This window comes from Wyeomyia smithii, chromosome 1 (assembly GCF_029784165.1).
Source record: "Wyeomyia smithii strain HCP4-BCI-WySm-NY-G18 chromosome 1, ASM2978416v1, whole genome shotgun sequence".
Classification (NCBI taxonomy): domain Eukaryota; kingdom Metazoa; phylum Arthropoda; class Insecta; order Diptera; family Culicidae; genus Wyeomyia; species Wyeomyia smithii.
In genome coordinates, this window is record NC_073694.1 from 200,335,843 (window position 1) to 200,579,635 (window position 243,793).

At 40.1% G+C, this 243,793-nt stretch overlaps 13 protein-coding genes across 51 annotated transcripts in view; 4 read left to right on the forward strand and 9 right to left on the reverse strand.

Moving 5' to 3' along the window:
• The window catches only part of LOC129718965 (peripheral plasma membrane protein CASK), a 692,936-nt gene extending 637,196 nt beyond the window's left edge, over positions 1-55,740 (reverse strand). For 13 of the 18 annotated variants that reach the window (XM_055670236.1, XM_055670248.1, XM_055670249.1 and 10 more), the window contains exon 1: positions 53,327-55,737. In XM_055670236.1, the coding sequence (XP_055526211.1) occupies positions 53,327-53,385 (59 nt within the window). In that variant the 5' untranslated portion in view covers positions 53,386-55,737. Of the gene's footprint in view, positions 1-53,326 lie in introns of all 18 variants that reach the window. The other 5 variants (XM_055670250.1, XM_055670233.1, XM_055670231.1 and 2 more) reach the window with 3 other exon arrangements.
• A 14,146-nt stretch (positions 55,741-69,886) lies between these two features.
• Positions 69,887-71,804, reverse strand: LOC129728695 (uncharacterized). 2 transcript variants are annotated; one of them, XM_055687156.1, is made up of 5 exons: positions 71,604-71,804; positions 71,158-71,509; positions 70,659-71,097; positions 70,508-70,606; positions 69,887-70,443 (listed from the first exon to the last, which is right to left on the reverse strand). In XM_055687156.1, exons 1-5 carry the CDS (start codon positions 71,610-71,612, stop codon positions 70,404-70,406), a joined length of 939 nt encoding a protein of 312 aa, XP_055543131.1. In that variant the 5' UTR covers positions 71,613-71,804; the 3' UTR covers positions 69,887-70,403. The 2 variants fall into 2 exon arrangements, with proteins under 2 accessions (XP_055543131.1, XP_055543124.1); XM_055687149.1 differs by having other exon boundaries at positions 70,659-71,509.
• A 6,235-nt stretch (positions 71,805-78,039) lies between these two features.
• LOC129717442 (adipocyte plasma membrane-associated protein Hemomucin-like) lies at positions 78,040-80,928 on the forward strand. Its single transcript, XM_055667335.1, has 3 exons — positions 78,040-78,408; positions 79,520-79,728; positions 79,783-80,928. The coding sequence occupies exons 1-3, from the start codon at positions 78,305-78,307 to the stop codon at positions 80,790-80,792; spliced, it is 1,323 nt and encodes a 440-aa protein (XP_055523310.1). The 5' UTR covers positions 78,040-78,304; the 3' UTR covers positions 80,793-80,928.
• On the reverse strand, positions 80,914-84,184 carry LOC129717441 (exocyst complex component 2). Its single transcript, XM_055667334.1, has 6 exons — positions 83,949-84,184; positions 83,059-83,888; positions 82,182-83,000; positions 81,320-82,119; positions 81,207-81,263; positions 80,914-81,138 (listed from the first exon to the last, which is right to left on the reverse strand). The coding sequence occupies exons 1-6, from the start codon at positions 84,055-84,057 to the stop codon at positions 81,063-81,065; spliced, it is 2,691 nt and encodes an 896-aa protein (XP_055523309.1). The 5' UTR covers positions 84,058-84,184; the 3' UTR covers positions 80,914-81,062.
• A 4,626-nt stretch (positions 84,185-88,810) lies between these two features.
• Positions 88,811-89,791, forward strand: LOC129724358 (RWD domain-containing protein 1). Its single transcript, XM_055679196.1, has 2 exons — positions 88,811-89,192; positions 89,259-89,791. The coding sequence occupies exons 1-2, from the start codon at positions 88,905-88,907 to the stop codon at positions 89,709-89,711; spliced, it is 741 nt and encodes a 246-aa protein (XP_055535171.1). The 5' UTR covers positions 88,811-88,904; the 3' UTR covers positions 89,712-89,791.
• A 70-nt stretch (positions 89,792-89,861) lies between these two features.
• LOC129724337 (cysteine and histidine-rich domain-containing protein morgana) lies at positions 89,862-91,330 on the reverse strand. The gene is made up of 3 exons (XM_055679105.1): positions 91,080-91,330; positions 90,258-91,021; positions 89,862-90,202 (listed from the first exon to the last, which is right to left on the reverse strand). Exons 1-3 carry the CDS (start codon positions 91,147-91,149, stop codon positions 89,957-89,959), a joined length of 1,080 nt encoding a protein of 359 aa, XP_055535080.1. The 5' UTR covers positions 91,150-91,330; the 3' UTR covers positions 89,862-89,956.
• Positions 91,331-97,900: 6,570 nt separating this feature from the next.
• Positions 97,901-99,978, forward strand: LOC129732518 (nucleoplasmin-like protein). The gene is made up of 2 exons (XM_055693504.1): positions 97,901-98,118; positions 98,771-99,978. The coding sequence occupies exons 1-2, from the start codon at positions 98,097-98,099 to the stop codon at positions 99,271-99,273; spliced, it is 525 nt and encodes a 174-aa protein (XP_055549479.1). The 5' UTR covers positions 97,901-98,096; the 3' UTR covers positions 99,274-99,978.
• A 5,693-nt stretch (positions 99,979-105,671) lies between these two features.
• LOC129732454 (4-hydroxybutyrate coenzyme A transferase) lies at positions 105,672-110,684 on the reverse strand. The gene is made up of 4 exons (XM_055693386.1): positions 110,107-110,684; positions 106,727-107,524; positions 106,402-106,668; positions 105,672-106,342 (listed from the first exon to the last, which is right to left on the reverse strand). Exons 1-4 carry the CDS (start codon positions 110,276-110,278, stop codon positions 106,155-106,157), a joined length of 1,425 nt encoding a protein of 474 aa, XP_055549361.1. The 5' UTR covers positions 110,279-110,684; the 3' UTR covers positions 105,672-106,154.
• Positions 110,685-114,747: 4,063 nt separating this feature from the next.
• Positions 114,748-214,384, reverse strand: LOC129720012 (alpha-1,6-mannosyl-glycoprotein 2-beta-N-acetylglucosaminyltransferase). 7 transcript variants are annotated; one of them, XM_055671489.1, is made up of 13 exons: positions 214,243-214,384; positions 203,838-204,388; positions 157,161-157,704; positions 155,580-155,708; positions 155,392-155,508; positions 144,078-144,238; positions 129,745-129,897; positions 129,597-129,685; positions 128,739-128,884; positions 128,504-128,664; positions 127,040-127,192; positions 116,549-116,763; positions 114,748-116,490 (listed from the first exon to the last, which is right to left on the reverse strand). In XM_055671489.1, the coding sequence occupies exons 3-13, from the start codon at positions 157,165-157,167 to the stop codon at positions 116,268-116,270; spliced, it is 1,554 nt and encodes a 517-aa protein (XP_055527464.1). In that variant the 5' UTR covers positions 157,168-157,704; positions 203,838-204,388; positions 214,243-214,384; the 3' UTR covers positions 114,748-116,267. The 7 variants fall into 7 exon arrangements, with proteins under 7 accessions (XP_055527464.1, XP_055527579.1, XP_055527527.1 ...); XM_055671604.1 differs by lacking the exon at positions 214,243-214,384 and adding an exon at positions 214,155-214,169; XM_055671552.1 differs by lacking the exon at positions 214,243-214,384 and adding an exon at positions 214,045-214,168.
• On the forward strand, positions 141,596-144,799 carry LOC129720354 (uncharacterized). Its single transcript, XM_055671848.1, has 3 exons — positions 141,596-142,304; positions 143,162-143,279; positions 143,386-144,799. Exons 1-3 carry the CDS (start codon positions 142,237-142,239, stop codon positions 143,980-143,982), a joined length of 783 nt encoding a protein of 260 aa, XP_055527823.1. The 5' UTR covers positions 141,596-142,236; the 3' UTR covers positions 143,983-144,799.
• A 7,636-nt stretch (positions 214,385-222,020) lies between the features above and the next one.
• On the reverse strand, positions 222,021-222,978 carry LOC129730412 (probable prefoldin subunit 5). The gene is made up of 3 exons (XM_055689732.1): positions 222,664-222,978; positions 222,385-222,594; positions 222,021-222,328 (listed from the first exon to the last, which is right to left on the reverse strand). Exons 1-3 carry the CDS (start codon positions 222,763-222,765, stop codon positions 222,143-222,145), a joined length of 498 nt encoding a protein of 165 aa, XP_055545707.1. The 5' UTR covers positions 222,766-222,978; the 3' UTR covers positions 222,021-222,142.
• A 622-nt stretch (positions 222,979-223,600) lies between these two features.
• Positions 223,601-224,803, reverse strand: LOC129728378 (ATP synthase mitochondrial F1 complex assembly factor 1). The gene is made up of 3 exons (XM_055686818.1): positions 224,662-224,803; positions 223,992-224,606; positions 223,601-223,936 (listed from the first exon to the last, which is right to left on the reverse strand). Exons 2-3 carry the CDS (start codon positions 224,604-224,606, stop codon positions 223,670-223,672), a joined length of 882 nt encoding a protein of 293 aa, XP_055542793.1. The 5' UTR covers positions 224,662-224,803; the 3' UTR covers positions 223,601-223,669.
• A 3,157-nt stretch (positions 224,804-227,960) lies between these two features.
• On the reverse strand, positions 227,961-234,528 carry LOC129733959 (lipid storage droplets surface-binding protein 1). 15 transcript variants are annotated; one of them, XM_055695607.1, is made up of 7 exons: positions 234,325-234,520; positions 230,025-230,149; positions 229,759-229,956; positions 229,478-229,685; positions 228,833-229,278; positions 228,643-228,753; positions 227,961-228,402 (listed from the first exon to the last, which is right to left on the reverse strand). In XM_055695607.1, the coding sequence occupies exons 1-7, from the start codon at positions 234,326-234,328 to the stop codon at positions 228,190-228,192; spliced, it is 1,305 nt and encodes a 434-aa protein (XP_055551582.1). In that variant the 5' UTR covers positions 234,329-234,520; the 3' UTR covers positions 227,961-228,189. The 15 variants fall into 15 exon arrangements, 12 of the variants coding, with proteins under 12 accessions (XP_055551582.1, XP_055551580.1, XP_055551579.1 ...); XM_055695605.1 differs by having other exon boundaries at positions 230,025-230,167; XM_055695604.1 differs by having other exon boundaries at positions 234,072-234,520.
• Between the last annotated feature and the right edge of the window lie 9,265 nt (positions 234,529-243,793).

Below are 243,793 nucleotides of genomic sequence, written 5' to 3' on the forward strand. Positions count from 1 at the left end.
GCACTTTTCAGCAATTCTGAACTCAATTTGGGGCTTTCTTTCCCTGTTCCCCTCGCAGCTTTAATCGGTAAAAATGGAATCGTTTGATATTGTTTTGGATTTAGGAACTTTAACATAAAATATCAAATTTTCACGAAGGTAATTTTTTCCATTTTGGAGATATTTTTTTTTATTTTAAATATTCCCCCTGACCACCATGCGTCCACATTGAAAAAAAAGCTATTGCAACGCAATATCATGATGCAAACCGTATTTTGCCGTTTTGGAAGGGTAAAGACCCAGGAGATCAAATCATTTGATATTTTTGCATTAAGGGACCTTTTTATTAGGACAGATACTGAAGATTAAAACAATTCTATTCCCAAAACAAAAAGATATAAATCCGTGCAAAATTTGCTATTTTAGGGTAAATTCCCTGGAGAATCCAAAAAATATCAAACGATTAGGTCTCTTGGGTCTCGAACCCACCAGAATGGCAGAATGCGATAGGACTTTTGTGCATGGAGTTGCTGAATTTAATTGAACCTTAATTAAAATGAGCCTTTAAAAGAAAATATAAAGTATATCTTGTAAGATTACACAACAGGGGCGAAAAAATTTTAAGCCATTTTTGGTTTTTTGCCACTTTTAACACTATTGACATTTTTGCCATTTTGAATACTTTTGGTATTGTTTACTCTTTTGGAACGCAGCTATTATAATTTTAACTTTCATTTAAAAAATATCATATAGCCAAAGTTCATGAGCTTTCGTGAAACCCTGACAGGAATATGTTGAAAACAGTTTACGCTGTTCTCGAACTAGAAGTTCGTACTGTTGTGCTTTCTCTCCCGTTATCAAACATTCGGCAAAACCTTAGTTGAACAGTCAGCAATGAAATCTCCATTCCCATAATTACGGTCCGTGTGTGTACATTCGCGTAGAAATGACAATTCAATTGGCCCGCCCCACCAGCTAAACAAGCAAAAGCTAAGCTCGAAGTGCGGGGAGGGTTGCGAAAATTGTAGCTCAAAATATCATCCGATAGTTTCGGTTACCCTACTACGAATACGAACAACATCAAAATGTCCTAATTTGTAAGGTTTGATAATTCAAAGGGAAAAACCGCACAAACATGGAATGACAGTCGCACACCATCATCCCTCCCTTTGTACCCATTCCAAACTTTCGTTTGATGTGATGCGAACTGTAATGTTACACCAGCTACAATATAGCATAGAATAGAAACGAAAATAGCGCTTTTCCCGGCAGTGAACGGGCGGCTGGTGGCCCCCAATATCAGCCACCGCGGAGGCGAAAATGTGCACGATTTGTATTGCAAAACTTTTGCAGAATTGCTTTTTCCACGTCGAAAATGATACAGTTTGCTGGTTGAGTTGTTTGCTGAACTCGCATGCGCTTGTTTACGCTATCTAGCACTTTAGTTTGTTTTGCCTGGAAAACTCAGACCGCTTCGCTCGGTTCGCGACTCAACAACGGGAAAAACGCCAGTTTGAAGTGCTCAACTGAAATCCTGCAGTTTTCCAATCAACGAACGATGATAAGCACCTCGATAACGGCTAGAAAACTGTTGCCACGAACAAAAACCTATTGGAAGATTTTTCTCTTCTCATTTCTCATTATTCTTGATTGTTTCTGCAATATTTCTTCATAGCTATGAGATTATGGTTTCCTTTCTTAGAACCTGAAACACAAATTTCTACATAAAATATAATCACTGTTATGGTTACTGGCCGCTTAAATGGTCTGCTCAACTTTTATTTTGACCAGCCAGTAGAACAAAATGTGTGATATATGAACACAAACTTCGATATAAAAGCTAATAGGCTGCATTGACAACTGAACCGGGCAACAGAAAACGAACCTAACTCATGATAATAATATTCAGGTCAGTGATGATCCACTCCTGAATTCGCTAGGGGTGAAAATGAGCTGCAGCACGGAAATGACAGCGTAATGTTGGCACAAGTGATGTGCACATTTAATTAATTCAACTTTGTGCGGATATGCATATAAAGTCATAAAGCGATAACAGAGGCGGAATTCACTGGGATGAAATAAACTCGTCCGAAAGCGAACAGTAATGAGCAGGTCATTTTAAGCCGTTCATTAGCTGTTTGTGTGCATACTGCTCATAATCTGTACCATTTTCACATCGATTATATTAGCAACATGTCAACAGCGATGTATGAACGTAATCTATTACTGGAAGCATGTAGTTTCACAAAACGGTTACATTTTAGAATCGAGGCATTTGATTATGATTTGCAAATTAATATCAGTCGGTTCTAACACATTTTCGATGCGAAGGGGAGAAGAAAATTTTATATTCATGAGAGTCAGCAATTTATTAGAATTATTTCATATAGATAGCGAGTGTGGTTTTGACAAATTTGCTCAAGATAGCGATGTCGTTTTCGATCAAAAGTAAAACAAGATCAGCTTTAAATATGCGCATCGGTTTTGCGTAGGAACCCAAAAAACGGTGCCACTGAAATTCCATTGTATTTTATCTACCGTAACTTCGCCCACCCGAACGGGGCCAAAGGACAACCATTGTTTGACGTGCGTCCCTCTTTTCCCCAGGGCGCTAGCCTAAAAAGGCAGCTGCGTTCATCATCACACCATTTCGCAATAGAATTTCATTAAAAGCGAGTAAGATGTTCGTGAATTTTTCGTCAGCAACCGTGGTCCTGGCAGTCCCCTACGGGAGCAGGCAAGCGATACACTTTGACTTTTAGCGAGCGGCACTAATAGCACCCGGTAAGAAATTGAATTCCGTCAATTAATGACTTTGACCTAAATAACTTAGCTGGCAATCGAAGTGCCACTTACCAATCGGAAGTCGATGCCAAACGATGGATAACGGAACAACTGTTGCCGTCCGGTGAAGATCTGTAAGCCAACAGTTCAGCAAACTTACAACTTTACGACAAGTCCATTTTAGCTTGAATCCAATGTATTGAAAAGGCCGTGAAGTTACAGAACTCCATTATTCTCAAAACAAGGTCGATAATAAAAACAATTTTCTATTATATCTCTTTTCAAGCTGAACAACAACACCGATCCAAATGAAAATAACCCCCATCAACGAATAAATATGTAGTAAAATGAACTCCTCTGCGAACTCGGTCAGTAACAGGAAAAACACATTACCAACAAATAGTAGGAGAAACAACAACAAACGGAACCGTAAACGTTTACAGTATCGCATTACTTTGTTTCCGGAAATGGGAGTTATTTCACCTATTTTAGTTGTGCCAGGCCATGAGTGTGGTTGTTACAATACTATAGCCTCACAACAGGCATGATGTTAGCGAATAAATGCTACCAAACAAAATTGCCAATTCATTTTGTGAACAGCGGTTTCCACGTTTTTGGTTTTTCAATTTACCCGATGTTCGGTGCATAAGCTGGCAATTTTCCGTACCACATTAGTGCCGTTTTTGCGTTCATTACTAGCCGCTAGTTTAATTTAGATAGTATGCAATCACCACACATGTTCGAATTGGGTAATTGATAATTAGTGTTCGATATCAGACCAGATAGGGAAGATCGACCAGAACCTTCAAGTCTTTTTTTTTTTTTTTTTGCCGGACCGGAAAGGCGCAACTGAGTCATCGGGTATTGCTTTCGGGGTCCTGGAAAATTCAGTAGAACAATTAATTAATTAAGTGATTTAAATCACCAGCAACTCAGACTGCAGCGTCTTCTATTTCCATTTATTTGAAAGTGTGTGAAAATCAAATATTTTTAAAAACTGTTTGCTTGCAACAAGAGAGTTTTAAGTGCTAAAATGGTCGGCGTGCGACCAGACCGAACCAAGCGCCAAAAACATTATTTCGAGTAATCGGCGATTAAAGTTTAACCACCCCGTATGTTTCCTGCAGGCTGCTTCAGAGAAATTTTGATATAATACCGTTATAAACTGTTCAAATGATTCCGTTTTTTCCTGAAAGATAGATTATCAATTTAAACACCCACTGGTGGCAAAAACTCAATTTTTTAAAAAATGGCGCTTGGTTCAGTCTGGTCGCACGCCGACCAAATATGAATTGGCAATGAAGCGGGTTTTCAAACAATAAAGTTGTACTTCCAAATCATCAAAACAACAGAGTACTCAAAGTTAATCTTAATCTTTGTAGCTACTAAATAGATCTTAATTGCTCGAAAAATCGTGATCGTTTTTAGATTTGACAGCGAAAAATAGATTTGATGCACCCAATGTCTTCAGCAAATTTGTTTCATTAAAACGAGGCCTTAATTTTGACTTTATCGAGTTAATGATTGGCGTAGGTTGCCTCCACCGTCGCATAGTTTCTCGTAATAACGACCAGCCTATGAGCTACCCGCTCGTCAGATAACATTCTCAAGAGCAATGTTGAACAACGTGCAGAATAGTCAACCCTCTGCGCGCTTCGAAGGGTTTCGAGAGTGTCCTCGATACGGACACGTTTCCAAAGATAGCACAATCTACCCAAGGTACCTTCGATAAGTTGTGTCAGTTTACACGGAAAACTGTAGTGGTTCATTATTTGCCACAGCTGGTGTCGATCGACTGAATCACACGCTGCCTTGAAGTCCACGAAAACATGTGGGAGCACGTTGTACTCCCAACATTTCTGAAAGGTCTGCCGGAGAGTGAAAATTTAATCAGCGGTAGCGCGTGCTTGTGTGAAGCCCGCCTGGCACGCTTACGCGTATCGTTAGCCCGAAACAGTCGCTCGATCAGGAGAGCTCGTCGGTATTTGGCTGCATTCTATTTTGTGGCGATACTTAGATAGTTTTTCCAAGCTCTTTTCTTCGAGAGCTGAAGCACATAATTCTTCCGTGGAAGGCAGTGCCTCATCGAGTAGGAGCACATAGTTCTCGGCAGCCTGCGGGTTGGTCAACTGTCGGATGTTTGGCCGAGGAGGCCGGTTCTGACGTGTGTGAAATACCGTGGAAAGTTTCTAGTGCACATGTACTGCTACTGGGTGGTGGCCTGAGTCAGTAACCGCACCCCGGAGGGAGCGTACGTTTGTAATGTTTAAGAATAATCGGCCGTCAATGAGAACGTGGTCAATTTGATTTGTTGTTCGATGGTGAGGTGATCTTCAGGTGACTTTGTGGATATCTTTGTGCGAAAAGAAGGTGCTTCTCATTACTAGGCATCGGGAAGCTGCTAAGTTGATGCTACCAACCAGGGCGTGCATATCCTCGATGACAATCTTTATGTCCCGTGACGAGCAGCCGTCGTATGTTGCCTCAAACTGCGCGTAGAACGATTCCTTCTCGTCGTCAGGTCTGGTCAGGTGCGGGCAGTGCACGTGTATGATGCTGTAGTTGAAGAAACGACCGTTGATCGCCTTCCAATTGATCACGCGATCCTGCATTCTGCCCATAACATAAAAACCCGTTCCCAGCTCGTTGGTTATTACATCGCTCTTATAAAACTGAGCCTCCACGGACTATCCACACTTTCTTACCCTTGTGATAGATCTCCTGCAGAGCCACGATGCCGAACTTGCAGAGTTCTAGCTGCTCAAGTAGCACCCTGTCTCCGCCCACAAAATTTAGAGACTTGCCGTTACAGGTACCGAGTTTCCAATCGTGGTTCGTTTTTCGTTGCCTAGGTCCATGCCGAATGTTACGAGTTATATTTTCTTGATTGTTCGTAGCGTAATTGTTTAGGTAAATTGCCTTACTAGGGCCACGCTACCAAGTCTCATGATGGGGCTGCCATCTTGGGTATAGTGTTCGAGACAGCACGTTTCTTTATTCAGCCGCCCGCTCCGGTTCAGACGCTGTAATGAATCGCCCCTAACCTGGGAAACAGACGCTCAGAAAGGCCGGGCTTTCCTCCGACGAGGTCAACCCACCTCCCCCTTTCCTGTCAGCATACGACCGAGTTCCCACCACGGGTTGGTTACCATGATCTTCCCTTGGTTACTCGGCTGGCACCACGGGGAGGTAGGAATAGGAGTTGCTGAGCAGGATGCTATGGACCACAATGGGGTCTATTTTATGCCAACTGGTACGGGTCATACTGCAGGTACGCTCTGCCCAGCCGTAGCTTTGATAAGTCGTGTCAGTTTATCCGGAAAACCGTAGTGGTGCATCATTTGCCATAGCCTTGAAGTCCACGAAGGTATGATGTGTGGGCACGAAGGATCCGCCGAAGAGTGAAGATTTGATCCGTAGTAGCGCGTGCTTGTGTGAATCCCGCTAAGAACTGTCCTACGAAACCTTTCGCCAAAGAAAAAAAAACGACTGCCTTGTAGCCGATCGCCTATTTATATATGGGGCGGTTCTTTTTTCCTGTATGGACTCATCACTGCGACCAGAAACAATGATCTCTTTATCGTCCGGGTATTTGCTGTATTCCGCAATTCTTTTATTAACAATATCACTATCGAGAGTAAAAGACATGATTACACTGGTCTACACAGGTGTGTTCCTAAAAAAAAAATTAAAAGGAATGGTTGAATAGCTTTAATCTTTAATTTTTTTTAGGTTTGAGCTTGAGGAATGCTTTTTTTATTTTGTCGACCGAATTATAATTCGTGTTTGTGTGTTTGCCCCTCCTTTTACGTTCACTATTCCCAGCCTCACTGCCTCCGGACAATATTATCGCCAATCACAAATCCCTGGAGAGGTTTTAATTGAATAGCTCTCTGACCAGTTTTATTGTAATAGGGATTTATTTTTTGTCAAGAAGTATTGGTCGAGGTTTTGTAGAATTGAACTTGAATAAAAAGTTAATGGCCGGAGAATAAATCCATACTTAAATTCGTTGACCTCGAATGGCCCTGATTCTACTAAGAGTCGAACCTACGACCACCCGTTTGTCAAAGCGGACTCTGTAACCTTGCGACTACGAACCTCTATCCATACCTGCGGCTCGATAAATAACTTTAGTGACCCAATTTCTCCAGGATATCAAGAACTGGGACAATGTTATTGTTTATAGGCACTCTAAAGTCGGCCACCTCGCGTTCACTTACGATCAAGTCTCCTTCCTCGGGGCTACACATATCTGAACTCAATGTGTATGCCTTACAGAATGGGTTTACCGTCTCGTAAAACTTCATTTACCCGAAGCAATTGTTCCAGCTCTTCACGATCTCTGCCCTCCGGCTGGCATTTCTTCCTCCTCAGAATCGTAATCAACTCATTTCGTTCTCCCGGCCGCGTTCTATCTTGTGTTAATGCTTTGATAATTTTTCCAATCTAGTTTTTTCCTTTCTATCACTTGTAGGGTTTTCCCTGTGAAACCAGTCATTTTCGTTGCGGCCTTTCCAATGACCGAGCTGAAGCACATTATTCCTCCGTGGAAGGTAGTCGTCAAGTAAGCGCGCGTAATTCTTGGCAGATTGCGGGTTGAACGTATATTTTGATATTCGAAAACACCTTCTCACCTTTGCGACAGACCTCCTGCAGAGCCACAATTCCGAACGGGTTTTGAATGCCAACAAAATTTAGCGACTTGCAGTTCTAGGAACCGAGTTTCCAGTGGTGGTCCGTGCCGAATATTACGAGTTAGTAATTAGTAATTAGTAATTAGTAATTAGTAATCTACCATAAAAAAAACTATTTTTCATTCCTCCATCCTGGACTTTTTTTTAAAAAGTTCCGTATTAACGTCAAGTTGCTTTAAAAAAAAATAAAAAAAAATTCAACTCTTTTTTTTAAATTGAAATTTAATGTTTATTCTAAATTTTTTTTGGTCAACAAAATTTTTTTTTTGTACAGTGTATATTTTTTTATGGTGCATTTCAGTTCCCTACAACTCATTCTCAGACAGTTTTTCTATACAACCAACGGTTTCTGGACTACAATGCTTCGAATAAAACCTATGCCAAAAGGCATACGCCCTTTTAGAATGTAATTCATGGGTGTAAAAAATCACTCCATCTGTGAAAAATGCTCAGTTTGCTAAGCCAAATACGTGTGCAAAGTTTCATTCAAATCAAAAATGATCGATATTCGACCATAGGTCATTTGGCGCGATCTTACTCCTTACAAAAAATGTTCCTTTGTTCATTTAAATGGTCTGATTGGAATAAATCTTGTTGGCGAGACGTACAATTGATTTTTTTTTTCGTTCATACACTCTCTTCATATTCTTTTGAAGTTTAGTATTGTATGTAGAGTTCCTAACCTGCAGCATTGTGCGATAATTTCACTGAAACTTTCGTTACATACCCGCCAAGGAACCCTACTATAGTCATTCAGAATATCTTCCAGCTTTTGAACTAGGCTTGTAAGCCGGAATGCGTAATTTAAATACATTCCAGCTTTGTTTTCCGCAACGTTTCATTTCAAATGTTCTATTCCGCTTCTGTTTCATCAATGCTGCTTGATATTTCACTCCAAGGTTCGAGTTGCGTTGACACGAAGCGTGCCTGCGTCCGGGTTAGCAACGGAATATCCTTTCCAAGACAAAGATTATCATTTTCCACCGAAATGCCTTTGATGAGAGCTAGCTTTGGTTCCGATTTGTCCTGTAAGTACGTGATAGGTCGACAGGTACCTATGCGCGAGTGCGGCAGCTACGTGCATGAGCCCGGAGGCTCTGTGCGGGATTTTCATTCATGACTTCACGGATACATAGCGTCGCTACTGCAACGCGTTGTTCCATGCGAGAAATTCGCTTAACACAGAAACAGAAAAAAATCGATTGGCTGCTAAAATGCAAAGGCAAGTCGTCAATCTTGTACCTTCCATAGAGAGCAGTCATACTCCAACAGATTCTATCTTCACGTTAGGAAAAACCAGCGTAGCGATATCTTCCACATGAAAATGTAAATTCCTTTTTCCTTCCCGTTCACCAGCTAGCCTCCGAACGATCGTTTCTGATTGCGATATGCTTTCTTTGGGACTAGAATCTGCAACATTTGCAGCACCGTTCGGTCGTTTTCTAACCAGGTGCGACCGGCAAGATAGAGAATGCGTTCGGTAGCCCGAAGCCATGATAAAAGCTGCTATGTCACGTTACGTTTGTCACTTTGCTAGATGGGTTGCAGCATGGGACGCGGACCGCGACTTTGAGGACTGGTAAAGAACAACCGTCGTTCGTCTGGTCGTCTGGAAAGTCTTGTCCTAAGTGTGCACCGATGCGATGTGAGGGAAGAAAAAACTTGCACGAACGAATTGATGTTAGTTTTTGTTGTGCTTGTCGTTCGTTGGTGAGTCTACGTGCAGCCCGAAAGAGCTCGACTGAAGTACTGAGGGGAAACATTTTCTGTTGTTGTTATCTGGATGCTACCGGTTTTGTTACTACCAATGAGAGCCTGGTATGACTCTCGTATGCGCACAACATCCATAGCTGAAAAGCAAGTAAAAGGATCCGCCCGGCAGGCTGATGAATCCACTGTGTAGAATGTTGCAAAAAGCGGTAATTATGTTGTGATACTTCGAGCAAAATTAATATGACCATATTCCAGCGGGATTAAACTTATTACTTATCCTAACTTATTACCGGGGAAGGATAATGCTATTTACTGGATCAAAAAGAACTCGAATACAAATTAAGCGTCACCTTAACGCACCAATTATTAGATTGTTTTGGACGGAAAAAAGGGGTGTAATAAGAAGCGAAGCAACAATTTCTAATTATCTCCTCCATTATCCCGTCATCTGGCATTCATTGTTAGTGTTCGCAGCAGGTTCTTTAAAATCATACCTTCTCGCTTTAGCCATCCGTAACACTTCTCGCACTGTAGCATCCTTGAGTTGAATCCACATTCCACCGATTCGTCGAAAAGATGCTTCGATGATTAATTGGATTTACCAAAGTGATTTTTCAAAAGCATTTTGTAACCGCTTCCTGCGCAGTGGAAAAGTCCAAACGATTCAATCTATCTGCCAAAATTCCGCGAACCCGCAGAAAACCTGTTTGCGAATGCAGGTTAACGGAACGCTCACAGAGGTGTATGTCCGGAAAAATTTCCCATTCATCTTGAGAGTTCCGTTCCACGAGCGCCAAGGTGTACGAAGTTCGGATGTTCATTTATCTTCATTACTGGAGGGCATAGCACGTTTGGAATAATAACAGATGGGAAAACACTGAAAAAAACGGTAGCACCTCGGTAATCCTTCTAGACTAGCGACGAGGCCTCCATTGTGATCTTCGAGAGACGCGAGTTGTTGCTGGATGCTGTTATCTATTAAAAATGTATTATGCCTGCGAAAACTAATTTATGTTTTTCTTTCTCCTGTCTTCCATTACAGGTAAATCTTGTACGACGTAATCTAATCTCGAAAGGGATTACATGTATGTTGAATCATTAGCAGCAGGTGATGCTGTTTTCGATTACCGGAACGTAATTGGTGTAACTGACGTGCTTAATCGCACTCTGCAGCATTGATTGAAGCTTTTGGGGGCCCAGGTTAAGGCCCTGACCTGATCATAATGGCAGGAGGTTCAACAACGCGATAGTGGATTGGAATGGTTCCGAAATGATTGAAGGTGATATTTTTGACATATCTAACCTTTACGTTCAACTTATTATTTATAGTGTCCGTTCCGGTTCTGGTCCGAAGTCCGGTCCGAACTTCGGTCCGGAGTATTGGAACAACAATTGGTCAGTTTGTTTCGAGGACGGTATTTTAGAGAAAAAATCAATCATAAAGTCTTATGCGCATGTTAGAAGCTGTTTAATTATATCGGAACAATATAAAATGAGCTTTGCTGTAAAAGTTTACAAATATTACTAATTGTTTCTATTTTGACTTTCACGTTTCCTTCGAATGAAAAACTGAGGATTGAAAAATGACACACAAGGCTGGTTCTACAGTGTTCCGAAAATTAGATTTTAATTTCAGCTAATAAATTCGAATATTAGCTGAAATAAATATTTATTGAGAAATGTGTAAATCACTGTAAATCACTTCAAAGAACGGCACCCTGCCGCGTCGGAAACGGACGTCGTGCGGCACTTGGTGGACATTGGATACGCCCGTTCCGACATCTACAACATTTTGGCACTATTGGACAACAATCAGAGCATCGAAGGAAAGCCCGGTTCCGGACTGCCGGCGCGCTTGAGCGACAAGAAGCAGCTGAATAACGTGCTCAAGTCGATTTTTCGGGCGAATCGCGACATGACGGTGGTGATGGACAAAGAGGCTTATCTCACCCTGGATGGCTACGACTGGCAGGGCGCTTTGTATTTTACTTCCCTCAAGTGAGTTCATTTCACTCACCAAGTTCTCTAAGAAGGTGCTGCTGTGGCCTACAATCAGCGATAAGGGAGATTTAGAGTACGACGTGCCTACCGGAAATTTCGTCGTTCATAAAGAAATACCATAAGGACGAACGTCAGATGTGGCCTGAACACCGCATCGGCGTTCTGGCCGCATCTGGCGTCAGTCCACTACTCGAAGCGTTCGTTAGAGGCGGTGAAGCGGCTGAAAATCGATGTGGTACTCAAGTTGGTGAACCCGCTTAACGTCCCCCAGCTGCGTCCCATCGGGGATTTCTGGGCAAGCCTGAAACGTAAGGCCAACTTCAACAATTTTGACGCGATAACTGGGAAATCTTTCATTTTTTTCATTTTTATCACACTCAATAATCTGTCTTAGTTTGCTATGGTTGCTTTTCTTGATATTGAAGGAGCATTCGACAATGCATCCTAAAGCTCAGTGCGTTCCACAAAGGAAGCAAAGGGCCTGGATAACTATATTGTAGAATGGATAATGGCGTCGCTTAAGTACTGAGAAATTTCTGCTGACCTTGGAGGTGCGCAACTAACTATTGGATCGATTGTCCTCGAGAAGAAATACTTTTACCTTTAATATGGTCCATGGTTGTAGACGAACTTTCTAAAAGATGATTAACTATGCCATAATCGGTTACAAACTACGCTGAATGGGACTTTAAAATGGTTAGAATAGAAGGCTAGAATGGAAACCCATCATAACCTATTTTAGTAACAAATACTAAATGGAGAAAGGTAAATTTGATACAGTCTACACTAAATTGAGTTCTGAACTTTAATTTTTTGGTGAGCCGTGTTCGCATCCAGGTTCCATTGTATTTTACACCGATGGGTCGAAAATGAGTGAAAATACTGGAGCAGGGGTGTTTGACCTTGGATATGGCAAAGTTATACCATTGTGACTCAGTCCAACGGTCTTTCAAGCAGAAATTTGATTTGTAAAATCTGAATATTTTTCGATAGTCAAGCAGCTCTGAATCCGCTGAAACCTTTTAGATGTACATCGAAGCTGATATGGGAATGCTTTCTGTTATTAAGACGATTGTGCAATAGGAATTAGGCAACTTTATTCAGGGTGCCTGACCATTGTGGTATTGATGGAAACGAAAATACTACAAGGTGTACAGCCCTAGGGGTTGTATGAAATGGTGACGTACTACTAAATGTATATATCATATGCTGCGCTAAACTATACATAGGCAACACTACCGTTTATTTTTGATGGTCGTTATTGTAAAACTAACGATGCATGAATACATGAAAATTTTAACCGAGTAGTAGTTGTGAAATTTCTCATAACTCTTATCTTCAAGCATCTATAGTTCTGAAAAGAACCGATTCCATAATCTTCAGTTAGTAATTCGTGCTACAGAACGCTAATAATCGCACCATCGGTGGTCCGCTGTGCCCTCCAGTAGCTGTGCCAGCTAAATTTTCTGCAGCGTACGATGGTAACTGTTGCTGCCGTATGCAAAATAAAGGTAACATGTTCCGCAGTGCCTGGAAGTTGACTCGTATGCAGCTCCCGTTTCTCAATGTCGCAAACCTTTAACAGCTGCACTGCACTCGCTATTGTGTACCAAACTAAACTGAAGCTGAATTTTCTACACGCAGTCTTTTGTATCGAGTTCAGAGTAGATTTTTGCCATTAAGGCGTGGCCATGCAGCTTGGAGAAAGACAAACAAACCAAAACACCTTCGATACTACTAAGTGATGTTCATAATCTTTTTATGCTTCCCGATTGCAAAAATCACTCTGGTTCTTAGATTAACTAATTTTCGTTTCTAATATTTGACTGATAACAGTGTTCAAGTGGGCACAAACAAACAATTAAACCGAAAATCACTCAATTTAGCAGTGAAAATTCTTGAAATGAGGGTTATATCTTGTTGTGATAAACTGTTCCTAGGCAACACTACCGTTTATCTTTGGTGCGCCCTGGTCGTTATTGTAAAAATGATTATTGAGAAATAGATGAACATTTCACACTAGTAGTAGCTGTGAAAATTCTCATAACTCTTATCTTCAAGTATTTATAGTTCTGAAAAAAACCGATTCAATAATCTTCAGCTCGAAATGTGTACTACAGAATGCTGATGATCGCACCACCACCGGTAGCATTGAATATTTTTGTGGCCGCGCATAAAATTTGCTCTCCGCTGTTCCCCTCAAAATATCATGCAGTGTACGATGGTGCCTCCGCTCTCCGCTGTGACCTCCAGTAGCTGTGCCAGCAAAATTTCCTGCAGCGAACGATGGTAACTGTTGCTGCCGTATGCAAAATAAAGGTAACATGCTCCGCAGTGCCTGGAAGTTGACTCGTATGCAGCTCTCGTTTCTCAATGTCGCGTACTTTTAACAGCTGCACTGCCCTCGCTATTGTGTAACAAACTAAACTGAAGCTGAATTTTCCAAACGCAGTCTAGTAGATTTTTGCCATTAGGGCGTGGACACGCAGCTTAGAGAAAGACAAACAAACCAAAACACTTTGTTGAGTCAAAATATGTAGGCAGTGGAATTTATTTCGTCCATGTTATTGTTATCTGTGCTCGGGAAGCAAGCCAATAAGGAGAGAAATGTATGGGAAAGCTTGGCCTTGGAACTTTTCACCTTTTTCCACCATTAAGCATTAAAGCAACAATGTTGAACATTATATCAAACAATTGTTACACATTTTATCTATCCACCGACATATAAATGACTAAGATGCATTAAGTCGTTTGCTTGCTATAATCGTTTGAAATCTGACGCAACATTTGCCAGTTTCATTTTCAATTTCACAAAGTTCTAGTATAGAAAACAAAGACGTAGTCCTACGTCGAAAACTAACAGTCTAGCAAGAGACGGTTCACAGGATAATATTTTATTGGTCCGGAACCATTTTGAGGAGCCCCGGAGTGTGCTCTGAGGACTGAAATGAAAACTAGGAAAATGTCCAAGGTAGATGAAATGCTACGGATACGTTTAGACAGGCCAAAAGATTTATATGCCCGGATCTTACTGAATCTTGTGAAAAATGATCTTCGGGTAGTTACAGGTCGGTGTTGACTGGTCATTGCCCGAGTAGGTATCATCCATATAAAATGGAAGAAACTCATTTAACAGAATACCGTTTTCACCAGTTAGAAACTGAAACTGCTGAACATTTACTCTGCATGTCGTGCATGCGATGTCGTTATTTTGAAAAGGGAGATTAGATTATTAGACTTTGCAATCGAACAGGAAAAAAATCAAAGTATTCTAAAGTGTATATTTTGTTTGGAAGAACAAAATTATTATCTTCAACTTTATCGAAAATGCTGTTCTGATTAAACAAACGGTTTAGCTCTTGAAATGAAAAATATGAAACTATAATAAAACTATCAATGTTCAGCTAACATTGTGTATTGTAAAAAAATATAGTTATGCATGCAAAGCTTCGACTTTTCTTCCAAGAATTTCTGCTGCTTGAGAAGCGCGATCGCACGCAAGATATCTTGTACGCGATTCAAGATTGCATGAAAGATAACTTGTATGCGATTTCAAACCGTTGTGAAGCGTTTGTTCATTAGACAAATGTCATTCTTAACTTAGTATCACAATTTGTTTTAAGCTTAAGCTCTACGGTACACGAAATGGACTTGTGCACAACATTCGCTCATGTAACTTGTTTCTTTCTCTTGGAAAACAAGAAAAAATGACGGTGCATTAAATTCGGCGTGATTTTTTTCTGCTGATTTTGTGCCTCCAGCTTTAGTGACGTTTATTTTTTGGACATTTCAAGAATACATTCGATTGTTTGTTTACGCATCTTGTTAACACGTATTTTAACGGATTTATTTGTACTGGTATGTATTGATCAAGATCCATTCACTATAGATTCCATTCACTCGCATAGTTAGTAGAAATTTAAACATATTTTACCACAATCAGTGGAGATTAAGATAGATCCATGTTCTTGCACCATAACAGAAATTATTTTGGCTCAGTTTTTGAAAATACGGTAAATATGGTAGTTTTTGGACCACTGGATGAACGTTTGATAGTGTGGACCGATGGAAAAGGATCACTCAAATTTGGCATTATGGTTTTATTATTATTTATTGTTTCGTCTTCGATTCAATCGTACAGACTACCCTACCATGGGCGTAGCCAGAATTTTGAATAGGGGGGGGAGGGGGCAAGTTCTAACACTAAATTAAACTAAACTGTGGAGATCGAAGTAAAGCACGAACGCGGACGGGCGCAATTTTTCTACTGCGTCACAATTTTCTCGCTAAATATTTTTAATTTATTGTTTTTGGTTGAAACAGTGTTATATAAAGTTAGCTTTCACCCTTCCGTATTTGAAGAAACAGCCGATATTAGTCAACACGCAGGTCGCAGTATTAGTCAAAGTGCATGAAGATCAAGCGGATTAAAATGCCTCTTAAAACTTAGGGAGTAATCGAAACCGCCATAAGGAGAAGTTGTCGCTACAGGAGCCAACGAATGTCCTATGAATTTTTCTCTTCAATTTATCCAAGCTGAGTGATACTCGACAGATGAGTATGATCGATTAAGAACACAAACTAAGGATTGACCGAATAGGATCTGGATCGAATTGTAGATGGTGAGAGCGTTCTTTTTCTAGCTTAGTATTTCTCTATAATTATGTCTAATATTAATGCAGTACGGCAGGTGTATTTCTGCAGATCTGTATCGCGTTGTTTGTAGAACTTATTAAAAGTACAAATCAAACTAACTCGATAAAAATTCATCGGTTTACTAGTACATATATTCAAACAACGGATTCAGATTCAGATTCAGCATGCGTTCTCGTTCCCCATTGCCTACCATTGCAAATCCTGAATTTGTCTCACCCCATCTTACTAGAACAAATAACGGTTTTGTTCGCGCAATAGGCTTCTGAATTTTAGAATTTGTATTTCGCGTAATATGCATCAGTTAACATAAAGTTACCAGAGCTGTACCTTATTAAAACGATTCCTATCCTGTGATACTCGTAGAGATGCAGTGGTACCCGCGGTCAGTGGTAAAAGTATGTATTGTGAACCAGTGAAAATTGCACGATGAGTATGTAATGCTAGTCTCAAGCACCATAAATCTGGTTCATTTTGCAGTTTTCTAAGTTCGACCAATCACGGAATGCAACTAGGGGCAGTCTACCTAAGCTAAGCTAAGCTAAGCTAACAAGAAACATCATCTTAAATCTTATTTACTAATCAATATTCCTTCAAGAGAGCGAGTAATGGCGCTATAACCATAAGCTTAAAATGCTAGGACTAGAGTTAGTACTCAGGTAAAAAATTTAATTTTAATTTCCAACCGTAACAGTTGAAGCGAGTAAAGGCGCTATATCCTTGGTTTTAAAACCCGAACATAAGGAGGAAATACCTATGTTCCATCCCAGGAGATTGGTCAATGAAGGAGTGTAATTTCTTAGCTTTGTCACTCCCAACGAATTATATTACTTCTTACATACGGATTGTCCCCGTTCTTATATTACATTGTATTATATTGCGCTACACAGTAGGCCTGGCCGTTGACAAGAAAAATGTATGGAAACCATTTTTTAAAAAATGGTGGATATCATTTTCCAGGATCCTTTCAAGTACTGGCTGTGTTAGTGTAGACTAGACTAGACTAACACTAAATTAAACTAAACTGTAATTTAATTAACACTAAATCTACCGTAGAAAGATAACAATAACAACGTCGTTAACTAAATAGCATCTTCCTTTTATCCTCCGCAAATCGCTCCAGCGCTAATTCAGCAAATTTTCCACGATTGTTGTTAACCATCTGCCGATGAACACTCAGCAAGCAGAGAGCACTCAACCTCAGCCAGGTTTTCACCCGACGTAATGTGCTGAACGAGAGCTCAATCGTGCTTGTTTTACATGGTGAAGCAAGTTCAATTTTAATTGCTTTCTCAGTCGCTGGTAAGAACGAACGGGCTTCAGCAAGCATGTCTATAAGATCCCGGTCTTCCAAGTTCTTACCGTCTGCTCTCATGCTGTTGCAATGTTGATACCAGACTTCCACCTCTCCAACAAAATTGTTAACGTCATAAAAAAATACGAAAGCTCCGGTTTTGCACTTTAACTCTTCTAACGACATGCGTATTACGTTAGCAGGATGCAGCGAGGACAACGCGTAGGCAAGTGCACTATTTTCCATGAACCGTGTTTCCTGTGAGGTTATTAGAGAATTAAGGTAAGGAATTGTCAATGCTCGATTCCAATACTAAGCTAGTTGATGCAGGTGGCTTTGCCCGGTACTTTTGCCGCTGCAATGTTTCAATGGGCTGAAAATGTCGTTTTGTGCTAAGCTATGCGTTAAAAATCTACGATCTTGCGTGCGGTTGTCCGACTTTTCCTAGAAAACCATTCCCCAGAAAATAAAGTGTCGAAGGATTTTCCCCAGAATGAACCATTCTCCAGAATACCAAATCCCAGAATATACTAGTTACCAGACTTCTAAACCCCTGAAAGTACTAGTTACCAGAAAACCTCTGGGAAACGGTACACCAATACCCAGAAAACTATTCTCCAGCATCACCGAAACCAGAATTCTGAATTGACTGTTCATCGATGACTGCAGCCCAAACCGGGAAGCGTATGAACCCGGGCGCGGCGGGCGAGCGAGCGCACCGCACGCCCGCGCGAGGCGGACGAACAGGCGGCCCACACCACCACACGACCGGACGCCCCGGAGTGCGTTGACCCCGACCGCAGACCCGCGACCCGGCAGCCCCGTAGCCCGAGTCATCCCAGTCTTCAGCGCCAATCCTTATCCCGAAGTTACGGATCTAATTTGCCGACTTCCCTTACCTACACTGATCTATCGACTAGAGACTCTAAACCTTGGAGACCTGCTGCGGATTCGGTACAAGCTGTTAAGAGTTTGCGTGCCCCAGTCTTCGATTTTCAAGGTCCAAGAAGAGAATATCGACACAGCAATTTAATACCATGTTCTACTAGCCTGTCCAACCATATCTCTCTATGAAAGACTTCCATGGTTAGTATGACTGTTAAACAGAAAAGAAAACTCTTCCGATATCTCTTGTTGGCTTCTCGAAGGAAAGGATTCATGGTGCCATGATTACAAAGGCGCTACCGTTTCCGGTGTGCACGCCAATGCAAACGTATACTCAACAGGCTCCTGAATTGTAACCGGGTTCCCTTTCGCGCGTTTAATATATACTAGTGGATGTTGCATCAACCCAGGTAAACGAACGAACCTCTACAGAGGTAATTTCTGCAGGGGGGCCCCCCATGTAAACTAGATTAACCGAATTTGGATAAGAAGGGGTATTTTAGATTTTTGGTCAAGGAGCCTCAGAAATCAATTCGCTACTGTATTTTTGTAGGTCGACTTGTGATGTTCATTCAGCCGAAAACGATTACTGAAAGTTCTCTGATTTTATGACTATGGCCTGGTGTCAAGCGCGTACTTATTTATTCCATGAAAGAACAAATGTATTAGTTGACAATAAGTTGATTCATACATTTCAGATATACAAAAACTCAGTTTTTAATAGATTTTCCATGTTAAAAAAATAAAAACGCATATTTCTTCGTTTTTGGATAACAGTTTTCTGGAAAACGGTATTTTCTGGGAAATAGTTTTCTGGGCATTGGTTCATTCCGGATAATAACTTTCTGGGGATTAGTACTTCCTGGGTAACAGTTTTCTGGTGATTGGTACATTCTGGGATTTTGTTTTCTAGGTAAAAAGCTTCGGCGTTTTATTTTCTGGGGAATAGTTTTCGAGGAATTGTTATACAATCCTTGCGTGCGGAATTTCGGCAGTTAACCGTAACGTTCGCCATGGCGGATGAAAACATGCGTGTAAGCATGTATTCAAATTCTTTTTTCATTTTATTTATCAATTCCTCCTCAAGTTTCGCGACAAAATTGTTGGAGTAGATCTTACGCTTCAGGCTTGCCAGAAATCTTGGGGACGTTGGGCGGGTTCACCAACTTGGGAACCACATCGACATTTAGCCGTTCCATTTCCTCAAATGATTGCCTCGAATAGTGAGCCGACTCCAGATCCGGCCAAAACACCGTGTCTTCGGCTTTATGGTATTTTTTGGTGAACGACGCTACTTCCGGCAGGTACTTCGTACTATAAATTCCCCCGTTCTCGGCCAGTCCGGAGCAAAAGAAGAGCAGGTTTAACATCCCCTTCACACTGATTGTCAGCCACAGCAGCACCGTCTTGAGGAACTTGGTGTGTAAAAGAAATTTCACCTTAGCGTTATTCTGCAAAAAAAATAAGTCTGCACCAATGCCAAAAAAAAATCTGCACCAATGCCAGTGATTAGGGGGGGGCAACGGCCCCCCTGCCCCCCCCCCCCCTGGCTACGCTTATGTACCCTACCTAGTCTTAATTCTATTTTTAAAAACATTTTTTAGAAATGCTGAAGCCGTAGTGATCGCCAACGTCGTTAAAGGCCCTTAGGCAAGCGTTAAGTGGATAGTTCTATGTGTGGGAGCAGCAAAAAGAGGAGATCTTCTCAGTTGTCGGGGCGGAACGTAGAGAGGGATTTCTAAGAGTAATTGCGGGCAGTCGATGATCCCGTCGAGAATGTCGAAGATAAACATTATTTGTAACCTTTGTCGTCTTGTTCCTAGTGTTTCCAAGTTGATAAGTGCACAGCGTGCTGGATATTCTGGAAGATGAAGCGGGTCTCGCCATGGTAAATTGCGTAGTGCGAATTTTATGAACAGCCTCTGTATTCGTTCAATTTTGATAACGAGCGATGTATGAAACGGAACCCAAATAGGAGCAGCGTATTCTAGAAGACTACGAACAAGGGTGCAGTACAGTGTCTTCAGAACATAGATATCCGTGAAATGCCAAGTGTATCGCCGGATTAATCCAAGAACATCATATGCCTTTGATGAAATTAGTGTTACGTGGTTGTTGAATCTCAGTTTGGAAGCTAGTGTCACTACTAGATCCGTGATAGAGGAGACACGTTCTAACGGGATTGATTTTAGGGTGTACTGGTGATTGACTGTGGTACAGCGACGAGTGAATGTAATTATTTTGCATTTCTTGCCATTGATGCTCATTTCATTTTTTTCACACCATTGAAGGAGAATGTCTATATCGCGTTGGAGAGCCAAACAATCGAGAATGGAAGAGATATTCCTGTACATCTTCAGGTCATCTGCAAACAGCTGCTTGAAAGATGATATACGAGATCACAAGTCGTTCACGAACAATACGAACATCAGTGGCCCCAGGACGCTGCCTTGTGGAACACCTGACGTGATTGGAAAGGATTCGGAACAAATTGATTGTATCTTCACGAAAGCGTATCGATTGGTTAAGTAAGAACGGATCCAATCGACCAGCCAATCAGGAAGACCTAACACTCTTAGTTTGTCGCAGGCACATGACATGACATGTGTCCCCCTTCCGTTATTTTATCTCCTGTTGGATATGGTGAATTCGATATAAAATACGATTGAGGAATATAATCCAGATGTCACACAATCGTGGCCCGTCGGCTCAAGTGAAACTCGACATGCCCAGTTCGGGTTTATGAGGAGGCACTGTCGCAATCAATACATCAATGATCGAACCATAACCGAATATTTCAATATTCTGGAGACTCTGCAGAACAGGAAGCTTCTCCGAGTAAACAACAAAAGCCATCCATGAAGATTTTTCCATGGATTTTTACCCTAGGTTCCTATTACCTACCAACCCAAGATATAATGATAATAATTTTGAATTTTATGGTGTCATACAATTGTCTGCATATTAAACAACAGTAATCTTACAGCAGAAATTAAAATATTTTTTTGAATTTTTCATAAGAAAAAAAGTGTTTTTTTATAATTTGTTTATTTAATTCGACTAAGACTGAACTTTAAGTAAGTTTCTTTACAAAAATATACAAAATATGTTATATAAAATATAAGGCTGATACAAATTTCGAATTCTTTTTATGTCCAAGGTTATCAACGTTAGCAGAGGGAGTGGCAAAAAATAAATAACAACGAAACGAAAAAAAAGAAATATCTTTGATCAAAGTTTGTGTGCAAGTTATGACGTTTGTAACTTTCACTCAAATAAATGTTTTTTTTTTTCTTCACAAATATTCAAATAAATGTTGAAAAATAACACTTTATTATTATTATTATTTATTTCGCTTGCCTTTCGACGACACTCTCGCTGTCACCTGACTTGTTTGTTGCTAAATTAAGCATTTATGCTGTCGGAAAACCAATAAAATGAACAACACGGTTTGAGCTTTTTTTTTCTTCCCCTTCCAATATTCAAGATTTTTGAAGGGGGGTGACATAAAATGAAAATAAAATTTGTAACGGCCCAATTGAAAAATTATTACATCCTATTAATTTTTGTTTTTTTTCCCTTTTGGCGCTGAAATAAATTCATTTTTTTTTTTGGTTCAAAACAATCGCCGATGAAATATTCCCTAATTTCCCGATCCTTCAATCCTGCTTCCAACTCGCAACGTTTCTGCGAAAAAAAAAACAAAAGAACCTACACGAAAATTCGATAGTAACACTGGTCAACACAGGTGTGACCCTTAAGCTCAAACTAGAAAAAAAAAAGAATGATTATTGATTTTTAGCCATTCCTGTGAATAGCCACTAGTATTTTTTCAGAGACTTAAATGAGTTTTCTCGTAAACATAACGTTGAAGCGATAAACCCGGCGCAATTACTGAAGCAATTACTATGCAAACTCTCACGTAAGTTGACGCGTTTTGGTAATGGCTAGGGGCACCAAAATTCACAGATATAGTTGAAAAGCTATAATCTTTCTGGGTCAGCTATTTCCAGCTTCAGGGCAGCACTTTTTTTCGCTTTTGCCGACCAGTGTAATCAAAATTTTGACACCACATAAAATGACATGACATGGCGAACCGGTTAAAATTTAAAGTCAATAGGGATATCAATTCGGCCAGTTAGTCCTCAGTAACTTCTGAGCCAGTCGGTTATAAAATAATCCCCTAGGATCACGACACAACCAAGTTCGATTGAAAATAGATATGCTTGTTATATTAATCAGGAGGAAAGATACTACCGCTTATGGTAAGACACAAAATTATTGTGTTTCAATAGGTTTCTAATAATTTTTAGCGGAAAAATCACTTCTCGAGCAACTGCACAAGAAAAAAAAACTTCATGCTTCATTTAAACACTATCTGACCCGGCAAACTTCGTCTCGCCCATCTTGGGTTGCAAGAATCCGGAGGTCGCCATCTTGGATTTTAAAATGGAGCCTGGAGTCAACTACCGATTTTTTGGGATTATTCTGGTTCCGGAAATACAAATTTTGGGTGGTATTCAACCATTTTGGACTGTTTTCTAGAAACCGGCGTCTGTGGTCGATTTTGGCTTCTTTTATTTCAACGAAGTATACCCGAAATTTACATGAAAGCATTCCTTTTATGCTTCTATCCTGGTTATAAAGTTTTTACTCAAAAGGACTTCACTTCGGCCTCGATTCTGTATATCAGAATTGTTTGTTTAAGAAAAAGAAAAAATTTTGTTGTTTATATCATATTGATTGTTATTAGTTTAAGACACTTAACATCATTAGGACATCTGTTTCCTGTTTATGTTGACTGAATAAATTGAATGTAAATTAATATGAAAAAAACTTATCTTGAAAAATCTTAACTAATACCAGCTGAATAATTTCGAAAAAAAAAAACAAATAGTAATTTGGAAATTTAATCGATACTTTTAAAATTATCATTAAACGCGAAGCGTAAAAATCAAATTTCCCGGGTACTTTCCACGTGAAAACTTGTAAATACCTTTTGTGTATATTTTATACTGTATTTGAGTGATGTACAGATTCCATAACACACTTCCTCCGCCCCTACAATCATCCTTTCGATTGATGTCCTGCATTGGGACTTTGACCATCTGGCCGCTTCAACCTAACCCATACCGAAAAGTCTAAATTTTCATTCAGTGTCCTTCTAATTTAATCCCAGTGTAATCCCGATTTAGGGTTGTTAAACTCAAGTAGGGTAGCGGACTTCTTCGAAAGTGGTTTTCTTCAACAGGTCTCGCATTGAACTGCCGAAGAATACTGTCGTCAAAGTAGTCCGTTTGGTGATTCCGTTTGGTTTCAATTTTATTTCGGTTTATATACAATGACATGTAATTTAATATCTGATTTTGACGTTAATACGTCGAAGCAGATATTTAAAATTTTTATTGCAGTATAAACAGTATAAACAAGTGTAATATAATATTCCAGAGTAAGTAAAACGAACTTTATGCAAACCAGTATAGCAAACAAAGGAATCCATTGAATCCAAAAAACGAATGAAACTCCATTGGCAACTATGCTGAAAGAGATTTTCATTTATTTCGCCATTTGTATGGTATTTTAGTCCGTCGGTTCACGGGTCATTACCATCACTCGCAACACCTAGGGCCTATGAAAATTGCCTCTCATCCTGCAGAAGAAGCCGCACAACAACCTGCCCGGCTGAAAACCTGCACAGCACTTCTACTTATCCGTGAATGGTAACAAATTTTCAAGCGATCCACATCAACACCGAATAGGCCGGAAATTGAAATTCACTGCGGCAGAGCATCATTTGCAATAGCGCGGCGCGAACACAAAAGCCCTTCAGAAACCAGTCAGGAATTCAAGACAAACGTGTCAAAATCAGCGATAATTTTACATTTTTCCGCCTTTCATCGCATCAATTGTCGCCAGACCCAGAAAAGGTTCGCGCGGCCGTATTCGATTAGGTGTGCGATTGAAACGGCGATCAAACGTGACAGCTTGAACCGCATCAATCTAACCATAATTGTGTGTATTATGTGCGTTATCATTAAACCGTAGCCGAAACCGTGTCCAGTCGATGCAGTACCAAGCGATAATCCGGTTTCACGCACTCAATTTTACGGCTTCATAACACCGCAATCGATAATAACACTTCGTGTGCAAATCAACACTACCCTCTCCGAGTGTGGTAGTGATTATGTTAAAGCACCCTCCAGTCACAATGTTTCTGCTTTCGAATCAATTCCCACGCATCAACACTTGACGATAAAAGGTCAGTACGAACGTAGTGTGATAATTTGAAATCTATTGTTTGAATAAAGCATAAACTTGTGAGAAAAGCTACAGTTAGCTTCAGACGACTCTACGAGAATCACATTCAAATTATCTCCGACCGAGTTTTCGCCATCCCGTGTCACCGATCCCCAGAGATTTCTCCGGCATTCTTTCGTGTACCGACCCGAACTGGCAGATGAACGCTCCATTGTTCTGATACGGAAGGACCAGGACAAAGATCATGACTCGAATAAAATTGAACTTATTATATATACATTAGCTCACTGCTGTTATGCGTCCGGTATTTGTTTGTGCGTGCAGGGTGCGAAAGGAATGCAAATTATGGGAAAAACTACATTTTTCAACGTTTTTTCTGCGTTCTTTGGTAGCTCTCGTGGGCTCAGCGGAATAGAACAGCACTCGGGTCTCTGCCTAATGGCAGTTTGAGTGGTCCCATTTGTTCTGGAGAGCGCCTGCGGATGCCTGTTGCTGAATGATTAGTGGCTGACATCTACGAAAAATGTGTGAACAGTCTCGCCTCGGTTGGCCAGAATCGACTTTCCGGAATGAAATACAGGCTGTCAGAGTACAGAGTTTGACGTGATCAAAGAAATTCACCGTAAAGAAATTAATTCGAAGCAATTAACTATAGAAAAAACTGAAAATGTATTTGGAGTTTATCGATTTTGTCAACTTTCAATAAATTTATAATAAGGCAATTAAGATAAAAGCAGTTTTCAATTTTTTCAATTTTTTTCTAAATTGTAGTAACTAAGAAGAAACTATTTTTTTTCTTTAAGCTAAAACATCACAAGACATAACAAAACATGACAAGACATAACAAGACATGATAAGACATGACATGACATGATAAGACATGACAAGATATGACATGACATGACAAGACATGACAAGACATGACAAGACATGACAAGACATGACAAGACATGACAAGACATGACAAGACATGACAAGACATGAAAAGACATGACAAGACAAGACATGACAAGACATGACAAGACATGACAAGACATGACAAGACATGGCAAGACATGACAAGACATGACAAGACATGACAAGACATGACAAGACATGACAAGACATGACAAGACATGACAAGACATGACAAGACATGACAAGACAAGACATGACAAGACATGACAAGACATGACAAGACATGACAAGACATGACAAGACATGACAAGACATGACAAGACATGACAAGACATGACAAGACAGGACAAAATATGACAAGACGAGACATGACATAACAACACATGACATGAAATGATAAGACATGACAAGACATGGCAAGACATGACAAGACATGACGAGACATGCCAAGACATGACAAGATAGGACAAAATATGACAAGACGAGACATGACATAACAACACATGACATGGAATGACGAGACATGACAAGACACACTCTTTTTTGTTCATCTGGATGTCTGCTCACTACATCTAATCTTATGTGCGAAAAGTTTTTACGAGTGTAAATAATTGTAACTGAATAAGTAAATCCCGGTCTATAGTAATATTCATTTCCTGATTCAAGTGGAAAATCACTGGATTTAGAAAAAAAATATTTCTAAAGAAGATTGAGGCAACAGCACATTCTAAAAAATTTCAAAATATGACATGTGTTTGGGACTTGTTAGATCTTTAAAATGTTGTTAATAAAAGTTATGTGTTGTAAACAAAAACTGGAGTTTTTTATTGTTCCATCCCTAGTAACAATGTTGATTTTATCAAAGTTTTATAGCGCCTAATACAACCAAAACAGCGCTATAAATCTTCGATAAAACCAGTTTTGTTACTTGGGATTGTACGTATGAATTTAGTTTAGATCGATTTTTCGCCATATCACGGAAACTAGACTAAAGTGAATGAAACTAAGAAATTTGTAGGTCAAAAAAGCATACTCCGAGCTTTACAGCTCATATTTTTCAGTTATGATTGAACGAAACTCGACCAGTCTAGATGCCTATAATAAGATGCCGTAGTAGTAAAAACCACGAGGGTTAAGAAAATTCAAACTGTTACAGCATTTCACCGTTAAGCACCCTCGAATCCTTCATCTACGGTCGTCTTTTCGAATGAACGAGTTCAAATGCTAACTTGTTCTGCAAGGTGCACTTAAACGCAACTTCACGCGGGTGTGTGTGAAGAAAATTTTCTGTGTCGCTAGCGATGCAGTCACCGGAAAAAGAACCACTTTCCCACATCTTTCATAATAGATAGCGGGTATTTACTAGTTCACACGTAAAGCACTTAATCGTTTGCTTTTTTTACATCCGCTAAGTGTACATTCGTTGAACCAGATTCATTTGATTCCCCAGTGATAACACTGATATTCTATGAATTGTGATTTCCTGTTGAAGCGTAGCTCAGAATAATTCACCGAAATAACCGCACGAAATACTTAACGTGTTACGATGGAAATGCTTTCTCGCAAATTCACGATTCACATCACGAGGCAAGTACCGACACAACGTAATTAATACGAACCGTGCTTTCTGCCTATATGAGAATAATTTTTCACCCTGAATTAATTCCTGCTTACCAGAGAAAAAAAGTTACGCACTTGCTGAGAGGGGGTTCGTAATATTTGTTCATGCATGCATTGGGAGAAAACTCCCTGTAGTGATTTTTTGATTTACAGAAGTTACATAAGGTAAATTTATGTACTATCATTCCCAACAGTCGTTTGTTTCAATTTTTGAACGAAGACTTAGGTGTTGCTGAAAATCATTTGACGGAAATAAACGACACCCCGTAGACAAGCCGGAGAAAAGATGTCTTACTGTTTCCTCCAGCAACAGTGCCATCAAAAATCTTAACCTCTCCAATTAACCCCACCTTTCCTGTTACTTTGCCTTCATTCGGTTACTGCATGACTGATTCTTCTTCTGACTGACTGAGTTGACTGTTCGCTTTATCGAGTCGCGAAGCTGGCAGCCCAGCCGCGTCGGATACTGTATCGTGTAAAAAGATCTGATAATTCATCCAGCTACGACCAGCCGTACGTAGATAGCTGTTGCGCATACAAAATTAGAATAATTCATCCTTTTTAAAAGTTTGTTTTGATTACCACACTAAGCAATTCAACTTTCTCCTCAATAATCTAGATAACGTACTGTTTTTCAATTTACAAAAAAAACCTACCACCCACGATCCCTGAATCACTCTAAGCTCTGCAAAAAAGTTGCCCTGGAAGCACGGCACGTGAAACAATTCAACCCACGGCATATGCGGCATTTCTCATGATTATGACGAGAAGACGCTGATGATGGCGTTGGTGACGATGATGGAAGTCATCGCTTTATCGTCGTGTGAACCGCATTACCGGCCACCGACCGCCGCCGTGTCGTGTACCCGGTCTTTTTCATCGTCTTTCTGTGGTTCAAATGGCCTCCTCGGACGGTCTTCTTAGGGCAAACCATATTTCGTTTCTCTAATGTCTATTGCTATTGCGCTCGCGGGAAACTGTGTAGATTATTGGTATGTGTGTGTGTGTGGATGTGGGTGGCAAAGAGATGTAGAGCAGCCGAGATAACGTAATGAAATTAATTAATCTTCAACCAGCTTGTGCTATTAGGTGCCGCTATTGCCTTCGAGCGAGGTGTCATCGGTGAAATTTAAGCACCAGTGCTGAAAACGAGTCTCGTATCAATTGGTATTTTAATTGAGTTGGCTTCAATGCAGCGTCTGTAGGTTGTGCGGTTATCGTTATTTTTCCATTTAGCCATGTTTTCATTTTATTTATTTAAAGCAGAGATCCCCAACCTTTTCGGCTTCGCAACCTCTTTTGCTAATGAAAAATAAGCTACGCGAACCCCTTTACGGAGCACAAAGAGGCCCCTTTAAAGAATTTCAGCTGGAAGTATTACAAGGCTGTATTAGTCAGTCTCATATCGTCCTGAACGTCTTATTTGTTTCATGTCTTGGTCTTAATTCGCAGAAGGGTTGAAATTCCACTCTCACAGAAAGAAAATTAAATCACCCTTCAAATTTACCAAGGTCTTACCGGCCGCGGATACCCGGCTGGGAGCTATTGATTTTGAGAATCAATTTTATAATTGATTAGCGGCGAAAAAGAAAAAAAAAATTTTTGAAAAACATTAAAAGTTATAAAGGGTGATTTTTTAAGAATTTGGTTTTTCTTTAAAAAACCTAAATTAATCCACCTATCGGTCGGACCCAGCCTTTCTCATTCAAACTTATTATTTGTAAAAATAGATTTACATGAACGCTTCAATCCAATAAATGTGTATTCACTTTTTGGGTTCTAAAATAAAGATGTTGTAATATAAGTATAAAATATGAAATTTGACATAATGTAAATGCTCAATAAATAGCGAAATAAAAGTAATGAGCGATACCGGGAACATTCAAATGGTACGATAGCACATTTAAATTATATTGTGGCCACATATATTGATCAAAGCAGGTATAGTTTTAGATAGCCTTTGAATTTCTTTTCTTTCCATAACTTTTGAACCACATATCAAATTGCTATGAAGTTTATTTGTAAGTTTGAGAGATGACTCGTTCGTATGACACTAGTAATGTTCAAATAAGTCTTGTAATCTTTGAGATAATAGAATTTCGTTGTTTTATTAACAATTTAATACATAACGGTTGCTTAGTTCGATTATAATCAAATGAAATGGGAACGCCAAACTTTGAAGCCACGTGTAAAATCATAATTCATCAGTTAACCCTTAACTAGCCTGTTCATCTGATAATACAATTGATCAAATCGGTTGTGTACCTTCTGAGATAATGAAGTTTCGTGATTTTCACAATTCGGTACATTACAGACGAAGTTACAGTTCGATTACAGTAAAATTCAATAGGGTGTTATGAGTCAGCTAGACCTTTCATTTGACACTTATTTCGTGAAAATCGGTTCAGCCATCTCTGAGAAAAGTGAGTGAGTTTATGTATTCTTCGGAAAATGTTTCTTTTCATAGCTAGATTTCACATTTTTAAACATAACAGGCAAAGTAATATTCCGATTGCAAAAAAATCAATAGGGTCTTATGGGGTAACTAGACCTTTCATATGACACTGACTTTGTGGAAATTGGTCCAGCCGTCTCTGAGAAACATTAGTGAAATTAAACAGTCTTCAGAAGACGTTTCTTTTCATAACTTTTGAACCACATGTTCAATCTATATAAAATTCAAAAGTTAAGGGTTTTTAAAATAGCCCGTTCATTTGATACCAATTTTATTGAAATCGGTTATGTGGTTTCTGAGATATTGATGTTGCGTGATTTTTATATTTTTAAACAAAACCTCTAAAATAAAAATCCAATTACAAACATAACAGGCAAAATAATAGTCCGATTGCAAAACAAATCAATAGGGTCTCATGGGGCAACTAGACCTTCCATTTGACACTGATTTTATGAAAACCGGTTTAGCCATCTCTGAGAAACATGAGTGAGATTAAACACTTTCCAGAACACGTTTCTTTAAATAACTTCTGAACTACACGTTCAGTCTTCATGAAACTCAAAAGTTAAGGGGTTTTTAAGTAGCTCGTTCATTTAAAACAAATTTTGTAAAATCGGTTGAGTAGTTTCCGAGATAATGATGTTTCGTGATTTTCACATTTTTGAACATAACCTCTAAACTAAAAATCAGATTGCAGTGAAATTCAATAGGGTCTTATGGGGTAACTAGACCTTTCATATGACACTGACTTTGTGGAAATTGGTCCAGCCGTCTCTGAGAAACATTAGTGAAATTAAACAGTCTTCAGAAGACGTTTCTTTTCATAACTTTTGAACCACATGTTCAATCTATATAAAATTCAAAAGTTAAGGGTTTTTAAAATAGCCCGTTCATTTGATACCAATTTTTTGAAATCGGTTGTGTGGTTTCTGAGATATTGATGTTGCGTGAATTTTATATTTTTAAACAAAACCTCTAAAATAAAAATCCAATTACAATGAAATTTAATAGGGTCTTACGGGGCAACTAGAACTTTCATTTGCATATAACTTCATCAAAATCGGTCCAGCCATCTCTGAGAATAGTGAGTGAAAATAAAAATCTGCACATACACACACACACACATACAGAAAATGCTCAGCTCGTCGAACTGAGTCGAGTGATATATGCCATTCGGCCCTTTGAAGTACTTTCATATCTTCGGTTTTGCAAGTGATTGCTATACCTTTCTAGTAGAGAGGCAAAAAGTTAAAAAAATTATTAATTAGGAGTAAAATATTCGTGCTGAAGAAATAGCGAAATAAAAGAAATGACTTTGAATTTCGTACACTTCAATCACGAGCAGTACCGGGAACGTACGAATAGCACAATACCAAATTTAAATTTTGTTGAGGCCATATGTTTTGATCAAAGCAGTTACAGTTTTAAAAAGTCTTTGAATTTCGTTTCTTTTCATAACTTTTGAACCACATATCAAATTGCTATGAAATTTCTTACTTGTGAGTTTGAGAGACAACCTGTTCAAATGACACTAGATATGTTCAAATGAGTCGTGTGATCTTTGAGATAATAGACTTCCGTTGTTTTTATAATTTAATACATATTGGTTGGAATAAAAATACGATTATAGTCAAATAAAATGGGAACCTATTGGAAAGCCAAACTTGTCATTTGACACTCAGATTGTTGAATTTAGTCCAGCAATTTTCGGGAAAACGAGTGAATTTGAAAAGTCACCGGAACATGTTTCTTTTCACAATTTTTGAACCACGTGTTTAATCACTATAAAATTCATCAATTAACCTTTAACTACCCCGTTCATTTGATACCAATATTGTTCAAATCGGTTGTGTACTTTCTAAGATAATGAAGTTTCGTGATTTTCACATTCTGATACTTTACAGACGAAGTTACAGTCCGATTACATTGAAATTCAGTAGGGGGCTATGAGGCAGCTAGACCTTTCATTTGACATTAATTTCGTGGAAATCGGTTCAGCCAACTCTGAGAAAAGTGAGTGAGTTTGAGTAGTTCGTTCCTTTTCAGAGCTGGATTTCACATTTTTAAACATAACAGGCAAAATAATAGTCCGATTGCAAAACAAATCAATAGAGTCTTATGGGGCAACTAGACCTTCCATTTGACACTGATTTTATGAAAACCGGTTTAGCCATCTCTGAGAAACATGAGTGAGATTAAACACTTTCCAGAACACGTTTCTTTAAATAACTTCTGAACTACACGTTCAGTCTTCATGAAACTCAAAAGTTAAGGGTTTTTTAAGTAGCTCGTTCATTTAAAACCAATTTTGTAAAATCGGTTGAGTAGTTTCCGAGATAATGATGTTTCGTGATTTAGAACATAACCTCTAAACTAAAAATCAGATTGCAGTGAAATTCAATAGGGTCTTATGGGGCAACTAGACCTCTCATTTGCAATTAATTTCATGAAGATCGGTCCAGCCATCTCTGAGAAAATCGAGTGAGATTGGGAGAGCGTTACACACACACATACACACACACATACGCACACACACACACACATACAGAAAATGCTCATCTCGTCAAACTAAGTCGATTGATATACGAGATTCGACACTTTGGAGCACTATTATACCTTTGGTTTTTCCAGTGATTGCTATACTTTTCTAGGAGAAAGGCAAAACCTGAATTAATCCACCTAGTGGTGCAGAAACCTTTATTATACTAACTACGTATTACTTTATACTTATTAGACCAATAAACCACAAATCGTATACCAACGTAAGTCTAATTTCAATAAAGAATAAAAAGAATTTAAAGGATAGTTTTCAGAGGGTGAACCAAACACGATCATTGAATTAAAGCTTGACGTGGGTTTCGCAAATATTATGGATGTTGTCACTGGAGTGTTATTTTTTCGATCACAAACCAATTTTTAAATGCTAGCTAGTAGCAACTCAATTTTTTTCTTGAAATAATCGAACGTGAGGAAACAGTAATAGATAACAACTAGAACTAGAACTTCAATTATGTATGTAAGTATAATGTAGTTCTTTTTTTTTAAATCCTCATAATCCAGGTTTGAATATCACTTTCGCACAACACTAAAACAAGGAAAAAGAGAACCAAAAATAAAATAATTTGGTAAAACAAATAGGACCATACATTTTATAGCTCTACAAGACAGAGAATGATAGGAAGTCAAAAAGAAAACAATAAAATAGAACACAAAAAACGGCAATAAGAGAGAATGAACAGTAAAAAAATTTTATGGAAATTAAGAAAACACGACAGAGAAAGCAAAAAGAATCGCTTGCCACAGAAATGAGCAAGGGAAACGAAAAATAAAAAAAAATAGAACAAGTCAGATCACAAAAATAATCGAGACAATAAGAGAAAGTGAGCCTAACCAAGAAATAAATCAAGGCGAATTAAAAAAGAAATGACAATAATAACTTAAAAATAGAAAAGAAACCAAGAAAACTGAGAAAGGTATAAGAAACGAGATATGAAGATGGCCGTTTTGTTCTCATTTCTCCATGATCAGACAACCATCAATGTTTAGCCAACATTTTGTAGATTTTATGGATTTTTTTTTTGTAATTAAGCTTTTAGGTTTATTTAATATTTTTCACGGTTTATACCTTAATCGGAAAGACAAAATTATTATCTGCATCTTTGCCGAAGACGTCATACTGATCAAACAGCAGCAATACACTTTTTCAATAATTTTACATAAAGTTTCAGAAAAATAAATAAAATAAAATATGGCAGCATACAGTTTTTTTTGTGAAAAACAGCAAAAATAGAATGAAGAAAATTACTATTCAAAGGCGTAAGAAAAAAAATATGAAGGTGAAAGATGAACTGGATGCAAAATACAAAAATAAAGAGAAAAAAATAAGCAAGAATAGGTGGAAAAAGAAGCGAAATCAAAGATTGAAAAGTAAAAACAGAAACAACATTGAAAAAATACCAGAGAGAATTGTTCAAGAAAAGGAAGTAAAAATATAAAGAGATAAATGCAGAGGAGGGAGCATGATAAAAGAAAACAGCACAACAAGGTAAATTAAAAAACTAGGGCCCAAAAGTTAGATAGCAGAACATTACAGAAAATAGTGAAAAGTCAAACAGCAAAATATAATAAAAAACAAAATAGAATCGTATCCACTTGCAAGAAGAATGAGAATAGAAAACAATAAATTAAATCAAATTAAAAGAAATAAAATAAAAAAAAAACAATTCAAAACCAAATTATTCAACAAACTACACAATTAGAAAAAATGTACATTAACAAAATTAAATAACTTCAGATGAATGACAAAATAAAAAAACCCAAGAGGTTTAATGAAAGAAAAAATACACGAGATATATGATCATATCAGAAAAATGACTACATTAAGAAACAGAAGCAGAATAACACTCACTCACTAGAAAGAAGAAAGAACTTTTTTATTTAATTTGTTTTTGATGCGTTTAAGAGGATGAAAAAAAATTACTCGAACGAAGAAGTTTGGTTCACAAAGGAAGAGAAAGGAAGAGGGGCCACAAAAATAATAAGAAAAAACAGAACAAAGTCAACATTGAAAAAAGGAAAACCAAAGAGAAAAAGGAGTCATGACCAAAAAAATATATTTTGGAAAACGTATAACATAGAATAGAAAATTTAAAACCGAAAATTTAAAACAGATTAAAGTTTGAACTTTTGGAAGAAGATGTTCAACACATTTTTTTTTAATTCAAATTAAATTCAAAAACTGGTCGGAGAAAAGGGGAAAAATACCTCAACGCACAAACTGGAAGAAAAGAAACATTATAGCTTTTAAACCATCCCTGTGAATTTTGCTACCCCCAGCAAACTCGCAGGTGCACTAAAAGGCCACAGGGAAATTGCTCTGCACGTTCGTCACTTCTACGTTTGCTTAGGGAAAACTAAAAACAAGTTTTAAATGAGATCGAATGCGAAATAGTAGAAAGTAAAAAATAAGGCAAAAACGTATTAAAAAAAAAATTAGGTAATAAAACAGGAAAAACATGGAAATAATACCGCAGAAAAACTAGATGGAAAGAGAAAAGTAGAAATTAGTAATGATTCATGAACAGATTAAAACACAAAAGGAAAAATATATAGGAGTAATCAACTTACAAAAAAATCTAAATCCATTTTTACGCGCACTTTTTGTTTCGTCATTTCAATTAAGGAATCACATCACGAAAAATGTTTTACAACTCAAGTTTTTTTCTACGCGGCTTTCGAAAATGATAAGATTTTCCATCAAGATTTTGGATTTTACGTGTTTTTTCTTAGGGCGCCGCGTATCTCTCTCGTAAAAGGCGATTTTGGTGTACTCAAAAGAGGATTCAGATTAATAGAGCAATGAAGGGAATACACAGAGCGATGAAAAAGGGAAAATAAACAAGGAAAAAGAAAAAGGAAAGGAAATAACTTGGTTAAACTAACAGGATAAAAAAATGTATGACAATACATGACAGAAAATGATAGAAAGACCAAATCAAAAAAACGAAATGGAAGTAAGAAACTGCAATAGAAAAGAATAAACAGTAAAGAAATATCATAAAAATTAAGAAAAAAAAACAGCGAAAGAAAAAAACAACCAACAAATATCACAACCAAAAATAACCAAAGAAAAAAAAAAACAGTTTAAACTGAGAAAGGTTAAAAAACGGGGAAAGAGCATTTTGTATGAGAAAAGGACACATAATTTAGTAAATGGAATAGACACATTGAAAAAATAATTAAAGAAAATATGAGCAGCATACACATTCACTTTGCAAAATAAGGAAATAAGAAAAAGGAAGGAAATGACAATTTAAAGAAGCAAAATAGGGAAATATGAAATGATTAAATATAAAAGTAAATAACATAAAACATAATGAACAAGCAAAAATTATGAAGTAACAAGAAAATGGAATGACGATAAAAATGAATAGGAAAAATAAAATGAGCAGAAATAATTTTGAAAAATAACCAAAAAGGTAAAACAGGAAAAGAAATGAAAAATTCACAAGCAAAAACAGAAAAAAAACTTGAAAAAATGGCGCATAAAAATTGAACGGAGAAACGAAAACAGAACAGAAGAAAAAATCCTAACAGGAAGAGTAAAATAATTGTTGAATGCTGATAGGTTGGTTAATTTTCAATGGATTTCCTTCGTTCTTGCAGCAACCAATTGGAAAATCATCTATGCATCCGCCCCAATGCAGAAAATTGAAATTTGATTATTCGAAAATACTATACTAGTACTATTAAAATATTTCTAACTTTGTTGAAACGCCGAATTCGACCTTTGATTTGTCGCTTAGTACTTGCTTACCCCAGCACGGTCGACAGAATCATATACCTAGTAAACCGGGAAAGTACTATCTGGTCTATATAAAAGCATGCTCTGCCTAAATTAGTCATATTAGTTCTGGATAGCGACTAGGACAGCCCTCACTTAGTAACAGTAGAAGCGGCAGCGTGTACCAGCAGCGCTAGTGGTAGCTACGTCAGGGGGAGATGCAGTGGCACTACTTCTTACTCTAGTAAAAAGTTGACTATCGGGGTTTGCATAGAGATGCAATCAACAAATTGTCCTTTAAAGCACAAATGGAAGACTCGAATTAAAAGTTAATACTATCGGGTACCAGCAGCGGTAGCTACGGCGGGTACCAGTAGCGGAATCGAAAGGGTTGTGTGCAAAGCTACAACCGCAAGTTGACATAAAACCATGGCTGTTGTTGCATTACATGCATTGTTGCATTTGACAAAGATCAATAACATAACTCTGGAAATAATATGGTACTTAACACTGAAAAGTTTCAAATTGACATCTGAGGTCGGAATGATATTTATAGCCCGTAAACTGACCTCAGTTGCCACTTTGAATCTTTTTAGGGTCGCAACTTTATTTTCAGAGAGTTATTTTATTAGTGTTGGATAAACATGTTGATAATGTTTTGATATGAGATAGTCTATCGTAATCTTATCGTAATCTATCATTCAAAACTTGCTTCGAATTTATAACTTGCGATCACTGTCAAATGCAACAATGCAAGTATTGTAACGACCACCTGTCCCAAGTAACCAAAAGTTCGGTTAAAAGTAGATTTCATAGTCTAATCAGCCAAACTAACGATCATGAATAGAATTCTATTCAACTCAATTTTTAAGTAATTAACCGTACTTTCAAGTTCGTATTTGATGAATAAACTCCGAGTAGCATGCAAAGCAGCTTCTAAACTGCACTAGATAGTTCACATTAAGTTCGGTTGGGTCGCTGTACAGAACTCTGTTCAGCTTGAAAATAAAACTTCAAAAAACTCAAAATAAAAAACAACTTGAGTATTTTTTTATTTTTCGTTTTTTTTTTCTAACCTATCAATTAGCATGTACTGGAGGAATTCTAGATCAGAAGGATAATTTGCCTGGCTTTATTTTTTATTATATTTCATGATTTTTTGCAACTTACCACCACACCAGATTCGAACTCGAGTCTTCCCGCTTTGGAGCCCAGATTCATACAACTGCTCCGTTCCCGTTATATGAGGTCAGTGTCGATTTTACTCGATGTGCTGATTTTTCTCTATTACCTACATGCTCATAGCTAGAAACATACCGGTTTTCTCTTTCAGCTTGGAGGTTCAGATAAAGTACACGCGTAATTTCATGTGAACTCTGAGGTTCAGAAAAGGCTGCCGCGGAACTTTTTCCGAACTTTCAAGTTCAGAAAAAGTACACGCGGAACGAAATGTGAACTTACATAAAGAACTCTCACTGCGTTCTCGCTCTCGTGCCTGGAAAATGGATTCGGACCTCTAAAACCGGCCACATCATGCTGTAGCCGAGCGAAAAGAGAACTTAAAATTCAGATGAATGCTCAGGGATGCGAATATCACGTCCAAACAAGTGTATATCTTCTTCTAACGGGAATTCACAGCTTACTTTCGGTTCACTTTCCTTTTTGAGCTGCCCATTCTTGGATACCAGAGTGCATGATTGATTTACTGTGAGGTAACAAATAACAATGTTTATATTACGAAAGCCTTTATGCACGCTGATATTACCTATTGGAGTAATAGCTTTGTTTTCCTTTTCCAATTTCGATAGAAGTTTTATCCGATGATAATAAAATAAAATAAACAAATCACTTTTCATTATAGGTTTTGAAAAACTCGTTTTTGTTATTGATCCTGAAGCACGAATTTAAACTTTTCATTTGAAAACTTCACTCTCGAACTTTCGTCCTGATTAAAAGTCCGGATAAAATGCTAACCGAACTTCAATTCTAGTTGTTTTGAAGTTCGCGTGTAAACTTTATGTGAACTTGAAGGTTCCAAAGAAGAGGAGCATGCAGCTTCTCATGAACTTTCGTGCTGATTAAAAGTACGGATAAAATGCTAACCGCACTTCAATTTCAAGCGGTTTTGAAGTCCACGTGTGAACTTTATGTGAACTTTTAGGTTCCAAAGAAGAGGAGCAAGCAGCTTCTTATGAACTTTCAAGTTGCTTTCTAGTACTGACGGAACTTTATTTAGAATGAAGTTCGGTTTGTGAGCAATGTGTCCTGTTGTTCAGCTAGAAAGTTCCGCGGAACTAAATCTGAACCTTATGTGAACTTCTAAGTTCGTTTGTTAAGTGAAATTCGAACTTCTGGTTGCTTGGGGTTTGTATTTCTACTTGAATTTGCGGTCGTGGCTTTGCACACAACCCTTGTGATTTTTTTGTATGAATTGATTGGTAACCTTGCCGATAAGCGTTGATCGATGTTCAAGAGAAACGTTGATTTTGGATAGTCATTTACCGATGATGTGGGAAGATTCTAGTTCTCTTGCTATTCTCCGCTCCGCACACACTGCAAGCAAACAAACAAGACGTTACGATCATACACACATGCTACCAGCCCACTCACAGTTATTAGCAGTAGCCAAATGGCTAAGATCAAAAGCGACGCGATAGATCTGGACAAAGTTACTAACATGTTCGGACATATTTAGCAATGCTATGTAGTGCTGCAGTTCGCCGATTGATCCGCTGTGGAACGCCAAACAGATAAAACAGGGAAAAAATGAAAAATAAGGGCATAAACAGAAAAAAAAACATTTTAAAAATACCGGAGAAAAATTATATGGAAAAAGTCTATATAATAAATGAATGCAACATAATAGATGAATGCAGAGAACTAAACAAATATAGAATAAAAGCAGAGAAAAAAAAAAACAAAAATAAGAAAATGAAAAAAAGAGAAAAAATACTTTTAAAAAACAAATAGAATGAATGAAAAACGTTTACATTTGCCAGAAACATGAGAAAGGTAAACAAGAAAGAGGCTGAAATTTGAATTGAATCCACAAGTTTGTTTTCTTATTTTTTCATGCAAACTTAAAAAAGTTGGCTAAAGTTGTTTGTTTATGTAGAAATGAGAAAAAAATGTTACAATTTAAAAAAAACACTATGTTCTCTTCATTTTACTCAAAATAGTTTGTTACGTTTATGTGACGTTTTCAGCAAACTTGCAGATAGTTTTTTATCGTTCAAAAAAATAGACATCGCATGGAAAAAAAATACTGTTGAAACAAAAATTAATAAACTCGAACTAAAAAGATTATACTTTTCTTCCAAAAAAGCGTTAGACGAATAAAAACAATCATACAAACGAAGGTCGCTTTTTGTACTTCAGCAAGGCTGTGACTTGAATGTAGGCTTCTTGCGTCAGCCGTCAGTATAACTCCGTTCGCCACAAACGAAAAGTTAATCGAAACTTAAATCATATTACGTAACGGTTGCTCAATTTTTCGCCGGCCAAGCAAACTGAGGCAAATCCGTACCGGTTGTGCGGTTGTGGTCAGGAAACGGTCTTTGATCCAACACCCAGAGTAGTAGGAAGAGAAAAGAAGTCGTTTGAAAAACGACTTCAGCAACTTGAAATCATAAAGCAGCATACTCAAGAAGCAAAAAGCTTAGCCGATTTCTCGCCGTTTGATGAGAAGAATTGCTATACAGTTGAGTCGGGTGGAAGGATTACATGATTTATGATTACGACGGGTTTTATTCGAAAAAGGATTCAACGTTAGTCCCGTTCTGTCGGTAGCAGCGCGCTTTGAAAGCGGGGAAAAAAACAACCAAGCGCCTCCGTCAACCAACAAATCGTCCCCCACTGTCGAAGCGTAGGCGCATCATCATTTTCAATCAATGCACTGCCGAGAAAGCCCTTGTGGCGGTTTAGCTGCAGACAGAACTGTTCAACATTCACAGCACCAAACTAGTCGAGACGGAAAGAAAAACATCCTCAAGCGGCTGCTGTGAGTGCTGATGATTGGAAATTGGAAAGTATGCTTCATGACGTGATCTGACGCGCCGGCATGCAAAAGGCTGCTTTCCTAGTGCCAAAGCTCACAAGAGCCGTGCTCTGACTAAGCTGAAGCGTGACGGTACACCGGGTGCGGGCGGCGGACGGAAGGAGCGGGCGACGGTACCGTGTACGTGACTGACAAAATAAGGTTTTTTTTTAAATGTTGTATGTCATCATAACAACCGAAGCGCTAGACGAGGAAAATTTATGTCTATCCTTTGGGTTCGTTGGTTTGCTGTGGCTGGTTGGATGCTGCCAATTTCGGGCATGGTTTAATGTTTGAAATTTATTGTTAAAGATTAGCACGAAAGCCCAATGTTTGTTTTTAAAGTGATTGTTTGAAACTGTTCAGAAGATGTGGGAAAGAATTTTTTCTCTCCTACACTCGGATTGCTACACAAGCTTTTGTGGTGTAAGACCCAACACAAGAATTCTTACTGTAACATAATTTGGATTCCGATTAGGGTAGTGTTTGCGGCGGGAGTGATAGGATAAAATACAACCGGGTTGTTATTCAAAGAACGCAAATCGCTGCTTCACTTACCGTATCACACCGGGTGTCAATAACAATGAACGTCTCGGCTCATGTTTGTAACCTGATTGAGAAACAGGAATGTGGGTACTGTAAAACAGAACCACGGTGCTGTGACGATGCCGATGAGAGCTACATAAGACGCCAATGGCGACGAAAAGAGACGACAGCGAAGAATTCGACAGCAATCTGCCGGTGTTGCCGCGGTGACATCAAATTGTCCTGGTTTTGCTCTTCCCGGGTAGTTTGGAAACTGCCAAGAGAAAAATGGCGTTCGATATCCCTAGGACATCTTGATTGTAGGTTCAATAATATAAAAAAATGCAGTTCGATGTCGGGGGCTGAATTGATTTTTTTACCAAATTGATGAATGCCTTGGTATTTGGCAATGAGAGATAAGCTACTATGCCATTCCTTATATGAAACAATATCGATTTTAGCCACATACCGGAGCTAAATCCGCTTTGGTTATGCCGTTCAAGCTAAGCCTACGTATGAAAGCTGTGCAATAGAAAACGTTTTCACCCCTTTCCGATGCAGTTATATGTTGTACTGTCGTCAAGGACGACACTGGACAGGCTGAAAAATTTGACCCGCTTTGCACCATGCAATGCTGGTGCGATGCGATAACAACCGGCAAATGGTCGAATTTTGTTCGGTTTTTCGAGCAGGATTTAGTGTTGGAGACAGCTTTTCGGACATGACGGCTGCCAGCCGTTTCTTTTTCTTTCCTACAGTTTGCTGACAGCTGGCCAAAAATCTTCTACTGGTGGTTTTGGTAATGTTTTTGTTTTACCCAGGTGCACTATTACGTTGGTGCGGTCCCGGACAAAGGAAAGGTTTACCCATCAATTATGACAATTTTAGAGGTTGGTTAGCTCTCGACTCGTTTGGCACACGTTGTTTACGACCGCTGTGTATTTTGCGAAACAGCTACAGCTTTTTCGCTGTTTATCCTGTAATTGATGATTATTGTTTTAGGATTTTTGCCTCATAAATAATAGTTACGTTAGGATTTAATGGTTTTCCCTTCATGTATGAAGGGAAGGAGAATTAAAATTGTTATTAGATAGCAAATAAAATAAATCTTTCACCTCTGCTTTTTCTGCTCAGGAAACTAACCCCCGAAGTGTAATCCCAAGAAACGGTTCAGTGTTATGAATAATAGAAACCGTACCCATCCGAATGACTTTTATAAACATTTATAACTTGTCTTGTTTCGGTGAAGCTACACAAAAACCGCACATTTTTTGCAAAGTCAACACCCACAAAAAACCAGAAAAATGCTACAAAGGCTAATGCAACTACACTGAAAACATTCATTATTCGGATCATGTGCGAGTAAAAATACCAAAGATGTAGGAAATGTCAATTCCCATATTGAACACATGCCCACACATATGGCAGGTTTACGCATCAAGGAGAAAAAATCTGGGCCAAGGAATCTTCCCCCCATTAAAAATTCATCGTCTAATCAAATATTCAGCACAATTGGAACGGACCCGAAACGGGAGGTTGCCATGGTTGCTCGGCTCAACCTTTTTTTTTTTATTCTCGCTTATTTTCCGTCGGTCTAGTTCCGCCACTGTTGTGGCCAATCACCGACGCCCAGGGAGGCGACTCCACACCCAGGACCCTAACTCACGACCCGTTTATTAACGGACCGGCGCCAACGGCTTTACTTCCTCATGCGATGGAAGGCGTGATCCCAGAGATTTTTCGCCTCAGAAAATCTCCCGGTGTCGGCTAGGATTGAATCTAGACCAGTTGGGTTGGTTGTGAGTGGATCACGCCACCATCGACACCTATGTCGGCGGTGGGATTCGAACCCAGGCGTCGAGCGTGGTTGGTGGAGACGTTACCAACCACACTAGGCCCCCGCTCACTCGGCTCAACATGTTTATCCGGTTCTGCTTTGGCCCCGAAGCAATCTTCTATCGTTTCGTATTACCAACCTGGCACTAGAGGGGGTGCGTGGGGTCACGGTTTGTTATCTGCCGTGAAAATCAGTCACATAAGTTCAATTTTAGCTCAACAAAGCTCTGTTACCATCAATGACTTGAGACTTTTTCGGTGTTCAATGTCTAAAAAAGGCCAGTTGAGTGATGTTACCAACAACGCAAGCAAGCAGTATCCATTATTACTTCCATCGTTGCCGAAAAGCCTGTCGCTCCGTCAACTTCTATCAGTAACAAGCGACTTTGAAGTCGTTTGATGACAATAAGGATACTTGCAATGTATATTTATGAGTAACATTATCCCATTTGAGTTTAAATTTCGCTCGTGTTTGTTGTGCAGGTAAAATTCGGGGCTTCTTTAACGGAAATTTTTCTTTCATCGAAATTCTATGTCTGACTGAAGCATAATAAGAAAAATAGAACCGAAATTCACGGCTTTCGCCGGCGATGCCTATCCAATTCCAAACCAATTGATCATGCATCCTACGCTATTCATCAAATTAATTGGAAATGAGAAAAATACGGAAGCAGCTCCCTGGAGGAAAACGGGCATAAAATAAATTCAAAGTAAACGGAGAAGCAGGGGAGCAAAATAAACTAAAAACTCCGGGCCCGAGCTTGTTTTATTATTAATAGATCATTAAGTAATCATCCTTCAGCTTTAGTGTGGCCTTGCGCTTGTCGTCGGTCGGTCGCTGGTGGTGATCATTTATTCACGAAACTGGAGACCTTCCGAAGGGTTGTTTTATTTATTTTCGGTAAAGTAGCATCCTCGGTCCATCCAACGGCACTTATTGTCAGGCAGATGCGCATTTTTTAAAAACCTGCAACCGGACTGTAATTTATGAGCCGCATAATTTCCGCCGTTAGAGCCGTGATACATTGCTTGGCCGGTAACGCAGTTCCTGTTATTTAGCAGTGTAAGCGCTTTAAAATGTGCCATCGGGGGACTTAATGGTATATTTTTTTTGGCAACGCGTTTCGCGTTATGTCGTGATTTTGAGTGGAGAAATATTTACCCAACTGCTCAATTGATTTTATTTGTTTGTTTGTCTGCTTTTTCGCGATAATGTTCACATTTTCATGCGCAACTGGTACATTTAATATGCAAATTTCATAAATCGATGAGGGAATGCTACTTTCATAAATTAATTTTTCCTTGTTTTTTTTTTTTTTTTTTGTGGCCGGATTCCGTACGGTGACACCCATTTTCATTGCTTTCTACTTGACAAGTTCGATTGCAGGTATGCTCGACCTGTCAGTTCGATCGAAGTGAAATCTTACTCCGTTGTGTTATGATTTTATCACTCGACTCGTGATGGCTTCTCTATCACTTCGCTTGTTGTTCTCTTCACAAGGGCTTACTAAACCCATCTTCATCCCAATATATCGAGTGGGATTCGTAGGATGTTCTCAGAAACAGATTCATACTAGGCACAGCCCGTGATGATTTACGTCCTGGCAAAATAACTCCCAACACTCTAATTAATTGATGGCACTAGATTATTGCTGCCGCATTGGTGTCTCAATTAGTAAATGTCATTGCGAGTGCCAGTTTTACTGCTATTGCTGCTGGCATAGGAATTTATTCGTGCTAATTAGAAGTCCACAGTAAAGTGCTAATGCACTTGTTTGTGATGGTTGGCAAGGATCTCCGAAGCTCAGTAGATGTGCCTCAGAGCTCCTATTTCCTATGATTTTCCTTTCGAAAGGAATTTCCAGCTGCAATTTTATAGATTCAGTTGGTTTCAGTAGAAGATATTTCATATACACTCACACCTACAATAGATGTGCCGATAACTATAGTAAATTTAAAACAAAGTGCTTTAATTCGAAAATGGTTGATAGAATTAAGAATTTCGCATTGAACGTCTTTCTTTTCAAAAGCTGTAACATAATCTTTTCAAAAGTTTGTTTTGTTGTCGTTTTTACTTTCATGATGTTTACCTACCGCATGATGTCCTTCTTTTCTCCTTGTTATATTTTCTGCCTTCTTTTTAAATCGTTTTATAATCTCTATTCCCGTTTTTCGTTTTATTTTTTTTTTTTAAGTAAAGGCCTGTTTTTTTATTGCTTACGTTGTTTTTTTTTTCTCTCATTAGTTGCGTAGTTCCTTTTTCTTTTTCGATTTCAGAGAAAAGGAACGTGAACCAATTTTTCTTCCCTATTTCCCATTTCCGTTTGAGTTTTTCTCTCGCTAGCTCAATTCAATCCTAATTTGTTGTTTATAATTTTCATCTCCTCTTTCATTTGAACAATTACTTGCAATATTGAAGCCTCAGAACATATTGGAAACTAATGTGTTCGTCCGGGTATTTCCATTTCTAATAATCCATTTCTAATAATCCTTTAAAGACATATTTTCATTCACGAATCCTGGTCACATAGACAGGACAGTCTTGAGCATTTTTTCAGGATTCCTTATCGAGGACACCCACAATTACAATATGAGGAATCCTAGGGAATCTATGCAAAACTTATGTGTTCGTCCGAATAAATATGAATTTGTTTTAACCGGGACGTCAGTCATGTCGAATAGTCTGCCCTTGTTAGTAATGAATGTTGAAATTTATAATTCGTTTTGCGTGTTCAGGGAAGTTTCGTTCGCATTCAAAAACGTTGAAGCGACTTCGGCTTGATGCTAGATGGACGCGAAGTGTTCAGTTCGTTTGGGTGATATATATGTTTAATTTTTGACCTTCCTCTATCATTTATGAGGCTCAGTTCACAGGAAGTTAAAAAACAATAATAATGAATCTAGTTCTGCTGAAATGGAATCTTTCTGAATATGAAATTTCGTTTGTTAACCATCAATTGCAGGAGTATTTAGGTTTTTTATACTTTCTTACTAACTAAGTTAAAATCTACATTTTCTCAATCAGATCCACCGTCTTCACAGGAACACACATTCGGATTAGCTTTTGCCAAACATTACATAATGTTGCCAACAGCAGTTGTCGGATGTTGGGCACTACTTTTCACAGAAAAATCAGCGCGTAAAGATGTCAAGCAGAACCGCAACTGTGTCAAAGCCTAATCTTTATTCTCCTATATTATAGAATATATATCAATCATTTTATTTTATTTTTATAGAATATATTGCAATTACAGAGACGTGAAAGGTTTGATAAAAACGTATTATGAATCTGTACCATGAAACTTTTACAAAGAAGCTTTAAAATCACAGCGTGCAGAACCACAATAATTAACATGTTTCATAAAACGTATGTAATATTTCCAGCACAAATCGGATAGTTTTCAGATGCGTGTACGCGAATCCGAAAGAATTTTCAAAATGAACTCTGCAAAATCGTGCATTTGGATTCTTGAGAAACCAATGGCTCGAACAGATTCTGTCCGTATCGCAGAAACGATTCCTCTCACGATTCCGTCACCGTGTTATAGGTATGCTGGAAATTCTGACTCAGGATTCTCCGTGTATCAGTCAGGATAGTCTTTTATGCTGAAAAAAATTCCGTTTTAAGTGCTGAAGAGCCATTTAAAAAAGAATCGCGCTCCAGTTAGAACTTTTTCTTTCATTTTTGTAGGTTTGCTTTGATCGAAAAATGAATTCCAGGTCTTCGCCACCCTTTGAAATCTCGCAAAAGCCACAAGTACCCGGAAGCATCTCTGACGAAGCGAATAGTACCGCTCCCACCATTCAAATGCACTAACCCTCTCATTGGGACCGATTCCAGTGAGTTCCGAATTACGGCAACTCGCCGCAACTTTCTATGACTCAAGTCGGATTTCGTTTTAGTATCACGATTCTAGGTTGGCACCTGCGCCTAGCTCCCTTAGTAAGGTTGTGTGACGGCTTGAAACAGCGAGATAACAACCAATGCAGGCCTTCCAGTACGTTCCGCGTCCATTGCCTGGTGAGAATCAGGCAGGAGAAGGATCATATGGTGGAAATTGGTTTCAGGGCCAGATTCCCTTTCCAGACTTACGCCGGTCGGGGGCGACATAGTTGCTCATAAGGCGCTATGGGCAACCTACCCTGGCCATGACCTTACTGCTTTGACATAGACCACCAATTAACAAAAATGAGCACAAATGAGAAACAAGAGACGGGTGTAGAGGGACTACCGAATACCTTCGCGCGAGGTGGCAACCAGCGGTCTCCATAGAAAAAGGCGGAGACGGATGCAGCAAAACCCGGTGGCGGAAAGGAGCAATATGTCCAGGAATCTGGAGTAGGGCCTTCTCCTGCTTCGGGCTACCATCGACGAAGCTCAAAGTGAGCACGCCGAACTTGTGGCTCGGGTTGAAACCTCCAAAAAGGGGGTGAGGACTAGGAGAGCAACTGAATCTAAGCAGATTCAGACCGATGCCCCAATGCTCTCATTCGCCGCGATTAGCTCTACGGGGTAGGTCGGTAAGCGAACGAGGCAGTCCCCGGTGGAAGTGGCCCCCGACAACGTGAAGAAGCGGTTGGTGGTGCTAGTCTCCTGAGCTAGCACACCAACAGGCTCGAAGGCCGGGACATCGACAGAAGCGGCGACTGCCGGAAACCCATGGGTTACCGTAGTAGAAAAACGCCCTCATACTCAAGACTGACGGGTTTGAGTAGGTACTCTTAAGTCTTGAAGAAAATGAGGAGCTAAACTCAGCTCAAGGATTTAGGGGCGAATGTGGGAACCATCCATCGATCTCACACTGGCGAGATAATTCTTGAGCTCCAAAAGGATGCGAAGAACAAGGGCGCTTCTTACAAGGCGGTAGCCGAGCAGCTGCTTGGCAAAGATGTGCAGGTTCGGGCACTCACCTCGGAAATGACTCTCCAGCGACTCTCCGAATGGTGCGATGTTACACAAGCCCTCAAAGAGCAGTGCGGGGTGGAAATGGCCACTGAGTCAATCCGCCTCCGGAAGGGTCCAGCGGGGACCCAGGTGGCTACCTTCCGCCTAGCATCGGCAGATGCGAACCTGGCACTAAAGGAAGGCAAGCTAAAGGTCGGCTGGGCGGGCTGGCTCTGGGTACACTCCAACAACCAGACGTTTGCTCCCGGTGCTTTGCGGGAGGACATAAGTCCTGGACCTGCGAGGAGCCCGACAGGAGCCAGTTATGCAGGCGTTGCGGTGGTGCAAGCCATAAAGCGAAGGATTGCGGGGAGTATCCCAAGTGTATGGTATGTTCCGGAAAACGACCAAAATACCAATCGGTCACTGAGTCGCTGTCAGACATCGCCATCGTATCGGACCCCTACCGCATCCCTCCTGGAAACGGTAACTGGGTTCGGATAAGTCCAGTATGGCGGCCGTATAAACGACGAGCAGATACCCGGCTCTGGAGGCTGTTTCAACCTCAAACGAAGGGTACGCGTTCATCCAGATGGTCGACCAGTTATCCATGGACCTAACGGGCCTAACGCCGTTTGTGGTGGCGGGTGACTTCAACGCTTGGACTGTTGAGTGAGGAAGTCGCTCTACGAACCATAGGGGTCAGATCCTGTTGGAGGCTTTGGCAAAGCTCAACTTAGATCTGGCCAATGTTGGGACAAAATGTACGTGTAGCAGAAATGGTGATCATCGATGTGACGTTCTCCAGCCCAGGACTGATCACGAATTGGAGGGTAGACGATACAGGAGGGTACAACAATAGCGACCACCAGTCGGTTTGCTGTAGTGTAGAAAACAACGCGATGCGTCAAGTGACGGGTAGAACCAACACTCACACCAACACATTCGAAGAAGAGAGTGCGATGGAAGCAGTTGGCTCCGCCCAGTTGGCTCGCTGACTAACTAGTTGAAATACTATCGCAGGCGTGCGACGCCACCTTGCCTAGGACTCACCGACCTGGGAATGGGCAGCCACCGTTTTACTGGTGAACTGATGCGATAGCGGACCTCCGGACCTCCGCAGTGCGTGCCTCCGCGCAAGACGGAGGATGCAGCGTGCGCTAACAGATGAACAGAGAATTGAGCGCCGTGCAGCATTAGGTTTTGCAAGATCGGCACTAAAGAGTGCGATTAAGGCAAACAAAAGGGTGCCAATACGAACCCGTGGGGGAACGCCTATAGGATCGTAATGGCCAAGACCAAAACACGCTGGCACCTGCAGAGCGATCACCAGCAATGCTGGAGCGTATCGTCGGGGGACTTTTTCCACGCCACGAGCTCAATCCTTGGCCTCCAGCAGTCGAGTCTCATATCCGACGTTCCAGTATCTCAGACACAGACCAGGGATGGTCGGCCAACCTGCCGAACACTTAATCCGTGAGCGACGACAGCCGTGTCGGGATCAAGGGAGAGGTTAAGGTTACGAATGAGGAGCTCCCTAAAGGTGAGCAAGGCACCGGGACCGAATGAAATCCCTAACCTGGCAATCAGTCTGGCGATGAAAACGGCCCCGGGCTGTTTCAGGCAGTCATGCAGAGGTGCCTGGATAACTGCCGCTTCCCGTAGAGGTGGTCTTACTGCCAAAAGCTGGAAAGCCGCCAGGGAACCCATCGGCTTACCTTACCAAACAGTCACAAGCCGTGGTGTGGCCTTTGCTGTACGTAAAAGTTGTCTCCATTCCACTCGGTCCATGGCTGCAGATCGCCAGCTCTGTAGTCTGTGTAGGGTCCGCAGGTCGTCTTCCACCTGATCGATCCACCTTGCCCGCTGTGCACCTCTCCGTCTCGTCCCTGACGGATTGGTTTCAAGAACCATCTTTACCGGGCTGTCGTCTGACATCCTTACAACATGCCCAACCCACCGCAACCTGCCTATCTTAGCGGTGTGGACGATAGATGGCTCCCCAAGCAGCTTCTGCAGTTCGTGGTTCATTCGCCTTCTCCACACTCCATTTTCCACCTGCATTTTCCATCTGCAGAAGATGGTACGTTCGAAGACCGCAAGGACGCGTTGGTCCTCCACAATCATAGTCCATGTCTCATGCCCGTAGAGGACTACCGGTCTGATCAGCGTCATGTAGATGGTTAACTTGGTGCGGCGACGAATTCTACTCGATCGGAGCCAAACGTCCGGAGACCAAAGTATGCACGATTTCCTACCATAATGCACCGTTGAATTTCTCTGCTGGTATCGTTGTCGGCAGTGACCAGTGAGCCCAGATGGACGAACTCAACTCGAGGTGGGAGGTTAGCACTGTCTTCTCGTGAACCCCTTCCCTCCATGTACTTCGTCTTCGATGCATTGATGACCAGTCCAATCCGTTTGGCTTCCGCCCTTAGTCCGATGTACGTATCCGCCATCTTCACAAAGGTCCGAGCCACAATGTCGATATCGTCGGCGAAACCAAACAGTTGAACTGACTTTTGGAATATCGTGCCACTCGTGTTAATCTCCGCTCTTCCAATGACACCTTCCAGGGCAATGTTAAACAGTAGGCACGAGAGACCATCACCTTGCCTTAGACCTCTTCGGGTTTCGAAGGGGCTCGAAAGTGCCCCCGAAACTCGAACTACACACATCACTCGATCCATCGTCGCTTTGACAAACCGCGTCAGTTTGTCCGGAAATCCGTAGTCGTGCATAATTTGCCATAGCTTGTCCCGATCGATTGTGTCGTACGCCGATTTAAATCGATGAACAAATGATGTGTGGGCACGTTATATTCGCGGCATTTCTGCATAACCTGCCGAACCGCGAATATCTGATCCGTGGTGGCGTGGGCAAATGGTGATAGTCGACGGCAAAGTATTTGGAAGAGTACCTTGTAGGCGGCGTTCAACAGAGTGATTGGCCGGTAATTGCAGCACTCCAGTTTGTCGCCCTTTTTGTAGATGGGACACACAATACCCTCCATCCACTCCTCCGGTACTCTTTCTTCCTCTCAAACCATGATAATGACCCAGTGCACGGCTTTAGCCAGTGCTTCTCCACCGTATTTCAATAGCTCGCTGGGAAGTTGGTCCACTCCAGCAATCTCTTCAATAGACTGGTACGAGGGTGTAAACGGTCTGGCAAGTAACCAGCAGCAAGCGTAAACTTTTTGCCAGTGTGGTTTCGTCCATACTTAGGTATGGGGGCCCACTGTGGTTCAAAGCGCTAGGTACTATCAGTTATCGTGGTAAACTGAAAGTACCTACAGGCTCATGTGCCTGAGGGTTGCAAGTGCGTTTCGTACAGTGTCATACGACGCAATCTGCGTCCTGTCCGGGATGATGTCTATCTGCATAGCCATTAGGGAGGTCGTAGAATGCTTCTACTAACGGGAAAAAAAGGGCATACGAGGTACAAGAAGATCATTATCGATGATCAGATGGCAGCAGGAATGGTCCAATTCCACGAAAGGTAGATGGACGCACCGACTTATTCCGGAGGTATCCAGATGGGTAGGAAGGCGCCATGGAGAAGTCAGGTCATGGTTGCTTCAGGCAGTAACTACACAGGTTCAGGCATGCGAGGTCCCCCATGTGCCCCGAATGTGTGGATGCGGAAGAGACTGCTGAGCATGTCTTCTTCGTATGTCCTCGTTTTGCGCGTGCGCGGAGCGACATGATGGCAGTGAGCGGGTCAGACACTACTCCGGACAACCTAGTTCAGAGGATGTGCGAAGACCCTAACATCTGGAGGGCGGTTTGTGCAGCCGCTTCTCAAATAGTCCTAGAGTTGCAAAGCAGGCGACAGGTTGACCACCGATACGCCAGTTTTAGCTGGCTGTTAGTAAGCGTATTAGCTATAATATCACCCACCTTGGTGAATCCAGATCAGTACTTTCCCACTAAATACTAGCTCCTTCCCCTAATACTTGTAGATGTAGATAACGCACAGGAGTCCTAATCATTTAAAAAAGAGATAAGCGAGGATCAGAAATTGCACACTGGGGATGATTTACCACTCTCTGATGATTATTTTAAACTGCAAATTCGAGCCCAGCGATCAATTTTCTGAAACACGTCCATTAACAACATTTCAGTTAAAATCAATCTTTTGCGGTACAAATTGAAAAAAAATCGATACGATATTGTCCTTATATGAATGCAGGTTCATCTCATTTTGTTACGTAGTACCTATACGCTTTGTTTTTCGATTGAAATATTTTTTTAAAAATTCTTAACTCTTTCCTACTCTGTTGAGCCCCCTTCGATAAACATTGACTCACAATCAAGGAAATCATACAATAATGGTGGCTTTTATTTTCAGTAAACTGGAAAAACTGTCTCAAATGCATTACACTGTTACATAGTCATATGCTCTTCGATATAGTTCTAGCGTTTTTACACCCATATCATTCTGGTGTTCCACATCCAAACACCAAGGTAACGGCGAGGGTGCATCCTAGTAGAAATGACAAACGCGCGTATTTCCACGATCCGCCACCGACCGTCTAAATCCGTGCTCCGAACACCCACACGCACGCATACTATACCAAAACATGTGCTCCTTCCTGTGTTTACTGGCTGAGTGCCGTTTCTTACTTACGGGGTACTTTTGTTGTTACTCGTCGGTCACACGAACACTGTTGCATGAGCTCGCGGCACGTTCAAAGTAATAGAACATGCGCAGAAGACCACAGAAGGACGCTTTTCTGCCGATAACCTAGCTAGCTATAGCTGCAGTTGGGTTATGCAGAAAATTACAATGCAGCGGCTGCACTGGTAGGACGGAAAGGACGCAGCACAACATTATAGGCACGGAGTTACCGGCCTGGAACATGACAAATTGACGCTGGGTCCTGGAACTGAATTGGATAATTTCTGGATGCAGCTGACACTATATTGTTTCAGAGGTTTACACCGAGCGCATTTGAAAGGCTACGGGGAATACGAAAGAAAAATGGCGCTGCAACCGGAAACAGAAATGGTACCGATAAAAGATAGTAAACGGCTAAACGAGCTACTTCGGTCTCGCCTTTTGGAAGCTTTTTCCAGCATCCAAGCTGGAATGGCTGTAGTTTCCGCTGTTCGAACGGAAGCTGCCAGATCTTACGAGATACGGAACTACTTTTTACGGTATTGTTGTTATGTTGATCACGAGCCGAAAATTATTGCGTTTTCATCTTACTTCGGTTCAGGAAAGGTACGAGAAAAAAAATGGATAAATTGAATTATACATTTCTGAGTTTCACGTTCCCCAAAAAAAACTCACTGAGAAAGGTAAAAAATGCCGCTTACGGGAGGAATACTCACTCGTAACTGCTGCGGTCAACGTCCTCGTTTGTATTCACCAGATAAAGCCGTTAGATTTGGAAGCAGGCTCAATTTATGCTCTATATAGTCTTAATTCTGTTCTTCGTGCCTAGAAGAGCAAGAAATACTCTATTTTTGAGCGCTTGCTTTTCAGAGTCCAAAGCTCAACGCTTTAAAGCTCAATTTTAGAGTTTCTAGTATAGAACTTCCGAGGCTACAGCGAAATAGTATCCTCCGGGGGTGGTACTAAATAGCATCGCAGGACATGAAAAATGACACCTTCGGGAAATGATTAAAGTAAAGCTCTGAGTTTGAAGCTGAGGGTACGAGGAAAAAATTCTGTGTTAATTTCAAAAATATATGCTGACCTAAGTTTAGTGTTTAGAATTTTCAAGAATCACAAATTTTTGCTTACTAGCTTCAAGGTTCCAAACCCGAGATCCGAGTTTAATGGTGTTATTTTGTATTTGAGTTCCAAGTTTGGAAAGCATAATTTAGAATGTTAAGTTCTGTATTCCGTGTCCTGAGCTCGAAGTTTAGGTTTTTAAATCATCCTCTATCAATTATAATTTAACGCCCAGACTTCGGCGATCAAAACTCCGAAGATCAGAGCTTAAAGAACAGCTTTCAATATCAAAAATCGAAATTAATAGGGCTGAATGCCAAGTCCAGGGCTGAATGCCAAGCTTCTATTTCTATATTCTATCTGTTTCATTCTACAGAGTTTAGAATTGAGTCCAACCAACAACAAAATCTCCAAAAGGCTCATTGAATCCTACTCGAATCATTTCCGAAAGTTGCTCCCCATCGAAAGGTAACAAAATATTAAAGGTCATTGCTATAATGACCATCCAATCCACCAGCAAAAAGACTCGAATACTCATCATATTTTCTTTCCATCATAATTACTCAGAGCAATCCTTCCCTCGGAGACATCTTCTAATAATGTAATGCGAGACGCTGCCAAAAGAAATCGAAAACTTTTTACCTAATTGGAGGCTAACAATATCAACAAGAACTTCGAAAGCTGACGAATTCTTTGAAATAAAAGTTAGGTTGTTTTAAATAATTTCATCTAGAGAGGGAAGAGGTTTGACGTCAACAAAGTTAGAGGACCCTGCGGTTATCTATGTGTTCTGTCATGTTTCTTTATTATACTAAAATTAAAACAAGCAAATCAACCCACCTTCCAATCACCTCGCACAGCTCGTAGACGTCATCGAATAGAATTTCGTCGTCAGCCATGGTAAAAGTATCTTTGGCTCACAAGCCTTATCAATTCAATGTGTTTAGTTTTTTTTTTCTATATGGGTTATGTCACTGCGTTTTCTCCTTCTTTTTTGCGGTTTTACTTGTATTTTTAATTAGGTTCTCGTCACTCTTTTTATCTTCCTCTTTCCCACTCAACACCCTTCCTCCAGCACTATTGTATCTGCTCCAAATTCCTTATCACTTCTACGGTGCACTGCGCGTTCACTCGAATTTAGATAATGTTCATTGTTATTCGTATGCACGCCTATAAATAGTCATCAATCCCACGCTGATTCACACTAAACGGTGACCACCCGGCCGATTTTCGTAACGTTTTCCGGTTCTTCTCACACTAAGCAAATCAATCTTCACGTTGCGTCACCTTTGGTTTAATTCACGAATTCGGCGGCATTCGCGCAATCCAAGCAAAATCCATCAGAAATCAGAAACACGTTCAGTGCCAGTAAAGCATATTTTATTACCGATTTTTGCTGATTCCCAGCTTCACACACGTTTCAGTTCGGCAAAGCGAAAGTAAACAAATTTTTCCAGCGTAAATAAATCACCACCGGCCAGCGCGGAGCGAAAAAAAACGGGAACAAATAGTGAAAAAACAAAAAACAATTTCAACACACGCGAGATAATTCAAGTCACGCACGCGGCCGCCGCCAGTCCTATCCTACCGCGTACTTACACAGATGGCGCTACCGGTTCCGGTTTGGCTATCCCGCAGGTGATCTTCGCCCGAACTGCGCTGGAGGCTAGGATGGGAGGTATCCTCTTTGTCCAGCAGGTGCTGCAGCAGAGTGGGTTTACCACACCGACACACCTGGAAAACAGGCGCTGGAGCCGGTGTGTCTGCTCGATATGGATTCTCCTGTAACACTGACCGAGAAATTTAGGACCCGATGAAACAACTCGGCCTAGTCTACGGATGCCACAGCTTCCTGATCCTGCTGTGGTCGGGATGCCGACGTTTGACGTCCACCGAATGAGTGCAGTTAAGCTGGTAGCGGTACTCACAGGACTAACACCAGCAAACAACGGACGAAACGCCGGAATAATTCACCTTTACAGCTTGTACTGTGTTGTTTCGCAGCACGTGCGCGTGTATGCGCTCTCGAATTGTTTACTTGCGAATGAGAACCCTCACCTCGGCGGCACTCACGGCGCAGGGGAGCTTCCTTGAGTGTCCTGCTGCTGCGAGGGGGTGGTTTTTCCGACCGTCTTACCACCACGGTGACGCTTTTCTTTCCCCTCACAAACACACGTGCACGAAAGAACACTCTACGGTGGAGTACAATCTTGCTTCTGTCAAATTTTGTACTAACTACTGTCAATGTCCAACAAATTAATTACAGCTAACCCAGTAGCGGAAACAGTGAAAAAATTGTACTAGCAGCTACCAGCAGGAGTTTACTTTCGAATCAAATCACACTTCACTGTAGAATCTCTTGTTCAGCATCCATGCACCGTCCTGGGTAGACTGGAGGGTGGGGCGTTTTTTTCCTTCACAACTTTTCAATTTCGACCCTGGAAAAATCACCAGCCGAGCTACAATCCAAGGCTACCGTGATAAGAGCTTTCTTTGCATTACACTATCGAAGGTTCGCAAGCACTATTCAAACACAATAATCAGTTATGCAAAACAACTTTTCAATATCCAACCATGGCTGAAACGCCCAGGCAAACTTTTCCGGAGAGCGGTGGACAAAGCGGGAAGCAAAAATTACTGTGTGACCTTTTCCAGTCAGTCAGCACAAGGTAGCCGCAAAATAATCAGAACGAAATTTTACACTTTCACACGCCAAAGTAAAAGCACACGCATCCCAAACGCACCGAAGGAAACCGCACTGATTCGCAGGAAGAAGCTGGCTATCTGCTACCAAATCTCCTCTAGCAAAGATTCCTCTTGTAGCCTCTCACCGCGCGTAGTCCAGTCAGAATCCATCAACGAGCCACCAGACGACGACCGAGCAGCACTCGTTCACTCATTTCCCATCTAATCCTGCTCAACCGCGAAGGGAGTGGCACTCACATTTTTCCCAAACCCGCACGTTCTTCTACGCCAGAAACATCATCAGTATCATCAACATACCACTAGTAACCTCTGCCGAACGTAAATATACAACACCAAAAAAGAAACAAGAAAAATAAAAGCTGAAACTTGCGGTTTCACTCGAATACAAACAACCACTTGGCGTTTACTTTTGTTATCTTTTTCGCACAGGATCAGAATAAATCTTCCGCACTACGCCCAGCCTGCACGGAAAAGCCACCCGGAATCTAGTAAGAATCCTCCACTATCGAACTGGATCACGAAACCTTCCAACGGGAATAACAACACTGACTAACCGACGACGGCATCTATAAAAAAGTGACTTTACGAAATCCCAGATGTAAATAGCGCACGATGAAAGGCCACAGGAAGGAACGGGACAGTTGCGACAACAGTGCGTCTGCTCGTGGCAGCCAAAGTGAGATGCACAACGACGAAAGTGTCAGTTGTGATAGCACATGACACATGAGGCACAACGGGTGAGCCGTGAGCTGAGCTTCACGCTAGTGAGATGTTGTCCAATTGGAAGCCGGGGAGGCGTTCCAAGGGTAGCAAATGGCAGGTCGTTCGGAAGTAAATGAAGGCGATGGAGTTCTGATTGATGTATCTAGGGCTTGCTAGTGTTTATGATCATGGTATAATGTTATCTTCTTCTGCAGATAACGGTAGCTCTGGATTCAAACATCTCTTTACACGTGACACTATTATTCATAATCAATTTTTGGAAAAAGTTGCAAAAAAAAATTTTAGTCCCAAAAAAAATCATTTAAATTCAGACTTTCGTTTTGTTGAATGTTGAATGTCGTCAATATATTTTTTTTATTACTATACTTTTAAAAAGAAATTTTTTTCAAATGTATTTTTGTTTGTTATATCGATGGTAATACGGTAATACATTCCTTTCAAAGGTTAATTCACAGAATTTATTGTTGACTTAATTTGTTTATTGATTTTTCATATTAATAATCAATAATCAATAATTAATAATTAATAATTAATAATCAAGGTCGTTGAAAGTCCTGTGACAAAGTCATAAGGCTATTCAAATACTGAATTTTTGGTTTGTAAAGTAATACATCGATTGATTATAAATTAAGAATAGAAGATATCGCAATTCCACGGTAGTTTTTCACAACTGACGTTTTGTCACTCATATCAATTGGGATGATTGAGATTCCACGCTCGAAGACCCCAAGACCCCGATCGCCCCCCTGCACGTATACGATTCATGTCCGTAGAGCACCACCGAGAGGATTAGCGACCTGTAGAGCCTAAGCTGGCTACGTGACCCGTAATAAGCCCTCTTCGCTGACGCGATCCAATTCTCACAGTATTTCTTCTGAGAGCCGTAGAAACCTCCTCCGCAGCTCTCGATGATATCGAAATCGCCCGCAAAACCTAGAAGCATGACTTCGTGATGATGGTGCAACTCCTCTGTACATCTGCTCACGTACAGCTACTTCCAAGGCTATGTTGAACAGTCGGTTCGAGGGCCCGTCCTCTGGCTTCAGGCCATCGAACGTCACCAACAGTCAAAAATTTCACCCACTGGGTCGACGCTTGTTGTGAAACCGTCAAGAGTCGCACGTGTATTAGCTTAATCAGTTCTGTTGGGCACAATCTGACACAATTTGTCGCGTTTCACTGAGTCGTAGCACGCCTTGAAGTATCTGCAAGTTCTCGAAACTTGTCTAGAATCTGTTTCAAGGTCCGTTGTAAATCGTCCCGCACGAAAACCGCTTCCTGTAATGGCAAGTTTCGGAAGAGAACTTTATATGCGGAATTGAGGAAGATTGTGCCACGATAACTAGTTGCTACAGTCGAGTATGTGTCCCTTCTTATAGATAGTCAATCCAACCAGTCCGTAGGAAGTTTTTCCTTAGACCATACGCGGACCATCTTTCTCAGCAGTTTTATGGTTTCCAGTTCTCTGCTGACTTTTTCCACCTCGCCCAACTTTAGCGAATTCACAGCTTATCCATCTTCCCCAATTCAGCATCACTCCGAAGTGTTGTCTTCACTTATCAGTAACATGAAAGAAACTGGCACCGTGCGGTTTCTGATTTCGTTAATCGCTCTATAGAAGTTTTTTTTGTAAGATTTGGACCACTGCGACCTTTGTTTTGATCTTTTGTGGTCTATAGAAGTTCCTCGTGTCGTGCCTGGCAAAGCAACTCTCCGCCTCTGCAAGGACGCGATCGTAGTGTTCTGGATATTCGGACGAATCTTCGGCCCCCGAAAAGACCGCACATCGATGACGTCTGAGAAGCGCCGGCCATCGAGGAACATGTGGTCAAGGGGAGCTACGTAGCCGCAAGGTTACATAATCCGCTTTGTCGTGGGTTTGAATCTTAGTAGAATCAGGCCATTCGATGTCAAAAGGACTTTAAGCATGGGTTTATTCTCAGGCTTCCCACCAGTTACCCTTCCTTTACGCTGAAACCTACAATACATCTGCGTGACTTCCTCTTAACAAAAAATAAGTCCCTCTGGCCAAAATGACGCATGACGAATTTTCTCCAGGGAATTATAATTGGTGATATTTGACAGGAGGAACGAGGTTCGGTATAGGAGTCAGTAAGTGTGTAAAAGGAAGGGTAGCACATTACACACAAGCACTTATAAAAAAAATAATAATGATGAGCATGCCACTTCTCAATAGCGGTATTGCTAATAATTTAAGTGCGGGATACAGCAGACACCCGGGCAAATCTCACAATAGATCAACAATTCTGGTCGCAGTGAGGAAGCCATACAGGGAAAAAAATAGTAGAAGGGTGGTATTCAAGACACGACCGCATAGTTGACGTAGAACTACAAGAATTTTATATATATATATATATATATATATATATATATATATATATATATATATATATATATATATATATATATATATATATATATATATATATATATATATATATATATATATATATATATATATATATATATATATATATATATATATATATATATATACATATATATATATTTTTTTTTTGAAGCTATGTTTGATTTGAGCTCGTTTGTAACCAATTTAAGCTCAACATCTTCCAAAAGGAGAGTATTTTGGTTCGGGTGGTAATATCAAGTATCTAGGTCGTCAGCCGAAATTCATCAAGCGACACCTCAAACGACATGGAACTAAAACTAGTTCATTGGTGGCCATTTCTACTTTAAGGTCGTCTTTGACCACTTGAAAAGTCAAAAAAATCATGAAAAAAGAACCGTTAATTATTGGCATGGGTCGATTTTGGCAACAGGAAAAATTCTGGCGTGTTGCCAAAATCGAACGGGGTCTGTATTTTGACTATTTCTTTGCAGCACTCTATCCTAGAAGAAAAATATTCTCTTTAACATTCACAATAGTCCAGAAACCAAATTTAGGGAGCAATTTGGGTTTAGAGCTCTATAGCAATGTTTAAGAAAAAAACTTTTTTTTAGAAAGTTACTTAAAATTATTGGAGCTTTAAAATTGTAGAACAAGGTTTTCTATCTACAAACATGAGAAAGTTAGATACTGATAGCATCGAGAATTTTGATTATTCTACTTTTTCAATAAGCGCATTATCATATGTAACAACTTTATAGAAGAAAGTTTTCTCTAAAATATTGATATAGAGCTCTAGACCCAAATTTCCCCCTAAATTTGGTTTCTAGAACATTGATGAATACCTTTCATTCTAATACAGCGAATTTTCTTTAATACGCGAAAAGGTAACCTTCTACGAAATATTTAATTGAGTACTTCCTTCTATATCTATTTGTCTCGTTGAAGTTGGCTCACTCACCGATCACCAAGCGGCAAAGATGTCACATAAGTTTTTTTCCTGCAGTTACAAGCTCGTGGAAAAAATATCGATAACGAATTACAGTTTCAGTAGAAAATGTACATTCACTGAAAATTTGAAATTGACATAGAATTTTATGAGCATGTTAACATTCAATTCAGCTCAATTTAAACATTTTATCAGTATACAGAATCAATCAGAAAAGATTTTATCAGTTTCAAGATACCAAAGAAAATCGAAGATACCATATTTGAAACTCATTATGTCTGTTATCTTAAATAAACTGAGCTAGAGTGATGCACAACATTAGCCTCAGCAATTAATGTTTGCATAGCGTTGTTCAATTACAAGTAAGGTTATGGAAAGTAATATTTTCTTGCAAATGCTAATTTAAAAAAAAATTCAATTGAAAAATACAAATACTAATGTCGGAACTCTAATATGAAGATGAAATGAATTTGGTTTTCCTCTAAACCGCCACCGCGGGATGCAACTAGTATTGTCATATTGGACTATATTCATTTAGCTAGTAAAATATAATCATCAGAACACCTCGTTTAACTACCTATTCAAAGATCTGTACGGAGCATTTTGGTTTTCTATTGTCTTTTAAATACTCTATATTCAGTTATTTCAATAAATCTGAAAAAAGCAGAGCGTAGAGTTAAAAAATAAACAACGCATTATGTTGTTCCCGGCGGTGCAGCGTATTTTACGGCACCCGAAAAATCATATTGACTTCTGATGTTTGCTGCTATACGAAACAATAAGAAGAAGAAGACAATTCAAACGGCAATTCGATTGTGTTCCACGCCCTACTGTGCGTCAACAGCGGCAATGTCTGCACAAAAATGAATGTCGAGTTCTTCTGCACTGATAGACGACGAGAAACCCACGCTCTGTTCATACATTGCTCGGCGCAGTACTGTTGCCTGTGCCATCATATTCTCCTTCAAGACATCAGTTTTATTAACATTAACATATTTATTAAAAACAGAACGTAAAACTGTCTGATAGTGGAGGTGGTTACGAACTTTCCGAAAAAGCTTCACCTTCAAGACATCAAAATAGTCTAGGCTCATGGAAGCTAACATTAGTTGACCTATTGGGACGGGGAGATTCTGTCAATTTTTTTTTGGCCACTGCTATACAGGATATCCCAGCAGGCAGTTGGTGTCTATTCATGAAGTCTGTGCCAGGCGTGCTCGCATATGATTGGTGCATTGTTGGTGAAAATTCGACCTTGAAACTTTTATTCAATTTTCACTGTTTAACAATGAAGTGATAATGAAAATTGAAGAATCGCAAAATTGTCCATCATTTTATCAATCCAACGATATATTGATTATTGTGATCCATCATGTGGTTACATCAGTATAACCGTTTGAAATCTTTCATTCCGACGTTACATCTTGGTTTTAGTTTTCGCGGAATTTATCTCGATATAGTGCGGTTAGACGTAGTCCTACGTCAAAAAAACATGTGGTCAATTTAGGACAGTGGTTCCCAACCGGGGGGCGGCCGGCAAGGGGTCCGCGAGACTTACCTAGGGGGGCCGCGAAGCTCTTGGCAAATTTGACAGGTAACTAATTTTTTTTTCTAGATACCTCTGTGAAAGCGGATTTTCAATTGTTTTGCGTATCAGGACTAAAACGTGAAACAAATTAGACTTGCAGAACGATATGAGACTAAAAAACGCACCCTCGTATGGCAAAACTTGTATCTGAAATTCTTCTGAGGGGCCGCGAAGCTCTTTTAGCTTCGCATAGGGGGCCGCGGAGCTCTTGTCTTTAGCAAAAGGGGTCGCGGAGCCAAAAAGGTTGGGAACCACTGATCTAGGAGCAAGCCTTTACATTAGAGTGAGCTTTCGAACATTCCGAAGTGCGAAATAGGTACTGTGCGTTCATATCTCCGACGACGATCTTTATACCGTTTTGTGGTCACTTTCCATACGTTTTCTCAAGAAGCGTGTAGAACTCCTCCTTTACACTGAAAATAAATCGCACGCTAATCCCTAATGCTCTTTACATATGAATATCAATAAACGACCCTAACCATTCTATTATGTCGACCTATATCGATTTCTATTGGAATCCACGGTATTTTAACGTATTTTGGCATTTGACGTGTATAAGCTGTAGAGAATACAGAGAATGGAAAACAAAAATCTTCAAAGTGAGTCGAAAGAAATCCAACAAACAAAACAGGCATCCCTGGCTACGATCTATCTGAAACATCTGAATGAATGCATTTAGAGTAGAGTGTCCGCGCAGTCGAATTATTCACCGAGAATCTGAGTCAAACGAAGGAATCTGTATGTTAAGAGTGTGTGCGGGTGTGAGAGAGAAAAAAAACAGCTTTCGGCCTAGGTGTTCTAATGGACATCCGCAGTGCGGATTCCGCACCGCAGCTGTCGATGATTTTGTAAGAGTGTGTGTGTAAGTGTAGAAGCGATAGATGTGAAAAGAGAGAGGCAGAGAATGTGAGAGTAGTACGCTGATCATCGGGAGGGCTTAGTTGCGATTGATGTGACGAACGAAGATTGATTCGGTTAACTATAGTTCTGGAGTACGGATGTGTACTCAGTTTCGCAACAAAAATTGAAAAAAAAAATGGAGACGGCTGGGTCTAGCAAGCGTCACGACAATGGCGCGGTTGAAGATGCTCCCAAACTGTAGGTATTCAATACGTTTATATTATTTGATGATTATTAGGTGACATTGTGATCAATGATGTGCCAAAAACAAAACGAGCTATCGATCTCATGGCAAGAGTGAAATATTTTAATAAGTCAAAAAAAAGCGAAATTATATGATATGCCAAAAACAAAAGGAGCTATAGGTCTCATGGCGAGAATGAATAAATTTATTTACCGAGCCGAGCGATAGGCTACGGCAGCGGTGAAATAATAGTAAAAAAAAATATAGTGGATAGATGAGAAAAAAAAACTGAAAAGCCAAAAAAAAAACAAAGAAAAAAAAACGAGTGGTAGGACTCGTGGCTGATTCAATACCGAGAAAAATTAGTTTGGAAAAATAAATATAAAAAAAATGCCAGCGACCCATAAAAAAAGAAAAAAATCAATAAATCTTAGACCAAGTATCCTAAGAAGATATCCTTTCTAAAATTACAGGAAATCAAAGGAAAAAGGTTCGAAGCTTGATATAGCTTTGAAGGAACTTGCCTCTTCGAATGCTAAGGTCGAAGAGATGGGCAGACAATTGGGAAAAGCCCAGGAAACAATCCTGGCGCTCCAGACAGCATTGAAAATGACTAACAACAATCCTGCTGAAGTGAATAGCGTGGAATTCGATCAGGAAATTCGCCACTCAAGTACCCAACGGAATGTCAGAACCGGCGGTGAGAGTCCGTTGGAAGTTTTGCAAACCTTGTCATCGGATAACCAACGGAATGTCAGCGACGGTAACGAGGCAACGACAAATGTTATCGTGTCGCCACTCAATAAACAAAACGTCAACACAAGTAGCACCGCTACAATGGAAGTTTCTCGGTTCCTGTCATCGGTGAATCAAATATCGATTCCAAGCATCAACGTTCCGGAATGCAAGTCTTCCGTAGAAGGAGAAGAAATAGGAAAGTTAGAATTTGAATCATGGAAAGATTTGTTGGTCGATTCCATGACACTGGCTGGAATCACTGATGAACCAACACAGTTTATAGTGTTCAAAGTGAAAGCAGGCTCCAAATTAATGGAAATTTTCAAAAATTCGATAACAGATGTTAACACTCCGGACGCTACAAATCACCCCTTCACAAACGCCATGCACCGGTTGACGGAATACTTCAGTTCCGGTTCGGACATCGTGTTACAGCGACGCAAGTTGTCATTGATGGTTCAAAAGCCGGATGAATCCGATGTTTCTTTCACATGAAAGTTAGTGCTATGGCAAGGATGTGCGATTACGGTGAGGGGAAAGAATTTGATGAGATCGCCAGAACTGTAGCAGAGCAAGCTCAGAATAGAGAAGTGCGTATGGCTGCGCTGAAAATGGTTAATCGCAAACGTGCGACACTGAACGAGTTGATCGATAGGGTTCGGGAAATTCAAGCTGCCAACTTGAACGAGGAATATTACCGCATTAGACATGGAACAGCAGGACACGCGGCAGTCGCTTCGGTGGATGTTGTACGAGGTGGAAATAATCGTCAGAATTTCGCTCGCGATTTTAGAAGCCGGGAACAATTTGGAAAGCAGCAGTTTCGCCGTAGAGACAATCAATATCCTAGGCGAATAGGGCCACAGCAATCAGCGCAGAGAAATGCGACCGGAGAACGTTGTTTTAGGTGTCTTAGCACAACTCATCCACCAAATATTTGTGGTGCGCTCAACGAAACGTGTCACAACTGTCAACGCAAAGGTCACTACAGGCGGGCTTGCAAGACAATGATCCGGACGGGATACAAACGCATTGGGGAAGCAGAAAATACGGATGTCGAAGCCAAGAGGATTGCACTGGTGGAAATGGATGTAGACAAAAAGGAGGAAGAGAGACAAGCCGAAGAAAACGTAGGTGACAACAACTAAAAGAGGATACTCATTTCATGCACTTTTGAAGTGGAAGTTTTGTTATTAAATTTTTCGAAGCTTTGTGAAACGCAGTAGTTCATAGTTCATATAAACTATGTTTTTATTAACTGATGTTCTGACGTACTCTTCTGAAACATGAATATATTCCTGAGTTCTTTTTTAAAGGCTTTCTCCTTCAAAGGGTTTTGACTTGAACCTTTTTTTATACTCATATATGTAATTTTCATCTTATAATGATAATATTTTCTATTAGAAACCGGAAAACACTCTACTGTCACCGTGCCTAAGTGTTTCGATGACCTTCAGTGAAAAGTCAATAGAGTCCGGGATAATAGTTGCAGAGGTCTCAGGAATGAAGTGTCAATTCCTGATTGATTCTGGCGCCCAGGTTAACACCCTGACTGAACAATCATTCCAGGGGCTGGAGGGAAACCAGAATTATAGAAAAGGCTTGTACAATGTCCAAAAAAGATCCGATCGCTCTCTTAAGGCTTATGCATCTGCCAGAGAAATAAAAGTGCTATGCACTTTCGAAGCATACCTTTATATTTCCGAGGACCGCCCTACTCTGTTAGAAAAATTCTACGTCGTGAAAGAGTGTCTATCACTCCTGAGCAGGCAAACAGCAACCAGATATAGTGTTCTTCTGCTTGGGTTGCAAGTACCAATATCTCCGAATAACTCACGATTCGCTTTAGGGCAAGAGAGAGCAGAGATAGCTAGCATTACGCAAAATGAGGTTTTCCCTAAATTCAACATTTTACCAATTGAAATAAGCTACGACAGAACAAGACCTCCATGCAGGAACATATTTATGAACATCCCTCCTGCCGTAAAACCGATCGTCATACAGCGGCTCCAAGACTTGATAACAGCAAACATCATAGAGAGAGTAACCGACGACATGGATACCTCCTTCTGTTCGTCCATGTTGGTAGTGCCTAAGGGACGAGATGATATACGTCTCGTTATCGATTTACGAGGTCCAAATCGGTACATTAATAGAACACCATTCAGCATGCCAACATTGGAGAAAATTTTAGTGGATTTGAGTGGGTCTAACTGGTTTTCGACAATAGATCTCGCAAATGCTTTTTTTCACGTGGAGTTGCATGAGAACAGTCGTCACTTAACCAATTTCTTCACGGAATTCAGCATGTTCCGCTACGTCAGGCTTTCCTTCGGTCTCTGCAACGCACCAGATATTTTTCAAGAAACGTTACAGAGAAAGATCCTTGGTGGTTGCAAAGGGGTGAATAATTATCTTGACGATATTATTGTTCATGGAAAAACAAAAGAGGAACACGACGAGAACTTAGCGGCAGTATTAGCCTGTCTCGAGGAACATAATGTTAGAATCAATGCCTCGAAATGTACCTTTGCTAGCCAATCTGTGAAATTCCTTGGTTACATCCTAACACCTGATGGTTGGCAAATTGAGAATGAAAAATTGAGCGCAATCCAAAACTTTCGGAGGCCAGGAACGTGTTCAGAAGTGAAAAGCTTCCTCGGGCTAATCACTTACATTGACAAGTTTATTCTGGATCGCGCTACAAAATACGAACATCTACGCGCGTCGGCTAACGCAGATAAATTTTATTGGACATCAAAAGAAGAGAATGAGTTTGTAAGTTTCCAGACCGGAGCCGTGAACGCCATCAGCAAGTTGGGCTATTTTTGTGCTACGGATAGAACTGAGCTCTTTGTGGACGCCTCTTCAATAGGGCTTGGAGCTGTTCTGGTTCAGTTTAACACTGGTAACGTTCCTCGAATCATAGCATGCGCATCCAGATCGCTAACGTCAACTGAGAGGAAATACCCGCAAACCCATAAGGAGGCACTTGCCGTCGTTTGGAGAGTTGAGCGGTTTACATTCTATTTAACAGGTAATTTGTTTTATTCACCTGACTATCTGTAGCTTGACAGCCATTCCTTTCACTTCGCGTTTCAATGGCACAAAATTTGCCACCTACTTAACCACGGAAAATTTTCACCATGTTGTTGCGCAGAAGGTGAATCTTGTGCCAGAAAATGTGAATTGTGGCAGTGGTAAATTTAAGACTGTACTAAAAAAAAATTACGTTACGTTTTAATTTTCATTAGGTAATTCTTTTGTCGTTCGGACGGATGCGGAAGCAAACGAATTAATTTTTCAAAGCGACCATCGAATTGGAAAACGAGCTGTATCCCGTGCGGAGGCCTGGTCACTGCGGCTCCAACCATATGATATGACAATAAAGAGAATTCCCGGTTCTGAGAACATTGCGGATGTCCTATCAAGACTAATTCAAGCAAGTCAAGAAGCTACTCCGTTCGAAAATGACAGCGAAGGTCATTACTTGTTCGCATTAGACGCAGGGTGTATGGATATAACGTTGGCAGATATCGAAGTTCAATCAGAGGCGGACGAGGAGCTAACAAGCCTACGCAGAGCCTTAAAATACGATAAATGGCCTCGAGAATTAAGGCGGTATGAGTCCCAAAAGAAAACATTACATTATCTGGGGTCATTGATCTTTAATGGAAACAAAATTGTAATACCAGTATCGCTACGAAGAAAAACTTTATTATCGGCCCATGCTGGGCATATAGGAGAAACCGCTATGAAGAGGATAATGCGGGAGTTCTTTTGGTGGCCAGGAATGGCTACTGAAACCGAGAAATTTGTGAAGGAATGTTCAACATGTTGTCAATTAGCCAGAAAGAATCCTCCTGTGCCTCTTTCTTCACGAGAGCTTCCAGAAGCTCCCTGGGAAATCATACAGATTGACTTCTTGGAAATTCCCGGTTGTGGATCAGGCGAGTTTCTGGTAGTGGTGGATACATATTCACGATTCCTCTATGTAGCTGAAATGCGTCGAACGAATGCCGAGTGCACAAATGCAACACTTTGTGAAATTTTCAAACGATGGGGCGTTCCGCGAATCATTCAAAGCGACAATGGGCCACCTTTCCAAGGGTCTAGATTTTGCGAATTCTGGGAAGATAGAGGTGTTAAAGTTCGAAAAGCAGTACCTCTGAGCTAAGACAAGGACCTAAAGTGGTAATGGTCAGACAAAAACGGTATTCAATACGCACGAAACATACAGGATGTTAAAAAAGCTTCCTATAGAGAACCTGAATTCGAAACGCCATCGGTATCCAATGAACCCTCACCTGAACCTACTTTAATTTCTTCTGACCACCCTCTAACGGACTCAATCGATTCTTATGTGGAAGACACCGCTGAACCGTTGAAATCAAACGAATTTCCTACTGAGCCAAAAATCGTTCACACCGACAAATTTCAGTCGAATACAAGATAAGATCCTGGTACACGCTCTGATACAAACAGCGCTCGTGAATCATTGAATACAAATCGCGACTCCGGACAAATCTAAAAAACCAGCCAGGTACAACAGTGATTTCATTTATAATATTTATGGGTAGAAAATAAATGAATCAACAACAGACTTTAAGACAGATGTACGAGAATAATTTTCGGAACTAATAAAATTTTGATAAGCTTTTTTATAGATAAATTAGAGTAGAGCGGGAGAATAATGTAGAGAATACAGAGAATGGAAAACAAAAATCTTCAGAGTGAGTCGAAAGAAATCCAACAAACAAAACAGGCATCCCTGCTATACTGGCTACGATCCATCTGAAACATCTGAATGAATGCATTTAGAGTAGAGCGTCCGCGCAGTCGAATTATTCACCGAGAATCTGAGTCAAACGAAGGAATCTGTATGTTAAGAGTGTGTGCGGGTGTGAGAGAGAAAACAAACAGCTTTCGGCCTAGGTGTGCTAATGGACATCCGCAGTGCGGATTCCGCACCGCAGCTGTCGATGATTTTGTAAGAGTGTGTGTGTAAGTGTAGAAGCGATAGATGTGAAAAGAGAGAGGCAGAGAATGTGAGAGTAGTACGCTGATCATCGGGAGGGCTTAGTTGCGATTGATGTGACGAACGAAGATTGATTCGGTTAACTATAGTTCTGGAGTACGGATGTGTATTCAGTTTTGCAACAAAAATTGAAAAAAAAAATGGAGACGGCTGGGTCTAGCAAGCGTCACGACATAAGCGTTGAAATCTGAGTGTAAAATGATTGTTTTTGGTATGCATGACATGGCAAACCGAAGTGTAAGACACTTGATTTTGTGCTGTGAACTGAAACGCAAGTGTATTCCACGTAGATATGAAATGTTCCATCTATTAGCACAGAAGTAAGTGGAATCCACTTGGCTGTAGCGTGTCGATTTTTCACAGTGTACGTCGTTGGTTACCGTTTCTCGGCGCGTACACGTTAATAAGGCTGGTATTTGGAGGTTCTGCCCTTGATCCTCAATACGCATAGACGGTGATTTATTGACTTAACGACTTATTGAGCTATAGTTCAGCCGAACTCCACTTAATAATAGCCTAAAAGGCTGTAAATTAAAAAAAAAAATTCTTGGGCAGACACTTCATTTCATATTTCAGCCCTCCGCTCCGATCAGTCTTTTATTTGCGGCCACTCTGAGCTCAATCTTATTTTTTGACCTTATGAAGGGGTTGTCGGCCACTCTAAGCTCAATTTGGATCATTTCCATTTTGGCTTTTTCTGGCATATAAAAGGGTATTTTGACCATTCTGAGCTTAATTTGGGATCATTTTCTATTTTTGTATTTTTTGGCCTTTTGAAGAGTTTTTTGGCCTTTCTGAGCTAAATTTGGAATCATTTTCTATTTTGGCCTTTTCTATTCTTTAAAAGGACTTTTCGGCAATTCTGAGCATAATTCGGGATCATTATCTATTTAAATATTTTCAGGTCTTAGAAGAGGTTTTCCGCCATTCTGAGCTTAATTTGATATCATTTAATATTTTGGCCTTTAGAAGGCCTTGTTAGGCCATTCTGAGCTCAATTTGAGATCATCTTCATCATTCTAAGTTTAATTCGGCATCATTATCTATTTTGGTTTTTCTGGTCTTTCGAAGGGTTTTTCGACCAATCTGTGTTTGAGTCGCCCCTGACATGAAGCTCAGACTAGCTGCCCTCCAAGCAGAACAGTTCACACTTCCCTGTTAGAGCTCATTTAGAGTTCAGTTCTCTAGTTCTCTTATGGTTCTAATGTCTCTTTCACTGCTGTCAATACCAGCAATGTCAATTTCAAGCACAAAACCTAAAACACAGACCTCGACGACGATTTCATCGACCAGAAAAATAACGATTATTTTGAAGTTTAGCTTAGTAGGTAATAATGCCGCTGGTTTCGCTATAAGCAAGCGTGCACATTCATTATCAAAGACAAAAACCGTTTTACGAAAATAGGTTAGTAGGCGGCAATAAGCTCGCATGGTGGCTCATGAGTGTAACGTTTCGAATAAGGCGAAGATTTTCCAGGATTTTTCTTCGAAGAGGCACGTCTGTTTGTCTGTGCCTAAAATATATGAGACTTTGGAATAGTGATAATAATAATAGTAGATAGAGTCCGTGCCTTGCTTCAGACCTGGGACTTCAGACCATCCAACCTCACAAAATCGTTCCAAATATCATCCGCTGTTCAATACACGACTCAGCCTAATCAAATTTGTTGAAAAAATGAGTTCGTCTAACTAGTCTCCTTCTTCAGTACCTAGAGTGATAGAGAATCTTCAAGCGGCAATCAGCCTGTGTATAATCTAACAATTAATAGTAACTACACCAAAATTTGAACTCCGGAATATTTCGGAAGACTTACCTGTTCCATCATCGAAGAATAATTAGAAGAACAATGTCCATCATCGAAGAATAATAAGAAGAACAAAAATTTAGACAATCTATAACGAGCGTCTTAGCAGAGTGATTGAGATCAATCAAAGAAATAGTTATCGGTTTCCGTTATACTCTACTAAATTTTTTGAAAATAAATATTGAAATTCAGTCCGCAAATATATATTTCGACTGTGACATAACGGAAACCGATAACTATTTCTTTGATTGAGAACAAAAATTATAAAACGGTCAAGGTTCATAATGGGAACGGCATGGAAATGGTTTTGATTTAATTTAAATGGAAAGTGGCATTCCTGTTGCAGCCCACCCACATCCAACGCATTTCAAAAACCGAACTTCAAAATTAAACACGCGATCCTCTGAGTCACTGTTCTGTGTATTATATTTGGGTCAATAAATCTGTTATTCTTACACATGTACGTTGATAGTTCTGTTTTCTTACCGATGCTGAGAAACATAAAAGATAAGTTCAACCAGCGCAGGGGGGTCAAAGTGACCCCTGCTGGGGTTGGTTCGATTGGGATTGCTTACATTTAACACTATTTAATATAATTGTTAATAAAATGATTAAAGAAAAGCTTGCTAGCGTCGTCGAAGGAAAACCTCTCTTAGCAATAATGGTTACTTTAATTCCAGTCAGAATTAAAAACTATTTCTTGGTTCTGCCAGCGGCATTCATTGTTCAACGGGGGCGAGAAATAAAAGCAACTGAACGAAATTCTGCTGCAAATAATACGAATAGAGTGACGTTGCGCTTCGAACTGGACTATTCCGAGCGCAACAGGACTGCATTGCAGATAAAAGATTTGTCTATACAGAACTTTCGCGAGAAAGGTGGCAATCGCACTCCCGACGCGAGCCCACGGTTTGTCAATTATTGCATCCATGGTTGCTGCTGTCCACGGTTCGCCGCGCTAAGCAAAACGATACACAACATTAGTGACCCACTTCTAGAGTGGAATTCTCAGTTTAACTTACCGAGATTGATCGCTTCCTAGCGGAGGAAAAGCCTGATTGTAGTTGGAGGATTGGAAATTGCCGGGTGCGCTTCCTTGATTAAATCCTCCGCGGTTTCCGCTGAAAAAGAAGTTGATCTTAGTCAAGAACGAGAATTTTGATAAACACTCACTATCCGCTTGATGAGGTCGCATCTACGGTTCTACGTGTGAACGGATCATTCTGAGCACTGATCGCCAATCCGCTGTGTTGAGCAACTCGCCCGGCGCCGACTCCCCCTCCCGATGGGGCTCCACCCCCGAAACGCCCAGCACCATCATTGGGAAGAGCGAAACCTCTTCTATCCTCACTGTTAAATTGCTGTCCACCAGAGAAACGGTTGCCGCCTCCGTTAAAACCAGCACCCCGGCCCCCACTGCCTCGGTCATTGGAACCTCCTCTGCCTCCACGATTAAAATTTCCGCGGAAACCACCGCCCCCGCCACCTCCACCACCACCACCGCCTTGATTTTGTCCATCGAAGCCACCACTACGACCGCCGCCACCGTACGGCTGATTGCGGAAGTTTCCTCGACTCTGATTATTTCTCATAGGACCTCCTGACTGATTATCTCCAAATAACAAGAAAAAACACATAATCACTGGAACAGAAACATCAACAAAAGACCTACCATTGAAGTTTGATCTATCCTGCTGTCGAAAGCCTCCTCCTCCTCCACCGCCACCTCTAGAACCACCACGGCCGCCACCGCCGCCGCCGCCACCACCGCCACCGCGGCCAGAAGAGGATCCACCAGATCGCTCCTTGCTACGACCATGTTCCACATTTATTGTGACTCCTTTGAATGTGGAATTGTGCAACGCTTGGATTGCGTTTTCCACCATGTCCGGACTTTGCATGTGCACAAAGGCACACCGGTTCATAACGTCGCATTCTGTCACGACACCGTAGTTCTCGAACAGACGCCGTATTTCCTCCGGTTTCGTGGACGGCGGCAAGCTGCCGACGAAGATTTTGTTTCTCTATGCCAGCGGCAGATGGAAAGTAACATTATTGCAAGAGGCCTTTGCTGCGGTACCGAGGTTAGATTAGGAGACCACACGTATGTACACTTACCGGTATCATAGCCAGTTCGGTGGGAGAGGACAGCGTCCGTCGGACGTTGTACCAACCAAATATACAGGAAATGTAAATAAATAAAGCTCGAAAAACAGTCCAGCAAGCAAAATTTGCTTGTTTTTGCGCGAATCGCGGCGAAAAAGCGCACCCGCAAAAAAAATCGCACAAACCTGAACACGGCACGGGGAACTGTCGCTTTTGTTTTATGTGTGTGAGTCGGGTGAATCGTTACTAGGGCTCACTGCGTGAGCCAGATGAGATCGTGAGGCAAAGCATTTGGGTGCGTTTAGTACACTACTTACGTTTTGACAGTTAACTCATTTATTTCTTATTAACTTTTAAAAATTTACTGTAAGCTATTCAATATCAATGTAATATGATCATACGAATTGGAATTAAATTAAATAAATTACTGAAAGCAGAGATTCAATCCAGCGAAATCGAAGGAGGTAAATCTTTTTCCTTACATTTTTGTAATGAGCGTTTCCATGCTGAATGACCTGGAAATTCGAAACAATCATTTTTTGTGGAAAGTCCAATTTACAAAAAGAATAATTTCGTTATTTCAAAAAAAAAAAATCCCAAATTTTTGATAAAAATTCCTGGATGGAAAAATGTAAGAAATGTAACATTCTAATATTAATTCCGAATTATAATGTTCTTAACAACTTAAGGCCTAAACACAATGGATATTGCGACTGCGTTTGCGGCAATTCGATAGTTAGCCCATACTTTTTCTGTCAAATTCATATCAACGCAACGCAAACGTATCCATTGTCCAAAATACGCTATTTTGAGAGTTATTTGTGGCCCTTCAGCAACAAACATATATTTATTGGAATAAACGATATTTTTCTCGAAAATCATTCATTTTACGTGTGAGAGATTTTGATCGATTATTTGCCTCGATTAACCTCGATATTGTATGGCAAAAGCCACCGTCCAGTTGCACCTAAAAGCAATTGAATGAGTTAACCTTTTGGCTCTTATTCTGCAAACGCATTACCCACACAACAGAAAAATTTTATTTAATTAAACACTTTTCATAGAGTAAGCAGTTTCATGCAGCTCAAAACGGGTCTACTACGAAAGGCTGAAACACGAAAGGCTGAAATTCGATAGGCTGAAACACGAAAGGCTGAAATTCGAAAGGCTGAAATCACGAAAGGCTGAAAACTACATAAGGCCGAAAACACGAAAGGCTGAAAACACGAAACGCTGAATCACGAAAAGCTGAAAAATCATAAGGCTGAAATTCACAAAGTTCATTTCTAAAAGAACACTCGCGGCCTACGGCCGACTCGATTGTCCGAGATGTATGCTGTCCTTACTCGCTATCGCTCGTTCGGACTAAACTAGGGGATCACCCCTACGAGTCAGTAGACCTAGGAAAACGAACGAACATATACAGAGGTGATTTCTGCGGGGGGGCTGCCCCCCCGCAGTGGCCGGCGCTTCCGACGGCGGGTCGCTGGCGCATCCTCGCGGCCTTCGGCCGTCTCGCCCTGAATTATCTAGGAAACGTGTACAAGAGTCAAGTGTGTATAGATTCAAATGTTGCCGAAAATTAATTTTCCATTGCACAAACCAATTTATACTCAAACATTGAACTCTGTCACCTTATAAAGGTTTGTTATTCATGTGTCCGAATTTTTCAACGATTATGATTCAAGTTACAAAAGTTTCAGCCTTTCATGTTTCAGCCTTTTGTTCATTCAGCCTTTTGTGGTTTCAGCCTTTTGTGCATTCAGCCTTTCGTTATGAAACATACTTTTCAGCCTTTCGAGTTTCAGCCTTTCGGGTTTCAGCCTTTTGAGTTTCAGCCTTTCGTTACTAACCCGCTCAAAACCTACACACAATGGTTTCTCGGTAATACTTAATACCGAACTACTTGAAAACTTTTTAGTTTACCGTTATTCCGTGAAAAAATTATTGAGAAATCGGAAACCGAACGTGTTTACCGGAATACCGTAAATTTGTTTACCGGAGAAAACCGTGAAATAGAGAATTTACGAATTCAGTAAACTAAAATACCGAAACTCGGAACCCTGACATCATTTAACCGAGATTTCGTCGAACAAAAAAGCTCTTACCGAGATTCCGAAAAACAGAACTGTCAAAATAACGAGTGCTTCACTAATAGTTTTGTTCGTGTTTCGGTGTAGATGTAGAACAAGCAGGATTTGCGGCTGATTATTATTATGGAAAAATCTGCAGACCAACTTAAATATTGAGTGAGTATACTTTTTAAGATCTAGTTTTTATTTTGCTGCAGGAATATTTGAAGACAAAGGATTAATTCAATTCTTTCTTCACTCAATTTTGCAGGTTTTCGACTCGCTTCGCCGGATAGAAGTTGCAGAGTGGTAGTTGCTACTTTATTTCCTAGAAGCAATACAACTGTCCTGTTTACACTAATGCTCTGTTTCGTTGAATCAGTTGGCTTAATAATTAATAAATTAATTTGTATATTTAATCGGTTTTGATCTTATTCTGAGTTTTTTTCTGAAATTTTTTTACCGAAGTTCTCGTAATAATCGACAGTTAAATTTTCCTAGTTCCGTAATTATTTATTGAGTATTTCGGTAAAACATTACCGAGAATCTCGTTATAGTTTGACAGGTTTTCAATTTTTGGTTTTACAGAATCTCGGTATTTTGATGTATTACCGAGAATTTCACCGAGATCTCAGCTGTTGAAATTTCGGTAATGTATTTCACCGTACTCGGTGATAATATCTAAGTGTGTATACAATAACTAATCTTAAAAGAGATAATAGTACAGGGATTTACGTCATTCTCACGGACTTTTGTATAAAATCTATGTGCATTAGTTTTCACAAGCATATTTTTCAATTTCCTGACGAAAAAAATACCAAACTGTTGAGTGATGACTATAGTAGGAGTGCTGTATTTGTGATTCTGCGTATCGAAAAAGTGTGTGGTAGGGTAACGGGGGTATTTTGGCCAGCTTGAGGAAGTGATTGCACAATTTATTTAAAAAAACGCGAACTTGCTATATCATACCATTATTAAGTGTTAAGTGTCTGTTTTAACAGGCAGCGCTCGATAGTGCAATTTGTTGTAAAATAATAAAAACATATTTAAAAAAAAGTAAAAAGTACTATAAACATACTTTGGACCACCAAGTTTTTATTAAGGGCCTAGGGCCCACATACATACTTACAACCGAAATAGTAAATTTGAGGTCCTATCTTTCTGCTGTGAATTTTTCGAAATTTCAGGCATCTAAAAATGAAAAGACTTGGCATATGGTGGTTTCACAGGCATTCTCGTTGGATGTTTTCAATTGAGGAATAATTATATGTTAATTGCCACTAGCTGCTCCGTTCAGCGCGCAGCGGCAGAATGGCTAACAAGGAGCTGTCAAAACTTGGCATGGCCAAAATATGTTTGCTTTAGACAGAGACAAACATATTTCGGCCATGCCTTAAACTACTACTTTAACTTTTTCCAACTTGTTAGAATATAAAAACTGTTTTTATGGTATGTTATTGATGTTACTACAACAACGAATTGGTTTAAAAGCATACAAATTTGTTACAATAGCTTTCGGAAGTTGATGACTTCCTCTTGCCTGGTAGTGGTAGTTGCTAATCTAGAATAAGTGAGAATCTCAGTTTCTTTTGAATTAGCTTGCATCATGGCTTCAAAAATAAATAAAAGATCTGTTCCCTATCTAACTCTACAGTGCGAAGTGTCACCAGATGAAGGCAGAACCGCAGACAGACGTCCAAGCTGAGTTCCAAACTTGTGTAAAGATTTTTGTAGTAGCAATTCGTAACCAGATAGCGCTACCAGTGACGCCAGCCTCATACACCAGCTAAAAAAAATGTATTGTAGCGATAAGGTCACCAGGCAGCGCTAGTATACAAGTGATTTATAACGCAATTCTCTTTGAAATTTTACACGGAGTTTTCGATCAATTTTGTTCTTACTTGGACGTCTGTCTGTGGCAGAACTCTACTGGAGGAAGGTCAAGACTGAAATTGATAGTTTTGAGAAAAACATGTTCGAAAATTTGCGGCAGAAATTTCTTCTTTCATTTCCAAGGAAACTTCAAATTTTAATGCTTCCCAGTCTCATCGTTTCTATTTATGTCTATTATATGCATATTTTAGGCAAATTGTACGAATTGAAACCTAGAAAACTCTGAACTTGGTGGCATCGTTTGCACTTGCTTCGCACGTAACTTCATATATTTGAAAAAAAGGAGATTGTTTTGAAAATAACTTCTTTTATCACTTTTAGCAACGTTCCAGCAAGTAATAGAAAAATATAACTACTTCTATTAAATAATTTTCTGGCGCTGGAAAGTGGTGACGCCGGTTAACTTGTTTAATTTCACGTCGTTACGTAGGATGATTTCCGTTGTTTTGCCAGCCAGCGGATAGATGGGTACCTTAGCACCAACTCGATTTCTATTGCAGACAATGTATTCGACCTCTCGGGAATAAGTGCTCAGCACCGGCTTTCCGAAGGAAATTCTAAGTGGAGGAGGAGCCTCGTAGACTAGGAAACGACATAGAAAATACGTGTTGCCAAATCGTGTAATTAAATCGTTTTTATACTGTGTTTGGGGAGAAAGCCAGTGATTGGTTGTTTAGTTTGATTCAGACTAAAACCTGTTTGTTACACTCTTTGACCAAGCGTCAAATATTTGGCACTTTTTGACAGATAAAAATTTGGTCGAATATAATTGTCTGTCACTCTCCAATTTTAACATGGGGCAAACACCGGCAAACAACAACCATGATGTCAAATAAAGAGACAAAGAGTGTACTACAGGCTTAAGACTGAAAGTTTCGCCCGATATTTGACCTTGATTTCAGCTCTGATTGGTCGAAACATCTACATTTCATTGTGTTACATCTCATAATCACAATTTTCCGCATTTTGGTGGACGCGTAGCTAATTTTCCAATCGATTGCTGTAAGAATGAAGGAAATTCGTTGAAAACTAACTGAGTTTTAAGCATTTGAAAATGGACAATTTTCTTGACGCTCTCGATGTTTTCGGGTTTTCAATTTGCGCCTCTATCGACGTGATTCTACGACGAAAAAAAGCTCAGAATATCCACAATTGACTACTTATTGTAATAACATTGTTTAGTGGCTGGCCTGATTTAGAGCAAAATTATATATTCTAGCATTTTAATCAGGTGATCTAGCCCCATAACCAGACGAAGCTAACTGCTTTATGTCTGTAGGTGATTATAGATAACATTATCATTACAGGAACGCATGTTGAATCATTCAAAAAATTAGATTAGCTTTATACTTTATCAAAACATAAATAAATGTTGATGATGTATCTATTATCGTTCTGAATTTCGAAATTTGACCTTTCTTTTATACGACACAGACTTCGCAACCGAACTCTCCCAGCTGAGATTCGAACACACGACACTGACTTATGAGATCAGCATCACCCCTTGAGACCAACTGAAAGACACGCGTTTCGAACAACTGCTATTCGAATGATTATCACATTTTAAACTCTTTTTTAATTCTTGAATATCCGCATTTTCGTCCGAAGACTGAAGAAAACAAATTCGATAACCCAGTAGCATACGCTTCAACGTTTGCATCTAACCATTTCCAATCCCAAGGAATGATGATGTTATCGCCGGGAAAAATAATTCCTACTCCAACCAGGAGGACTGGATGCATGCGGCAAGAATGTGTGGGTGAATGTTTTACAACAATATAGCTCTCGATAGCGAGTTCGAAATGATGAATCCAGATATCTCGCCAAACATGTGAAAAGGGCCCATGTGCCATTTGTAAACAAGCCGAATCTTATTTGTATGGGCAGATTAAGCTTGTATTCGTCAAAAAACGTGAAATTGTGGCTTGTTTACATATGGCACATGGACCCTTTTCACATGTTTGGCGAGATATCCATTCCCGGTATTTACTTATTGTGCCGGGGTAAAACGATCCGTTGGATACTGTTGAATGCAAGTCGTTTGATAAGACGTTTTATGATTTCACAAAGGCAAATAACTTTTTCAGAGAGATGTTCGTTTTACCCCTACTTCGTCGCTCCCTAATGACAGTGATAGAAAAAATGGTTATTCAGCGTGAGCGCACGCATTCGGCAGAGCGCGTACGATGATGTAAAATGCGCGATCGAATGGTAGTTTACGTTTACAGTAACTGATCGTTTTTTCAACCTGCTTTATTCAATGACAGAGGTATACAAATTGATGAACAATTGTTTTCAAGCTGTTGTTCTCATGTTTGAGATTCAGCATTCAAAAATAAATTATTTTCCAAATAATATTTAACTTCACATGAGTTTGTACTCACTCTAATTTTTATGCCGGTTTTTGGGCTCTCACTGTACATCGGATGCAGTGGTATCAAGTTCAAGACTAGCACATTCACAGAATACCGTTCGTTTCTTAAGCCAGTCCATACCAGCGAGCAAACGGTTCATCTTCAATGCTCCAGCCCAGCTTAGCTCAGTACGATAAATACCGTTCAAGTGGTGGGTCTGTTTTGGAGCAACAGAATAGAATCGAAATTGCTGCTAGAGGAACAGCGAAGGCTTTTAGGATCACCGTGAACCCAACTTTCTATTTTGGATAATACAGACTCTTTACTGGGTCGAGAGCGGTTTTATCTGTGTTCTTTACGCGACGTTAACGGTAATTAAAAACCAAAGCGCAACATGGGGTTCAAGACGAAAATTATGAAGGTGGGCCTGTTTGTGATGATTTTGGCCGTTCTACCGGGGCTGCCCCCATATCCGACGTTTCCCTTCAAGTCGTTCAGGTAAGTTATTGAAAAAAAAAACAGTGCTAAAAGATTTCTACTCTCTTGAACCAGGATTTCAGTTCAAGCATAGATACTTGAAAAGAATATCAACCAGGGCAAGCAAAAACAGCGAACGCTGAAGGTCACGGTGAAATCTTGTCTGATCATCGTGGCAATTACCTATACGAACAAATTCGCCGGCAGATTTTAGCAAAACTCCCCGATCAATAAGTATATTGCGAGCTCATTGAGATTCTCTATTTTCGAATCGGATTGTTTATGCGGCTTACGTCATTTTGCGGTATTAAAGCTGGGGTGCTATGGGGCAAATTGATTTTTGTGTGCGTTTTGTTCGGCAGTTATTAACTTGGTTTTGGTTAATGAGAAATGGGACTTCGAGTTTGGTATTGTTTACATTATCATTAACGAGACTATTAGCATTGATTATCTCTGCTAAACCAGGTCTTGTTGGAATGACCGCAAGCTCAGAAATGTTACTGGTTCAAAACGTCAATGTTTGAAAATATTGACTACAGTTTAATAACGGATTTCGTTTAAAAAGGGGCTCAACGCGTATGAATATTCTCAATTAAACATACATATTGTATTGAACCTTTTTCGTCTCAAATTGGAACAGTAAAATCCATTCTTTTCAAACACTATTGCAGTAAAAAATGTGTGAAAACGAAAAATAATTTTTACCGCAAAAAAAGTAAAGGCCGGGCTTTCTACTACTCTACACGAATCTTAATTAAGATATTTAGTAACAACAAATTGGTATGTTCGTTTTCTGAATAGCAGCAAATTTTCTCAGAATAATTTTCACGCTTCATGCATTTAAAGTATTTCTAGTCTGAAAAATCAATGTCAAATTGTTTGGATTGCTGGAACTTTGTATGAGTTGACGATACACGACTCTTCTCGGCAATCCTTACTTCGTTATGTTATTTCGAAGTTTTTTTTCATACAGCCGCTCTCTCCGAAGCTGACGTTGTTTGAGCCGCCCCCAACCTAAAGTACAGACGTTCAGTTTTTTAGTTATCCCTTATCCAAGACTCACCACGAGGAAACGAACTACTTTACAACCTGTAGTCAGGCAAAAATTTATCCTTTTTCTGCTATTATCTAGTGTTACCCCTTCTCGACCCCTGGAGGGCGTTCTTGCCCCAAATCAACTCCTAAACAACGCAGAACACTACCTGAAAGATCAACTGCTAGCTCCGGAAACCATTCTAGTGAGGGGTAACACAACGTACGCTTCGGTATACGGTGGCAGGATACTGGAAATATCCGGCAACGATCAGATTCGAGTGGTTACCAAATTCGGAAAGGAATGTCGTAAGTCAATTCATTTTTTTGTATCTCAATCTGTTTAAATTAGTATTCTTCCAGAGGGCACCTACGACGAGCGAGAATGCGGCCGCCCCCTTGGAATGGCATTCGACACACAAGGCAACAATCTGATTGTGGTCGAAGCATATACAGGTATCTGGCAAGTGCAGATAAAAACTGGCGAACGCAAGCAGTTGATCTCGCTGGACCGTGTAATCGAAGGCGGCAAAGTGTCCAGAAAACCCAAAATGCCCAACGGTATAGCGGTTGCAAAGAATGGTGACGTTTACTGGTCGGATACATCGTCTGATTTTGTGTTCGAAAACGCGATGATGGCAATGCTGGTGAATCCTTCCGGCAGGTTGATCCAGTACTCGCGATCAACCGGTAAAAATCAGGTGCTAATAGATGAAGTCTACGGGGCTAACGGTGTTGCACTGAGTCGTGACGAAAGCTTTGTTTTAGTTGGCGAACTCGGAGGTCAACTTATTCGGCGATATTACCTGAAAGGTCCGAAAGCGGGCACACATGACATATTCGCTGACAGGCTGCCTGGATCGGTGGACAACTTGCTGGCCGACGAAAGTGGCATTTGGGTTGCGATCGTGATCGCGGCCGATAAGGAAAATCCTTCCTTGCTAGCGATGCTAGCTCCTTTCCCGAATTTGAGAAAATTCGTCGTTCGAATGTTGACCCTCATCGAGCTTCCCTTTGAGTTTGTCTATCAGAAGACGGGAAATCACCTGGCTCTGCACGCGTCGAACTTCGTCGGAAACCTAGCCAGCATAAAGGCACTGTTTCCTAAGCGAGGAACCGTCCTGCGAATGGATTGGCAGGGCAATATTGTGGCGGCTTTACACAGTGACGATGGCGTTACGAATATGATAGCGCATGCCGCCCAAAGCGGGGAGCACCTACTGCTGGGTACACCAATTTATCCATGGATTGCGAAGGTACGACTCAGTGAGGAGATTCTGAAGATGGTAGGAACGTTCGTGCCGCAAAAGGACACCGTTAAGAAGGTGGTGGTGGAGAAAAAACATGAGTCGAAGGTAAAACATGAGTTGTAAGAATTTTGGTTGCTGCTTTAATAGTTATAATAAATTGTTTATTGGTTAAAAGTGTGTGTAATGTGCAAGTATTTGGTTCTGAAGGAAGTTTCAGTATGTCATGTAGTAATAAACAAGAAAATTTCTTCATAAATAATTGTGAACAGATTCTAACATTTTATATTGCATGAGAAACGGTAGTCCATAGTAGCAAGAGCAAACTCAGAAACCATCTTAATTGGCTTTTCGGTTCGTCTTTGTGTAGAGAAGTTTGAAATTGATTGCGTCATGTCAGGGATCGACGACCTGCAGGCACATCAACTGGAGGCGCATGTTATTTTTGATTTGCTTCACTGATTCTTGTGTTCTGCCAGGGCGAAAATTAACATTATAAATGAAAGCATAAAATATAATTCTACCGAACAGTCAACTTACCTCTCCTCGCTGTCAGGAACCTGAGGAATAGCTTCCAATGCCTCAACAAAAAACGATCTGTGAATAAAAATTAATCATCAAGTAATAATTAACCAACATACGGCGCGCCATACTTCGCAGTATCGTTACTGTAAACCCGCACCGCATCGCGTATCACGTGGATGTCGATTTTTGCCTGAAGCGCTCCATTTACATTAAATTTCTGCACACAAGTCATAAGTCGGGCAAGCTCTTCGGCTACGGTTTGCACGATCGGCTCCAGCACGGGTCTCAGTAGAACCGGGGAAATGGAAAATATTTCTGAATACACGGACACCAGATTGTCACAGCACTCGTGTGCATAAGGGCTAAGTTTATCCGACGGCCCGACCTGATCCCACTGGAAGCGTCCGATGTACATGGAAGGTTCGATCGTACCCACAAGAGGATCACTTTTGTGCTCTACGTACATATCCAGGAGACTACTAAACAGAATGTTCACCGTTGATCGCGAATTTTCTATCGCAATCGTCGGTACTGGATAACCATGTTTACTGAATAATGTACCCAGCTTAGGGAAGAAAATTTTGTTACAATAAATACAATTAGACAGACAACAGAGCAGCCGATGCTCCCATGTAATGCTTGAACCCCAACTTTTGTCGCCGGAAACTTGCTGCTGGAGTAACGCTGCCGGAAAGCCAATTAGCTGTGATAGCATCGGTGATTGCTGTGGGTCCTCATCGGAACGTTGTAGAGCTAAAGTCTCTATTACTCCACTAAAAGTTGCCAACATTTCCTGGATTCGTTTCGACATTTCACGCTGTCCATCCGACTGTGGCTCCAGCAGCGACGATTCCCGAACCTCTGGCGTTAAACAAATTACTTGTGCATCTTCAATAGCTTCAGAGAGTATTTCTTCTAATTTAGAGGGCTAAGATATAAAAAAAAACAACATTAGCAATTTGTCATAAACGAATAATAAAGTGAACTCACCAATGCGGTTGCTCCGGCAAAATCCGGCACAGTGAATTCCCATGTCTCTTTTTCGTGCAATTTTTTCACCTTTTCATTGGCTTTCTTAAGAATTGTTGACAGACAGTACAGACGAAGTTCGTCGATCAATTTCAGCACAATATCCAACGCCTCTCCGGGAAGATCAAGCCGAATCAGGGTCGCATAGGATACTCGAACATACCGCAAGCAGTGTGGCATCCAAGTAATCAAATAATTTAACGACAGATTCGTGGCTGGCCAGGTAGGAAGACCCTTTAAGTTGCCAGCCAGAAACGATCGTTGAGTATTAGACGGAAGCAGCGCCGTTTTCAAATAACAGCAGAATTGTTCAATAACCGTCAAAATAATTCGTTTGAAATTGCCCGGTTTAGGTTGGCCAACTGCTCTCAACTCCCCAGTAAAATAAGCTTGCCCTAAACGCCACAAGTCCGGAAATTGGCTGGCAGCAATCTCTGTCATCTCCTCACAAAATTGTACCCGATTTGGGGTAACGTTTGGATCGGAACGAGACTTCGATTCTCCCGGAGCACCCTCCTTAGCAGTGTACTGCTCATAGGTTTTCAGGAAAGTGTCTTCTAAATATTTCGCGCGAGCTTCAATAGCATCCCAGGCTGGATCTTCAATCGAAAACTTGCTAGATCCTGTTGTTCCAGCCTGCTGAACCTCCAAACTGATAAGAGCTTTCACCAACTTTTTCTGCTGTTCGACACCTTGCGGCATTTCTTTAATTTTACCATGAAGCTGCTGGCGAATGACGAGAATCTTAACATCCACCTCTTCGAGTACTTTTTTAAAAATCTGCAACAGATAAAATAATTTAAGAGACAAATCACTAATTTAAAATGAACACACTTACGGGAACTTCAGTTTTTCCGAACAAGTTTTTAACTCTCGCATAGTCATTCACCACGATATCAAACTCATTTCGACTAGCACTTTTTTCAACAGAATTCGGCAGACAAAAAAGAAACTTATGCCGCGATAGTGCCGACAGTGCAGCCCGCGTAGCATCGGCTTTCTCCTTCCGTACCAGTACGTCCTTGAACAGCTCTTGCGACGCAGTGATGGAATTTTTTATCGCCAACTCAAGATCCTTCACCTGATCTTTACCGTGCAGTTTGGCGTCTTGAGTTACGCGATCCCGTAACGCCATTAGAGTATCCAGCTGATCGATTACCGATCCAGCATTGGATTTAAGAAAGGACAGTTGGCCTTCCTTTTGACTTTCAACCCTCCGGCGTAAATAGGACAGACCAGCTTTCAAATCTTCGAACGATGTTGCATGGTGGTTTTCCAGTAAAAACCAACCAGGCAGAAAATTTTCCTGAGACAAGTCACCGGATCCGTCGGGGAAAATATCACGCAAATCCTCTGGAAACTTTTTATCGTTACCTTCGATCGACAAACCTAACGGGTCCTCCTGAATGTAACCGGTCGGGGCGAGTGATCTCCTTCCCCAAGCTAGCGATTGCATTGGGGATTCTTCAATCCAAACAGCCGATTCTTTCATCGGACCGATAGTCTCGTAGTAAGCTCGGAACTGCACGGTCGATGTTCCCACCCCTCCGTTTCTTGTGGTGACGATGATGTCACCCTTCCCTTTGGCTGCCCCGGTACGAGCGATAATTTTCTTATCGGACTTCCATTCAGCAGACAGCAAACAATCGCAGCCGCAGATTGTAAGACCTAAACATTGAGACAAAGTTTTAATTTGAGAACAATTTGCATCCAGTGTTTAGAACTTACCAACCAAATCGCTCGATTTGGCCCCAAGAAATTCACCACGTATTGTAACGCGTGTTCCCGGCGGACCTTCCTTCGGGGAGAGTCCAGTTACTACGGGACGATTAACCATGGTATGGTATCGTCAATTTCACTTAAAATAACTATAATTCACTTGATTTAAAAAATACTGATGAACGGTACATAAGAAAAGTGTTTTGATATTCTGATTACATGGCAAATTGACTGACAGCAACCTTGTAGACATAAAAACACAATGAGCATAAAAGAGAGGTGAGGAGGAGAGTGCATTTTTCTAGTATTAGTAAATGCTTCAAATGTAAACAACTAGAGGAACTCAATGGTAAATCCAAATAGCTACGTCACTATTTGGCATCAACTCTTAGCAGAGGAGGGCGAGCAGAGGGGCGCGTGCCAGTGTTATAGCGAATTTCAAAAACCCTTCTTTATTCGCTCGATTTTGACCCAGTTTTGACCTGCCGTGCTGCCCGAAGCGCACTGTAAAATTTGTCAGCTTCAACCCACCACTGCACATGCTAAGTTCGTAAACAATTATCTGGCATCTCTTTCTTACTTGCGTCTTAAATGGCGATGACGTTTTATTATTCCTCGGCAGTTTTGCCCGCACACAGTGGAATTGGCCCTGACACAAGTAAAAGAGATTTTTAAGGCTGTTCGCGACTACGCGAATTCTCATATGCAATTGTCAATTTATGTGTGAAAACAAAAGCAAAAATATTTCCCTCCTTCACTTTCGCAAGTAAAAACCAAACCAATATCAACAGACTCGTCAGGGCCAATAAAGAAATTCGCTATAAGTTTCCTCCTCACCTCTCTTTTATACTCATTGATAAAAACAGTCGAAAACAATAGACTATCTCACCGATTCTCTTTAACCTCACTTTTCTGACAGTTAGTGGTAACTTTGTTTACGTTTTTGAATTTTTGCTTTTTTCTAATGGATCAATCGCGCGCGTAGTGAAATGTGAAATGCTGCTCAATTTTTAATTGTTCTTAGTGTACTGGCACCTCAAGCACAACATTTAAAGGTCATTTTGATCACAATTGAAATGATCTACTGTAATTAAGAACAGAACTGCAGTTGTAAGGGTTGTCGTGTACGGTTGGGGATAGTGCAATAATGTCGACGTATTTTATTTAGCCTTCCCGTCGCGTAATCGTTATATTTTCAGTGCAAAGGGTGGAGTAAAAGGTAATACGAAATGTGGCGGTTTCGTATTATCGGTGAGAGTGACGTCAATGTTGAAATCCGTGAAAGATTCGTGCAATTTTGTGGCTAATTTGTGAGAGCTGCATTTCTTTTTCGGTGGCGGAGCACGTTTCCCGCTAGCCCTTGCCTTGCCATAAGTGTGTGTGAGTAAGTGCAAGGTTGCTCTTGCGTGCGGCACGTTCTCGCACCAGCATGATGGTTCAGAGAGGACGCGAGAATTAAAGGATAAGTATTAGTGTTGGTGACGTTTTGCCTGTGTTTTTTTTGTTTGATTTGCATGCAAAAGGGAACCAATGTTTTTTTTTTCTGCTTTTCCCAATTCCTTTTGTGTTTTGTTTTTCCTACATTTCTGTATACTGAACATCGAAAATGTTTTACAGATTTCCAGTATAAAAGTCTGTATGAAAATTTGTAAATTTCGTAGAAAATCGTAGGAATCTATATGGCTTTACAAATCTGTAAACTGTAAACTGTATGGATGAGAAATTTATAATTCACAAATAAATTTAAATTTACATATGTGGTATCTCTGATTGTTATCGCGGTTTTTTAGATGCCGGTTTTGGAATTTCTCACTCAATCGTTTACAGTAGGTACTTGCGTGAGAAAGACGCATTTCGCGCCGCGTCCTTTGCAGTGTGGCGTCGGCCTAACATCGGCCTGTATTTGGAAGGGCGCGTTTGCAGTTCTGTATGTACATATACTTGTGTGGGAATTTTGTTTTGCACAGATTGGTCTGTGTTTGTGGCATCCCTGCTTGTGACCGCGGCTTCGTGGAAGCCGGTTTTGAATATTTTTAATCTACCGATTGGGCCGAAACTGTGTCGAAACAGTTGCGCGTCAGTCTTCATTGTTGATATTATTTCCTCAGGTGAACGGAGACGCTGTTACGAACATTTTGAGCAGTTTTATGCCCTTGTTTTATGATTTTTTTAGCTTTTGAGTAAATACTGAAACACATAGACAATTTTAAATTTAATTAAGTAGAAATCTTGTCGGTCAGCATGGCAAATAAATTTTGATTGCGATTGTTTTGGCATTTTGTTAAATCTAATTAGTACTCGGTCTTGTTAGATATGCATATTTGCATTTTAAAAAAATTTCTAGCTATGAATGCATGAAACTTTGCCAGTTTTTCATACTCAGTAGGTATCTTCGCTTTATTATTCAAGAAGTAAGTGGTAATCAACGCGAAATACCGTGTCTCCGCGCGTATGCGTCGGTAAGAGGGAATAGAGCGGTCGCGCATAACTTTCCGGGGTAAACGTGTTTTCGGCCCAGGTGAGCTTTGCTCAAATATAGATTTTCGGTGTGTTGTGACTTCCGAGGTGTACCAAATTATTTATTCGCAGACTGTCCACCCGTAGGTTCTATTCCAGCACGCAGTGATTCTGAGTAGGTTCCGTTCGTTCGATAAATATCGTAAATAATTAATCGCGACAAAACATTGTAATTAATCGCCACCAAATATCGCAATTATTTGCAATTAATATCAGGATTATACGCGACTCGTCTGCCAACGCACACATCTTTTTTTTCTTTTTCTTTTTTTTTCGTTCGATTCTAACGGCGATGGCCAAGCAAATAGGCCGTTTTTGAAGCTCTCTTGCTGACCGCTTGCAGTATGTGTTGAGGGTCTATATATTTACTTTTTCCTTGTTTTTGGTTAATGCATATCTGGTTGCTTCGTAACATTGTGTAGTCAGCTGAGATAAATCAATGAGAGATACGTTTCGGTAGTTGCATAATGACTTCATAAGCATATTTTCGAATATTTGAGTCTGTCTTGATTAGGTTATAGGTCCGGTATCCTCGCGTGCGCTTTATTTTTGCGATGTTACATCATCAACCGGAATGAGTTCGGAACGCGTTATGATTTCCGTAGAAGATATAATGAACTCATACGCGCGATATTTGTTATTATGGACCCGGTATTAGAACTCAGCGCATCGTTTACCAAAACGAAACCTGCTGCAAACCTTACCCTTTTCTCCAACATCCCAGTGATTTCTCGTGGAAGTGCAGAGGTGTTCTCGGCTTCCAATAAAGCGAGTATCACGTCAACATATTCCCATACACACTCCTTCTTTGACCTGCATTCGGATGCGGCCGGCGCTGGTATTGCCTAATATAAAGATTAAGGTCACCAGTTTTTACACATTGAGGATGAATGTTAATCCCAAGCATCATCCATTGGTTCTCTGTGTAATTACAGCTGATCTGGCAATAACGGAGTAGCAACCGCGGGCAGTCAATCATGCTCATGCTCATGCTCATGTAATTAAGAACAGAACTGCAGCACCCGAAGGTTAACAAAGTTACCAGTAGCTGTCAAACTCAGGTGCGTGACGTCACCGTGCGATGGTCTATAGGCTGTAACTTTCAAAGGGTCTAAGTGAAAATTTGGCTATTAGGCATAAGCAATGGGCCACTTTATGTGAAGTTATGAAATTTAGATGACTCTGACTTGTTATACAAAATATACGACCAACGAAACAACAGTCCTTGCGACCATTCTTTTGTCTAGTTACTCAGGAAGACATGCGATGTCACCCCAGTAAAATTAGCAAATAAATTGAGTTTAAAAAACTATACACATGCAATAAAAACAACTGAAACTATGTGAATTTGGCGAGTAGAAAAGAAAACGAATGACGATAAAATCGAAAACGCACTGTACAGTCTTTTGGTGGTGACTGATGCCGATGTTAGTTATTGGTAGAAGTATTGTGAGCAATGAGAATGTAATTCGTTGGTTCGACCAATCACGGAGGGCAATTCAAGCAATCTACCTAGCCTAAGCTAACCCGAAAAAAGTACGATGCGTTTTGCGGTGATAACAATGAATGAATAATGTTTTTTTATTATAACCAAAAATAACACGTTTTTTTTTTACTGTTACACACTTAAAATTTTTTGCCGGGTCTCGGTAATTTATTGCCGAGAACGGCACCACTGAGTGCTCGGTTGAAAAAATAATGACAACTGTCACATTTTTTCGTGAATCTCGGTTCAACCTAACTGAAATCTCGGATTTCGGCTATTTTGTGCCGAAACTTCAGTTTGGTGAACCGAGATTTATGAAAAAATGTGACAGCTGTCATTATTTTTTCAACTGAGCACTCAGTGGTGCCGTTCTCGGTAATAAATTACCGAGACCCGGCAAAAAATTTTAAGTGTGTAGTAAACGGTTTTTGTCATTACCATGTTTAAACAAGGTTTTGACGTAGGACTAGCTAATACATACAAGATTTTTGTAAAATTATAATTATCACCACCATTTTCTCATGACATGGTGAAAAAAGTTTCAAAGTCGAAAAAGTTTCAAAGTCGAATTGTTCCATACACATTCCATACGATTAGCGCATTCGCCTAACGCAGATATCAAAAAGGTAGAATTTATTGGTATTCATTTGTTGTCAAATTAACGTCAACGCAACGCAAATCTATCCATTATTGTGTTTGGGCCTTAACAATTAACATTTCGATTTTTTAAGAGGGACGATGCTTTTTATTTTGGCCCAACATAGCGAATCATACTGTATTTTTCAGCCGCTGTTACACTTCATTCGACTTGGTGGTCCGATTCTCTTGCCGGCAAATGACAGCATTTCTTTGACATTTTCTTGTGTTTACAAAACTCAGCCTAATCGTAGACAACATTGCTTCCAGTCTTGGTAAATGTGGTTATTCATTAAATCCATAGAATAATTTAGTTTCGGGGAAAAATGGAACGTAACCATCGGGAGGACCAGTGCAACGAGATCGAAGCGCTGGATTCGATCTACTGCGGAGAGCTGGAAGTGCTCATTAGTGAACCACTGCACCGTTTTAAACTGCCTATAGCAACTGCCACCGAATATGACCCGGAGGTGGAAACCGAAGGCCTATCCTGCAAGTTAGTTTTTAGCTATACGGAAAAATACCCAGACACCGCGCCGCTCGTGGAAATCGAAGATCCGGAAAATTTTCGAGACGGCTATGAGGAGGGCCTGCTAGAGCACATCAAGCAAACGGTTTATTAAGCAGCCAATCGAAGAGGATATTTCACTATTATTTAAAAATTTATTTCTCCAAAACAGATAGAGGAAAACATCGGGATCGAGATGATATTTTCTCTCGTCAGCTCGGCCCAGGAATGGTTGAATTGTAAATATGACGAACTCAAAAGTGAAGCTGAAAATGAAAAAGAGTTGGCTAAGCGAAGAATAGAAGAAGAAGAGCGCAAAAAGTTCGAGGGTACCCGAGTAACGGTGGAATCGTTCATGGCGTGGAAGTCCAAGTTCGAGCAGGAACTTGGAATTACCGAGCGGAAGGAAAAGATTGCCGCTGAGAACCGAAAACTAACCGGGAAGGAACTGTTCCTACAGGATAACACACTGAACGAGTCGGATCTGAAGTTCCTGATGGACGCCGGTGAACCAATCGAGAACGTTCGGATTGATGAGTCGCTATTTCAAAATATTGAAGATCTTGAACTGGACTCGGACGACGACGACGATGATGACGAAGATTACGTGCCGGAAACAAAATAAGATTGCATTGCGGGGAAATTGTTTTTATTGCTTGTTTAATCAATTGCTTAGGTTATAATATACAATTCAAAAGCTTTCAACTAGCGTTTGATAAAAAAAAACTTTTTAATGGTCTTTGATTTGTAAGTAAACTTTTTGAAAGCAGAAAAATTCCAGGAAAATTTCTTCTTTATTATTAAGGAACGCACAGACGAAGTAGCATTGGCTAAGAAATAACTAAATGTAATGTACTCTGGTTCGGATCGTTATTTCACTTCCTTTAAGGTAGCTGAACTAAAGGCGGGCTCGATATCGTCGAGGTCTACATCTGAATCGTTATCATCAGCAGCGGTCTGTTTTTTGCTTTCCTCATCTGCTGGTTTTGGCTCTGCGCTGAGTTTCTTCTCCCTAGGAAAGTCCAACTTTGGCCACTGTCCAGGTTCGGCCTTCACAAGTGTTACCTCCACTTTTGTGCCAAACATTTGAACTTTCGATTTGCTTACGTCAATTATCTGAAACAAAAAAAAAATATTGCAATTGTTTTAGATAAATCCAGTAAAAACCTACTCCTCTGAGTTCCAGGTCAGTATTGTACTCTTGATTATTCTGCTGAGGAAACACCAAACAAATGGCCAACCGAATCGGATTTAGCTTAACCGTACTGAGTCGATAATGATACATTTTTGCATAAACTGTTACAACAACCTGTGTTGCAGTCTGATGCCAGTCCAGCCTGCAGTTGACAATCTTCGACTGCTCCTCGTCGCTGGTCCATTTGTGAGTTCCTGTTTCACAGCCGACTTGATTCATGAAAGCGGTAAAATCCGAGGTTCTTCGTTGGCAGCAGGACCAGAACTTGAGTCCTTCGTGAAAAATAGGAACACCCGGGTGATAAACACATGGTTTGCTGTTATCCACATCTCCCTCGTACACGTAATTGCATCCACCATGCTTGCAAGTTGTTCCAGGCTTTATTTCGGATGGATCCGAATTGGATTTGTGCGCTGTTGGGGTTTCTGGAAGATCATCAATTTGCTTTCGAAAAGCTGCATTTACAGTTGGATCCATCTTCGTTAGTGGACTGTCCCACGGAGGTCGCACTAGAGTGGACTTTTTAGTCGGTTCCGGCATCTTTGGCTGAGGAATTTCTTCAATAACTTCTTCTTTCGCTGGTTTTTCTGGTTCAGGAGGTTTTTCATTAGAATGCTTCCCAGCAGTGCAACCTTTAATGTTGAGAAACTCGGTGAAATCGACACTTTTTCGGTTGCAGCAGGTCCATCCTTTATAGGCATCGTGGAAGAATGGAACTCCCGGGTGGTGGATACAGATATCTGCTTAGAAAGTGGAATGTAAGCTAGGTGTATTTTCGTATTAAAACAAATGAAATACCTTCGTTGTTACTATTGGGGTCAAATTTCTGGCCGCAACCTCGATTGTAACATGGCAGTAATAGTGCCATATCTTTTGCACTACTTTAAATCACTTTATCTCTAAGGACGTACCAAAATATCAAGAGACCGCAAGCAGTTGCTTTTCTCTAGAAATTCATATGTAAAGCGGAACTTTCCAGAAAAATGGTTTTAAACACCAAAATTGAACAAACTGAGCGGCGAATTCACACTGACAGCATAAATGCATTTTTTTCGCAGTTCGCGACAGCTCGGTGACAGCCTAATTTTTGACAATCGCCTTTACTAGGGATGCCAGATTTTTTTTTAAGTGTTCAACATTTACGCAATTATTTGCAACAATCAGAACACGTTTTGAGAAGGTCTACGAAATTTGGGACTTGAAAAAAATCTGCATAAATATGAAAAACGAGTAGTTCTTTACGGGGTTGACAAGGTAATAAACATGGATTTCTGTTGCTATCCTCAGAAAATGACCTTGTTTCCGTTACAATTCGCTTAACTTCAATTCAGGACAAAATAAATATATTAAATAATATGCAAAATTTTATGGAATTGCATAAATTATTTGAAATACTGTCCATAGTTACCATATGGTCCTTATGTTCTCTTGCTCGATTCTACATAAGTTAGGGCAAACTGACCATTTTTCAGGTGTTAGTGCCAGTGATGTTGGTAACGCGTCAAATGCATGATTGCACAGGTCGATAAAAGCGAAAAAAGTGTTAATGCTCAACTAAGTTGCCCTTAAAAGATTATACCCACTTAAAATTTATTTCCGGGTCTCGGTAATTTTTGCCGAGAAAGGCACTACTAAAAAATTACCGCAGAAAATACCGAACCCGGTTAAAAAAATAATGACAGCTGTCACATTTTTTCATAAATCTCGGTTCACTTACCTGAAATTTCAGGATAAAATATTCGTTATCTCGATAGTGATAGCTCGGTAATATTTTATAGCGAAATTTCAGTTAGGTTGAACCGAGATTTACGAAAAAATGTGACAGCTGTCATTATTTTGTTTTAACCGAGCACTTAGCGGTGCCGTTCTCGGCAAAAATTACTGAGCTTTAGATCATCCAAAATTTAGAGAAGTCCCTAGCGTATGCAGCCGGGTTCTTCGCTTCTACGTTGACTTACTGGAAAACTCATTTAAGTCTTAGGAAAAACTGGGATTTCTGCTAACTTTCAATGGGGATCGTGTTCACAGATTTCTTATGTGTGGAGACATTTTTTATGGAGAGTAAAGACATTTGAAAAACAAACTGGCTTCCCTGTGCCATGATAAGGCAATCCACGGGTGACGTTTCACTGCTTGTACGTTTCTTATTGTTGCTGTTTTTCAAGCTGCAAAACCAAAACACGACCAAAACCGAAATCTTTTAATGTCGGCAATAATATCAAAAGTGATATTATTTTTGTATTTAGGACACACTCGCGCTACTAGAGCTACCGATCGGATAGCACTTGTTTTTCATGCTTCTGGATCCGCATTGCATCCAAGTTGCGACCGATCGAACATACATAAATCTGCAAACAGGGATGCCAAGTCATGTCTTCCAACCCGAAATGGTTCGTTAAAACCGACGCGGGTCATGATCACATATTTTGTAAAATCTGCACATATTTTTCAATGTCTTCCATTTGTCTTCACAAACAAGAATGTTTTCACCGCGGGGTGAATGTCTTCCATTCGAAGACATGTCTTACAATCTGACATCGCTGATCGCAACTATCTCGTGGATTGCCTTATTCCTTGACAGCAGGGTTTGTCCTAAACTCACGAACAGTTTCGGACTACTTCGTGATTAGGGCGAATCTTACAATGACAACAAAACTCAAAAAAGGCAAACAAAGTTTTCAATCACTAGTTCAAATCCTCAATAACTATTGAACAATATGTTTGTCACCCAAACAAGTACATGGTAAACCTAAAACTTGAATTTCAGTCGCTTTTTCGATCTGATCGACAGTATCGCCCTTTACTATGCGGCTTATTTTGATTTGCTCCACAGCATCGCCCTTAATTATGCGCCTTGTTTTCATCTGCTCGACGGTATCGCCCTTTACTATACGCCGTGTTTACGTTATTGTATCGGAATACGCCCTTTGCTTTTGAGGATTATTTTGTTGACAACTTCGATTTCGCCCATTCATCAAGATGAAGTCAAGTTTCGCCTTTCACTAACGTAAACAGCAAAAAGGGCTTATTCTTCATTCTATTTCATTTTGATATAAAGTAGTTTTCGCCCTTAACAAACATCGAACTTTTCAGTAGTTATAAAAGAGATACATTATTTCCTCGAAGTTTGAAGGTAGATAGTAGGTCACTTCATACGTTTTCGGTATAATCTCATTTTGTTTACAGTTTGTGAGATTCGCCCTTATCACGAAGTATTCCGGAGTTGTTAAAATTCGAAATTGTTTTATTTTCATTAGTTCTGCTGTTTAAATCGAGGTTCAAATTAAAAAAGGCAGTGGAATATAATAATATGCGTACCTCTGAAACACTCTAATATACATACCTCTAAACACTTTTATCACAACAATAAATTTTGGCGTCGAATTAATAATGAGATAATTATTCAAAAAGAGTTCAACGGCATATTTTGTTCTAGCAATAAGGGTACCATTCGGCGACGGTGTACAAGTGATTTATGTTGTACAGTAAGGTCGTTTTTTACGCGGGTTGCTTTCCTCCATTACTCAAAAACGGTACAAGATATCGACCTCATTTCAATCACGTTTTCCGTTTTAGGCCACGAGTGATCATATATCAGTTTTCAAAAAAATCACAATTTTTGGTGTAAATACTCAGAATTTAAAATATTGAATTTTGGTCTCTAGATTGGCCACTATCATATTCAAACGAGGTTTTAACGTTTAAGGACGGTTTTCTTCATTATATTTGCAACTCGAAAAAGTCGTTTTTACGCGGGCTCATACAAATTTGGAACGCATCCGCCGCGTAAAAAATAACTTTAGTGTATTTTTGTTTGAAACTTTACACGGAAATTTCGGTCAATATTGTTCTTGCTTGAGCCTGTCTGTAATTCAACTATGAAAATGTTTGTTTGAATCTCCATTTCTTTGTATGTACCCGTTAAATAAAACCAAAAATAATCTTTCAGCACTTCTAGCAACTATCATCCTCATTAGCTATTTCGCGAGGCGCGAGACAACTGTCATTTGAGTTAAAAGGGAAAAAGCACATCAGCGCCACCCCCGCTGTGGACGGCAATATTCTGTGTAACGTTATTTCGATCCAAGAAAAAAAAACGTGGTACGTCTGTTAGACTGTGATTATAAGAGCAATCGCACCGGTGAGTTGCCATTTGAGTTGCTATTTTCACAACGCTGGCCGTTGCTATTTTGGATAGCAACCGATTTTCGCACCGGTCGTTGCTAATGGGGATTACCAATTCCACTATTTCTTTTTCACACCGGCAGTTGCCAATTTCTGAAGTCCGTCACTAGCCAGCGTTGGCAAAATGTTTGTTTGTGATGTATTTCGCATATTTTTTGCGGATCTAGTAATAACCAACTTATCCGTCAGTCAATCGTTTCCGGAATAATCTACGTTCTTTCTACTTCATAAAAAGTTCCCTCCATTTCACATAACTTTGTTTCCGTTTCCCAAGTTATCGATAACATAATTCTTTTGCAGATTTTTTTACTTGTGCGTACATAATTTTTTTCATCCTTATATGTTTATTTAAAGTAATTCCGTAAAATTGGGCACGTCCCGCAACGTTGGCTTAAATGACTATTCTACTGAAAGCTGGCGAACTGTCATTAGTTGTATTCTGTAATTCATGCTGTCTCGGTTCCCACAGTTTGCTATTGTTATTTGAAAATTTGCCGCCAAAAAGAACTTAAATATAGAACGCGTAAATTGTTTTCGATTATTTGATTGATTCTAGTGATGAAGAAAGTGATTTCGCAAAACAAATTTCCTTATACGCGATTAAGAAAATAGTTTTTGGAAAGATTCTGGGCGACTCTCAGCCTAGTAAATACCCAAAAAAAACGCCATACGGAGGAAGGTGCCATCCAGCGTTTAAACAACGGTCTATACCGATGACCATTTCCAACGCCGCTTTCGAACGCATCTTAGGTTATTTTTGATGATTGAAACAGCGGTAAAGGAGAAAAATGGTTTTTTATACAATGACCGAACGAAACGGGAAAATAGTTGGTTATCGGGAGTATATTTAGAGTAGATTTGCTTAAACCTTCCAGGTTTATTGAATAATATTGGCCAATCTTGTGAGGATTTGAGCTTTTCGCATCGTTTAGGTTGCAGACCAAAATGCCAACCAAAATGGTCATCTCAATAAAAAACCTATACAAAATGTTTACTTGCCCGAAAAAACACCTTGTGCAAAATTTCAGCTCAATCGGAAACAAAATTGAGTAGTGGTTCACGCCGACACTTGCGTCCTACGACGTGTTTAACAAGCGAGGCAAAACACTTCGTCTTCCGAGGCCGACCAATTGAGTCCGCATTCAAAACACTCATCATCTTCGTAATATTATTACGAACATTCACTATCGAGCACAAAAAAAAAACAACAGTTTGACATTTCATCAAATAGCAACGATTCGGCTCGTTGCTATCGCGTTGCCAAATTTAATAACTCGCTACTACCCGAGGTGGGGATCAGGGATGCCACATGTACGGATTAATCTGTATTTTACAGATATTTGGCCGAAGTAACGGTACAGAATCTGTATATACAGATATACAGATTTTCGTCGAAAGTACAGATTTACAGATTTTTCGAAATTGACATCATTTTTTATAAACACTCCAAATTTTATTTCATGAAATATTAAGCAAATTGAACATATTTTCAACTCCTCACACGTTTTAAGCTAAAAATTTTGTTTATGTACCATAAAAACTTACAAAGTTCTTCATGTTTAAACAATACAGATTTTTTTACAGATATTTTTGTTCCAGATACAGATGCTCAGATTTTTTCAAGGGAAAACACAGGTTTAAATGTGGCAACCCTGGTGGGGATTGCTATTTCCCAAACCAACATAACAACGCCCGGTGCGGTTGCCGCGTTATGGTGGAAGTTGCCAAACTAGCTTTAGAAACTTCAATTTAGCCACTGGTGCACGCTCGTAAATAATAACTCTAAACTGAGTAACATTTGACGCATTTTCGTAAAAAGTGGAACAACTCGTAAATTGAGTAACTCCACAAATACTCAAAACTGAGTAACACTAGGCGTCTTTAAAATGAGTCATTATTACTCAAAATTTCAGTACGACATTACTCATCTTTTAAGTACAGTTCAGTTTCATTACTGGCTAGAAATCCGCCACGGCCAATAAACGACACCACATGTTCATCAATAATTACCTTGTAATAAAAGTAAACAGTTATAATGCCTTCTGAGGCGCACACAATTAAAAAACATGTGTCACAAACTGAAGCACATCGTAATCATCTTTCAAAATGGACGTCGTTATATGCGACGTTACTCAGAAAGAAGTTATATGAAGGGAACCCAAAAAGTGAGTCAAAGTTACTCAAAATCAAAAAGGACTTCTACTCATTTTTTGACGTCTACGAACATCGTTCTAAACTGAGTCAGAGTTGCTCAGTTCATGAGTCATTATTTACGAGCGTGTGGGCTTGCTCTAAGTCGGACCATGTTCCACTCATTTGAAGTACACTGTAAAAAATCGACACGTTACTGTCAAGTGGATTCCACTTACTTCTGTGCTAATAGATGAAGCATTTCATATCTACGTGGAATACACTTGCGTTTCAGTTCACAACACGAAAACAAATCCAGAATGATTTGCGATAAGGGCGCAACTGGCAAAAGATAAACATTGGGGAATATCAGTTTGAAAATTTGCAAGTACATTTTCAAATCGTAATTTCAAAGGAAGTGACTAACATTAACACCAATACTAAAAATCGACGTAAAATAAACCTGGCTTATAGTTTCCTAACAATACTACATTAAATTTGTGTATTTATTGCTTAAATCTGCGCTTTTCTTCTAACCTTTTTCTAATAAGCCTTAAAGCATTCTGACAACGAGATTCGCCCACCTCTATTTCGCCTTAAGGAATTCTGACACCGAGATACGCCCATCTTTCTTTCGCCTTGTTTTTATTTTTTCTTCAGTTGCGCCCCTTTAAATGCGCCTTTATTTTGGAAACAAAAGTTGATCCGCCCTTTACTGTCGCCTGTTTGCGAAATATTTCGCAAATAAGCCCGTTGCTTCAAAACAATGTAAAGGGCCTAGTTCCAAAGTATCTTTTGTTTTGGGTAAACTGCTTTATCGCCCTTCACTAAAAGCTTGATTTAAATAATTTTATCGATTTATACAAAAGAAAGGATTCTTGCCATGAATTTCGTAAGTATTTTCGAAACCAATAGTGTAATAAAACCATTTGTTTACATTTTGTTAGTTGCGCCGTAATCGCGAATCACTCCGGAAATTTCTTACACTTCGGTTTGCGAAATTTGCCGCGCAATCTTCGTTTTTCAAGCAAGCCGCCGGGCGGCTTTACCGGAATCAACATAAGATAAGGGTAAACTGCCCATTTTTCGGGTGCCAGTGCCAGTGATGTTGGTAACGCGTCAAATGTATGGTAGCTGACAGCGATGCCATTCCCGTGGCTTTACCATTGACAATAGGGCTGTCAATTTCCCGAAGGTTCGACCCTGCGGGTAAGTAACTGTTTTGGCCTTTTTTCGCGCCAGCTATCACGTTCTCTCCATCAGCTCAGCCTGCAAGATGGAAAGAGAAAGCGATAGAGAGTACACAGATAGTACCGCACGCAGGTATACACTGAAACTACTCACAGAGGCTACAAAATCGGCCAGACGTTGTTTGACAGAAAGAGTCAGAAAACGGATATACGGTCATTCTCTTGCTAGTCCTAACGTGGTGTAAAAGTGCCGTGTTTCTAGTTGCTCTCGTGCGAAAAAGTTGCTCTGATCCCGGAAAAAAGCGCTAAAATGGCTGATGAATATTTCTACGGTAAGTGAAAATTACTTGCTAACGTTTTGTGATACGTATTAGCTGTAGGCACGCTGTAATTCGAGAGATCCACGAAAATGAATCACGATTGCGGTTCGGCGTCTCGCTGCCATTTCATAATGGTGGCAAAGAATGGCTGCCGTATCACGAAAGTTTTCCCCAATGATGCGGCGTTTTCCGTCACATTTATTGGTTAATTCTAACTAGCCCTTTTCGTTCTCCGTTTACGTAAGCTGATAATGAAGGTGCGCGGGAAAAGTCACCCGGATTAGTTTCTAACTTATTTGTTACAAATTGCTGGCGCTATGCAATTTTTTGCCCTCCTAAGCATTTTGCCGGCTTGAAACCGCCTTCACCCTGCCGCAACTTTTACCGCGTCTTTCTGATGGTGGCGTGTAAAATACTCTAGTGTTTGTAACATCGGAAGCGCTAGTTCTTTATTCAAGTTCAAATTTGTATTAAATAAGTTATTTTAGTGTTGCAATTTTTGTAACTCATGAGTTTTACAATCGAGAAATTTGATTGCGCTTTTAAGGCTTTTAACCTTTGTTTTGAGGTTAAATAAACTACAACGCGTTGAAAGCAAATAAATAACACGTGCCGCGTAAAATGTAATTTTATCTGAACTATTTCATTCATCCCTTATCTACAGGAGCTACCTTGAAGGAAGGAAGCAAGACAGTGACCTGGGATCCAGACAACAAAGCCGAAGGTTATCCGCGGACACACAAACTAATCATCAAACAGTGCATCCTGGGTCATGAGGCAGCTGCCGATGAGTTCAACGTGGTGCAGGTTGAAACGATGACCATCCGAGACACACTGCGCACTCCGATTGCGGTTCTGAAGGTTGGTGAGTCGCGACAGTGCCGGCTGGATCTGGAGTTCTCCGATTCGCCCGTCACATTCACACTGATCGAGGGCAAGGGACCGGTACACATCCACGGCCAACATCTGCTCGGTTCGCTGGTCGAAGAATTCGAGGACATGGAAGAGATGGAGGAGGAAGTTCCCGATGAGGAGGAAGATGACGAGGATGACGATGAGGAGGGAGGCCCACAGAAAAAGAAGCAGAAGTTGACTAACAACTCGAAGGGAAAACCGAACGCAGTACAGGCTGCCAGTAATAGCGCAAAAAACAGCAAAAAGAAATAAGCTGTCCTCCATTCCTCCTCCCGAAGGTTGACGAACAGAACGAGCGTACGCAGTAAGTGAATTCCGTTCGTTTTCCTATTTTCCCGAGCATCTCTCCCTTTTAAGTACACATAAACAATATATACATCTAATATAACAACACAGTAACAATTGAGAACGAGTTGGAGTTGGATAACCACCCTCCTCCAATATAATTCTATCGTTCCTTCTTTCATCAGAGAAAATCATTAATGATGAAGGCAATCAATTCCTTCTAAACTAAAATCAGGATAATACCTTGAAAGATACACTTTAGTCTGTAAGATCTCTTGCGACGCCCGAGCTCTGCGCTTTGTGTTTAACTTATTTTTGTAAGACTCGCCATCAGCGCCATTTAGTGGAAACCTCTTTTTTTTTCTTCATTTGTGAAAGCGTTAGTAAGATAGGTAGACTTTTGTGAGCAAATTCAAGAAACGTGGTACAGTTACAAAAAGTGAGAAATTGTAATAAAAAAAAGTATTCCATAAACAACAAAGCCAACCAAGTGTTGAACTCAAACTGCGAGCAAACAAGCGATGGCGGTTTATTGTTTCCCTCGAAAATCCTATTGCAGACTGCCAATTTGGCGGACCAGGTCGGAAAGTTACAGGAGCAAATAAACTTTTAGCGTCAAGGGTAACGTGGTACAAGAGAATGTGAAGAAATAAAGGATAAACTATGACATGAGATTTTTTTTATTTTTCTGACGATGTGGTTGTATGTAAACTGAAGCCAAAGGCTCGGAATGTTTACGAGCCTTACTTTAGGATTTGTTCTTCATGTTAGCCTGGGTTGTGTAATCCCTCTGGTCTGTTTTAGTCTGTTTACTTGTATTGTCAGCTCGAATAGAAGAAACTGCGACATGCATGGTGTTTAAAAGTCTGAAAAAATTTAGAGAACTTAAGCATGATAAAAGTAACAATGAATTTGAGTTAACATAGGGTAAATTTTTCTTTCTCGGCAAGATTGATAGCACTCTGGTTGTCGCATTTGATGATTATGGGATCCTAAGTACACTAAAGTCGCTTTTTACGCGGGGGATACGTGCCGCGTAAAAAGAAACTGCGTATATTCCGGAATCCGCGTTAATTCCGGAATCCGCGTAAAAAAACCGCGTAAATTCCGGAATCCGCGTAAAAAAAGCCATCGTTAATTTTGCATTCCGAGTGAAGGGGAACCGAAATTCGGGCAAATAAATACCGCGTAAATTCCGGAATCCGCGTAAAAAAACCGCGTTAATTCCGGAATCCGCGTAAAAAGCGACCTTAGTGTACTACGAAGCTCGGCCGAGAATTCTTTTTCTCCGGGTTGACTGATGAAAGGCCGTCTACTTGGCCTTCGTTGCCGATAAAGCAACATCATTTATAAATTCTTACATATATGTTAGAAACTGTTTTGATTATTAAGAACAACGCAAAACAAGTTTTTCTGTAAAATCTTACTAATATTACTAGCTATTGCTACTTTTAATTTGATGTTTTCTTCGATTGAACAAATTGAGGACAAAAAAGTGACACACAAGGCTCACTCTGAAGTTTTTCAAATAGAAGATTTTTATTTTAGCTAGTATTTTAGAAGAAGTATTTATCGAATTTTAGCTCTGCTTCAGCGAAACTTAGTACTTTTTTAAATAGTGTATTAGATTTTGAAATTACATAAAGCGTAAAAAACAGCATTTTACGAGTTTTTGAAACTTGCCACAAGATAGAGTAAAAATTATCATTGATTTTTTTAAAAACAATTTTTTTGTACATGTTTTTAATCCATATTTTTATGTAAATTATACATTTTGGCTGCAAATAACGATTTTTGATGTAATTACAATCGGAAATGATCTTGAAAAACACCATTTGAAGCTCGTTTTTGATGGTTTTTAAGAAAGCATTCCGTTTACTTTATTTGTTTTAATTTTAAATACGAAATTTTACATTTTCTTCGTTTTTCAACTGGTCTTGAGGTACGAAGCCAGTCGTTGTAGATTCGTGTCTTTGCTCGGGCCAAATCGATTTGCTTTATTAGTGTGAGGCTTTCGGCAAAGTTTCGAATAGTAGTTTTAATATTGTGTGAAGAAAAAAAACTTTGTGGAAAAAAAATTTAAAAAAAAAAATACACAGGTGCTTATTACGGGAGTCACTTCACGGTGAAATCAGAGTAAAGTGAATAAAGTCCTATTACGTAACTTACGTAAGTGAGAAAAACGTCGCAAAGTGACATCTGCCGCGGAATCTGGGTTATTATGAGTGTCATACCAGTGAAGTGAGAATGGAAAAAGCGACGATTCGCGTGGAATTATTTCACGACCATTTTGAACGGTGAAATGATCCCACGAAGATGCCATAAGTCTTAAAGTTGATTGATTTGTGATCTGATGGATACATTGGATATTGGATTATTATATTGGATTTATTCTTCAGTAACGAAACGAATCAGAATTTAATCCGTGCCTTAAAGCGGTCAAATTTTCATTTTTTTGCCCGATGAAAAAAATGCAAACTAGTTTAGGAAATTTTCGATACCGAAAACAACATTTTTTTATGCCGAATGTTTTAGAAATGCAGAACACGTCAAGATCTGGTGTTATCTGAAAAAACTAGCTAGCTGGCATCTCTATCTTATTTGCTTTGCTCCGTTAGGAGCTAACATCACTGCGGATCCGCAATTTGCGGGCCCCATTGACAGATGCTATGTTATGCGTATGAAAAGTGGCGGTGATATGCTATCTCGTTTACACACACGCTGAGATGTTAGTCCTCGAAACATGGCGGGATGCCAGCTAGCTGGACAAAACGGAAAAAACGACTTTCTGGGAGATTTTTGAGCTGGGAAACAATCTCATTTCACTTGTCCTATTCTCAATTTCACCTTACTGTCAATCTCACTCCACGGAGGTGATTTTCGTCACCTCACTTGAGGTGGAATCGGGATTAGGTCTAAAAAAGTGAAGTGAGCGTGAGAGTGAAATATATTTCACCGTGAAGTGACTCCCGTAATAAGCACCCAAATACTCTGAAATGAGTATTCAATGCTGAAAGCAACTTTTTAGGCAAAAAATTTAAAAATTATTTATCTCAAAAAGTTGTTTTTCAAAAATTTTAATATTTCAAAATCTTTTTAAACTGCATAACGTAAACTGAACATTGATGGTTGTTCGAGCATGGAGAAAACAAACTTAAAAAGGTAGTTCTCTAGAAAAATACTACCTATATAAGGGGCCATCCACATACCACGTGGATAGATTTTTAACGATTTTGACCCCCCCCTCCCCCTCCGTGGACAACTGCCCATATAAATTCTAAAAAAAAATGTATGGACCGTGGAAGACTGACTCGTGACGAATTGTGTGACTCGAAGGCACTTCAACGTCCTCACCGTTTGTTTCTCCGAGTACGCCTTGAGCTTCTGAAGAATACACCAGAGAGCTGGGCCAACGAATCGCAGAACAGCAGGAGGAACGAGTGGAAGACATAAATGGGCTGTGGAGTAACATTCACAGTGCCATTGAAACGACTGCGAGAGAGGTGGTAGGTACGATGCGTGAAAGACAGCGTAACAACTGGTTTAATGCTGGGTGCCAGAGAGCGACGAATGAGAAGAACCGTGCCAGGAGCCGCATGCTTGTTGTGGCTACACGTCAGAACAGAGAGAGATACAGCGAGGCAAGAACTGCCGAAAATAGAGTCCACCGTCGGAAGAAGCGCGAACACGAGAAGCAGGTTCTCGCCAGCGCAGAAGATAACTTCGCTAGAAACGACGTGCGATGCTTCTATAGAACAGTCAACATAAAAGCAGGGTTTTCCTTGTGCTGGTCATGCGCAACGACAAGGACGGCAACATGCTTACGGACGAACCGACGGTTGCAAAGGCGCTATTAAACGGTGAAGAGGGGCAAAACAGGAACAGGATGAGGATTGTGAGCAACGAACAGGCTCTGAAGTTACCAACACAGGAGGAGGTTGTAAAGGCGATAAGTGTGCTGAAAAACGGCAAGGCCGCTGGGAAGGGTGGTATCCCGGACGAACTTCTAAAAGCGAGAAGCGAGCGGCTGTACCATATGATCCATCAGATCACACTGATCTGCAATGGATTACGCAACTATGAAGGCGTTACGTTGCTCAACTCCGCATATAAAGTGCTCTCCCGTATTCTGTTCTTCAGATTGAGACCGTTAAGAGAATCTTTCGTCGACTTATACCTGGCTGGTTTTCAACAGGGGCGTTCCACGACGGATCAAATTGTCACCCTGCGACAGATCTTCGATAAGTTTCGGGAGTACAACTTGCAGACTCACCATCTGTTCGTGGATTTTGGGCGGCATATGATGCAGTGAAAAGAAACGAGATATGGCAGATAATGCTGGAACACGGTTTTTCCGACGAAATTGATTAGGCTGAGTCGTATGACGCTGGAGAGATCAAAATCATGCGTGCGGATAGCTGGCGTGACATCAGTCGCGTTCGTAACGTTAGATGAACTGAAGCAGGGGGATGCGCTCTCTAACTTACTGTTCAACATCGCCTTTGAAGGTGCAGTACGAAGAGCAAACATGCAGGGAAACGGTATGATCATCTTGAAATCTCACATGCTTCTTGGTTTTGCGGACGACATTGATATCATTGGTATCGACCGTAGGGCCGTGGAGGAGGCCTTCAGGCCTTTTGAAGGGGGAAGGGCTCAACGTTAACTCTGCCAAAACAATGTACATCGTAGCGGGCAGAGAGCGTGGGTGTCCACGTGGTGTTGGTGCTGAGGTAGAGATAGATGGGGAACGATTTGAAGTGGTTGACGAGTTCGTTTATCTTGGGACGCTTGTGACATGTGACAACGATATGAGCCGTGAAGTGAGACGACGAGTTGCAGCTGCTAACAGGGCCTTCTACGGACTACGTAACCAGCTAAGGTCCCGTAGTTTGCAAACTCGCACAAAACTAGCACTGTATAGGACGCTGATATTCCCGGTAGCCCTTTGCGGACATGAAGCATGAAGCTGATCGACGAGTACTCGGAGTTTTTGAGCGTAAAGTTCTGCGGTCGATACTTGGCGGTAAATTGAAAGATAGAGTGTGGCGCAGGCGCATGAATCACGAGTTGTACCAGGTGTACAAATATGTTGATAGTGAAGGTAATACAGCAGGACAGTCTTCTGTGGGCTGGACATGTGGCCAGAATGCCTGACGAGAGAGCCGCCAAAACTATATTCAGCAAAGAACCAGGAAGAGGCCTTGCTTTCCGAGGTAACGGAGGCTACAAAACAAAAAAGACGTTGGACTCAGCCAAACTGATACTTTTGCGGCACGCAGATCAGGAGTTCGTGATTTCTGATTAGAAATGATTGGTTGTGAGCGCTGTCGTTGTCCATATCAAAATCTCGCGGTTCCAGAGCGCCGCGTCGATGACGGTTTGGGGGGCTGTATCCAGGCGTGGAAAGCTCCCACTGGTTTCTATAGAAAAAACCAACACCGCGTACTAGCCTAAGCTTCTGGGAAAGGTTGTGGCTCCAGCACTTCGGCATCGCTACGTTAAAGACGTAATGGTCGTCTTTTAACAGGACGATGCACCGGCTCACACGGCAAATACCGTTCGAGCGTGGTGGGAGTATTTGACTGCATTCTCAGCTGCGCGGATCTTAATTCCTGGACATTTATGCTACATGTTGGCTCAGCAGAGCTCTGTATTGTTGTACCTCTCGATGCTTAGACAAATTGTGGCCAATGCATGCTGTGACAGCTAGTTGCTGACCTGCACGCCTTCCGGAAATTCGATTGCTGTTCACGTACCTTCGATCATTACCTTCCGCATTCCGAACGCCCACGCAGCGTAGTCATAACGGCCTCGAAGTTCGTTCTGGGGATGATGGGACACGCTACTGGTGGGAATCCTCCTCTCGCTAATTCTTGCTGTCCGATTCACGCCGGTATCCGCACCTTCAACCGACCCTCTTCTAGGCGTTCTTAAGTTGTTCCCTCTAGGCGAAATCCTTCGGACACCTTGCTGTTTCTTGGTAATCCGCATTGGTTTTCAATCTTCTTCTTGGACAGGAATAAACCATACGTCTCCTGATCTATTCAAAGGCATTTTAATTTCAAGGTGTTCACTGCTTCAAGTCTTGAATAGGAATGAACGTGAAAATCTTTACTCGAAGTGAAAAAAAATTTCACTTGTTAAGTAAGCAGAGTCTTGATGTTGGTGTTAAGATAGTTAACAGAGCTTTGGCGTTACATTCAAAGAGCTACCAAAAGCAAAAAAAGTGTCTTTTCGTATTCGGTTATTCAGTCAGTTTAAAGAGCGATGTATAATGCATTCCGGAATAAGTTAAAAATTACATATTTTTAAGATAAAAAGAAAGGATTGTGGAAATAAATTTATGAACTCACATGAGCACATACTAGTGATACAATAGCAATTTATTGGTTTTCATTATCGCTTAAGGCTTCTTCTGTATAAGTGTGTTGCTTAACCATGTGCTGATTATTGTGCAGCTTACCGTTTCACAGGATTTACTGCTGGGCCTTACAAATTACACAATGCACATTTTGGAGATAGATGATTTTGTTTGATGCGATCAGCTATGTAAGCCTATTTTTTCTTTCAATTTGACTACTTAGTACGATTACATGGTATCTCAACGGTACACATGCCGAAAACAATCATTTGTGTTTGTGGAATTCCCCTTCGCGATCTGCTGCGGCAATGTTTTGTTAGTAAAATTTCTCCCCCTTCCGAGAATGCTTACCCACTATCTGCTCTTACAACGAACTAAAACAAGATTTTTTTTGCCTGAACAATTTTGGTCGAACCATAAAAAAAATTTAACATCCAATGGAAACAAAGCATACATAAAAAAGATAAATTCCTAACGAGGTCGTTTAGTTTGGCGTCGGCATAGTCTTCAGCCGTTCAAATGCAGCCTTCTCCAGGGCTTCGCGGTGATCCGGATGCGCAATCTGAATCAGCTCGTAGGCACGCTGGCGCAGCGTTTTGCCGAATAGATTAGCAATACCATGCTCCGTGACCACGTAGTGGACGTGAGCGCGAGATGTCACGACACCGGCGCCTAAATAAAAATTAGTATTGAATTTACAGTCTTAAACTTAAAATAAAGTGTTAACGTACCGAGTTTAAGCATCGGCACAATTTTACTCTGTCCCTTGTTGGTCACCGATGACAGAGCAATGATCGGTTTGCCCTTGCCGTCGAATCCTTCGGCGGCACCACGGATGAAGTCGACCTGACCACCGAAACCGGAGTACATGCGTGTTCCGATGGAGTCGGCGCATACCTGCCCAGTCAGATCCACCTCGATGGCAGAGTTGATGGCGGTCATTTTTGGATTGCGAGCAATAATGCCCACATTGTTAACGTAGTTGATTTCCAGCATTTCTGTAATGAAAAAATATGCAGTCAAAGTACAAACATTATAAATAGATAACACAAATACCGATGAAAGGATTATTATCCACAAAATCGTACAGCTTTTTGGTACCAATCATGAAAGACCCGACAATGCGGCCTCGGTGGTACGTTTTCTTATCGTTAGTGACGCATCCCTTTCTGACTAGATCAACAACACCGCCGGCGAACATCTCCGAGTGGATTCCGAGATCCTTGTGATTGTGTAATGCATTCAGGACCGCATCTGGAATGTTGCCGATGCCCATCTGCAGCGTTGCGCCGTCTTCGACTAGATTTTCAGCAATAAGTTTGCCGATATTGCTTTCAACTTCGCTCATGCCCTTGCCTCCGTGCTCCGGCAGGGGGATGTCAACGTTGACCGCGTAATCAAAATGCGACTCATGGATTATGGCATCCCCGAACGTTCGTGGCATCTGCTTGTTGACTTGGGCAATAATGACCTTGGAGTTTTCCAGTGCCGCACGAACACAATCGACACTGGTGCCAAGGGTGGCATAACCATGCTGATCAGGCGGCGACACAGACACGATGGCCACATCCGGTTGGATAAGCTTGCGACGGAACAGGATCGGAATTTCGTGCAAGAAGATCGGAATGGAATCGCCACGGCCCTCGGCGACGGCTGCTCGCACGTTTCCACCCATGAAGGTGGACTTGGAGCGGAAAATATCCTTCAGCTCGGGGGCGCAATAGCTTGCCGGCCCTTCGGTGTGCATGTGCACCACGGTAATGTCACGCAGGTTGTTGTTCTTGCCATGGTCAGTCATTGCGTTCAGCAAATGGATGGGAGTGGACGCCGCACCGGACGCGAAGACAGTTTGGCCTGCGAGGATGAGAAAAAAGTTAAATATTGATAAGCAACGTAAGGTTAAAAATTTGAAGGTCGAATTACAAAAAGTAGTTTTAGATACATCTGTTTTTTAACCGCCTATTCGTTCCTGTCGATCAAAATTTTTTTCCTGTGCTCATTGTCATAATTCCATAATGATGTAGGCTCCGCCTGCAGCCCAAGCTGCACGTTTCGTAGATAGACTGTATGATAGCTTAAGTGCCATTCCTTATTTGAGACGATCGGCACGTTCCCGCTATGCCTGTAATGCGTTCGTAGTACGATCTAAACAATGCGGTGTTGTCAATCCTTCTGTTCGTAAGGAAGGAAAATTTCCTGAAACGAAGTAGGCAGGCACTTTTTGTCTAATGTCGAATTCGTTTTTACGGCAGGACTATCCCGTCCCGGACTACGCTTTGCAGCTGAAAAAAAAAACACTTTCCGAGCAGTTGCAATGGTGTGCGTAATACCGATAATACCAGAGGTAACTGTCACTTATGTTTTGGTCATTATCGCCATTGTCTTTTATCGCATTTGTGCTACTGTACGAAAAATTTGCCAATTTACTGAAAATTGACGAAATAACAATATAAAATAAATAAAATTCAACCTGATGTTTGACACGCGAAGAACAATAATCAAAGCAAACCGATTTTGACACATTTTATTTTTTGATTTTGACACATACGTGAGAATGTGTTGGTGTCTTCAAAACTGCACTCTGTTTCTTGCGCGGACTGTCCGGGACAGAAAAAGGGTAGTCCGGGATAGTCCGGAAAATGTAAAAAAAAAAACAGTGATAGGACAAAGCGTAGTCCGCGGGGTAGCTACACCGCAAAAACGAAAACGACGTAAATGATGGATAACTAGTTCATCCACATCCGAAGTGGCCTTGACCTTGAGTAGACGCTACGCTTTTTCTTTCGCGATAATGACGACAGAGTGCGCATGTCAAGCCAGATTTCACTGGTAAAATAAAAGTGTAAAATAGCTCCACCATCATAAGCAGAGCTAGGGTAAGGTGGCACACTTTGACCAGCCTATTTTTTTTATATCACAAATAACAAAACTTCATCGATTGTTATGGAACAAACTATTTCGCTTCATTTTTTGTGCTTCGAAAATTCCGATAACATTCGAGTTCTTTATTAGAACTGCGAAATGAATTACGGGGTCAATTCAGTGCACAATAAAATAGCGTAGAATTATACCTACACGTAATCAATTTTGGCTAGCGGGAATAAATTTAGAAAATAAACAGTTTAAATTTTTGTCTCTGCATACCTTTTCGCTGTCTGACGCAAATAATATTATAAAATTAGCGCGATAAACACGCGCGTGACAAAACATACATAAAAAGTCGTGGCTCCCTGTGTGGCGTGTATGCGTTCATTATCATGCTTTTCTTACGCTCTCGCACTACTCGGTTTAATCCGGCCATTACTTAGCGCGACGATTTGCAGCATGTTTTAGTTGCAATTAGTGGGCATTCACACCCGGCAGTTCATTTTTATCACTACGCTAAGCAAACCCGGGATCGTTTGCTACTGTCACCGAAGCTAGCTAATTGTTTGAGTAAAACAATAGTTCCACTTGTTATAACTTGAAGTAATCGTTATGATGATTTATGGGAAGCTTTATGATTAAATTTTCCAATTCATTTGATGTTTCATACCAATACTGAGCTCACGATGTCTTCCAGTGTATTACATAACATACTGGTTTCTAAACCTAATGCAAATTTTCTATATAAATATTACAATATTACGTCTACAATTGCAGCGTTTCAAAGTATTGTAAACATAATAAATTGGCCTCCCATTAGTATTGTACGTTAGAACATTTCTACTCCTACAAAGTGGAAACCCCCTAATTGATAAACATGTTATTGATAGTACAATTCGTTCTGACATAGGTTCGGTATGCTCATATTGACGTCACAGCGCACACTCGTGCCCCGCTGCGATATGTGTAAATGCTAGCTAATCTGTCTAATTGACAAGGCAGTTATATTACAGCTCATAAATTAGATCGAAGATGCTTATACCGTTCGTCCGCCAAAATTACCGTATTGACCACACTCGTGTCAGGTTCATGAACCTTTTGCACCGATGAATGATTTTGGCCAGCTGAAAGCGCCCCGTCACATATCGTTTTGCTTCTATTTTCGAACTCGGCTTCTTAAAATGTTTGTGTGGCTCTTACTCAATCTATCGATTCCGTCCGTATGCTTCTCGATTAAAACATGATGTGGTCACGAATACGGAAAGACCTTTGTTCAGCTGCCGCAGTCGAAATTATCATCAGCCTACCAACCTTTGAACCCCTGCGCTGATAAGTAAAGTAGACCATTTCCAAATACCGTGACTGGACCGAAATCGAAACAAATGCAGGATGATTGACCTCCATTCGCTTGCAGCATCAGCCGATGCAACATCAACACGTCATTAGATTTTTTTGCGTTAACAAATTTCGCAAAAAACGATTGCGTAACGACTCAGCGAACGTTGACGTTGCCTATCGCGGCTTTCCCGCACGGCCATGATAAAACAAAACTCAACTTCCAGATTACTAACCTGACTTGATGACTTTGACCGCTTCCTCGGCCGTAGTGTAGGTTGGCTTCCGTTCGAGCGGTTGAGAAATCTGGTTCGAGTAGGTGTAGTAGTTGTTCACCTGGGAGCCGGCCGCGGAAGCAGCCGACTTCCCTAGCCGGGGAGCGAACCGAGATGCCAGTGTACTCATCATTTTTCCTCCGCGAGTTTCGCCAAGCAAACTAGTATCACCTCACCTCGTCGTGTTTTATGATCCTCCCTTTTTAGATAATCGATTGAATTGGACTTGATTCAATCAACGATGATAATTTAGTACCACTGTGCTTGCACTGGAAGGAACGTCTCTGATGGTAGGAATTGAACTAAGCGCACGATCGCTACAAGTTAACCTTCGTCCGCGGCCGAGAGTGAATCGTTTCCTTGTGCCACAAAGAATTATGACTACTACCTCAATTTATTACCGACTTCTTTTTTCATAAAACACACACAAATATACTCCGAAAAGTGTCAGGAAATATTGCACGCAAAGAAAAATTAACGTTTCTCTGCATACGCGCCCGAAACGGATAATGTACTGGGAGAGACTAAAACTGCTGCGTGCGGGCCACGGACGGATTCGCTCTTACGAAGAGACATCGACGCGCTGACGTTATTGGGGCTCAGGCCATGCACAGTAGATTTCTATTTCGTACGGGGTGTTTTAATTTTTTGCAATCGACACAATCGTAGCTAGCATACTGCTAACCATGGTCTAATGTGAGTTGCAAACGGCGTCGTGAGCGGGCGCTAGTAAAGAGAGAGCTTTTGAAAAACGGATGGATGACAGAATACGGCAGTGTTGTAAGACACGGCAGGACTCTGGAAATTTTGACGATTACGAAATGGTACAGCTTTTTGTGAATTGCTTCACAAAATAGGAAACATGCTGAACTAAATTTTACCACTAATGGTGATTGTTTTCTTGCCTTTTGCCTTTTTTTCTTGTTTTTGAACTTCAAAAGTGAACTCAAAGTTGTGATTACTTTTGTGGTGATGCCGTGCGTACTGTGTGATCATTTTTTTACCACTAGGAAGTAGCGTTTTCGTCGGTTATGGAACTATAAAGTAATATTTTCCTGTTGCCATTTTTTACGAGGAAATCATGAAATTATTTTACGGACTATTACATGCTTTATCTATACACACATTGTTTCAGACTTAGTAGAGAATAATTCTTCAGAAATTCAAAAAACAGGGGAGCTCAAAGTTACAGAGTCCGCTTAGACAAGTGAACGGTCATGAGTTTGATTCTTAATAGGATTAGACCGTTCGGTGTCAGAGGAACTTTAACGCATGGGGTCATTCTCAGACGTCAAATGGTGAGTTGAACCGTCGAACTTAGCTCCGCCTTGAGCCATCGGCCACCGCGACCAGACATCGGGCAACTACGGGACGCCGTAGTTGCACGGAAGTACGCGCAGCAGCTGGAAGAAGCATTACCAACGGAAGAGCAGCTTGGAGCAGCTACTCATGAAGATGGATGGAGGGACAGTCCATCAGCCAACTGCAACACCAGGCGAGAGCGAACGTGGAGCGCTACCGACGCGCACGGAATAGGCAAAACTCGGTCTTACGAAAGAAGAAGCGCAGGAGAAAGATCCAGATCGCGAGGCGATGGAGGAACTGTATCGTGCGAATGACACACCAAAAGTTCTACGAGAAGCTGAACAGTTCCCGCAAGGGCTATGTGCCACAAGCCGACATGTGCAGGGACCTGACAACCTCCTCACGAACAAGTGTGAGGTGATTGAAAGGTGAAAGCAGTACTACGATGAGCACCTTAATGGCGATGTAGCAGAGGACGACGACGCAGTGGTAGTAGATCTCGGTGCACGCACAGATGACGACAGAATTTCAGCCCCTGACCTCCAGAAGGTTAGAGAGGAGATCGGCTGGCTGAAAAACAACAAAGTCGCTGGAGCTGACCAACTCCCCAGCGAGCTGTTGAAACACGGTGGTGAATCACTGGCTAAGAGGCTACACTGGGTTTTCACCAAGATTTGGGAGTAGGAGGTAGTACCGGAGGAATGGATGGAGGGTACATTGTACCCCATCTACAAAAAAGGTGACAAGTTGGATTGCTGCAACTACCGTGCAATCGCGTTGTTGAACGCCGTCTACAAAGTACTCTCTCAAATTCTGTGCCGTCCGGTATTTATGGGTGCCCGCGACACCATGGACCAAATATTTGCTGTACGACAGGTCCTACAGAAGTGCCGTGAATATAACGTGCCCACACATCATTTGTTTATCCATTTTGAATCGGCATACGACACAATAGATCGAGATCAGCTATGGCAGATTCTGCACGATTACGGTTGGTCAAGTCGACGATGAAGCGGGTGATGTGCGTAGTTCGAGTTTCGGGGACACTCTCGAGACCCTTCGAATCTCGAAGAGGGTTACGGCAAGGTAATGGATTTTCGTGCGAGGTGTGATACGTAGAGCTGGTATCGAGATCTGTTCAGCTCTTTGGCTTCACCGATGACATAGATATTGTAGCATGAACCCTTGAAGAGATGGCAGAGACGTACATTAGACTGAAGGCTGGAGCCGGACGAATTGGATTGGCCATGAACGCATCGAAAACTAAGTACATGAGAGGAAGAGGTTCTGGAGAAGACAGTATAAACCTCTCGCCTTCATATTAGCGGTGATGAAATCGAGGTGGTAGGCGAGTTTTTGTACTTGGCCTCAGTGGTGACTGCTGACTGCTGACAACGACAACAGCAGAGAAGTTCATCGACGCCTTATGGCAGAAAATGATGTCTACTTTAAACTCCGGAGGACGCACCATCCGTGGTGGAGTGCAGATGGAAGATGGATCATGGCGGAGGCGGATGAACCACGAGTTGTATCAGCTGCTGCGTTCAAACGGCGAAAATCGGGAATCTACGGTGGGCTGGGCATGTCGTTGGGATGTCGGACGAGAACCTGGTGAAAATTGTTCTTGATAACGACCCGACTGAAACGAGGCGACGGGGTGCGTAGCGAGCAAGGTAGCTCGATTAAGTGGGAGACGACCTGCGGGGCCTCCGCAGACGACATGGCTGGCGAGCTGCAGCCATATGGACCGAATTGAATGAAGACGACTTCTTTGAGTAGCAAGGGACTCTTTGGCCCTGTAGCTCACTGATAACGTAAGATAAGTTATTCTCAAGCTCCCTCTTGTCCTCTCACTTTGGCCCATTGAATTCAAAAAAATCAGGCCCGATACACCGTTGAATGAATACACCTCTTCAGGCAATTATAATTGCTGATACTTGGCAGGAGTAACTCCGAGGCTCGGTAAAGAAGAGCACTAGAGCTTGTCGTATTCCTTATTTTATCGTCCTTCTTTCCAGAAGTTAGAACATCGAATGAGCCGATTCGCAATCTTCTTACGTAACCGTGTATCCGGAAAAGTTAAATGTCAAATCCTTCAGCCATTACCGCTCGTGGAAAGCTGAATAGCTCCTTACTATTGGACTAATGCATATTCGGTTACAGATCTTCTGGTTTCTGCATCATTTCCTCAGTCAGCGTCGCTAAAAGCCCTGAATTCGGCCGGGTCATTTCAGTCGTATACGAGCTTTTGATCCTTCGTTCTTTTGAGGTATCGAAGGATACGTTTGGCAGCTGTCCAGTGAGCCTCTCTACGGTTACTGCTAAAGAAAATTACAGCGCCGACACTGTGTTACAGTCGGTCATACCGAACTGCTGCAAAAACTTATCCACGTAATGCTCCTGGTCCAGCAAAATCTTTCCCACCGTGCGAGTCACATGGATGCACATGGTGTAGTAGACCAGCTTTGACTTGAGCGCTTTCCTCCATAGAAGCAGGTCCATGAACTCCTACGTTTCATTGTCATCCAAAAATCTGATTTCTGCCAGTATGGCCTCTCGCCACAATCGCATTCATCGCACCGTATCGCCTCGCGGTACGTAGTGGATTCGCCCTTTGTTTGCATCTGAGACACGGAAGTCTTGTGAGGTACCAAAACTCATTTAAAAATCAAGATATTTGCCTGGAATCCGTCACTCCCGTTCACTGCGCCTTACCGCTTCAAGCTGATATTCTTATCTACTACTGGATCGGAATGCAACTTGTCAGCAACGTCGTATTCTGCAACTCGAAACTCCATCTCTCCTTGTCATCGATTCTAGACGCTCTTGTCCGCTTTGCTTGGCGGCTGTAGACACGGAATATCTTGGTTCCTGCTGCATATCCAATGAATACTCTAGCGTCGGCCTTGAAATCCCATTTCTTCCTCGCACTTTCGTAACATGGACCATGACTTTCTTTTTCTTCTTCTGGTGTAACTGCAAGCCCTTTAGTCGGCGATTGGTTGATCAGATATGTCATTGTCCCAACTGCTTCAGCCCAAAATTTTTTTTATTTAAACCAACTGTGACTTGAAAATAGTTAATGCGTCACCTGTGAAAATACTATTTCATGTTTGCTGTGATGAAGCAAACATAAATAGCGTTTTCACAGGTGAAGCATTAACTATTTTCGAAGCTTGTGCTCTTGTGGCTTCAACACTATTTCACCCTAACTCATAACAGAATGTAAATCTTTTCTGGCATTAAAAAAATAGAAAACAGTATTTTCGGTATGTTTACAGCGAAAAAAAAATCCAATTTCGTCAGACTATTTTATAACACATATTTCTGTCTTGTACACCTTTTTTTCAAAATGCGCTCTATACAATCATATAGCTTACGTTCTAAACGTGAGTAGGGGACTGTTTAACCCCTGTACTGCTTGGTTCGCTAGACTCGGTTTCAGTACGGTGAAAGTTTGTGCATCATCCTACTGAAGCAGTAAGAGCACTACCCAATTTTTTTCTGGTTCTTGGCAATTGTAGTCTTGGATATTTTATTTTTTCTTCTCTCGTACACATTATCGCTTCTAGCTAGAAGTAACTTAAAAAACTAATAAAACAACGACAACAGCGAACAAAAACATATCCTGCCTAGACTGCAAAACAGCTCACTTAACGCGAATCGGTTGGGTCCAATCAATTATTATTGTTTGTTGTTTGCCTGTTTGCTACTACACCGTACATATTGAGAACGACTAGATGATGTGTGGAAATTTAATCTAAAAAAACCTTTGGATGCAGAATTCTAGAGTAAAAAACAATGTTGGCAGAAGCTTGTATTGAGGTGTGCGTTCTGCAACTGTTTTTTTTCTCTTCTCGTTATGCTTTATCTTTAAATCTTATCGGTTTGGTATATTGTTTCTTTGTTTGTTTTTTTTTGTTGTCTTTTCATGCTATGTATATATAAGAAAAATTTCGTGCATTTTGGTACAAGTTTGCTACTTTTCTTACATCTGTTTCGTTTTATTGTGGACTTTATTGTTTCGATTTTGTGGTTACATTTGCTTTGTTTTACGTGGGGGTCGTCGGCTTCGGCATTCTAGACTGGAACCAGCTGCTGCGCAACTTTTCTAGTATACGGAATGAGTAGATAGGATAGAGGGACAGATTAAACTAAAACGCTTGCCACGAATGGAAATTTTGTAGACCTACTTTCGTCGTTTGCCGTACAATTTTCCTAGGAACTACCATAGTCCGACAAGGAACTCTTTTTTTTCAACTTTGATACGAGATATAGAGGAAGAGTATATCTGTAGCTAGTTATAACTCCAAATCAATTTAGACAATTGTAACAAGAACTGGTTTCTAACTGTAGAGACTAATGAAATAATTAATGTAAGATTAAAGATGCGATACGTATTGAGGATGGAATATTTTTACGCATGTTTGTGTTTCTTGGCGTTTTATTTCACGATCCCTAGCTGCATAATTCCTTGCAAGGAAATCATTATATTCTAACTAGTGTTCAAAATTGGCATCGAAATCAAAGGTACAAATGTTAAAACAGAACCATAATTTAAAATCTTAATGATTTGATTCTCTTTACACGTTTGACAGCAATCTTCGACTATGATCTTTCGTTTTTTTTTTTGTATCTTTTCCATAATATACAAACCTTACACGAATATTTAGGAATCGCTAATCTCTAGTGCACCACTAATGACAGCGTTACTCGGCCTGTAATTCGCTGTGCAGATAAATCTGGTATAACGTCCAAGTCTTCTAAAGTCAGTCATACTTTCAGCTGTGGGTCACTTCGTGCCACCAGGGGGCGGATTACCGCCCTATAAGAGTCATGTTGAAGCACAGCTGATGATCCCGCTGGTCGCCCCAGCCGCCGTTGCCCTTGCGAAGCTTGGTTTTCTTGGCTACGCTGGCCATCATGAGCGAGATCGATTTCGGGTACAGTTGCCGAGAACGACGGGCCACCCGCAGCACTTGCTGCACCTTGGAGATCACCTGGTTGGACTCACAGTTGCTCTTCTTGTGGTGAACACCGCTACGGATGGTTGATATTCAAACAATAGTTAACTATGTTGTACAAATGGGATACCTACCATTCCCCGATGTGAAAGACGCGGGGACCCTTGACGACCATGACGTGAAGCTTCTGCTTCAGGCACTGCTGGGACACGTGCTGCAGGGACCAGTCCCAGTTGTAGTCGTCGTACTCGCAAAAGTGGCGTGCGCAGTGCGTTATCTCGTGCCACGTGGATCGGTTGAAGGCCATGCCCATGTTGTGCTTGCTGCTGATCCATGGCGTTACTTCAACCTGCGTTTATGGGCGTATTTTGATCAAAATAAAACAAGTTAGTCTCTTTTGAAAGTATTTTTTTAGGAATGGCACAGATCTACTACTCTATTAGATGCTAATCTATATCAGAAGCAACTCGTTGTACACACACACAAACTCATACTCAATTGAACATACTCAAGAAGAAGATACGAGCTTGAAACCGAGTGACTACAGGGCCGAAACAGAAGAGAACGTCAGTGTCAAAGCTTTTATTGACGCTAAAGCTTTGTCCGGTTCACGGCCGTATGATAGTTCTACAGAAGCTAGGCAATATGGTGCAATCAGCTACTAAGCAATGGAAATAGTTGCTAAAACTCAAAACCAAAACAAAAAACCAAATCAGATGGTATGAATGGTAACTCCAATGTAGACCTTCGATGTAATGGTTCTAGAACGGTTGAGATTTGTCATCTATGCGAACGACAAATGGCTTATGAACTTGGCGAAATATTTAACCAAACGTCTGTTGTGTAGAGCATTTTGCACCCAACGGGGACACAAGATAGATAACAGTTAGACAGGTGAAAAATAACTCCTGGAGGTTCATCTTCCTAAAGTTGGGGAATGATGTTACGAACAAACTTTTCTTCGGTGGCATCTCTGGGAAATAATGTTTTCAACTGGGCCCGAAGTTTTTTTTTAAATAAAAATCGTTTGTTCTATTTTAGGTTCAAAAACATGTCTAGTTATTTGATTTTGCGTGGAACCTAATCCTTTTATATTTTTTGCAGGTTTCTTAGGGATAAAAATATGAGAAAAAATTCGTTTCGGTTTGTTTATATTCGATTTATTTGCAGCATATTTTGTTGTCCTTTTCAAGCCCATTTTGACATTGAACGTGAATAACAAGTCAGATTTCATGACTAGGATAGCGAGGAAGATTTTGTTCAGAAGCGGTCAGAAATCATCAGCTACTTTTGGTACCGTCATGAGAGTCAAAATCACAACTTAGGATGGAATATGAATATGAAGTCCACGGTTGTCCACGATAAAGGAAAGGGGTAATAGGAATGTCTACGTGGACCAAAGTTTTTTTTTTTTTCAAAAACATGGAAATGCGCCAAAAATGGATTGACCCATAACAAAAATTTTACAGCTGTTCTGTTTATAGTAGGCTGATTAATTAAAACATTAAAGTAATCAATGCTTTGGTTAATCAGCCCTCTATGCATCCTGTTTCATTCTGTACAAAGGAATACTCAGCTGATGATAAAACTACTGACCTAATATCTATCTGAACTAAATATATCAGTTATGCTCATTACAAATAACAAATATTATACGAGTTTAGATAGACTAGTTAGCAATGCACTACCAGTTTACCCTAGAATGTCTCTTTTGAAAATAAGGTCGTCAAATATGTAACAGGGAAGATCAAAATTTTGCCTAGCAGTTATTATGGCTCTCGAAGTTTCAACATGCAATCATGGATTTTCATTAGTCCACGAACCGTTTACGATAAATAATGCCTTGCGCGGTTCTACTGGGAAGACACAAAAGGTATCCAGTTACTTAAACTAATTCCTGGCAGCTTAGAAACTTATTTTACATTGCGTAAAGTATTGGAACCCAACGGATTGACGGATTGATGAACTGTCAAGAATTTTGTGTTCATTAAAGCTTTTCTCAATTTTTTTTTGCAAATAGAAGTCGAAATACAATAAAAATAGCAAAAAGACGGGACGGTTGTAAATAGTCGAATAAACGGTACTGTCCCATTCAAAACGGTACGGCTGGTTAGCTTAGTTTACAAAGTGAGGCACTCTCAACTTAGCACTGATAACACGAATCCTTTGGAAAAGGATATTCAGTCATTGAAAGTAGTGAAAAAATGAGAGAAAAGCTTTGATTAGTTTAGATTGATGAGCCCCTCGGGCATCAGCGGGTCAAACAACTTCTACAAAAATTGTATTTCGAGCAACTCTTGATCTGATTTCTCTTAAATTTGTTATTAAATCCTCAACAGCCAATACATTGTTTCAAAGAGGAATGATAGAGATTTCATTTGAAGTAAAAAAATTGGTCGCAATCTTGGATTTTAGTATAAAAACGTGTTTTTGAGGTTTCTGAGCAAGTTCGCAATCACCGATTTAAATTTTTTACCACCATTCGAAAAAAAAAATGCTTCAAGATACATTCATAAAATTAAATCGTTAAAAAACTGTCCACGTGGTATGCGGATGGCCCCTAAACAATTCAAGAGAAATAGATCAATCCAGCTTTCCACGAGCGGTAATGGCAGACAGTGCACGCAGCCCTTTTTGACGTTTTCTGTAGGCCAGGGAAATTACAATCGCAGTAACAGAGTAGAAAATATCACAACATCGTAACGTAGCGTAGCAACTTCAACAAACAATTGGCGTTTTGTTATTTAAATTTTGTCGTACGCATGCGCGGATCAAAATAAACAAAGGTGTTTTTTGAAGTTGCTACGCTACGTTGCAAAATTTTTATGTTTTTCACTCCGTTACTGCGATTGAAAATTACACGACCTACAGAAAACGTCAAAATGGACTGCGTGTACTGTCCGCCATTACCGCTCGTGGATAGCTGGATAAAAAGATCAAGAATTGCTCAAAATACAACTTTTTCTTGAACCGTTTAACCCTTTGGTGCACGAGAGGTGGTTTTCATATTTTTTCGCTACTTTTAATCATTTAGACACAAAAACATCATTTTTGAAAGACCACATGTCACCAGTGGGACGGTTCTAGCGAGAATTGCTCAACTAAGCTATGATCCCAACTTCGAAACAATCACTGTTTTGCCCTTTGCTTTTATTCAAAAGCGTTCTTCGACCATTAAAACGAATTTGAATCATTTTTTTTTGCCTTTTCTCCTCGTTAGAATTACATCATTAATTTGAACCAAATTCAAAACATTTTCTTCTAGACTCCAGGAGCGTCCCCAAGCATTTTTATCCAATGCGATTGAAGCAATGCATTTGCTTTAACTTTTTTTAGATGAGTTTGTTTTATGATTTCAGACGGATTTTTATTTTCGACAATTTTTCTTAGTATTTTTCTGGTTTGTAGTTTTATCTTTTAAGTTATTAGATACTAATTTGAGATCAATGTTTCAGCTGTTTCACTGGTTTTAGAAGCATTTCTCTGCTCATTCGAACGTTTTTTTTCAATTTGGAATTTATTTCTGTTGTGGCCTTTACGCTGTTTGGTCTTTTGGCTGAATATTGAATATGCGATATTCTTTTTTGGTTTGTTTTTTTTTTCTTACGCACGTGTTATATGTATGAAGTGTGAAAATGACAATCGATGTAAATTTTATTACTTTAATATTATTTTCGTTTTTTTTTAGTCTCAACTGCTTTTAAAAGAAAGTTTTATTTTTAAGGCGAAATTGTAATATTTTTTTGACGTAGAACTACGTCTTTGTTTTCTTTTTGTAAAATTGCATTTTGTAAAATTGAAAATGAAACTGGCAAATGTTTGTTCAGATTTCAAACGATTATAGCAAGCGAACGACTTAATGCATCTTAGTCATTTATATGTCGGTGGATAGATAAAATGTGTGACAATCGTTTGATATAATGTTTAACATTGTTGCTTTACTGTTTAACGGTGAAAAAAGGTGAAAAGTTCCATGGTCAAGCTTTCCCACACATTTTTCTCGCTATTGCCTTGCTTCCCGAGCACGGATAACAATAACATGGGCGGAATAAATTCCACTGCCTACATATTCTGAATCAACAAAGTGTTTTGCTTCGTTTCTCTTTCTCGAGACTGCGTGGCCACGCCTTCATTGCAAAAATCTTCGCTCAACTCGATAGAAGATTGCTTGCAGAAAATTCAGCTTCATTTGTGTTCGTCACACGGTAGACGAGAGTTGCATACGAGGCAACTCTCAGGCACTGCGGAACACCTAACCTTTATTTTGCATACGGCAGCAACATGTACCATCGTATGTTGCAGGATATTTTGCTGACTCAGCTACTGGAGGACAGAGCGGAGAGCAAATTTATTAAAAAACAATTCAACTTCATTCTTGTTTTTAACACGATAGCAAGTGGAGCCCTTATACCTGTGTGAGATACACGATCTATAACAGGTGTAGTGAAATATGTTAAACAAGAGTTAAAATCAATATTTATATTTGTTCCACGTTACCATTTCATAGAACCCCTAGGGCTGTATACCTTGTAGTATTTTGTTTAGAAAAGGTTCGAACTGGCTCGAGAAAAAATTATAATTACGTTCATTTTCGATGGCGGAAATGCGCTTCTAGATTTTTTTCCTCTCAGCGCATTTTTAGTCACTTAACGCTGTATTCATGATTATTTTCGTTGCGACTAATTCTGGTGTGCGGCGATGTTTTTGAGCATAAGCTTTTGCATGCTTTCTCTCTACTATTAAAGTTTTTTGAGGTTAATTTTGAATCTAATTTTGATTGTAGTTTTCGACGTTTTCCTAACATAGAGTAAATTTAACCCTATTTTATTTTGATTTTCATGTTTTTCTGAGAACTTGTTGAACTGAAACTAAAATATTATTATTTTTACTTCCTGCTTAAAATGTTTTCAGTCAGTTTGATACTCGGAGCGTTTAAATGCATTTTGAGTTAAACTCAGCGAAGGCATTAAATTCCAATTCACCACACCTCTGACGAACATTGTGTTTGTGTAGCCATACTGTTTAGAGGAATGGTGTAGTTTTGCAAACGACGGCTTCATGTTGGGATCTTTTTGTGAAAGACGCTGGGGAAATTTCGTTTTAGAAAGTTTCCATGGAATACACGCAGGACCGGTATGCGCATTACTGTTGAAAAGCGGCCACAGCAAGTAATTGCAATTCGTAACCTGTTCATGGAGCTTGCATTAGAGTGTAGTGCAGAAGATCTCCGAATAAAAAGTGAGGTAGTATTAAAGCTTGGAACAATCTCAGACAAACGTTCATAGTTGCCGAAGAAGATGTTCTGTAGAGCAATTGTAGACGATAGTCAGCCGTAGTAGTAATTAAGTAGAAGCCGTGTTACGCCGGCAGCCTCTAACGAATATTCCCTTGCTTTATGTTTAATTTTTGTGAAGCTCGTTACGGTCAGACCAATCAGCATCTCGCGTCAGATCTTCGTTTACCATTCGTAAAGGTAGCAGAGCAAAAAATGACGATTTTTGGCCACGTGGAATGTTGACGGTCCCTATTGAGTTTTCCGAGAAGAAATTAAGGAAAGTTGAGAAAGAAACCAGACCAAAAACCGTGGAACGATTCGTTGGGGATACTTCGTCAAAGTACCGCTAAAAAAGGCCGTCGGCGAAAATCAGAACCGAGCTAGGATGCCGAATTGAGAAGCTCTTGATCCAGTAAAAATGAATACAAGTAAATCAACGGTCGTAAAGCGCGTGAACTGGTAGCCGCAAGGTTACAAAGTCCGTTTGGATAAGCATATGGTCGTGAGCTTGAATCTTTAGTTATAGAAGCAAGCCAATTATCAATGGTCTCAAGCATGGGTTTGGGTTTATTCTCAGGCTCCTCACCACCTTGCTTGGTTCGAACCCCCGTTTGATTTCTTTTAAGCATTGGTATGCCGCTGAAACGCGTCGCTTTCGCACCGAGAGAATCGCGTTTAGTAAAAAATTAACTTCGTAATAGGGTTTGCAATATTCCCGGGAATTGATTTCCCGGGAAACGGGAATGAAAAATATTATTTCCCGGGAATAGAACAAGTTCTTGGCTAAATTAGATTTCAAATAAAGTTTGTTAATAGAAAATAACAAGAAAATAGATTTGAATGCTTATGTAATGAACCTGCAAAGATGATTTTTTATGTGAAATCACGGCCACGACCCATGTTGAGCAAATATTTGCTTCGTTTAATTCCCACTGTAGTGCTGCTAGCTGCTTCAGGGTTGATATTTGTTGACACTTCTGAGTGAAAGTGAAAAAAGCATCCATAAACGATATTTTTTTACAATCCTTTTAGAGTTCTCCCTTCCCGCTTTTTGTATGGAAGTGAACTGTCAAAACACCTTGATGGAAGCAAGACAACAAAATCAGTTTATTAGTTAACGAAGATTGTCAAGGCATCGGTCAGTGTCAGCGAAAAAGTGTTTCGGTGAGGTTCATTTTTGTTGAGTGGACTGTTTGTTTTTCTTTTTCGCTTTGAAGTGAAGATCATTTGGTTGGATTTGTCGTCAAATTTTATTCCGTAACCGTGAACGATGCGCGCGATCTATTTCATCTGAGTATAACAGCACGTTACTAGGACAAAAATCTAGTGTATCCGAAAGAGTGCTGCGATCATTGGAAGTGAAAATTGAAAATGATTGGCTGTAATTTTCGAAGAATTTTGCTGGGGAAAATGATTTTTATCAGCACTGGCTGCTATACATTCTGACAACGTCAGATCCGTGTTTTGATAGGGTATTTAGGAAACTATAGGAAATCTTGCGAAATTTTTCGAGGAACACGGGAATCCCGGGATCCCGGGAATCAATATTTCTGTTCCCGGGATCCGGGAATCCCGGGAAATCGTTCCCGGGATTGCAAACCCTACTTCGTAAACATTTGTATGCATCTGGAGATTGGCAGATGGACGCGCGTCGCTCTCGCATCGAATCGCGATATATAATATACTTATCGCTCATATGATGGCATCACTTATCTAGGTGTATCCTGATCCATCATAACCCTTCCTTACTAACAAAAAAAATCTCCTGTGATCTTTCTGGAGATGCAGAGATTAACACGGTCTTCAACAGCTCAAGCAACAATTGAAACATAATAAAAAAATAAATTGTGATCATTTGTTGCACTAATGAAATTCCGAGGTTTCAAGAAACATTTTTTGTTACTACGGTGAAATTGTACAGAAACAAGCAACAACTAAAGTTGCATCGCTGCTTCAAAAATCTTCACACCAACAACGTTATTCGCAAGGTTGAATTTGTTGTTGAAACGTGTAAACGGCATTTGAAAACCTAACCTTCACTGAATAGATCTAGTGGGTGGAGCATATAGGTTTAAAGGTCTCGCTAACACCCTTCCTTCTTCCCACTTGATTGCAAGGACGTAGCCGGCGCCGTTATTGATCTTCCCCAGCAAACCAGAAGTCGTATAAGGATGTTAATTCTAAGTCGCTCGAATGTGCATGCCAAGTTTAAAATTACTTAAGATGCAATAGCTTTCTTTGATGATTTTGTTTCAGTATTGCCTGCTTTAGGTGGAGCGAGCAACATATAGCGAGTGTTTCACGAAAGAATCGTAAACGATTGCAATCGAGCGATCGCAGCGATTCTTTCAAATGTTGGTTGCTTGCAGGCGTAATTCGGCTACCCCACATCGTGCTTTCACCGTGATACACCGCGATGATTCTTAGTGATTTCAAATATCACATGCTAATGCACCATACTACCATTTCCGTAAGCATTGATGATACCTAGTTGCTCCGGTAAGCAAACAGTTGAACGCAATCTAACGTTCATTTGGATTCATAATTTTGTATCACTGGCGATAATATCTCAAAGCTTCTCGCGATACCGTTGAATGCAAGTGAACTTGCATACAATAAATACTATCGTGTTTGAATCATTAAGTCTCCTTCTATGGCATTCGGAGCTTTTAGAAGCGAAAAACAATCAGCAGCGTTTCTATGGAAAACTTGTACGCGAGTGGAAACAATTGAACGATACCTGATGAATCAAAGAACACATTTGCATGAAATATTGCTAGTGAGTGAAAATTTCCATGCTTGCCTATAAGACGCAATATCAGGTTGTATATGAAGCAATTTATCGTGTCATATAAATTTGTAAAACGCGTCATTCCTCTAAGTCGTATTGAATGCAATTTGAAGTTTCAAATGAGGCCATTTAAAATAGCCTGCGAAGTTATACAAAATCGTAAGACTTTTGTTTCTACAATGCACGTATATGGCCTCCAGATTTGTACACATAGGCGCATTTCATGCATCTTATATGGTAATTTTTTACCAAATAAGAATTTACTTAACAGAGTTGAGTGCAAGTTAATTTGTTTGCTGGGTCGATAGTATTGAGTCACTAAAACTTGTCCAATGAGAATGGTCGGTCACTCCCAGCCCCATTCAATTGATTCACTGTACAATTTAACTGATTCGGATCAATCACGAAGCAGCAAACATGTATGTGCAATCAATCATCTAAGCCAAGCTAAGCTGTTCACAGAAAGCGTAAAGCGGTTTGTAATGTAAGATTTTATAATATTATGCTTTACACTCTAGGGACGTCAAAAAAATTTCAGCAATATTCAGAGACAAAGCTCTGGTGGCCCGTTTCGATTCCAAGCAGATGATTAATGAAATGAATTCTCTTGTGCAAATCATCGGCACAAATTTTATCGACTCGATAGCAGAAACAGTTTTCCAAGGCTTGGAAAACTGAAATTTTCTTGATAAAATCGGTAACAAATGCTTCGATACTACTATTGTGAACTTTGGAGAAAAGAATGGAGCAGCTGGTATCCTAGGAAGATTGCTCCGAAGTAAGTTGTTGGATTTCCCGTGTGTTATTATGGCGGCATACAAGACATGTTTCAAACAAGCAACGACCTCCAACCTCTCCAGACGGCTCTTTGTTTAAATCTTTTTGAAGTGAATGGAACAGATAGGGCAAGGATAGTTACGCTGGTCTTTTGAAAGGTAGGGTTAAATTGATTTTTTGTTTAGAAAATAGAACCATTATCCTTTTTCGTTTCTTGAAAGTACAATTAGCGGGAAAAGGCAAACATAGTTGCTACTTGCGAGAAAATGTTACTGCAACCATTCGTACGCGAGGATCACGCAGAGCTCCTAAAGGTCTGAAAATGAACCTGTTCCGAGAGCAGTTTATTATTATTGTTAATCAACTCCAAAGTTTCGAACTTTTTGTGGTTATAGTTTATATAAGTTTACAGAAGTCACCGTAGAATGGTCTGCAATTTATGCATTGTTTGAAAAATTACCTTGATCAGGAGCTGAGCAAATCAATGACGCAGAAATTCGAAAAGCACTTGGTATCTGTTTTTCGATGAAAACATTAATGATCTTCCAGTAAATCTCTAAGAATGTCAAAATGTGCTTGAAAATTTTACTTTCCAAATGACAAACCAATATTTTTGACCCTAATCTTTTTGTATTTAGTGCAGGTTCGGCACACAATTTAAAAAGATTTGGTTCCATGGAAAAAAAAATATCTGTAAATGTTTTTTCGGATCTAACATAAGAAAAACCGACTTGTAAAAAAACATTGGGGGCAGTTGAAAACAACATTTTTGAGAGTTGCTGCAGAAGAAAAGTGTTTGTAACACCATTTCTTATCACGAAATGGTCGGTAGACACAGTTTACTTTGATCGTGTAGGTTAAAATGCGGTGTGATTTCTGAATAGGTTCTAACGTTCCAATAGAGCTACATATCACTACTAACATCTCGAGTAAAGAGTCAACAGTAGTGGTCGACATGACATCAAACATTTAATTTAATTTTTGTTATTCAGGCATACTTCTGAGCCTATTATTAGGTTAGAATTCCGTGCAAAATTTGACATGTTTTGAATCACGCTGAATTTAATCGTTAAATATTCCTATTTTAGTCTCATCCTACTGTTTTTTTCAGTTCAGGGTTTCTTATATTTTACTTGATTATGGTGTATACTGGATGAAAATTTTCTATACAGCTTCTAGAGGTATTATTTTCTCGAAAAGTGTAAAATACCATTAATAATAAAACCAGGAAAGGACTGCATCGAAAAAGCAATCACCAGAACTCAACTTGGTAGAAGATAGGTATCAGCGACATGGCGGCTAATCGGTAAAGACGTTCATCGATCGGGGAAACTGGGAGAGAGCGTGGATCCGAAATAAAAGATAACAGTAAAAAGCGGATTAAAATTATGAAAGTTCCAGAACTAGCTTATTAGCAACAGAGAAAACAAAGGTTACAAATAGTAACGCAGCAGGCATATATTAGCAGATGTCACAAGCATGCCAACAGTGACATCAACAGATTGAAGAAATTATATTGAAAAAAAAAAAAACATTATCATCTGGATGTCAAATTGAAAACCTTCGACACGTTGGCAGATTTGTTAGCGAACTCAACACCATTCCGAAAGGCTAAATCACAAACTAAACAATAAAGCTCCCAGAGCGATACTAAAAAAACTCAAAACTCTTCGCCTCACGGAAGGAAGCTCAAATTAGAAAAGGGAGGGTTTCAGTTCTACACAGAACAACAAACTTTGAGGTTAGCAATACATCCGGCATTTGGAGGCGCTCACGCCGTACCTTTTGGTATATGGAATAAAGTGTCGGTAGCACCTGGTAGCCCCACTGGGATTGGGAGGGGTACTTTTCGGTGGTGAATTGACCACCACTGGCACCCGTACCGCCATTGGTTTGCTGTTGACGTTGAAGTTGCTGTTGGAGTTGCCTTTGCTGCTGTGATTGTGGCACAACAGCGTCCATCGACGGATGTGAGTTTTGGTAGGCCGTTAGCAGACGATATTGATTATTAGGAATGTTGTCAGTAATTTGAGCGATATTTTTGCCAATAGAAGCAGCGGCTGCAGCATCAGCAGCGACGGGAAGGACCGACAAAGGAGACAAAGAAAACCGCTGCTGCTGGGGGCGTGGTTGGTAACGGTTGTGGTAATAGCCAGGCGCCTGGTTGCCAGCGGCACCACCAAGAAGAAGCGAACTAGTATCCAGCAATGGATATGACTGATGATGGTAGTGATGATTTAGTAGTAGTTGCTGATTATGGAGATGAGGCGAAGTGTACTCGCTGACGGTGAGGTCCATCAGATGCGAAACACCAGCGGCGGCTGCCTTGCTTTGCTGGTCGGTGAATGGTTTGCCTCCGTCAGTATTGGTAACCGAGTGCTGCTGCTGCTGGTGATAAGCATTTCGTGGTGGAATTGCATTTCGACGGCGACAACCGTGCAGCAGTAGGCCGTGTCGAGTGAATGAATGAGTGATCAGTGGGTCAGTCAGGTTGAATTGTGATAGGCGAAATTAAGCAGTTTAAAGGATGTGTGTAAGGAACAGTCTTATTTGTGTTTTTTTTTTAAATTTCAGAAACGAATATTATGGCGTTTAATGATTTGTACAAATGTTTTCCATATAATTAAGATGGAACGAGATTTGTGATGAGGTAATCGTGTCGATTTAGTATAATCTTCTATAAAGTTTTTTTAATAATGCCGAAAAAGAAGTTGAAATTTAATTGTAAAAATTGGTAATTTGGAAACTAAGAAAGATTACACTTGAACCATGTGCTTAATGTAAAAGAGCAGATTTCACATATTAAGTCCTCTTGACTAATTGTGATGCAACTTATGTGGCTCTCAAAATACACTGCCGAGAAATCATTTGATTCAGTGACGTAATGAATAATAATACGATGCTTTGACTCACCAAAATTTCTCACAAATTGAAAGAGAATATGTTTATTCTAAAAAACTGCCATTCTTTTTTTTTAATTGTGTGTGATAGGAAGTTTCCATTCAAACAACGTCACTGAGTCAAAGAGAAACGGGCAGCTACGAGGGAGCCGATCGCATCCCAATATTTCTAAATCACCACACTCGAGTCATATATTTTCTAAAGATCAAAACAATCTCAAAAATCAAAAATCGGTCAAAATCAACGCACTGGAAAACCTTGCTGTCGTATTCGGAACAACCCAGGAGGGGGGAAAGGGACGTGACAGGGTAAAAAGTCAATGCAATAGAAAAAAACTAAACGTACCTTCTTATTGTAGGTGTAGTAGTTGAAAGTCTTAAGATATGTTCCTAACGATAAAATATTACACTTGGGGCACAGCTCGTGCGACTTTTGCTGCATCAGCTCTAGGATGTAGAGGAAATCCTCCGCCACGTAGTGGTCCTCCTCCAGGAAGACCACCAAACCTGCAATAGTAACAACAAACAAACACGAAATGATAATCCATTCTGATAATGATAATTTCGTGAAACACCCTTACCCGTGTGGTATTTGGTAACTTCTAGCTGGTCGAACACCCGATTCGACTTCCACCACCAGTGGTGCTTTGTTTGGGTAAATTTAGCCTCCCGGTAGTGGCCATAAAGGTCCGGATGCAGTGCATTGTTGCATTTTCGTAACAGCGCCCTAGGAGGGGAAACGTTTATTTTCTATTAATTGCTTGTCGGACCAAAATATCCGACTATAATAAAGTGGGGTTGAAAATCGAATTTAAATGTCATCTGTGACGGAAGTTGTGTTCCTAGAATTTGACATTCAAGCGCAAGCTAAAATCGGTTGATGGGAAAATAAGGATACCTGACCTAATAAAGAAATTCGCAGTGCCTACCGGTGCTTTGAAATAAGTTGCACGGCGAAGGCGGCAGACGACGAAGTGGTTTTAAGCCTCTGCCTGTGGAATATAATGGAAATCACGTCTTGACACAGCAATCTCAATCCGCACAGTTATTCCCACTATGACTGTGTATAAAATAATGGGGCGCACAATTCTAACGGCGTCGGGTGGAGTAGGGGAAAAACAAGAAAAAAACACAGAACTTTGTCGGTTTGAAAGCTCGAGAACGACGGTAGGGACCATAAAAGTTGAAAAATGGATTTCGCTCCCGTTGCCAGTCATGTTTCTTGTCGACCTACGGCCCCGAGACTGGACATCATAGAGCAATTTAGAGATTGAGGAAAGCAAACAATTTGATTTGACATGGTTTCTTCAACCTGGTACAGTTGCTGTGGCGAAAAATGCGCACTAGGGGAAAATTTATTTACGCTGTGGAGCAGTTTTTAGATTTGTTCACAGAATGAATGAGGTCCGATAGGTTGAATTCTACGAAAGTGTACTTACTGCTCCTTCTTGATATCCCTGGGACAGTCACCCGGATCCGCACCGGGAAATTCATTTGGATGCGTTTGTATTGAAAAAGGATAAAATATCTGAAACGAAAAAGTAGCAATCAACGTCGAGTTCGAATGAATGACGTCTCCTTACGAACCTGCATTACTTTGCAGAAATCTATGCTCTGCACCAAATCGTTGATATCGTCATCAAAGTGGTCATGGGAGAAAACCAACAATGTCCGGGAAATGTCCTTGGCTTGTGCTAGGCTGACGATTAGATGGCGTAGATAGGTTATCCTTTTGTGTACCTAAAACAAATTGAACACAACTTTAAACATTTGCTTAAGAAGGAGTCAATTTGAAACTATTTTTTTATCTATTATTCTTATGACTATTCCGAATGATGTGGAAAGCCATAAAATGTGAAATGGGTACTTATTGCACTTTGCATGCACTACTTAATGCGCTCATGAAAAGTTTAATGGGTCGGTACTTTTTGACTGCACATGCTCTCAAACAGTGCTTAGTTTTGTTCATTTAGTCACGAACGCATCAGTTTATTGCTTTGCTCCCGTGAGATGTTTAAGCGCTTCCTCGTAGTAAAAAACAAACGATAAAAATAGCGTTTTCTTGTTATCGAACTAATCATGAGGCGTCTCCATCGTTCTGGTTATGGTGGAGGTACTATGTTTTATCGTCACGCTGCTCGAACGCATAGGCATTAGGGTGGGACAAAAATAAATGTTAGCTCCCATGCACTTTTCGTGTTCCTTATGGGTCCCATAACAACTGTGTAACTTTTCAGATCGATCGGTGAAACGCCCGATTCGCGCCAGATTTTTAAAGTTTTCATACGATTTTATATGGGAAAATTCACTTTTTCAAAACTTATTCTCTAGAAATTCTCAGTTGAGTCTTAAAAATATATCGATACATGATATTTGTAGGAAATTTTCCTGGGAAAAACTCTTCTGAAGACCGTAAGGCGCTACGATGCTTGTAGAAACAGCTATTCACCTCAAACTGATTGAATGTCTGACGGACGGCTCACAATTGAAATTTTCCAGCAACACTGCTACAGCATGCTGCTATTGCAGATTTGCTTAAGTATGAGAAATAATTTCGCGTGGAATTAATTTTCAAAGTGTGATTTTTGCTTATAGTATCTTCGGGGAAGCCTCCAAGATAAATTTAAGCGATATCATTTCTCATCACATGGTTGAATTTGCAACAGCAGCATGCTGCAGCAGTATTGCTAGTAAAATTCAATTGTGAGCCGTCCGAAAGACATTCAATCAGTTTGGGGTGAATAGCTGTTTCTACAAGCATCGTTTTCCCAGGAAAATTTCCTACAAATATTATGTATTGATATATTTTTAGGACCCAACTGGGAATTTATAGAGAATTAGTTTTGAAAAAGTGAATTTTCCCATATAAAATCGTATGGAAACTTTAAAAATCGGGCGCAAATCGGGCGTTTCACTGATCGATCTGAAAAGTTACACAGTTGTTATAGGATACATAAGGAACACGAAAAATGCATGGGAGCGAAAAAATAACATCATCGCTTTTTTCCCATATAACCGTGTCCCAGTCTAATAGGCATAGTAGACATGTTTTACGATCACAAAATACACACACACACAGAGAGAGCTGCGCTGATGAGATGACAGTACAATGAAATTTTAAGTGGTGTGTCATAAACATAAGCTTGTTTTTTACGTGCTTCGCGAACCGATCTGGAGGACTTTGATTAGACTGTTGAGGACGTGTGAAGAGTTTTGTTAAATATGCGGCGAGCTTGACGCATCTCGTCAAAACAAAAAAACTCTGTGAAGTTTATTTTCAGTCATGTAAAGTTGGCGTTTGTTGGTAATTCTTGTTAACGTGACTGAAGGTTTTTCTCTCACGAAGATTTTTTTTTACTTAACCGCTGCTATTCAACATGTCGCTTAAATTTTCAAACAGAATCGTTCAATTCTTAAAAAAGAATATTCGTGTAAGGCAAAGGTTCGAATAAGGTCAAAGAGTTCGCAACATTATTTCGTCAGCTGATCACACAGGTAAACACAAGGTAATTCATTGAAGTGGTTCGAACTTATGAGGTGAGTTGTGTGTTGAACTAGTTCGAAGGTGATTAGGGGAATCAAAATTCACAGTAATAGTTGAAAAGCTATAATCCGTATTTTTTTCCAGTTCGTCTTTTTTTGTCAACACAGAATTCGCATGATGTAATGCATTGAAGAGATGCTGCCCAGTCGCCACTGACGCCAGATACGTTAATCAAGAATTCAAATTGGTTCCAGGAATAAAATAACAAGACAGAGTATCAAAGGAAATTGCAACGCCAGCAAAGCAGCCAAGAGCAGCAGTGTCACGTTCGAAACCGACACCATGGCGATGTTCGCTGATACTTTCCGTTAATGAAAAAAATGTCATCTTAGCTCCAGCCACGGTGTGAATCTTTGACCAAGCTGGATACTACCACTTCAGTGCCTCCAGAGCGGCATAAAATGCACATCAAACTGCAGCACTTGTCGTTCAAGTGTCTGAGCAGCGGCGCGTAGGATCGTAGGAAAATAAAGAAAAACTCCTTGGCACAAGTCGAACCCGCCCACAATGGGACATCGCCGGCAGGCAACCGGAGTACAGAGTAGATATCAATTTTTGATAACTTCCATTGGCTCTGCCAGCCTGTAGTCGGTTCTTTCTTCTGCTGTTGAGTGGCCAAGCTTCAGAGCTGGATGAACGAACACAAGGACCTTTTCTAATTTCCACCGACTCAGCTTATCGGGTGTATCATGATTGTCACGCCGATGGTTCGCTTCCTGGGCTGCAGCAGCGGCGTTTGACAGGTTCACGATAGAGCGGTTGACTTTTCTACCCTTCCGTCCGAAGCAAACAAGATTGGGATTGTTTGATAACCGGTGTGAAGTGCCAATCCTGCCAGCGTAAATGTTTCCTTTGTCGACGACGTAAAATCAATTACGGTGCACCAAGTGTGACTTTTGAAGCTACACAGAGATGAGGGTAGAAAAATCTTTAAGTGATTATAACTAAATTATATACAGCAATTTTCATAGCTTTTGTTCCGCTTGTACAGAAAGGGAGTGGAGTTACGAAAACTATAAACACGTTAGTCGTTAGTATTCATTATATCTGAAAGACCAATTTTATATTGTGTCAGTAATGATCCCACAACCATTAACAGTTAATGAGAATTTTAATGATATTTAGATTATGCACCAACTATCGTTTAATCTAGACCATAATTTATTGAAAGGCGAGACGTGTAACATGGAATGCCCATGGGCATAAATTGTATGGTTTACAAGGTAATTTTCGTTCATCGAATATTCATCGCATGTTAGAATGATGAAAGAAGACTCACAAAAAAGCCATTTCGTAATAACCTTGGTGTAAGCCCGACCCGAGCAGCGATGGTTCAGTAATGTCATTTCATTGCCTTTTGCACAATTCGACAGCCATGAAAGGAAAAATCTACCCGGTGGTGCCTCGTTATGTAACCCTAACCCATCGGGATGAGAAAAAAAATGGAAGTGGTGAAAAACACAAAATCGAAATTCGAAGTCGCATGTTCGGCTTCTACAACCAACCAATTACGAGCCGTCTATCTGTTGCTTCTGCTTGTGGGAAACTAAAAATGTTCCCAACACGATACGTATCCGTGCGGGGGTTTGATCTTTCCCGCAAGGGTTCGTGCAGTACTTGTTTGAAAAAGGCCACAATTGCAAGTACCAACCCTCTTTACCATAAATTTAATCTTTGTTTTGCCACTTGTTAATTTATTGATCTTGTATATTCAGAGATGTCGAAATTTATCAGGGTGAAATTTAGCCGATGACCGATGTAGTTCTAGCTCTGGATAAGTGATGACTGACTATCTGTATTTCCCAAGTAGGAATAGGCATTTTAAAAATCCATATCAAAGTATCAAACTCAACGCAGAGAATCAAACAGAAATGTAAAAATTCTATCTTAATCAACAAAATAAAATGTTTTCGTACGAAAAACGGAAATGAGTTGTGGGATAAAATAAAAAAAAGTTTGATAAAAGAGAATGATCGATCAGGTTCGTAGCTTCTTAGAGAAACAGCCTTCGCCCTCTAACACTCTTAATGCCCACAAAACCTCATGTTCCTTGATGAAAGTTGCTTGAATTCGGCCCCATAATTTGGAGAATTACATTGGCGGTTAGAGAAATGCTGTTCTACGGAGCGTCAGAACATACTTTGGCACCGGGAAGGAGAGTGGCAACGATCGCTGAGCAGTGGTGAAGAGAGGAAGGAGACTACAGACGTCGGTAAAGGGGGCCTCGAATGCAAAAACAGTGAAGAGAGTTTATGTAAGAACAATATTGATCGACTGATCGAGAATTTCGAGTAAATTTTCAAACAGAAATACGTTGCATAACACTTTAGGCATGTTAGCTCGGATCTCTGTCTGCGCCTTCTAATTAAATCTCATTTCTTTCTTTTTCGATCCCTTCAGTTCTCAAATTCAATGTAAAAGCATTAGAATAGTTTCCATGTTATTCAATTGAAAGCGATAGGCTGATAATTTTTAATCGTCAAATCCAATAAAGGTTAAATCCGGTATAACAGTCGCATTACCAATTTTTACAGCGGTACTACTGACATGACGGACATGGCACTGACAACACTGACACAGCAAGACACGACAAAAAGTGGAAATGAAATTAATAAACAGCCTTACACGCACGATGGAGTACCCGGGTACCCACTAATTTTCATCTGATTTCAATAGTTTTAGCATTAAAAGATTCAGCAAGTTATTATTAGGGAGCTGCGTAGCCGCAAGGTTACAGAGTCCGCTTTGTCAAGCGGATGGTCGTGGATTCGAATCTTAGTAGAATCAGGCCATTCGATGTCAAAAGGACTTTAAGTATGAGTTTATTCTCAGGCTCCCCACCACTTACCCTTCCTTTACGCTGAATTCTATAATACCTTTGCGTGACTTCCTCTTAACAAAAAATAAGTCCCTCTTATCAATAAAACTGGCCAGAAGGACGCACGACGAAACTTCTCCAGGGAATTATAATTGGCGATGTTTGGCAGGAGGAAGGAGGCTCGGTATAGAAGAACAGTAAGCGTGTAAAACGAGGGGAAGTACATTACACACAAGCACTGATCAAAAATAATAATAAGCATGCCACTTCTCAATAGCGGTATTGCTAAAAATAGAAGTGCGAGATACAGCAGACACCCGGGCATATCTCACAATAGATCAACGATTCTGGTCGCAGTGAGGAAGTTCATACAGGAAAAAAAAAAAGTTATTCACTTAGTATCCCGATTTCGGAAGTATTGGTATTTGCTCAATTTTGGCTGTTTTCAGGAAACCAGAAGCCACCATCTGGAGTTTCAAAATGGTATCAGGTGTTGATTTCCGGTCTCTGGGCATCATCCTGATTCGGGAAATACCCATATCAGATAGTATTCAACCAATTTTGATTCTGTTCCAGAAACCTGAAGTCGCCATTTTGGAATTAAAAATGGCCTCTGTAATCATTTTCAGGTCTCTGGATATCGTCCCGATTAGTAAACTGCTCATATGATCAATTTTAAATGTTTCCCGGAAACCGGAAGTCACTATCTTAAATTTTAAAATAGCTTCTGGAGTTGGTACCCGGTCTGTGGGTATCATCCCGGTTCATAAAATTCCGACATTCGATGGTATGCGGCCAGTTTCGGCTCTCTTCCGGATACCGGAAGTCGTCATTTTAGAATTCAAGATGGCGTCGGGGATCGTTTTCCAGTTTTTAGATACCATCCTGGCTCTGAAAATACACATATTAGATGGTATGCGACGTTGTATTATTTAATTGTTTCTAAGGCCACTAGAAGCCCCGGTGGAATCTGTTGCGAAAGGACCATTTTAAGGGCCTATCATCATAACACTCAAAACCAAACTCAAAACGGCCTGTGGTAGAAATTTGTTGAACATTGAACCAATAGTTGTGAGATTCTGTTAAAATGTCCATAAAATTTATCAGTTTTGGAACATATCCCCGAACAACCGAAAGTCCGGCAATAAAAAAATTCTTTCGGGGCACCGCTGACACTAATTTCAAATACATTTCATACCCCTGTGGTCATTAAGTACAGAAAAAACCCCAAAAAAATATCACTTCGAGAATTAATGACATTTTTTGTCTAGACGAGCAAATTTTTTTCCAAGTCTAAATCATACCCTCTCAGTCTTTGTTCATTTTTGCATCCTTGAAAAAATTATACAAAAAGCCTATTTTGCAAAACTTAGAAAAATCGCTAGATAAGGTAGTGCGAAGTTGCCTTGTCTTGAACATTCTCTAGCCACGCAGTGCTGAAGAAAGATTGTCAGCATCAGTACCGTTTGAGCGGCGAGAATGAAGGTTATGTTACGTTTGCATTTAAAAAGTAATGGATAAAAATTGCCGATTTTTCATGGGTTTATTTTTACACGCATTGACGAAACTACTCATGTAGCATCAATCATAGTAACCTATGAGCCAGCAGAAAATATTTGACAGCTCTATCAATCGAACTCTAACCGTGATGGCGAAAGGAAGCGGCAGCTCCGTTCACTGGCCTCAGAGGTGCAATTAATGACGCAGCGGCAGCGGCTGAATAAGATGGTCAAGTCTATTTTCACGGTGAATCGCGACATAGCGGTGGTGATGGACGAAGAGACCTATCTCACCCTGGGTGGCAATGACTGGCAGGGCGCTTCGTATTTTACTTTCAGTAGCTGTGAAAGAGGTGAGCTCCGAGGTAAAGTCCATTTCACGCAACAAGTTCCCCAAGGAGGTGCTGCTGTGGCTGATAATCAGCGAGAAGGGGATGTCAAAGCCGCTCTTCTTTCACTCCGGGCTGGCCGTGAATGGGGAAATTTATAGTACAAAGTGCCTGCCAGAAGTTCCGTCGTTCATCAAGAAATACCATAAGTGCGATGACGCGGTGTTTTGGTCGAATTGGGCGACGACTCAGTACTCGAAGCGATCGTTGGGGGAGAATCGGCGAGCTTCTGAAGCGTAAAATCTACTCCAACCATTTTGTGGGGAAAATTGAGGAGGAATTTATAAATAAAACGAGGAAAAAAAAATCAAAAATATACCTACACGAATGTTTGCGTTCTCCATGGCGACGTTCCGGTTAACTGCTTGAAGGCCGCTCGCAAAGGGGTCGAATTTTTTGCAAGTAAGCTAATATAATTACCTTCTGTGGGAAATTTATCAAACTCAATGATCTATCTTCAAGAAATCGTCAAAAAAAGAAAGAATCTATCGTTCGTCAAAAAAATTTTTTAGGTCGGATTTTCTTGAAACCTTCAGGAAAGAAACTAGTACATATAGATTATGTTCCTGCATAATTACTTGATTCAATTTCCTTTCCATCGCTGAAAACCCGCATCTTTCCCTCAAGACCCCTCACTACATTTTGTGCAATGATGGAGCCGACCTTTTTGGTCACTTTCATCCATTCTTTCTTCAACTGCAACTCGTTCTTGAACACCTTGGACGATTTTCGAACTTTGGCCTTCATTATGACCCATCGGACGAATCTCTGGTGAATTTGGGGGGGGTTCGAGGTCTTTGGTACAAAAACTACGTTATTGTCTCTGTACCAATCCAACGTCGATCGCGCGTAATGGCATGACGCGAGGTCCGGCCAAAATAATGTCTCGCCTCCGTGAGATCGCAGGAAGGGTAACAGACGCTTCTGGAGGCATTCAATTAATTATAAATTGATTACAAAAAGCAATGTACAACCCTTCTTGAAAATTAAAGTTGTTTCCGCATAATTTCAACGTTATCTAGACTAAAGGTATAACAAAGCTAGAAAACATTGTTAGATATATGGTAACATAAAACAAAATGATATTGGTTGCACTGCAAGCGTTTTGTTTATCTCTTCATGGCACATTTTGACCCAGCTCGAATAGTTTTATTGAAATCGTTTAAATAATTTCAATGACAATTTGATCAAGCAATTTAGCGTTGGCTGCTGAATACTAAGACCAAGCAAAGCACTTTGCAGGTACGTAGTATCGTTATTAAGCGTGTAATGTTGAATTGGTGCGGCTGCTCCGGCTGGGCATTTCAAACACAGTTTTTCTAATAGTGTAAACATCTGGTAGACAATTATAAAACAAGTGCCATTCATGTAATAGTTATTGTTCGTTTAACCCATGCTGTTGAAAAACATCTCCAAAACCAGGAAAAACCGAGCTTGTTTTCGAAATGTGGTTGAATCACTGATGAAAAATAACTTCTCACAAATGTTGTATTTTAAGTTGTTTTCTGTGCAGTTTTGATAACATCATAAACACAAGTTACAGACGAGCAGCGGTAGTTTATATTCAATAATCTATATAATACAATTATGCTATAATAGAACATCTCGAGAATAACAATATAACAACACAAGTTTTCAATTGCGTTTATAGTACTCTTATATGACTACTGTCATTGTGAAGTCTTTTCTAACATGTTTTGTGTGTTACTTTGGACCCGTTGTGATGTACGGTTTACTCAGTTCACCGCATTGGCATATGGCCTGCCAGAACAAGTATTTTTTTGGTGAATGTGGTCAATTCTTCTTCCTCATGTCTTACGTCTGCCTTGATGTAAGTTTCGTCATCCATAACCACATACATCGGTTTCGTTAAGCACTATAAGATACAGCTTTATTGCGCGGGATTTGGTCTCCGTGTTTTGTTGATCACTCCGGTTCGGTGCCTTCCGGACCTTGAATACACGAAGCCTAGCTCGTTCCATGGTTTGCTGAACGAACCAGGCGGAACACTTTGCTTTCAGAGCCGCGTCGCAAATCGAAAGGCTTGGATCACGCTTGAAATAATCCAACACCTTCGGGGCTTCACAGAGTCAGTTGTCTTTGATTCACTTCCACTTCCAGTCTGCCGCTCGGTCGTCTGGGACTCCTTAAATGATTTTACCACCCGAGACACAGTTGTATGGGTGATTTCCAGTTGTCTTCCGATTCATCTCAGAGTCGGATTTTCTATAATGGCGCGTAAAATTCTCTGGCGATTTTCTTCTTCTTGAATCGATTGTTATGATGCATATGTAAATAATACACTCTAAATTAGTTATACCCAGCATTTCATCAATTTTTACTCACAGACAAAAAAGTTGCACACGGATAAAAATGGTGCATTTTTCTTTGAGTACAGGCCTTACTCAGAGGGTAAGGAGGTTTGTACAGCTGAAACTCGAAAAGGCTTTCGAGTGGACTTGAGAAAGGATAACCGCAGTACTGAGCGACAGGCACTAACAAGATACAACAAATGGTAGAAGCTATCGTCGAAACCGCAAGTACCTTCGTGATGTCTGCACTCCGATTCAAGCAGAGGAATCAACGGTTCAGGAATCCGGCAACAAACCAACGATCAAACCATCGGTTCACTAAATGCATTTCACAGCATGTCGGAGGATAGTTGTTATCTAGTATCCAGTACTCCAAAACCAGTAGATCGAATATTCAATTATTCAGAGGAATCTTCGATCCTATCATCGCAGCAGTCATCAGTCAAACTTCCTACACAGCAACTAACGTCCTGGATATAAAGTAACCCGTGACTGTTAGTCGGAACGGAATCCGAAATCAAGCAGGAAGTATTCGAGTTGCGACAAGATCCGTTACTATGCCGACCATAGAAAAATCGCGAAATCTACTCCACTTGGACATTTATGATGCGGATGATTCTGATCCGCGAAGGAAGTTCGAATGCAGTCGAACCAACTGGAGAGGAAGGTGCGAATATTAAAATACGAGCGTTAGCAACGAAAAGTCTATCTCGATAATTGAAGATCTAGCAAAAGCCTGGAACGTGAATAAGCATTAGCAAATAGTGGCTCTTTCATCTTGTGAGGCGGAGTAGCATTCAAAAAATCATCCGATAATCCTTTTTTTCATGAGAGTTTGAAAAGCGGAGTGCTTAAGCTCAGTGACACATCTACTGTAAGTCTACCGACAGACAGGTTGACCTAACCAATGAACTAAAGGAAGTGTTGTTTCTTTTTGGGAATCATGGATTAGGAAAGAGTGATGTATAGTAACTCATGATTGTTAAAAAGTTCCCTGATTCCTATAAGTTACCCAAGTTACTGGAAATAATTTACCGGGATGTGCGTCTCCTGATCAGGTTTGATGAATACGAAATGGGAGAGGTATAGGGGAACTGCTGCATTATTCATCTCAGCCCATATATTCATCTCATACAACATGTAAACACAATTGAAAACAGGAAAAAACGCATATTTTCTTACTAAACCAATCTGCTAATCCTTGGAATGGATTCTTCTTAGTTCACTTTAGATTTCTCATAAAGTAGAATCCCCAAAAACTCACTTAAAAGCTTTAAATTTGATATTTTAGTCGGGCATCTGCACTCGAAAACTCATTTAATTCAATCAACTACCTCAGAAAACAAAATCCGCACATTGTTCTATACGGCTACAAAGGGACTCGTTCAGCAGCCAACCAAAGTTTTTTCATCACTAGCGGACCACTTTTTATTTTAATCACTGAACAAAATCACTCACTACACTAAGAATACTTTAATCTATGAAATGTTCACCTCAAATTTTCAAAAACAAGCTCGAATTAGCAGAAATATATGAGAGGAATTTCTACAATTCCTAAATTTCAACTGTATGTATTTTCACTGCGTCGAAGAAAATCAAAAGTTGCCAAATCAGTTTTTGTTAATACGGAAATATCATACTGAAAATATCAAATTATTCCGACATAATTGACATAAATCGACAGCACTGCAGTGATATCTAGGTAACCTACTACGACGGGCTGCGGCTACGTTCATTCATGATAATGTGATCCATTCATGATTAACATAAATAATTGAGCAGTGATTTATGTTATGAGAAGGATATGGAAGCGTTGTGAAAAATGGTTTGTTTTACAAAATTCAGGATAAATCTAGCTAAGTTTACTAAAAATACAATGCTCGGCGATTCCATAAGAGCACGTAAGCGTATTTTGTTTATTTGTTTAATGATTTCGTGAAAATTTGGTGTTTAATCCGTGCATTCTTCGTGAATATCGGCTTAATGAGATGAATAATGGAGCAGTTCCCCTATTAGAAGAACGAAGGATGTTGTAATAATTACGCAATATATTTATTTTTGAGTGAATTTTGATTGACATTCTTTTGAGTAACTATGATTCTGCCTATTCTTAAGGACATCAGCGAATAAAAAAAACGGTGTTATTGTTTGGATTTTTTTTACTCGCCTCTCATTGCAAGAATAACGCTATCAGATTACTACGATATTAGAAGATGTGCGGAAGATAACGAATTCAAGCTCAGATAGTGTCGTTGTTAAGGCGATTGTGAAGTGAACAAAAACGTGTTTATGAAGGAAGTTTTAAAAACGATAATTATTTATTGGTTCCAGTGATTTCGAATTTCGGTAGCGGTAGAGCTCTAAAGTTTCATTTACTCTAAAAGCCATCATGCAAAATTTCTGTGCAAAGCTGTCTCAAAGCGGTCGAAGTTTTACTTGTTTGACCTGATGTTTTTCACGTGTACAGATAGAGGTTATGCAATCGTCTAAATCAAAGATATTTTTTCAATGCCAAAATGTCTTGGAAATACATGAAGCGTCGAGATCTGGTGTTATCTCATAGAAAGGATTTTTATGAGAGATATTTCTGGGCTTTTGGCTGGTTGATAAATAATTGCATTCGTACAATTCGGTGTATTTTATGACAGGATCAATATAATGCGTATGCCACTGTACGAATATAATATTTCAGGTTGTTTAGTGCGTTCAAGTTAACTATTCAGAATTAAGAACACTTCAGAGATTACTATCCGTAATTAGGAATCCGAAAACGACATATGAAAATCATTGAGTAGTCATAAAAATTAGGATCAGTAACAACGTTAGAGTCTCATCAAAAAGCTATTAAAAACTACTAACGAAGATCTGATATGCAAAAGGGCAAAGGGCCAAAACAAGAAGCCAATCTTACCGTTTACGAAGTAATAACTCGTACATATAGTATCTGTGGAGGCCTTGTGCGAAAACTTCAGGACGAGCCAAAATACCATTAAAATCAAAAGGTTATCCTGTTCCATCAGATAATTTATGTTATATATCTTTACGGGTTATCTACCACTAGTGTACTACTATGCAGCCATCCTAAGAAAATCTCATTCACCAAAGGCTTACCGCTTCAGCAAAAAATATCATGCTATCAACCGGTAGGCAACCGGTTCGTAAGCTTTGGAAAATTACGGACGATCAAAAAACAATCGACAGTTTTCCTTCAACGAAAATCCATGGCCACGCAGTGCACAAGCTAAATCCGAGTCGGAAAGCCTCGGTTTCGGCTGGCGGCACGGCGGGGCATATCCGGCTTTTGGCGTGACAAGCGAGGGGAAAACCCAAAACATCGACCGAAGACCGGCGGGCGGCACCGTGCGAAAGTGGAGCAAACACCGAAAACAAATGAAAATTTGGGCCTACGGCGACGACGGGAAATTGTTCGCCATTCGTCAATCGACCGTTAGCCTTATCGGTGCAATCGATCCGAGAACCAGTGCCTTTCCGGTGTCGGGCTTCCGACAGGTTAAAAATGAAAGTGGTCCAATTCAGCCTGCCCGATAATTTTGAACCGAAGGAGAAGCTTCAGAAGGCTAAAAAGTGAGTTTCATCTAATCAAAGTGAAATCAGATTCTTAGTTCAAAATTTTGAAAAAAAACATTTCTCAGGACAAATGTTGAGTACCTATACAGAATAGTCACAACGTGTGAATAACCCATCAATAAATATTGTGTTTGGATAAAGTTTTGAACAATAATAACAGATGTGAAACTGTATCCTAAACTTTGGTGTAGGTACATTATTAGCAACGTTCGACACCGTACTATTATCTTGTTAAATCCGACGACAAACACCGGATCGGGAGACAAAAGCAACTTTTACTTGGTACAGACACATCCTATGTAGAGAGGCAGAGAGCGTAACCGCAAAACCTAGCGGAGCAAGGGAGTTTATCGATTTGTGTTTCAATCTAAAATTTGAATGCTAATTAAACTTTGCTCGATTCTGCCGGAGGGCATGAAGTTGATGAAGTTTAATTTTTGATTACTCCGGGAAGGGTGCAAGTTGTAGAGAACATTCGCATTGTGTTATTGTTCATGAGAAGTGTATAATCCTTGTTTGTAAAAGAGTTGGATGATAATTTCATAACGCAGTAATAGGTTTTGACCGACGCTTTGCGGCAATGCATTAAATTGAACGCATCGAGAGTATTTGTTTAAAAATTATAGAACAACAGCATCGTACCATTCGTTGCTAAATATTTAGCTGTAAACAAATCTCTTCTATGCAAAGTATGTGTTTCACGAGCGCAGTTTTCATCCATTGCAACTCATGGCATAATTTTCATCGTCTGGGGAAATTTTCGCTCCAATGTTAAATCGTTGCCTTACCTATGGAAATATTATGATTAATATTTTCTCCTCCGTTATGCTTTACTTTTCCACCTTTCCAAACAGGATGCCGCGTTGCCTATGGGTTTCACCCGATACACTGTTCGTGATGTGTGAAATCGCTTTGCGGAGGCTGCTGCTCCCGCCGGCGGTTCCTCGGCACAAGTTCTGGTCCACCGTTATCGTGAGTATATGTGTGACGTTATAAAATATTGTTTATGTTGTTACCATAACCCTCAGGGAATGTGTTCATGGGAATACAACAATAAGTAGAATCTTTTATTTCACAGTCCCTCCTGCCGAACGGGATAGCCCGCAGCAGAGTCCGGCACCAGGTTGAGTTTCCGGGTGATTTTAATCTTCGCGAACATGCAACCGTCAACTACGCCAACCACTGGAAGCTGCTGACGGCCACTATTCAGCGCCAACACCCGAAGGCGTCAAACATCCGTGTCGGTTCGCTGGTTCGGAATCAAATTACCCGGCTGCTGCTGGAGCTGGACCAATGCAGCAGTAGTGGTAGCGACTGTCTGCAAACCTACCCAAGCTGCCAGCAGTCAACGGTACAGTGCGTACAGTTGCCCTTCCCGCAAAAATTGTCCAGAGAGGCGGAACTGAGCGATGAATTCATAGCCCAAACGGCACGAGCTAATATGCAATCAATGGCCGCATCTGTTGGAAGAAATATCAGGGGAATTTGGTGTCGCTACTGCACCTGTGATCAGTATCATGGTGAGTTGCCTCCATTCTACGTAGTTGAAAAGGACCTTGCGGTTCAACAGTTGATGATAATGGGACAGGCAAAGTTCCGACAAACCGCACGCAGCAGCTGTCGCCAACAGTCTAGTGATTTTGCCCCATGCAGTTGCTGTCAGACAAAAATGTAACCGACTCCTTTCACGAATATCACCCTCATCCTTACCAGTTTCCATCAGCGTGAGCCGGATTCACTTCCAAATGCAATAAACTAAGTGGGACTTACCTGCACTACTATTATCACAGAATCATTTTGTAACGGACCGAAGATGTCCTCGTTCAGGATCGTCTGCAGTTCGTTGTACCGGTGTATCATGCGGAGGATTTCACTGATGTTGGCTGACCGCAGGGCGCCATCGCCCATCCCGAGCTGGGTGCCGTTTTGACCTGCAAAGCAAAAGTAAACGATTCCCAATAGATTAGTGAGGGCTAGCAGCGGGAAGAGAGCGGGACAGAAGACAGAAAAACCAACCCACGATGCTCCCGACTGGGCAAAGTTATTAATTGGATGTGGGTATCCTGTATCCTGTATCGGGTATCCTAAATTAATTGTGGGTATCCTGTAGCAGCACCAGCACCAGTGTCGTGGAGATTTGGAAATTAGTTTCACATGATGTATAGTTTAGAAAGCAGTGATTGGATAGGCTAAAATGTATGACTTTAGATTGAGAGCCTAATAAATCGGAAAGTTTTGGAAATGAAACTTGTTATTTCTAGTTGTTTTCAAAGATATTCGTGGTAAATTTGATATCTGTTAGCTCAGCTGAATTGAAGTTGTAGCCGTGAATGAAAATCTAAAACAGATAAAATCAATAAAGCGAACGCTGTGTGAAAGACGGTGCGCCTGGTGCTAACGAGTTATTAGTTATTATTTGACGCAAACGAGATGTACGCAGACGCTTGTGTTTAACGTTTGCACAGTTGCTGAAAACTACGAATACGGAACATCTTATCGTCGGTGTAAACTAAACTGTAGAGACCTAAAACCTGTGCAACCACATTTTTTTTTTCATAGAGCACTGTCGTGAAACCTTGACAAGAATAAGAGCAGTGGCCATCATTTATAAACTTGTTTCACAATGATGATTAAAAATTTGAGAAATGTTTGATGTGAAATCGAATAATGCCAAAAATTGTTCAAATAACACGAATTATTTAAAAAAATAAAAAATTTACTAGTGAATAGGTATATCAATTCCAGATTTCATTTGCAGAACCGTATTTCAAGAGTTACTAATGTCGAATTCGTTTTTATGGCAGGACTATCTCGTCTCGGACTATGCTTTGCAGCTGAAAAAAAAACACTCCGAGCAGTTGCAATGGTGTGCGTAATACCAGAGGTAACTGTCACTTTTGTTTTGGTCATTATCGCCATTGTCTTTTATAGCATTTGTGCTACTGTACGAAAAATTTGCCAATTTACTGAAAAATGACAAAATAACAAAATAAAATAAATAAAATTCAACCTGATGTTTGACACGCGAAGAACGATAATCAAAGCAAACCGATTTTGACACATTTTTTTCTGATTTTGACACATACGTGTGAATGTGTTGGTGTCTTCAAAACTGCACTCTGTTTCTCGCGCGGACTGTCCGGGACGAAAAAAGGGTAGTCCGGGATAGTCGGGAAAATGTAAAAAAAAACAGTGATAGGACAAAGTGTAGTCCGCGGGGTAGCTACACCGCAAAAACGAAAACAGGTTATTTCTTTCTATCTGTTCGTGCTTGTATTATGTATTTTGTTTTTAGTGAAACTGGCTGATATGGAAGAAAAATTAAAGCGAAGTTGGTGGACATAACCCGATTACGTAGCATATGGGTGAAATGACGAAATGAACGAGGATGCTACTGTCAACTTCTCCGAGAAGCGGGAAATTGCATTGTTATATCAACGTTCTCATTGAATAACTGGAATGTTCTTTCACCACTTAAGCCAAGTGAATACGAACCCTGAGTAAAAAAAAGTGAATCCGAAAGAAAATTATGAAAAATTAAAACTTCAGGAACATATTGTTACTGAGAAAAATTGTAGAAGGGTGGTATCCAAGACACGACCGTATGACATTGGACTACGGTACTTTTATATTTCAAATTGTAAACGGAACACCATCAAGGATGGGAAAAATCGTTCAAGTGATAATTAATCGGTAGTCCAAACTGATTCTCTATTGCTTTCGATAATTTCAAAAGGATATGTGGTAAAAATTTTCACTCGCGATTACTTTGATTTGTTTTCGTTTCGCGCTTTCGATTTTTTTCACACGTGTAGATAGGTACACCACGCCCAAACCGAGAAGCTAATTTTTTTCTTTGAAATATGTAAGCAAAAATAAAAGCTGGATGTTCTACGGGGTGTTGTCTGCTAGAAATAGGAATTTAGATACTGTTATTGTGGCCGGGGCGCATCAAACAGATTTCCAAAAAGCATTATTTAGGTATATTACATGCAAGCTTGCATGTAATATAGGGCTTCGGAAGTTGTTTTCTTCAGCAGGTTCCTGCATAAGATCGCTGTATAAAACCTTCCGAAGAAAACCACTGACGAAGCCGTTCGCTACCCTACATAAAGTACATGCAAGATTGAGATTTTAATTGCCTTATAGTTTATATAGTTTAATTGCCTTATAGTTATAGTTTCAACCAAGAAATACATTAGAGAACTATCGAGTGACTAGTTTGATACTTTCTATACTTTATGAGTCCAATTTCACATCATTGTGATACAAATCTTAAGAGTATGGCATCATTTTATGTCGTAGATTCAATATTGAATGTATTGCAAAAATTGCAGTTTAAAACTATTGAACTGAAAAAAAAATCAGTTAGAGAATTTTCGTCTTCAGGAAACGAAAATTTTCAGTGTTGATTCTCCTGAAATTATCACTAACGATTATTTTTCATTTCTGTAACCAAGCAGCCGTATTGTTGTTGTTGATAAATGAAAATCAACAAAATGATTCCATGCGATAAAAAATCGGAAGTGATTCTTCGAGTGAGTGATTTTTTCCATCCTTGAACACCATCATTTAAACCAAAAGTATGGATGAAACACTTCTATATTAGCATCTTTACCTCTTACATATTCTTACAGAAAAATCACAGAGGTTGTTCGCAAAGCCACGATCGCAAGGTTGACGTAGATTTCTGTAAAGCTGTTAGTTTCATTACTTGTTTTGTTGCATTCCAAAGTGTTCGCAAGTGATTAGTTGAAAGTATATTTTTCTCATCTAGTTTTGCATATGCGAACACAACATAAAATTTATTTTCCGTCCAATGACAAGTTTTAAAAACCTGGTAGAGTGAGCTAACATAAAAAAGGGAAGAACCCATTACAGCATCGCGAACAGAAAACGAGCTCATGATTGGTTAGAAATTTGAATTTTAGTGTTGCGTTACGGTGAAAGATGTGTTTATTCCAGCTGATTTTTAAATATGCGAAACAAGAACCACGATCGAAAATTCAATTTGTGGCTATTGACAAAATTTTCAACTCTTGTTTTTTTCATCTTATTATGATACTCAAAAGTACCTGTTTTAATAAGAAAGAATTTTCTAGCGATATTAATTGTACGGGAGTCAGCTCTCTTCTCCGAAGTCTGTGCTCCAGATGTTTTGTACCTTTGCCGGCACCAATACTAGAATATTGTTTTCCTCCAGCCGCAGCCACAGGATACTGTTGCGGGGCTGAAACGGCTGCACTTCCCTTATCTGCTGCCATCAAACACGAGAATTTGATGATCCTTTGTCCAATCAGTAACACTATACAATTCGTAATTATGTTGTCAACACGGCATAAGATTCATTTTCTCGTACAATGAAGCATAAAATATCTATTTTATTTTCAAGAATCTGGTAGAATGAGCCAGTATAAAAAAGATAGAGCCTTTCAAACCATCACGAACAGAAAGCGAGCTCGTGATTGTTTTCAAATTTAAAAAAATAGTTCCGCGCTACGCTGAAAGATGACTACAAACTAGCTATTTTTTGAATATGCGCACCAGAACAAGAACGAAAATTTAATTTGTGTCAGTTGAGATAAATTTTAACTCATTTTACAGCGAATTATGGTGCTAAAAAGTACCTGTTTTGACTCGAAAGAAATTTATCTTCTTCTTATCGATCAGCAACATTGTAACAGCGTTGTTGATCGTCCATCGGCAGCGTTTTAATCCCAAGAAACACACGTTGTTATAGAATGGTTGACGTTACCTATTCCATGACATCTCTATCTCCAGAAAAGCGCAAAAATTGAAGCCTACTAGAACAAGTACCGATACTCTATGAAGTATAACATAACTGCATGAAAGCAAGCCAATTTGATGGAATAAAGTTGCAAAATACATCTCGAGTACTAATACGGTAATGCGCCAATCTGTTGCTATGACAACTGTTAATCAGCACATGCGCAAATGTCTTGTGTCTGCGCAGTGCAACTAGATCGACAATCGTTTTTATCAGTGGCAGTTTTTTAATTGATTAGAAATTGATGACAAAAAATAATATTCAACTGAAAGATGAGTTGTTTCTTTCGCTTGAATATTAAAATTGTTTTCGCATAGTTTCAACGTTATCTGGACATAAGATCTAACAAAACTAAAAATCGTTGTTAGATATACGATAACCAAAATCGGAGTGATATTGGTTGCACTGCAAGCGTTTTGTTTATCTTCTGATGGCGCATTTTGACCCGCTTCGAATAAATATAGAAATCGTTCAAATAATTAAAATATTAACTTGATCAAGTAATTTAACATTGGCTGTTGAATGCTACAACCTTTGTCCATAGAAAAAGCACTTTAAAGGTACGTAGTGTTGTTATTAGATGATTTAAAGTCTTACGAAAAGACATAGTGAGGATATTGTTATTGTTGAACTCGTGTTTTGAAAAAAAAAAAACATATCCAAAACCAGAAAAAACGGGCTTGTTTTCGAAATGCGGTTGTATTACTGATGAAAAACAACTTCAAACAAAATATAACAACACATGTTTTCAATTGCGTCTGTAGTACACTTATATAACTACTTCCGTTGTAACTTATGCATGTTTTGTGTGTTTCTTGGGATATTTCCTCGTTTGCAAAGAAGTGTATTTGGTGTCACAAGTGTCTGTGGCGATAATAGAAAAAAATCCGGATGTCTGCTTAAGATAACTTACCGGTAAATGTGACGATAATTGAAATAAATCCTGCTACTGATGCCTTTCTTCGCCGTTTCCGTAATTAGAACAGGACCGAAATTTCTGCACGTTGGGAGACCAGTTTACATACGACTAGATAGAGTTGCATCATGTTTTCCCAGAAGATTAAAGACTCGGAAAAAAATGCGACGCTTTGTTTTGTTTTAATTTTTTATCGCGTGGAAAAAAATTAATGAAATTTTGGGTAATACTATGTTAGAGTGTAGTGTGCAAATTATTTTCGCGATCTGTCAAGTAGTTTCCGAGATGCATTCGAAACAAGAAGAGCTACGCCTGCAAATCTTGGGCGCGGTGATCGACAATCCTGGTCAGTCGCACATATTGATCGGCAAATGCTTCGGAATCCACCATTTCACCGTGTCCCGCGTTGTGAAGACGAAGACCATCGAGCGGCGTTCTGGAAGTGGCCGAAAACCGAAAACGGAGTACCCAAAGAAGGCACAGAAGATAAGGCAGTACTTCAAGAAGAACCCAAACCTTTCCACTCGAGACGTGGTCAAAAAGGTCAATTCGTCGAAGTGGTTCGTCCAGCAGACAATAAAACGGACTGGGCTACGTGTTTTTAAGGTGAGAAAGGCACCAAACCGGACTGACAAGCAAAACACGGTGGCCAAGTGGCGTGCGCGGAAGCTGTACCGTGGGTGGCCAGTCAAGCCAGGCTGTCTCGTCATGGACGACAAAACATACATCAAGGTGGACACTAAACAAATTTCCGATCTCGAGTTTTATGTCCGTACGTCCCCATGGAGGTTCCGGAAAGGTTCCGGAATAGAAAGACGGACAAATTCGCGAAGAAATATCTTTTGTGGCAGGCGATTTGCGAATGCAGACGGTACAGTAAGCCGTTCGTTACAACCGGCACCATAAACGGGCATATTTATCGAGAGGAATGATTGTAGAAGTGCTTGCTGCCCTTCCTTCTCTCTCACCGTGGTCTGGCCGGAACTCGCTTTTTGCCATTATGTCAAGCCTGTAACAAATTGGTAAGTAGCGAAGGGCGTTAATGTGGTTCCGAAGGAGGCTTACCCGCCAAACTCACCAGAACTTCGTCCGATCGAAAAGTTTTGGTCGATAATGGAGAAAAAACTGAAGAAAAGCGGAAAAACATTCAAAACCGATGAAGCTTTGAAGAAAAACTGGGAGAAATTGTGTCAGTAAGATGGACAAAGCCTCGCCCAAGATCTCATGAGCAGTGTCAAGAGAAATGGACGGTCATTCAGCTTTGGGGAGGAAATTCAATAAAAAAAATTATGCCAAAAGATAGCTAATTTATAGTTCTTTGATCTTTGAAAATTTGAGAAGTATCCGATTTAAACTGAGTTTTTGGTGATCATTTTTGTATGTCTCGTTTTTTCGAGTCAATTTACAAATTTACAATCAGTGACCATAGCAGGGGAGGTAGATCACCTTTCTGAAGACAGTTTTTACTCGCATTTACCTTGACAAACGTATCTCTCTATGCAGCTGTAATTTCCCCGCGCGAACCAGCTCATTGTATTATTCTCAACTTCTTGATTTTGTAGAGCCGTGTAAATAGATGAAAAAGATGTGTTATCGGAAGCTCCCCCAATATTTAGCAAACCGCAGATCGCTGTCTCTTTACTTTGCAGCAAGTTCTCGATGTTTGTCTTTGAGTAATGCTTGGCGATTTCAGTAGATTAACCGTGTTGATATGCATATTGATGTCTATGTAAGGGTAAGACCTTCAGAAACTCGCTGCGGATGTAGTTATCCGTAATTTTCTCCATCAACTTCAGAAAAGTTTATGTTAGACTTATCGGTCTCGAAGCTTTGTTCAATGTTTCTAATTGATGGTTCCGATATGTGTTCTATTTACCCGGCTCCGTCTTTTCCAAAAACGCTGATAAGTTCGGACATGATGACCTTGTCCGATTTTTGCAAGAAGCTTGGTAGAATGTCATTCGGTCTTGGTGACTTCTTTGGCTGAAAAAATCTTAGTGCCCAGTTGATTGTTTCCGTGAACAGTCGACGAGCAAGTACGGTGGAGTTACGTGACGTCGTGCGTCTGGATCCAAGGTACTGTAGCTCATCAACGTTCGACTTGGAGGTCTCTGTCGAGCCATGAACGGGAATGTTCATAAGAACCTCCAGACTTTCTTTGGTAGTAACAGTCAGAATACCATCTTGTATGATCTTTGGACATCGCTTTTTGTAGTGCGTCGCCTCAGGCAGAGTCTGAATCTCCTCACAGAATCGGACTCTGGATCTTCTTTTGGCTTTGCCTAGATCAACGTTGTGTTCAGTGAGGTATGCTCTATAGGCATCTCAGTTGGACGTGACTATAGCCCTGTTGAACAAGTGTCTAGCTTCCTTACGATGGTTGCTGAGCATTTCGTTCCCCCAAGGACTGTTCGTTTCGTTAACAAGTAGCTTGAAGTATAAGCTTTCGTGATCCTGTGCTGTAGGTCACTTACCGTTATATCATTTGTAATTTTTGCCTGTTTAGGCAATTTTTATAATTTTTGTTATGTTTATATTTTTTTAAATAAGGTAGAATAGACAAGCTGTGTATCCGTCAACCTTGGACGAGGTGAAAAAAGCTCGCAGAGAGCTGAAGAACCACAAAGCTGCTGGAAAGAACAGCTTACTGCCAGAACTTTTCGAAGACGGGAACGAGCGGCTGTATTGTACACTGTAAAAAATCGACACGTTATAGCCAAGTGGATTCCACTTACTTCTGTGCTAACAGATGAAACATTTCATATCTACGTGGAGTACACTTGCGTTTCAGTTCACAGCACAAAATCAAGTGTCGTACACTTCGGTTTGCCATGTCATGCATACCAGAATCAATCAATTTACACTCAGATTCCAACGCTTATACACGTCAAATGCCAAAATCGATATGAGTCGACATAATAGAATGAAAAGGTTCGTTTGTTGACATCCATATGTAAAGAGCTTTAGGGATTAGCGTGCGATTTATTTTCAGTGTACTACAACTGATTTATCCTTAGGGTATAGTCTGAGGAAAAAACTACCAACGGACTGGTTGAAAGGACTCATATGCCCTGTCTATAGGAAGCGACACAGATTAGACTGTGGGACCTATCGTGGCATAACCCTTTCCAATTCCGCATGTAAAATTGTTTCCCGCATCTTGTTTCATAGACTGAGCCCGTTGCAGAAAGCTTTTGCTGGTAAATATCTGGGCGATTTTCAAGTGGAACGAGGATCTGTCTCAAGTTGAACATCTGATCTTGAGATAAATATGTAGAACACAACTTCCAGACACATCATCTGTTTATAGACTTCAAGGCGGCGTACGAATCAGTGAAACGCAACGAGTTGTGGAAGATTATGTTTGAACATCCGCACGCATTGGATGTGTGCCCAAGCAGCGTGTGTAAGGGGCGATTGTAGAGGAGTAGCCAAAGACTAAATTTTCGGAGGCGTATTCAGGATTCGTCATAGGATCTCTATGATCTGTCGCCATAAAAAGTTCAAGCATTTGAATCATTTTGATTTTTGAAGTAGAATACTTCTCTCAGGAAGTTCGGCTACATAGGGATGTGAAATGAAAATCTAAAACCGAAAAAAGTGAAAAATATGTTCAATTTCAAATGCTAATAAATCGGTTAGTATTCGATGGATTTCCTTCGTTCTTGCAGCAATAGATTGGAAAATCTTCTAAGATTCTTCCCAAAATAAGATAATTGTAATTTTATTATTCACACTATTGTACTATTGAAAATAGTCAAGGCTTGTCAAAACGAAAAATTCGACCTCTGATTGGTCGTTATATGCTTGCTTCCCAAGCACGGTCGACAGGATTATATACCTTGCAATTGAAAACATGCTATTTGGCCTATATAAGAGCCTGTTTCAGCCGGAGCCTCTCATAATTGTTCTAGACAGCGACAACAGCAGTCGTCCTTCCTTAGCAGCAGCACTAGCCCTGTGGTTGGTCACCACGTCTCAGGAGCAGCGCGGTTTTTTTCAGCATGTGTCGCCAGACAGCCATTATTCCCCCCGTGTTGGGGCAGCATGAAGATTGCCATCAGGAAATCCAATTTTGGAAATCAAAATGCCTTTTTGAAGGCAAATAAACAAGTCATTGAAAGTTAATAATTTTTGTCAACGCAAGCAAGTATTCTGTGTTGCATCCTAGCAATTTAAATTTGTCGCACCCGTCTAATTTACTGAATGTGAAATAGCTTCCACAGTGCATGTTGTCCGTGTATCTTAATTCCCCCAATGTTAGGGCAGCGCAAAGGCTGCGATCAGCATGACCAACTTTGAATAACAAACGGTTAACGTTTATTCACTAAAAATTCATCCAATTCAAAACAGGTTTTTGTCTGAGTACAATAATTTCCACAAAAAGACATTAAAAATTTTACCGCATTATTAGACGCGTTTCTCCAGTCATGCCTCGTGAACGTGAAGGTTCCCTATCACAGACATAGATTTCGTGCTCCAGCACGTTACAACACGTGGAAATTGTCCTTTTACTAGTCCTGCCCATAATTCAAAAATTGGCTAATATGCCATTTTTACCATAATCGAGAAAACAGTTTCTCGTGATGGTACACACCCTAAACAAGGTCCCTACGGAAGCCGATTGTCAAAAAATGCATTTGGGAAGGCAGCAAACGTGAAACAATTTTGGCTAATATCCAGAATAATTGAGAATTTGGCTAGTATCCAATATCCAATTTGAACCTATGGCATGTTCACGAACCAGTGTATTATTACTGAACTGTGTTTCTTCTAACTTTCGAAAGTGTGTTGTAGCTTGGTGGTTACTGGCGACTGGTGAGCGATCGTAAGGCCATTGCATCAAATTTGACTTTTTCATGAAGAATATTTGATGCTACAAGAATTTATTTGTTGTACTGCGAAACCCAATGATGAAAACGTGTGACTGTTTCCTTCTGTCATAAACCTTTACATTTAAAAAAATGATATTTAGCTCTTTGATTAGGAGTATTATTAATAAAGATAAGATTCAGATTTCATTTTGGATTTGATGAGGAAAAATAGGAAAGTGGGTTGTGAGATTACCATGAATAATAATATTTTCGTTATATTATTATATTGCTGCACGTAACAATTGTCTCGTCGTCCTTTTCATCCTCACTTGTGCTTCCGTGTTGTTTTATTGAATTTAAAACCATTTGCATCACCAACTAGTACGATATAATTCACATCGTATGGATATTAGCCGAATTGCACACCGTTTTGTCAACTGACCTTTCGTTTATAATTAAAAAAAAACGGCTACTGTGTTAAAAATACGTGGCGGATGGAATTTTCCTACAGATTTCTCTGTTTCAACTCAACGGCAAGGTTCCAGCATATATGAAGGGTGATATATTCAATGAAAAAGTTGTCATGAGCAGTCAAAATATGTTGTACCGATAAAAAACTTTCAAAGGCGTTTTTCTCGATTTGATGCCTACGGCATATTAGCCAATTTTTGAATTATGGGCAGTAGTGCAACATTTCTTTGAAGTGTTTTATTATTCTCGGGTAAGAGACTACGAGTGCATTTATTGCATTTATTGAGAAATCCATCGGAAGTGTATTCAGTGCTATGTATAAATAAATGAACGCCAAATACGAGCGTGATGCTCGGAAACGCGCGAAGGACCAGCATGGGGGAAGTGCATCGAAGAAACCAAGTACCAGTACGGAGGTCAATTTGAAAGCAGCCAGAGGTAACACGTGTCCAACCTCTGGTTGGGACGCTGGAGAAGGGCCTTCTACTAGAGGTAGGAGAAATCGAACCATTTTTAGGACAACCAAACAAATCAATTGAAGATTTGATATTTTCTTGTTCTGAGCTTTAACCAAAAGTTAATTATCTTAATTTGAATTCACATGTACATATACTCTGACTGTTGAAACTTGTTTGCGCCGCAAAGAGTTTGTACTTTTCCTGTTCAGTGAGTACTTCAACTTCGTTTGCACAGAATTTTCAATACTGCCAATGAGCGGTCAACATTTATTTACTAGGAAAAATGACTGACACGCAAGCAGCCGGGTTATCTTTCTTGTAAAAGTATTCTACTTCAACCTTGCGGTCGTGGCTTTGCACACAACCTTCCTGTGATTTTTTTTTGTATTTCTTCTTGTTTAGTTGCTTTTTTTGTCATTTTGTCATTTTGGTTGGTTTAATCCATCTTTCATGGAAAAATACGAAATCTTTTGAATGGTTCATTTTGATACTTTAACTAAAATTCTCTGTAGCAGCTTGCAGAAGACATACGGGTTGGTTAAACTTTCAACGCCGAATACTCGAAAGAATAAATAAAAACAAATATTCATACAAGCTTCATCCATCAATCATTAGATCCTGCTGAGCGAAAACTTACCGTGCGTGGCATTGCGGCCTTTCGATGTCAGATATTTATGGAATACCGGTGGCACCATCTGCAGGATCGCTGCCGTCGAGTAGTTGGCATTGTCCGATGGTCCCGATTCGTTTGAGTCTGAAATCGATTCGACAGATAGGGTTTTGGTTAGTAAAAATACGACCACTTTCTTTATTGTTGTGTCTCACCATAATTGATGACGTGGAATTGTAGGAATGCAAACAGTATGAAGAGAATGATCGCTGACCGGATGTAAAGGGCGTGGCGTCTACGAGACAGGGCACCTGTGTTTGGCAATGCAATTGGAATTCGTCGACCTGTGAAACGGAGAGAAGTAGGTGTTGTTGAAACTCTTTATTTTTCTAAACTTAGAAAAAAATCATCCTGACTGCACTTAAATTTTATAAAATGTTTCGCAGAGAAAGACTCTAGCTCTTGTTCCATTCTGCACCCAAATCACTCTGGATTATTTTTCTGTTTCTTGCTAAGTTTGACATTTTCATTGAGGAAAAATAAACCATCCCCGGTCTGACAACTGGTTCCGGAACATCATGAGAGTAAAGATGCTGTCGCATTACAATCCACAGGGGGAAGGTATGCGTGTGCTGCAAGGAGAGTGGCGAATTTTCCACGTTTCCGACGTGGATCTCGCTGCTGCTTTTCTTTTTCAATTTTGACAAAGTTTTTCACTTAACGTGTGCAGGCGGTGTGGGGTGGGGTTTCGTTGTCTCCGAGCCAGGATGGATTCTCGGCAGCAATATCTGACGCGGCAAGAAAGTATTCTAATGAAAGCAATTCAGGAGACACATTTACGGGGGATAACGTTGGCGTTGATGTTGTTGGAAGATATTACGTGGCAGCCATGGAATAGTGACTACAGGGATTAATAAAGAGAGCTTTTGAAACGGAACTGTTGATATTGAGCAGCAAGTATACCGTAGATGAGTTCCATGATGATGAGCAGTAGAATTGTAATCAAAAGAAAATAGTTTTGTTCTTGTGCTTTTTAAATATATTTTCCTCAGTGCTGTTGAGATTATTTTCACTTGAGCTCATGAGCGGGTGTCAAAATATGAATTATTATACTCTTATATAGTGGAAGGAGAATTGTTGTTTTATAATACAAAAGTACTCGGTTCTACATTATTGCAAATCTCGAGAAAGAGCAAACATGTTGAAAACGAGTAAACTCTTTTCATAATTAAAATTTCCTTTACGACTAGCTTGTTAGACATGCGACGTAGTTCAAAGCACACCAAGAGACCGGTTTAATAGCGAATGAAAACCGACTTATTTTTGCCATCACATTGAAGATGAAAGTAAGTGCTTCGGTTGTCAACTCGACCAAGCAATAATCTGCTCTAACTGACATGACGGGAAAAACGAAAAGACTTTTCCTAACTTTGGTTCTTCCTGTTCGCGCTGTAGATTGAGTGAAAAACTAACTAAATCCAAATCCAATTTAAAATTTCATAAAATGAACGTAAGTCAATGTCATTTAAAAAAATATCAAAACTCAACAAGATTATAGGAGAACAAAATCCAGTTGAGTGTGAATTAACACATTCTCCGCAATTTGGCAATTTCTGTTAACTTGCCCCTTACGTTTTTCAATTTGTTTCCAACAACAACCTTTTTACTGAGAAAAGGTTCATCCAACAACCATTAAGCAAAGCAAACTCCATCGAGTTTTTGCTATCGCGTAACGGAAAGGGCGCTTAGCGGGAAAAGTTTTTCTATTTTCTCCTCGCAATGTGAGAACCGCTTACCTCTCATTATATAACCAGACCCGAAGTTGTGCTGTATTTTTTTTCAGGTTTTTCCCTCTTCTGTAACCGTCCTTCTATACGGCAACTGGCGAGTCTAGGCCCGACGGAAATTTTTCAACACGAGTCCTGCCCCGCACACAGGCACACTTTGAAACCTTCCGATCCGGTAATGTTCAACATTCGGATCTATCTTTAAACACGCTACGAAATTAACGCACTCCACTGTTGCAGCTGTAAGCGGCTTCACTTTAGAAGAGTTCGTGTAGTTGAATTGTGCACTACTTTTTCGGCCCCGATTCGGTGGGAAACCGGGCTCCCGGCTGCGACGATGGAAGCAATTTTCGGCCGACCCACGAACATGACGCGGAGGGGTTGACCGACGTAACCGGGACCGGTGCCGGCGTCCGGCGCTTGATCCTGCCTCCGGAACGGAATCTGTCGTTGTCGTGTGGTTTTTCGTTGTTCTGCGTAGTGCCGCTTCTAGAGCCTAGGATGTGGCTGTCGTCGTAGCGTTGTTGGGCGGTTGACCGTGCGTCACCATTATCTGGAAAAGAAAAAAAAAGAAAAATTGAAAACAAAATTCTTAAGGCGAATAATGGCGTGCTAAGTTCTAATCTCTTTGTCACAATCAACAACCTGCGGGCGAAATTATTTATGTTTTTTTAGCAGCCAATACCAACGAATAACCAAGTCGTCAAGTACGGTAACAAAAATGTGTAATAAACCTTATATCTCCCTTCGGTGTGCGGCCAGGGTGACTTTCCTTTGGGAAATCCTAATGTTTAAACCAAACTTTGTCTCAAAAAAAAATATAAATAATATAAATTTTACTTCAGACATCCACTAAATTAGGTCCGAATAATATAAATTTTATTTCGAAAGGACTACTTTCGATGTCACCCTAACCTAATACATTCATACGACGCTAGCAGGATAACCGGAAAAATTTATGATTGTCTACATTCCAGTGTTTAATCTATTTTTCGCTCTCCTCGGCGTGGTTCCAGTTGTTCTGGATTGTTGTTCGTTCAGTGACGCCGAGCGGAAGTTGTCTATCTTATCTACGAGATACCATCCGGTGCGCGGTTAAGGCAGCAACAACAGAATTGTGCGGTGGCTTCTAGTGTGTGATAAAGCGGTTTTCGTATAAAATGTAATGATTTTTTTTTGTCTTCAGATGTACTGAACTCGGTTTTGGTTTTCCATTCCGCGGCATCATTAGTTCATGACAGTTTTAAGATTTTTTGAAGTAGAATACTTCTCTAAGGAAGTTCGGCCACATAGGGATGTGAAATGAAAATCTAAAACCGAAAAAAGTGAAAAATATGTCCAATTTCAAATGCTAATAAATCGGTTAGTATTCGATGGATTTCCTGCGTTCTTGTAGCAATAAATAGGAAAAGCTTCTAAGATTCTTTCCAAAAGAAGATAATTGTAATTTCATTATTCACACTATTGTACTATTGAAAATAGTCAAGCCTTGTCAAAACGGAAAATTCGACCTCTGATTGGTCGTTATATGATTGCTTCCCAAGCACGGTCGACAGAACCATATACCATGCAATTGAAAACATGCTATTTGGCCTATAAAAGAGCCTGTTTCAGCCGAAGCCGCTCATAATAGTTCTAGACAGCAACAACAGCAGTCGTCCTTCCTTAGCAGCAGCACTAGCCCTGTTGTTGGTTACCACGTCTCAGAAGCAGCGCGGTTCTTCTCAGCGTGTGTCGCCAGACTGTCATTATTCCCCCCGTGTTGAGGCAGCATGAAGATTGCCATTAGGAAATCCAATTTTGAAAATCAAAATGCCTTTTTCAAGGCAAATAAACAAGTCATTGAAAGTGAATAATTTTTGACAACGCAAGCAAGCATTCTGTGTTGAATCCTAGCAATTTAAATCTGTCGCACCCGTCTAATTTACTGAATGTGAAATAGCTTCCATAGTGCATGTTGTCCGTGTATCTTAATTCCCCCAATGTTTGGGCGGCTCAAATGTTGCGATCAGCAACCGATTTTGAACCGCAAAATGCCTTTTTCATGGAAAATAAACAATTAATTGAAGGTTAATAATTTTCTGGCATCAACACAAGCAGACATTCTGTGCGGGATGCAATCAAATTCTGTTGTAGTTGTCTAATTTTTACTTTATTTAGTAAATCCCCCACTGTAGGGGCAGCGCAAACACTGCGATCAGCATAACCGACTTTGAATAACAAACTGCCCTGTTAGAACGAATTCACAAAGACAGTTAGTTCGACTATGTAGAGCTAATATGAAGTCGATTCAATCAATCAGCATGAACAGAATTTCGTCGTCTCCCAGCTGCCAAGTTGCAACATGATGCAACACGCAACAGCGAGCAAACAAAATCACTTGATGTTACAAACCGCAATAGAATACGGATTAAAACCGTTGCGTGTGTGCCGTGTGCGGATTAAAACCGTTGCATCGATGTTTTGTCACTGGATACAAAAATCAAATGCAAATTGTGGAATGATTCGTCTAAAGAACATTAGAAAATGGTAAAACTGAACTGAAAGGCGTGGCCTATTTCGTAGCACCCTTCGGCTATAAAAGAGTGTTTCTGGGAAAACCAGCTTCATTTATCAGTCGTATGGTGAGCTGAATGGACCGTCCACAACGTTGATAGCAGTAGCAGCAGATATCAGCAGTAACAGAGGATAGCAGCGGGTTGCGCCTGTGGCTGCCTTCATATTAAACAAATCACTTGCCCTGTGGTTGGTCACCACGTCTCAGGCCTCTGCCAGGTTGCAGCAACGCCAACGCGAGCGATCGGGCGAGATTTTTGCCGTACATCAGCCGGCACTTCCTCTAATGGAAAAGTTGGATCATTTTGTTCAGAAGAATATCACTGTCGGTAATATTACATGGATGCGATTGCATTATATCCGATATGGAATTGAACAATTGTTCTTTTGAGACGAAGCAGTTCGGGTGTGCTTAGACGCGCGTCATTTTTCGTTGTTGATATTATTCCCCACATGAAACGACGCGCTTTCGTACGATAGCGACGGTATTAGCGGTAGATGCATTTGCCAACACTTACTCCAGTGAAGCCGTGTATAATTTTAAAAGTGAAAACACCTTTCTATTTTGTTGGCCGTGCGCATTAGGCCAATATTTATTTACTAGGAAAAATGACTGACACGCAAGCAGCCGGGTTTTCTCTCTTGTAAAAGTATTTTACTTCAACCTTGCGGTCGTGGCTTTGCACACAACCCTCCTAAAAAATATCTTTTTAAAAACGGTATTTCTAGTAGTTTTTGTAAAAAGATGCGCAATCTGTGGTTAGGAAATCACAGCAAGCCTCGACCGCGAATAGATGCCATTTTTTTCGTGTGATGATTTTAACAGGAGAAAAAAGCTTTTTTCGTTTACGCCAGTAGGTAGTAATTTGATTTGTGAAAATTTATTATGTATTTGAAAATCTATTTCATTCATCCATTGGATGGAACATCTAACCATCCTCCAGTCAGAAATTCTGTCACAACTAACTGAGTACGCTAAGCAGGGATTTTGCCCAAAAGACATTGGTGGCCAAGGGAAGGGATATCAAATCCCTATTATTCATCTCATTAAAAGTTGGTATGAGTGCTGACTTAAAATCGAAGGTGCTTTCAACTTCAACGTGGCCAACAATGACGCTGCAAATTTTTGGAAGCCTTTTCAATTACCAAATGGAGATCATCAACCATCTAGGAGAACTGCTCCATTATTCATCTCATTAAGCCGATATACACGAAGAATGCATGGATTAAACACAAATTTTCCACTAAATCAGTAAACAAATAAACAAAGTACGCTTACGTGCTCTTATGGAATCGTTCAGCATTGTATATTTAGTAAACTTAGCTAGATTTATCCTGAATTTTGTAAAACAAACCATTTATCACAACGCTTCCATAAAAAGCAAAGTCTTGGTGCTACATTCCGTATCGGAACTCGACCTTCTGTTTATTATACACAGACTTCGCAGCCAACTGTTAAGTGTACAGGACAATTGCGGGGCTAGCGCTACGATCCTACTGACACTAACAGTCTCTCCCGAGCCGAGACTCGAACCTACGACGACTGGCTTGTTAGGCCAGCATCGTACCTCGAGACCAGCTGGGAGAGTCATATATCCGTCCATTTCCGTCTCAAAACTTAAATCACTGCTCAATTATTCATCTCACGACGCCCTCATATTCATCACACTGTTAATCATGAATGAAACACATTATCATGAATGAACGTAGCCGCAGCCAGTCGTAGTAGGTTACCTAGATGTCCGCTGCAGTTGTTTACGTGCAAAACTGGTAACTTAGGTAACCACTACAGTGCTTTCGATTTATGTGAATTATGTCGTAATAATTCAATATTTTCAGAATGAGTTATTCGTATTAACAGGAACTGATTTGGCAACTCTTGATTTTCTTCAACGCAGTGAAAACAGATGAAAATACATACAGTTGAAAGTTAGGAATTGTAGAAATTCATCTCATATATTTCTGCTAATTCAAGCTTGTTTTATGAAATTTGAGGTGAACATTTCAAAGATTAAAGTATTTTTAGTGTAGTGAGTGATTTTGTTTAGTGATTGAAATAAAAAGTGGTCCGCTAGTGATGAAAAAAAATTTGGTTGGCTGCTGAACGAGTCCCGTTGTAGCCTTATAGAACGATGCACGGATTTTGTTTTCTGAGGTAGGTGATTGAATTAAAAGAGTTTTCGAGTGCAGATGCTCGACTATAATATCAAATTTAGTGCTTTTAAGTGAGTTCTTGGGGATTATACTTCATGAGGAATCTGAAGTTAACTAAGAAGAAATCATTCCATCGATTAGCAGATTGGTTTAAGAAGAAAATATGCGTTTTTCCCTGTTTTCAATTGTGTTTTCATGTTGAATGAGATGAATATACGGGCTGAGATGAATAATGGAGCAGTTCCCCTACAATCACAGATCTCACATCGACCAATTCCCTGGAACCCCACGACGAAAAAGTAATGGCGGAACAAACTCTTCACAAAACAGATCGAAGCAAGCGTGCAACGCGAGTAGACGGCTTTCGTTTTTCGCGTTCGCGTTTTCTCAGGAAAATTATAAATTCTGACATACGAACCGACTAATTGACAATTTATTCAGCTACATACACCACCAGTGCCAAGTGTCAAAATTTGTTGTGGAAATAAGCCAGTGGGTTGTTAAACGTGTTAGTTTTAGTGAGTGAGCCACAGGATTCTTTCTTATATAATTCTATTCTATCTTAGATTTCATCGACGTGACGTTAAAGCTATTGCTGTGATGCGCAAAGATAATGTAGCCCAAGAACTGTCCGCACAACAGCCTTCGTGATATTCAAAGTTTAGTTTCGCGTAACGCCTCGGATCTGCGTGTGGGAATGGAGAAAACGTCTTCTAACATCCTAGCCAAGGAAAGTACAAATTTGTTCCGTAATCGACAAGATTTTATCCGCCAATTGCTTTCAGCGTTTCTCCACTACTGCCTGTCGCCTCTCAATCGCCGTCTGAATCGACCAAGTTAGAACCGAGCTAGGACGTCCTTCTGCAGTGAACTTGTTGTTGACACTAGCAGATCACGTTTGACCGCAGTTGGGAGTGCTCTGTATGATGCATTCTGACTCTATGGCTTAACGCAGAAAGATACAATGGAGAAATCTCGTTCTAGAACTCTTGACTTAGTACTTGTGAACGTGCCGACACTCCAAAACTGTTCTGTGATGAAGGCCGACGAACCTAGGGTGAATATTGACCCGAATCATCCTGCTCTGGTCAAACGACGATGACTGAGGAAGTGCCGTGCCAATTGCTCTTGAATCAGAACGTCGTGGATTCAATTTATTTATAAGTTGATTATGATACTCTGAACGAAGCGTTATTCACAATTGTCTGACAATTTTGGAACCCACGACGGAAACTGACAGATATTGTCGGCATGTTTAACGCAGAGAGGCGAACAGTATTTCAAGCTAACGTCCCACTCCAACGATCACCGATGGAACCTGCTTGGGCTTATCGATATCTCCATGAATTGAAGCGTCAGACGAGCTGCTCGGCAGAGCTATTGAAAACAACACACGGTTCTAGTAGAGAACCAGTTAAGACTTCTAGTAACAGGTACAAGCTGTACCTTCAATTCCTGCATTCTCGTTAAATTGAACAAACGCGATGAACTTTGCGTTGACATCCAAGGAAGTTTTGGTCTTTTGTTCGATCTAAACGAAAGGAAGATGGATTGCTAATTTCGATGTTTTTCGGTGATTCGTCTGCTAACATAGCTTCTTTCTAGCTTTTAACTATTTTCTGAGCATTTTAAAGTAGCTTTTTCGTACGCAGTTGCTGCGCCTAATCAGATCAATGCTTCATTACGTGATACTCCGCAGAACAGCTTCAATTGTGGACTATTCCGGGTTACAGAAGAGCGCTGAACATTTTACTTGTACCAGCAAATATAACATAGTACTTTCGAGGAACCCAGTTGGTCTCGAGGTACGACGCTGGCCTAACAAGCCAGTCGTCATAGGTTCGAGTATCGACTCGGGAGAAACTGTCGGTGTCAGTAGTATCGTAGCGCTAGCTCCGCAATTGTCCTGTACACTAAACAGTTGGCTGCGAAGCCTGTGTATAATAAAAACAGAAGGTCAAGTTCCGAATCGGAATGTAGCACCAAGGCTTTGCTTTTGCTTACTTTCGAGGAATCACATCATTATGTACTACATGGATTTTACCTCAAGAGATCTGTCGCAACCAATCTATCGCAGTACTCTTCGTTGTGTACTCGCTCAACGGATGTGAGATTGCAAGTGGATGCTTTGTACACGGACTTCAAGGCATGACATCTTTCTACGAAAGCAGGATAAACTGTGGCTCTCCGCCGTGATTGTTAGATGATTTCAACCATATCTGACTGACAGAATTATATATAGTATTGGGTCGTCATTCTAAGACATCCGACATTCTAAGACATCCACTACTTTTTTTGGAGTGCCGCAAGGAAGCAATCTGGACCCATTTTTGTTCTCACTCTTCATCTCTGACTTTACTGCTATATTACCGCGAGGTACTCAGCTCCTTTTTGCGAACGAAATTGGCCAGTCTAGTCAAACCAACTTCAAATTAAAGAAAAGAAAAAATTACGTAGAACTACGCTTCTAAGGGGTGTAAATGAAAATCTAAATAAAACGGAAAAGGGCACGACAATTGTCCCTTTTCAAATGCCTATAGTTAGTTTTAAACGGATTTGCTTCGTTCTTGCAGCCGTAGGTAGCAAAATTATTCACGCATACGCCGAAAAGCAAAAAATTGTAATTTGCCTATGCGAACTCGCTCAATGCTTACTTTTTCTAGCACGGTCAACAAAATATTGAAGCTAGTTAACCAGGAATGCACCTTTTAGGCTACATGAGAGGTTGCCAACGCGAAATGAGATGCGAAGACAAAACTTGAAAAAAGGCGTAGCCTGTTGAAACAGCCTCTGCTTTTTCAACTGTTTTTTTAATGTAGAACTACGTCTCTCAGGAAGTATGAGTACATTTGGGTGTTGAATAAAAACCTAAAAACGGAAGTGGGAATAATATATCCAATTTCAAATGCTAACAAGTCGATTAGTTTTCAATGAATATCCTTCGATTTTACAGCAATAGAATGGAAAACTATCTACGCATCTGCAGAAAATTGTACGAACTTATGTACTATTGAAAAATTGTCAAGCCATGTTGAAACACAGATTGCGAGCTTTGATTGATCGCCTAACACTTGTTTTCTCTATCACGGTTGACAGAATTATAAACTTGGTAAACCGGGAATGCACTCTTTGGGTTGTACAGGCGCCTGCCTCTGTTCAAACCAATCATTTTGATAGTAGATGGCGACTATGACGGTCCAAACCAAGTAGTTGCGGGTAGCACTAGCAACAGCGGCAGAGGGTACCAGCAGCGGTAGTAGTAGGTGTAGCGGCACTTTTTTCATGAAAAGGCTGTCTTTGTGCAGGAGCCGTTAAAGTTTCAGTGTAGAAACAGCTTTTCACTCTGTTAGAAGAATGCCTTAGTCCCACTGTCAACAACACAAGTTGTACAAATTGTATTGTTAATATTTTCTCGTTCATTCATTACACCCAGGCTACGAAATGGTCACGGTAGACCCATTTTTCACTGCGATAATTGTCTTTTTTTTCCTCTGACGGTGGCAAGGCTTGCTGTCTAAATACATTCTTGAACAAACATGTCAAAAAAGGACTCGCCACCACGACGTTTTTTTTCCTCAAACGTATTTTGACATTTTTTTCTAGAAATGAAAATTACGCAAGTTGTGTAAGGAAATTTTGGAAATTATTCATATCATTGATCTTGTAATAATATTTCTCAACATAAATAGATCGAAGTAGACAGAAATAGGCCAAAATAACATCGCCAAACGAATGACAGTGTGCATCTTTTTGATGCGCGAATGTCGAATGACTATCCTGTCTTTTGTGTAAGAGGTGATGCACAGTGTTTTATTTTGCCGTTTTCGTGCGATTAATTAAATAGCGTTTCAAATATTGATTATAGCCATAATGTTTGTTCGGAGAAGTTTCAAAATATTCAAAAATACATCTTTAGATGAAGAAAGATGAGTGATCAATCCACCTAAAAGTGAGATAGAAAATTTACTTTTTTATCAGATTGAGATAGACGCATGATGTCTTTGGCAAAATTTTAGGTGATCTCAAAACAATAAACTTTGCCGAAGACATTATGTTTCTATCTCTTATATATTACGAGCAACATGAAGTTTTCTATGAAGAGGTCCTGAAAATCATAATTTTCGTTATTAATTTTTTTCTCAGATTTTTCCGAATTTTCAAACCTTCTACGAAGTTATCAGTCATTTTAATATACATGTTTATGCTCAACATTGTTATTTTTTATCTCCTAAAATAGAAAAGTTATTTGACATATTTCGATATTTTTGGGTATACTTTCACCTCAACCATCTCAAAATTACGCAATTTTACACACGTGGCAGTTTCATACGATGAAATAACTATCTTCAGACTTTCAATTAAAGGTACACACGATACACACGAGTGTTTTTGAAAATTTAAAGTGGTGACTGGAAGTCCCCCATTTGTGGCTTCAATACCATTTCACCTTAATTTGACTTTATAGCAGCATGTGGAACTCCTTTCTCACGTCTGCCAACAGTCGTCCAGCACAGAATTTAGTTGTTTCCCAGCCGCACAGCTGCTGCGCGATAAACTGCTGCGTGGCTTGTTGCTGTTGTGTTTTCAGTTTTTTATGGCTAGAGGATGCTGCGTGGCTGAGAGTGCGCTACGTCTTCTGCTATCTGCGTCCATCACCTTAGGGCATCTTCAGCGGTGGTCCAAATCGTTGTTTTGTTCTATTTTTTTTGGAACAAACTCAAATTCCCTGCTGTACCGGTGGTGTAAATTTTGTTTTATACCAGATCTAAATTGAAAAAAATTGAAACTGGTATACGTTTCGACCTTTTTTTTGTCACTTTTTGGAACAAGAAACAGATCGTTCTAAAACCCTTTTGTACGCTACCAATAGGTGGGTGAAAAGTCATATTTTAATTGAATACCTCATTTTTAGCTATTTGCATATAAGCATTTTGCCAGAGTTGGGGGATAAATGAAACAAAGATTTTTCATGATTATTCACAATTCATTTTTGTGGTTTTTCTGAAGAAGAAAATGAACAGGTTTGTCGTTCTTGGCTTTAAGGAAACCGACCAACAACAAGTCTCATAAACTGATAGCATGGGGTATTGAATTGTTGACAGTGTACAGATGTCAGCAGTTTAAAACAACAATATACAACACCGGCGCGGAGAACGAAAAGTTGGTTTATTAGCTGGTTCTACTCAGATTTCGCTGGTGTAAATCTAGTAGAAAGTTGTTTCAAAAATAGACCGCCGCCGAAGATGCCCTTAGCTTAGCTTAGATTAGTTCTGACTGTTGCTACTCCGTGATGAGTCCGAGCCACTCAAGATGCACACTGAATCATCTGAAAGAATGTCTGGGAGTGGTAATTCCTTCTCACTGTGCATCATTCAATGACCTGATTTTTTATAGACCAATAACGGCTACGTCTTCAAGTCAGGTGGGGATGTTGCCGGTTTCGTGCAACACCGGCACAACTTAAAATTTTTCCATTTTGAAATTTCGATGTCAAACAATTCCAAATACGGTTAAGTTAAATTTTACAAAAACTTGTTACAAAATTCACAAAAAAAAACTGCGTTATAAGCTGATATGTCTTTGGAACTCAAGGTGGTGAAAGGTGGTAAAAGAGAAATTTTAACCCTCTAGTGCCCAGTGCCGCCTCTAGGCGGTCTTCAGTCGAACCTCTAAAAAGCTTCAATGAGAACTTAAAAAATGTTTATGAGGCTTAATAGTGATTTTTTCGAAGTCCGTCTAAAAATTAATTTGGGTACTAGAGGGTTAACTTGCTCATAGTTTTCGTGGATCTTATAAAGACTAATTTTTCAATCCGGTTTCTCTTGGAACTTTGAATTCGAATTGTACCCCTTCTGCTATCTGCGTCTATCAGACACAAAAAGTAGAAATCGTTTGTCCTTATAAGCCGTAATACAATAAGGGATATATTCTTGCAAAGATATCCTTCCAAGCCACATCGTTTATGAATTAAAAAAGCAAACAGGCATTCAATGCAGCAACAGAAGTTTAAGATAGGATAAAAGGAAACTGCGATTGCTGATTTGATCCATTAATTAAGAATCTAGCACATTACAGATTCTACCTAACGTGCTGTTGCTATTTTCTTCAAGTGACATCGAACGTGAGAGCCGAAAACCTTTGATATCGAAAACTGTTTTTATTGGGATAACCGAACAATCAAAGATTAAAAAAAAACATTTTCCTTTACTGGTTTTTCGCTAGCATTGCAGCTTGCAATCTAGATTTCAAAATTTGTAATATTTGTAATAATAGGAAGGAACCGAAGAGGACGTTTTTTTCAAGACATCAGGTTTGGGTGAAATCTGACAGATAGTCATTAAATTAATTGCAACAGAAGATTGTCACGAACAGTGAAGTTATATCTAATGTATTGTACATTTGATGGAGATGGAAACAATTCATTGTATGGTTAAACGATCTCATACGACGCGACGCGGGACAAAACACAACACTTATCGTTCTTACTACATTTAACATTTTAAAATTTTTACCTTAAAACTCGACCGGTTTCGGGTGTAATACTGCCCATCTTCAGGAGGAGGTCGGACTCTCCTCCTGAAGATGGGCAGTATTACGCCCGAAACCGGTCGAGTTTTAAGGTAAAAATTTTAAAATGTTAAATGTAGTAAGAACGATAAGTGTTGTGTTTTGTCCCGCGTCGCGTCGTATGAGTGATGTTAGTTCTTACGTTGCACGAAAATACCATATATTTAAGTGGTTAAACGATACCGACCGCTCGAAATCTAATGTAACGTGGTGTTTTTAGAGTACAAAAACGTAGTCCTACGTGAAACAAAATCAATTAAAACAAATCATTTTTCCAATGCTAACGGATAAACTGCGGTATCAATTTATAATTACATTTTGATTTCGTAGTTATTGCTTTTGACACTGATTTTATACAATAATTAAAAGTGTATTGTAGCTATGGCACGATTTTTCCCATCGGAAGCAAACAAACCCAATCAGGCAAAAGTTTCCCGCGCACGAACTTTCCAAACAAGCAGATGTTCGCTAAAATTAAATAAACCTCAGCAGAGCAGGGACGGCGTTGAATTTTTTTTGCCCAAGAAAGTTTAAACAAACTTGTTCTTGCCAAATGGCGGACACAGAAAGAGGTTGAGCATTGCGATTCAAGTTACGCTATCATCAACATCTGGCAGGAGCGCAATGGTGAAAAAACGGAGAAAAAATGCTGCAAGAGGCATCTTTCAACGGGTAGCCCTGTTCGTTCACTACAGTCGAGACATTTATAACACAAGAAACCGAACTTTTAGTTCAACTTTCATAAGGCCCTAGGTGAAGTTGCTTTTTACGGGAGGCTCCAGTTTCCGCGAACTATCTGAATTGTCCGAAGGCTAAGGCGCTTGCAACGTAAACCTTTCTTGATAGTTAATTATTACATTTCATAAAGCTTGTTTCCTATTTTGCCCTAACGGAAGAAAATTGGGATTGCTTCTCTTTCATGGAGGGAGGCTCATGGCCGCCAATGAGGTTTAATTTCGTATATTTCAAATTGAACCCAATTTAATTCATACGAAACATGAGATTGGGTCCAACCCTACTTGCCCCAGGCACTTCGAGAACAAAAGTTCTAACTCGCTCAGGAAAACTGTTTCCGTTTTTTAGCCGCCACTCTAGCGTTCATATTTTTCTTATACCCACAGGCAAAGTTCCTTCAAATCGCGTGGCTGAGCGTGGCGAGGAGAAGCATTTGAAATTCTTTCCATCTTGTTCGAAAACTTTTATTTCAGTACAGTACAGCCGGCAGAAGTTTCCCTTTTCTAATGGGTTCACAATGGAATCATGCGGGTCGGTTATTGTACTTTATTGTACAATTTGGTTTTGTTTGACGAGAAGCGGAAATTCACGATGGAAGTAAGTTACCTACCGACATCATCATCGTCGGGCAATCCAGTTAATTTTTCAATCAGTAGAACTTTCCTCTGCCCATGGGCATTCGATCGGTAGGGTCCAACCGATGATATGCTGAACTTTTGAAGTGATTTTTGTTCTTTTTTCACTGAAAGTGTGTCTTTTCCCCCCACGTGACGCGCACTATTTAAACGGTGCAAAGAAATCCGTCCGTAAAATATTCATCGACCGATTCATGTAGGACAGTTGAAAGATTACTCTAATAGCCGGTCAGGAATGAAATACATTGTGAACAAATTGGGTTACGACCGGATTACGGGTGTCATCGCACCGGACACACGGATGGACGATGGAAATAATTAATCCACTCGAGCCACAATGGCTTAACTTGGAACCGAACGGAAGCACGAAATGAAATTTTATCATACACAATTTCGATGTGGAATATCATCCACAACGTTGTTTGGCGTGAATTGGTCCTGGCAAAAAAGCTACGCAAATCCTGACTAACGACCCGAACATGTCCGTTCCGATAATCATCGATGCTCAGCTGCGAAACGTTGGGTTAATGGCGACTAGAAAAAAACCGAATACTTTTGGAATACATTCAGCTAGAAACATGACCGACTTCGGGATTACAGAAAACGCTGCATGTTGGCATCTACTATTTAAAATCGATCCTGCCACGGTTGACTAGTGGTGTGTACCTTGGCACTACTAAATCAAAGGATAAAAGTTCATCCACTATGAATATGTATGAGCAAGACTGCGCTCTTTTTGGTAGTGTGGCTATCCCAGACTTGTTGTTACCTGAAAAGCAGTGTGATAGGTAAAAATTGTACCAATTTTTCTGCAAATAAAGAATTCTTAGCAAATCATTGAAATTATTATTTTATTCAACCAGTCCAGTCAGAACCTGCTTAAAATAATTCCCCTGCCCTAATCTTTTTAATCAAAATTCTTTAGAGGTAAAAATAATAAATCTTAGTCTATACAGTTTTCCTTTGACCAAAAGACCACGAAAGATGACGAGGGTTAGAGTTTGATAATTGATTAAAATATGACCACGTAGTTTTAAAATGACCTCTTAGGTACTATTTTGCAGTAAACTCATAATTTCAAATTACATACGCAAAGACAATGCCAGCCAATTTCTCGCGATTCCATTGATGCCAAACGAGCATGTTAAAGGCAATCAACATTTTGCGTACATTGTTCCAATCAAAGCTAATTTACAAATCTTTTTTTTGGCAATGTGCGTCATCGATAAATGCAATAAGGTTGGGCCTACCGGCACCGCCTAATGAAACAATAACAGCTACGCTCTTGAAACTTCCGGCACAGCTTTCGGTTCGTTCTTATCACAACAATTTACATCTGTGCCGGCCACAGGCCACAGGCCTGCCACAGTAACACCGCTGCTACTGTTAGGCCGAAAAGCATTGCATACCTGCATACTTATTTTCTCTGCGGTACGCATAATCGCACCCATAAATTGAAGTTCCATTCAGTAACTCGTCGTTGACGCCGCTGCTAGTATAGGTAATTATCGTGGTTTAATCATTCAATTTATTGCACCCAGCTGCGATCGGATTAATAACAACTCTAGAGAAACATTTCAAATGGTCCAATCTGCTTCCATTGATTTGCTTGTTTTTTTATTTTGTTACTGGTTCAGTTATAGCAAACTTTTCGAAAGAAGAAGATGTCATAAAACGTGTTCAATAAGTTGTGACCAATAATCGATCTAAAAAGATAGGCGTTTTGGAATGTTTCCGAAAGGCCAAAAGGCAAATGCTTTTCCGGAAAAAACCCGAAGGTTGATCTGACTCTTGAAAATATCTGAATATTTCCTAGAAGAAAATCTAATGGTTTTCAACGATAACGGCGAAGAACCAGCGAAATCCGATTCCAGTTGGCCTTTGTTCAACACAAGATAATTTTGTTCAGCGAGCGGAAAGTGCACTCGGTTCGAGTCACTCTGGCAGCAGTTGGCATCCCATGGTCCACGTGAATTTATCAACAATTTTCACATTAATAATAAATTTCAATTAGGCATAGTACAGCTAGCGCCGGTTGGCACATCACACCCCGGGTACAATGCACTGCTCTTACGGCTGATAAAATTGTGAGCGCCAGAATGTATGCACCCGGTACCCGGGCCGACTTTCGGCAGTGCTGCTAGTGGGGTAAAACGCGTCTGTCGATGGGAAAAGGTGATTTTGAAAAAGCGTGTTTATATTATTTTTTATCGAAATTTTCCCAGTTCAATGATTCAGTTTTATTACTCTATCTGAACTATTACGAAGTAAGAATTTGGCACTCGTCTCCTCCCCCTAAATTATGTAGGTCTATCACGCTAGGTCGTTTTTTTTTCCTCTCTCTTTAGATACACAACTGTGCTGACGGTTCCCGGCTGGAGTTGTGCAGTATATTACGAAAATTACAAAAGGGAAGGACCTTTCCCTGGCCGTAAAACTGCAGCAACATTTGGACTGAAGCTGGCAGGCAGAAAATGAGAGGGTTTGACAAATGATTTATACATTTCGTACAGCACCTGACATAGAAATGTGATAAAATAATGAATCAACGTTTGATATGTTCGAGGTGCATGATGGTGATGGTGCACTGTTCGGTTACCTGTAGCTTGGAGCAATACCAATGGTGGACCGAAGCAAAGCTTTAATGTAGAAAGTTCACTTTAAAAACTTCACTGCGGCATAAAACTTTTTGCCACCGTCATCGTAGCCAGAATCTGAGTTCTTTTTTTGGTTTCTGTTTTCCAACACTTTTGAAACTTTGAGCATTCTAAACTTGTGACATTTGTGGTGATGGTGATAATAGCAACACGACTCAGTGTTAATGGTAATTATTCTGGTTGACATTTTGCTTATTTGATGTACCGTACTATTGTACTTTTATATTCCGTGTACGGATTTCACTTTCCTGTCCGCAATTATTCGATAGTCTATAGGTTATGGGCGCATGACCTTACGCTTACGAAAGTCGGATTAGAATTTTGGATGTTATTACCGTGTTAACGCTTTACAAATGGTATTTTGGTCAGTTTGAAATGAGTGAAAAACAGGTGCCGTTAAGCAAGTTGAATGTTTCCAACTATGATAATTGGAGCTTCTAGGCGAAGCTGCTTTTCATAAAGGACGGGTAATGAGAGGTTGTCAGTTGCAAAGGTTGGATTGGCAGTTGAAGACAGTCAGCTATTTCTTGTAAGGAAAGCTGCAACAGCCAAGCAGGCGTGGGATAACCTCGAAAAAGTTCACGCTCAGTACGAAAGTCTCTCTTATGTCGAATTCGTTTTTACGGCAGGTTTATCCCGTCCCGGACTACGCTTTGCAGCTGAAAAAAAAAAACACTTTCCGAGCAGTTGCAATGGTGTGCGTAATACCAGAGGTAACTGTCACTTTTGTTTTGGTCATTATCGCCATTGTCTTTTATCGCATTTGTGCTACTGTACGAAAAATTTGCCAATTACTGAAAAATGACAAAATAACGAAATAAAATAAATAAAATTCAACCTGTCAAACATTGACACGCGAAGAACGATAATCAAAGCAAACCGATTTTGACACATTTTATTTTTTTTTATTTTGACACATACGTGCAAAAAAAACAGTGATAGCTACACCGCAATAACGAAAACGACATTATGTGAATACGTAGAAGGTTATATCTGACAAACCCGCATTATTGACGTAGGACAGCGCCGAGCTATTGGTCATTAACACACAACACAGCGGGCAAGAGGATAGAAAACCAAAATTAAATTACTTGCTAAAGTTAAAAAAGATCTCCCAGCTGGTCCCGAGGTACGATGCTGGCTTAACAAGCCAGTCGTCGTATGTTCGAGTCTCAGCTGGCCGTAAACTTGCTAAAGTCATTGATTTCAATTTCATCACCACTCTATTTTCATTACGTCTCATTGCAACGACTTTTCAAGCACATAACTTCCCCCTACCCCCAACCATTTAAGTTTTCCATGTAGATGAAAAAAATTGAGTTCGTCAGGAATATAATTTAGTAATTAATTTAGGTTTGAGGCTAGAAATTACAAATCGAACATCGGTAGTTTCTGTCACGTCAATCTGACTACTACTGCAAAGCTCACCTGTCCGTTCATGTGAATGATTCAACGCTTCACGCGGAGGACTGTCTACTCTATGCGACGGATCGGGAACAGTTTAAGCCAAAATGGTTTCAGCTTCTTGCCTTCTTTTACGGTACTGTCTGGTGCGTTCTACTCCCGTCATGGCAGCCTCATGCTTTCTATTAGTTTCTTCTATTTATTCACGGACGCGTTTTTGGTGATTTTGCAAATATAACGCATATAATCACTGCGACATAGCGATGAACAAACACGCTCACTCACTGGAAGCTAAATTCCAGAAGCTGTTTAGATTAGACAATGAGCTCTGATCCTCCAAATGATTCAAGGTTCAGGCCAATGGCGCCGAGATGGGAGCTGGGAGAAATAGTTATGGTAAAAGTGGTGGGCTGTTGAAAGGCTACCTGTACTAAACTAATTTGCTGCAGTGGAAACCCGAAGAAGATATCAGCCGCGTTTTGGGAAACAACAAGTTTAGAAACAGGCTTTTTCAAGACTTTAAAAAATAATTTCACTAGCTCAGATCGATCACGGAGGAGCAACTATGATATGTGCGATCATCAAGCTCAAGCTCAAGTATTTTTTAAAATTTAAAAAAATGTATAATGATAGTTAATTCAATTTTACTCAACAAAGGATTGTTCGATTCGGTTTACTTCAGAAACGATGCGCTAGCTCGTTTTACCCAGTAGCAATACTGTTGTAATATTAGATCGAATTCGAACTCCGTTGCTATTAATGTTTTTTTTTTAATCGTTTCAGGGGGTTTTAACACGCAGATGGTGTGAGATAATTGCTAATTGCGTGTGATATTTTCGGATGCAGTAGGGTGTCTCAAAAAAAATCGATGTTGAAAAAGTCAAGGCCTAAATTGAAAGATAATGTTATGTAAAGCATTTTTGTAGAACATTTCGACTTTCTAAAAAATCGTTTTTAGGTTGCCCAAACGTTGTTTATAAAAAAATGACTTTTTCAAGCTACAAAACCACTCTTTTGCACTTTTTTAAAATCTGTTCGATTCCTAAATTTTTCCATATATTTTTTATTTTTGTGGGATTGTTTTTGAATATTTTGCATGGTTTGGTTCAGCATCGCATTCAATTTTTCTCATAATTTTCAGATAAAACCCTTCAGAACACATATAAAAAAATTTTTTGATCAAAAACTGAAATTTTTATTGCAAAGCGGGATTCAAGACGAAAATTTACATGAAAAAAGATCCTTGATATTTTATCGGGACTCTGAGATATTGGCGTTTTTACATATGATAGAAAACTATGCATTTTTACAAAAATGCAACGAAAGCTCAATATCTTCATTGCACAGTGTTTTATTTCGTTGTTTTTGTGCGATTAATTGAATAGTGATTAAAATGTTGATTTTAGCCATGTGGTATGTTCGGAGAAGTTGCAGTATATTCAAAAATGCATCGTTTAATGTAGAAAAATGGGTGATCAATCCATCAATGAGTGAGATAAAAAAATTCACATTTTAATCAGAACAAGATATACGCAAGGTTTCTTCGACAAAGTTTTAGGTTATCCTCAAACAAGAAACTTTGCCGAAGACATCATGTTTCTATCTCTTACGTATTACGTGCAACATTGAATTTTCTATTAGAATGCACTAAAAATCACAATTTTCGTTCTAATTTATCCGCAGATTTTTCCGAATTTTCAAACCTTCCACTAAGTTATCAGCCATCCAAAAACGCATTTGTTTTCTGAACAATGTAATTTTTTATTTCCTAAAATAAAACTGTTATTTAACATATTTGATGAAATGCATAGTTTTCTATCACATATAAAAATCCCAATATCTCAGCCCCCCGATAAGATATCAAGGATATATTTTCATGTAAATTTTCGTCTTGAATTCCGCTTTGCAATTAAAATTTCAGTTCTTGATCAACATTTTTTTTTATTTGTGTTTTGTAGGGTTTGATCTAAAATTTATCAGAAAAATATTTTTTTTGTGATGTTTAATGGGCTCTGGGAGTCAAAAAACTGAATGCAATGCTGAACTGAACCATGCAAAATATTCAAAAACAACCCCACAAGAATAAAAAAAAATATATGGAAAAATTTGGGAATCGAACAGAATTGAAAAAGTGCAAGAGAGTGGGTTTGTAGCTGAAAAAAGTCATTTTTCATAAATCACGTTTGGGCAACCTGAAAACAATTTTTTAGAAAATCGAAATGTTCTACAAAAACGCTCTAAATAACATTACCTTTCAATTTAGGGCTGAGCACCTTGACTTTTTCAACATCGATTTTTTTTTGGGACACCCTAATACGCAGCTAAGGGAATGGAATAAATAACAAAAAGGGCGGAGCTTTTCAATTGCCAGTATGCAGGTATGAAACGAAAAAAAACGCGCGAACAATTATTTCTTGTGAACTGGACCTGGAAACGTCATTGCATTGCTATCTGCTGATAGTGGAAGTTGGAACATTGGATGTTGCTGAGTTTAACCCATTCTTTAAGAAGCTGGTGAATCAGGCTAATTTAGGAGCTGATTAGACAATGAGCTCTAATCCTTTAATTGATTCAAGGTTCAGGCCAATGGCGCTGAGACTGGAGCTGTGGAAAATAATTATGGTAACAGTGGTGGGCTGTTGTAGTAAACAACCTTATCGCGGAGTTCAGAAACAGTCTTTTTCAAGACTTTTAAAAAATGTATAAGAATAGTTAATTCTGTTTCACTCAACGAAGGATACTCATACTCTTTCGAAGCTGTATTTAAGATGGAAAGGTGGTTTGAGATTTCCCGAAAGCGTGATCAAAAATCAATCGCATTTGCATCTCTTAGAGTTTTGTTCAGCACGGCTATATAAATTGACTGAGAATGCCTGGAAAACCGCTATAAGCCCGATTTTTTAATTTTCAAATACCCAAAATTGCGAAAAATTGACGGCAGAAAGATTTTATTTTTTTTTTATTCTCGCTTATTTTCCGTCGGTCTATTTCCGCCACTGTTGTGGCCAATTACCGACGCCCAGGGAGGCGACTCCACACCCAGGACCCTAACTCACGACCCGTTTATTAACGGACCGGCGCCAACGGCTTTACTTCCTCATGCGATGGAAGGCGTGATCCCAGAGATTTTTCGCCTCAGAAAATCTCCCGGTGTCGGCTAGGATTGAATCTAGACCAGTTTGGTTGGTTGTGAGTGGATCACGCCACCTCACAACCATCGACACCTATGTCGGCTGTGGGATTCGAACCCAGGCGTCGAGCGTGGTTGGCGGAGACGTTACCAACCACACTAGGCCCCGCGACGGCAGAAAGATGTCCTCCTTAAATCGACTATTTCTGCTCTTAAAAGATCTAAAATATAATTAATCTGAAATATTTCCATACACGGTCCTAAATGAAGAGGTGGACCAAAGCATAGACTGTGGTCTAAAATATGTTTTAGTACTTAGCAAAAGTTTAGTACTAGTACTTAGAAATTTTGATATTTCTAGGATATTTTTCAATAAATTGCATTGTTGAATGATGTATGTCCAAATAGATACCTTGCTCCTAACAACTGTATGATAGGGCACATATTTATGTCATCGTTATGTTATCGTGTTTTCTTTAATAAATAGTACAATCACTTCCTAAAGCTGGCCAAAATACCCCAGTTACCCTAATTGCTCCCCGAATCTGCAATGAAAATGGTAGAAGCTTTTATGAAGTGTGAACGAAGGTGAAAGCAAGATTTTTAAATCTTTCGCTTGTTTCGTTATCCGTGAACTGTTTGAACTAGTGAATATTATTTTTACACTCCTTCAGTAGCTGATCAACTGCAGCCCTTTCCAAAAGAGATAATGGGTAAACTGAAGTCAATCGCTTTTCCGTGCGTTTATTTCCAGATCCATATAAATTGCGTTTTATGGGGTCTGCCTCACTTCACCACAGCGGTTAGTGTCTACTCGTGACGTCTGTGCCAGGCATGCTTGCACGTGATTGGTTCATTGTTCGTGGAAATTCGATCTTGAAACTTTTCACCAATTGTAATAATGATAATTGAAGTATCACAAAACTGTCCATCATTTTATCAATCTAACGACATATTGAGCATTTTAATCCATCATGTGGTTGCAAAAGTATTAACGTTTGAAATCTTTCATTCCGACGTCACAATTTGGTTTTAGTTTACGCAGAATGTATCCCGATATAGTGCTGTAAGACGTAGTCCTACGTCAAAAGTTACCGTCTTCGTCTTGTGCACAACGATGATATGAAAGCACCTATTGCGACACTTGCAGATTTGATCGAAAAGTTGAATGGATTGCAACAGAACGTTTCGATAGATGATCGTTGGCTGGTTCCCATCTGCCGATTTAACATTGGATCTCGTAAAGGGTAAATTGATCAACGAGTGGTTGAAAAAGTCCAAGTAGGTATCAATACTGATTTATTTTTGTGCAAATAAAAATCGTACCAAAAATAGCAAATATTTGCTTCGTCTAATACCTGCTTAAGTGTTATTGTTGCAAAAAGTCGGCAAAATTACAGCAATGAAGAAATGTTGAATTCGGCAGCACTGTCATGGTTTGATTACATACAACTTCGGTAACCTAGGTAACCTAGTACGATGTTCTGCGGCTACGTTCGGAGAAGTGATTTAATTAGTGAGTTTGAGTTGAATATAAGCGTTGTGAAACATGCTTGATTTTACAAAATATCAAATAAATTACTATGTTTCCATTACTGGTCGTTTCTATGAGAGCAGGAACGTGTATTCTGTTTATTTTTTCAATGAATTCGCAGAAATTTGCTTTTTAATCCGTACGGCCTCCGCGAATGTAGGCTTAATGAGTTGAGATAACATAACAAACTGGTACCCTTTTGAATGCGATATGAAATGAATCCAATTTGTTTTAATAAAAAAAAAGAAAAGCTTTCATCAAATATAACAGAGAAACCATTAAACATTGCTGATACTTGCTGGTTTATATTGTTTTACAATTCACCCAACAACCAATGACAATCATTAAATAAGTGAGTATTTTCTATCGATTTTTGTCACCGCTTTTATCAGCTCCCAGAAGCCAGAAAGCTAGGTATACTCAATTGATTATCCTGAAAGTCAACGGAAAAGCATATGAATCCGGTCCCCCACAATGCCCTTCGCTAGCACACATGCCGTTCCAATTTCCCAAAGCCAATCTAACTAATTCGACAATTGTAGGTACATATAGTGTGCTTGGCTATTATAGAACCGAACTCCAATCCGAGCACTGTAAGGTAATCAGTGTCAGTGAAAAGACCAAGTGGAACATGGGAGAGTATGTTCCGGTTTGGGTCATGCTGGCGGGAGAAGGAAGGCGGCTATTCAACTGTACAACAATGTAAACTATGTAGGGCAATTTGCAGCTAAGCTATAGAGTAAATGACTTCGGTCGGCGGTGAAACTAATTAGTAGACATACCATTTCTCCATTATCATGTCAGCGCATTGTAGGCCAGCAAAGCGTGGCTGTGACACAGAGAAAAATTAACTCAACAGAAGTGTTTAATTAGAGCTAATTAAAAAATTTGTGTACACATATAAATCAGACAAAAACATTATTTTCAACGATTCAAGAAGCCATAGCGAATTAAAGTTTCTTTGCGTATTGTTCCCACTGACTTAAGACGGACATCAAGCAAGTGAGAACAAGTGTAATCCTAATCCGAGCACGTTCACCGGCATCAGCAGTAGGAGGAGGAGGAGAAGGTTGCATGTTTTGCAGGCCAATCGGGAGCATTAACTGTTAATCACGACCGTCAACTTGAACACACTTGCCTACATTGCTCTCTACTCCAGCCTGCACACCGCAACGAATCTACGGCACCGGCAAGGTCTTGGCACGGCACGGCACGGGCGGGCGTAACAATCTATGCTAATTTTTCCGAGCCCTTGCAGGCAAACTCGGGGAATTCTTCAATCGTTCGCTGTTCACAATTGGTTTCGCTGTAAATGTAAATGCTCTGACGTCCCAATTATGTTGATTGGTAGTACGGGCCGGTGTCTCAATAAATGCACCGAAGCTGTGCTGAATGATAATAATAGAAGAAAAAAAACCTTGCGTGAATTGCATTCCCATTTGATTATGCTGTACTGTGTTGATGTCGAGCGGATGTGCTTCACACCTGTATTTCATATCAAAAGCTGTAGTGTCAACGGGTAGGGTGGTTCGCTTTTTGAAAAAAACACAGCCTTGATAAACTTTGAATGGAGAACCAAACCAAACAAACAAGTTGAATACATAAAAATCCACACCCAACGTTTGATTGAAGTGCGAAAAAAAATCGACTTTCGGTTTGATGGAGCCCTTCATCCGGTATCACTGTTTGCTATCTTGCTCTGTTCGATGATTGATGATGGTGAAATATGTCCTGATCGGTATAATACATTAACACAAAGTTTTTTGCCTTTCAACGCTTGATGGGTGGTCATCATAAGAGCTCGAGGAAATTTTTGATTAAATGTAGGGCATTTTTTCAAGCGTAAACTACGTATGACTGGTTGTAGAGTGATTTATTAACTAGTATAAAATATGGCGATTTCTGCAAGAACGCTTCTTTAGACAAAAAAAACTATTCTTTCTTCGTCATAACCTCTAACATTTTTAATAATATTTCTGTCTTATAGTGCTGTCATCGTTGGTTCACAACTCTACCTCTTCATTCTAGCTGCATTTCAACCGGACAGTGGAGTACCAAGCGCAAATCATTCAATTTATTAGTTGTATCGGGAATGAGCGGAAGCGTTGTCTTACCGAAAGAGCACTTTTTTCTTCGCTATATGAAGGAGGAACACCAAAAAATACTAGCAAATAGTTTATCGGTTAATTGTTACATTTTCGGGTGCTTCAGATGAATCTCACCAGGCAAAAGCCACTTTTCCGATTGGACTCAGAAGTGTAGCGGTGGGTTCATGTTTCATCCATTGTCACGAATCGCCGCAAAAATTCCTTCCTATTCATATGGAACAAGTTCATGACAACTTTTTTCTGATTTTGGCTGGTATGACATTATGTAGCTTTTTCAGTTGGTGTCTTAGCTCAAGCGCGTTCTAGGTCACTCTAATAATGGGCAATTTACTAGAGATTCCGCGTTCAGTACAACACTAGTTCCTTGATGCAGAGGATCCTTCGGTCTCTAGTAGCAGCAAATATCAAACTAGCATACCTGAAATCCCTTCCTTAATTGATCGGTATTGGGCGTGCTCATTAGAAAATGAGCACGCCGTTGGTCACTGAGAATGATTTGACTTTTTTTTCTAGCAAGAGACAATTTCTAGTTGTTTTGTTTCTCCAAGACGAGAAAATTATAATTGTAATTAGGTAGTTTCAAAACAATCTAACCGCACATTCATGACCAGCTTCCCACTCAATTCGTTGTTCCCAGAAGTGTCTCGAGAATGTCATTAAAAATTATACAACAAAAACAAAATCTAAACACGTTCCTCTCTTCCTTGCAACTCGAACTCGATTCAAAAGTTGAGAACTACTTGAGTGAATGCCGGCGGTGGAACGGGCCAGTCAACCGGAAAAGACTCACGGTTCGCATCACCCTCAAAGGAACGAAATTGGGTCGAGTATCGCTTCTTGATGCGAAGAAAATGAATTCGTTCCTTCCGAGAGCCTCGTCCCCGGTTTGTTAGCAGTAGGATGGCGTCGGAGACGCAGCGTGGCGTGGTGGTACTTACGATTGCAGGATACCGGAAAGTTAACGAGGAAGCGGTTGTCCGCTCTGTTGCACTGTCACTGTTTGCTCTAAAGGGAGTAATTGAAGTCGAATATTTATGTTTTGTAAAAAATGACTTTAATTTTGTTGAAACATGTTGATGCTACGATCCTGAGACCAAATTCCCTATCTTGTCGTATAACATGTTGAATTCGAGTAAAACAGGTTGTTTTCAAATTGTTATTACAGGTCAATTAACATGCGGTATCTACATACGCCATGGGTGCAAGTAAACCTAGCGCGAATTGTCGTACGATAGCAAAGTCAGAAAATGCCCCATTGCACAATGGTCCAGAAACCAAATTTAGGGGGAACTTTGGGTCTAGAGCTCTATAACAACATTTTAGAGAAAAACTTTCTTCTACAAAGCTGTTACATATGATAAAGCGCTAATTGAAAAATTATCAAAAATTAGGGTGACCAACATTTTCGATGCAATCAAGTATCAAACTTTTTTATCTTTGTAGATAGAAGAAAAATTTGTTCTACAATATTATAGCTCCATTAATTTTGAGTAACTTTGTAGAAAAAAGTTTCTCTCTATCTTTGAAAACAACCGATTTATGATGAAAAAATCTATTTTACGCTCTAACTTTTTTTTTCAAGTTTCATCTCAAAACTGTCTTTGAACGACTTTTAGAGCTTTTTAAGAGAAACAATTTGCAATGCTGACATCGTAAATATCTCAATTTTACTCAAAGTTATTAATATTTTTCATCAAAAAATATAAGTTATTCATTTGTATGTCATTCATTTTGGGGCAAACATAAAAAATATCTCTTGGTCTTATTTTGAAGGGTATACTTGACTTTATAAATTGAGGAACTTTTAGAAGTATGTTATTTTTTAAATTTGAGTAAATCAAATTTAAAAAAAAAGACCAAAATTTCAATAATTTTATACATTGTGCATATAAAAGCACCCAGATTCATTTTTTTTGTATTTTTTCTTATAACTAGACGTAATTACCTCTAATTTGATCCAAAAAGATTGAAAATCGATCAACTGGTTCAAAAGTTATGATTTTTTTTTTAATTAAATACATCGAACACAGTCGTTTTTTATGGTCACCCTATTTCGAAGTTGGTCACGCAAAGTGCTTCAATTGTGCTCAAAATCGCAGGGATGCATCTATGTTGAAAATAATCAAACCCGTATTGTTTCGTTGGGTTGTTAAGGGGACCAGCTCCAAAATAGAGTGACCATAAAAAACGGCTATATTTGATGTATTTTATTTAAAAAAAAATCATAACTTTTGAACCAGTTGATCGATTTTCGATCTTTTTGGGTCAAATTAAAGGTAGTTACGTCTAGTTATAAGAAAAAAATACCAAAAAATAAATCTGGGTGCTTTTATATGCCTAATTTATAAAATTATTGAAATTTTCGTCTTGCTTTTAAATTGAATTCACTCAAATTTAAAAAGTAACATACTTCTAAAAGTTCCGTCATTTATAGAGTCAAGTATGCCCTTCAAAATGAGACCAAGATATTTTTTATGTTTGTCCCAAAATGAATGACATACAAATGAAAAACTCATATTTTTTGATGAAAAATATTAATAACTTTGAGTAAAATTGAGATATTTACGATGTCAGCGTTGCAAATTATTTCTCTTAAAAAGCTCTAAAAGTCGTTCAAAGACAGTTTTGATATGAAACTTGAAATAAAAAAGTTAGAGCGTAAAATATGTTTTTTCAATATAAATTGGTTGTTTTCAAAGATAGAGAAAAACTTTTTTTTACAAAGTTACTTAAAATTAATGGAGCTATAACATTGTAGAGCAAATTTTTCTTATATCTACAAAGATAAAAAAGTTAGATACTTGATTGCATCGAAAATGTTGGTCACCCTTATTTTTGATAATTTTTTAATAAGCGCTTTATCATATGTAACAACTTTGTAGAAGAAAGTTTTTCTCTAAAATATTGCTATAGAGCTCTAGACCCAAATTTCCCCCTAAATTTGGTTTCTGGACCATTGTGCATTGTCGCGCGCTGGAATGCATCTTCATAGCGTAGTGGGCCGCTGCTGCGTGCTCCGTAAATTATCACCTATCAACCCTGCGGGGGACATGTGGAACGCAGAACGGATGTCATGCACATTTCGCTGTATCTGCATTCCCAGCAGTGCACCATATCATGAGACGAGTTTATTACTACTGTTCATTAGACTATGTTAGGATGTTTGTTTGATTTTAGGATTGCTGTTATTATTCCAACCGACGGATATGGCAGTAATTGCACTTGCTACTAACATATCACCCGTCATGCTATCAGAAACATGATAAAGTTTATATAAATATCAAGCAAGTGTATTAACGAACTTTTTCTCTCTAACAGTATGCACTGTGGACCCGACCGATCCATCGTTTGTTGTTAGTTTTATCTGACCATAAGTTGTGACACCTTGGGGGCAAGGGAAAGTTTACGGTTGTTCTACGATTGCTTTTCATTTTGCCTCAAACTGCTTCTCGATTAAAGCGCCATTAGTGGGGTTTTAGGATACTGTATCCCAAATAGCCACAGGAAAGAAAGCGTATATCCGAAGCATACAATTTTACACTCGTAACTAGTCAATATTCCTTTGTCATTGGCAACTCTCTTGTAACCTGTAGCCTATCTTGTAGCTGATGACTCAATACGTTTATGTAAAGTGCCTCAGCTATCGTGGTCCAGAATATCCTAAAGTATGATACAATAGTCAGTGATGGAGTGGGTAATGAGAGATTGATGCAAAAATTTTCGAAAAAGAGCTTTTTTTGTCAATAGACATTGACCACATAACCTCATTCTTTTTTCATTTCATGCTGTCCCAACAATTTTAATCCGATTGCCGAACAGAAAATACCAATGCCATATACATCTAGATGTTGCATTAGAAATCTTGCTCAATTCGTACGAATGTTTTTTGACGTAGCATTACGTCTTACGGCAACAGAAGGGTGCGCAAATTTAATAACTGAAAACATCGAGAGCGTCACTAAATTGTCCAACAGTTTTCTTTTATTCTCACAGCAATCGATCGGAAAATAAGCTCTACGTCCACCAAAATGCGGAAAATTGTGATTATGTAACAATAACTTTTGTCCTGTTGAAAACTGAAACCTGTTAAACGCATGTTTGGATCAATCAGAGCTACTCCGTACTCAGACGGTACTCTCAGTGTCAGTCTAAATCAAACTGAACAATATTTCTTTCTCAGCACACTAAAATATACGAACGATTTGACTATGTAAACGATTTGTTGTTGTTGTTTACTCGCTCGGGTGTACAACGATACGCCCACCGGAGGTATAACTCTCAGTAGTCACGTATAAAAGCTCGCTTGCAAAAAATTAGTCTTCATTGTATCGATCACTGCAGCAAGAGGATGGTTTACAAGAAATGCCAAATGTCTTTCAAAATGCATGAAACTTCGAATGCTTATTTTGGAATATTTAAAAACGGGCTTCTAAATGACTCACAGCAGGCTTCCGAACCAGATGTAAATAATTTTAATGTTCATTTGGTATCTCAAACTTGATTTTCATTAGGGTGGTTCATTTATTTTTTTATTGGTGTGGTTCCAAAAACAATTAAAATGAAATTTATTGTTATTGAATAATAGAAAGCAATTATAGTAGGCAACTTATGTCATTACCGTTGCGTTACTCGTGTCATGAATAGCAATATTTAATAAATGGGAAATTACAAAGAGTTTTGGGACGAGCTGTGAGTCATTTTAAAAAACCCGTTAGAAAATATTCCATATTAAGCCTTCGGTTGCTCAGAAACAAATAGTCCCAGAAGGTCGATTTTCGGTCAAAAATTTTTTTTTCGAGGTCGACGTTTTATGCATTTGTAAGACATTTGGCATCGAAAAAAAAATTCGATTTACAGGATATTGCTGTACTCCCCACAACTTTGAGCGCTTTGAGGCACCCCTAAATCATGCCCGATTGAGCTGAAAATTTTCACCGATCATTTTTTGGGCCAATGAACCAAATGTACATGGCCGGTTATAGAAATTTGACATGACCCTTTTCGCTGCCACCCTAGTGCTGGTAGTGTGTGTGTTGTTTGCTTGCTTGCAGTGTTTGTGAAGAAATAACAAGAGAACGAGAACCATCCCGTGTCACCGGTTTAACCTATTTGAAATCTTGTTTTTCTTCTTATTTATTTATTTAATTATATTGTTTACATCATCTGACAGTTGTCTTAATGAATCGATAGTTAAAAAATCTAAGGCTAGTAATTTTCTGTAATTATATGTGGAGGTTCGCCAAAGTTAAAAACTTGTTCAACACTTGTGAAAACTCGAATCATGTACGCTGCAGGCTCGAAGTAACCATAATTCGTGCGGGGAAATATATATTTTTGCAATGAAGATGATCTCAGCATGCGTTGTGATGCCCGGAAATTAATCATTGACAGCAAATTTGAAGAATCTATTTCACCAGCTAAAATTTTAGCCACGAATAAAGCCTGCTGTATCTTGCGGCGTCGTTCAAGCGTATCAAGTCCAAGCAAACGACAGCGATCCGGATAAGGAGGCAAATCAGCTGGATCACGCCAAGGTAAATCCGTCAGAGCCAAACGGGCAAGTCTTCTCTGCACACGCTTTAGTCTTAAATTCCACGATAGTCCAAACTACACGTGCATTTTCCAACATGGGACGAACCAACGAGCAGTATAATGCCTTTAAGCAATGGGGGTCCTCGGAATCGCGTCCAATTTTTGCGATAAAGCCTAGTTTTTTTTTATTCTCGCTTATTTTCCGTCGGTCTTGTTCCGTCACTGTTGTGGCCAATCACCGACGCCCAGGGAGGCGACTCCACACCCAGGACCCTAACTCACGACCCGTTTATTAACGGACCGGCGCCAACGGCTTTACTTCCTCATGCGATGGAAGGCGTGATCCCAGAAATTTTTCGCCTCAGAAAATCTCCCGGTGTCGGCTAGGATTGAATCTAGACCAGTTTGGTTGGTTGTGAGTGGATCACGCCACCTGACAACCATCGACACCTATGTCGGCGGTGGGATTCGAACCCAGGCGTCGAGCGTGGTTGGCGGAGACATTACCAACCACACTAGGCCCCCGCTCATAAAGCCGAGTTGTCTAGTGGCCTTAGAAATAATCGCTGTACGGTGCCTTTCAAAGGTCAGTCTTTGGTCCAGGATAACACCAAGATCGCTCACGTGATCTACTCTTTTTGGCACTTTTCCGTCAATGACGTATGCAAAAGCTTATTGGTGATTGGACCCGGTGAAATGTAATCACTTCACATTTTGCTGTGCTAAGTGTCCAGGAATTTAGTTTAAACCACGTCACAAAACAGTCAAGTAGTGACTGTAAACGGTAACAATCTTCGATATTACGAATCGTCAAATAAATTTTTAAATCATCGGCGTAAACAAGTCTACAACCAATTCCTAGAGCGCTCGCAGCGTCGTTGAAAAAAAACTATGAAAAGAAGTGGCCCGAGATTAATACCCTGTGGTACACCAGATTTGTTTGTGAAGGGGACTGAGACAACAGAGCCAAGTTTAACTTGCAACGTTCTATTACACAAGAATGATTCTAACCACGTGAGGAATCGCGATGGAGCTCCCAATCGGGATATTTTCCTCAGCAATATACGATGGTCGATACGGTCAAAAGCTGCTTTTATATCGGTATAAATAACATCTACTTCAATTTCAGCGATACAATTTGATGTGAAGTCTATGTCAATGGGAAAACCGGAAAACCGACTATGTGCATTTTGTTTATTTGCCCAAAATAATAATCCTGTGCAAAATTGCAGCTTAATCGGACATGATTTGGGGGTGCCTCAGAGCGCCTAAAATTTTGATGTTTCAATCCTTGAAAATGGACATCGCTAAAAAAAAAATATGTTAAAGATGCCTAATAAACATCAAAACGATTTATATGTGGTTTGTTGAATCATTTAAATTTTTATGAGGCATCTTGAACTAGAATTTTTATTTAGGATGCCCGAGGGTCGAGGGTCAAAATATCAAAACTTTGAACACTTCGAGGTACCCCTTAATCATGTTTGATTGAGCTTAAAAAACAAAATGTCGGTTTGAGAAATTTTACATGACCATTATCGCTGCCACTCTAGTTTACGATCTGTTGTTTCGCTCGCTCGACAGGCCTACCGGAAGTTTAAAGGCTAGCAGCAGAAATTTAGTCTTCAATGTCTATCCGATCACTATTGCAAGAGGATGTTTAATTTGGACCTGGATCGACCCGCAGCAAGCTGAACTGTGGCAAATCGCAGCGCAGCTGACGGCGATTTCAAATATCCCACAGCCTTTCATAGCGAACCGGCGGATTGTAAACCACCTTCTACAGCACTAGATTTTGGATTTCCCGTCTGTGTAGGAAGCACCGTCATACGGGTATGCCAAAGCTATGTGAAAACTAAACCAATCGTCCTTTTAAGGACGTTATTATCAAGTAACGAGATGTTATTTATTGTTAGGGGCTGTAAGTGTCATAGTTGGAAAGTGGTTTTGTTCTCCTCTTTGTGGGCATCATTCGTGTTCAGAGCGTTTTTGTTCAATTTCGATGAAGGTCGTAAAGTTGCTTGGTACTTCTCAACGAAGGACCACTATAAATCCATGATTTAAAATATAGGCCCTTGGTTCCAAGCTGGAAGTCTAATGGCCAACAATTAAACCGGGTCGGAGGAGCGAAATAAGCGCCGCCAAGCGGACGAAACTGAAAGCTTCAGCCAAGAACGAAGTTCACCAGAACCAGAAACCTGGCCAAAAAAAAAACGACACGTCGCTGGGCAAGTGATCAGAATCCGGAAGGCGGAAGAAGTGAAACATCCAAAGCGAGCATCTAGACCGAAATATGCGGAGAAGCAGCTGCAGGAAATCCCGGAAAAATGCCGATTGTTGCGTTGTATACGCCAAACGTAACCCAGGCGTGGTCAACCGAGTTGTATTGGACCATATTGTTCCAGCCGGTGTATAAATGTTTTTGGGAAGCCACCGCAATTCGAATTTTGTACCATCAATTTTGTCTATGAGATTTTAATTTTAATATTTAATGGCAAGGGTTCCGGAAATCTCGAGGATGATTTAAGATGCAGGGCCACTATCGGTCGAATTGTTTCACACCTCAAACGCACGTTGTATTGACTTGAGAAAATGGAATAGAGAATTGAATTTAGAAAAAAGGATGTCTGTAGCAAACGTGTTTGTATTCAGTCCTACTACTTATGACTCACTTTTGGCGAGTAGCAGAAAAATTTTATCTACTTCACAATCGAACGGTTTTTGGGCGCTTATAAGTGACACACGGCCATTTTGTTTGATTTCATTTGCACATTGTATTCTAGTTTTGTTTTTCTCTGGGTGGAAAACATTCCGCATTCAGAACTTTATCAACTATAAAGTTTTCCATAACAGCTATCCGATAGACCAGCGGTTCTCAATTTTTTTTTGTCCGCGTACCCCTTGACGATATTTTCCAAATCAATTGTACCCCCTGGGTTGGCATGTTCTCGCAGAGTGGGAAGGAGTAGTGGTAAATTATTTTGTGGTAGTTTAGTTCAGGTTTCAAATTGAACTATGGTTTGTTTGATTGCTACAGTCATGATTCAAGAGCAAGTTTGAGCAACAAATTGAGTATTATAAAAAAATTGCTTTGTCCGCCATTACCGATTTTTCTGTCGCGTACCCCCTGAAGGCTTTCGCGTACCCCTAGGGGTACGCGTACCCCAGGTTGAGAACCGCTGCGATAGACGGACGCTCTAGCATCATGGCAATATTGTTTGCACTGCAGACGATGAATTGGACTTCGGCACGAGATGAACGTAATTTTGCCACGACCAGACCTTACCGTCCGTATGGTACTGTCTTAAGAATAGATAGAATTTAAATTTCTGTTTGTTACCTTTGTATCAGGTTTTGAGAAAAACTCTTAGAGAATGTGGGGCCTCGTCAACGACAGAATGAGAAATAAAAACATGTCGAAAATATCTTATTTATAGCTTGAAATACATTGTGGCTGAGAAACGTGCTTTACATTGAGTATTTCGTCGTTGTAATATCACTTTTTTGTACTTTACGACCTTCAAAAGGGCATTATTCAAAAATCTACCGTACGATGATTTTGAAATTTTGACCAGAGATTCTGGACGTCATAACGAGTCGAATGGTGTACTCAGATTCTTTGGTGCATTTTTTTTATAATAACGTTCTGTGGGAGCACCGTGATACGCATCGAGCTGAAAATCAAGAAAAAATATAAGAAGGTTAGGCCAAATCAGTGAATATTCAGTAATTGGAATGAGTAAATTCACCTAACACTCCTCAAAACGATTTGATAATGGAAAACCAATGAAAACATAATGATAAAATAAAAAAAAATAAAACCAATAAAAACATAGTGAAATGGATTTTTCTGAGAATTTCGCTTAAAAAACGCGTAAATTCCGGAATCCGCTTAACAAAATCGCGTAAATTCCGAAATCCGCATAAAAAAATATTCAAAACACAGCTAGCGATAATTCCATTGTTGAATTATTTCCCAGAAAAAAAAACTACCCGATAGCAGGTTTTTTTTTTGCAACATATGTGTGTTTTGGCTTATCCATAGTGTTTGCCGCTCCATTAATGTTCTCAAATTGATTCCGCACTTTGCTGATGCACATCGCCACTAATCCGAGCGGAAATTGATACCGGCTTGATCCTGTGAAAGCGTTATGCACTCCACAATACATGTACTATGTAGGTTGACAGCCTAGTTTAAACAGCGATTCAAGTGTTGCACTCAAGTAGCCTTTGAATTGGTGCAAAATTCAAACAATGGCTTCTAACGAGGTATCAGATTTTGGTTTCATTCAATTGAAAGGCTTGAATCACGACACTTCGTAAATCGTCTGAGCACAGTATTATCGGTTAATTCAAATCCAGAGCTTATAAATTTTTATGTTAATGAAATTACTACCTTTGGTAGAAACAATAATGATCGAGTATTGATTATTTATATTAAGGATAAATGCGTTAAATTTAATATTAAAATTACAAAACATCGTTTTTTGCACTAAAGATATATCAAGGAGTACGACGATGGTAATGCTAGATAACCATTGGAAATCGTAACAAAAGCGCCAAAGTGCGTCCCACCTAAGTAGTTGTTGATTTAAGGAACCGTTCTATATGTAGTAGCAAGGAAGTTGGTGACGACTGTTTTTGTTTCAAGCTTTTATTATCTAGTATTCCTAATCCTACTTTCTGTGTGCAGTTTTAATGGCGTTGCCACGGGCTTCCTGTGCTAGTTTTGCATGTTTAAACAACATCGATCGGCTTGGCACATTTTTAACGGCACCGTGTTAAATAGATGAAAAAAAAAAACAATTGCTCGATGCGTTTTTTTTCTTACTCTTGAACAGCACAAGTGGATGGCAAAGCCTTTCGGATGTTGCCTGAGCCTAAGAATTCCAATCATTTTACAGTATGCGTTACTCAACTAGAATCACTAGAGAGTCAATAAAACTTAAGGTGCTTTCCAGTGTTTTATTCTTCTCACTAATCAAAGCATTCAATCATTTATATTAATTTATTATTCGGTTGTGTTGTGCTAACGAAGTGCTTATTGGGACTATTCCAGTTGGCATAACGATTTCCTAGCCGTTTGTATGAGTGTCGACGTCTCCGAAAACGGAATGATGAAACCGACACGTTTACGACAATGAGCCGAATTGAAAATCATTGATGATTGTTGAATAACAGCTCCCATACGCAGTATGGCTTAGAGCTTTTATTGGCAGTCGTGAACGTGATTTGCATCGTTTATTCGTTTTTTATTCAATCAAATTAGAAAAATGTGATTGGAATTTAAAATTTCTCGTAGTTTTAAAAAGTTAATAAAACATTTTACTTTCAAACTTTATCGAAAACGGCAGCGGCTTTCTAGTTTGACGGGGAGGGAGGGGATCGTACCATAAGAGAACATGAGATAATTGAATTCTCTTGTAACCCACCGCCGTGACTGCTGGCTATTGGTGGCGCACACTTGTTGACAAATTGATGCTGCACACGGCGACGACGACTCTGTCGACGCGATCCGGATCAATCCAGCTTGGCTGGGAAAGGGTGGTGCCACAAACAATGCGAAAGTGTGTTGTTAAATGGATAATTATCATTACTAATTTATTTTCATCAACTAGTTGGTTATTATGGTGGACCAACGGATGAGATTACAGCTGTGGTGCTGTCCTATGACTATGAAAAGTGTGCATTGGCGTAATTAATTGTAAGTTACGATTAAAACATAAATAGGAGAAACTTTTTTAATCAAAATAAATTTGAAATAACAATGCTTTTTCACGCTTCTATTGTGCGGTGCACCATAGCTTCATATTTGGTGACTCTCGCCCCTTGAAGGGGGACAAAAAGGGGCACACTGATAGAAATCTCTACCGGTAGGCTGCCATACTGCGTAATTCGATTATCGTATAAACTGACAATTTGCTCATTTTCTAGCTTCATACTATTCATCAGATATGCGATGGGTTTATGAGCATGTACCTAAACAATTGTGTATGCTCGTCGAGAGTTTTTTTAATTAATTTTTTCACAAAACTCATGAAGCACCATTTGGTATACGGGTACTTATATTTTGTGATACTGTGACCTAAAGTTGTCTTTCCCAAAGGTTCTGTCACACGGTGCATAAAAATGGTGGCATAAATAATTTGTTAGCATGGACTTTTTCCAGAATCCACAATGGTGCTAAGAACAATAAAATATGGCTTCTTAATATTTAAATTACCTAACAATTTTATTAACAACATGTTTCACCCTCATGATCTATATTGCGATTGAATACTATCTCAATCGATATTATTAACATTGAGAAGAGTTTAAAACAAGTGTTCTTAGGCTCAAATTGTTGGCAACTTTCAACTTTTTGTCATTTGCAAAAAAATGGTGCTGCTGAATACAATCGATATGTTCTTATGTTGATATGTGCTTATTGTTTAATTCAAAGAAGAATGAGTTGTCGTTTTGCGAAAGTATGGTCGAAAACCTCGATCAGGTACATGAGTACGGATACTGCTTGCAATTCATGATGCTGCAAAAAGGTAGAGCTTCACTTGAGGAAGGCCATTGGCAATTTGAAATGGTGAGAAATTACCTCCTCAGCACTTAAAATCAATTGATTGTGAAGTAGTTAAAATGTTTCTTCCCCCTCGTGCATTATACTCTAGCGTTCTTTTTTAGTGTTTATTTTTTAACTATGATCAGTACGCCAATTGAAAACAACAACGTCTACGAGGCTCCTCCTTCTGTGAGAGTTTCTCTCGAAAACCTGGTATCAAAGCTAGCAAATAGAAATTTAACTTCATTTCTATTCCAAAATCCCGTTCATCCCGGTTGGTTGAATTCATCGTCTGCGTGGCGAAGAAAAATGCTTTGATGGTGGAGCGTCTGTAATCTGTTAGCTGTTACTTAATACTTAATAGCTGATAAAGTTTTGCAAATCGTAAAAAATGTTGCCGAGATAACAAGAGAACGAAAATTATCGCACGTCATATGCAAAAGGCAATCTCTAATGACGAGAAATTAAACAAAATTGCCGGGTGTTACTATTGCGACATACCAATGGCGCTTATTAGCGCCTCAACATCATTTGATTGTGAAGCAGTTAAAAATGTTCAGCCGCTAGCGAAAACATTGCGAATAGCGGTTGAACTAAACAACAAAAGGCAATTTGACTTTATTTGCTATTATTATACTCAGGCCCGGATTAAGAGTTGTGGAGGCCCGGGGGCCAAGTAATATGTCAAGGCCCTTTTCAATTGTTAAAACTGCAATTAAAGAACAAGTCATACACAAATAAAAGTTAAGGAAAGGTTATAGAAGTATTGTGTTAATTTCGTCTAAACTCCAGTGTCACTAAATTTGCTGTTGGAAGTAAAATTTTGTGGGGGGCCCGGGGACCATGCCTCCCCCCTTCTAGACCCGGCTGTAATTCTACTTATTTTACAACTCATGATTGACCTTTTACGTAAGATAAAAAATCTAGCGCTGTGAAAGGTGATCTACAATCACAAGTGCGTAGTCCAGCAGTTTCCTCTGTTGGCCCATCCGCTATAGAAGGCTACAAGATATTTGAAATCGCCGCCTGCTTCGCTGCGACTTGCCGCAGTTTTGTTTGCTGCTAGTAGACCAAGTTGCCAGTAAATAATCCCATTGTAACAGTGATCGGATGGCCAATAAAGGCTAAATTTCTGCATGCTAATTTTTATACGTGACTACTGTTATACTTCTCGTGGGTGTGTCATTATGCGCTCGAGCGAGAAAAACAAGAACAATCGATGTTTCCAGTTTTTAAATTTGCACTTCTAACATAACGTTCGCGGTAAAAATAATGGACAAAAATTGTAGATTTTTCATGGGTTCACCTTCACATGACCGTACAGCATCAATTATAGTAACCCGATTTATAGCAACCCAGAGTCAGCCGAAAAAATTTGACAGCTCTATCAGTCGAACTCTAAACGTGATGGCGAAAACATTGAAGCTACCCCGTTCAGAATTGTGAGCATTCAAAAAACGGTACCCCATCGCGTCGAGTCTACAACATCTTGACACTATTGGACAACAATCAGAGCATCGAAAGGAAGCCTGGTTCCGGATGGCCAACGACCCTGGGCTACAAGAAGCTCCAAAAGATACGAAAGTGGAGGACCGAGGGAAAAGTGACTACATCACTCCGTGTGCTTGCTCGGAAGGTTGGTGCAACCGGCCAAACAGTGAAAAAGTACCTGGTGAAGATGGACATACATGCCAGGAAGCGGCAGTCTCATCCACTGGTCTCAGAGCTGCAGGCAATGACGCAGCGGCAGTGCCTGAATGAGATGGTCAAGTCGATTTTCCCGGCAAATCACGTCGTGGCGGTGGTGATGACGACGTGATTTGTCTCATCGTGGATGGCAACGACTGGCAGGGTACTTCGTATTTTACTTCCCTCACGAAGGAAGTGAGCATCGAGGTGAAGATTATTTCACACACCAAGTTCTCCAAGAAGGTGCTGCTGTGGCTGTCAATCAGCTAGAAAGGGATGTCAAGGCCGCTCTTCTTTCGCTCCGGACTGACCTTGAACACGAAAATTAATTGTACGAAGTGACTGCCGAAAGTTGCGTCGTTCATCAAAAAATACCAAAACGCTGAAAACGCGATGTTTTGGACGGATCTGGCGGCGGCTCGCCACTCGAAGCGATCGTTGGAGGACCCAAATTGGCGAACCCGCCCAACATCCCCAAGCTGCATGCGTCCCATCGAGGATTTCTGGGCAAGCCTGGAGGAATTGATAAAAATCATGGAAAGAACTCAAGAACATACCTACACGCATGTTTACGTCCGCCATGGCGAATTTTCCGGTTAACTGCCGGAAGACCGCACGCAAGAGTAAGTTAACATAATTACCTTCCATGAGAAACTTATCAAACGCAATTATCTGTCTTAGTTATTTTTTTACCTCCATCCGGAAAAAGTGCATTTTTTTACGTGAATAAAATTTATGAAACTGTTACAATGGTCTTTTTTTATTCATTGGCCGAAATTTTGTAAAATAAAGAAAAGCAAACATGTGAAAGTTGTTGGGCACACTATTTTTCTCTTGCAGGATTCTTAATCCTCTAATGTCCAGTGCCGCCATTAGACACGCTTCAGTTGAACCTTTAAAAAGTTTCAATAAATTCTTACGAAATGTTGATAAAGATTCATTGTGATTTGTGAGGTCCATCTGAAAAATAACTTGGGCCCTAGAGGGTTAAACATAAATACATATTCAGTGTACAAATTTATGACATTGAAAGTACTAAAGAACAATTTTCTTCATTTTATTCTTATATGTACCAATATTATATAGATCCTAAAATTTTGAGAACAAAAATGGAAAAAGTAGGGCGTTGTATATGAAACACGATCGCATTATTGACACTGTAACATGCGCAGTAGCGATGTTCATCAAAAGTCGATATTGCGCGCAAAAAAGTGGCATTTTGTACGAATTTCTAGTCATCGATCAACCAGATTATTGACAAGTTCTGTTGAGAATGTAGAATTCATTGAGAAAAAATTTAGCTTCATTCAATATTTAATCATCTTGATAGAGTGGGCATCTCAAGTGAATTCAATTGTTTTTTTTTTTTTTTTGCAAAAACATAAGTAATTAAATATGACCATTTCATAACATTTAAACGACATTGGACGAAGGTTCGTGTCAACCAGAGCAGTATAAGTTTGTATCAAAGCAACAAAGTTCAACACATTAAACTCGCTCAGTAAAAATAAACTTCAGATGTTGTACCGTACTTAAACTAATTACCAGTCGCTCGATGTCAGCATCCTGCTGCAAACCAGGAATAACGTCGCACCGGTCGGGGACATAGAGACAGAGAGTGAACTTCAATTTGTGCCGTACATACTTGCAAGGGAATAACCCTTGTGCAAAAGCTCATATATTAGCGTCGATGTGTGCTCGGTGCACTTTATGGCTGGCGTACACCGATCAACCAGATTATGCTCCTCATCCTTGGAGGTATGAAGGGTACTACACGTACGATACAGTAGAAGCAACTTCGCGCTAGTCTAAAAGAAAAACACCGTGGTCTGTACGGACGAACGGACTTCGATACCTGTACCGTATGTAACACAAGGGTAGGCACATAACGTTACTGGCATAATAACGTCCGGTGGCAGCGGCGGCCGCCCATAAAATTCATGATACAACTCGTTTCTGGTCTGGTACATGCTCGTAGTGTAACTACTCAAGAATATTAGAACTAGAGCGGATACACCAAATTATTTGCCACCGAGAGGGTAGTATTTCTGTACAGACACTTGTCAGGTGTGGACTGTTTTTGCCCTTCGAAGTCTAGGCAATTACTATGAAAAACCAACAGCTTTCAACCGAGCTGGTGTATGAGTTTTCATTATAAAAACAGACTGATATTGATAGTTAACGGATAGTTGAGTTTTTATTACGTTACCCAGCTAGAATTCGATGTCATTCTGGTTTTCTCAGCAGGTTGTGCGAGAGAGGGTGGCAGAAAATTTTGGCAGTTTTTCTGTCATTCCATCGTGCAATTAGTTTTTCCATTTTATCGAATAACTTTTTGCCTCAACGAACTAATTTAATTACGTTCGTAGAAACTTTCAGTAATTATCAGAAGCCAATTATTTGTTTTTGAAATCATTCTACGGTATCATCCGAGCCAAGGACATCACACACCGTAGACTAGTTCAGAATTACTATCTGCCAGTACTGACTGGCTAGATTCTGACTATTTAGCAGAGCTCTTCAAATTGGTTTATTTTTCAAGATATATTCATCAATCCATTCAACTTCAATTATCATCTTTATCAGTGCTCGGAGGATATTTTCTGATTCAACGGCGTCGTGCGCGCGCACATGCTTAGTCATGGTTTATTTCGAGCCAGCCGTGAGTGCCGCTAGGTTTCATTTTACTGCTTTAGTATATAACAACGCTTACAGCTGATACGTAATAGAGTCATTCGAATTGTCCGAGTAACAACTCAAGTGCTACTACTAAGTAGTATCTACTTACTGCCAACAGGCAAGCGATGAAGTTTGCACGTGGAGCATCTGATTTTGAATATATTCCGTCTATAACGATAATTGTCATGCTTTTAACGATCCAACAGTCCAGCTTGCTGTCGTTCGCATAGATGCCTATTTATGCAAATTATTTATTTTATCGCCATACTAACAATGAGTTATTTCGTCTTATCTGCTGAAGGGGGCGTTTGTACTATCACTAAGCCGATTGCTGTGGAAACGTACATTTGTAGGCAGAATGACTAATCATGGGCCGACAAAAAACTGGTAATTGCCGTAGAAACCTGATTGATTAGCACTTACAAAAATTTACAGACAGAAAACGTAGACGTTTGTTTGTAAGTTTTGAACAAGAGAAATACAGCCATGGAAGCCGAAAAAAATAAAATTAAATTAAAAGGCAAAACAAACCAAAGTTGTCAATGACATTCGTTACATAAAAGAGCCTCGCTAAGCGCGTTCATTACTGCTGCAGCTGTCCCAACAATACAGAGCTGACAAGACACTGTGGGTGTAAATGTCACGTCAAAACGAAAAGTGCTGCATGATTTTGCGTTAAAAAATCTCTGTTTTGATATGACATTAACACCCACGACCAGTGTGTTGTCAGCGCTGTTGTTTGTAGTCTCTGAACCCAACAACGGGTAGCAGGCGCGCAAACGGGATTGTTGCAGAGAGAGAAGGGGGTCAATATCATCAGTATCAATTGTGCACGTCATTGCATGTGATTGTCCTGGCATACTATGACCGTTACTGTGTAATATTTGTGCCCAGCAGCATCTTGTAAACAACCTTTTATGAGAATGCATGTAAAATTTATATTAAAAAAACGGAACAACTGTATTGTGAAGGGAACAACAAACACTGTGTTTTACCTCGTTCACCCAACAGGCACAAGTAAAGATGTCTAAACAAATATTACGGCGCATCCAATTGAGTCAATATAATACAATGCGAGAAATTAAATGGAGTTGATGAACGAGCTGTAACAAATATTGACATCTTGGATACGAAAGTATTTCCAGAAAGCCGTGATTTTTTTGCTTCATATCTCTAACGAAAGATTAAACAGATTTTTGTATCAAAAAGAAGGATTTTTAAAATGGTAATTTTGTTACAATTTTCGTGCTAAAACGTATATAACAAACGTCTGTTCAAAAGTGAATTTATCATATGTGAAAAGTTACAGGGACATGAACGGCGATGGTTTCATTTAGATCCAGTTCCTGTTAGTAGTATTATTCACTACAATTCACATTATTCTTGTATTTTTCATTATAAAACCCATATAACATCAATCTACGTTGAAGTTTTATACTCTATCAAAAAAATAGCAGACGGAGTTGTAACGAATTATTGCCTCAACAATCTCGAAACGAAAGTTACAAAAATGTTTATCGAGTACAATGGATGAAATTATTATTTAATAAGTAGATAAAGTTCTGTCCAGTTAGAATCCGGAATCACTCATTGTGTTGCAGCGACACGGAAAGTGACCGCTGCAAGAATTGTTTTACAGCGGTTTGTTTACCTAGGCCACCACTTTCTATGGTACAAATTTCACAGTGTTTCATGCAGTGTGTCAAAAGTTATTCCTGATGTAAGCCGAGAAGAATATGCATACCCATGATAATAATCCAACATAGTCCGCAATAAAAATCGCAAAAGCGTTGAATATCGCCAAATCAATCGTGTATGATGTACTCAAACGTTACAGGGAGCGAAAGCGCGTGGATTGAATGCCTCAAGGTAAGCGTCGTAGTGGAACATATGACCGCGAGCTGAACCAGAAGGTGTTGAGACCCTTCAGAGCAAACTCAGGACTATCAGATAATAAAATCGCATTAAAATACGCTGCTGCTCGCAGTACTGTTCGAGGAATTCGTTTGCGAGCAGGATGTCGTTCGTATCGAGCCAGGAAGCAACCAAACAGATGACCAAAATGTGGAACAAATGGGCCAAGGAAGTTGACTCCGGATGTGTGCAGCGTTTGATGGGAGGAATAAAGAAAAAAGAGTGAATTTTCATTAGAAACGAAGAGAAATGACTTGTATTGATATTTTTGGTACGATTTTTATTTGCACAATTTTTGGTACGATTTTTATTTGCACAAAATTAAATCTGTATTGAAAAAAAGCAAATATTTGCTTCGTCTAATACCTGCTTTATAAGCGATTTGCTATCAAACAAAATTACGATTTCATATTTTTCATTAGTCAAAAAGTGTGACTTTCAATACTGTAAGTGAAGCCTTACCAGAAGTCCGATGAAGCTTAAATTTTGGATGCAGCCTTGACGTTTGCATTGAAAAAATGCACAAAAATGGTCGATTTTTCATGGGTTGCACTCGCACTAACGAAACAGCCCATGCAGTATCAATCATAGTAACCTATACGTCAGCAAAAAAAATTAACTCGAACTCTAACCGTCATGGCGAAAACAGTGAAGCTACTTCATTCAGAAGTGTGAGCGTTCAAAGGACGGTACCCCGCCGCGTCAAAAACGGATAACGTGCGACACTTTGTAGACAACAATCAAACACTATCAATAATTAACAACAATCAAAGTATCGAAAGAAAGTCCAATTCTGAACGGCCGACGACCCTGAGCAATAAGAAGCTCTAAGGATGCTGAAGAGAAATACCAAGGTAGGTTATATCGCTGCGTGCGCTTGGCCAGGAGGTCTGTGTCACCGGCTAAACTGTGAAAATTTCTTTCCGAACATGGATGGCAACGACTGGCAGGGCACTTCGTATTTTACTTTTTCCACGAAAGAAGTGAGCTCCGAGGTAAAGTTCATTTGACACACCAAGTTCCCCAAGAAGGTGCTGCTATAGCTGACAATCAGCAAGAAGGCGCTCAAAGCCGCTCTTTTTTCGCTCCGGACTGACCGTGAACGTGGAAATTCATAGTAAGGCGGCATCCATAAAGTACGCCACGCATATGGGAAGGAGAGGGGGTTAAGAAAATCGTGACGATTTGTGACATATGGGAGAAGGGAGGGGGGTATAACGTTAGGTGACGTCACATGGAAAACATTTAAAACTAAAAAAAATGACTGAAAAACTTGTTTAGTCTACCTCTTTTTTATTCACAACCTTTTGATTTATAATCAAACTGAAACTAATTAGACAAAACCAATAACAACAGAAAGTTGTTTCAAGGCGTCAGCAGAAAGTCGTGATTTCCCAAATGGTTTTAATGGTTTTTACGCAGTGCCGCATATTAATCTGTACTGGGAGCTACAAAAATCCTGTAAACCTGTGAAAAAACAACTTTAACAACGTTTGTTTATTGTTTTGAGAAAACTGTGACTGCATTGACTCTGTTTATATTGCTTCTGAACTATAAGCTCACTTTTCAATGAAACTTGCGTGATCACGTTCATTGTATCGTTACTGAGCCTGTAACAAAGTTTAGTCTGTACTTTTCTGTACTTTTTACGAAAATCTGAAAGTGTACAGTACAGAATCTGTACCAAAAAAAAAAAAAAAACGAAAGAACCTGTACGTACAGGTGTACTGGTTGAATCTGCCGTCGGCTTACTACTCGAAGCAATCGTTGGAGGAGATGGACCCTTGTTGCGCCCCATAGAGATTTTCTTGGCAAAACTGAAGCGTAAGATCTACTCAAACCATTTTGTCGCGAAAACTGAGGAGAAAGACAGAACTCAAAAACATGCTTACACGCATGTTTTCGTCCACCATGGTGATTGTTCCGATTACCTGCCGGAAAGCCACCTATGAACCTTCCCTATATACCACTACCCACTCGGGAAAATAGTGTGACGCCGGCCCTGCTGACAACCCAAACATTCAAGTGTTCTTCTTGGTATTAGGTGAAGGTAACAACAGGTAAGAGATTGTTTATGGAGGGCCAGTTACGGGTAATGTGGAATAATGCGGGTCTACAGTAACCAAATATTCCATCACAGCTGCCACATAGAACTGTTGCATTAGCTGCACTGTCGCGCTCAGCATAGTTCCCTTTCTAAGAAAACGGCGAATGTAATTGAAACTGGAGACCAGCAAGATTCAAACGGAAATCAGCAGATTCTGGAATTATTTGTCATTTAACAAATTCAATTTAGGCTAGATTAGCTGCAATCCTGCATATAATTTCACACATTTGAATAACAAGATTTTTCCAAAAGTAACCCTTAGACAAATGGCAGAAAATTGATAATTACTTCAGTTAAATAATTTAAGGGAGCCTAATAGTGCAATAGAATGAAAGTCAAATTTTTGTTTGCTACCTTTTATACCACACTTTCGACAGAAACTCTCAGTGAAGGAAAAGCCTCGTAGACTAGAAAATTACATAGAAAATACTTATCACAGAGTCATTCACAAGTCAAATTGTTTTGGGGGAGAAAAGCAGTAATTAATTATTTAGTTTGATTTAGACTAAAACTAAGAGATTTTTTTCTTTGGTCTTGTTTAAGGCTCTAATTGGTCAAAATAAGCGTTCAACGAGGCTCTAGAGCGGTTTCATGTCAAATGATCTGAAAATACCTAAAAATTTTATCGACCATTTAAGATTTGGAAGAAACTTTGGAAACGAGTTTGGATTAGCAAACTGAGTATTTTCCGCGGTTGGACAAAAGACTCAAGAGTAATATTTTAAAAGGTCGTAAGCATTTTGGCGTAGGTTTTATTAGAGGCATAATTTTAATATTCCTCCATCCTGGACTTTTAATTACAACTTTGGTTACAACTTCAGGCTTATATCTTTTTTGAAGCATAAGTTTCCTACAATTCATTCTCAGACAATTTTCCTGCATAACACTCAGTTTGCTACGCCAAATCATAAAAAATAGTCGATAGGTCAGTTGACATGGAAACTCTCTACATTTTCCAATAGTAGAACAGGACGCATATCTAATATTCCAATCGACTGCTGCTAGGATAAAGCAAACCTGTTGAAAAATGACTAAGTTTTTAGCATTTTATAGTGGAAATTTTTTGTGTCGCTCGCAAGTTTCTCGTTTTTTTTTTTAGTTTACACCCCTGTAATGTTGCCCTAAGACATAGTTCTACGTCAAAATATATTATTTATAGTCAACCCCTTTTGGTCTCGATGGCCAACTGACAACGCTTTGAAAAACTCTCCACAAAGTTCCGATGGTTTTGGGGGTCAAGCGCGTCCAAAACCTCCTTCAACATAGCAAAATAGCTTAGTTATTCGCAGCGTCAATTTTGTTCAACTTGTTATCCAAGATCGCCCACAAATTCTCGATAGGATTTAAGTCAGGGCATTGAGGTGGCCACATCAATGGTTTGATCCGGGCCGATCGGAAGAATGCTGCTGTTTTCGTCGTCATTATCTTCCTGGAAGGTGTAGTTGTCCTCCAGCCCTATTTTCAACATGGGATCCCACACAAAATAACGATGTAACCATCAACAGTTGAAATAATTTTTTGTTGGAGTTGCTGATCATCGACCGCTTTTTGGCGAAGTAGCTCTTCAGCTTCCGTTCCGTCAAGTGACGCCGAATGGTGTCGGCCACGCTACCGAGCGTCTGATACTGGACCGCACAATGGCTCACCCCATACTTTTTGTTGGAGTTGCTGATCATCGACCGCTTTTTGGCGAAGTAGCTCTTCAGCTTCCGTTCCGTCAAGTGACGCCGAATGGTGTCGGCCACGCTACCGAGCGTCTGATACTGGACCGCACAATGGCTCACCCCATACTCCTCAACAATGTTTCGTTAAGACTTCTTACGCTCGAAGTCACGCACAATCAAATTTCGGGTTTGTGTTGAGATTTTATTTCCACTCATCTTTCTGAAATTTTCTCAAACACAAAAAACGTCACTACGCACGAAAAGTTGACTAAATAGTAAACAATCACTCTGATCTCTCTTCAGTTGTCGAATAGATGTAAACGGTAAAACAAATGTACGTAAGGAGATTTAAATAAATTTAAGGACAAGGGTCATTTTTGTTTTTCTATAAAATAAACGAACGATACTGAAATGGTCGACGAAATGAAAAAAAAGTGCATTCCAAAAGCTCAAACCGGTAAAAAATAAAAGATTATAGCTGTTCAATTATTCCTGTTAATTTTGGTCATTACCAAAATACGCCAACTTACGTGAGAGTGTCGTATAGAAATTACTCGTCGGGTTCGTCGCTTTACCGTTATGTTTACGAGGAACCTCATTAAGGTCTTTGAATAATCGATAATGACTGGGGACATAAAAATTCACAGGAATGGTCGAATGGCTATAATCTTTCATCTTTTTCCGGTTTGAGCTTTTTGAGTGAACCTATGATTTGAAATGGGGGTGGATTCCAGTTCAGTAGTTCACGAATGAAAGAGAAGAAATATGTTACTTTTCCACTAACAGCAGTATTTATAATTTTACAAAACGGTTTATATTTTAAATAAAGTTCGAAGTTATCAATTATCGTGATTCCTAGTACAAAATGTATGCAACTCTATTACTGAACGTTTGTTTGTTCACAATTCCTCGAAATCTGAACGCAATAGAGAAAAACTAAAATGATTCCCAAAATCATCTAGTCGAAAATAACCAAGAAAAGCCTACTGTGTTCTTCACCTGATTCATATAATTCAAACCACATGCGGCATGTTCTGTCATGGGGTGTAGAAACAAGCAAATACTAACCTTGATTGAGGAAACTATTTAATGGATATCGATTCTCCGGCAGCAATCATCATCGTCGTCGTCGTCGTTGCTGCTGTTATATTACGCCCCGTTAAACCTTGAACTTGGGCCGCCCTGAAGGAGGAACAACGGAAGCACAACTGCAAAACACCGCCGCTAGCTGGGCGCTGACGCCTTATGTGCAATCGAAGTTGTTTTTGTTAGATTTTTTTTATACTGCGGTAACGGCACGTTTACACGGGTTTTATTTTGCTATTTGGCTATTTGTTTTTTCTCTATTTTATTTACACTTTCAGGGGCGTTTTACACACGTACGGGAACACCTCTCCCTAGGTGCACTGGTTTGGATTGGTGCCAAAATTTGGCACGCTTCAATACGCGCAATGCGTGATTTCAATCTCTAAATGTCAATTTCAAAAACCCTTTTTCACGCATCAATTAACACAATTTGGTTGAACAGATTTGAAACACTTGTTTTTCGGATAATAATTTTTTGGCTATCGATCGTTTTGCAATTCTATTCACTGACACCGTAGGCATTTCGCGACCACCTGTGAATAAGCATGACAATCAAGACACGCTTGGCAAGTTCCCTATTACACTCCGGCTGCGGCTATGTTTCATCCGATGGCCGATGACCACTTTCTCGACAGACTGCAGAGAAACGCGACCGGAACGTCCAAGTTAGTTCATCGCTACACTCATACTGAACCGCTTCTGTGACACGCGGAGAAACAGAGAGCCGGAGTATGATACCGGCGGCCGTCAAGCGCCACAAGAAGAGCTGGTATCGACTCGCGCTGCGGATGCCGACACATGTTACCGAACGCACACCCAAAAAGCTTCGAATCGCAAACCGCAAACTAAATGGTTGCGTAGAGGTATACGGGTCTGTGCTGTTGTGTTGCGTTCTAGTATACGGATAGCATGATGAGGATAGGTGTAATGTTTTCCGTCAGAGTCTCTTCGAGCGTCGTGAGAGAGCGAATGATTGCGACTTGCGCCTCAAACCAATTCGCGGGTGGAAGACAACGACGATGGAGCTTGGAGACCAACCCAAACACAAGACGGTGTGTAGCAAGCTGATATTGCCGCGAGGAGGTGTGCGTTGCGCGTATATGGATCTTGTTCGTCTGATAGTGGTTTATTTTTTTTTTGCTGCAGTGGTTAAACGATAGCGATTGACCTGTCGATTTCTTACACCTTCAACTGTGTAGTAGCGCACAGGTTGTGGGCAATGAGCGAGAAGTCGTCACTGTTGTTGGCTTTTGTTTTGCCTACCGAAAGTGGAATGAACCACGCGGGTGGGGAGGAAGGCGTTGGACCGTATCGATGCGAAGGTAGCATAGACAGAGTGCCGTATGATTATGATGAAATCATCAGCTGAACATATCGGTCGATGGACGATAATGATTGATGCATAAGTATGTTAGCGATCGAGAACTGGTTGGCGTATTTTTAATTTTCCATTTAAGTATAAATATCGAACAGAAAAAAATCGTTTAGACAGGCCCACTTTGGCTGAAAGCTCAATCAGATGTGACTTGTTATTTGATATTAGTTACAATTCATGAGTTTCAAAAATCTAAAAAGGTGCATGGGGTAGAAGCATCGGTTTTGGCCATAGCACCAGTTTTGGCCATGATAGAATTAAATTGATAATTGTGAAGAAGTATCTTGAATTACTCCTATTTCGAAGTCTCCTATTGAAACTGCTGATGTGTTCGACAAATACATTACTTATTGTAGCAAACAAATATGCGTATTTTACTTTTAATAAAGGATCTAATTATACTCTCCCAGGTTTACTGTACAGTCTACCGTTTAGGTAATTTGCAAGCTATTTTTGATAGAGCATAATCTTGTTTAAGTTTGTTCATTTCTATAGCAACTTTTGTTACCAGCATCAGGCACAACTTATCACAGCACATGGATTAAAAAAATAGGCATTATGATATGATTTTTCTCTGCAATATCAAAAATAACAAAAGCTTCCGAAAACGATCAATGATCCATTCTTGGCCACATATCAAAGCAATTCCATAATTCATAATCCTGATATTGGCCATATGTAAACAAATCCATGGTAACGTATAAACATTGATGCAAAACATGAAAAGTACGAAGTTCTTGGGGCTGTCATAAGATAACGCATGAGATTCGTGAAAACACAAAACTGGTTTTGGATAAGAAATATTGTATTGTATTGATATAATATATCCGTTCCGTATAATATATCCGTTCTCTATTTGTTCAGATTATTTACAAAATTGTAATCTCGGTTGTATCTACCGAAACTAACGCTTCGGACTGTTAACTATAGTTGGTAAATAATACGAATAAGTTTCTATTTGAAAAAAAAGCAAAGAGCGGAAGCTCATTAATAAAGATAAATGACAGAAGAAAAATTGACATAGATCAATGATGTGATGTCAGTGTTATTAAATATCCTCCTCAATTTAAATAAAATTCTAGCTCGAAGTACTTTGCACTGCTAGCTATGTGTGAATATAATATTATAATTTATTTTGATTAATAGATATACTGGCCTTTTAATTAGTTAAATAACGAGGATTTTCTGCTGATAAGATATATCTACATGGTAAAGTCAAATTATAAAATAAATTCGTGTGAATTCAACTTTTTTGCGAATTGGCCAAAATAGGAGCCCCGAGTGGCCAATTAAGAAATGCTATGGCCAAAATAAGAGCCTAGAGAAGTTTTTTGGTTTGAAAATAAATAAACAAAATAGCTTAATTTTACTGTTAAAACTCAATGTTAGTGAAAAATATTAACGTGTTTACCCGATTTCCACGTTGAACTGATTCAAATGCATATTTTTAGAAGGAAGCAGACCAAATATCTCTCATTAATAACATACTATGGCCAAAACCGGTGCTTCTACCCTACAAAATAAATTTTCAACTATTTCTTGGAAACCAAGTACCTTCTAGTACCTTGTTGTCAGTTGTCAAACATTTCCATAAAAGAATATGTCATATAAAAATATAAGTTATAAAAGGTTACAGAGTGTCTTAATTTTATATTACAATCAGTTATTTTAAAATTTCACCAAAATTTAAGATATTTTAATCTTTTTTATTTAGCCATGGCCCTCCTGGACACCTTCTAAATCCGATTATGGACAAATTAAACCTCAATTATTACTTTAAATTACATCATCAATATGTTTAGAACGCACAGAACGGTATTTGACAGCTTTAGGCTGTTATTTTGAAACTGGAATTTTCTATTTTCGCTTTGCTTATGACGTCAAAACGCGACTGTATCTGAGGTTAACATTCCGGTTCCAGAAATATCCAATCCATATTTGGAGGTATTTGGCAATTCTAGGATGTATCCAGTAGACTGGAGGTCGCCATTCTGGATTCTAAAATTGCATGGTTATTCTCCTGGTTCTGGAAACACTTGTATTGGGTATCTACTCATATTTAACTATTGAAGGCTGTTTTACAGGGTGGCAACGAGAAAGTGAAACACTCTGTTTATGTCTTGAAACTCAATTTGAATGACATCTATAAGTACTAAAATTACAATATACTTAGTTGAGTTTAAATCTTTCACCTTTGTGTTTGATAACGGCCCGCAGATACTTTTCGAAGTCATTGCAAGAAGCACGCACATCTTCATTCGGCATTTCGTCCCAAATCTTCACCAAACGGTTTTTAAATGTCTCCAAACTCAAATGCCTAACGTCGTCCACCTTTCCTAGCATGTATTTCCAGATACTAAAGTCTAGCGGGCACAAATCCGGTGACATTCAAATGAACTGATAAAACAAGGCAAATTGTGCTACACCATTTCTGAACGATCAATGCCTCATGCGCTGGTGCTGAAACCTGTCGAAAGCAAAACTGCCTTTCACAAAAAGTATTTCAGCGATGCAAATAGCCTTTGATAACGTGTTGCAGGTAGTACTCCTTATTTATTTTCACGCCCCTGTCAATGAATAGGAATGGTAATTTCCCTTTGGTCGATATATCTTTTCAAACCATCATATCTGACGAATTTTGATATCACTCGACTGCTCTTTCATCAGCTGGCATGCCTGCTCTTTCATCAGCTGACAGGCCTGCTCTTTCATCGAGGACATGCTTCATAAACACGGTCATTTTGCTTGTTCAAAGTTGCCTCCAGAGTAAACCATTTCTTTTCCGAAAAATATAATGGGAAAACCTGCGTGCGCCTTCAGCAGCAACCGAGATCTCTAGCAACCTGGTTAGCAATATATTTTCGACTTAACTCGTGATTTTTTTGCTTCTTAGAAGCTGAATATCCAAGGGGCTTTTTGATAACATTTTGCAAGGCTCATGTTCATTTCACAGGCCATTTTCTTGCCGAACGGGCTGAATTTAGCCGGAAACGTTCCTTCACGGCTTTGATGATGATAGTTTCTTCTTGGGAACAATCGTGCAACCTGGAAAGGTGTAAAAGCGGGCCGGTAGAGCCAGCAATGCTGAGACTACTTCTACACCGCCTCAGGGTCGGCTCTCGTGTATTGGTCGAATTAAACACTTGAACTTCGTCTCAAACAACTCTTTTATTTAGTTTGTCACTCCCACTTCCTCGTCTCTTCACTTTCTTAGCATTCGGGGCCCCTTTTCCTACGTCTGCTTACGTCCTCCTTTTTTAGCTTTGCCACTGCCTGAAGTCCATTGCCACTCGCCTTACCGGTGTCCCAGTTTGTCGTGGTGCTCCGAGGAACTAGCTAACTCCAGTAGGGACAACTATCCAGGTTAAAGAGCTGGATCCTAGCAGCTTTCTTACAGGAACATGAGGTCCCGATTGAGCAGTTTTTTTCCACGATTCCTTAACTTCACTTCCCAATTTCTCTTTTTCTAGTTTATCTCAGCTTTAAACTTTTTACCCTTTCAGCAAACAATAGTCGCACTGTCGCTTTTATTTTAATTTGAATTCGTTTACCGTACAACCTTTCACCTCGAGTTTCTGCCGATTAGTCAAAATGATGGTTGGCGGTTGATTTTTTGGCGCTCTCCACCGGTTCACCCATTAATTCCGCCCCTATTTCCAGAGGTTTTTTCGCCTCCGCCCCGTGGTCGTTTTACGAAGTGTGTCTCCTGGTGGCGACTAGGTGCATCTCTTCGACGTCTGACATCTGAGAGTACCGCTTTTAACTAACTTGTTCTGCAATTACCTAACTTCAAAGTATGTAAAGTGCCACAAAACGGTGTTCATATTTGGAATTTTCGTTAAAGTTTCTGTTTCTGTCAAACCTACGATCTGAAAGCTGTACTCTCACAACTAAGCATGTTTCTAAATTGAAGTGATTTATGCAGTGAATTGACGGCCAAATTTCTAGCGAAGCAATCCATCAACGAAATCGATGTTCTGTTTTTAATCACGTAATTTAACGAATTACTGAAATGACAGACTCCACCTTTGGTTTTATCCCGATTGCCAACGCGAGGCCGAGCATTGTCATACTGTTAAATCACTCGGTTCATGGGTGAAAATCATGAGGAATTCAAAGTCCTTGCTTTTGAATCCGTATGCATTAATTTGGAAAAATCATGAAAATGATAGGGAAACTGTGGGTAAAATAAACAGAGGTTGTAAAATGGACACCTGTTTAAATCTCAACTATTACGTTGACAATAAATACAGGGCACCCTATCTCAGAATCTTTAGAAACTATTCGATACAAACTATGCGACATGAAACAGTCAAACATCGAAAATAATAAACAACAACAAAAGACACGTGTACATTCTTGGTGCTGGTGATATTGGCCAAAAAAGGGAATGACGTTGTTTTTAGTGTAGAACAGTTTTTTGTAGGGATTTTTGTGCAACTACCAACCAGTGGGTAAAATGGACAGTCATGGTGGTGGAAAGGAAATGTGCAAATTTCCATTGAAAATTCTAGACTAGATACTTTGTGTTTAGAACAGAAAAACGCAATGGTAAACCTAAACCGATGTACAGATGGCGGCGGCTAAGCGTGCCGTTGGATGCGAAATGTTCATAAAACAAATGGTGAAATCATTTCCCAGTTTTTTTTTTGTGGATAAGGTCATAAACCTATTGCTATTAATTGTAGGACAACCGGTAAAAATTCAACTGTTGGTGAATGCATAACTGTGTCACGTGTTATGGAACAACATTTTACTACCAGTAAAGTGATAATTAACGTTCACGTCAAAGGAGGTACCACCTCCCTATGTCGATTTTACCCTCGAAAAACTCTTATGAAAAACCTCACAAAAACTTTGGAAAATACTATATTTGAGTACCTCTACTTATTTTTTGCATCAATCATTAGTTGCTCAGTTAAGCGATCGACTCATGATTTTAATGTTTAATTGTGGAGAAAATTAAAAAATAGCTTAGGGTGTCTATTTTATCACCCCTTCTCCTACACACATATGATTGCCTCTTTTCGTATCGGGACGCCTACCATGTTAATCAACTGTATGTGTTTTAATTGCGACACATGTTTATAGTTCATTTGTAAGAAATTAAGGCAGAGTTTCACTTTTTTTCAGAGGAAAATTGCAATGGATTCAAGTAGAGAACAAATCAAGACCTTGAATCTTGCTGGAATGAGCAACATAGAGTTCAGCAGGAAGCTGTCACATTTGAATTTGAGCAGATTATTTGTGTCCAGGGCTATCGAACGGTTAAGGGAAACTGTCACGTTTGTCTCCAAGCAGAAACTGGGTAAAAAACGGAGTAGGCGGACTGCAGCGGTGATCGAAGCGATTTAAGAATGCATGCATAAAAGCATAAAAATTCATCGATATAAGCGATTTGTTGCATGCGGTGGATTACCTTCTTTCGAACCAAAGATTCTCATCAAGGGTTGGTTGTCGTTTTGCAGTGTGAATTTCCGACCTAGGATCATCTAGTGAAACTTTGGGACTCCCAGCACCATCGCCAAACCTTCCTTTTCCACTTGACTATATCCAATTTCGGCTTGAGTAAGTAATTGCCTTCTTGAAACCTTCAGGAAATCGATGTAAGGCGACTGCACCATTACCGGTCTCAGATGCGTCTGTCGCGTCGATGATTTCCAGATTCAGGTCATAGTGCGTGGGCAACAGGTCTGATTGTAGCATTTGCTTGATTTTTTTAAACGAATGTTGGCATGTTGATGACCAATGGAAATGGACATCATTTGCCGAACGAACTTCAAGTAAAAATTGACACCACCCAAAAAAGACTGAAGGCTGGTGACATCGGTTAGTGCTGGCATCTTGGAACTTGTGTTGAAGAATACTGCATCTCTTCCTCATCCTCTTCTAGCCTCTTGAAAAATGCCGTAGGACATGGAGATGTTTTTACTCGGTTTTGCTGTATACCATAATGTCATCCAGGAACGAATTTACGTCGTCGAGGTCAGGTAACATGCCGTTCATCAGCTGTTGGGAAGCTTCAGGGCAGACTTTACACCTGGTGCCAATCTGTTGAAGCGATAGAGTCTTCGATGGATGTTGATTGTTAACAGCTGCTTCGACTCGTCATCTACTAGAAGGTACGCATCCGACGAGTCGATGATGCTGAAGAACTTGCAACCCTTGAGAAAAATCGACCGGTGTGATAATTTCTAGCTGTTTCGGACGATCTATATCGGCATCAACTTTCACTACATATGTGAACGGAACTGGACGCTTTGGGTTGGACACGGGGCAGCGTTGAACAGCTTGACTTTCGTCTTCTTGCAAAGACCGAGGGACTCCTTTGTACTGCTCGATCGGAGGTTGAATAGAATTGGATCGTACCTACTTGATTGCAGATTGCCGAAAAAGGACCAAGGCTCATAAAGTTTAATTCAGTCGAGACCTAACAAATTGAGTTTTGGATGTGTGATTACATAGCAGGTGCCGTTTTTGATGACTCTTCCCAAAGGTAAATGAAAGGAAGGTAAATCAGGAATGAATCAATTTTTCACATCTACTCACTTGTTACCGCAAACGCGGTTACTTTGGTTTGCTCGTGGTAACAATTTCGCAGGAATATTGTCGACTGGGTTGCCAGATTTTGATTGCTACTGAAGACGCACGCCGCTTAAAACAATTTGTTTCAAGATGAAAAATTGTTTACGTTTTAGGCTGTTTTGAAACACAACGCTCCTGTGTAGCTCCAGCTGCGATAGTTTGGTGAATAATATCCAACAAAGGAAAGTCGCCACTAGTATTCATCGACTGGACGTCAGCATTGGAAGGGAAGGTTGCATATTCAATTTTAGGCTGCTTTTTGCCGCTTGCCGATAGCTCGATCTACGAGTACAATTTAAAGAAACGATGTATGACAACTTTTAGTTCCTGAGTAGTACTACAAGTTTGTCGAATAGTGCAATGCTCTAACTTTTATGCCTTAAGCCCATATTCGGTCAATATTCACGGTGACTATTATGATATTCACCGCGAATACTGGTTGGATATCCCACTGGGTATAGGCTCCTACACTTGAGGCATAAGAGTTAGAGCAATGCTTTCTTCGACAAACTTGTAGCATTGCTTAGGCACTACAAGTTTATCGTACATCATGTTCCGAAACAGTACTTATGGAGCAAGCTATCGGTACGCCAATTGAATTGAATTGACACCTTAAAATTGAATATGCGATTTTGTTTGAGGGCACATGTTAGGAAAACACTCGACTTTAGTCACTTTTAAGAACCGTTTGGTGAAAATCTGGAATGAAATGCAGGTCGAAGTCGTGCGTGCGGATTGTGTTAATCAGTTTATGCTGACGTATTGAAACTTTTCTTAATGTTACTAGTCCCGATTTAACTCGAGAAGAGTTCGACAAATCTAAATTGTACGCGTTAGTTTTGTTTTATTTGGCGTCAGGTTCATATTGTATAAACATAATGAATATAATCTGGAAAAGGTAGGAAATCGTAAATAGCAAATTTTTAACGCCCTTCCTTGCACAAACCATGCCTAGCAGATTACTATGATATCGGGCTACGAGGCGGTAGATTACAAGTTCATTCTGGAGTAGCGTCGTTGTCACGGCGGTTACCAGGTAAACAAAACGTGTTTATCAGGAAAGTTTTCAAAAGGTTATTTACGAAATAGCGTAAAGCTGTGTACGATGAACTTTTTTTCCTTTTTTCAGTTGGATGCCATTTAAACCAGTATCGGTGCGTACTATAACGATCGTTTTCGATTCTTAACGTGTATTTTTAGATTGAATGAATGAGTGATTTTGGTGTTGATTTCAGTTGGTTCCGGTGAACATCTGCTGGCTGTGGTTGGAGTACTTTCGTAAAAAAAGCTTCAAGCGAAAGTTTTAAAGTATTGAAGTTGGTTCTTAGTCCAGAAAACCGAGATACAAATACTTACCGAGATTCAAATAGATCGCAACATTGTTTTTCGACAACTATTAGACCGATTTAAAAAATGTAATAACATTTAAGGTTTTGGAATTCCTTTAGAGGAAAATCCGAATTAAATAAAAATGTTAGCATAAAGGGATAAGTGAAGAATATTCCATCACTTGGCGAGAAATTGATTGGAGTCGAGATTAAAAATAGAAAGCGACACCGAAACATTTCTCACATAAGTTGAGTTGTCTGTAAATATCAACATCCCACTAGATTTAGTTGATATTTACCGATGCACTTGTAATTGTTGATTTACGATGTTGAAAAGAAAGTAAATCCTCGATTTAATCGTGCATTTTTTTATCCGAAAAAATAGAAACGGCTTCATCCATCAAAGCAATTCGTTACTATTAAGCCAAAGAATAAGTACAACCCCGGAGTGCCGCGGCATGCCGATGCGCGTAAGCTTGTGCCGTTTTTTCTTCCACCCGAGATACGACAGTGAACAAACGGCGGATGAAAGCTGAAAACTTTGTTTTGATGTTTAAAGTAATTCGCAAACGGCGTGAAATGGTGCTCCCCCGGGGGAGGGGTGAGGTCAGGCATGCGCGGATATGCTTTCATTCAGAAAAAAATAAAATCAAAACGTCAGACAGCAGATGTCTTGATTTGGGATTATTTTTTTTGTTGAAGATCAGCACAAAACTGAACCGCGTTGTCGCTGGTGTGAGATTAGATAAGCAGACAGGTTCGCAATGATGGATTTTCCTGCCCACACTCCTGCATTGTTACATCACATATTCGCAATCAACCTATAGCGTACAGAACGACTGATAAATTATTGATTCCACTGTTGAGATTCCAGCTTTGCTGTGAAATTTGTTTTCCAAACCAATTCATTCCTTTTTTTTTCTACCACACAAAGTGTCCTCCAGTGGCACTTGTCACCATATCTACTTTCAAGTTCACTTCCTCAACCAGTAGTGAACAATATTTGCCGACATTGTTTGTCCTAACAATTTTGACAGCTGGCGACACAGATTCCTATAAATGACTCGATAAACCGAACGAAATTTTCACGCGAACTCACCATGAAATATGCTCGACGACGCACTAAGTGTGACTATTTTCTTAACTGAACGAGCTCGAACAAGTATCGTGAGAGAATGCCAGATCTCGGCTGTTTTACAGTCGCGCAATGCGCAGTAATTTATCGTACATACAAGCGACGCGTACGTGTTGGTGTTTCACGAAAGCTTCACTACTGCAACAGCTTTATTGCACGCGTTTTTGGTCAAAACAAGCAATTTTCCCGTATCACTAACACACCGTACCCGGAAAACTCCGCGTGACTGTATTGTGGGCTGGTTTTCGCCACCCCCCCGGCACGCCACTGCGCGATACAAATAATGCGGATCGGTTGACTATACTAAACACGTAACGCTCCACAGCAGATCCGCAGCTTCCGTGCGTCTGTCTATCTGTTACCGGCATCTACACGACTTTTGCAGTCTATACCGAAAAAGTACCGCTCGAGAGCGAGATGCCACTGACTGACTGCACTACTGTGTGGTGAGATCGCCATCGTCGCCACCATGCGTCTTTCTTTGACCCGTTGTTGCAGCCCCAGCAGTTTGTCTCCCGATTTGTCTCTCTCGTGAACTTACATCGCGGCATATAATTTACATCACTTGTCGAAAGACGTTAGCTGATGCAAATGACCGCTGCCAGCAATAGTGATTCAGAGGAGGTGAGCCTATTTTCGTCTGGAGTCTGAACAATATATGTCCGCCAAATTATAGACAGATAAGTACGCTGAGAAAAAGTAGAAAATAATGTTAACGCTTAACGTCCTGCCAATTGATCAATGGTTTTATCTTATCAAATTATCATCAACGAAACATGTGTACTAAAAGGAAACGCCTGTTCAGTTATTGCTGAACATACGGCCGTCATCAGCCGGTGACATCTTGTCATCAGGCACCTTCATCAGCACTTAAAGGTGTTATCTGTGCGTTATTTTTGCTTTGTTTTTGTTCAATAATGATGCGTACAATATCAGAAAAAAAAATTTTAGATGGGACTTTTATGTTTTGTTTCCCAAGCGATGTAAACGTGGTTTGTCACGTGGTTGAAAACTTGATAATGACTGATACACTTTTAAGGTCACTTCAATGGACACTTTTTTTCAGAAAATTCAACAATCGTTACTAATTACATAAATGGAATATGTTAAAGTAGTGTCAGTACATTTTAGGCAGCAAATTTCAACAAATTTATGCATGATTTTCACTAAAGAATACAAAGCCATTTTAAAATCATTTTCGCAATATTTTATCATTACTAAGAGTTTTAGAAATATCTAAGAATCGTTTTTGAATCATATTAGAATCGTTTCCGTATCATTCACAAAGCATTTTAAGCATTTTTGTTTTTTTTAGATCATTGTTATATCATTTTAGCATCTATTTAGAACCTTATAGAGTCGTTTTAGAATAATTTTGAAAGTATTTTAGAATTATTTCCGAATTATTTAGAATCATTTTAGAGTAAGCTTAGGATCTTTTGTCAATCATATCAGAATAGTTCTAGAATCCCCTTACTAACACGCTGAGAATCCTGAGTAAGAATCCCCAGGATACCTTTAATTCGGTGACGGAATCGTGAAAGGAATCGCAAACACGATCCGGAGGATTCCCACTCAGGATTCTTATTCAAGAATCCTAGAGCCATATACAGGGCATTCCTGAGGATTCTTTTTTCAGGAATCCTTTTCAAGGTCACTCACGAATCCAATGTGAGGAATCCTAGAGAATCTATGCGATTCGTATGTGTTCGTCCGGGTCCCTTTAGAGCGGTGTCAAAATAATTTTAAAAATCATTTTAAAATCATTTTTCAAGTGGCACTGAAGAAGGCGCTATGTAAGCGTTAAAATGCGCATTTGCAAGTGATAAGTGAAAAGTGATAGAATCAAAAAGTGAAGTGAAATAAAAGTAAAGTGTAAAAAATGGCACATGCGACTCGTTCGTTATTGTAATGTCTGAATTTGGTTCACAAATAGAAGGAGTTGGTTCGAGGTCGAGGCAATCAATTCCTGATTTTTTAGAAGTTTTTTGTACCCAGGGTTTGCAGAATTTTAAGTTGGAGTTCGTCAATAAGCAGCGCCAAAGAAAGTTGATTATTATGTCTTAAACCGACATCACCTTCAGTTGGAATCCGTTGTCGTAATTGGTTTGCGTGTGTCAGAATTAGGCGATATCGTTCTCAAGCAGCACAGTGTAGTTAATAGAATCATTGCGCTCGATTCTACTTATAAACACAGGTTTTGTTCTATAGCTCAAACTGGAAAAAAATAAAGATTATAGCTTTTTAACCATTTCTGTGAATTTTGCTGCCCCTAGCAGATAACTTTTTCAGAGACTTGAAAAAGTTTTCCCGTAAGCCAACGAAGAAGCGACGAACCCAGTGAGCATTAACTGTGCGGCATTTTTACTCTTTTCTACATACACTAGGCGTTCCAAAATTCCCAGGAATGGTTGGTAAATAGCTGGGCAGTGAGTACCAGCAGTACCCTCGTACTAGTTGGCATGAAATAGACCCCAGTGTGGTCCAAAACAGAATGCCCAGCAACTCCTATCCCTACTTCCACGTAGTACCGACTGGGATACGAGCAAGCAAGGGAAGATCGGTGAATCGGTGGGAACTCGGTCGTATGCTGACAGGAAAGGGGGAACTGTTCTCTTGGGAGGGCAGCGTGTTTGATTTATGAATTGCGGTGTCTCGACAGCTACTCCCAAGACGGTAGTCTCATCGCGAAACTAGGCATCCGCAGCCCTAGTTAGGCAGCATGCCGAAATATTGAAATACTACTAACAATCAAGAATTGAATACGGACCGGAACATTCTGCAACGACCTAGGCGACGAAATAAGGACGACGATTGGAAGCTCGGTACGTGAAACTGTAGATCGCTGAACCTCCCGGGTGGTGACCGAATTCCGATGGATCAATTAGAACCACGCCACTTCGACATCATAGCGCCCCAGAACCTTTGTCGGAAAGGAGAGAAGGTACGGAGGATTTGTGGCCGCAATGCACAGTACTACCAGAGCGGCGGCACAACCAATGAGCTGAGTACTGGCTTTATAGTGCTATGTACGTACCGATCGGACCAGAACCTAGTTGCGGAATCTTTGCGCTCAAAACTGTCGACCGTATACCACGCGCGACATCGCCGAACCCTGCGGCTCAACATCAAGCAGCTCCGGGACCCCCAGACGGCGGAGGAATACGCACAATAGCTCAAAGCGGTACCATCCACGGCGTAGGGGTTTCCCAACAAACAACTTTGTTGGATAAAGGTTTGTTAAGCTATAGTTCAGCCGAAATCCACTGAGTAATAGCTTGTTAAGCTGTAAATCAACAAAATCGTGTGCTTCTCGAGGATGGCTGGTGTAGCATTCGCACAGCTATCGGGGAGACCGCAACGGCGACACTAGGAGTGAAAGCACCAAGTGGCAGGAACGACTGGTATGACGGAGAGTGCGAGACAGCGGTGAATGAGGAGAACCAAACCTGGGCGATATACCTGGGCAGATCGACGAGAGAGAACAAGCCAATTACAAACGGGCACGGAATGACATGACCACAACTCTCAGATGAAAGAAGCGCCAGCAAGATGATCGTGAACATGAGGAGCTGAAGCAGCTGAAGCAGCTGTACCGTGCCAGTGATACGGGGAAGTTCTAAGAGAAGTAAAACCATTCTCGCAGAGGATATGTCGACATGTGCAACGACGCGGATTGTAACCTTTTCACTGATGCCAGCGTGGTGGTCGACAGGTGGAAAGAATACTTCAATAAACACCTGAATGGCGATACAGTAAGCAGAAGCGGAGTAGGAACTGACCTAGGAGCACCAGCAGCAAATGACTGAGTACCAGCCCCCGAAGTTCATAAAGTTCTTTGTGAGATCGGGAAGCTGAAGAACAACAAAGCCGCAGGCAAATACGGACTACCGAGCGAGCTCTTTAAACATGGGAGATAGGCGCTCATTTCCAGGATTTGGAAGTAGGAAAACTGCCAGACGAGTAGATGGAGGGAGTCGTCTACCCCATTCGCAAGAAGGAAGACAAGCTGGAGTGACGCAACAACCGCGGGTTCTCGCTAATCAATGCCTCCTTCAAAATACTCTCGCAGATCCTATTCCGTCGTCTATCACCTTGAACCAGGAGGTTCGTGGGCCAGTACCAAGCGGGTTTCATGGGAGCCCGTCACCATGAACCAGGTCTTCTCAATCCGACAGATCTTATAGAAATGTCGCGAGTACAACGTGCCCACACATCACATCTCCATCGACTTCACGGCGGTCTATGATACAGTCGATCGAGAACAGCTACGGCAGATCATGCACGACAACGGATTTCCGGATAAACTGACTCGAGTGATTTAGGCCACCATGGCGCAAGTGATGTGCTACGTGCGTGTTTCGGGGATACTTTCGAGCTCCTTTGAATCGCGCATAGGGTTAAGACAAGGTGATGAACTTTCCTATTTGCTGTTTAACATCGCCCTTGAGGGTGTGATCTGGAGGGCAGGCATCGACACGAGGAACACGTTTTCACAAGGTCTGTTCAGCTTCTGGGCTTCGCGGATGACTTTGACATCATGACACGTAACTACGCGACGGTGGAGGAAACTTATGCCCGACTGAAAACAGAAGGCGGACGAATCAGATTGCGAATAAATGCGTCGAAAACGAAATACATACGAGCGAAAGGCTCCAAGAAGAACAACATCAGCCTCCCAACTCAAGTCTCTGTTGACGGCAATAAGCTTGAGGTGGTCGACGAGTTTGTATATTTGGGGTCACTGGTGACCGCCGACAATAACACCAGCAAAAAGATCCAGAGACTCATCCGACTGGAAAGCTTACCTACTTTTCACTTCGAAAGACACTTTGATCGAGTCGATTGCGACAACGCACGAAGTTAACACTGCATAAAACCCTGATAAGACCGGTAGTTTTCTACGAAATCGAGACAGTAACGACAGACAACGGAGAGTGGCGACAGCGCATGAACCACGAGATGCACGCGCTGCTTGGAGAGAACCCCACTGCACATCTGGCGAAAGTCAAAAGGTTGCGGTGGGCAGGTCACGTCGTAAGGAAGCCACACGACAAACCTGTGAAATCACTTCTCTTCAGCAACCCTGCCGGCACCAGAAATAGAGGGACGCAGCGTGCGTTATGGCTCGACCAGATCGAAGTAAATGAGACACCTGGGAGACCGGCGAAACAAAGTCGAAAACCAGTTCCCTAAAATAAAAGCAGAACAAGCATAGTCAATATGGATCCTGTCCCATGGTTTCATTGGTTTCGGTCATGACTCGAGTGTAGTCTTGCGAGACGATCTTGTTGCAACTGCACAGAAACTACACTGACGCACAAACGATTTAACTTCATCGTCGATGTCGGGCCAGAAAACGTAGCTTTTTACTAGTAATTTCATTCCATCGATTCACGGTGAAGTATTCGAATGATACATTTGCGAAATCGTTCAGGAACTACAACACGATCGCAAAACATAACACCTCCTTGGGTAACATGAAGACCAGAGGTAGAAGAACTGTTTGGCCAACCGTTGCAGATGTAGTGTATTACCTCTTGTAAAAGCGGGTCGACGATCGGGTTTCTTTGGCGATCATATCTGATGTAACTGGCAAACTAGACATCGAATCTTCGAGAAAGGCCTCGATAGTTTTGGCAGGGTGTGAACTGAGACCATGTTTATCGACGATGTGACCCAGAAATTTAATCTGCGAAAGAAAAAACGAAATCATTTTTCGATGCGCAGGTGAAATTCAGATTTTTTAATGCGCTGAAGTTGTTCAGAGTTGCGATCTTCCTGAGTCTTTCCAGCAATTATTTTATCGTCCAGGTATGGCTTCACGTTTGGTATTACAGAAACCATGCTTTCCATGATCCTCTGGAACGCTCCAGGCGCAGATTAGACCCAGGACAGCAATCTATTGTATACTGGAACAAATCTTTGTGCGTTTATAGTGAGCAGTATAAGATACCCTGTCTAAACTTCGACTTGGAGATAGGCATCCGAAAAATCGATACAGAAGAAGATACGGTGGCCGGCTACTTTAACGAATATATCGTCCGGAGGCGGCAGCGACTGTCAATGTGACTTGAGTGCGCCATTGAGAGCTGTAGACTAGTCACCACGAATGCGTGGCCCAATCAGAGAACTGGACTGGCGAGATGACGTCGTTGGCTTGAAGTCTCTGAAGCTCAACGTTCGGCAGGGCAGCGTACGCCCTAGGTCCCTTTGGGTAGTAAACTGGTCGAGCATCTGGCGTTGCATTAGCTTGTTTGCAACATCCGAGGGTTGACTGGAACACTTTAGGATACTTGGCTTGCAACTTCTGCATTATCATCTTAGAATTTTGCTGAATGGTGGCGCCCGTCATTCTATCATCACACCTGGGATTGTGAAATTCTCAGATTCCAGAGAAATGTGATTCAATGATCTTCTCGTTACTAACTAGACTGGCGTTACCATTTTGAAGAGCTGACATCCGCTGTGGCTGGTTTGCAATGAGATTCGTCAGCCAGATAATCGCTTGCTTCAGATCTTGATCGAGATGATCCAAAATTCTATTCATTATCATTGTATATTTTTGGCTAAGAATAAAAGTATGATTCTTAGCCAAAAATTTACAATGATAATGAATAGAATTTCAAGGGCGGGGGCCTGGCGTGGTTGGTAACGTCTCCACCAACCACGGTCGACGCCTGGGTTCGAATCCAAACGCCGACATAGGTGTCGATGGTTGTGGGGTGGCGTGATCCACTCACAACCAACCCAACAGGTCTAGATTCAATTCTAGCCGACACCGGGAGATTTTCTAAGGCGAAAAATCTCTGGGATCACGCCTTCCATCGCATGAGGAAGAAAAGTCGTTCGCACCGGTCCGTTAATCAACGGGTCGTAAGTTAGGGTCCTGGGTGGAGTCGCCTCCCTGGGCGTCGGTAATTGGCGCAACAACAGGGGCGGAAATAGACCGACGGAAAATAGGCGAGAATAAAAAAATGAATAGAATTTCGAATCATCTCGGAAGCCCATTTTGTGACCGTGACAGAGTGTCTCAGAAATTTGTTGACAGATAGTTTACCGACCGAAGACTCACTGATCGTTTTTGCTCGATAACTATACATATTAGGTATAAGTTTTTCGATTTGCTGGGTCACCTGTTTCGACAATTTGTAACTCAAAAAACCTCAAAATTTTCTTTTTGATATTAAATTTCAAATCAACTTTGATTTGGTGTATAATAAAGGTCTATTAATGACCTTAAACATTTTTCATAATGGGGCTTATTACGGGAGTCACTTCACGGTGAGATGACAACCGTAATAGGCACGTTAAAAGTGATTCCCATTTGATTTGCACGCGACTTTTTTTCTCCGTGAGATTTTTTCACTTCGTTCTCACCGTGAAGTGACATCCGTAATAAGCCCAAATAACATTCACGTTGTCTCCTTCATTGAGTCTTTCATGGGGAGAAGAAATTATCAAAAAAAAAAATAATAATAATAAATAAATATCTTAATTTAACATTGAGCACATATGAACAATGGACATTGCATATTTCTATCTAGGGCTCTATTGTAGAAGTTGAGTAGACTTGACTCGAACATGTATTTCTAATGAGACGAGTTGCTCGTGGGCTATAACGATTAGCAATTTGTTTCTATAATGCATCGCGAGTGGATATATACTTGAAAAAAGAGAACCAACATTTCAAAAATCCACAGTCGTAAGCGGGATTGCTTCTAAACTAAATCAAACCAACGTTTCAGAATTCGAGCGACGGTGATCGATTATTTATGAAAGCATAAATTAATAAAATCTTGTTCAATTAAAGCAGAGAATGAAGCGATAAACAGAACAGGGCTGGCTGTGACGAGGGAGGAAACTATTTTTCAATTGCTTCCCGTTGTTTTTGCATTTCTTTTTCGAATTGCAGCAGCTTGATTTCCATGACCTCCCGGATGGCATCCCGAATTTTCGATTTCTCCATTCCAAGTACTTCTATTTTTTCCATTTGTTTCTGCACAAAATCTACACGCCGCTTGAACAGATCCTTCGCACCCTCCAGGTCCTACAATAATAGTATAGAGAAATTGCATTTGTAGTGTTCTTCGGATGTTGACTTACATTCTGCACGTAGTAACCAGTGCCGATGTCTATGATCACATTATCCGCATCCTTGATTGTCCCTGGTACGTACATACTCCCTGTCAGAGGAACCAGGATTTGCTTTTCGGTCCAGTCGGGCTTGAATTGTTCCAACGCTTCCTTTGAGCCGGAATATTTGACGCGGGCCATTTTTAACGCCTGCAGTGATTCTTGGAACAACGTAAGCTCCTGCAAACACAAGTCATATTCATTCTTCAAAATCAATCACCCACGCAACTTGCCACTTAATGTACACACCTGATCAAGTTGATTCTTTAGCTGAGTCAGCTGCTGGAGGTTAAGCGTGCTCAGGTCGATTTGCTGCATCTGTGGCTTCTCGGTGGCGGATATTGCGGACATTTTTGCTGCTGTCGCCGACGCTGGCTGCACGACTCTCCGGTGAATACAAATGTGGCGGTGCACGGCCTACGGGTAGCTTGCCCGAAACGAGAAACACGGATTCGGTTCGGCAAAAAACGCGCTCCGCAAGCCGAAATTCACTGACACAAAACGAGGACACAGCTAGTTCGTGATTTTGCGGATGGTTCTGCTTTTGACGTTTCTCCTTTGTTTCGTGTGCTTGTACGCATCTGTACGCATGCACAGTAAAAAAAAAAGACAGAAATGGTTTGACGAGGGGTGATCCAATTTATAATTGGAATATACTCAATGAACAACAAAATAAATTAAAATGTTAAATTGACCAGAGCAGTGTGTTTCAAACAGACTACACTAAAGTCGCGGGGGATACGTGCCGCGTAAATTCCGGAATCCGCGTAAAAAAACCATCGTTAATTTTGCATTCCGAGTGAAGGGGAACCGAAATCCGGGCAAAAAAAAGACCGCGTAAATTCCGGAATCCGCGTAAAAAATACCGCGTAAATTTCGGAATCCGCGTAAAAAAACCGCGTAAATTCCGGAATCCGCGTAAAAAAAACCGCGTAAATTCCGGAATCCGCGTAAAAAAATAACCGCGTAAAAAGCGACCTTAGTGTATTAGTAAAAGTCAATAAGACTATTTAATATTGTATTAATAATTTCCATCCACCAATTGCAGCACTATGATTAAGTTACACGGAAACTACCCTTCTAACACTCAAAAGTGAAAAATTCTGCTTTTGATGTTTGGGACTCAATAAATCATATGGAGCAAATGGCAGAAAAACTCAAACTGCCACAAACAAGAACTGTGAAATTTCTTTTCAATAATTTTCGCTATATTTATGTCTATACAATTTCAAATCGCTATCCCCATAGTAAAGTCTTACCCACCTATTTTAAGGTTATTCAGCTCTTCAATTATATCCATATGTTTAAACTTTTCCGGTTGATTGGTGAAAGTTTCCAGCAGGGCTAGTTTGCTCTTATTCTCCTGGCTGTAATACAACTGGAGCTGGTTAGCCAAGCATTGCGCTTCCTGTCCAGAGATGACCTTAGAGTCATATTCTCCCCGCATCAGGACCAGCCCCTTATCGCGTAGCTCTGTGTACATGGCAACATTCAAGCATTCCGGTGCGTTTTCCTTATGTACCTTTTGGATGAAAAGTTTTAGAATTTTACTCGCTACGAAATTCCTAATGTTTTACCTGATAATTGATCAATGGAGTAAAGTGCACTGTATTGGCAAAAAACTGCAACATTATAAACTCGTAGCCTTGGCTTCTTGGAATCGGGAGTATAAAAACCGGATATTTTCGAGCACGTTCCATCATCAGATCGTACTGCTCCAACGGAATGGCAGCAGAGATTACCTCCTTTCCCTGGTGGTACTTTAGCCAGATCTCTCTGATTTCATCCGCATTTCGATCCTGCACCAGTTCCACCTTCATAATATCACTTAATTTTTTATGCGTTTGATCTGGGTGCAGGGAATCTTTCACTTGGAGGGGAGCTTTTGGACTCAAAAGGTCCGAATAATCGCGGGTCGGTTCTGAAACAGCAGGTTTTGACTTGCTTTTCTCTTTCTCCACATTATCCAACCGAGCGAGAAACTCTTCGGGTGAACTTTGCTGAACAGCAGCTATTTTACTGGCATACTTTTCGAAATAGGGGTTCGATTCCTTTAGTTGTTCCAGTACTTTTTCCGAGCGCTGCCTAGCAGTCATTCTGAACGATCGGAAATTAGCGATAGCCTGAAGCTGGTTGTAGACAGTCACACGCAGGAAGGATTGTAACGGTTTGATACTCTGCAGTACGGCCATCTACGTGTAAGAGGGGTTGGATAACAATTTTCAAAAGCGGTTATCGATGCATTACCTAGTTTTAAACGGTTCGGAGTAATGATTACCGAAGAACACAGACGGATTGCACTTTTTCTGCTGCTTCCGACTTTATCACTGTGTGCAGCACTGTCTTTGGCTGTTATGTTTTGATCTATAACTAGTTGAACGTTCCCGGCGATGCTCGGGATCAAAGGTTTCAAAATTGAGAATCAATTTTTATATTTCATTGATGCATAAGCACAACTCACTTCAAAAATATTTCGCATCGTTTACATACATCAATATTCTAAGAACGCACAGAACGTAAACTTGAAGTCACCATTTAGAATTTCGAAATGACGTATGGAGTTCCACTTTCGGAAGTATTGAAATTGTTGGTGAAATACCACTTTAGACTATTTTCCTGAAACCGGGCCATTCCACAATCGTTTACAGTAAAACCTCTTTTTATGTCTTTTCTAAGAAAGAAATTAACGTAAGAAGAATTGAGCATGAGCATGACCAGCCATGCTCAGTTTTCCTCTACGATGAAATCTAAAGAGATGACATGTGTTTTTTTTTTCAAATTGAAAAAGGTTTGTTAGTGTCCAAGAAACACGTCTGAGAAGAAGAGAAGGTTTTCTGATAACTAACAATTGTGCTTTAATTCACAAAACTACGTAGAAATTAAAAAAGCATGAGTTTTAATGCTGAAGTCGCCCCTTAATCGATGTTCAAACCAATGAAATGTAGTCTTTCTTTAAATCAATCTCCCAAGATATAGTTTGAATAAAAGTAAAATAAAAGTGAAAAAGTAAGTCGAATCCCGTAATGTGTTACTATTCACAAAACTACGAAAATATCAGAAATGTAAAATTGTTATGCTCGACTCGCACTGAATCAAAAAATGAGTTTTTTTTGCAGGAAAATATTTGCAAGTGTTGTAGGAACAACGATTTATTATTTGAAAAAAAAATCACATGATATCGCTTAGAATTCTGATTGAAACAAATTAAAAAAATCATGGTTTTCCATTTTTCATGTGATATCCTCAAAAAACTTCCCTAACCTTAACGAATATTTCATTGTAAAAAATCACTGATCATAGCTTTAAATTTTGGTTTAGAAGCAAGTTCAAGATTAAAAATCATGAGTTTGCATGTTTCACGTAGTTTTGTGAATAATAACTTGAGTTTTAGTTATCAGATACCTGTTATTTTTCCTCAAATGTCTTTCCTGAACATCAACGAAAACTTTGATGAAAAAAGAATCATGGCATATGATTGAATTTTGATTTGGATTTAGAGACGATTGGAGTATAAAAAGTCATAATTATGCATGTCTTACGGAGTTTTGAGGATAATATCTCAAATTTTAGTATTATTTTTCCTGAAATGTTTTTCCTGAACATCAACTAACATTTCAATGAAAAAAGAATCGCATATAACCGCTTTGAATTTTTATTTAGAGACGAAATAAGCATATAATGTCATAATTTTGCATGTTTTACGTAGTTTTGTGAATAATATCTCAAGTTTTAGTTATCAGATACTAAAAATTTTTCCTCAAATTTCTTTTCTGGACAATGACAAACATTTTAATAAAAAAAAGAATCATATGTCATCGCTTTAAATTTTGATTTAGAGGCAAATTCAGCAAAATAAGTCATTATTTTGCATGTTTTACGTAGTTTTGTGAATAATATCTCAAGTTTTAGTGATCAGATACTAATAATTTTTCCCCAAATGTCTTTTCTGAACATTGACAAACATTTTAATTGAAAAATAATCATATGTCATCGCTTTAAATTTTGATTTAGAGGCAAATTTAGCACAAAAAGTCATAATTTTGCATGTTTTACGTAGTTTTGTGAATAATATCTCAAGTTTTAGTGATCAGATACTACAAAATTTTCTTCAAATATCTCAAATATCTTCAAAGAATCATATGTCATCGCTTTTAATTTTGATTTAGAGGCAAATTCAGCACAAAAAGTCATAATTGTGCATGTTTTCACGTAGTTACTGTACACCTCAGAGACGAAGGGAATAATATCAATAAGATCAAGCGTTACGGAATTCCATTTTTATATAGTAGATTCGTGTCCATGTGAATCAGTTCCGACAACTCCGACAAAGTTACCTAAATCTTCACATATTACGTAACAATTGATAAATCTAGTTGAAGATAAATAGTTTGATTAAAATAAAAGCTTTATATATTTTCATAAGTTAAGGTAATAGAAATTCGCATGCAGCTATTTCTTCCTGGTTTTGTGAATACCCTATTCAGGTAAGCAAGAGTCGACGATTGTGTTTTTAGGGTACATGTTTTAGACAAGCACAAGAAAACAAACAAAAGAAAGATTGCTAATTTCATCTATATATAGACCTTATTTTTAAAGTATTTTTTTATTAATAAAAATTTACTTAACTTTACACTAACAGTAACTACACAAGGAAAATTAAAATTAACAAAAAATATAATGTTCAGATACTGTCAGAGCTCCTTAGCCAGGCTTAAAATTAGAGTTTCTGATAATTTTGTACTGGCGGATTAGTCTAGTCAATAACCCACACGCAAATTATTGGCACAGAGAAGTACGTAACTTCCATGTGGCCCTCAAATAAGAATACCACAGTTGATATGAGAAAGGCGCGAATGATAGTTGGTATTTTGAAGTTTAATCCGTTTAATCGGTTTAATCATAAATAACGTAAATAACCGTTGTGTTGTGTAGTGAATAAAATTTAATCATTTCACTAATGTTTGGAAACGCCAAAGAACATGCCGCAGAAATCGACATTAAGTTGCGGGTAGTTCGGAAAAAAGTAGCGACACTTGCCTGCGGATACAGTGAAGAACCCATTACTTCAGGAAGTAAAGTTGATTCTGCGAAACAATTTCTCCAAAAGACGACCGATGATCTCGTTGCTGTACATGATGAAGCCAACGTTGTCGTCCACCAGACGGAGCAGCTTGATCAGCTGCTGCAGGAAGCAGAAGAAAAAGCAGAGGAGGTTGCAGCGTTATTAAGCCAGTACTACGCTGCTCTGGGGTTAGAAATGCCATCAATAGACGATGACGATCTTCCTGTTGGAATCAGCATAGACAGATTGACGCTACAAGAGAAGCCTCAACAAGTTTCAGAACCGTGCCATGACTCGAGCTTACGAGGAATGTCTTCGAGCGACGATAGCCCCGACATTACTGCGGAGGAATTCGAAAGTAAGGTGTTCATCAGCCGTCCATCGGAGGGAAACGGTGACGGAGCAGTTACTTGTACTCCAATGATTAAGACTAGGAAAAAATTGCTACGTGAGGCGTAGGGCGCGTGAAAAATTCAACTCAAGGTAATTTAAGCAACACTTTATTCTCAGTGTAAAAAATATATGTAAATTCTATCAGCTATTCAGTTTTTTATTGGATGACAGAAGTCTTAACAACATAAAGATTACAGTAACAAGCACCGCTAGGTGCGGTTGTTCCCGAGATATGAGAATTCTTAGCTTAACGCATATATGCTAAAAGAGTAATATCAAGCAGTCCAGTTTATTGCACGTGCAGCCCAGCGCCGTGTAACTCAAATCCAAATGTCTCGCACATCATCCTCGACCAGTGGACCGGCAATGCCCTCCTGGAGCTGCCGGTGAAGCAGTTCGGCTGTCCGCACACTAATAAACGCCATTGATGCTAGAATGCATTGGGTTATTGTTAGCTCGATTCTGGATTCTTCGCCTAGGGTTGTCGCTGGTGGTGATTTTTTCCGCTTCCAACCGGCCGGAAAGAAAGACTGCTACACGTTCCTAGCGGATGGCACAAACGTGAAAGGATAACCGTTCAAAAGTTGCTCTACAGCTATTGTTTTACCGGGCAATGTTAATATGGAAGCAAATGCAAATTACCAATTTAAAAAGTATCCAATGGATCAAATCATGATGAGAGTTAATGTGAGCTAATGATAACTGACCATGCTGGTGTAATGATAGAAAAATATAAATTCCGTAAATGAATAAGTTTTAGAATGAGTTCTTACCAAAGCAAGATTAGTTTGATTCTGCAGTTCGTCGTAGGTGTGTTGAAGTTTGTGGACTAATCCAGTTGCCTCAGTGATGGTTGCGTTTTTCGCTTTCTCCAGATGAACTGCCTGTAAGTAGTCGCTTATTTTTAATTGTTTTATTATCATAGCCTGTTGGAAAGTAAATGAAAAAGTGTGTTAAACCAACCTTTATAAGCCGGTCGGTAGCAAACAGGAAATGGTGCAGTAGCTCTCGTGTTTGTGAACGAATCGTTTTAGGGATTTTGGTAACTGTGTTGGTAGTGTAGTTGATCAAATGCACCATCTTACGCGCCGATTCACGCGTTAGTAGTACAACTAGATGTTCCAGATTTTGTGGTCGTTCTTGGTTTTCGGGTTCATCAGCGCTTAAATATTTCCACAACTCGATGCCCTTTTGTAGAGCCAACCGTGGGTTGGTGGCAACTAATTCGGCTACGTAAAACACTACGTGTACGGCTTCCGTGCTTTGTTTTTTCAAAGCGCTCAGCTCCTGACGGGTTCGGAAAGTCAAACGTCGTTTCAACTTACGGGAAATCCGTTGTCCCCGATGAATCGTTTGAATGACGTGCGAGTCGTTAGAGTCATCTGCCTCCGGAGAGGATGATTTACCTGCTAGAGAGAGATTTGTATCATGAAGTAGGTACCTAATCGTTCGAATTAGTGTGGATTAATAACGCGGTTAGTTCATTATCTGTATCACGCCTCGAACACACCCAGACAAAAGGTCAATAGTGTAGGTCGGGTCAATGTAAACTGATGATATGAGCTTGCCGTTCAAATCGTCAACTGTCGATTAATGAGGTGTACTCACCGTCCGGCTGATCCTCAGCTGGTTCAGCTGGTAAAAATCGGTCCACATATTTATCGCAAACATTTAACGCTCCGTCCAGCCGATTGGCTGCATAGTTTGAGACACGAGAATCCAGCACCGCGTGGCCAAGGTGCTTCATCGAGTTAGCTCGACTGAGCACCGGTTTAACCAGCCGGTCCGACATGTATTCCTTAGTGTTCCAGTACATCTGTAAAATTGCGTTTTTTGAACTGTCAGTTCGGAATGCTAACTTGCATTTATGCAAGAACATTGGAAATAACCTTGCTACTCACCATCTCCGGGGGCAGATACATCGAGGGTACTTTCTGTTCAACAAAATCCAAGCTCATACACATAAAATTGTCCAACTGATGGAGTGGTCCCTCAATCAGTTTTGCTGCCGGGCGGAGTGAGTCCATCAGCGCATACGCAAGAGCTTCGGCAGTTTCGAAGCCCCAATTAAACAATCCGTTGCTCGACTGAAAAGCGATATACTAGGTTATAGGCCAACAATGGACGAACAATAACATCTGCTTGTCGAAAGTACCTTCACCCGATGGTAAACGGTTCCCGCGGTTTTAATGCCCGTTTCGACAACGGGAATGCTGCCGAATCGTGATATCGATTCCATCCGGGGTAGTCCCGAGTTTTGGCGCTTCAACTGCTGGTGCACTGAAAGGATAATTTTAACTGAGAGAAAATAAGCGGTCTGTTGGAAAAAGATCATACTGCTTGGTGATCGATCAAAAAAGCTCAGGTGTAATGGGCGAGTTTGATCGTTTTTTTTTTTCGTAATCGATTCTTTGTTTCGATCCCATTCAGTGATCACCAAGCGATGCCTTATCATCCTTATCATGAATCGATACTTTTGAGAAATTCTTTTTTTTGTTTTGCTTGGCTAAAATTGTGCTTAACGTTTTGATTGTGGGAGTTTTAGTCTATCATCGGTATGGTAGTGAAAATACTATCAATAAGCCAAAATTTTTGGGGAGCTGCGTAGCCGCAAGGTTACAGAGTCCGCTTTGTCAGGCGGATGGTCGTGGGTTCGAATCATAGTAGAATCAGGCCATTCGATGTCAAAAAGGACTTTAAGTATGAGTTTATTCTCAGGCTCCCCACCACTTACCCTTTCTTTACGCTGAATTCTATAATACCTTTGCGTGAATTTCTCTTAACAAAAAATAAGTCCCTCTTATCAATAAAACTGGCCAGAAGGACGCACGACGAAACTTCTCCAGGGAATTATGATTGGCGATATTTGGCAGGAGGAAGGAGGCTCAGTATAGAAGAACAGTAAGCGTGTAAAACGAAGGGAAGTACATTACACACAAGCACTGATCAAAATTAATAATTAGCATGGCACTTCTCAATAGCAGTATTGCTAAAAATAGAAGTGCGGGATACAGCAGGCACCCAGGCATATCTCACAATAGATCAACGATTGTGGTCTCAGTGAGGAAGTCCATACAGGAAAAAAAAAGCCAAAGTTTTTGTGCTGCCGCTTGCGTACATCATAGAAACGAAAGGCTTTCTTTATCATTTCTGAAGAACACAACCTATTTTGTTGACGAGGATGTTCATGTCACCTCCGGAAACAAATTTCCATTTCCCTTTTTTTAAGACTAACAGCGAATTCAAAGATGGCTAACCAGGATTTTCGTAATGCGATTGTACGGCTCACGGTACTGATCGCTATCCAGCATCAGCAGATTGCGGATCTCCAACGTACGAACGCCAAACCGGCTGGAAGTGAAGTTCATCGAATCGACGGCGGAATATACTTTGAATGGTGGTACGCTCGTTTCAAAAACGTCTTGAAGAAAGACGGAAACTAGTTGGACGACAACGCGGAAGTGAGGTTGTTTCTACACAAGATTGGCACGTAGTTCCACGAATGCTACGTGAATAGTATTCTGCCAAAGCATTCCCGAGAATTTAAGCTCGAAAAAGCCATCATCAGTGTATCTCAACGGCTTCCCGGTCCAGTTTAAATATACTGTGTGTCTGACATCACAATTTTCTCCGAGCAAGCCAGAGAAACGTTTGGCCAACCACTAACTCAAGCGAGGGAAGTGGTAGCTGTCAGTGCATTCGGAGACGAGATTGGTATTATAGGAGAATTTCTATCAAACATCATTGCCCATGGCATCGCCAAGGAAGCTCGAGTTGAGTTTCATGCATCCCGGATCTCAACGTTTTCGGCATCGGGATGATCGATTCCAGATAAGGAAACCATCGTTGTAGGTGACGCTTCTAAGAACGGTCTGGGTGTTGTGATTATGCATCGGTTTCCGAACGGCTTAGTTAAGACCTTCGCACAAGGACTGTGGACAAATCGAGAAGGAAGCTCTGGCGCTTAGTTTTACTGATAACTGTTTTCAAAAAATAGTTTTCGGACGCAAATTAACTCTTAAAACCAAGCCCTTGCTAAAAATATTTGGAAGTAAGTATTCCAGTTTACACCGCACCTCTCCACTTTCACATCTAGTTCTTGCTGACTGCCAGTTTTGGTCACGCTGATCTGCTGTCACGCTCAATGAGTTCAAACAATAGCTGCTGTGCAAATCGAATAGACAATAGTCAAGAAGACAAGCCGTGATCCAGTCCTACAAGAGGTATTCCAGCACACCCACGAAGGTTGACCGTAAACTGCAACCCAACTACAGGGTCCATTCGTTCACCAGCTCTTTGCCAGACGAGACAGCCTGCAGGTCATTCAAGATTGCATAATGTTTGGTGAGCGTGTCGGCATTCTAGCACATTTCGAGCATTGAGAACATGCTGGGGTGGATCGCATGAAAGCGTTGACCAGAAGCTTAGTTTACTGGCCAAACAAAAGACGATGTAGAAACCTGTGTTCGACATTGCAGTGCAGAAGCTACCAAATCCCCGAAGAAAGCTTATCTAGAATACTAACCGATTTCGTCGAAGCATTGCGAGCGCTTTCACATCGACTATGGGCTACTATCTACTATTTGGTTATCGTCGACGCTCGATGACCCGAAGTTTCACCCGCAGTACAACAATGAAAGCAACACTAGAGATTATTGAGATTGAACCGTTGTAAGGCATGGGAATCCACGAACCCTGGTGTCAGACACCGGCTTCCACTTCATCGTTCAATATTTAGGCATTTCTGTAAAGCGAACGGAATCTGTCACCTCATTGCTCCGTATCACTCACAGTTAAAGGGACAAGCTGAAAGGTCTGTTGACTCAAGAAGCTTGTCAAGGAGAAAATCATGGTCACTCTTCAGCAACTCCAAATCCTGTTATTAACGTACCGCTTAACCCGGATTCGAAATTCTTCTGGGGAAAAGGCACCTGTTGACCTGTTTCTGGGAAGATCGATCCGTACAACATTCGATCTTATCAAGCCACAGATACCAAGCTCAACTAAAGTTCGAAGCTGAGTATCTAGTCTACGCAGAGGTTCACCGATGCAACACAATCGAACAGGTTCCTGGTACGATCGTGGAGCGCACAGGCCGAGTAAACAACAACGTTCTGTTGGATACTGGATGTCCCATTTGCTCGCATACAAATCAGCCGAAGCAACGCCGTGATGAGAATGAAAGCTCTTCAGTTCTACGAAACCTGCCGCTATCTATGCTACTAGATGAGTTCAGCCTCCACCGATGAGACCCAATTTAGGTGAACCAGATTACGATTTTCAAGATGCAGAATCAGCCAGTAGCCGTTTCCAGTTTCTGGCTCAACCAGTTCAACGTTCAGTTCAGAATCGTTAGGATTCTAAACTGGTTGAATCGCTGCGATCCTTTAAAAGTAGGAGATGTTATGGAATAGTAAACCAGACCAATGCTATGAAATAATAGCTGTGAAAAATCATCGTCATTCATATTAGACCTAATAAAGTAATAACTGGACAGAAATTAGATCTAATAAATCTAATCTAATCTAATAGCTCTTAGCAGTTATTAGTCGTTATCATTTTTGAAGGGCCCAACACCCGACAACCCGATAACAAAATCTGGAATGCTCTTCGCGAATTACACACTTTTTAAAAACAGGTTCTTAAATTGATACCATGTTTTTAAACATTTCGCATGGTAAAGGGCCATGTGATGCTTCTGAAAGTACATTGAAGTCAAAGAAAACAAGAGATTGTTTGGTTAGACAATTCAGTAATGTAAAAAAAAACTCAAGCTTACGATAGGTCATTGCTGGCATGGCAAAAGATAACCTCCCTTTTATAACAGTTTAAAAAAATTGTTTACATGTTGCTTGAACTTTTTTATTCGGCGACTGAAATGATTGTTTTTTTTATTCTGTCAAAAAATGATTAACATGAAGCAACTCTAATGGGAAGGTTTTTGATTGAGCATTTTTTTAGCTTGTAATTTGCAATGTATTCTATACCAAACATGTGGAACATATGTATTTGTGGCTGAAGATTTCAAACAGGATATTTTTTTCTTATAATAATAAAACAGGGGCATCCCGTTCTTGACAATATTTATTCCAAAAATTTTAAAGGAAACCTAAAAATTCTTCATTTTCCGAACTTCCAATGCGGCTGCACTATCAAGAACGAGGAGACATAACGTAGAATATTTTAACGAAAATTAGCTAACCCAAGAGAAAACTGTCAAATTTCCGCAATACAGCCGCAACTGTATCCATTGTCGTTGGGCCATTATGGCCCTTCATTTTGAGAGGCTGGCACGTGTCCTTCTCGATTTTTTGTTCAAAATACAATGTCTTTGTTACAAACTAGTGATTTGCCAGCAGCACTCTCAGTTAGAATAGTTTTTTTTTTCACGTTTCCTATTCAGGTTATCACTATATTTTACGTATGAACAGACAAATAACTTCAACTGAACTGACCCATTGCGGTTCCTGTGATTCACGAGCACCAGAATCCACCACACTTAGCAGCTAATAACACTAAAACTTGAAGTAACCACTAAATCTTCTAACGATTGCGACCCGTTTTTCGATTTCGACCCGAACAGTTGGAAGGCTGTACCGAAACTGAACCGTTTACCGAGATTCGTTATCACGTTATTGTGCTGGCCGTTCCTGATACCTCACTACAAATTGAGCTTATAGGACGCGCTATTGGTTAGCGCATTATCCCGGCTTATCAATTCGACCAGACCCGGTGAACGCTGAACGCGTGGTCTTACAATGCCGGCATCAGTCGTTAATGCAGTGGAATATTGTGTTTTGCCTGCTTCCGTGGTTAAAGAACTTTTTTTTTTTCATCGAAGATGTCACCTCCACGACAAATGACACGAGACCGTTAGGTTGTTATCATAGTTAATTTGCATTATAGCAAGTATCATAACATCAATTGGAACAAAATACTAAACCACCGACGGTATGAATAAAACCTACAGCCAATGTCAAAGATCAGCCGCTGTCTGAGATTCATCTGAGTTGGTGAATTCGTAACCTTTGGACGGATGCAGCGCGTGCAGCATCAGCAGCTTATGGAAGAGAAAAAAAAAACCTGACGAGATTTGTTTGTTTGTTTAAACATTCTGGAATGTTTTAAATTTAAAACATCATAGAAGAGCTTCTGCACGCAGGGGCTTAAGCATCCGTACGAAATCACAATCAGGATGATAAGGCACTTATGGGGTTTGCAGTGTGTCTGTTCGGAAAACAAGTCGGTACTGAGGTGAATTAAAATTTGAATGAATGATTGGAAAAATTAAATTAAAATTGGTTACTTTCGTGAACAGCGGTTTCAATGTTTGGCCAAAAATTGTCCCAATTTGTATTCCAACTTTTTGAAACATTTTGTAAGCAGATTTAATGACACATTATTCTCCGGTTCTGTACCGTGTCTGAAGGGTGCGATATGACAACGACGATCACTTCTATCAATATGTCTGCCTCCAGTACCTAGACTAAAGAAAAGCGACAAAAGGTCATAATAATCGTCACAGTTACTCCTGATAATGAGAAATTGTCATGTCTAACATGGTTTAAAAATCCAACCGAGGTCGGATTTGTCTATCATCACTATTTTGCTCTGGAGGTTTCTGATCAGAGCCTCCTTTACTCGCCATTTTTTCACAGTTTCTAGGAAACAGAACACAGAATTTCTCGTTAATCTGAACAACGGTTAGCACATAAAATTAAGGTGTCTCAATTATCTGCATTTTCAGTGCAAATCGAGAATCAATAGGCCGTATGAATAAAAGAAGTTACTCTGCTTCTCCCGTAAGATTTGCACGGGATGAGTGAAGCAAACGCTTTTATTCATACGGCTTAAGGTGAAACGGGATTGTGGCCTTTTCCTATACAATTTCGAGGTTAGAGTTCTTTTTACTTCTGTATTTTGATCGTAAAAAGTTCGGCTTCCACTAAATAAACAGCACTCAAATTGCTACTTCAGGCATGCAACAGTTGTGAAAACAATTATTCAAAGTTTCATGTACGTAGTCTTCATAAATCAAGAGAAAATTAGATTGCAAAATTCGAGTTGATCGTACTCTACTCAAACGTACTCTTTTAGTACTCTTTCAAACGATATTCACGTCTGACGAGTTCGAAAAAATAAATGACTCATAGAAACCAAACAACGAGCCTAGTTACCACGCGGAACTATCGAGCAGAGGAGGCATCGACCAACAGAAATATCAACTAGGAATTGGGGGTAAGTTAAAATCGGAATGACTGAAAATAACATCGAATTATAAAAAAATATTGACTCAGAGAATATCGACTCAAAAAGGTTCTACTATAAAAAGAGTTCGCGCCAACTTGATCAAATGTTGGCAGCACCCTCTCAGAATTCAATGAACTCTGTGGGTGTGTGAGTCTTACTGAACTAAACAATTTTGCATACTTCATCTCGAAAAAAATAACCTAGAGAAACAGTTGAAAAAGGGCTATAGTTTTCGAACCTTTTTCTATAAATCGACATATATAAATAATGACAAGAAGTAGTGGAAAGTTATCCAGAAATGTCTAGAAAATAAATATGCGATACTACTCTGAACAAAATTGATTTAAAAAACAAATGGTGATTTGAAAAAAAGGTTTCATCTGTTTTTTTTTTTTTTTAATGAAATTAGGGTTTTTAGATGGGTAGGTTTAAAATTAGTTTATTTGACACGGCACGATACATTTTCTGTTTTACTGAGCCAAGTACAATTCGTATTAATTCTACGTTAGCAGGGGAAAGAAGGAGGCCTTTTATTTATTCTCGCGGCCGACTACGAGCTAGTGGGGATTTAAGGTGAGAGGAGGGAAATACAATTCTTGCTTAAAACTAATTAAGATATACGATCTATTTGTGTTTCGACTGGTGTTCTTTTTTGTTTTTTAAACATAGATTTAGGCTCTTCGTGTTCGTGTCTCCAGCGTCGTATACGGTTATTCTGACAAATAGACAAAAGAATATTAAATTTTAATGTCAGTCTTTTTCAAATAACAGTACAGTTGTGTCATGTACTGGAGATCACCGCTTCCCAGAATGTCTCTAACGGGTACGTTCGGTTGTTTTCCTCGGGCCCGGAGGGAATCTATAAGCTCGGACCTAACATCACAGAATTCGGCACACGACCAAACAACATGCTCGATGTCATGGTAGCCATCGCCACAAACGCAGTGATTACTGTCTACAAGCCCTATACGAAAGAGATGCGTGTTTAACGTGTAGTGATTGGACATAAGTCTGGACATCACGCGAATGAAGTCCCGACCTACATCCAACCCCTTGAACCATGCTTTCGTCGATACCTTAGGAAAAATGGAATGTAGCCACCGTCCCAGTTCATCTGAGTTCCATGATGATTGCCAACTGTTGAGTGTTCTCTGACGCGAAATGCTATAAAATTCATCATAAGCAATTGGTCTTTCATAAATATCGCCATCAATAGCACCCACCTTAGCTAAAGAGTCAGCCTTTTCATTACCCGGAATCGAGCAATGAGAAGGGACCCACGCTAAGGTAACCCGGTAATTTTTATCTGTTAAAGCACTTAAAAACCGTCGTATTTTCCCCAGGAAATACGGGGTGTGCTTCACAGAGAGTACTGAATAGCAGCAAGTTCTGCGACGTACACAGAAGCAGGAGCATCGAGTTTGTAGGAGGCGGTAAAATTTTCGTGGAAAACACCGAAGCCAGTGGACTCATCTAGATTAGATCCGTCAGTGTAAAACCTTTTATCATAACTAACATGTTTAAACTTATTGGAAAAAATCTTAGGGATCTCTTGGGGTCGCAATTGATCCGGGATACCAGAAATGTCTTGTTTCATGGTGGTGTCGAAGAATATAGCATTATTAGAAGTATCTTAAAGTGCGACATTGGAGGAATCGTATGAAGAAGGATTAATATCTTGAGCCATATAGTCAAAATATAAAGTCATAAATCTGGATTGAGATTGAAGGTCGACCAACCTCTCGAAATTTTCAATTACTAATGGGTTCATAACTGTGCATCGAATTAGCAACCGGTAAGAGAGATTCCAAAAACGATGTTTCAACGGAAGAATACCCGCTAACACTTCAAGACTCATCGTATGGGTCGACTGCATGCAACCCAAGGCAATACGCAAACAACGATATTGTATTCTTTCTAGTTTCAAAATATGCGTGTTCGCAGCGGAGCGAAAGCAGAAACAACCGTACTCAAGAACTGACAGTATTGTTGTTTGGTATAACCTCAGAAGGTCTCCTGGGTGGGCTCCCCACCAGGTTCCGGTAATCGTACGAAGAAAATTAATCCTCTGTTGGCATTTTCGTGTCAGATACCTAATATGACAAGCCCAGGTGCATTTAGAGTCGAACCAGACCCCGAGATATTTAGCGACTAAAACCTGAGAGATCGTTTTACCCGTTAGTACGAGCTGCAGCTGAGCTGGGTTATGCTTCCTAGAAAAAACGACCAACTCAGTTTTCTCCGGAGAGAATTCGATACCCAGCTTAAGAGCCCATTCAGACAAATTGTCTAAGGTATCTTGTAATGGTCCTTGCAGATCGCTAGCCTCGCTACCAGTAATGGATACAACGCTATCGTCTGCAAGTTGCCTTAGCGTGCATGAATTTGCAAGACATTCATCGATGTCATTGACGTAAAAATTATATAAGAGAGGACTTAAACATGAGCCCTGGGGAAGGCCCATGTAACTAATTCGGGAAGTTGTCGAATCGCCATGTGAGAAATACATATGCTTTTCTAACAACAAGTTGAGCAAAAAGTTATTCAAATTTGGTGAAAGTCCCTGCGAATGAAGTTTCGCGCTTAAAACTTCTACAGAGACAGAGTCAAAAGCCCCCTTAATATCCAAGAACGCAGAAGCCATTTGCTCTTTCCGAGCAAATACGACTTGAATTTCAGTAGAAAGCAACGCTAGGCAATCGTTCGTCCCTTTGCCCCGGCGAAAGCCAAATTGAGTATCTGAAAGTAAACCGTTTGTTTCGACCCATTTGTCTAACCGTAAGAGGATCATTTTCTCCATTAATTTCCGGAGGCAAGAGAGCATCGCAATCGGCCTATATGAATTGTGATCAGAGGCAGGTTTCCCGGGTTTCCCAATAGCAATGACTTTTACCTCCCTCCAGTCATGCGGAACAATATTTAGCTCAAGAAACTTGTTGAACAAATTCAACAAGCGTCTTTTTGCAGAATCGGGTAGATTCTTCAACAGGTTGAATTTTATTCTATCTAACCCTGGAGCCTTATTGTTGCACGACAGGAGAGCCATTGAAAATTCCAACATCGAAAATGGAGGCTCTTCCGTAGTTACTATAAACGCGTCGCGAAAGGTTTTCTGTTCCGGTACAGAGTCCGGACAGACCTTTTTGGCAAAATCGAGTATCCAGCGATCTGAATACTCCTCACTCTCATTCGAAACGTCACGGTTCCGCATGCGCCTGGCGGTATCCCAAAGAGTGCTCATCGCTGTTTCCCTCGACAACGCGTTTACGAACCGCCACCAGTACCCGCGTTTTTTCGCCTTTACTAAGCTCTTCATCTGCCTGCCCAGTGCCTCGTACTTTCGAAGCAGGTTGACAGTGCCGTACTCCCGGTAGTCCTTATACGCCGCGGACCTTCGCACGTACAGCTCAGAGCACTCTTTGTCCCACCATTTGTTGGGAGGGCGCTGTCTAATCGTTACCCCGGGTATCGGTTTCGTCTGAGCTTGAGTCGCGGCGTCGATTATCAAGCCAGCTAAGAACGCGTATTCTTCCTCCGGAGGAAGTTCCTCGTGAGTCTCGATAGATTGCGCTATAATAGACTCATAACACTTCCAATCAATATTACGTGTAAGGTCGTAGGAAATATTGATTGGGTTCGGGGGAGTTGAACCATTAGCAATTGATATAACGATTGGAAGATGATCACTGCCGTGGGGGTCGTTGATTACTTTCCACTGGCAATCTAACGCTAGTGATGTCGAGCAGAGGGATAGGTCAAGCACGCTTTCACGTGCTGGAGGATTAGGTACACGTGTCGCTTCCCCAGTATTCAAAAGTGTCATATTGAAGTCGTCGATCAAGTTACAAATTAAAGAAGATCGGTTGTCGTCGTACAGCGACCCCCATAGCGAACAGTGAGAGTTAAAATCTCCCAAAATCCTAAAAGGTGCGGGAAGCAATTCTGCTATATCAAGGAGTTGCTTCTGTTCAATCCGCGCGGATGGGGGAATATATAACGAAACAAGGCAAAGGTCTTTTCCATTCAAATTCGTTTGAATGGCAACAACTTCAATATTCGAGATCGAGGGGAGGTCGATTCTGAAAAAAGAATAGCACTTTTTGATCCCTAAAAGTACCCCTCCACCGTGTGAGTCTCGATCTCGACGAATAATGTTAAAATCGTGGAAATTGAGTTGATCGTTCGAATTGAGAAAGGTTTCACAGAGCGCGAATGCGTCACAATTGTATGTATTCATCAAATGAGAAAATAAATCGAATTTGGGGATGATACTTCTGCAATTCCACTGTAATACAGTGAAAAAATTCCTAACCTTTTTCGCCGTATTAGTCATTGAAAGATATAATAGCTGAAATGAGGGGCCAAGTTGCTGCTAGTTGCTTCAAAAAGGTTTTCACTGTAGGAAGAAGGAAGGGCAAGAAGAATATTTTGTAGGGGATCTGGTATGTTGAATGGTCTAAATATCCAGTCCACAATATCAGAAAATTTTATGAGCCCTGTTTCTTTTTTATCTCCTGATCGAGAAATGGGTGCACGAGGGGTTTTTGGTGCCCCAGGAAGCGGTGGGTACTCCTGGTTTGATTTGAAATTAAAACCGGGGGGTACTTGCTTCGGTTTTTCTTCACCGCTTCCTTTTTGTGTTGTCTTATTGGTCATTCCGCTAGGGGTTATCTTACGACCTTTGCGAGAAAGATTCGGAGAGTTGAGCATTCTCCTCTTCCTAGATCCCTCTGGCAAGGCATAGGAACACCCTTCGACGGGATCGTCAGATGTACCCTCATCAGTTGGCAAGAAGGAAAAGATGTTTCCTGTCAAGGGTGGCTCAGCCCTCTTAAGCATTTCTGCAAAAGAGCGCTTTGATCGTTCCTTAAGGGAACGCTTAATTTTTTTCTCGCGCTGTTTGTACGCGGGACATGCCGGAAGGTCATGCCGAGTTCCCTCGCAATAAAGACACTTTTCAGTATCCCCACTGCAAGCGTTCTCAGCATGATTGCCTCCGCACTTGCTACAGCGTGCCTTGTTGCAGCAGTAGGTGGCTGTGTGACCTAACTGCTTACAGTTTTGGCAATGCATGACCCGCGGTACGAACAGGCGTACAGGTAGACGAACCCTGTCCAAGCGGACGTAGTTCGGCAGCGCGGATCCGGCGAATGTTACTCGGAAGGAATCCGAAGGGAGGAATTTCTTCTTCCCTTCTTCGATGGATACTGAAAGCAATTGCTTGCAATCCAGTATCTTTACACTTTGCATCAAGGGGTTTTTAAAACAGCCAACTTCAAGACGCAAAATGTCATCGACAGTGAGATTCCCCTCGGTAACCACACCGTCGATTTCTACATCCTTGGCAGGGATGTACACGCGATACTCTCTCGTGAAGAGCTCGTAGCCAGCAATTTCGTTTGCTTGCTTCAAGCTACTCACGACAACTCGCAGTTTGTTCGGCCTCACCTTCGTAATCTCGGTTACGGCCGAAAAATGTTTTGCCAGGTCTTTGCCAATTTGAATAATATTCAATGGCTTCTTTATGGGCGGGAAAAAACAACGTAGGGACCGCCAGCGGCATCTGGGTAAGCTTTTACCCGTACTTCCGGTACTCTTGGTACAGGACTTGGCAAAGGGGAGGGCACAGGGGAAGGTAGGGGTGAGCTTATGGGAGAAATTTCAATTTCTTCCCCGTTTGTTTCCACTTCCAGGAAAAGTTGTATCTGCATGTCGTCCATTTTGCGGGAGCGTTACGCTCTACCGCACACAAACGATAAATATTCGAATATGGGGGGGGGGGTTCAAGTAGTTGATATTAAATTTTAAAAACAATTTTTTAATCTACAATGGATCAAATAAAAAAAAAGACAGTAATACTAATACTAATAACAATAGTAATTATAATAATAATAATAATAATAATTGTAGTAATAATAATAATAATAACAATAATAATAATATCAATAATAATATTAATAATAATATTATAACATAGTAATAATATTGATAATTATAGTAAAAATTCTAAATGTAATACTTCACCGAACGTCTAAGTCACGACCTCACGGCTGATAGTTGGATTAATCGAGTGTCTCCGCAGAACAAACAATGACGATCCAGCTTCGTGTCGTGACACAGTGGCCGTATCTTACACACGACCTTGTAGATGCCACTTGTAGTTGACTTCCACTCGCTCGATCGTATGGTGGTCCGTGCTGCTAGCGGGGTAACAGCGGTGCGGGAGAATTATTCTTGCTGATATATCAGCTGCGTATCGAATCACTGGCGGGGTAGCCTGCCCCTTTAGATGGGTAATTTACTTTTATTTATTTATTTTATTTATTTTAGACCTAAAGGTAAAAAATGATTCTAAAATCTAAAAGTGATTTGAAAATAAACTATCCTCTCAAATTTCTTTCAACTTAAGTTTTTCAGGTAGATAATATGGTTGCCTTAAACTTTTCTGAGTTGGCAAACGGCTGGAGGCGTGTAACTTGAGACCCTAATGTGCCCATTCACCTCTGTCCAGCAACTCCTATTCCAACCTCCACGAGGTGCCGATCGGGATACGAGGATCCTTATCGAAGATCGGGTAACCAATCCTGGATGCCCCCAGGTTAGAAGCGGCGCACAACAGCGTCTAATTCGGTGCGGGCGGCTGAATGTTTGGAATGCTGTATCCCGCCAGCTACACCTATGACGGCAGCCTGTTCAGCAGGATGTAAGTATCGCGACACTGGTGAGGTAGCATGCGGAAACCTCTCTTAACCATGAACAATGATATTAGGAAACGGGAAGCGATTGAAAATTGGGTACTTGGAACGGCCGATCTCTCGATGAACCGGCGTGAGCTGGCTTGCCCCCTTGAGGAATACAGTGGTAGGGAGTCGAAAGGGAATTTCGTGACCCTGTGGCACACACACCCACCTCTTTTAAGTACCACACCAGCAAAGCAGCAGAACGGGGCGTCGGTTTCGTAGGGTTGGCAAATCAGAAAACAAGAGTCATTCGGCGAAAACCGGGTAAATTTTTCAACTACAGTTTAATCAACACCTACGCTCCGGCAAACGACAAATCCAATGACGTCAAAGATGAGTTCTACGGAAAACTTGAACAAACCCAATACACAACGATATTTGATATTCGAAAACACACCTGGATCCATCCAGAAGGAGGATTGACGGTTGGCACTTTCCGGATGTTTGTGATGTTAGGTCTTTTCGGGGACCAAACACTCTGACTCTGACTATCTCGTCGTTTGTAAGATCGGCCAGGGCCGGCGTCACACTATTTTTCCGAGTGGGTAGTAAGGAATGGGGAAGGTTAATGGGTGGCCTTCCAGTAGTTAACCGGAACAATCGCCATGGCGTGTAGGCATGTTTTGAGTTCTTTCTTCGTTTTATTTATCAATTTTCGCGACAAAATTGTTGGATCTTATTCTGAAGTTTTGTCAAGAAACTCTCGATGTGGTCAGCTAGGGGACGCTTCATCTCGTCCAACGATTGCTTTGAGTAGTGGGTCGACGGTCAGTACACCGCGTTTTCGCCCCAATGGTATTTCTTGATGAATGACGCAACTTCCGGCAGGCACTTCTTACTATAAATTTCCTCGTTCACGGCCAGTGCGGAGCGAAAGAAAAGCACCTTTAACATCCCCTTCTCGTTAATTGTCAGCCACAGCAGCACCTTCTTG

Coding starts and splice junctions, on each gene's coding strand:
- LOC129732454 (XM_055693386.1), bottom strand. CDS start 110,278: ATGATGAGTACACTGGCATCTCGGTTCGCTCCCCGGCTAGGGAAGTCG. Junction 107,525..110,106: donor GGTCAAAGTCATCAAGTCAG/GTTAGTAATCTG, acceptor TCATCCTCGCAG/GCCAAACTGTCTTCGCGTCC. Junction 106,343..106,401: donor TGTGCCGATGCTTAAACTCG/GTACGTTAACAC, acceptor ATTTTTATTTAG/GCGCCGGTGTCGTGACATCT.
- LOC129717442 (XM_055667335.1), top strand. CDS start 78,305: ATGGGGTTCAAGACGAAAATTATGAAGGTGGGCCTGTTTGTGATGATT. Junction 78,409..79,519: donor TTTCCCTTCAAGTCGTTCAG/GTAAGTTATTGA, acceptor GCTATTATCTAG/TGTTACCCCTTCTCGACCCC. Junction 79,729..79,782: donor CAAATTCGGAAAGGAATGTC/GTAAGTCAATTC, acceptor GTATTCTTCCAG/AGGGCACCTACGACGAGCGA.
- LOC129730412 (XM_055689732.1), bottom strand. CDS start 222,765: ATGTCCGCAATATCCGCCACCGAGAAGCCACAGATGCAGCAAATCGAC. Junction 222,595..222,663: donor TAAAGAATCAACTTGATCAG/GTGTGTACATTA, acceptor TTGTGTTTGCAG/GAGCTTACGTTGTTCCAAGA. Junction 222,329..222,384: donor CTGGTTACTACGTGCAGAAT/GTAAGTCAACAT, acceptor CTATTATTGTAG/GACCTGGAGGGTGCGAAGGA.
- LOC129728378 (XM_055686818.1), bottom strand. CDS start 224,606: ATGGCCGTACTGCAGAGTATCAAACCGTTACAATCCTTCCTGCGTGTG. Junction 223,937..223,991: donor CTCCATTGATCAATTATCAG/GTAAAACATTAG, acceptor TTCATCCAAAAG/GTACATAAGGAAAACGCACC.
- LOC129724337 (XM_055679105.1), bottom strand. CDS start 91,149: ATGGCACTATTACTGCCATGTTACAATCGAGGTTGCGGCCAGAAATTT. Junction 91,022..91,079: donor CCCCAATAGTAACAACGAAG/GTATTTCATTTG, acceptor CTTTCTAAGCAG/ATATCTGTATCCACCACCCG. Junction 90,203..90,257: donor CTGACCTGGAACTCAGAGGA/GTAGGTTTTTAC, acceptor TTTTTGTTTCAG/ATAATTGACGTAAGCAAATC.
- LOC129720012 (XM_055671489.1), bottom strand. Junction 128,665..128,738: donor AGTTACCAAATACCACACGG/GTAAGGGTGTTT, acceptor TTACTATTGCAG/GTTTGGTGGTCTTCCTGGAG. Junction 116,764..127,039: donor TTTATTCCATATACCAAAAG/GTACGGCGTGAG, acceptor CCATAAACGCAG/GTTGAAGTAACGCCATGGAT.
- LOC129732518 (XM_055693504.1), top strand. CDS start 98,097: ATGGCTGATGAATATTTCTACG. Junction 98,119..98,770: donor GGCTGATGAATATTTCTACG/GTAAGTGAAAAT, acceptor CCTTATCTACAG/GAGCTACCTTGAAGGAAGGA.
- LOC129720354 (XM_055671848.1), top strand. CDS start 142,237: ATGAAAGTGGTCCAATTCAGCCTGCCCGATAATTTTGAACCGAAGGAG. Junction 142,305..143,161: donor AAGCTTCAGAAGGCTAAAAA/GTGAGTTTCATC, acceptor CTTTCCAAACAG/GATGCCGCGTTGCCTATGGG. Junction 143,280..143,385: donor AGTTCTGGTCCACCGTTATC/GTGAGTATATGT, acceptor TTTATTTCACAG/TCCCTCCTGCCGAACGGGAT.
- LOC129728695 (XM_055687149.1), bottom strand. Junction 70,607..70,658: donor GCGACCTCATCAAGCGGATA/GTGAGTGTTTAT, acceptor CTTCTTTTTCAG/CGGAAACCGCGGAGGATTTA. Junction 70,444..70,507: donor CTAGGAAGCGATCAATCTCG/GTAAGTTAAACT, acceptor CGTTTTGCTTAG/CGCGGCGAACCGTGGACAGC.
- LOC129733959 (XM_055695599.1), bottom strand. CDS start 234,147: ATGAAGGGCCATAATGGCCCAACGACAATGGATACAGTTGCGGCTGTA. Junction 228,754..228,832: donor CTACCGACCGGCTTATAAAG/GTTGGTTTAACA, acceptor GACTACTTACAG/GCAGTTCATCTGGAGAAAGC. Junction 228,403..228,642: donor ATCAAACTAATCTTGCTTTG/GTAAGAACTCAT, acceptor AGGAACGTGTAG/CAGTCTTTCTTTCCGGCCGG.
- LOC129724358 (XM_055679196.1), top strand. CDS start 88,905: ATGGAACGTAACCATCGGGAGGACCAGTGCAACGAGATCGAAGCGCTG. Junction 89,193..89,258: donor TAGAGCACATCAAGCAAACG/GTTTATTAAGCA, acceptor TCTCCAAAACAG/ATAGAGGAAAACATCGGGAT.
- LOC129717441 (XM_055667334.1), bottom strand. CDS start 84,057: ATGGTTAATCGTCCCGTAGTAACTGGACTCTCCCCGAAGGAAGGTCCG. Junction 83,001..83,058: donor TCGGAAAAACTGAAGTTCCC/GTAAGTGTGTTC, acceptor TATCTGTTGCAG/ATTTTTAAAAAAGTACTCGA. Junction 81,264..81,319: donor TACAGTAACGATACTGCGAA/GTATGGCGCGCC, acceptor TTTTATTCACAG/ATCGTTTTTTGTTGAGGCAT.